At 44.6% G+C, this 288,358-nt stretch overlaps 1 protein-coding gene across 1 annotated transcript; it reads right to left on the bottom strand.

The window, feature by feature from the left end:
* Positions 1-46,774: 46,774 nt before the first annotated feature.
* On the bottom strand, positions 46,775-223,151 carry LOC147705960 (protein-glutamine gamma-glutamyltransferase E-like). Its single transcript, XM_086932424.1, has 13 exons — positions 223,016-223,151; positions 207,508-207,678; positions 206,626-206,868; positions 169,256-169,374; positions 165,031-165,159; positions 155,094-155,271; positions 151,474-151,609; positions 103,291-103,394; positions 102,913-103,155; positions 102,394-102,699; positions 53,015-53,172; positions 52,631-52,764; positions 46,775-47,171 (listed from the first exon to the last, which is right to left on the bottom strand). The coding sequence occupies exons 1-13, from the start codon at positions 223,020-223,022 to the stop codon at positions 47,021-47,023; spliced, it is 2,079 nt and encodes a 692-aa protein (XP_086788550.1). The 5' UTR covers positions 223,023-223,151; the 3' UTR covers positions 46,775-47,020.
* Between the last annotated feature and the right edge of the window lie 65,207 nt (positions 223,152-288,358).

Here is a 288,358-nt window from a genome sequence, read left to right as displayed (position 1 = left end):
AGGTTGTGTACCTTCATCTCCAGGTTCCCTGACAATGACTGTTCATCACCTGTTTCTTCCTAGTGTTTATACCCACCAGTCCCACATCATGTTTGGTGCATCTGTAACCTCCCAAAACATGCAAAAAGTGTTATGTTTTGTGTGCTGAACTATTTGGTTGGTTTTGTTTCTTAAAAATCAAGACTTGGATAATACAAAATGTAGTATGTATGTGGACTCGCAATTCTGAAATAAGCATTGGTCCTGTACTCTTGTCACTCATTTTCTCTAAAGAAAAGCTCTAGGTGAGTGTCTTCTAGCAATGTGAGACGTTCATTCCTTAAATAAGTTGTGTGGTAATCTTTGACAATATTCTTTTTCAATATAATTTTTGATGTATGGTGTCTATTCCAATATTTTTAAATGAGGCCTGAATAAAGTTGTGCATTGTGGTAGCATGATTCCTCTTAACATACATTGTATATAGCATTTAAAACCAGGGTTTAATTTGAGCTGGTGGTTTCCGGTGCTCGGCACTGGCACTTAATTGTCAGCACCAGCACTTGAAACTGTATTCCACAAGTTAGCACTGTCTGGCTAATTTAGAGATGACAACAACAACAGTTAATTATTTATTCAATATACATTAAATTAACTGCTATCCCCCCTTACCCTCCCACCAAGCCATTCTTATAACTTAGGGGGCCTGGAACATTCCAAATCGTCACACTTGTAGGGTTGTGGGGTGATGGTTAGTAAGTGTGTTGTCACTATCATTGGTAGCATGGCAGGGGCAATGTGTGGTGCAAGCTGAAGTGGCCCCCTGACGAGGGCCCTGGCACCAGGCGCGTAGCTAGGCACTCTGCCTGCCACCCGTGGCGGACCCTGCCTTTTGCCTCCACACGCCGCGTTGAAGAGCTGGGGGGGTGCTAGAGAATATTTTTGCCACTGCCCCCAAAACTCGCGCCGCCGGGTTACGCGTCTTTGTTCTTTCTCGCCTCGAGGAACAGGAAGCACAGCCAGGCTCCACTGACCAATGTTGTGATTGGTTGGCACACAGGCACCCCAGACCAATCGCAACACTACAATGCAGCATTGTGATTGTTTTTGAGCATCCTGGTTCGACACTCAAACAGGGAATGGGGGCCTGAGAATGTTCTCCATGCAGTCTGTAATGCAGCCTGCATGGAGCACAGGGAAAGAGTGCATGACTTGTGTGGGCGGCCCGAGAGTCATGACCAAACAGTCATTGTGCACTTAGGAGTGGACAGACCACTCCTCCCTTGCTCCAAGAGCAGAGCAACAACCTGCAAAGCAGCAGGAATCATCAAATGATAATAACTGAAAGTCTGTTTTTACCATGTTATGTTTCTACTTCTTGCACTGCTTGAAAGCAATGGGGCGATGCTCTGGAGGAGACGCCACTGCCACTATGTGCTCTAAGAAGTCACTGTGACTATGAGAAATATACACATCACGGGGCTGTGTGCTGATCACATGTGAACCTTACCTCACGCTAATGATAGGACGCAATTTGCAGCATCATTTGAACTGGTGTTTTTCGGTCTGTGAGATAGGGCGCCTGTGCATGCGTCTTTCTTTCTGTCTCTGTTCCACCATAGTGACAGTTTACATGTATTGAGAGCAACTAGAGATGATTTTCTTTTTTGTTTGTCTTACTAAAACTCTAACTGAAAGTTACTTTTCTGGCCCCCATTCCAAATGCTGCGCTACTAAGATAGGGCAATAGCAGGAGTTACCAGCTCCAATGGAAATACCCGGCCTGCTGTATCACTGTGGGCCCGGTGGGTCTCGTGCACATCCAGCTGCCGCTGTGTCCACTGGCGGACTCAGAGCGGAGGAGGTCCATGCAGTAAGTCGTGAGGGGGGTGACACCATGAGTTACCCGCACCAGGTGACACCAACCCTAGTGACGCCACTGACAGTTTGTCAACTACCTGACAAAGGTGAGCCTCATAAAAGGGTCTATTGCAGAGGTCTTAAAGCCTTTTTGCACTGAGCCCCCTTAAGAATGTTTAGAATTTTGGGTTCTTCTCCCAAACTTTATGACAAGGATTGGGGGAAGGGGAGGGGCATTGCTGATCACAGGGGTGTGGGTATTATGAGATTTCAGGGGGGCTTTTGTGTAGGTCATAATCAATTTCAATTTCCTCTTTATTCGATCATAATCATAAAAGACACATAAAAACAATACAATCTAATATAAAAGACATAAGATCACATACAAAAATATTTTTTTTTAAAACATATTTAAAATCCCAAAACTATTTAAAACAAGGTTGTATAAAAAAGAGAGTTCATAATCAAGCAATATTAGGGCAAAGTTACAGAGGGAATTAATATAGACGTAATTAGCTAAGTGTTTTTTATTTTTCGGAAGGAGGTCTCTGAAGCACCCACAAATAGGCAAAACAGGTTACGTGCTACCTCACAGGTTCTTTCTTCTAAGGACCAAAGTACAGCTCAAGAACTTAGCCATTGTAACAACTTTGACTTCAGTAGTTCCGGTTTTTAGAATGGGCAGAGCTATTTGGCAAGATTTTGGTACCAAGCACTCTACAAACCGGCTGGAGCCATTTCTATCGACGGCCCCTATGAGCAGGGCACACGAACAGGACATGCATTAAGGTCTCATCCTCTGTTAAACAAGTATCACTTTTTATATCCCGGTCTTTCCCCCACTTGTTAGTGAAGGATTTTATGGGGAGTGTTCCCACTCTAAATTGGTGGATAAGTTTTCTATCACCAGGGCATGTGATGATGGGCCATATGTATCAAGCACAAATGCGTTCTCAAACATCGAAATTCACAGAATTTCAGCGTTTGTGAACGCATTTTTGCTAAATTGTATGTATGTAGCAAATCTGCGTGCAAAATAAGGAATCGAAAAATTAGCGATTCCTTATTTTGCGATTGCATTTAAGGAATCGCAAATTTTGTGCTTCCTTAAATGCAATGTAAGAAGCACCAAAAAAGTGTAATTTAGCCTTAAGGAATCGCAAATTACCACCAACTTCAAGTTGATGGGAATTTGAGATTTCTTTGAAAAGTTCACTTTTTTGCATTTTTCAAAGTGCTATGTGAAGCACATACATGCCCTTAGGCATGTATGTGCGCCACATGTGCACCCATGCTTATTTCAGGGGTGCAACAGGGTGTCTTTTGGACACCCCTTCACCCTTGAAATTGCATTCTCAATTTGCGATTCCCAAATTGCAAATCGCAAATTGAGAATGTCTTCCCATTCATTCCTATGGGGCTCTAGGCCCATGGGAATGAATGGGGAGGTATTCCTTAATTGCGCATCGCAATTTGAGATTTGCAATTAAGGAATATGTAGGATTCGCAAAATTTATTGCAAATCCTACATATATAGCATTTTGCGATTCTCAAATAGCGATTCGCAAAAAATCACTATTTGAGAATCGCAAAATGACATTTTGATACATATGGCCCAATGTCCAAATAGGCCTCAAACTTGTACTCATATTTAAAATCTAAAAAGAGGGATGTTAGGGAACCACTAACAGCAGATGACAGGGACTTTACAAAAACCTTGTCCCTGTAAATGGCTTTCAGGTCTTTTTTCAACGGAAAAGAGTTTCCTTCCGGGTACTTCCACAGGTGAATAATTCCCAGATCTAATAGCAATGCCTTAATCTTTATTAACCAGGAGATTTTGTTTGACTTGTCAGCTTCTTTAATAGTCTTGACGGCTCTTGCATAGGGTGCAGGCTCCGGGGTAGTCCAAAGTCTTCGCCACTAGGCAAGTGGTCTGAAACCTGCGGCCTCTTCAAAGGGTGTACATCCTTTGTCTAGAAGTAGGGGCCTAAGAGGCGAAGATTGGGGAAGGCCGGTTAGTGCCCTCAGGAACTTATTCGGGCTAGGACCAAAGGAACTACATTTTCGAAGCCCCAGAGTTCCGCCCCATAAATTATTGAAGCTCTAACTTTCCCTTGGTAAGTAGATAGAGCCGGTCCTACTGGTTTTGTTTTGAGACAGCCGGAATTCTTTTAACCGCATCGCTGCTGCGGTGATTTTTGTGCTGTGCTGCATTTTTCTAATAACCGCGATACATGACGAGCTCAGCTCGTCATCAGCACACGCCACCCGTGGCTGATGACGAGCAGAGCTCGTCATCAGCATCGAAGGGGTTAAAAGGGCCCCTGCTAATTGATTATGCCTTAGGACTAATAGATCTAACTGTGGCTTCCAAATCAAATGTTTGCCCAAAGTAGCGTCCAAATAAGCAAAGGAGTCAGTTTGTTCCAGGGGCACATTATTCATTTCCACTCTAGCTTTAACAACTTTTTGTTTGTGCAAGACCATGACCTTCATCTTATCGACGTTAACTACTAATTCATGGTCATTGCAGAACAAAGTGAATCGATCGAGGGCACATTGCAGACCAGATTGAGTCTTGGACAAAATTAAAGTGTTGTCTGCAAACATTAATAGCAGAATCCTGGATCCAGCAAGAGTAGGTGCTTCCGTGGGATATTCAGTGTAATATGAGATAACATTGTTTATGAACAATGAGAAAAGGGTAGGGGCCAACACACACCCCTGCCTTACTCCCTTGCTCACAGGGAAGCGATCTGTTAGCTCACCTTGCTGACCCCAGCGTACTTGGGCATATGTTGATTCATGTAATTTTAAAATAAAAGATAACATCTCAGTAGGCATCCCTGCTTCCCTCAGGGTATCCCATATCTTAGGGCGGGGGACTAAATCAAAAGCAGATTTAAGATCTGCGAATGCTGCATAGAGTGTCCCCACGGCTAAGAGCACGGTGTTCCAGTAAATCATCATGAATCTAAAAACTTGATCGATAGTGCTAACATGGGAACAAAATCCTGCTTGAAAGGTGGATAGTATTTTCTTCTCATCTATCCACCTGTTTACCCTGCCTAGCACTAATCTCGCCACAATTTTCTGAAGAGTATCTATAAGGCTTATGGGCCTGTAGTTAGATGGACAGGCGCGATCCCCCTTTTTTATAGATGGGGATTATTTCCGCCCCACGCCAGGATTCTGGGATGGGGGCACCTTTAGCTAAACCATTTACAAGGATATGGATATATTTTAGCCAGTTCTCCCGATCTGATTTATATAAATCGGCCGGAATACAATCAGGTCCAGGTGCTCTGCCTGCAGCCACTCCATCAAGAGCTCTCTCAATTTCTCCTAACATAAAGGATAGGACTGAGTCCGACTCTACGCAGGGCTGATGGCCAGAACTTGTTTCGGGCAGTGAAAATTGGGCCTGATAGTGTGCGACCCACGCTTCTGGGGGAATGTTATTAGTAGGGGCCGGGCCAGCACTACCATTGCCCCTTTTTATTAAATGCCAGAACCAATACCAATTTTTCCCATTAGTTGCCTCAAGGAGATCCCTCCATCTATTTTCATCAAACGCCTTCTTTACCCTCAATTGAGTGGCCTGCCCTAAGTTCCCTTATCTCCATCATAGATCCAGCCCTTATTGCTTGTGACAATTGTCTAAAAGCGAGCCTACACTCCCCACCATACCATTTAGCGGCTTTATGGATAAGGGGCACAGTAGATCTTTTTATATTCTTAACAAAGTAGCTTGTCAGCTTAATTACCAGGGACTCATGTACTTCGGTAAGGGTTGTCAGACTAGGCTCACTGAAGTCAAGATGAGATAGGGCTACAAGTAACTCTTCAAGAGTAGACCTTATCTGTATCATAGTGCCCACATTCTCAGATAGCCGTGCCCATTTTAGTCTGCGGCTGTCAAAGGACATAACAGCTTCTGGCGTGACAAACTCTGTGTCACCCCTCCCCAGTGGGCGTCCCTTGATCTCTAGAGTCAGCGACAGTGGGTTATGATCACTCTCTGGTCTATTTACAACCTCCATATCATTTAGTCTAGACCACAGTTCTAGATTGATAAGAAAGTAGTCAATCCTGCTACTTCTTCTCCAGTAGTTGAAGGTAGGATTGCCTTTACCATCTGATTTTGTTCTCCCATTGGCAGCCCGGAGCCCACCCTCCATTGTCAAGCTTTTAAGTTGTAGTACTGCCTCGGTCCATTTATTGATTGGGGGGAGCGTTAAGGTAGGAACACCCCAGCTCGTATCCTCATCACTGGTAAGGCTAGTGTCTTCTAGACCCAGAGGATCAAACTTACAATTAAAATCCCCGGTGATAACCCAATTACTTGTCCCTTTCAATGACTTAATGAAGTAATCTAGGTTAGTGATGGTCACAGAGGCTTTCCCTCCTGCCATACCTCTAGCATAGACAGTGACAAGTATAAAACTAGGACTATATTCAAAACTTATTTTTAGGACCTCAATGTCTGCATTATCAATTCCAAGTTCTTCAACCAGGAGACCCACTTGCTCTCTTCCCCAAACCATCAGTCCTCCCGAAGTGCGCCCCTTAGGGTTTGCAATAGCGGGTTTTCCAATGGCCAAATAACCTGGTAGAAAAACAGTACTCAGGGACCAGGTCTCCTGAAAGGCGATAATATCATAGATCTCGATGAATTTAGGCCAATCAGAAGAAGTAGTCTTCGTCAGTAAACCAGCAGTATTCCATGATAGCAAACTAAGAGCACTCATAACATGACCTTCTCCCTGATCTGACAGTATCAGAGCCTCAGCATGCGTAGACCCCCCAGGTGTAACCTGCTGAGGGCTTAAGGCGGTCACAGGGGAGGGTACAGGTCGAATAATTTGAGCCTCTGTCACAGGTAAGACTACGGAAGACAGTCAATCGCACAGATCTAAGTCAGACAAAGAGAGCAAATCTGTTAGCAAGGTTGAGATCAAAGAGGCCACCTATAGGTCTTTGTGGTGCAAGTCTGCTAACGCCCCCTTGCGTAAAAGGGTGACTTGGTCTATAAAAAAAACAGATGCAATAAGGAAATTTTCCCAGGTGGACCCCATTGGTTCCTGCTCCCCAAATGACCCAGTAAAAATCTGACGACATGGGCGTTATTGAAATTGGCAACTACACAGTCACTCCTCCCAGTGGAGTGACCAACCCAAGATGCACGTCTAGCCATAATCATTTGGTTACAGATATTCCATCCCGGTGCCCCCTCAACCTTCAATTGAGCGCTAAGCCAGTGCATGATTTTAGACATTAACTGCTCCGTGGATTCCGTTTGCCCCTCTTGTAGCAGCAGTACATTCTTTAGGACTACCACCAGAGGAGCATCAGTTGGTGGGAGATGTAAAGTCATAGAGCCCTCATTGCCACCATAGAAGTATGTACTAGTGGGGGGTCTTGGTTAGAGTGCCCAAGGGCGGCGTTAGACTGGATTCCAGTTCCACAATTAGGATGATATTGATTGGGATTGTTTAAGAACTTCCCCCGAGAGCTACTACCCTCCCTCCTTGGAGTACTCGGAATAAGCTGAGTGAATTCACTTGACAAGTTCCCAATCTCTACTTCATGACCACACAGTGGAACAGAGTCAACCTCCAGGCCACTACCCTCCCCACTATGCCTACAAATAGGGGCAGGTGGAGGAGTAGATGGAGGAGGCAAGGCTGGGGGATATATGATTTACAGGGACACTCAAGGCATTAGTTACAATTTCAGGGGGCCAATAAGTTTCCCCCAATAAGTCCTCAATGATAGAGAAATTAGATGTGGCACACGTGTCAAAGATTGATAGTCATTCCTTATTCACAGTAAGTCTAGCAAGGATCGGGGATATTGATGATGATAAAAGTTCCCTGACTTTAAGCAGCATTGCCTTGTGGGCATCGGAAAGGGGGGCACTCAATGGATCAGCATTCGGGACAACAGAAGTAAAGGAGACAGACAGGGGGGCTGAGGGCGAGGGGGCAACTACCCCACCATTCCTATTAAGTTTTTGCATTTTGTGCTTTTTCTGTCTTTGAGGGCCCCCTCCCCTCTTCCTCTTTGTGGCCGACTCCGGAGTTGGGACCGTGGTATGTGATGATGGTTTGAGCACTGACCTAGTGGCAATGCGAGGAAGAGTACCGCAGGGCACAACCTCTTGTGCCACTTCCTCAGGTACAGGGCTGTTTGGATCCTCCAATTATGCTAATACTTCCTGAGTTTCCTGTAAGGACTGACTGATGCCTTTTAGAGGATCAGGGGAGGCAATCACTGTGGCCAGGGAGCGTTCTGGGGAGCGTGCGGATACTAAGCCACCCAGTGACGATCGTTTAGTTTGCAGGAGTTCTAGGGACAGACGACGCTCAGTCAGAGCAATCTCATGCGCGAAGACTGAGCAGGCTCTGATTAAAAATGTATCCAATGTCCCAGCGACACTTTCCCCAGTCACTGCCGCTCTGCTTTTGCCCTCACGAGTGGTTATTTTGGTGAAGTGTGGAAAATTGTGCAGTTCAAAGATCCTGCAAGGATAGTAGCTAAGTTGAAACAAATATAATTGTACAACAACTAACCTGAGCAGCCACAGAGGTTAGAGGGGGGGGCCCGGCCTTCTCCGGTCTCTAACAGGCTCAAACGGGCCCGCCCTTGGCCCGGGTGCGTCCCGCGGAGCGGGTGGATGTTAATTGATTAATTAGCTCTGGGCAAAGCAGGCTCAGGTGCGGGCAATAGTGCCCACACCGCCATGCGCTCCCCCCGCTTGTACAAATACACACTTACACTTCCCACACAAAGGAAACTCAGGAGACATATTTGTGGGAAAGAACTGCTGCAGGTTTATTTCATACAACACAGGTATGACGTTATGGTGGGTCATCTTACGGGCGATCAAAAGCAGGCAGCCCCTCGCTGTCCCGCATTCCTAAGGAGCCATCTTGCATGGCGAGTCGATGCTCTAACGGTGCAGCACATTACCATTTCATTAAACTCCCGCCCCCCCTGTCAGGGCGGAGCGGTGTGGCACACCCCCGGTCGGTTTAGGCCCCCCGACCGCCCGAAGGACTAACGGGGCGCCGTCGCGGTTTCCCAGAACCTCCTTCCCGCTTCCAGGTCCTTGGCTCAGGCACCCTTACTGTGCCAGGCAGAGGTACTCTTACTGTACCCTTCTGCCGCAGAGGTACCCTTACTGTCCGTCTGCTTCCAGATCGCCCTGTGACTCCGCCTGCAACACAAAACCAGACAATTACAACATTCAAAACTTCGCTCCGCCGCTCTAGCTGCTGGGTCAGGGATCAGGGTGGGACCAGCGCAGAGCCGCGGGAGAATCCGGAAGGAAGAGAGAGGCCGACCTATGGCGCTGCAGCGTTAAGTACCGAGGGGGGCGCCCCTCCTCCCCAGGTAAGCCCTCCCCTTTGGCTCGTGAGAGGGAGGTGGATGCAGGGAGGGGCGCTGATAGGATGCTCGCTAGCCGGGTGGGACTAAGGCGCTGCCCCGCCCATGCTCCCCTGCGGGTCCCGCGGTCAGCGGCATAGTGCCCACACCGCCATGCGCTCCCCCCGCTTGTACAAATACACACTTACACTTCCCACACAAAGGAAACTCAGGAGACATATTTGTGGGAAAGAACTGTTGCAGGTTTATTTCATACAACACAGGTATGACGTTATGGTGGGTCATCTTACGGGCGATCCAAAGCAGGCAGCCCCTCGCTGTCCCGCATGCCTAAGGAGCCATCTTGCACGCGAGTCGATGCTCTGACGGTGCAGCACATTACCATTTCGTTAAACTCCCGCCCCCCTGTCAGGGCTGAGCGGTGTGGCACACCCCCGGTCGGTTCTGGCCCCCCGACCGGCCAAAGGACTAACGGGGCGCCGTCGCGGTTTCCCGGAACCTCCTTCGGCTCCAGGTCTTAGGCTCAGGCACCCTTACTGTGCCAGGCAGAGGTACCCTTACTGTACCCTTCTGCCGCAGAGGTACCCTTACTGTCCGTCTGCTTCCAGATCGCCCTGTACTCCACCACAGCTCTGGAGGAGGCCCCTGTCGATGACGGAGCCCCCCCACCCATCATGCTACTTACAACCTGCCGCTGTCAGAGCCTCTTGTATGTCTAGGAGGAAAACATCCATACCCAACCCAGACAAGTGCACCCCGTCATTCTCGTAATACCCTTCGGTTCTCTCTTGTATGAGTGCATGCCTAAAGAACCCCAGGCCCCTCTTCTCCATGAACGTCTGCATGGACCTGTTGACCCTCCTGCGGGACTGCTCTATTGCAACCAGCGATCTTGCGCCCCTCCACAATTTGCGAGGGACAATTTCTGACCAAAATAGCTCGGTGGCTCCTAGCCTGTTGGTTACCGCTGCCACATCCTTCTGCATGGCCTGAATCAGGGCCCTCCTCCCCAACGTGACCAGATCATTCCCTCCCAAATGAATAATGAGGATATTGGGAGGACCGCCCCGTACCACCAGGCATTGTTCAAGCTTGTACTTCAGGTGACCCCATTTCATCCCAGGAACACCCAACCACAGAATTTGTGTCCTCGCAAAAGCCAAGTTCCATTTCTTGTATGTCGCCCATTGTTCCAGCCTGGGAACAGCCGGGTGGGACTAAGGCGCTGCCCCGCCCATGCTCCCCTGCGGGTCCCGCGGTCAGCGGCAAAGACACTGGCCCCCTGGCACTTTCAGTCCCTCGTAGCAAACGTCCTCCTCAGCAGAGCCCCAGCGTAGCGGCTCCCATACACGACGCACTTCAGGCTTCCCCGGCCACTTGCCCTTAAGCCTACCTTGCAGAGGTCCCTTGGTGCAATAAGTCCAAGTGTGCCTGTCCTCAGTCGTAAACTCTTGCCACCTGTCCCAGCTTCCCAGGGCCCAGGGATGTATGTGTAGGTGCAGAGATTCAGGCCGCCCACCTTGATCTAGACTTAGGCGCCCACAAGGTGAACGCTGCAACTACCAGGGCCTCTCTCAGCACCCAGCCCTGTTCAATGCAGCAGAACTGGGGTCACCTTTCGCAAGGTTCTAGTGGGGCTGCCCAGCCTCTACTCGCTACTGCAACAGTCCGAGCATCCTGACCGTCGCACCTCTGATGCTTAATATGCAGGGGTCCCCGGGCCATCACCATCTGCAAGCACACTAGTGTGCTCTCTCGTGCACTACCTCCTGGCCTTCAGTATTTCAAAAAGGAAGCATCCAGGTCCAGTCTCCAACTAGCACTCTGTCTTGTGCTTCTGGGTTCCGAGATATCCCCAGGCGCTGGTTCTATTCACACCACGGCCGCCGGCAGCGCCTCACCTTTTGTTTAGGGGCGCCTTTCCCCGGCATTGCGACTTAAGAAAGATGGGTTTGTTGTGCAATGGGCCTCTTCCGCTGCTCTGCCCCGCAGTCTCACCGCAAAGTATCACCAGCACCTCAGTGGCACCCCGCCGTGCCCGCCAACTGGGACCTGGCTCTGCAGACGGTCTCCGACCTGCCAACAGACCACACTCGTCCATGCGACCGGGAGCACCAACGCAGGTCCACATCTCCACAACGCCAGTCATGTTGCCCCCTTGCACTCCCCGCTGCTCTGGCACCCAGTAGCAGTGGCAACTCCTGCGGCACTCCTGGTCTCAACGGTCGTTCAGAAAGAATAGCCCACAGTTCTCGCAAATCTCTCCCTCTTAGGTCATAATCCACAATAAATATGAGAGAGGCCCTTGCTCATGATTTGATAGCCTTTCTCTGTCTCACTATTCTGATTTTGATTCGATGCCCTTCCTCCCAAATCTTCCATTTGTCCCACTCAGCAGCATGTTGGGCTCACCAGCATTTTGATTGGCTGATGTATCCTTCCACAGCTGACATCAAACCTTGCTGCTCTGTTATGCATGTAAGGAGTATTTCCTTTTCCGCTCTCGCCCTTTTTCCCTCTTCCTCATCTATCTCCCTTTCCTACCTCTCACCCAACTGCCTCTCTCCCCGGACCATTGTTTCTTTAGCTTTTTCCATTACTTTTTTAACTGTGTGCCTCATGGCGATCTTACATTTGTTTTTTGACGATTCCAAGTATGCTGCCCAAACTGCTTGCATACATCCACGAACACGGTGGCCATTTTCGAACGGGAGTCACATAAATCAAACAAGGTGCATTCAAAGATGCCCTCTGCAGAATTTTCCAACAGGAGTAATGAAGTGTGTTGAAATCCAAGATCTAACTTGTTTTTTGAAATGTCACTTACCTCTGAATTTTTGAAAAGTGATTGAATTTATCGTTGCGAAACTGTGATTAGCCTCTGTATATTCACCTGTAGTCTTTTAACAACAAGTCTTTGGGTAATCCTTATGCTATTAATGGTATAAAACCAGCTGATGGGAGTAACCTCTGTTATTATTCCTTCTTGACCTACATGTAAATGTGAGTTAATAGCAGGCGAATACAATTAGTGTAATGTATGATTACCTGCTATTAGTCATTGGGATGTTAATTTTTGATTTGTAGTCTCTGATTTCCAATTCAGATTAGATTCTATAAGTTTTGGTCTTTAAAACAGTTGGAGCCTGATTTACAAAAGGGCTCTGCAGTTGTGGTGGGACCTATGCAATGAGAAACTGCAAAGCAGAGGTCCTGCCACAAGTGAGCAACCCCCCCCCCCCTCCCACCCCATGCTGTGGGACCTCAGCCACGAGTGTGCAGTGCCTTTGTAATTGGTCCATGGGAATCAGTGCTTTAAATGGGAAAATATAAGTGCAGGTACTCATTAAATTGAGTTAGGGGTGTGGTTAGTGGGCGGAGTTAGAGGCGGAGCCAGACATGCTGATACAAAGACACTTCTATTGAGTATTCATTTTGCCCTTGAACTGCTCTTGATAGTAGTCTCAAATTTAGGATATGTGCAGATTCACAGCTACATATGCTAATAAAGGGTGGTGTCAAGACTTGTTTGGAACAAGCCCTAAATCATAATTGGAAGGAGCTTGTAAAGTATGAGAGCAGCCAAGCCATCTACAGTACTATTCACACTTTCAGGCTAATATTCAGTGCGTCCCAGAACCAACGAGATGCTGGCATAGCATAATTAATAATAAGTTCTACACCACTCAGACTCGCAACCCATATTGGGTTCAAAGGGCTACAGGCCCCACCACCCCCCTCCTCCCGCGTGTCAGCCCGGGCTGAGACAGCTACACACAGTTTTTGAGCTGTTGTAGGCTGGCTGGTCTGGCGTCCGTCTTATCGCAGCCACACCGAGTACTTCACAGGTCTTTAAAAGACCATTTACTTCCTAACGAGTCTTTGTTGTTTTTTCACCCCTTCTTAGAACCCCTGGATCTCTACTCTTCCTATTTCTGGAAAAAGACGCCCCCCCCCCCAAATTTTTTATCAACCCCCCCCCCCACATCCTCCCCCAAAAAAATGTGGCACTAGTTGCTACACCACTTGCAGGACATACCAAGACACGTGAGAAATGTATTATTGTAAACAAAACCTGTTAACTCATTACATGAAATGAAGGGTAAACACGAAATGTTAATGTTTTCTTGATGTTGTAATATTTGCAGCCTCCTAATGTCATACTCTTCCTACTTGCTTGACTTAAGTGAAGTCCTTGGATCTTGAAGAGTGCGCACACATACACACAGAAACAAGCATTCCACACATTTCTTTTTAAATACCCTTTAGATGTCCTCATTCTCTTCCTCTATGATTTAATTTATCTGACAAACATACACAATACCAGGCAAACACGAACACCTCAGCAGACAAATACACAAAAGGCTCCCTTCGGATTATTCCTTAGTTACTTCGCAGCGCCAGCCACGGTGCAAATGTGATTGCCAGAGCATGGCCTGGATGGGGACTCCTCTCAGACACAGCAGGATGGTGAAATCTCCAACACACGGACATCCCACATGCCGGGCATAATGCAAATGAGCCGCTGCTGAATGACTCCACTGTGGTTCAGCTAAGTCTAGAGCTCCTCTCTGACTGCCTCGAGCTCCGCAACACTAGCAGCAATGAGCGAACATTTCTTGCGTACCGGTACTCTCCTTGGCAGTGGAGAAGTGCCGGTACTCAGCTCGCTAAAAATGACAAGTGCCAGTACTCAGTACCGGTGAGTACCGGCCCATTTAAAGCACTGATGGGAATTTTGGATATAGAGAGCCAGATGTAGGAGCCCTCATACCGTTCGGAAACGGTCGATTTCGGCCGTTTCCAACCGGTATTAGGATTTTCAGATGTAGGGGGCCTACCGAATCGGTAATTTTACCGATTTGGTAATTTTACCGATTCGGTAAATATACCGATTTGGTAAATATGCCGATTCGGTATATTTACCGAATCGGTAAATCCATATGTAGCTGACACTCCTAAGAGTGCCACAGGCCCTTAAGAGTCAGTATTTTACCACACAATCCTATTGTATGGTAAAATACCGAATTCAGGTGTGTATGCACATCTGTGCATGCACACCTGTGCAATGTGACACACAGACATGCCCTTAGGGCATGTATGTGTGCCACATGTCACACAAGCCTGTACTTGGGGTGCTAGAGGGTGTCAAAGTGACACCCCCTGCACCCTTGCAGGATTCGGTATTTACCGATTCGGTAAATACCAAATCGGTATTTCCCATTGATTCCTATGGGCTTCAAGGCCCATAGGAATCAATGGGCAATACCGATTCGGTATTTACCGAATCGGTAAATACCGAATCTTACAGATTCGGTATTCCTAAATTCGGAATTACCTAAATCTGCCCCCTTCCCATTTACAGACTCTTAAATACCGATTCGGTAAAATTCGGTATTTAAGAGTCTGTAAATGGAAATTACCTACATCTAGCCCTGAGTGGCCTTAACAGTTCATTCACCCAGAGGTGTGGAGAAAACAGCAACTGCTGTTGTGAGTCCACCATCCCACCCCCCCCTGCCCCACTACCCGCAGGTGTACTGTTCCTAGCGCTGGGATACTCACGGGTGACTACGCGCTCTATAAAATGTATTAATAATAATAATAATAATAATAACCATCTTGCAAGCCTGTGAAGACAATGATAATTTTCTTTGTGCAGCTCTCCTGCTTCTTTTCTCACTACAGTGAGAAAATACAACACATATTAAACGTAAATCAAATTACAGAAATTAAAAACAAACAATGTATACATAAAGAATGAAGCTTGCCCTTTGAGTTATAATTTTGGTTTATGTTTACTGTTTTAATATCCTGGGGCCAATTTGAAAAGCATTTAGGTGTACAGGCAGTTCTATAACCGGAGATTTATTTTCTATTCTCTTACATGCCTTTGTGAATGGACCTTAAAAGGTCCAACTCTCTACTGGTAAAAATGAAAACATGACACGCTCTTTTTTCAATTTGTACTATGTACATATGAATATTCCAAATGATTCCTATGGTATTCCCATTTGAGATGTTTCGAAGCCAATTGACAAAGGCAACCAACAGTTTTCCCTTCTTTGCAGGGGCTGGCTCGGCCCTTGAAGGAGTGTGTTTGGACCGTCAAGGTAAGGAACATTTGGTGGCATTTTATTTTATTTTTTGCTGGAGTCGGGGGAAAATTTGGCATAATGTGCTTTTGCCATATTGAGGGTGTTGCAACTTGAAGTAATTTGTTTTGTTCTTTTTCTCTTTTAGCTTCAGATAAGTATTTTTTTCCTTTTCAGACTGTGATTACAAGTTACTATACTCCACAGCATTGCATTCCATTTGTTCAGTTCGTATTACACACAACATCCATTTCTACAACTATGCACCAGTGGCACAGCCTGCTAAGTGATATTTAGAAGAACAGGTAAAGTCACCCTGCGTGACTTAACCAGTGCTCGTAAATATCACCCCTGTTCACGCAACACTTTGCGTGTTAGGGGCGCAGCATGGGTGTTGCTGTGGGTTTTCCCAAGCAACACCCATGTTCACTGATGCATTTCCAGATTTCCGAGAAATCGTAAATCTGGAAATGCGTCAGAATGCTACGCCACCCTAGGCGTTGGGGAGCGAGGTGCAACAAGGAGAAATGTCTTAATTTCTCCTCTTTTGTTTCCTTTTTCAATGCGTGCTGCATTCTACAGCACATATTGGAAGAGGAATTCACTTCAATTGATTGTTTTTGTGCAGGAAGGTGCCCCTTCCTGCACAAAAACAATCTCCCCACGTCGCAGGCATCCTTGCACCATGGTGCAACGGTGCCTGCGCAGGCGCATGGCAGCAGTATGTGCGACATATTGCTGCAAATATGTTGCATCCCTGTGCTTCGAAACTAACATAGCGCGGCGTAGCAGAATGACTTGCGGCACCGCGCTGCGTTAGTTTTTATTGTTGTCAGGCCAGAAAGTTTTAGATTGAATACAGTGATGATGTTTCGTTCAATGATTGCTTCTTAGGTTTTAAATCAAATAATGGAGGACTGCTCTGAGGCATGATCGGATGCTGAGGCATCATCTGAGAGACAGGGTCAGGGAGCGAAATCTGGAAGTGATATCTCCATCATCAAAGTTCCTTCCGAAGATGACTCATTTTCCAGTGATTCTGAGGAACAAGCCGATGACAGCTGTGATGTCCCTTTGAAAGCACAATCTGTGCAGGGGAGAGCTGGTGACAGGGTAGACCACTTCAGAGTGCAGGCAGATACTGCACTGAGCACAATCATAGTTTTCACTTGGCAGTCTGCGAAATTCGTTGAGCCACAAATTGCCACACTCACTCACTGCAGATGCTGAATATAAGGTCAATACTGCAATGAGTATGTGTACAGCCTTAGGGAAGAACTTCACAACAAATCCTGCAGGTTATCGTTATAACCTTATGTAAATAACATCTATGTAGGAGTTTGACTGTTCAAGGAACTGTACAAAGTTGGCACTGTGATTTGTGGTATAATTCCATAGCACTGCAGCAGATTCCCTCAGGAACTGGTTGTTAAGAAGCTCCAAAAAGGCTGAGCAGTGCATTGTGTTGAAAAAAAACTGTTCGCCGTCAAATTCTCAGACAGGAGGGAAGTGTATGTGCTCACTATACTTCACAATTGGAGCACTTTTCGGCTAACGGTTTGGGATCTATTGTCAGAAGTCCTCAAGCCTACCTGTATTCTTGTTTGCAACAAGTACGTGGAAGGAGTGGATAAAAATTACCAGATTCCTCAATTAAATAATGGTATAAGAAGTTGGCTGCATATCTGATTCAGTTCGCAATATACAATACACACACCACCACAAGAAAAAAACTGATGTCCTTCCTTGACTTGCAGTCAGCTGTTATTAAAATCTAAAATATTGTATAAAGCAGAAACCTCCGCTTTGTCATGACCCTGACCGCCTTGTGTTCTCACTCCTCCTGTACCTCGTGTGTGTGGGGGGGGGGGGGCATGTAGGATGGAGCACAAGTCTCAAGCTTGCCTGGCTGTTAATGGGACTCATTGCCCTGTAGGCCTGACAATGTTCTTGGCATGGTAAGTATCCCTTGGGGCCCTAGGCCACCGAGCCATGTAACACCAAAGTACAAACAGTAACATCCCTCAAGGCCTCCAGGCTGATTCATCATGACTATGGTGATATTTGGGCTGACTCATAGACACGTGACTATGGGGATATTTGGGCTGACTCATAGGCATATGGCTATGGGGATATTTGGGCTGACTCATCAGGATTTGGGAACAGTGTTTACACCGCACTCAAACCACTATGAGGTACTTGGCTTACTCACTAGTTGAAGAGGACGGGTCCGCTTCAGTGATCCTGCTCACCTGAATGGTTCCATGACCCGACCAAGCTTTTGTAAATGTAAATTGATACTTGTATAGCGCACTACTCACCCGCAAGGGTCTCAAGGCGCTTGTACGAATACCGCTGTGGAACACATCCTGGCTTTCCCTGTGAGGCGTCCACTCCTGGGCACCCTCAAGGTAGAGGCCAGGGATCCTCAGCGTTGTGGGGGCCGTTGTGAAGATTAAGCAAGTTACTGCCCAGAGTTGCAGAGTGGGACTCCATGATTGGAATAGGCACCGAGGCGAGAATTATCAGGTCAGTGGAATTTTGAGCCCAAGACCCGCCGAGGCAGGAATTGAACTCTGGTCCCGGGCCAGACCTCTGCATCAGGGTCTGCCGCTCTAACCATTGAGCCACACTACTCTTTTGCATTGTGACTTTCCTGTGAATCTCTGACGCTGCAGCCATTTTCTCCCCTGCAATTCCAGCGATGCAGTGAACTTCATACCTGCAATGCTGCCCTACCCTCCTGTGAATCGCCGATGCTGCGGACATTTCCCCTGCAAATCAGTGACGCTGTGAATACCATCCCTGTAACGCTGCACCTAAAAGGAGAATACATGTTTAAGTACCATCCTTAAAGTTAGTGCACTAACGGAAAGTGTATCAACCAATGACTTGTGTTTATAATACTGAAAATCAGAAAACAGGACAACTCTTGAACACTTGGGCATTATTTAATGCTCATACCAAGGCCTTGGTATTAGTGCCCAGTGACAATATTATGTGACATCCTTTATTGTGCTGTGAACTGTGAATCCAAAAGCACCCTCTTACGCGCCTTGTGCCTAGTGTTGAACAAACAAGGTGTTCCTTAGTGTGTGATGTGAAAACATGATATAGCTTCTGCAGGAAATGCCGCAACTTCAAGGGTTACAGTTGATTTTTGGAAATCTATGCAGCAATAGATTAATTATTGTATAAGTGACTGTTAGTACACATGTCAAAGGCAGGAGGGAATATTTCATGACTACTCATTTGTTGAATAACCTCTCTACTTGTATTTGCAGTACAGCGCACAGTGCACTAAATTATGCACATATCACGACAATGCTCTCCTGGACTGAGAAGAGACGTACGTATGACTCCAAGAAGACAGTGAGTGAATTTGAAGGCACATATGTCTCCCTGTTATTTTTGTTCCACCCCCCTTCCATTCTGGAGTGGCAGTTGATTCACAATTACAATTCCCTGATCAGGCAACTCCATAGGAGAGATAGGAGGTCCAGCATCGTCTCTGCAGAAAAGAGCTAAGTGAGAGACATGACACACTTCATCTGTTACGGAGGACTCGACAAGACTGCTGATTTGGCACTTTGATGTTCCCATTCCTGCAACAGAGCAAAAAAGTCACCAATTTTCATGATGCAGAGCTTGTGCTCGGCACAGAAAGAAACATTAGAGTAGATATTACTATCCCCAGGACCCATCTCAGCCTTTCCCAACTTGCTTAATTTTGTACCACACAAAAGTGAAGTTCTGGGAAATTGACTGTAGCGAAGCACAACGATTGAGCTAGTATCTGTCTAATGGATACAAAGCTTCCATGGCACAATACTTCTTTAGCCTTTTAAATTCTTCCATTTCATTTGGAAAGACGTTCAGTACTGTAAGACGTTTTCTAACTAAAATAGATTTGAGCCAGTCTGGCTTTACTCAGTCCATTAAAGGTGAACACATTGGTCTTGATTTTGGCTACTTGCTGCCTTCATCTTATGTCAAAATGTGTTGGAAGTACTCTTTGCTATATTACAGGTGCATTGCAATCAATGCATTGCACATAACAGTGGACAGGGCCTGCAGCATGTTGTGAATAATTACCCAGTCTATCAAACTTTAAGGCCTTTAGTCTTTCTAGAAGTGCTCTTTACAAAACTCAGCCTGTGTGTCATGGGTGCCTGGCCGAGCAACAAAAGTGGGGGTACCGTATTCATGGGACAAGTGTGGGAACATTGGGTGACAAGAATGTTGGGGCTCACCATGGATTCCAGAAGCTTCTTTCACAGAAATGTGGGGGAAAAGAGATTATTTTAACAAAGTTTAACATTTGAAGGGCATTGTAATTAAGAAAATGGCATGGCGTCAACATAAGGCACACCACCCTGCCCTCCCATAGGTGTCTGGTTTTCAAAAATGTCTGAGTTTGGAAAGTTTCCCTTGGAGGTGGGCAAGCGCCGACCCAAGTATTGTAGCTGCATTTATCACTAAAATAGTTAACTGATTTGAAAGGATGTGCTTGTGTCTCCACTTTGCATTCTGGGACCTACTGTGTTGCAAGCGCTATGCCGAGCCACACAAGTGGGGTAGTGTTTTTATCAGAAGTGTGGAAACACAGAATAGTATACTATTTTTATAGTGAATTGAATATCATTGAAGAGAAGTGTGCAAGAAAGATCACATTTTGCCAATTTCTTTCTTTGAATCACATGATAGTATCAGTAATTCAAAGGTGTACAAATACCCACTATCCCTAAACTCCCTAAACTCAGTATCTTGTGAACATTTTAGAAATACATAGGTTTCCTTCATACCCATTGTGCTTTGATTACATTTTATCGTTTGATTTGATGCATGGTTGGAATACTTAAAAAAATCATTACAAGCTGCTTCCCCGTTATTGAATCTGGTTGTTTCATGTTTATTGAACAGCCGTCAAATGCTATACGTATCTGCAAGTGGAAGAGTCTGACAGACATAATAACATGGTACTTTTGTAGATCAGCCATTTGAGCCTGTGTTTTATATCAATGATTAGTTTATTTTGGAAAACCATGAGCACTCTACACTAATGACCATTTCCTGAATTCAGAGTTGTATCTACTTTTCAACAAAGTAATTCTTTCCGGGTTCGCCCACATGTCTCATACCTGTTTACACCGCAAGTAGATTGAAAATGAAATAAAATGAGAAAAATGGACTAGCAGTTACAAAAATGCAAAACCCAAGACAAATATGCTTTTACAGCTCTGCTTTTAATTTTCATTATCATTTTCCTGAAAGGTGGAAGATGGCGAACTTAGCACAGCAACATTGGTGCAAACATATCCTTTTATGTAAATGTTGCTATATGTTGGCTATTTTCTCGGTTCCCTTTAGGGTGTCCACAAACAGTGGGTGTTTAGAATCTCTAAGATGTGGGGAATAAAGGATGCAAAGATTGCCGGGATACTTTTTTGGAAAAAGGTTGACTGCTTTTTATTTCTTTTTGTTTTTCTATAAGGGTCTGGCAGCTTCAAAGTGCTACCTGGCAACTCACTTCCTTTTTTTGTGCACATTCAATCAATCAAGTAATATTTGAAGAGTGCGGCTAATCACCTAAGTGGACATCCAGGAGCTGAGCTGCAGGTATCAGTTGAAAAGCAAGCTCTTAAGTTCCTTCCTGGAGTGGATCAGCAGGGTGTGTTGCAGAGGTGCAGAGGGAGGGCATTCTAGGCTTTAGCGGCGAGATGGGAGAAGGAGCACCCTCCAGAGTGGCAGCGGTGGATGCCTGGTATCTGTGAGATGGTGAGGTGTGCAGAGCGGAGATTCCTGGGAGGTCGTAGAAATGCAGGCGGTGGTTTATGTAGGCAGGTCCTTGGTCGTGAAGGGTTTTGTAGGTGTGGGTCAGAAGCTTGCATTGACATCTCTTCTTGGACGGCGAGCAAGTGGAGGTCCTTCTGGTACAGGGTGATGTGGGTCCTCTTGGGCAGGTTGAGGATCAGTCTAGCGGCAGTGTTCTGGATCATCTGGAGTCTATGCATGAGTTCGGTTTCAATTCATGCATAGAGCGCATTGCTGTAGTCCAGTCGGCTGGTGAGGAGGGCATGCTTCACTGTTTTCCTGGTGTTGAAGGGAGCCACTTGAAAACTTTGCGGAGCGGGTGGATGCAGGCTGAGGAGATGGTGCTGACCTGATGTTTCATGGAGAATTCACTGTCCTGGATGATGCCAAGGTTGCGGTTGTAGTCTTTTAGTGTGGGGGTGGGTCCGAGCCCTGCTGCCCACCAGGAGTCATTCCAGAGGGCGGAGTGTCTGCCGAAGATAAGCACTTCAGTTTTGTCCGTGTTGAGCTTCAGGCAGTTGTCCTTTATCCAGGCTGAGATGTTCTTCATACAGTCGTGGAAAATGGTCTGCGTCGAGGGGGGTCTACTGAGAGCAAGAGGATGAGCTGGATATCATCAGCATAGGAGATTATGTTGATGCTGTGTGAAATGACGATGTCTGCGAGTGGTGTCATGCAGATATTGAAGGGGATTGGGCTGAGGAATGAGCCTTAGGGTAGGCCGCAGATGGTGTACTTGTGTTACGAGGTAGAGGGAGGGAGGCAGACTCTCTGGATGCTCCTGGTCAGAAAGGATGCCATCCATCTGAACGCACCATCTGCAGTTCTAATCTGATGTAGTCAATTGATGAATGTGTGGTGGGAGACAGCATTGAAGGCTGCAAAGAGGTCAAGCAGGATCAGGGTGGCGTATCTTCCTCTGTCGAGTAGGGTGAGGTTGTCATCTGTTGCAGCTATCAGGGCTGTCTCTGTGCTATGGTTGGCTCTGAAGTCTGATTGAGACAGGTCCAGTAGGTCGATTCTCCCCAGGTGTTCGGTGAGTTGGAGGTTTATGACCTTCTCCCGGACCTTGGTGGGGAACGGGAGCAGGGAGATGGGATGGTAGTTCTGGTGCTCGCTAGGGTCTGATGTGGTTTTCTTGAGGAGGGATCTCATCTGTGCGTGTTTCCAGGAGTTGGGAAAGGTGGCTGTGGTTATGAAGGGATTGAGGATGTGGTGAGCTGGTGGCTTAACTTGTCTCTAGCGAGGTTGAAAAGCCGGTGGGGGCATTGGTCGGTGGTTGCTACCAAGTGGATGGAGTTCATGAGAGTGGTTGTGCTTGGTGTGCTGACTTGTTGTCATGTGGGTGGTCGGTGGTGGTGGTGGATAGGATGCTGAGGAGGTAGGGGATCGAAGTTACAATAGATGGTTGCTATCTTGTTGTGGAAGTAGTTAGAGAGGGCATTGCAAAGTTCCTGTGAGGAGGGGATCAAATCTTTGGAGGCTGTCAGGTAGGTGAACTATGTGATGATGGTGAAGAGTTCCTTGGTTTGGTTGGTCTTGATTCGGTGGGTCATGCCTCCTTTTTTGCAGTTTTGAGCTTGAGGTGGTAATTGTTGAGGGCTGCTTTGAAGGTGGCTTGGTCGGTGTGGTTCCTGCTGGTGCACCATCTTCTTTCCAGTTGTTTGAACCTGCGCTTTGATGTGCTCTGTTCTGTAGTGTACCAGCTGGCTGTTTTGGTCGGTCTCTGAGTTTTGGCTGGTTTTTGGGAGCCTCTCAGTCAGTGGCGCTGGTGATACAGGTGTTGAAGTTCACTACTTCCTGGTCCGAGCTGCTGGTGATGTTGGGATGGGTGATGCTGAGGCTGTCGGCCCATTGTTGCTGAGTGACCTTGTGCCAGCTGTGGTACAGGGCACTGTGGTGGTTGGGGAGTGTGGGGGGAGGTCAAGTGAAGGTGAAGTGTTCGATGGAGTAGTCCAACCAGGTGAGTTCAGAGGAGGTGCTGTATCTGATTCCGTTCCTGGATGCGAAGATGGGGTCCAGCGTGTGCCCTGCTTTGTGCATGGGGTCAGTGACCAGCTGCTTGAGGCTGATATTGTCCAATATTTCAAGGAGGTTGGTTGAGTTGGTGTCAGTGGAGTCATCCAGTTGGAAGTTGAGGCCTCCCAGGAAGATGTAGTAATCAGATTCTATGGCAAGCGTGGTGATAAATTCAGTGATGGCGTTGCTGAGACCGGTTCATGGTCCTGGTGGTCTGCATGCAAGGCTCCTTTGATGGTGATTTTATTGTCGGTGCGGAGCTGACAGTTCATGTGTTCCATAATCGGCATGTCTTTGTCATCACTGATGGTGCAGGTGATCGATTCCTTGTGTACAATGGCGATGTCACCTCTGTCTCTGTTGGTGCATTTGCGGTGTTTCATTTTATAGCGATGGGCGTTGCCATGGCAATGTCTGGGTGGATGTGGGGCTGGGCGATGTCTCTGTCATGAAGGTTACATCAGGGGAAAGGGTGGAGATGGTGTCCTAGACTTCGGTGGCGTGTTTGCAGAGTGGTCTGGCATTGATCAGAAGGCTGAGGATAAGGATACAGTGTAGGGTTTTGTAGTGTTCAAGAAAAAGTGGCGCCTATTCTGGTAGCAGTGAGTATACAACAAAATACAATGTAAGAACGGTGCAACACGGTCAGAGGAGACCCAATGAACCTCTGTTGGGGCTGGCAAGGGCCCAAGCAATTAGATACAAACACGAGTCCTGTGCACACGTTATAAAGGGTAAATCATAAAGGTTTTCTTTAGATAAAGAATAAAAGGCATGAAACAGTGGTAATGAGACACGGTTGACACGTATATAATGTTTCTTTAGGGTGTATTAGACCTTCCTGTTCTGGAAGGTTAACATCAAGACAAAAACCAAACAACCAGCCAACACGTGTTTCGTTGAGCGAGCCATTAGCTCGTGACTCTTCAGTGCTGTGGGCGCTGTGATTGTAACAGTTTTTCTAGCCGGTGATAATTCCAACCCGGCATTTACGGGTTAAGTGTCCTTCAAGGTCGGTGAGGGTAGGATGAAATATAAATACAAACAAGGGGCGGGTGCATCCGTCGTGTAAAGTGGCAATCTGAGTAAGAGAGCCAAGTTCAGGGGCTTGGTGTCTCGCTTCACACTGAAGCGAGACACCACGCCCCGACACCGACCTTGAAGGACACTTAACCCGTAAATGCCAGGTTGGAATTATCACCGGCTAGAAAAACTGTTACAATCACACCGCCTACAGCCCTGAAGAGTCACAAGATAACGGGTCGATCGACGAAACACGTGTCGGCTGGTTGTTTGTTTTTTGTCTTGATGTCAACTTTCCAGAACAGGAAGGTCTAATACACCCTAAAGAAACATTATATACGTGTCAACCGTGTCTCATTAACACTGTTTCATGCCTTTTATTCTTTATCTAAAGAAAACCTTTATGATTAACCCTTTATAACGTGTGCACAGGACTCGTGTTTGTATCTAATTGATCAGAAGGCGGCTGACTTCTTCAGAGGAGGTCTCAGCAGCCGGGGCTGGCGTGGCGCTGGTTGCTTTGAGGGTAGTCGGTGCTGGGGTTGAGGTGAACCGGCAGTGGATGCAGTTGAATGGTCCTGCTGTGGAGTGAGGTGAAGCGAGGGAGTAGTTGTTGTTGCATCTGGGGTCCAGGGCACGGAGGTCTGCGGCGGAGTATCTGTGGGAGTGCAGAGTGCCAAGGTTTCTGGTGCTGGGCACTGTCCAGGCACAGAAAGTGCTGATGGGCTTGCCTTTGGTGCGCCGGGGGCATGGCCATGCAGTGGTCTCCATAAGTAGTCCTGGGAGGTGGGATTGGCTGGCAGACAGGCTGAAGGACGGCACGTGGGAAATCAGCGGGAGAGGGAAAAGTGGCGGGCAGCGGGCACAGTACACAGAGAGGGGCAGAAAATACAACGTGTAAAAAAATTATACTGAATTAAACAACAGGCTCACAAGGCTAAAAATGAAACAAAAGGGCTCACAAGGCTTGAAATGAAACAACAATGCTCACAAGATTAAATTAACTAAATTACACTAAATAGGGCTAACAGAAGTACAAAAAGGATTATCTACTCACTTAGTAGCCAGACTGCTGGACTGAACTGGGGCCTCAGGGCTGCGAGCAATGCAGCAGACTCAAGGAGCTGGGCAGCAGCAGCGGGGGTAGCAGCGCAGAGATCAGGAGTCAAAGGCAACTTTGTTTTTATTTATTTTTAATTTTAAATTAACATTCTAAAAAGGCCCGCTGCCAAAGACTAGCTGAGACGTGAGGCTCTAAATATGAACTGAGGACAAAACTGTTGATGATCTTCTTCTACTGGTTGGGTTGTCAATCAGAGACTGCAGCTGCAAGCAACCAGCTTCCTAAAAAGACAAGCCAAAACCTGCAGCACTCAAAGTTTGCAAAACGTCTATATCTGCTAAAATAGGTCAACAAACCAAACTTATATGGTTACAAGCAGCCATTGACTGTATTTGCCAGATGCCTGCGAGACAGCTCCACCAAATAGAGACCACAAGCAGTTGCAGTCTATATTTTTCATACCAGCTCACTTAACACATAGTCTTACAAACCGATCAAACACATTTAGACTCAATCTCAGGCAGACTTTATTAGTAGTGTGATCAATCAAATCAGACTCCAGCCACAATCGATAGATGATGTTTTATCAAAAAGGGACAGTTTAGACCAGTCCATGAAATGGAAGCAGTATCTGCAAGCCACTCTGCCCTCATATTCAAAAATGGTTATGTTAGAATTTCAGTATGAGCCCTGGTCAAGCAGCAACCACAATCCTAGTCAGGCTAAGAAGCAGGCAAACCCTAAATTAACCTGTGCTAACTCTCTGGTAGTTTGGCACAGAGCAGTCACGATAAACCTAGAGGCAATTTATAAAGTATTTGGGTAACACTTCAAACAGTGAAAACACCACAGAAAAAGATCCCACCCCAGGTTTAGAAAAATAGAGTGGACTTTAATAACTAAAACAAGACCAAAACGACAAAAATCTGATTAGTAAAACTGGAGATATTTATATTTATAGATTATAGTGAGAAATAGCCCCAAAAACACAAAGCGCTATTGAGGGTTATCTGGCCGAGCCGGACTAGGACAAAGTCCCAAGTTCGGGTGGACCGCGATGGAACATGGGCTGGCTGCAGAGATCCAGTTAGACCCTACCCCTCTAGGGATTCCTGGTTGGCTGAGGCATGCACCCAGGCCAGGCAGGAACCACCAATCTAGTCAGGGTAATCTAGATACACACTAAAAGATATCTTGTGCTCATCCACTTGTAGCTTGGCACAGAGCAGTTAGGCTTTTCTAAAGAGGCAATGTGCAAAGTATTTGTGCAACACACACACAGTAATACAATTAATACACCACACAGGTTTAGAGAAATAGATAATATTTATCTGAGCAAAATAAGGCTCAAATGACAAAACTCCAATCAGCAGAAGTCAAGATATGAATTTTTAAAGAGGAAATGAATAAACAGTGCTTAGGAGTCACTAGTGGTCAAAAGATTACTAGAGGTCACGAGCAACCAGTGTAAATCCAAAGTTTAGGCTAACTGCGATGGAGGGCAGGCCGGCTACAGGAACCAACCAGGGCCAGCTGCAAAGTACATTAGATGGAGCAAAGCTTTGATGCAGAGGGCATGATGCGTCGATCTGTTTCACGTAGTTCGGTTGCTGCATCGTGATTGAGCTTCACTGAGGTGAAGGCAATGCATCGTCGAGCTGCACAGAGCGTTGTTGAAGGAACCTGCAGGCTGTAGAACTGCTGGCGCCAAACAGCCTCTGCATCAAAGGGTGATGAGTTGGTTCACATCGGCACAAAGGTGATGATGCGTCGGTTTTGCAGCAAGACAGCTGTAGAATGCACTCCTGAGACACAGACCCCGGAGAGGGAACCTCAGTCAAAGGAAGTACTCACAGAAGGGAGAACCCAGCAGCACCAGCAGAATTGCAGGAAATCTTTTGTGTCCCTGAAACTTCAGAAAACAGGAGGCAAGCCAGCAAGCCCTTGGAGATCACTTGGAGGGAAGGCAGAGTCAAGCAAAGACAGGGAGCAGTAGGCAGCAGGGCAACAAGCAAGAATGCAGTCCTTCCAGAAAAGCTGTCCATTTGAGCCCTTTAAACAGCACAGCAGCCCTTCTGACACAGATTCAATTCATTATCACAAAGTGTCTGATTGTAGAGAATCAGAGACCCAGTACTTATACCCAGAATTGTTTTGATGAAGGGGGTGACTTCAAAGCAGCTCCCTGAAGTGCACAACAATCCCTTTCAACCCAGCCCTGTCTGCTAAGCTATCTGTGGGGGTTAAATCAGTGCTTTCTGTGTGGACAGGAAACTACCTATTGAAGTGTAAGTGTCATCCACTCCCATTCTTTGATGCCCTGGAAGACCCATCACAATGCAGATGAATGCAGAGGAGTGCTCGCGAATGCAGATAAGCCTCACCTTCCTGTGCTTTTTGTTGTCTAGAGAAAATTCACAAAGTGTAGCTGTCATCCACCCCAGACATGTATTGGAGACAGACTGTCAGGCACATAGAGCAGCAAGTGTAGCGAAATGTCCACTTTCTAAAAGTGCCATTTCTAAGGCAGCAATGTTAAATCCAACTTCACTCCTCTCTGTTCAGGATTTACAGCTTAAAAGTGTATTAATGAACTACCAATGCTGGCCTATGAGAGGGGTAGCCTCACAGTAGTGAAAAACTAAATAGGCTGTTTGTCACTACCCGGACATGCAAGTCATAAAAGTACACGTCATACCTCATATGGCACACTGTAATTAGAGTTACATAGGGCCTGCCTTAAGGGTGACTTCCGTATCATTCATATAATAAAAGGAGAGTTTAAGGCCTGCCAAATAGTTTTAAATGCCAAGTCAATGTGGCAGCAAACTGCACACACAGGCACTGCAGTTGCAGGCCTGTGACAGGTTTGAAAGGCTGCTTCTGTGGGAGGCACAATCAGGATCGCTCCCATAGGATAACATAGGAATTACCTTATTACATTTTTTAAGTATATTTTCCAACTGGGAAGAGATGAATCCTCCAAGTCTGGCATATATGAAATCACAATTGAAAGTCCAAACTCATGGTGTAGTAAAATTTCAAATTGCAATTCTGAAAATGACACTTTTAGAAAGTTGGTATTTTCTTGCTTTAGCAGTTTTGTGCATGTAGCCTGTCCTTGACCACAATGAGTGGGTGTAGTTGGCAGCTAGGCTTTATGTATTCTCCCTAGACAGCCACCCACAATGGGAACTTAGGTGTGACTCAATGGGCCATCTCTGGCAGGATGGGAGGGATGACCTGGGCACAGCTCACCTACACCTGCATAGGCAATGTCCTGTCCACACAAAGGGCTGCACATTCTCCTATAGTGAGTCTGGTGCCAGGGCAGGAAAGGATGACCTCTGTGCACTTCAAAGGTGTGTCTTTAAAGTCTACCCTACTTGAAAAGCACCACTGGGTGTAACTACTGGACCTTGGACACCACCAAGACAGCACACTTCTGGAGATGTGTATACTCTGTCAGGAAGAAGGACAGCTGTGCTGCCGAAAGACTTCCACTCTGCTGTACAGCTGCTCAGCTGGTTTCCTGCTTTGGTGTGTTGACCTGCTGGCCTACTACCCTCCTTCCTGGTTGCGAAGGACTGGACCTGCATCACTTTACCCCAGAGTGACTCCAAGGGCTATTTTCCTGATCTGAGACCTCAGGGACAGAGCTGCAAGGCTGCGATACAGAGGCTGTTGTTGTACTGCCATCAGCCCTGGCTCCAGACTAACTGCAGGGTATATGCAGCCCTTTGTGTGGGGACAGAACACAGCCTACTCAGGTGTAAGTGAGGATGGTCCCAGCTCCTACATCCCATCTTGTCAATGATAGCCCACTCAATCACACCTGAGCTCCTATTGTGTGTGGCTGCCTAGGAAGACCAGACAAAGACCAACTGCCAAATACATCCAGTCTTGTGTCCAGAGAAAGGTTGCAGGCACCAAATGGCTAAGGCAAGGAAATTCCAACTTTTTTCAAAGTGGCATATTTCAGAATTGTAATTCAAAATCCAACTTCACCATAAGTTCAGACGTTACATTTGGATTTCGGAGACACCAAACATGAACCAGTCTTATCCTCCCATTTGGAAAGTATACGGAAATAAGTTAATTCAAATGTTATTCTAAGGGAGACATAGGCCTTGCAGTAGTGAAAAGCATGTTTAAGAGTTTTCACTACCAGGACAAAGTACATGTCCATCTTTTTAAATGCACTGCACACTGCTCTTGAGGCTGTCTTCCCCCTACCTAAGGGGTGAAATAGATGTATTAAAAAGGAAGGTGCGGGCCTGACAAAGGGTTTCTCTTGCCAGGTCAACATGGCAGTTTAAACTGCACACACAGGCTCTGCAATGGCAGCCCTGTCACATGTTCAAAGGGCTATTTAATCAGTGGTGCAGGCCTCTGGTAGCATTTATTTGACAGGCTCTGGGCCCATATAGTGCACCTTACTAGGGACCTACAAGTAAATTACATATGCCAATTGGGTATGAGCCAATTTTACCATGTTTTAAGGAAAGAGCACAACCACTTTAGCACTGGTAGCAGTGGTAAAGCACCAAGCATTCTAAAGCCAGCATAAACAAATTCAGCTGAAAGGGGTGGAAGGAAGGCAAAAAGTTTATGGTTGACCCTGCAGAAAGGGCCATTTCCAAAGAAGCCTGATTTAGTTATTGACGGGTGTGATACTCCATCTCAAATGTGATGGATACTCCATCCACTATATCATAAGTAAATTAAATGCACTTGTAATATGGCCAACAGGATATCTGTCACTTTTATGATGGAGTATCTATCTGTCAATATCTATATCAGGCCCTTATTTTGCAGTTTTTGCTGGTCTTCGTTCAAAAAAATATACATTATGTGAAGTCTTTAAACTGTCTTTAAGACTGATCGGTTTTTATCCAAATTATTGGAAATTATACTGAAAATGAATTGCTCTTACTATTTGCTGAAAGTTCTCAACATCCCCGAGGAAGATCAGGCAAAATCGTCACACTATAAACTTACATAGATATACCATATTTCATGAGTGTCTCTTTAGAACCTAAGACCTTCTAGTCTTTAGGTATAAGATACTGTCTTAAATCCATATTTAAACCCATTCTTACTAAATGTTCTCCTGGGGGAGAACTTTCCAAGAACCTCTGTTAAAATTCAACCTTGCTTGTTCCTCTCACTTGCTGGGTGTAAGTTGAGGGAAAACAATATGGAACGCCAGTTCAGTATTTTTCAGGCACACCTGTTCAAAGCAACTTTGTTTGTCTCTCCATGGTAAAAATAAACATGACGTGCATATTGTCCCCTCCAGGAAAAAACCCTACCTCTTTCACTGACTGTAGAAGTAGTAGTATTGGTAGTAGCAGTAATAACAGTGGAAAAGGGTCAACTAGGAGTTTGTGAATGGCCACAAACTCAAATGTTTGCTTTCACACAGCTTCATTTCTAAACAAGCCTTGAACCGCCCCCACCCCTCATTTAAATAATTATGCTGCTGCAAGCAGAACACTGATGTACTAATGTGGATTAATATTAACCTGGGGTAACTGGATTCTCATCAACAAGGTCACCTTGTAAATTCCTTGCAGCCATAAAACCTGCCATTTGAGCTCAAACGCCTGATTTACGTGATTGCTCAAATACCTCTCTTACTTAATTTTCATATTTGTTTGCCTTTTCCATGTTTCCATTTCTTTACAATGGAATGATGGGAACTCCAAATAAACCACACTACTGTAAGATTTTTCTAATGTGCACTATCTCTTTCAACTCTCTAAACTCACCAAATTTAATAGCGGAGAGGTGTGGTGCAGCAGCCAGGGCACCTGACTTCAGAGCACAGGGTTCACGGTTTGATCTCCGGCGGCAGCTCAGCACCATATGACTCTGGGCAATAGCTTACTTAATTTCCATAAGGGTGAGAAGTTTGCCTTTTACAATTACGGATTTACATTTTTTTTCTTCATATTTAGTAGTCACCTTAAAGTCTCAGTCTCTGTCCCTCCTAATATCAGGTCAGCAAAAATGTAAATACTCTGAATGGGCTTAAATAACAGCAATCCCACAACCTTCACAGAGCTTCTAATCTCAACAAATGCCTAACATTCTGGATAGAATGACCCTTCATTCCTAGTACAGAACTAGGAACATAAACTATGGGACACCCTTGATTGTCTTACTCCTATTGACAACACAAAAATAAACAGGACAGTGTAATTTATCTGATGTACACAACAAATAAACTCCCACAGACTCAATGTGAGAAACATTGAGTGCACTTGGAGAAAACATTCCACTGTATCAAATCATGCTTCTCTCAGGCTGGAAACCTTCACAAAAAGATGCTCTATGGAGCCAAACACTCCCACCTTGCAAACATACTCACAAATGCCACAAACTATCTTAAAAAAACTTTTTACCATACTAAAACAAAAGTCTTCGACTCCTACCTGGGATACAGGTGGGTTCAAATTGACAAATGTGCTACTTTCATCCTAAACAAGATCTCCAATTCGAGGAAAGAAATTAGTGGCCTCATTTCTGCATTCCAGCCAATAAAAACATTCACTCCAAGAAAACTCAAATCCCCTTAGATCACTTTCAACGCTACTGTTTTGCAAATCTGAAAAAAGATCTCTGACTCCAGGCAATCACACTTTGTGGATGACCTCATACCTGCTCTCAAGCCTACAGAATTCAGAGATGCCATCTCACCAATATGGTTTAATTGAATAAATGCCTTCCTCCAGTAGGGTTCGGTACCTGACTCCCTTATAATAATGCAAAATGTAAGGCCTCTTCGAAGCAAGAAAGAAGCTGACCCCTGAGCACAGAATGCCTCAGACATAACCAGAAATATCTTTCAATCAAACTTGCTTGAACAATGTGTAGGCTCACTACTAACTGATTACAGTGACAAAAATAAACTTTTATCAACCTGCCAGTCAGGTTTTGGAGCAAGCAACATCATTGAAAGTAGTCTTCTCAAGATAATGGATGACTCCCTCCAACATTTTGATTAAGGGAAAAATTGTCTCCATATCCTACTAGACGTCTATTTGGCATTCAGTGCAAAAGACTACAACACCCGTTCTTTTAGTACACATGGGCATTGTTGGCACTGATTTGAGTAGATTGAAATCATATCTTTCAAATCAATTCCGGCAGATAAGAATAGGTAGCTCAACTACTACATCTGCATGATCCATGACAGAGGAGACATGGTACCCCTCATTTTCCTGGACCTCTCTGCAGCATTTGACACGTCTCACAGGTCATCTTCATCAGACACCTGCATGAGATTGGCATCTTAGGACTCCCTCTCCTTTGGATCTGCTCCTTCTTAATGGTTAGAACACAAGCTGTCAGCTTGGCACCCTACTACTCGGAACCCCGCAAACTCGTCTGCGGAGAGCCCCAAGATTAATTTCTCAGCTCCACCCTCTTATTGCATATGTGATCCCTTAGGTCAACGTCATCCATGCACACAACATTGACATTATCTCATACGCCTAAGAAACATAATTCATACTCTCCCTCGCAGACGAGAGCCAGAGCATGGCCTAAGTCGCTAACTGGATAAAAGCCAATGTCTCAAGTTCAACACTGAAAAGACATAAATAGTGATCTTCAGCAAATACACTGCACCATGGAACTCCAGATGGTGGTTGGCTGATCTTGGAGCCACACCCAGCACCCATGCTAGAAACCTCAGAATAATAACAGGAAGCAAACTGAACATGATTGCACAGGTCAACGCAGTCACTGCATCCTGCTTCCAGGCCCTGAAGATGCTGAGGAAGATGTTCAAATGGCTCCCAAGCAACAGTAGAAACAATGTCACATACCCCTTTATCACCAGAAAGTTGGACTATAGGAACACCCTCTTCACTGGGATCACCAAAAAACTCACTAGAAGACTACAATCCATCCAGAACTCAACATCCAGACTCATTCTCAACCTCCCACAAAGAATTCAAGTCAAGTCAAGTCAGTCAAGTCAATAAATTTATATAGCGCGCTACATACCCAGAGGGTCTCAAGGCGCTAGGAGACGGGTGGGGGATTATTTGTCAAATATCCACGTTATAAGTTGCTTTCTGAATGCTAGGTGGTTCTGAGTAAGGCGAAGGTGAGTGGGAAGTGAGTTCCAGGTTTTAGCCACCAGGTAGGAGAAGGATCTACCTCCCATGGTGGTTTTGTTGATGCGAGGTACATTGGCAAGGGCTTGGTTGGAGGATCGTAGCTGGCGGGGGGGAGTGTAGAAGGACAATCGTGTGTTGAGGCATTCGGGTCCGATTTCGTAGAGTGCTTTGTGTGCGTGGGTTAGGAGGCGGAAAGTAATCCTCTTGTTGATGGGGAGCCAGTGGAGGTTTTTCAGGTGACCAGAGATGTGTTCTTTACGCGGGATGTCTAATATGAGCCTGGCTGAAGCGTTCTGGATGCGTTGGAGTTTTTTCTGGAGTTTGGCGGTGGTACCGGCGTAGAGGGTGTTTCCGTAGTCCTGTCGGCTCGTGACCAGAGCGTGGGTGACTGTTTTTCTAGTTTCGGTGGGGATCCAGCGAAATGTTTTTTTGAGCATGCGAAGAATGTTGAAGCAAGATGAAAAAACGGCGTTGACTTGTCTGTTCATCGAGAGTGAGGAATCCAGGATGATGCCCAGGTTCCGTGCGTGGTCCGTCGGGATGGGTGCTTTTCCAAGGGCCTCTGGCCACCAAGAGTCATCCCAGGCGGAAGGGGAGGTGCCTAGGATGAGGACTTCTGTTTTGTCTGAGTTCAGTTTCAGACGGCTGTGCTTCATCCATTCGGCTACTTCTTTCATTCCTTCATGCAGGTTGGTTTTGGCAGTGTTAGGGTCTCTGGTGAGTGATAGGATCAGTTGAGTGTCGTCGGCGTAGGAGATGATGTTGAGGTTGTGTTGGCGTGCGATGACCGCGAGGGGGCTCATGTATATGTTGAAGAGGGTGGGGCTGAGTGAAGATCCTTGTTGTACGCCGCAGATGACTTCAGTAGCTTCTGACTTGAATGGTGGAAGGCGGACTCTCTGGGTTCTTCCGGTGAGGAACGAGGTGATCCATTCCAGTGCTTTTCCTTGGATTCCGACGTTTCTGAGGCGTTGTAAAAGGGTGCTATGACAGACCGTGTGGAAGGCTGCGGAGAGGTCGAGGAGGATGAGGGCGACTGTGTCTCCATTGTCCAGTAGAGTTCGAATGTCGTCTGTTGCTGCGATGAGGGCGGTTTCGGTGCTGTGCTTGGCTCAGAAGCCGGATTGTGAGGAGTCGAGGGATTTGTTGGTTTCGAGGAATGCGGCGAGCTGGTTGTTGACTGCTTTCTCGATGACTTTGGCCGGGAATGGAAGGAGTGAGATAGGGCGGTAGTTTTTGAGTTCGGTGGGGTCAGCTGTGGGTTTCTTCAGGAGGGCGCTGAGTTCGGCATGTTTCCAGCTTTCCGGGAAGGTTGCGGAGTTGAGGGAGCAGTTGATGAGGTCTCGGAGGTGCGGTGCTATAATGGAGTCTGCTTTGTTAAAGATGTGGTGAGGGCATGGGTCTGTGGGGGATCCTGAGTGGATAGAGTTCATCAGACGGATGGTGTCCTCAGTGGAGATTGGCTTCCAGTCATTGAGGATGTTCAGGGGAGGTGGGGGTCCTGCAGGGGGTTGGGTGGGTTGGTCTTTGGGTCGGTTGTCGAAGCTGTTGTGGATGTCTGCAATTTTGTTGTGGAAGAATGAGGCTAGGGAGTCGCAGAGGGCTTGAGAGGGGGTGATGTCGTTGGAGTTGGCTGAGGGGTTGGTAAATTCCTTGACGATGTTGAATAATTCCTTGCTGTTGTGGGCGTTGTTATCTTGTCGGTCCTTGAAAGCGGCTTTCTTGGCATTCCGGATTAGTTGGTGGTGTATGCGTGTGGCGTTTTTGAAGGCGTCCTTGGTGCTGGTGGTTGGATCTTTTTTCCAGGTCTTCTCAAGGGAGCGACAGAGTTTCTTGGATTTCTTAAGATCATCGTTGAACCAGGAGGCCTTCTTGCTGCCTAGTTTGATTTGTCGTTTTTTCAGTGGTGCTAGGATGTTGGCGCTGTTGGATAACCATTGGGTGAGGTTGGTGGCTGCTTGGTCTGGGTTAGAGGAGTGGGCTGGGGGGTTTTGAAGAAGCGATGAGGAGATCTGGTCGATGGTGATTTTGTTCCAGTTTCTTTGCAGAGTGGGTTGGGGGTGGTTGTTGGATGTGGGCTTGTTGTAGGTAAAGTGAACGCAGCTGTGGTCAGTCCAAAGGAGAGCTGTGGTGTGGCTGAAGGAGACATGTTTGCTGGAGGTGAAGATAGGGTCGAGTGTGTGACCTGCGATGTGGGTGGGGGTAGTGACAAGTTGTTTAAGTCCGAGGTTGGTGAGGTTGTCCACGAGGGTGGTGGTGTTGCTGTCGTTGTTCTTTTCAAGGTGAAAGTTGAGGTCTCCCAAAAGGATGTAATCTTCGGAGGGGAGCGCGTGTGGAGTGATGAAGTCCGTGATGTCTTCACTAAATTGTGCGCGGGGTCCTGGTGGCCTGTAAAGGAGGGTGCCTCTGAGTGTGGTCTTGGGGTCGGTGTGGATCTGGAAGTGAAGGTGTTCAGAGTTGGCGAGATTGACGTCTGAGCTGGTTGAGATGCGGATGGATTTCTTATGGACGATAGCGATGCCTCCTCCTGTGTGGCCGGTGCGGTCCTTGCGAATGATCTTGTAGCCTTCCGGGATGGCAATGGTCATGTCTGGGGCTGATTTGGCGTTCATCCATGTATCTGTTAGGAAGGCGACGTCCGGAGAGATGGCGTCTAGAAGATTCCAGAGGTCGATGGCGTGCCTGTGAACCGAGCGGGTGTTGAGCAGGATGCATTGTAGGTGGTTGGGGTCGGATATCTGTTGTGTGTTTGTAGATGAAGAGTTGTTCTTGGTGCAGTCGAACTTGCAGGAGTTGCAGGAAAAGGGTCCATGGGTGTGTCCAGGGGCGGCTTGGACGCAGTTGGGGGAACGGCCGGGGTTCAGGGCTAGGAGGGTGGTGGCATTGTAAGTAATGCGGGGGGGGGTGGACATTACGAGGACCAGGGGGTCTGGCGCTGGGCGCGGTCCAGGCGCGGATGGGCGTAGACGGGCTTACCTTTGGCGCACCTTCGTCGTGGCCGTAGCGCGTGGACGCTGCGCGTGGGCACATCTGTCATTTAAGCACCTTGAGGGGGGGGAGGGGCAGCAGGGAGGCGGGAGCGGTGCGAGGAGGAAGGGCTCAGGGAGACAACAACAAACAAGATGGAGGAGGTAAAAAGTCGAGTGAGGCTGGGGCACTGAAAAAGTTCACAAGCGCTTTTAAACAGGCAGCTTCAATGTTAATAGAAAGAGCGCAGCTCCGTTCCGTCGCGCTGATTATATGGCATAAACGATGCTATGCTGCTAAGTACCTGAAGCGCTGTAGACCTGACACCCTTGGTGTTAGACCTGACACCCTTGGTGTGGTTTGCCCCCATCTTTTTGCCTCTGCCTCCTGTATTTTTGATGCTGTGCTGGATTTCGTTTTTGCTGGTTTAGATGCTTTGGACACTCTGCCACTGCTGATCAGTGCCAGAGTGTAAGTGCTCCCTATGTAAATTGTCATATTGATTTGGTTACCTGATTGGCATATATGTATCACTATGAAGTCCCTAGTAAAGTGCACTGTGTGTGCCAGGGCTGTTGATGACAGATGCTACTAGTGGGCCTGCAGCGCTAATTTGGCCACCCACATAAGTAGCGCTAAAATGGTGTCTCAGGGCTGCCACCGCAGTGCCTGTGTGCAGTCAGTGGACTGCCATGTCCGCCTGGCCACTGTCCCCACTGGCTGGGCCTAACCCTTCCCTGTCTGTGCACATCAGTCAACCTTATGGAAGGCTCAAGGTACCCCCCTGGGCAGGGTGCAGTGTATGGATAAGGTAGAGCATGTACTAGTGCAGCAGCCATTTTGTATGCTCACTGCTGCAAGGTTATCTTGCTCCATAGACTAACATGGGGGAGGCTGGTCCCAATGGATATCAGCCTATCTTCTCATAGGAACAAAATGGGACATAAGTGATTGATATCCCTGAACTCAGAATTTAATAACACATCTTTTAGGAAAGGTTGTTTTTAAATTCTGTGTTTGAGAACAGTACTTTTAGAAAGTGGCTGTTCTCTTGTCTAACCTTTCTGTGTGCCTGGGCCTGCTTGTGGATTGACTGTCTGGTTTGAGGCTAACAGGGGCTGGGGAGCCCCCAGGAGGTTGTCTGAGTCAGCCCGTGGTTGAAAGGCTGCATCTGCTACCATGGAAGTGGGAGGAGATAGCACCTGGGAGTGAATAGGGCTGTGCCTGCCTGACCACAATGCTGGCTCCACCTCCCGCTGGGCGACTGTCACCTCTGCCCCTCACACTGAAAGAAAGAAGGAAGCTAGGAAGCCCAAGGGCTCCAGCAACACCCAGAACTGGTTTAGACCGGGCTCAGGGCCCACTTGCAAAAAGACCTCAAAGACTTTTAGGGGTATAAGAGAAGGACCCCTGACATCAGAAAATTAGATTCTACAATCAAGAGGAACCTCTGCTGGAAGAAGGACCGCTGGAGAACTGAACTGAAGGAAGATTGCCTTGCTGTGTGCTCTAAGGGCTGACCTGTTCTGCTGACCAACTGAAGCTGAGAAGAGGGACTTTGCTGTGTGCTGTGACCCTGCTTGCTTGAACTACAGAGACTTTGCTGTGTGCTGTGTCTCCTAACTCAATCTCCAAGGGCCTGAGTAGAGCTGGCCTCCTGTTCTGGAACCCAGGTTTAAAAGGTTCCTAAGCATTGCCAAACTGCTGAAGAGATCGTGTGGTGTTTTGCCCCAACGCGTGTTTCTGCTTGCTAGCCGTGGGAGAAGATCGTTGTGCTCATCGGCACATATTCAGGGGTGAGAGGAGGCCCGTGGTTCCTCCCTGCGTAGAGAATCACCCCCGTCAATCTGCCGGTCTGAAACGGTCCAGCCGCGACCTGTGGTGCTGAAAATCATCTGCCCGCAATTCACCGCCGGGGGCCTGAAAGTGACCAGGAGCTGTTTCCCCGTTCCGCAAAGCCGCGGAGAAAGAAACGAAGGGGCAGCAACTTGATTGGTCGATCAACGCCAGGAGCCGCGCTCTGATTGGCCTTTGCTGTAGGTCTGCCCCCGAGAGCCGCGCTCCGATTTGCTGTCTTGCCGCAGAAGCTGTGACGTCAGGAAGGGCCTGCCCCGGGAGCCGCACTGCTATTGGCTGACTCCCGGGTGAGTGCGGAGGCTCGCCGTGAAGGCGGCGACAGTATTGGTCCATGTCATCGGGACCTTTGGGGAAGCCGCCGAGAGCCGTGCTCCGATCACCGAAGCCGGGGAAGAGTGACCCGACCTCGCCGAGGGAGCAACGCGAGTGATTCCTGCCCCTGACCTGTTGTCCCCGCTCGGAGCGCAGAGCTAGCTCCCCGCCGCTCCCTGAAGTGCTGAGAGTGGGCGGAGAGCTGCCGGGACTGGCCGGGGCTTAGTGCGAGTCTGTTCCACTCGTCACGGGTGCCTGAGAGTCATCGGTGAGGCACGCTCGCATTGCTTGGGCTTAATAAGTTGAAAGGCTGGTTCTCGAACAAATCGCATGCTGGCATTTCTTGGGCTAATAATTTGAAGAGCTGATTCGAATATAGATCAGTAATATTAGTTTTAACATTGAATTGAAGAGACTTGAGACTATTTTACTACATAAGAACTTCCCAGTGCAACCATCAAGATTAAGTGCAACCGTTTACCAAAGAAGCAACCATTGTGTACTGTTGATTTTTACTGCTGAAACTAGATAAAGTTATATTTTTATATATATAATTATCTGTGTGGTCTCAGTTTGTGGTGGATTGGGGGTCATTGTTTGTGTTAAGTGCATTTATTATACACATTGCCTTGGGGATAAGCCTGTCTGCTCGAGCCAAGCTACCTAGAGGGTGAGCAGGAGTTATCTACTATGTGTATTCCTTCACCCTGACTAGAAGCAAGGGTCCCTACTTGGTCTAAGGTACTTACCTCTGCCAATTAGAGACCCCCAGTTCTAACACACCCCAGCTCAGGAAGCTCCAGTGGCTACTGATATTTGGACTTTGGTTTGCATAGATAATGTGCCTTGGCATTAGAAAATGTGTTTTAATTTAGCTATAGTCATAGAAAACATACAAAATAATGCTTCTTTAAATGTGAAGAATAGAACATTCCGCTTTTTTCCCCCTGGAGTTTTACGTAGCACAAACTTGACCCGAAGGTATCAGAGAGCTTTACATGAGCACCAGTTGCTTACAGACGAACACATTCACTTTTTGTTAGGCACCAGGAGATGAAGTGATCTGCCCAGAATCACAGGATGTTGAGCATCCCTGCTGAAATTCGAACCCCATTACTCAGTGTCGAGGTCAACTGCTCTAGCTGTAAGGCCACATCCTCTCATAAACCGTAGGAGAAGATGCTTTATTAAACTTGCAGAGCAAAATGTGCAGGTTAATAAAAGTAGTAGGCTCTCAATCTTAATGTGGATCTATAACTATGCCTAAAAAGATTTCTTTCAACATCTGTTTGATATTTAAATAGATCCCTTTTAGGAAATGTTTTGATTTTTGCCTTCTCAGGACACACCCCTGAAATCTGAAATTCACTTACTACCAGACTAAGGAAAGCTCAGTCCTTTTCTTAATTTACACAGGGTCTAATAACACTCCTGGTAGACTCTGTAAACTATACTGGCATACAACGTGTTCAGAGACTCCACCCACAGAACTCATTGAGATTAACTGACTTTCTACATAAACAAACCTTACACTTCAATTTGTCATATCCTCACACCCACCACAATAAGCTACTTCACCCATTTATTGCCATTTACAGCACACCTGATATTAACTTGTTTGCATATATGGTTTTGTCTACAATATGATCCAAATGTATTTGCTTTGCTCACACACTTTTACTGCATAATTGTATAACTTATATACTGTAACTCGCTTTGTCACCCTTAATTCATTTGAGACGTTCTATACAAAAAAAATACAAATAAATAATAAATATGCTCCATGGTATCTGAAACTCCCTTTCATCTGTCCCGTTGAGGGTCAAACTCCACTGGAAAAAAGGATCTAAGCAGGCCAAATCAGAAATGCTTAACCAGCTAGCAGGCATAGGTTTTGGGCAGTTTTGGTACCGTTAAGATGCTGGAAAAGTTCCTCCTGGTCTCTACCTCAGCTCCCATGTTTCCCAGAAAGACTTCTAAGGACAAAGCCACTCTTTAGCCAGGGCTCCCAGGGTGCCCTGTGTAGTCCATTTCCATTTGGGCTGCTGGTTATCCCACAGTAACCCTTCTTTAGCCTGTTGTGTTCCTGAGATAGTAAAGGTGGCCTGCCAACTGACACCTGAAAAGAAATTTCCGTCCCTGTGTTTAAGTGAAGAGCAGGTCATGTGTCAGGCTTTTTGATAGGCAGGTCGGGCAGAGTTAATTTTTTTCTGATGATTCTTCTAGTTTTTGAAGTGTTTTGCTGAGCTGGAGGATTTCTGCCATCAATATGCATTTCGTTAGTCAGTTACTGATGATATTCCCCAGTCCAATATCCGTAGAATTCCACCACTAGCCTCCCCACATTTGCTGTAATTCCTGTCTTGTTTACTGTTGTTTAAATGGCAGATGTTACCCCCTCCCCAGAGATCTCAGTCGCCTCCCACTTGCAGCCCTATGGAAATGAGGAGCCACCATCTCTTCCTAATGCTGCAACAGGTTGCTCTACCTGTTAGAAGCAGAGACGACTGCTGCCTATTCTGTCTATTCTGAAGTGGCACATTGGGAGGGAGTGGGCAAGCCAACACCGAGACTCATTTTTGTCTGTGAAAAAGGCTGCTTTATTGAAAACAGGTGCCCACAAAACTTCCAACATTAACCTAAAAAACTCTGCCCATCTGGCCAACTTTTTAACAACCCGTCACCCAGGAAAAAGCGGGAGCATAGACGGTGATGCCGCCTCCGTTTTTTTCTGCCCCCCCCCCCTGCCCTAAGCGGAATGTTCCCCTAACGATTCTGGACATTCAACATCCTAGCCAGCACTTCCCTAATCTCCAGCGGATACAAGTCCATACCCAAACGGGATAAATGGACTCCCTCGCCTCTGTAAAACTCAACCTTGTCAAACTTAATCTCTCTATGAGCACTCCTGGAAAAGCCCAACTCTCTGCAATAACATACCATCTCTGTATTCAGTTTTCTCCTGGCCCTGTCCTCGGGCCCAGGGTTGAGTGCACTTCTCCACACCCTACGCGGAATAAACTCAGTCCAAATGACAGATCACACGGACCACTGGAGCGTCAACAGGGCCATCTCCCGCTTCATGCTTCTCATAAGGACCAAACCCTTCTCCCTGACCATGCAATTTTCCCCCAGGTGAATCAACAAAATGTTGGGGCATCTACCAGCCACCAACATGCCATTAAAAGAACGCAAACGTTCTTTCCAAAGCATGTCCCCGCCCTTTCCACAAAACCTTGAATAAATCTTTATTAAAACCCTAATTTTCTCCGAAATATCTGGCCCGCGCCTGGACCTGGGCCCACTTCACGAATGAATGTCCCACTATCCATGTGTTTAAACAAAAAAATGGTTCTGTCGGGTAGAACAAGAATTGAATTGGGGAAGCTATTAATGCAATCAAAGAACAACAGACGGCTCTCTAACACACATAGAATTGCTTCTTCACACTTAATGAATAAGACATGGGATCAAAAGATTTTGTGCAATGTTACTCCTTTCAATGATATATACATTACATATGTAGACTGTCAAAACAAAAATAAAAAGCATCAATATAAAGTGTGAATGGGTGACATAAGTGCATGGTGCTTAAACGGTGAACATTATATACAGTGAAAGCAGTCCCATATATACAAGTTTTGGGGTAGGCCAGATATACAATCTAGTCCAGAGATTCCGGTCTTTACTAGTATGGAATACTTGTGGTACTGGACCTAGAAAAAGCGTTGACGTTTCGACCCTATGGTGCCCCAATGGGTGGTCATGATGGGTCTTCTTAAAGACAGGTGTGGTGGCGATATTGTAAAGACATTCCTGCGTGCAGGCTGGAGGTCTCAGCCTAGGGTAGATGGGCGCAATGACCAATCATCTATAAGCAAGATCAAGTTACGATCGTTTTCTGGGAGACGATGGTCAGATGTACCATCCATCAGCTGCGGTTAGTCAGAGGTCCAGTACCACCAGGATTCCATACTAGTAAAGACAGGAATCTCTGGTCTGAATTGTATATCTGGCCTACCCCAAAACTTGTATATATGGAACTACTTTCACTGTATATAATGTTCATCGTTTAAGTTTGGGCTATTCCCAATGCAGCCCAAACCTTTAGAAAAATGGCCGCTGTGACTTCCCCTCCCACTCCCAAACTGCCCGGGGGCCGACCTCACGGGGCTCGGCTGTCCCCCACAGCCCCCTTCCCACGTTGGCCTTGTCATTGTCTATCTTTCTGGCCTCTTACGACTGGAGAGCGTGGCACTAGTAGGATCAAACGAAAGGATGGACTCTGTTATTAAATGTTTTGGAGAAAGAAACCCACCAAATAGTTTGTGGGTAAACAATTGTTTGCAAGAAAGAACCTGGCCTTTTCCATCTCAAACATTCAAATAAGTTAAAAGCCCTTTTCTGAATTTTCCAACTTAATAAGACTCCCCTTTTTGGATCCGGTGTTGAAGTAGTTTGACAAAATGTATTTTGGTTTCATCATCTATTGTCTAATGTTAAGGATTGTTTGAATGTTTTATATTTTAATGCACAGGACCTCCTATAAAAATGCAGTATTTGTTTCCTTCCACTAGTTGGTAGCTTTGCCATGTGTCTGATATCCTAGCTAAATGTATGTTTTCTTCTTCCCTCTGTCTCATGTATTAACTCATGGCCCTATTGATCTTTGCTATTGCACTACTTATGCACCCACTCCCAGTTCATAGTCTACCCATACGTAACCTATCTATTTGATTTTGATAATGTTTGGCATTTGTGGTTTCTATACAATGAATTGCAATTTATTACTGTGCTGTTCATTGTTGTATTTTTATTTTCTATGGCACAATATTCTAGCTAGCCAAAACGTGTTAAATAAAAATTAAAAGGGCAAAGTGAATCCATGTGCTTGATATAAAGAAGCCCTACTTTCCCTGACTTCATCCACCTATTCATGAGTGTCTTCTGGGAAACAAAATATTATCCACTCAGCCAGTAGAGGAAGGACGGTTGTATAGCACTGCTATTTTCTAAAGACTTTCTTTATTTGAATGGCTTTACCAAATTTGTTTGCACCTTTGCTAATGATACCAGGTTTCCATATCCTAACCCAGTCACCAATTTTTAAAGAAGGATCTTCAGTACTCCGCCTTTTGTCAAACCACATTTGAGTTTTGTTTTGTTTGCTTTTAATCCTAAAAGCAGCATCTCTTGTACACTCACTGCTCAAATAATCTTTTTTACACTTTTCTCTGTACCACCAGGGACACATTTTAGAAGCTGGTTCCCTTCCCTTTAACAATTTGAAAGGGCTGACCTCAGTCGTAGTATAAGGAGTTTTGAAAGTTTCCTTGAGCATCACTGGAGCTCAAATTGTGCCATGTTTAAAATAAAGTCACTGTGGAGACATCCTTACGTTCCATTCGTTTGACTGTTTGCAGTCAATCATCACTCGGCTTCAAGATAAAATGTTATGAGATCAGCTATTATTTGTGGCGATTCCCCTTTCATACCAAATAGTAGAGCGCGCTGACATGAGTTGCAAAGTAGTGAAGTTTGGGCCTTTGCAACTCTGGTCTGCTTCTCAACCATGGAGAATAAATAATTGCCCCTATGTACAAGAGAAGATATACACCCTGTCACAATGGTATCTCAATGTTGCATTTGCCACCATCACCTGTGAGGTGCGGATAAATCACCTGAACAGAGTGGCGTAAGTGCACTGCCTATTTCTTATAATTCCTGGAATCAGTAGCCACAGAGAAAAGCATTCATGGTACCTTTGTCATGTCCATCAAGATCTCCTATGCTGTATCTCAAATATAACGATTCAGAAAAGGGGGTGGTGATGAACAGAGTGTCTGAATTAAGCAGACCACTCTTACCCAGTCCAAAGATCAGGGCTTGATCCATCACCGTTATTTATCTCACTGCACCATCCCAGCTCAGAACCTGGCTATATGCAAATCAGCCTGTCCCTGGCCCAGTGCATCATGGGAACAGGGCAGACTAAACTACCAAGCCAATTCTTCACCAGAAAGGAGACAAGCTACCGGGGACCGGTTTCTGGCATTTCAGCCGTCTTCGGCCCGGCTTGCTTGAATCCTGATGGTGCAGTGAGAAAGGGACTCATGTCTGAGTATACCCTGTCACACCTATAGTGGCCAAAAACGATTCAGAAAAGGGGGTGGTGATGAACAGAGTGTCTGAATTAAGCAGACCACTCTTACCCAGTCCAAAGATCAGGGCTTGATCCATCACCGTTATTTATCTCACTGCACCACCCCAGCTCAGAACCTGGCTATATGCAAATCAGCCTGTCCCTGGCCCAGTGCATCATGGGAACAGGGCAGACTAAACTACCAAGCCAATTCTTCACCAGAAAGGAGACAAGCTACCGGGGACCGGTTTCTGGCATTTCAGCCGTCTTCGGCCCGGCTTGCTTGAATCCTGATGGTGCAGTGAGAAAGGGACCTGTGAGGTGCGGATAAATCACCTGAACAGAGTGGCGTAAGTGCACTGCCTATTTCTTATAATTCCTGGAATCAGTAGCCACAGAGAAAAGCATTCATGGTACCTTTGTCATGTCCATCAAGATCTCCTATGCTGTATCTCAAATATAAGCCTTTGCCTAGGTCCTCTTTGTTGTTAAGTGACTCAACTTGTTTTTATCCTAAGTGGCTTTAAGATAGGCCTTCGCAAGCATATGGACAAAACTAATTCTGCAAAGAAAAAGCAATGCCCCAGAATACAGAATTTTCGTTCTCCTGAACCCTTGTTGGGAATATTCATGTTTCCGTTCATTGGCCTGGAACATTGAGAGGCTGGCAGTTCTGTGACACATGGGTCACCAGCTAGGGGTTTCTGAGAGCAGAGCCAGCTGAAGGTCCTTAATTGGAAACTCTGCAATTGCACCTCCTCAAAATAAGGTGCGACAACTATGAGTGTGGTAATTGCAGGACATACTCAATGACCCTCTTTATCGCCCAGCAGAGATATTATGACTTGTTCAGGTGACCATAACTGCCCTACCTTTCAGCTGGGCAATCTTAATGGGATCCCTTACACCAACAATGATGGTGAACGACCTCAAAGTGATCTTTGATTCTCATGAGTTTTTTGCATATGAAAGAAACAATTTACCAAAAACACTTTCCTATTTTATTGCTACTGTAAGTGTATTTCTCTTTTCTAATCAAAGCTCACAAGATCACCTTTTCCTAAATGTGTTAATATCCAAGAAGAACTTTGGAGAATCTCCCTGCTTCGGTCTCTTACAAAAGGGGGTGGTGATGGACGGAGCATCTGAACCAATCAAACACTCACAGCCAGTCAACAGATCTGGGTTTAATCCATCACCGTTCATTAGCCCACTCTGCCATCCCAGTTCAGACATGGTCATATGCAAATCAGTCTGACCCTGTGCCTCATGGGAACAGTCCTGCCCGAACTGCCAAGGAAGGCATGGCTTGGCAGTTCGGGCTGGACTGTTCACCACCCCCTTTTGTACTGCTTAGGTCTCTTGGCCTAGTGACACAGAAACGTTATAGGGCCAAAAAATATGTGTCTCGCACATTGTTTGGTCTAAAACACACCTTCCATATTCTCTCCTCTCCTGTAGGCCACACATTAATTTCCAGTAAAATCCTTGAGCCATTTTCGGGCATTTTGATGGTTACTGCCTTGCTGAGTATTAGAACAGTGCAGTATTTCAGACTTTCAATCAAAGCAAAAATCATGTTACTATTAGACATTTCAGTAAAACCGACATAATTCACATAACATGGATGTGGCAGCAACTTGACCACCTGAGTGCAACTTAAAGGTCACGCTGGGATCTCTACAACAATTGGACTCAATCACCAAATTTTGGAAACAATAGTCTTAATTTCCCAGGGACCAGTCATTCAAGGCCATAACTGTGCTTATGGATATGTTTTTGTGGCAGATTATGGATAAGCCTCTATGCACTAGTTTCTTGAAGTTAACAAAAATTGAGTGTAAGCTGAATTGATTTTCTTTCTCTGTTTTGATTTATGAAACATATCTCGAGGCAGCGGAAGTAAAACTAACCTGATTTAAAATGAAATGCCGTTTTGGCCTAGTGGAATCTGGTGAGGGTAAAAGAAATAGGTCAGAAGAGACACCCAGTGAAGTGAATTGAAAAGAGTACCAGGGGTGGGGAAGATGTTGGCAAAGAAAGATAACTGAGAATTATAGTAGTATGAAAGACACAAGGGATGCCAGATAGTGGAGGGAGAAAACAATTAGACGATTTACACATATGTTTTATTTTGAACCATCAAAACCTCCCAACAGTTGAGACACTGAACGCACATAAACAGTATAGCCCAAGAACACCAATGATTTATGATAGGACATTGAATGTAATGACTTGAGATGGACCTTAAACAAAAAAGCAGTGCTGGTCATGATAGTTACCGGATGACAATAAAGATTAAATATATAAATGGATAAAACAATGACATATTTTGATTTGGACCAGTGCTGGAATCTCATTAAGCCGCTTCAACCTCTATCCCCTGGAAGCCTTTAATAGTCGGAAATGTCTTTGATGTGAGGCTAACCAGCAGCTGCCTTGTGCCACTCCTAGAAGGGGTGATGCTGAACTGCATTTTGGAACTCTCTCTGGGATTCAGAGGTGGCAACCTAAACAAAAAAAACAAAAGTCTTTTTTGAAGCAGGTGGTAAGATTGATATTGCTTCACATTTATTAATGCAGAAAAGTCTTCATGAATTTGAGCCAAGGGAGATGCTTCGAATCAGACAAGAGAAAGCAAGAACTTAGTAAGAAAAAAGATCTAATCAAATTGGACTTCTATGTGATCACTAAGGTACTGCAATTTACAGGTATGGTTGAGTCATAATGAAATAAAATACACTCCATTCATTGCATAACATATACATATATGATGAATAATGAGCAGGGTTGCACGTCTGAGGAAACAGTGAAATAATCACCATAGCATGAACTACATATCCTGGCCCTGCCTGATATCCACAATAACCTTAACAATCGACAGGTTGGAATTTGCTGCTTTTTTCCCACTTGCATACTGTCCTATCCACTTAGTGGAAGCCTTCCCAGTATCTCACCATCTCAGAGGTGTTCAATTCAAACAAGTGAAACTCATTTTTCACTACATTTCATATAAATAAAAGGTGAATATCTATTTTTCTCTTGAAGATTTCCGGTATAAAGTTCAGCACAAGTTTAATTGAGCAGAAGTTGAAAGTTTTACAACATTTTTTTTAAATGATGCTCTTCACCCAGTTTTGTTAATGAAATAAAAATACTGTCTTTGTCTAGAACCCAGACTTCATGATTCTTCAAGATTTTTTTCAATAAAATTCTCTTCAATCTAATATTATATGCACACTCGAGCAGGAATACAAAATTGTTTAAAAATCATTTAATTGATTAATGTAATATAATATCCATTAATAAAGACAATTTGGATAAAAAAAACGGATATTCAATGTCTTTGGATGATCACAACTTTCTTTTGTCTTATATTATGATATTAGCAGCTGTATAGGTCAACACTCGGTTATTCTTACTTCCTAAGCATGGTTTGATGATAAAATGCTGTAGTTATCAAAATATCACTTATGGCAAAGTTTGTGGGACATGGATGAGATACACATGCATGATCACTAATTGAGAAGGGGTTTCAAGATTTGATGGTTTCATTTCAACCATCACAGGAAAAAAGAGCTGAATATTATCAGTGTTTGGGTAAGGGCTGGTATGTATTTAGCTTTATTTGTCTGTGTATGTGTGTTTGTGCATTCTCAGTTGCTTGCATGCCAGTGTCTTGCCAGACAGGATCTTTGATGCACCAGGATCAATAATCCGGACATATTGATCGCCTTCAAATGTGAAAATACTGGCATTCATAACCATTTCTGAATGCCATGGTTCAATTTTGTACTATGCCAGCAGCAGTCTATGGCCAGTGGTAGCAAAAATGACAAAGGCCCATCTCTTTACCAGAGGTACTACCCGGCTTTTCTCTTTCTCTTTCTTTTGCAATAATGGTTATTGGGCTTAGTGAGTTATGAATGCTATATGGAAAAATGTATGCTGCAATTAATGATGGACTTGTTTCAGCTTCATTGCTCTTCTTGTGGATTTTGTTGATGCAGAAGTTAAACAGATCTATTTTGATATTTTGATTTGTGTTTTATTTTTTGGGATTTTTAATTGGCACATCTTTTTCACTATTATTCTCAATGGTTGCATCAAAGCACAATTTAACCACAGTTCATCTTATAATGGTTCACATAATTGGTAAATAATGTACTGAAGAACTTAGCGTTGACACCTTGATTTATGTCTTCAGGACATCCTGATTCCTGTCCTGGGATGATTCTATTTGCAGACCTAAAGTATTCTGATTTGCCCACTGAAATAACTTACCTCAAAACTGTTTTGTAACAGCAAAACCCAGGACTTTTGCTACTGCAATCTACTTCAACCTCAATAATCCTTCGTCCTCTGTAACCAGGACTTCTCTCAGGACCACCTTTATCATCATGGTCAGTGAGACACCCTAAGTGCAGTGCGTATGGCCACAGATGGGTCCTGTAGCTTACTGCGCCCTGGGAATCAATCTGTGATCATTAATCAGGACCAACAAGGACAAAATCGCTCTGCTTGTGTTCACATTTTCAGAGGGATGAGGCCTAGGAGGACGTTTGGACTCTTTCTACTGCTGTAGGAATACTGCTAGTTAGCTCAGGGTTATTACCTGTCTGTGAAGCAATAGGGAGGTACAAATGCAACTGACCTGAATACAGCCCAGAATATTTACAAGTGTCTGAGATTAATTCAAGCAATTCACCCATGACCTTTTTGTCTCTCTCAGTGAGATGCAGTTGGACTGTTTTTATTGGAGCAGGAAGGTTGGCCCCTGGCTGCAATTGCAGAGTGAACAAAAAATGAAGGACTGGAATGAGACACAGAATAATTATCAGCGACTGAGATAAATTCAGCATTGGACCAGCAACTTTTTGTTTTTTAGCATTCGGATGCCCTAAGTAAGATGTGTAGAGCAATTAATGGGACCAATAAATCAGAACCAAAGCAGTCTTGGATTGCTTGTGTTTCCACGCAGAGGGAATTTTCTCTAGTAGTTTGAGCTGGAGTAGAACCAGTGTTGAATCGTACATAGTTGATCTATGCCTTAAGTGGCACGGTGAATATAAAAGATGAGAGACTGGAGTGTGGCCCAGAGCAATTACCAGCAGCTGAAAATAATTCAAGCATCCCACCCATCACCTTTTTGTTTTTATCAGTTGGCCTGTCAGTAACAATAGCAGCTGTTTAGGCTAATATGGTAAAGATAATATTGGGGACATTCCTTTATTCAGAGACTTTCAACAATTTCCTTATCGTTTTAGTGATTCAGAAGACATTCAATAGATGATGAATAAAATGCAGAGAGAGTCCTAAGTACTCAAAAGGGGCCTCGGACCTCCTAAAAAAGTGAATTTTTTTCAATATGATGGGCCGATACTTGACAAAGAGGAGATTAAATACTAAAACATGATCAGAAAGTGGTATATTTATTTATTTATAAAGCGCAACACTCATCCCAAGGAATATCAAGGCGCTAGTAGCAAACAGGGCTTGGCTGCTGATATGGGGAGACATGTAAATATTAGTTTGTAGGGAAGGCATGTAAATATTAGTTTTTAGGGAATAACTGAGTTTTTTGTTTTTTTCGGAACGCCAGGTAGCTAGGAGTGAGCCGTAGGTCCAGGGGAATCTCATTCCATTTCCTAGCTGCCAGATAAGAGAAAGAGCGCCCTCCAGTCCTCACCTTCTTGATGCACACTTTGTTCTGGCTAATGCTTGATGTAGTGACCGTAGGCTCCTTGTGGGGACATAAAACTCAATTTTCTCCTGGAGTATTTTAGGGCCGCTTATATACAGTGCTCTATGTGCATGACTGAGCAGTTTAAATACTGCTCTTTGACGCGTGGGTAACCAATGCAGCTTTTTCTTGCACATTGATGCAGAGCTTGATCTGTTTTTATTGCATACCAGTTTGGCTGCGGCATTTTGAAGCATTTGTAGCCGTGTGAAAAGGTTCTCGGTCATGCCCACGAATAAAGCGTTTCCGTAACCAAGCTGACTTATGAGCAGGGCTTGCGTGACTGTTCTTCTGCAGTCCAACAGAATCCAGGGGAAGAGTCTAGATAGTAGTTTCAGGGTCGCGAAATCCTTACCACAAAGGGCCCGCACATGGTCCTTCATGGATAGGGTATTATCAATAAGAATGCCTAGATTTCTTGCGCATTGCTTAGGGATAGGAGCAGCGCCGAGTGTTTGTGGCCACCATGTGGCGTCCCAAATTAGCTTGGCACCTCCAAAAAAGCAGGATTTCAGATTTCCCAGCGTTCAGTTTCAGACAATGCTCATGCGTCCACTGTGCCATCTCTGAAAGACAGTTATGACAGTATATTTGTTCAGAACATTAAAATCACAACACCCACACGTGCCTGAACGGATGTCGTAATAGGCCCCGCCAATCTATAACTTACAAAAATGTTCAACCCACATTCCAGCACTTTCAAAATGAGAGTATAAATAGTGTTGGAGTCCAAAAATGTCTCCTCTACAAGCATGGGTTTTTAGAGGTGTGCAAAATTCCTGCCATTTTTTTTACCCCCAACAACAGAATGACAAGTTCACAAGTTGCAGCTTTGGCCTTTGGCTGCGCCACGCTGCAGCACTTCCAAAGCACAGGGATGCGTCATATCTAGCAGGATAGAACGGATCCCTTTGCTCTTCCCTGAGCTGATGCAAAATTTGCGGTCATTCACTGACGTAGGCACCCTTGCACTATGGTGCATGGATGCCTGTGTCACATGGATGATTGTTTATGTGCAGGAAGATGTCCCTTCCTGCACATAAACAATCTAAAATTGGATTTTTCAACTCCTATGTGTGCTGCATTAGCACACATAGAACTTGCAAAATGTCATTTTTTTAAAGATCGTTTATGTGCAGGAAGGGCCATCTTTCTTCACAAATAAATGCACCAGAGGTGATTCCCTCATTCTATATGTGCCGCAGAATGCAGCACGTATAGAAAGAGGAAAAAAAAGAGGAGAAATTAAAACATTTCACCTAGTTGCGCCTCCGGCATTCAGACGCATTTTCACTTATACAATTTTTTGTAAATCTGGAAATGTGTCCGGTTCCATGGGTGTTGCAAGGGAACACCCACAGCAACACTCATGGAACCCCTCTTTCACTCAAAGTGCTGCATGTGAAGGGGTCGTATTTAGAAGGACAGGAAAAGTCACGGAGGTTGGCTTTTCCTGTCCATGTAAATATGGGGCAGCAAATTGAGCGGCTGGTGCCTCCCCGAAAGGGACGCACCGGCGGCGCAAGGGGCTTCTAAATAAGCCCTATATTGTTTTGTTCATTGCTGCTTTACAGTCCCATCATGGAACAGTCTCAGGAAAGGCACCCATCATCAGTTATTTCCTAAGATAACCAGCTAACCCTCATGATAGGAACCCTTCGCATCATTGACACTAAGACCTTGATTACGAGTTGCACGGTAATGGCAGGGTGATAACTCTGAATCCAGAATTTACCTTATGTGCAGTAACACTGCACTTGTGGTATGCAATTATGAGTTGGATCCCATGGAATGGGCAATTACTTTGTGGAACGAGTTTTAAATCCAAACAGAATTGCCAATTCCATGGAGATTAACACATACATCAACCACCTCTGTTAAGCAGATGGTGAATGTATACATGGATCTCTGAGTGGAGTCGGGATGGAAGGAGGGAATTGAAGTGGAAGAAACGGTCAGGTGGGGAGTTTGGAATGTTGCACCCTGCCAAAAACAAAAATTGAGGCAGCTGCAGCCAAAACCTCGTGCAATTTTATTGCACTAAATTAAAATTGGGGTTGGTGTTTCAACACCCAGGAAAGTGTGGTGTGGGCACATATCGTCGAGTGGAATTGCAGAGGGAGGATAATTTTGCTTCCTATGACTCCAAATCAGAAACCAAATATGTATACAGCATTACCACTCTACTGTTTGGCTGTACCAAAGAAAAGTTACAATTTCACTCACCGTTTTCGCAACTGTCCTTCAATCAGTCCACTACCTTCTGCCACAAGCGCGCAGCCTATCCCATCTTCTGACAGGGGGTTGGTATATGCAACTTCTACTGTTACTGGCTGGTTCATAACAGCATTTCCCAGGAACTACAAAAATAACAGAAATAGACATGGCTGTACTTTTCAAAGAGGAAAAAAAAATACTGATGAGGGTACAGGCTGATCTGATGGTATCCCAGGAAGGTATCCTTCACATATGGCAGTCATTCATATGATATGGTTTGAGAAAATTAAGTGAAGGACGTTTGAAGAAAGTAAGAGATGCTACAATACTACAGCAAAATTTACAATATCCCATTTTTTTGCTTTCTTGTTTTAGTAGGGCTTATGTAGGTACCTGAATAATAAGAGGTGGATTCTCCAGGGATATGTCTCTGCGCACCAGCAATTTCCGTCCACTCTCCACTTCAAACAGAGCTGCTACTTCAATCAGGTTGTCGCTGCTTAAAGATTTGACGTACTCAGAGTATGGTATTTCAAATGGAATCTTCATCTCTGCAAAAAAACATAACAACATCAACCCATCACCAGTGATGAGCAGAGAGCAGTCTGAGGGATAGTTTATCCTATCCTCAGCCAGTCACTCAATCCATCATGTTTGTGTATTTGAAGACTACCTAAATTCTTTATAAATTATAAAAACAAAAATATATATCGAGATCATCAAAAAGTTAAATTAATATTTTTCCTGAAGAAAGAATATAAGACACAATACTGTGTCGATTTAGTACATCCTTCTCCCCTGATTCATCCTAAGTACGCCAACCAGAAGCTGCCTGCAAGTTTTCAAGACTTCCTATGATCATATAAAAAGAACGAAGGCCTAACATCACCAGTTGGGCTATATGGAGGGGGTGAAATGACTCTCCCTCATTGATGCACACTAAGGGGCCGATTAGGATGGCGGACGGACTTGCGTCCGTCCGCCACCCCTGAGTAGGAGGGACCGTCCGCATGGGCAGCGGCGGTCCCTCCATGGCAATTAGGATGTGACCGCCACCCTGGCGGTCACATCCTGTATGTTTTACATTGCGGCTGGTGCTGCTTGAAACAGCACCCGCCGCAATGTAAAAAATGAAAGCAGTGCATTTGCATGCACAAAGCGGCAGGCACCGCACGGTGCCTGCCGCTTCGTGCACGCAAAGGCAGGGGGGTACTATAGGTAACCCCCATGTGCACCCCCCACGCAACCTTCACCCAGGGGGCCCGCAACGGGCCCCCAAAGTGAATGTCCGTATGCTTTTCCATGGCGGAAAAGCCGCCGCGGAAAAGCATTACTTTCCCTACATCCTAATATGGCTGGCGGTGTCTAATAGACACCGCCAGCCATGTTAGTGCTTTTCCGCCGTGGTCGCCTTCCGACCGCGGTGGAAAAGCGGAGGACAGATTGTGAGACCCACCAGCCATCCTAATTTGGCGGTGGGTCTTTCAAGCCTCCTCGGCGGATTTCCCGCATCCTCCGGGCCGGTGGTGGCTTCCGCCGGCCCGGAGTATGCGGGAAATCCGCCATCATAATGACCCCCTGAATGTGTAACAGCACGTGTAAATCTAATATAGATTGACACAAGTTAAGCATGAATCTAATATTAATATTCCTGTGGCTCAATTACACAAGGTTAACTTAGGCAGTGTTATCGGCTCCACAGTGGACCATGGAAAGAGGCTCCCTTGGATATTGTGGGACCTTTTACTGGAAAAAGTAAACTTTCCTTACATAACTGTTGTGTCAGACTTATTATCTGGCTGGACTGAAATTAAGTGTGCTGCTGAAATTCCAACTAGGAGTGTAATTAAATTATTAGAAGAAGTATTGTTAGAGAGGTTTTATTGATTCCATGCTCACTGACAACAGAGTACAGACTTGCTCTACACAAATGTGCACGTATCTAAAGGCCAGATGTACGACAATTTGCTTTTGCGACTCACAAATTGTGAAAAAATGCGAGTCGAAATTTGCGAGTTGCAGAAGCAAATGCTCAACAGTGTCTGGGACACTGTTAGCGATTCCCAATGGGGTCGCAAAATGAAAGGCTCATGAATATTAATGAGCCACCGCAATTTGCGACCCCATTGGAAATGACTGTCCCTCCCAGGGATTGTGGCCTGCTGGGCTCAGCAGACCTCAAAGGCTGGGACTGCTTTTAAATAAAGCAGTTGTTTTTAAAAAGCATCCCGTTTTCCTTAAAGAAAAATGGGATGCATTTACAAAAAGAAAAATGAAACATTTCGTTAATTTTTTTAAGGGCAGGTAGTGGTCCCTGGGACCACTGCCTACCCCTAAAAATATATTTTCCCCAGCATTCACAAACGGTAAGGGATGAGCCGCTATTAGGAAGGGGGGCCCTTGGAATGCCACTTCCTAATAGCGAGCCGCAAATTCTTTTAGCGAGTCGCAAAAAAATTGTGACTTGCTAAATAGGGTTTGTACATGGCCCTATTGTATTTTGCATGCGCAAACGGGTTGCAAACCCATTTGCACATGCAAAATAGGGTCGTACATCTGGCCCCAAGTGAAAAAAGGATTGTACTCTGTGTGTGTACGTGTCTAAAAATATTAGTCAGAATAGAGAGATGAAATTAACGAACATTTGATTGCTTACTGTCTCACACAACATCAAGTTACAGAAAATCCTCGACCTGAACTGTTTAGGGATAGAAAACCTAATTCACAACTTTTTCCCGGTTAGACGAAGTGGCAGAAAGTATGGCTAAACATAGATTTTCTGGATACCTGGAGACTCAGAGAACTGAAGGTACAAAAGAAAGTGAAGGAATGGTATGATTTCATAAAAGTGGTTCTGCCAAACTGTTTTCGTCAAACCAATGTTGATGAATCGTTTTTATAAAGAATGGGTCTTACCAGGTTGAAGAAACCAACCTGGAGAAATCCTTTCTGAACAAATCATCCTTTCTTAATGGAAGGTGGTGGGGGGGGGGGTTACGTCATTTAACCCCACATCCCTTTCTTGTTTATCTCTTCATCTAATCACATCAATGTTAGAGTCAATGTGCATAGAGGTGACTAAACATAATTCATTGTTCACAGACAAGTTAACTATAAGCTTATAGATTTTATGTAGAAAAAAGTATTATAATATACTATGAATATGATGTTTATTCAGATAATTGGAAACGTTTTTTTCCTTTTGTTTTCTGGTTTCAAACGAAGTAACCAATAATTGGCACCTAAAGAAGGGCTAAGCAACCTGAAACGCATTGAAGCAGGGTAGAGGATAAAAAGGACAGTTCAAACAAATATGTGATCAAGATAAAACGTTAATTATATGATTTCAATTTAAAGAAAACAACATAGACTGATTGTTGAAAATGTATAACAAGACAACAAAACCAGCTTAAAACAGACAAAGGTACTGGATGGACAAAGGTACTCAATGGTGCTGATTGAGTATAGGGCCGGACTGGGAACCACAACCGGCTCTGGCAAAGTGCTCGGCTGCCCCCCCCCCCCACTCGGAGAGGGGGTGGGTTGGAGGTGCCACTGAGCTCTTTGCCGGGGCCGGTTTTCGGCCGATTTTGTTACAGGGCCGATTTTGCAGCTATGGTGCAAAAACGGCCCCCAGGTGCCCAAAATTAGCCCCCACCCGTGCGCGGCACTGGGGGATTGCCCGGTGCCCGCTATGGCCAGTCCGGCCCTGATTGAGTAGTACAATCAGAAAGAGATACAAAGCGAAATATGGGGGTGCATGATTTCTGTCTATAGAAGTCCAAAGGGCAGAGGGGCACACCCTCACTTGCACATGGTTTGGAATAGATCTTTTGATTCAAACTGAATACCATGCCCAAAAACATTTGGAAGGGTGCCTTCTATGGGTTCAAACATTAGAAAAACATACCCTCTTCTGCAGGACTTCCCCACAATGTATATCCATGACAAAAATCCATTTCTTAACCATTGGAAAGAAAGAAAAACAAGCATTTACCGTGCAATACGTCTCGTATTTGCGAGAGTTTAAGCTATTGGCTTTGTAAATGACAATGCCTTTTATTGGTCTGTTTTGCTGATTAACACATATATAAAAGGCATTGTCATTTACAATGCCAATAGCTCAAACTCTTGTAAATGTGAGACCTATTCTAAGAAGCGGCCGTCTTTGTCCCGGCTGCTCAGAAAGTGAAAGCACGCATGGAGCGACGAATGTTGCAGTAAAGCATGTCGTGCCTGCGGTAGTAGAAACTCGTTAAAGAAAATAGTGCATACAGACTAAAAAAAGAAGTATCAACCAAAGTAAAAGGGCCAGTCCTCATGGGAGGTTACAAATGAAGACAAGGCAGTACTAAGGAAGGACTAATAAGCCTAATAACGTATCAGAAGCCAGCAATTATGAAGGACAGTGACACAAGCCAATGATAAATATGGGCGGAGAGTAAGAGGGGCTTCTATTCCATAACCCAATACAGGAAGCTGCAGAGCAGCGCATGCGCTGCCCAGACTCGACCTAAAAATGAGTTCAGCAGCAGATGGCAACAACCTTGGGTGACCCTACAGAAATGGCAAATTTCCAACAGAAAGCATTGAAAAGATGGGCTTTTCATTGACTAATTGACTGTTAAATTACCTGATGGCCTTTTCTTCTTGTTTATTCCCTTTAAGATTTCTGCTGTGCTTAATTTTTGCTGGTGGTATAGGCTGTGAGCGCCAGCACTTATTTTTGGAGACTGGATCGTATTCTTCAGCATCTGATTTTGAGGAAGATTGAGAGAAAGGCAGAACAGATGGAAAGGAGGGGGAAGAGAAAGAAAGGAAATACGTAACTAAAGAGGAAAGCGTGGATGATAAATAATCTGCATCAGAGAGACAAAAAGACAGTAAGTGTAGGGTGGTAAAAGAAATAAGCATGAAGTGGAAACAAGACAAGGAGGCCGTGGTACAGCGGCTGCCGGCTCAGGTAAGCATGGTGTGGCGAGGCAGGGCGTGGCAGGGGGGGGGGGGGAGCCGACAGACAATGGAATAGGCATTAATTATTTATTTAATTATACCTATTCTGTCGTCTGTCGACTTACCCACGCCCCACCCCACTGTGTTTACCTCTGCTGGGCGCAGCTGCCATAGTATTCAGCACAGACAATTGGTCAAAAAGTTTGCTTTGCAGAAACTGCAGTGGGTCTATGTCTGCTGCAAACTGCAAGAAACACATGATATAGAGAAACACGAACTGAGGCAACACATACATGTACTGGGAGTGTGTGAAGGAGAGCGTTAAAACACAAGGGAGTTCAGATAGAACAAAACTGGCAGTACAAGAAAAGTGATGGAAGAACAAATGTGTTGGACTATGGAAAGGATGATGGACTGAGACTTGTAGGGAGCGTGTGAAGCAAGAGATTGAAGAAAAGGAACAATGGAAAATGAAAGAGGGAGCGAAGCACAGAGGCTGAGGCCAGGGATAATTCAGTAGTACAGGAATTTGATATATATGGTGCCAAAGGCACATAAAAGGAGGATAAGATCAAGTCAGAGAGCCAGCTACCATGGGAGAGAGTAATGGAAATAAAAGAATGAGACTGAAAGAGCAGAAGAAACTGTGAGTAATGGAAATAAAAGAATTCAACAATGAGACTGTGAAAGCATAAGAGGCTGTGAGTAACGGAAATGGAAGAATTAAATTGAACAGAGCATAAGAGACTCAGAGTAATGGAAATGGAACATTGTACCGAACTGGGCACAAGAGACTGAGAGTAATGGAAATATAAGAACGAGATTGGAAAGGGAATATATAATATAACGAAGAGATGAAGGGAGCATGCAGGTTAGACAATGAGGCTCAAGGACAGTTATTGCTAGAGAGAAAAATACTCAAAAAGAGAGGCTGGAGTTGGGAATGAAAAGTGCAAAAACAAACGCGGGCATTGGACATTGAGGTGAAAATAAAAATTGAAATGCCCAAAACAAAAAGAGTGAAAGGGGATACCCGAACCGAAAGTAATAGGGTAGAGAATGAATGGAATATAGGTCTGCCGGGAACGTGAAAGATGTCGAGAAAGATGGAAAATGTCGAGTGAGAGGAGGAACATGTGGCAAGAGGAAAGGAAGGCAGGTAGCAAACGAGGCCAACACCTTAATGTGATGCATCAGAAGCAATGCCATTTATGCAAATTATAATCTAAAATCAAGAGATCTACTACTGCTGCGTATTGGATACTCTTATTTAAGGCATGCTAACATATAATAAAAAAGCATTTGCAATGCAATAGGTCATGCATTCACGTAAGTTTGAGCTATTGGCATTGTAAATGACAATGCCTTTTATTTATGTTTTGGGTTTAAAAAAATAAATAAACGGCATTGCCATTTGCAATACTAATAGCTTTAACTCTTGCAAATGCAAGACCTATTGCATTGCAATAAAGGGCCTTCTCGACCGCTTGTTAGATTATAAATATCAGAGGAAGAGACCGGCCTACGACATCTTCAAAGTAGTGATAAATAGTGCAGTGAAGATGTGTAAGTGTTGTAAATTACACAGACACAAAGTGTGAAGTGAGAGTTACATATAATCCCAGTTATAAACACTAAAAAGGCGCTCCAACACGTTTCGCTCGATGATTACACTATCGCCGCTCAAGAGGGAGAGCGGGATGGGGGCTATATCCTGCCCTCTTCATGATTTGAGTGTGAAATGTGGCATTGCGTAATGTGATTGCTAAATTTGGTCTAATAAAAAGTACCCCAGCTATAGTAGGGCCATGGCTTCACCTCCTGGTTCAGGGTTGGCTGTGCTTTAGAGAAGAAATGGAGGGAGGGAGAGATGATCTCGGCAGCAACTCCGGCCACATACATTGCCCCTGCTATTACTATTGAGCGAGAGGCGCTGAGGTGGTGGTATTGGTATTGGTGGTGGTGGTATTGGTGGTGGTGGTATTGGTATTGGTGGTATTGATGGTGGTGGTAATAGTTGTGTTGGTATTAGTGGTGGTGGTCGCATTGGTGGTATTGGTGGTGGTGGTAGTATTGGTGGTGGTGGTATTGGTGGCAGTATTAGTATTGGTGGTGGTATTACTAGTATTGCTGGTGGTGGTATTGGTGGTATTGATGGTGGTGGTGGCATTGGTGGTATTGGTGGTGGCGGTGGTGGTGGTATTGATGCTGGTGGTACTGGTATTAGTGGTGGTATTGGTGGTGGTGGTACCGGTTTTGATGATGGTGGTATTGCTGGTGGCGGTATTGGTGGTATTGGTGGTTGTGGTGGCATTGGTGGTGGTGGTGGTATTGGTGGGGGCGGTATTGATGGTGGTGATATTGGTGGTGGTGGTGGTATTGGTATTAGTGGTGGTATTGGTGGTACTGGTATTGGTGGTGGTATTGGTGGTTGTATTTGTGCTGGGGTATTGGTGGTAGTATCAGTGGTGGTGGTATTGGTGGTGGTGGTATTGGTGGTCTTGTGGGTAGTAGTATTGGTTTAGGGTGTGGTATTGGTATTGGTGGTGTTATTTGTAGTGGTGGTATTGGTGGTGGTAGTGGTGGTGGTATTGATGGCGGTGGTGATATTGATGGTGGTGGTATTGGTAGTGTTGTGGGTGTTGGTGGTGATGGTATTGGTGGTATTGGTGGTGGTGGTTGTATTAGTGGGGGTGGTGGTATTGGTGGTGGTATTAATATTGGCAGTGGTATTGGAGGTGGTGGTGGTGGTATTGGATTTGTGGTGGTGGTATTAGTGGTGGTATCAGTGGAGGCGGTATTGGTGGTGTTGGTATTGTTGGTGCTATTGGTAGTGGTGGTATTGGTGGTGTTGGTATTGGTGGTGCTGGAGGTGGTGGTATTGATGGTGGTGGTGGCATTGGTCCTGTATTGGTGGTGGTGGTATTGGTGGCAGTGGTATTGGGGTTTGTGGTATTGGTAGTGGTGGTGGTATTGCTGCTCGTGGTATTGGTGGTGGTATTTGTGGTGGTGGTCTTGGTATTGGTGGTGGTGGTATTGATGGTTGTGGTATTGGTATTGGCAGTGGTGTTGGTGGTGGTGGTATTGGATCGGTGGTGGTATTGTTGGTGGTATTGGTAGTAGTGGTATTGGTGGTGGTAGTATTGGTGTGGTGGTACTGGTGGTGGTATTGGTGGTGGTGGTATTAGTGGTGGTATTGATGGTATTGGTGGTGGTGTTGGTGGTATTGGTGGTGGTGGAGGTGGTGGTATTGATGGTGGTGGTGGCATTGATGGTGGTGGTGGTAGTATTGGTGGTGGTATTGGTGGTTGTGGTATTGGTAGTGATATTGTTACTGGTGGTGGTGATATACGTGGTGGTAGTCTTGGTATTGGTGGTGGTATTGGTAATGTCGATGGTATTGGTGGTGGTGGTATTGTATTGGTGGTGGTAGTATTGGTGGTGGTGGTATTGGTGGTGGTATTAGTGGTGGTGGTATTGGTTGTGTTGGTATTGGTTGTGGTATTGGTAGTGGTGGTATTGGGGGTGGTAGTATAGGTGGTGGTGGTACTGGTAGTGATGGTATTGTGGTGGTGGTGGTATTGGTGGTGGTGATGGTATTGGTGATGGTAGTGGTGGTGGTGGTGCTGGCATTGGTGTTGGTATTAGTGGTGGTGATATTGGTTGGTTGTGGCATTGGTGGTGTTGGTATTGGTTGTGGTATTGGTAGTGGTGGTATTGGTGAAGTATTCGTAGTGTTTGTTGTGGTGGTGATGGTATTGGTGGTGTTGGTGGTATTGGTGGTGGTGGTATTGGTGGTGGTATTGATGGTATTGGTGGTGTTCGTGGTATTGGTAGGGGTGGAGGTGGTGGTATTGATGGTGGTGGTGGCATTGATGGTGTTGGTGTTGGTGGTGGTGTTATTGGTGGTTGTATTATTGGTAGTGGCATTGTTGCTGGTAGTGGTGATATTGGTGGTGGTGGTCCTGGTATTGGTGGTGGTGGTATTGATGGTGGTGGTATTGGTGGTATTGGTTGTGGTGGTGGTATTGGATTGGTGGTGGTAGTATTGGTGATGATAGTATTGATGGCGGTGGTGATATTGATGGTGGTATTGGTTGTGTTGGTCTTGGTGGTTGTATTGGTAGTGGTGGTATTGGTGGTGGTAGTATTGGTGGTGGTGGTGATATTGTGGTGGTGGTTGAGGTGGTGGTATTGATGGTGGCGGCGATGGTATTGATGGTGGTGTTGTTATTGGTGATGGTGGTGGTATTGGTGGTGGTATTATTGGTGGTATTGGTGGTGGTATTGGTGATGGTATTGGTGGTGGTGGAATTGGTGGTAGTGGTATTGATGGTACCAGTGGTATTGGTTGCGGGGGTGGTATTGGTGGTGGTGGTATTGGTGGTGGTGGTATTGATGGTAGTGGTTTTGGTGGTGGTATTGGCGGTGGTGGTATTAGTGGTGGTGTGGTATTGGTGGTGGTATTGGTGGTGTGGTATTGGTGGTGGTATTGGTATTGGGGGTGGTATTGGTAGTGGTGGTGGTATTGATGGTGGTATTGGTGGTGGTGGTATTGGTGGTGGTGGTATTGGTGGTAGTAGTATTGGTGGTGGCAGTGGTATTGGTTGTGGTGTGGTATTGGTGGAATTGGTGGTGGTGGTATTGGTGTTGGTGGTATTGGTAGTGGTAGTGGTATTGGTGGTGATATTGTTGGTGGTGGTGGTATCGGCAGTGGTGGTGGTATTGGTGATGGCATTGGCAGTGGTTGTGGTATTGGTGGTGGTGTGGTGGTTAATAAATCAGCCTTTTGAAAACAACTTGTCAGGTGACTTTAAACAGATGTGCTGTTGTCAGCTTCAGCCCATTAGCATAGGATTCACATGACTTAATTTGCTAATCATTTCTAAATCCATTTACTTGGGGGGTTGAAACAGACACGTGATAATGCCGGGTTTAAGTGATTGAAAGCAGCCACCTGTGTTAATGGGACGGCCGTGCTGCTTAAAAAAACACAAGCGGTTTCGGCTGAAGCAGCATATGTCCAGCCTGTAATAAGAGAAACTCAATAAAGTAATTAGTCCTCACAGATTAATTAACAGTTCCTGTGTAACAACGGAAGTAAAAGGGCCAGTCGCCATGGGAGAGTACAAATGAAGACAAGGCAGTACTGAGGAGGGACTAACAAGCCTATTAACGAATAACACAAGCCAAGGAAAAATATGGGAGGAGCGGCTTCTCTCCCATGCTCTACCACAGCAGTCTCGCAGAGAAAGGAGGACATGCGCACTGCCGGCAGGCTCGACCTAAAAACATAACTACGCTGCTCAAAAAATGGTCAGAATATTTGTCGAAAAAGGCAGTTTGAGGTGCCCTGCTAGTCTTGAAACCTTTTTTGCATGTAACCTTTGAAGCTCTAAAGCAAGTCTGACCAGAGCATTAGCCCTAAACAAGTAATTATTGTGTCAAGTGTGACTCCTCTAATCAGTCTTTACTACTCACAAGTAGCACTTTGCATTCTGGGACTTGTAGTTTCACTTTTAATACAATAAAAGGGCCTAGAGGTTTTGGCATTAAAAGTATTGTTTGCTAAAAAAAAGCCAGGGTTGGGTTGAGATGAAACTTGTGACACTGGGCCACTAAGCAGCTATGTTTATAAGGCTCAGACACCTCAGGTTTGTCCATGTCAGAACAAGATCAAACCCACTTAATTGGATAAGCATTTTGTTTTATGGCGTGGACAAGTTATTATGCTGAGCGGGTTCAGCGTCCCAACAAGGCAAGTAAGGCAGTAACCTCAGGGAGTCATCTAGTGGTAGCACTGAATGATTGCATAAGCACTCGTTTGGGGAGCGCTCCGACAGGCAAATTTTATTTCGCCCTGGAGGTCTGAAAATTGTTGCAACTTCGCCACGCTATTGGTTCTATAAAGCTATACAAAAGTCTATAGCAAAGTCATCTCAGTAATTAGATTTTAGGTGCTGATGGAACTGGCAGAATGAGGTTTTGATATTTTTAGGCACGTAATTTCAAATACTTTCGCAGAGAGAAAACAAAGAACCTTGGACAAAGGCGGCCACTGTGCAACCTTTATTGAGGTGAAGAGGTGGCTGAAGGCCATCCGTGAACACACTGCAAGAGCTAATTGGGGGATGGGCAGTAGTGTTTGGGAGAAGAAAAAGGGCCAACTGGGGCCGCCAAACCACGTCAGATCGACTATAGAGTGTCAATCCACGGAGAGGCGTGTCACATTTGAAGCCAGGACTTGCCCCGTTGCAGTGAAGCACTAAACAATTTCCCATTGTCAGGCAAAGCAAAGCTTGTTTGAATGATCTCTCGTCCATGCTAAATTTGGCGTGCCCCCCCCAATAGATGGCCTCGGTACAGCAGTTTTTAATTTAACAGAGGCAAATAAACGCAATCAAGTTAAACACTGTAGGGTACCCCTGGGGCCAAGATAGTTTCATTTTTAGCATGGCCCTGGTACATTTTCCAAACATTATCTTACTATCCTTTTCTCTTTACTTCACTACACAGGCAAACAGTTGCATGCATTGGGCGCCACTTCACCCTCTCATAGGAAACAAGGCTATTGCTGTGCTTGTTTAATATTACTTTAAACTGCATGTTAGTTCTTTCACGATGACGTGGCCTTCAGTGTTTTTTAACTGCAGAGGCTTCCTAGAAAGTGTTGTCACCGCAGATAAGAGGAATATTTAAGTTTTCTGTCAGAAATGCATCTTTTTTCCTGTAGAACTATATCGATTGCAAGCTTTTCAGAAAAGCAAGCAACGTGTAGCAAGATGTATTGAACAATTTTGCAGTGGTTACGCAGACCTTGACGCACAGTGGCGCAGCATTATAGTTGTTGGGCCCGGTGAGTTTTTATTTTTTTTACTTCTTTTCCATATTATTAAGAATACGAAGGGAGGAGTAGTGGCCCAGCGGTCAACGCTGTCGACTTGGGAACCAGGATCGATTCCCGACCCCCCAACATCCTGCGATCCTGGGCAAATCCCCCAAAGTCCCAGTGTCACACAAACAAGGAGAGAGGCAATGTAGATGATCTCGTGAACGAGGCAGGGGTTTAGGCCTGCTTGGTGGGAGAGGACGGAGAAACAGACATGAGGGCAATAGAGCGAGATTAAGCAGTGACGGGCTGGGTGGGGAATTGAGATAATACCGGGTACAGGATTATAGTAAAAGCAGGCGTCCGTGTTACAGTGTAACGGGTGCCCATGCTAAGGAGAAAGCAAACACCCATGTTGGTAATTTAAAAACACATAAGATAAGATAAGATAAAGCGGGCTGTGCTGCTTAAAAAAACACAAGCGGTTCCAGCTGAAGCAGCGCATGTCCTGTATGCAGTAAGAGAAATTCAATAATGAAAATAGTGCTTACAAACAAAATCACAGGTACCGTGTAATAATCAAAGTAAAAGGGCCACTCGCCATAGGAGGCTAAAAATGAAGACAAGGCGGTACTAAGGAGGGACTTACAAGCCTATTTACGAATCAGAATCCAGCATTTACGAAGGACAATGACACAAGTCAATGAAAAATATGGGCGGAGAGTGGGAGGGGCTTCATGTACATACTTCAATAGAGCATGCCTCGTAGAGCAGCGCATGCGCACTGCCTCTAGGCTCGGCCTAAAAATGGAGTGGACTGAACAACGTCTATGTTACAACCGATTTTTTGTTCCAAACAAAGAATGATTTTGTAGCTCAATTGCGGTTATGTTAAAAGATTTCTCAAATTGCTGGTGGAAAATCATCAGATATGTTTTCATGGCTTTGTTCTTACAGACCCCTGCACATGCCTGCAGTGCAAAATGAAATTAGCAACAGTATAGTAATAGTAACAGTACGCTGCTCGGTCTTTTGATTCAATTTAATGCTTTTCTTCTAAGCGGTTATTCTTAGCCTTAGCCAACATGTGTTTCGTTGTGAGTCTCAGGATAGCATACCGCAACTTCTTCAGGGCTAAGAAACATACAAATGTACACTTAGGCTACAGTAGGTATGACACAATTACATTTGTTGACAATATCCCACTGTTATTACTAAATGGAATGAATTTCATTTTACGCTGCAGCCGACTACAGGGGACTGTTGTGTTTATCTGTTTGGTTGCATTTACCTGATTGCTGCTGGGGGCTCTGCTGTTTACTCCAGTTCCGGCCACACTGCCCCGAGTTTACCGCCACTCTCGCCACGTGGGGACTACAATTCCCTGTGTGCCTGGGGACCGCGCACACTGAGGACATCACTGCAGGCACCCGGAGGCGCTTAAAACAACGCTGCACCTCCCGCGACGCGGGACACTAATCCAGTTTGGTTGCATTTACCTGATTGCTGCTAGGGGCTCTGCGGCTTTGCTCCGGTTCCGGCCAGACTGCCCTGAGTTTGCCGCCACTCTCGCCGCGTGGGGACTACATTTCCCTGTGTGCTTGGGGACCGCGCACACTGAGGACGTCACTGCAGGCGCCCGGAGGCGCTTAAAACAACGCTGGGCTCCCGCGACGTGGGACGCGCGCGGTCGAAGCCCGGGCCAAGGGCGCGCCCTTCGAAGCCCGGAGGAGGCTGGGCTGGGCCATCCCCCCTTTATCGTCAAATTGGTACTTTCTCATTACTGGTCAGCGACGCTTATCTGCTGCATTCCTTTGTCCTACTTTTACTCTGGGCAATTGGGGTTGTTCAAATAGTGAATATGAGCAAGTCTAACTGAATGCCAGCTAGCTTAGAGGTCACTAGAAACTTTCTCGAATACACAAGAAGGGATTAGTTTCTGACAACCATATACCAAGACAACTTTGTTCCCCAAGAATAAGAAATATAGAATCAGAGTCGCGGAAACAATAGGTGGCTATTTCACTCAGTCAATCGTGCATGCTTCGTTTCACCAGGGTTTTTGCAGAGAAATAGAGAGACGGGCGTTTTCAATAAAAGAGGTTATTTATTGAGCAGTCTTCTTTCTCATGCAAGATAAGTGAATTGCTACAATTGTAATACTTGCTATGAGGTAAAGTGCGTACAGTAGAATGAGTATTATGAAATAATACTGTAAAAGCATGATATGGTTTCTAAGCCATAAGATACATAAAATAGATAAAATACATACAATGATAAATAATGACTAAAAGTACTCAACTGGTGCATCTAAAATACGCCTACCCCGGTGTACCTAACCTAAGTCTGTTACAAGGGAAGAAGTAAGTGAGCTATAGCTTGAGTTAAATAGTTTCTGCCAAAAATCTATCCAAGAATTCTCCAAGGGTCCAATCAGCTCCGTCCCTTGGTTATAGAATGAAGGAGGTCTTGCTTGTATCTCTCTCTCTGGGCTCGATCTCCCAGTAACCCGCAAGGGTAGCAGGGAAACACTGGAGCTGGATTTCTCGGCAGGAGAAAAGACAGCATCTCTCTCAGTGCGTCAGCTGGAGGGTCGGCTTCCTTCGGCACTCGCTTACAGCAGGGCGTCGGGCAAGTAGTTAGTCGATCTGCTCCAAACCATCGTGTTTTTGCTAGGGCAGATGTGGGTATATTTATACCTGGAAGGTGCCGAGTTTGACGTAAGGGTAGACATAATAACGCCACTAAGAACTCAAAGTTCTTTACACGCTCCAGGAGTTCTGGGACAAATCAATACTGAAGCAGGGGGAATACCCGTACTGCTGAAGGGTGGTTGTCTTCAAGAACTATTTGTACTCTAGGAGCTTAGTGGAAGTAGCCATGCCGCATTTGGACTGCATTGGCTGTGTCTAAATATGGTTATGATTCTTATGCCTATATAGGGATATGATAAGTTATATCTATATAAGGGCATGAATTGTGAAAATTACACTAGAGCCCTAGATACGTTCACAACAACCACTCCACATAGGATGTCCATCTTTACTAAATACTAAGCAGTTATAACATTCCTAAGCATGTGTTTACAATCCCACCCCAAAAATACAAAGAATACATTTGAAATGGTTTGTACACGAAAAATGAGTATTTTTACTTTACGTTTTCTAAGCAGTGGTATCATTCAAACAATGCATATAGTTTTACATTTGAAATGCTGACTGAAGGATTCACTAAATTACATTTATGAAATGGCTCTTAATACAGAAGAGAAGGTCGAGACCAATTCATCACAGATTTATATGAGACTGTACATGTGCTAGAGGCTAAGTTTAAATATTGTCTCTAGGTTCCTAAAATAGAAATCTTGTTCTCTAAGAATAGTTCTACATTACGCAGATTACTCTGTGCCAAAAAAGGTAAATATTTTGGTAATGAGGAAAATAATTTGGTTGTAGTAAAAAATAATTCAAAATTTTAGAAGTTCTGTTTATCAAAACTGAAGGCCAAAATAAAAGTTCAGGGAACGCTGTGTTTTTGCGTTTCAAGAGTTATTCTCGTTGTTAGGAGAAAACATTAACTTAGATAGGCTGGCAAAGAATTTGTCTACCAGAGTAGGTGAAAGTTGGGCCATTTCCGAAAGAGTGGAAATAGTGCATATGTGAGATGCATTACCGTCAGCGTTATCTGGATCAGCAATGTTCACATAAAGTTGTAACTGTGTGCCGCTTTCATCTCGTACCTCACCGCCACCTAGTCGTAATGGTGAGGTCTCAACGAATGCCATCATCAGAATTGGTAGCCGCTGGGGACAACACTTTGCATGAGCCGTTACCGAACCAAGCAAAGTATCGACATCCATAGGTACTGCTGATGGAAGTGAGAGACAGATGTCTAACACGCATTCTTCTCCGCAGAGCAGGCATCGTAGAACAGGAACAGACCAATCTTGACATATTGCTCTGAATGATAGAAACCATGTGGTATTCAGATCTCTTAGACGAGCCAAGCTGAGGACCTGTGTTATCCTATTTCGGTACCGCAGGGCCTGGATCGCTTGTTCCATGGTAACCTGGGTATCGCTGGTGACTGGACTTGCCATATCGGAGAAGAAGGAACAAAAATAGAATTCTTGCTACGAGTCCCAAAATGAGAGGCAGGCCGCCGAACACAGAGTGCAAGAAAATCGGGAAAATGCTCAGGACTGCTTCAAAGGGTGCTAACAGTCCCGAAAAAAAGTGTCTTAAATACATGTGCAATGCCACTGGTATCTGACATGTTTAAAATTTGACCTAACATTTCTACGAAATGTACGGGGCAGTTTGTTGATAATAATGTATGTATCTCTGCTGAGGTCCTTGCAACTTGCAGATCATACGTTTCTCTAGACGAGGCCAAAGACACAGTTTTTTGTAAAAGAATGGCTTTCATTCTGCTTAATGTATCAATTCGAATAGAAGATATATTTAATGAAGGCCAAATCGTTGCCTCCTTGTCTGGCTTGCTGTTTAGATACAATACTTGCACACAACAAGTGACCCTGGATGTAACACTGACGAGATAGGCCGTCCCTGGCAACATGCCATAACAGCTGTGGTCACTTAATATAACGTAGCTGCCGTTGGAAAGCTGCCTGAAAACAGGTTCTATTTGTGTGGCTGGGGTGCCATGCAAGTGGCAAGAAAGGTCATTATATGAACCCTCACAGGCTCCATGTAAATTCATTTCTTGACACAGAAGTGTACCACTTAGTGATTTTTCACAATTTTTCCCACTAAGAAATACTTCTTTGTTACACCCACTCCAACATCTATGTGTGTAAGGTAAATTCCAGGTCGACCTAATGTATCCTTTACCCAACCTTTCATACAGGCCCGCTGGTATATGCTGTAGGCAGTATTGAAACTGGAATGTCGTTATTGGTATTGCTATGGTACCATGTATTATCCATTTAATGACAGGTTTCTCGGAAACCGTTAATGGTAATCTTTCTAGTTTTTCAATGCTCAGCACTGTATAGTCTGCCTAGAAAATAATGATGTTGTGTTGATTAGACGCCAAGGCACGTAGCCTGAATGCAGATTTTGTAATGTCCAGCCTAATTGTACAATAGAACATAATTGGGACTGGCCATGTTGTAACATTAGCATATCCTGTTCTATTATATCAATAGCAGATGATACAATGCTGTCCAAAGAATAAATTCTGGAGGACAGAGCCGTTAACCCATTGTCCACTACAGACAGTGTTTTTTCCAAATGAATACGATCAATTTCTCGTATTTTGTCAGCAGTTTCAATTTCCGTTATTTTCCAAGCTTCGTTGTAAGCAGCATATATACCAGCGTATATGAAACGTTTTTGACGCTGTTTGCGATGTCCCAATAAGAAATCTCGCAAGTCAGTACCTTCTTTAAGTAAGGTCAAGTGTTTCTTAATTTCAGGTAGTGTGGACTTCTGTAGCCATTCGAGGCATAGTTTTCCTACACTGTATGTTGTTTTTATCCCTGGATGTTGTCTCTGTGAATATCTTGGGTCTGGCCTGTTCTGTTTGAACCCCTGTGTTTTGTCTAGGAATCTATCTTGACAGTTATTAGTGTCTGTGGGCCAGATCATCCATTTTTTCCAATCAGGATTAGTTCTGTTTTAGTATAAAATAGGGGACACGTCTAACCCCTCATCTGTAGTGCTATTTCTATCAGGCTTAGGCTTTGGTATAGACGGGTTGTTTAAATCTTTTATCTTGGCTAGGCCAAGACAGGTTGTTTGTTGAATGGTGTCATTCAGGAACATTATTTGTTCTGGGATCATGCAGGCTCTGAATAATGATTCTAATCCTCCCTGTACTTGCCAATCTTTTGAACCCCAGATTGTTTTTGTTTCAATGTTATCTTTCCAGAATTCAAAACCAAATGTAGACAATTATTCATAACATTTTGCGGAATAAATCAGTTTTGTATTGGTCAACATATTTTTCATTCTTGTCTTATTCACATTTTTGAAATAAAACGTTTCTGGATCTGTGATATTAAACCCTGAGAAGTATGAAAATTTCTCATAAAATGTTTTCGAGCTGCCTTTTGGCGGCATTGGACAATGTTCCCATTGATTATAAGTAAAAACATTTCTAGATTTTGCAGATTTATGCAAATAGTGGTGCCCAAAATGATTAAAGCAATACATTTCTTCATAATCAGATGAACCTTCTAAATAATCATGATTTGTAAATTTTGCTGACATTTCTAAATCAGACATCATATTATTAATAGTCTCAAAGTCCCAATCATCAGAGAAAGTGCTCGGTGAGACAAAGTCACTTAAAGAAACCTTGAACTGGTGTGGATATTTCAAGAGTTCAACCGGGCAATAGATGTCGTAATCAGTAGCATCCCATGCTACACCACCAGGTATAGGAATGGCTGTGATGTTTACAGATGACAGGTCTCTTTTTTCAACATGTGATGACGTGTGAGGTTTTAGGACCAAGTTGATGTTCTGACATGCTGTGTCCATTGTACTATATTTTCCATCAATCATTCTTCCCAAGCTTAAAACCAAAATGAGCCAGAGCAGGAGGAAAAGTACACCTAACATAATCCACAATTCAATCCATGGTGAAATCAGATATGTTTCTCCAAGTTGATGAAAGAGTTCTGTAATTTTTTCTTCGAATGTTTTGTTTGCTGGCTTTTCTTCATGTTCACTGGGATGTTCAGAAAAGTCATCAAAATTGATGAAATAGCCAGAGGCAGTTCTGTCAATTGTTTGAATTGCATCAGGATTGGTATTAATCTTTGTAGTAGCTTCTTCCTTTGTCATATTAGTATAGTCTGAGGCTACATCATCGTGGATAGGTGTTTCTTGATGAACTGTTGCAATTTGGGTTTCAAGAGGCACAAGTTCCATGGCTTTGTTGCATAGTCCTTTTTTATTTACTGTAGGTTTTCAAATGTGATTAGTCTTTCAGTTTGAACCTCTTGAATTGTAGCAAGGTTTGGTCTTCTGCTACATCTTGGGAGCCCACTGGGCCTACTACTTATTATTGGCCACATGGTTGTGGTTTTACCAGGTCGATTGATACAACTCTGTTCTCCTTTTTACCAGCAAGGGGCGGTAGTACTGCTGATCTTGTTCCGCTGATTGCTAAGACAAGTACTGCTTTTCTGTAAGAAGGCCCAAATTAGTTCTTCACCGCGATCTGGACAGGTGGTTTCTCTTCAGTGGTCGTTGGCTTTTTCTTTGTGTTACTTAGACTTCTTCTTGTTTCTTTTAAGTCCTGTAAAACAGCCAAACGATCTTTGATATCAAAGGTTTTTTGTTTCACCACTGAAGTGTGACTATTGACGTCTTCGATTATCATTCTAGTACCAAACAAAAGTTCATACGGAGTGATTCCACCTAGAGAATTTCTTGGCAAATTATAAAGACTATGTTGGACATTTATTAGATGTTTGACCCGCCCATCACCCGAACCTAATACCCTCGCTGTTATAGATTGCTTTATGTCACGTTTTTTTCTTTCCACTACCGCATTACCCTCAGGATGGAAGGGACTAGAGTACCGCAATGCAACGCCCAAGCTGGCCATGGCCTCCTTGTAAGCTCGAGGGCTAAACGCAGGACCCTGGTCAGAATGTAGCATGCCGATTGCATATGTGCCGATGAAGACTCGCAAATCTTTTATAACAGTTCTGGTGTCAGCCGAACGCTGGGGCCACATTCAAATGAATCTTGTCTTAGTAGTTGTGGGGCCGCATTCGTTCGTAGGGACGCCTGCGTGTAGACAGTCTAATGCTATCTAACAGAGGTGTCTGGGCTGGACTGACTGTGCTATTGTCGGTTACCTGGTCCTGTTCATAGCTGCGATCTCTGTTGCAGTTTTTGCAATCAATTGCAAAGCTATAGGTTTGAACGCTCATTCCCGGCCACTGTACTTCAATTGTAATTCTATTAGAGAAGATAAAATCCCTTGGAGCCTCAGTTTTTTCTCCCATGTGTGCTTCTTGAACCAAGTAAGCCCTCCGTTTCCTGTTTGGAATTACTCTGTCCTCCACTCCAGGGATTTGAGCAAAAGGAACAGAGTTTGCATCAATTATGTATGTATTTCCGAGTGGATAGTTTATAGGTAACGCCGCATAATTGCCTTCCATTGAGGCTTTTACTGCTAGAAGCGTTTCACCGTCTATTCTTTTTTTAGAACACTTAATTGTAGCTACAGAAGCCGTGTGGGCAGCTGCCTTTTTGGCTTTATCAGCCAATGAATTCCCTGCAACGTGAATGCCATCACGTTGATGACTCAATGTATGTATCACATGAGTCTTTTGTAGTTCTTTCTGTAAAAGAACTACTTGTTCCCAAAGCATTTTATGCTTGATTGTGCCACCTTTCGCATCTTTGAAACCGTTGTGAACCCAGTTCTGCAAGTATTCATTGTAAGACTGGACGCAGTAATATGAATTGCACACTATTAGTGTGGGGAATTCGCGATCTGTATTCTCAAGCTCCATCTTGAAAGCCTGTAGTTCAGCTCGCTGAGCTGTACAGATTCTGAGTGATTGAGTTTCAGTGACCATAGGTCTGAATTTACCCATGCGCCATCAACCTTTAACAATCACACATGCCGCATTGTATACTTGGTTTTCCACAATCCAATGTTGCGCAGATCCGTCTGTGTAAATTACAGACGTACTGTTCAAGAGGTAGAATTTCGGTCGGCAGAGGAAATTCGTGTTCATATTCTAGATATTCTAGTTTTTTCATATTGAGATCAAAAGCGTGTTCAACGTCTGTTGCAGCAAGAGAATTAACCCATTGTATCCATCTTGGATGTAAAGCTTTAGCATTTGGAATGCTCGCTCTTGTTACTGCCTTCAGGGCAGGTACAGGTGTAACGACCGATATGCGTTTTCCCTGTGCTAGGGCTCTTTCTTTTGCTATAGCAGTTTGAACCACTGTCAGAATTTTCTCAGTTGAAGTGAATTTTATTTCTGCTTGTGTGTACAAGTGTGATTTGTAAGCTATTGGTACTGTTTCACCTTCGTTATAGGTCAGGTACGTGAATCCACATCTTCCTGGGATGACTCGGATTACAAGGTTGCGTACGTTTACATGTGTTTGTAGCTTTGTTTTTGCTAACATGTCTGTTTGTACTGAACGTAAAATTTCTGTGTGTGTTTGAGTCCAATTAGTTGATTTGAAATCAGGTTTTATTAATTCGTAGAGAGGTTTAACCCTCTCTGCGTAATTCAGAACGTAAGTTCTTCCAAAATTCAGGAAACCTAGAATTGATTGTAAGTAAGTAGGTATAGGGGTATATGTTTTGGGGTACTAAGGTATATGTTTTGGGATGTTTGGGTATTTTAAGGGTTAAGATATAGCTTTGGGTTATGGGGTACAGGGGTAGTTTTAGGGTTTAGGGATAGGTATGGGTTTTGGGGTACAGGGGTATTTTTAGGGTTCAGGGCTAGGTTTGGGGTTTGGGGTAAAGGGGTATTTTTAGGGTTCAGGGGTAGGTTTTTTGTTTTGGGGTACAGGGGTATTTTAAGGGTTCAGGGCCGGGCTTTGGTTTTGGGGTACAGGGGTATTTTTAGGGTTTAGGGCTAGGTTTGGGTTTTGGGGTACATGGGTATTTTAGGGTTCAGGGGTAGGTTTGGGTTTTGGGGTACAGGGTTATTTTTAGGGTTCAGGGCTAGGTTTGGGTTTTGGGGTACAGGGGTATTTTTAGGGTTCAGGGGTAGGTTTGGGGTTTGGGGTACAGGTATATTTATAGGGTTAGTGTTTAAGGGTGTTTGGGTATTTTAAGGAGTAAGGGTGGGTTATGATTATGGGGTGCAGGGGTATTTAAAGAGAGCAGGGTGGGATTAGCACACGATATGAGATATGGCATGAAGAGCGGATCGTACCACACGCCACCAGCATTTGTCACGCCCCCAGCACACGCCAACAGCATAAAGCAGACACGCCCACAAGGGACTACTTTGTTGGCATGGTTCTTTTACCTTTTAAATGTATATGGTGGGCGTCTGCATAGCCTATGTCCTTCTGCTGCAACTGCCCTTTCCTTTTTTTTTGTTTTATAATTTTTTATTGAGCATATTCAAAATATACATAATTGATCATATGTTACAGTAGAGATGTTATAAAACAGAGAGAAAATTTTCATAATATAAGAACGCATGTAGGTTGAAGATAAAAAATTAAATACAAATGCTAGTACAAATTCCAATTTAGGATGTGGCAAATATGATGATAACTGAAAAGAAAATAGCTACAAAAAGAACAAAATATATAGTATAAACTCATTTTTCAATTCACAATTCTATATAATAGTGACATCTATTTCAAGCTAGTCTAAATAATTTTTTTTTAGACTCAGACCCTTTGTTGTTCATACCAATTAGCCACTGAGGACCAGACCAGTTCCCCATTAGCTCTAGATTTTTTCCCTCTAGTTTTATATTTAGCTATTTCTTGTTTATATGTTGCTAAAAGTCTATTGATCCATCCCTGAAATGTGGGAGCCTCAGTATCCTTCCAGCGGGCTGCTAAAATGATTCTGTATATGGCGGTACATATGTAGGTTGTGTAGATTTCTGAGTTACTAAGTTCTAGGGAGCTATCAAAACCTAATAAGAACAATGTTAATGAGGTTTGGATCTCGTGGCCAAAGATCTCGGTCCAATATTTGACTATACTTTCCTTTAGTTGTTTCAATTTGGGGCAGTCGTAAAACATGTGTATTAAGTTTGCGGGGCCAAGTGCACATCTGGGGCATTTATCATGGCTAATCTTACCCCATGAGAATAGTTTGAAAGGTGTGTAGTATAAATTACAGACCGTTTTATAGATTTGGGCTTTTAAATTACTTGCTAGTATAACTTTAGAAGAGAGTTGTAACACCATGTCTATGTCAACATTAGAATTGTTTAATTTATTAGCCCAGCTATTTTCTAGTTTTTCTAGATCATCCGGGTGGTTGTTTAAGAGGATCCCATAGATATCGCTTATTCTGACAGATAATTTTTGCATCAAATCTAGGAGTGGTATCGACTGTAGCTCTATATTTGTAATGTATTGTCTTAGTGTTGTGGAGATTTGGATACATTTTAGGTAATCTGCGGGATGGATCTGGTATTTGAGACGTAACTCATCGAAGGTTGTTCTACCATCTGGATTTAGGAAATCGCCAATAGTAATGATACCTAAGTTTTCCCATCGTTTAGTAATGTTGTCATTAAGGTATTGGGGGATTATCGAACTGTGCCATAGGGGTGTGTATTTTGTGTATTTGGGAATTAATAGTATTTTAGTGATACTAGTCCAGATTTTAAAAGCATCTATAACTATTTTAAATTTAATCTTTTTATAGTATGAGGGCTCAATTTGTCTTAACAATAGTCCTCTAGCTGTACTTCCTAATGTCAGTTCGTAGATAGAAGGGATACTGTGTAGGGATCTATTTTGATCTGGACCTTTGGGTGCGATTAAAAAAGACATTTGTTGTAAAATAGCAGCCCACATATAATAGGTTAGATTTGGCACTGCTAGTCCACCTCGAGCTGTCGGTAGTGCTAGCTTGGATATGGCTCTTCTTGTCTTCCCATAACTCCAGATAAACGATGTTATTGCTTGGTCTATCTTCTTCATATAAGCATTGTTAATTAAAATAGGAATTGCTCGAAATAGGTAGAGTCGTTTTGGAAATATTGTCATTTTTACGTAATTGCTTCTGCCGATTATGGATTGATGGAGGTTATTGACTCTGAGTAGATCCCTTTTTATTTTTGTAATTAAGGGGTCATAGTTTAGCATGATAATATCGTTAGTATTAGGCGAAATGTTTACTCCTAAGTATTTCGCGTTTTCCACTCTATATTGACTTGTATATGATGTGTTATCGGTGCATACTACCATCGTTTTATCTTGATTTATTGACTAGCCTGAATAACGACCAAATATTTTAGTGATTACTTCTATTTCATCTAAGGCCTCAGTAGGATTAGTTGTTAAAATTGCTACGTCATCGGCGTAGGCAAGGATTTTAGTATTGTATATGCCGGTTTTTATTGGTATTATCGCTGGTGATGTTAATATTTGATGATTAAGGGGTTAATATATAATGCAAATAAAAGGGGTGAGCACGGACACCCTTGTCGCGTGCCTCTCTGAATGTTTATACTTTCGGATTCGCTACCACCTGTCAAGATTTTGGCTTTTGGGTCTACACATAGGGCTTTTACTGATTTTATGAACCCCAGGCCGATATTATTAAGGGCTAGTATCTCCCAAAGACACTGCCAGGAGACCCGGTCAAAAGCCTTTTCAGCATCTAATAAAATCAAAGACATTTGACCTTTCTCTATTTTCATTATATCAAAGAGCGTTATTACTCGGCGTATATGGTTAGTGGTGCTTTTGCCTGGTATAAACCCGTGTTGCCAGGGAGACACTAGTTGTTCTATGTACTTGCCAAGACGGTTAGCAAAAATGTTTGCATAGGTTTTAGAGTCTGAATTAATCAGCAAAATCGGCCTGTATGATGTTGTTAATTCAGGGGGTTTGTCCTGTTTCTTAAAAACAGCTATATTTGTTTGTTTCCATGACTCTGGAGGTTTTCCATGCCATTGGATACCTAAGAATAGATCATGAAGAAATGGAGTTATTATTTTACCTAGTATTTTATATAGGTCTAGTGGTATCCTGTCGGGTCCTGCTGCTTTCCCTGCGGCTAATTCAGCTATTGCCAGCTCAACCTCTGTTCTAGTAATTTCTTTCTCCAGTTCTTTCCTTGTATCATCGTCAATAGTTTGTAGCATGTTAGTCTCGCTAAGCCAGCTAATTAAGAACTCTTTAGTTTCATCAGCCGTTTGTTCATCTTCGTTCTGATATAGTTTTTGGTAATATTCCTTAAAACAGTTAGCAATTTCTTCCTGGGTGGTATATTTGTATCCGCCATAGTCAATACTTTGTATAGTGTTATAAGATTGAGTCTGTCGTGTTTTTAAGGCAAGATGTCTCCCAACGTTTTCCCCTATCTCGTATGACTTGTTTCGGTAAGCTTGAAGAGTTTCGGCGGCTTTAACAGTTAATTCATTATTTAACTCTGCCTTAAGTACTAGGATCTTTTTTAGGGTGTCCTCAGCCTGTTCACCATGATGTATTTGGTTGGCATGTTTGTATTCTAGATGTATTAATCTGTTTATCAGTTGATTATGAATTTTCATTCGTTCTTTTTTACGGGTAGAGACAAATGCAGCAGTTTCCCCCCTTAACGCAGCCTTAAAACTGTCCCATACGTTGAAACGTGATGCACTATATTGATTTACATCAAAAAATTATTTGGTCCATTGGGCTATGTGTGTTATATATTCCTGACTGACTAATAGTTTCCTGTCGAATGTCCATTGTGTGTGGACCCGATTGTACCCAGGTACTTCCAGTGTAACATGTACAGAATTGTGGTCGGAAATTGTCTTCGGGTCTTTGAAGATCAGGGTATTCAGAGCGATATCTGGAGTTGCAAAGATGTAATCTATGCGAACATATTTCCTATATGGATAGGAAAAATAAGTATATCCTGGATCTTTACTATTTTTTTTCAGCCATATATCTTGAAGAATATGGGTCTGGATTAGATTTAGTACAGCTCTGAACACTCTGGGCTTCCGACCAGAATAAGTATATTGGTTCTGGAGGGACTGGGTTTGATTGAATGTTAGATTAAAATCGCCACAGAGAATCAGAGTACTTGGCCATGATACTAATTCCGATTCCAGATCAATATATAGTGCGGGGTCATCAAGATTAGGGCCATAAATGGAGCAAATTGTAATACCCAGATCTAATTGAGCTATGGCCCATCTTCCATGGTCATCAGCTTTTTTACGTACCGGACTACCTAATCTTGTTCTTGCTAAAATTGTAACTCCCCTAATTCTCGTGGTTTGAGTTGTTGTGATTATTATGTGATAACCTGGTATTTTTAAATGGTTAATCTCTCCTATTGGGATATGGGTTTCTTGTATACAAATATCCCAAGAACTGTGAGCTATTAGTTGACAAAATTGGGCCCTCTTTACTCTGTCATTTAGACCTGCCACATTCCAACATCCTATATTCAACCTACCCATTTGATTGTACTAGTTTTGGAGCAGTATTCATCAATCAGCGTTCCTTCAGTAGTATCAAGTTTGCTCATTTTACATTTCTTTCCTCCCCCCCCCCCTTCACCAAGTGCACCCAGTGCACCCTGGTTCCCGCCCCGCCCTCCTCTCTCCACCCCCCCTCCCTTTGACCACCCAAAAAGGCATTGAGACTCCATCAGAGTCTGTAGTGATGGATTAGCATGTTCCAATCAGGACTAGTGAAGCATGCATTCTTAAGTGTATAAAACTAGGAATTACCAGAGAAAAGGAGAAGATTGTGATATAAATTGCAGTAGTAAAGATAAAGAGTAGAGAAAAGTATAGAAAAGTAGAGAAATCAATAATTGAGGATTGCGGATCAAATCTATTTTCAAATAAACCAGTTTGTGTTCGTAATTTTTGGGTTGCAGGAAAAAACCAGTAGCCTAAGTCTACATCAAGTCTGCGTCAAAACCTCTCCCCATCTTGTTCTCATATGTTTTCATATGTTCTTTCATAGGCTCTCTAAGTATTCCTTAGCTTTGACCTCGGATGTGAAAAATTTGGTTTGACCCATGTATATTACTTTTAGCTTTGCTGGATTGTTCAGGTATACTACTGCTTTCTTCTCTTGAAATGGTTTGATGAGTTGTCTAAGTCGCCACCTCCTTTCAACAGTCCAGTGACAAAAGTCAGGGCGTACAAAATATGATATTGAATCCTTGTTGCGATGTTTATCTGGAGTGACCTTTTCCGCAATGGCTTGTCGAAGCAAGAAGTTTCCGAAGTACACTAAGATTGCGCGTGGGTATTTACCTGTGGGTGCCGTAGGTTTTAAGGATAATGGAACCCGATGGGCTCTCTGCACCTCGTATCCCCAGTCCCAGGTGCTAAGTTCAGGAAGGGTATCACGAAATAATTGTATTATAAAGGTGCGGCAATCCTCGCCCTCCATTTTTTCCGGAATTCCAGCACTCGTAGATTGTTTCTGCGAAGTCTATTTTCGTAGTCTTCAAGCTTCCATCTGATATCCTGAACCTGTGCTTCGGTGGTTTCGATTCGTTCGTTTGTAGCTGCGGCTTCTGTTTCATTAACCACAATGCGATCCTCTATGTCGTTTAATCTCTCTGTAAAAGCACCCATGGTTTTAGAGAGTTTACGAACCACTCCTTGAACCTTTTGTAACCCTGCTCGGGCTTTGCGACTATCTTTTGAAGTTTCCTCTCGATGCGATGCTATAGCGTGCAAGACTGTCTCCATTACTTGTGTTAGAGTGGTTCCAGATGCCTCGGGAGGTTCTTTATTTAGATTTTGATCTGAAGGTGGTATCTGAGGTCTTAGATCAGGAGTATGACTCTGATTCAGTGCCAAGACTGTTGGAGTATAGTCCCATGATAATTCATTGGCACCGTGATGTCCAGCTTTTTTCTTTTTTAATACAGTTCTCTTTTTTTCACGTTGTTCTTTTGGAGGATTGGTTTCAGATTCTGAACTTAAATTGGAGTCTGAGTCGTTCTCCAGATCTTCTGCATCATCTAGTTCGTCAGTATCACCAGACCAGCTAATATCCTCAGAAAAAGAGTAGAAATCGGTTATGTCTTTGTCGGTCTCAAACACCTCAAGAGCATCAATAGGGTGTTCATCTATTGCAGAGCTAAACTGTGGTATTTCTGTATCAGGTTTTGATATTTCTAAGGCCTCTGCAATCTCTGTCTCCTTCCCCTTCTCTGGCGCTTTGTTGGCCTCACCTTGTGGGACATGATTTAAGCCTGTGTGTGAGTCTGTTTGTATACCGGTTAATAAGCTCTCAGGTGAGGAACCTACTAGCGTCTCCGTGGCACTTTGTGGGTTTGCAGTAGAGCTCTGGTTAGCGTTCTTATTGCCAGTACTGCTTTCAGGCAATGTAGTGGAAAAGATTGTGACCTCATGTTGATCAACATTCTTGGTAACAGGTTCATTGGTTTCATTGATATTGTTAATATTGTTAAATCTCTCCTCTTGACTTACTAGGCAGTTTTTATTCACCACCTCTTCCTTAGAGTTATCAGTGCCCCCCTGATTAATTATATCAGGTCTGGGGAGTGCAGAACCAGAAGGGATAATTTGGCTTACCTGCCCGGCAGTAGGAACAGATCTTTCAGGTGTGCTACCGGTCTCAATCACAGTCTCTTGTCTTTGCTCCTGCTGCATCACTGGTGCTTTCTGAGCCCCCGTCTGTCCAGTTGTACCATTGTCTCCCACCATTGGTGGCGCCGTGGGCCCCGTCTGCTCCGTTATTCTCGTTGCAGCAGTGTTACTCCTTTTATCTCCCGTCATTACTGACATCGCGCCCCCCTCCGTGGGGGCAGCTGAATGCTGCTTTTCAGTGTTCTGCTGTGTCTCTTTCGCCACCAGTCTCTGGTTAGCAGCGCGAAACATTGTTACCACTGTTGTAACATTTGATGGTGCATTTTTGGCAGATTGGGAAGCTAGTGGTGTTTTACTGGCGGTGACCCCCCTCCGGGCTGGCGTTTTCTCCACCGTTTTCTCCGCCGTTTTGTCCGCCGCCGATAATGTGGTCTCTGTAGGTATTTCTTGTGCTTCCCCACGTGTAGCACCACGCTGCCTACTCGTCTCCTGGTCTCGCAGCACCTGGCGTGCAGCCCTTGTCTTAGCTGCCGCTGAGGCTACCGCCGCAGCGTTTTTCGGGGCCATTGGTGGTAGCGAGTTCCGCACACTGCCACAGGCTGCTGGTCTCTTGGGATCCATATCAATCACGGAGTTTACGATTTCCGCGGAGTTCGTGAAACAAAGCCACCATAAGGAGCGCAGCTCGCTCACAGATCGGTGATTGCCGATCAGCAGACGGAGAATAGCAAACCCGATTGCTGAAGCGAGAAGCAAAAGCGGCGTCCTTGTTGGAGGCAGGTCCTCGGCAGGTACAAACTTTAGGTCACAGGGCTGCATTAGTCGCATCTCGGTGTATCTCTAGACATTAGTAGCTTTGTCTGAGTATTTTAGCTCATTTTTCATTTTTCATTTCATTCCGAGCAGTGGTCTCTGGTTTAATCTCGGCATGCTCCGCTGTCCCGATCAGAGCTGCTACCGGCGTCTAACCTGACGCCGCCATCTTGCGCAACTGCCCTTTCCAACGCTGTATTAGGTGTTTTGATTGGTGCTGTGGTTCCTGAGATTACCCGCCTCAAAGGTTTAGGCTCTCTCTTTATTATATTAGTATGGATATGGATGTGCTGGGTACCCATGATACTATATACTTGGGACCTTTTTTGGGAGAGAGCACAGGCACTGAGGTCTGGGCAGCAGATTCATAACCATCAGCACAAAGTGACGGCGAGATGTGACCATACAGAAAAAGGGCACTTTTCTACACAAACATTATTTAAATGCTCATACCCGAACCTGGAGGTCAGTAATTTTTCAATAGTTTATGTCCACTATTTCTGTCCTAAGCCATTGATATATGTATGGATCGGAATCCCTATTTGGAAGGTATGCCTATAACATGCCCCTTCCAAATTGCGATTCCTTATCCATTTCTAAACCCATTTTATTTTTAGTTTGGCAACGGGATCACCAAGAATTACAAAGAATAAATTAACTTATGTATCTAATAACAGCTTAGTGGAAATGCTAAAAGAAATTGAGTAACTCTGTATGGTTTACCCAAAAATACTAATTTCAGGACAGACAGCAGTACTACAATATCCAAATTCACAGATTCATAAACATTTACCCAAGACATCATGCTTTTCGATTGTCAGTTTTATAATTACTAACAGCAGGCATACTATCCTATAAGGGGAATTAGATGAAATCACAAAATATTATATCATATCCTCCATCTCTACATGTTCCCATACTCTCCTAAATCTATTGAAGGCGTTAAGTGCATTTTTTGATTTTTTGAAAATAATATACCTCTAGAACTTCCTGGACCCAAGAAACATCATGTAAAGTAGTCTAGTCTATTAATTGGCTACTTGTGTTCTGGGATACACACCTCACTAATAAATCCCATCATAATGGAAATGTGTCAAACTTAAAAACATTTTGTACATCAGTAGTTATCTGAGTTAGCACCTCCTCCCGAAATACACTGGGCATGTTGCAAATGTGTAGTCTGTCTGCCTTCTCATACTGGCACCTGGTACAAGTGGACAATTTAAAAAAATACCACTTTTGCGTGTGTAAAGTAAATTTCAACTACGTTCCAGTAATCTTGCAATCAGTATTTGGCTATTGCAGTGGTTTTATTACAAAGGTGTATAGATTGTGCAATCTGGATTTAGGGGATTATTGGTTGCTAACTAATGTGACCGGTTCTTTGCGATACAGCGATCATTATTTTTCCCTTCCAGAAATCTTTCATAATAAACAGCTATTCCTAATGAATCTTGTTCAAGAAGTGCACTATATGGTTTAGGAAAACGATCTATCTGAGGAGCTTGCTCTAAATCCCATAAAAGTGATCTCAAATCTGGTGGCGTTAAAAAAGTTATTTCGAAGTAGTTTTGAACTCTACCTGGATATTCTGAAAGGATGTAAGAATATCCATATTGAATAGTTGATATACGAAGTGTAAATTGGCCTAAGCTTAGTTTTTAGGAAGATCTATGGGCCAGATTCACAGAATGAACTTAAGACTCAATCCTAAACTTACTACTATTTTGGTATTCACAGAATGCACTTACTACTTTTGGCATTCACAAAATGAACTTACTACTTTTGGTATTCACAGAAGTTAGGATTTTGTCTTAAGTTTGTCTTAAGTCAAACTTAAGACAGACTTAGGGCAGACTTAAGGCAAACTTAAGACAGGCTTAAGACCGACTTAAGACAGACTTTAGACAACATTCTAACTTAAGTCTGTCTTATGTCTGTCTTAAGTCTGTCTTAAGTTTGTCTTAAGTTTGTCTTAAGACAAACTTAAGACAACATCCTAACTTCTGTGAATACCAAAAGTAGTAAGTTCATTCTGTGAATACCAAAAGTAGTAAGTGCATTCTGTGAATACCAAAATAGTAGTAAGTTTAGGATTGAGTCTAAAGTTCATTCTGTGAATCGGGCCCCATATGCCTATCTAAAGCCCAGCATGAATATATAAACAAATTGACCTGAAACATATGAAACATTCGTACACCCATGTTTTGGTTGGTATTTATGATCAGAAAAGCTGCAAAGTGGAAGAGTAATAGATATGAAGGGTGGACCAATATTACCTACAAAAATAATAAAGCATTTTGCAGAAGGCAGTCCAGTAACTCAAATACAAATTCAGTATAGCCCACCCCCCTTTGCATAGGGCTGTTGTAAAAATCACATTGCCCTAGATGAATTTCTATGGGCATGGATGAAAGAAGATATTAGTTTATCTAACCTTTTAAAAGGGGGTAGCGAAGGATTTATTGGTAAAGATCTTAAAAATAAAAAAATAGCATTACTTGGGGAGTATTAAGTTTTTGATATTTGTATACCCTAATACTGTGATGGTGAGACTTTCCCATTTATTCATTATGGGGAAGGTTATAATTCACATCATAAAGTCCCATGCATGTATTCGTGAGCCTCACCCCTAAAGATCTCATACTTGAGTGAAGATGGAGGGGAGTTCAGAGAACCCATGCAAATGCATTCTGTTTTGTTGACATTAAGCTTATAGCTTGAAAGGCTACCAAATTCCGTTGTTATCTCCTGCACCACAAAAATGTTCTTAAAAGACTCCATGTAACCAGTAGTACATTGCCAGCATAGGCCATTAATTTTTGTGTTCAAAATATTTTATTGAAATTTTATATCAGCAAATACATACTAAACAACAAGCAAGATGTAATCACTTGACCAGCCAGTGTAACAAGTTCAACACCTAAATTATAATTTATCATTCACAAAAGAGGGTCCATTTACACGGCAAATAGAAGGCATGAGAGAGGACATCAATGGCATGTGTCAGATATGATTGAAAGCTTTTCCAAATTAAACCTCTTAACTGATATTGTGACAAGAGGTTGAGCTCTTTAATTACTTTAACAATCAGTGCCTAGATTTCCACATGTTGCATGAACCCTATACCAGAAACACCATACCACCCTGACAAACACCTGTTTGGCATCTAAACCTATAAGAGTTAATCGTTGTGCAGAGGATTTTTTCTACTCAATGAGTATCGGCGCTTTTTGGGGGGACTCACTAATATGGCAAAAATAATTGGTTTTAATGCTTGAATTAATCTGCCCACTAGTAATTACTCTGAGTGCCTTCCATTCCTAAATTTATTTAGCTCTTCTCTGCCTTTACAGACAGGGTACAACCAAAGCTAAGTCATCCTTAGCTCTGCCTTAATAGACAGAGCCCCACCCATTTTATCTAGGCAAGCTGCATTATATTAAGGATGCCTTACCATTTCAAGATATTTTAGGATAGCTACAAAGGGCACTTGCCTAGAACTACAGGGTGGATTGATCCTTTTGAGGTGGGGTCAAGTCCATTTTGTATACAGCTAGTTCAGTTAGCTTGATAGTGAGCAAACAATGATGGACTGAAATTCAGCTCAGCATAGAAACCAATAGCTGAGATCAATCACAGTACCCAATTCATCACTTTCTTTTCTTGTCAGGGATGCTATCCTACATGGGATAAGTATACCAAGACATGGGTATCATGGGTATCAAAGGTCACTAGGCCATAAAATGCAAGCCGTATGTCACTAATGAGGCCCACCAAGGTAGAAACACATCAGGGCTTGATGTTACATGTAGAAGTAAAATAATATAATCAAAAATGCCCACATTTATAGGTCTGAAAGAGGTTTAGGATTGTTAAATGATTTCTTAAAAGTATTAGCATTAAGGTTCATGTTTTCTGTAGCATAAGGGTGCAAGTTATACTTATGGTTCATGGCGAGTGAGAAGGGTGAAGGATTGGTTTATAGTAATGTATGCTAGTGTGGTAAGTGGTGCAGTTGACTATTGAAGGTTAGGATTATTTTGCTTTCGAATTAGGCTACATTGATGTATTAGGTAAGTGATGAGATTAATTGGCAAGTACAATTACTGCATTACATTTTGAACATTGCATTTCTCTTCTTTGCATTCACCATTTTTTTCTCTCTCTTCGAATATTAAACTTTAAACTTATATTCCTCACTTGCTTGTGATTCTGTACAGAAGGGACATAGCTTATCTATTTGGCCAGTCTTGGGACATGGCTAAGACTTATTAGCATATGGTTATGGATAAAAAAATTATGGACTGTGAGGCGGCCCAAGTAATTACCAGTGGCTGAAATTAATTCAAGCATCCCACCCATCACATTTTAGTTTATTCAGATTGATCCCAAAGTTGCAACATGCATGGCCAGACGTGTTTCTCGTGCCCACTGTGCCAATGGAATCAACCTTTTTTGGACTGACTAGCCCTAATCAAGGTGAAACAGTTCTTAGGTTGCTTCTATTTTGGTTCTGAAAACCCAGCCAGGCAATTTGGTCTAGACTGTTCCTATTGAGGCAGGATCAAGGCTAATGTGAGTATAGGTGGGGTTAATGTGAGTTGGCATGTTGGGCAAAAAAACTGTGGACTTGGATGGGAACCCGAGTAATTGCCAGTGGCTGAGATTAATTCAAGCATCTGACCCCCCATTCTTATTGTTTTTAAAAGCTGTAGCAATCATCCACTATTTTTGTTTAATACAAAAGAGTCAGTGTACATCAGAAAGTGTGTTGTAATTCTTTATGAAATCTAACACTATAGTATGTGACATATATTACATAGTGGCAGTAGTCACTCTGTAGTTATGGTCACCAGAGATAGGGATTGTTTAGATTTTTATCCCTTAATAACTGCACTTGTTTGACGAAAGTCTGTGAAACTTTGCAGGACTTGTGCACCCATTTCATTGTGGGGAGACTGAAAGGATTGCAGCGTTTGGTCATGGAAGTACAAAGAAAAGGGGGGGGGGGGAAACAGGCTTGATTTCCAGTGCATTTTACATAAAATTCTATATTTTGCTATTTTGCATAGCGCAAAAACGGCCAATCGTGTTTTGATGAGATTTGGCAGCATTAGACATTAGGGTATGCAGAAGATTATTTTGGGTACTGCAGGTAAGTAAAATAAGTTTTTTAAAATTATGAGGTTTTTGAATGTAGTAATATCTGTTCCCATGGTGTTTTCATAAAATGTTGCTGAAGTACTATGGATTATAGCGATGACAAGTCATTTAGTGATTGGGTAATGACTACCATTACAAAAGTTAAAGGGAGCCATGTTCAATTCAATTCAAATGATCTTTATTCGGAATTTTGATACATCCATAAAAGTACATACAGAATGAAACACATTAAAAACACATAAAAACCTATGTAACAGTTAAAAACAAAATTTCCAATTGGGTTTAGAGCAGCATAAATATCGTAAAGTGCATAATACATGTGTGGAATAACATTGGTCCATTAGTATAATTTTTACCATGAATTTCAATTTATCTACTCCTAAAATAATCATACAGATCCAAACACACATATAGTTGTTTCTTTGTGCAAATTGTATTAGAATGGTAAAGTGCAGTGTGCGTTCACCTGAAAATAATCATACAGATCCAAAATACGCAAATAAATGTTTCCTAATGCAAATTGTATCAAAGTGATAAAGTGCAATGTGCGTTCAAGTACAATACCATTATCCATTATGCTTGTTCCATACTTGCCCTTGATCTTACACAGACTTTTATAAAACAGCTTACAGTGTAGATGATCTCGTCTGTTGACAACATTTGTAGGAACCTCAATGCCAGATTAAAATCCCTTAAGTTGTGTTTGCGGAGAATCGGCATTAAATAATGACGAGTATGTAATTTGTAATGGCCACAGAAAAAGAAATAATGCAGCAGACTTTGTTTCCCACCTACGGAGCAGGGACAATCCTGCTCTTCTAAGCTTTTGTTATAGCCAAGGGGGAAGCTTAGCAAGTTGACAATGCTTCCGTCCCGGAACCTAAACAAAAGGCTCCAGTTCCATCTTCCTTTTGGGGTTGTCAAATATCTGCAAGGCCTGTTTAAGTTGTCATTGCCTGATTCTGTAAGTGGCAAATATTTAATAACAACGGGTTTTACAAATTCGGATCTCATTCGTTCCTCCTTGTATAAATCAGATAATGCCCGTTTTACACTGTTCTTGTGAGTGGGGACAATGGTATTAGGGGAACTGAACAAGGAGCCATGTTCCACACTCAACAGGCTATTCTTAACAGCATTTAACCATGGTATATGGTGGGATCTTTCGTATAATAAACAATCAGATATTATGCTGCGTGTTAAGGATGCTGCTGGGTTTGACCATATTTTTATCCAAAAAAGCGCGGGCCTTGATCTGATAAAATCAACAGTATATGGCAACCTCAGTTCGCTATGACAGATAAATGTGGGAGCACAGGGAACTCCCCCCAGCACCTTTCTACAGAATCTATTTTCTTCCGATTGGAGAGACGTGATATTGCAGTATCCCCACACTTCTGCTCCATATGTCCCAGTAGGGTGACATTGGGTACGATAGATATTGAGCAGGGGGGTAATAACGTCGGCCAATTTGGGTTGTCGGAGGGATAAAATTGAATTTATTGATTTGCCAATTTTATTCCTCGCATAGGCAGCGGGTGGCTGCCATGAGCCTGTGTTAGAAAATAGTAGCCCTAAATAAGGGAAAGTGCTAGTGCATTTTAATATATTGTCACCTGACTTAATTGAAGTAATATTATATTTTTTAGGTCCACAATTCATGATAAAAGATTTTTTAAAATTGGTATTTAGGCCCAGATCGGACATAAAATCAACAAACCCAGTAATTAAAGTGGGTAAAGCATTCGGGGTGCGCCCCATTAATACTGCGTCGTCCGCCTACAGTAGGGTAGTAATGGGGGAACCGTTTATAATTGGTACATCCTTAGTAGTCTTGCTCAAGGTGCTGCTCAACCCATTGGTATACAGAATAAAAAGCAGTGGGGCGAGTACGCAGCCCTGTCTGACTCCTCTGCTAATTAAAATATCATCAGATAATTCGCCATCATTATTAATACGTACTCTCGCCTTTAAATCTCTATGTAAATACGAAAGAAAATATACCAGTGATTCATCCAAACCATAATCAAGCAAAAGTGACCACAACCTAGAACGATTAACAAAATCAAAAGCGGAACTCAAATCCATGAAACCTAAATAAAGCGGGGACTTTTTGACAATTGTATATTTGGCCATGATCAAATTCAAATTAAGACATTGTTCAACAGTGCCCACATGGCTTCTAAATCCCAATTGACTGTAGTGTAAAACATTATTATCCTCAGCCCAATTCCTTATCCTTTTAAAAATTACTCTTCCAAGGACCTTTAGTGTATTATAGATCAGTGAGATCGGGCGGTAACAGGCAGGGTCCGCCCTGTCACCTTTTTTAAAAATCGGTACGATGACACTGTTCGACCAAGATTCAGGGATGGAGCTGTCAGTCAAGTTATTAAATAGGTTACATAATAAAGGGGCCCAGAAATTGATTTTGGATTTAATCTGATCAATAGAAAGGCCATCCGGGCCGGGAGCTTTATTACTAGCGCTCTCGAATATTGCATCCTCGACCTCAGGTAATAAAAAGTTCAGTCGTTCAGCAGTACTAGATAGGGAGACAATATCTAGAGAAGTGGCTGATATAGCATAGATTTTAGAAAAATGCTCTGCCCACACCTTGCCAGTTATGTTACAATTGATTGGTTGGATGTTGGAGCCAAAAGATCTGAGGGACTTGACTTCTCTCCAGAAACCTGTCGTGTCTTTTAATGAGGCAGTACGTGTGAGAGTTTCCCAGTGATTAATCACTAGGGCCTCAGATCTAGTGCGTAGCACGGATTTGTATTTTGATCTTAATTCTCTCACAAGTTGGGCGTCCCTAGGATTAGTTTTTAAGGTATGCAGAAGATTATTTTGGGTACTGCAGGTAAGTAAAATAAGTTTTTTAAAATTATGAGGTTTTTGAATGTAGTGATATCTGTTCCCATGGTGTTTTCATAAAATTTTGCTGAAGTACTATGGATTATAGCGATGACAAGTCATTTAGTGATTGGGTAATGACTACCATTACAAAAGTTAAAGGGAGCCATGTTGTTTTTAGGTCGAATTTGCTTATGTTGTGCTTTACACCTTCCGATATAGGTAAGTATTAGGTTTGGTATTTTTCCCATGCCTATTATCAGCAATTACGCCCAAGTGAGATGGTGGACACATGGGGAAAAAACAGCTCGGATACCGGTGAAGAGGGGAGTCCGCCAGGGATGTGTGCTAGCTCCCGCCCTATTCTCCCTGTATGTGAATGGGGTGGTTGAGTATATACAGCAGATTCCATCTGACCCACCTTCCCTGGCGGGCGAGAAAATACCAACACTCCTCTTCACCGATGATACCATCCTCATCTCAAAAACCCTGAATGGCCTGCAGACCCTTTTGGACAGTTTTCAGCGGTTTTGCATTACTAGAGGGTTATCCATTGACATCCAGAAGTCGAAGTTTCTAACTCTTAATCCATCTAGAACCTTTAGGAACCCTCCATTGCTTAATTCTGTCCAATTAGAAAGGGTCACCACCTTCGATTACCTGGGTTAAGATAGTTATTTGAGATTTTGTAACTCCTGTTGAACTGTACTGAATGTGTAGCTGTTTATGATGCATCGAATGATAGAGTATGAGCTTAGAAGGCTTTCTTTTCAAGTCTTTTCTTTTTTGCTTTTTATGCATGACATGGGTTCCTAAGTTTGGGGCAAAGCACTGTGACAACTTGATACCTAATGGTCCACCAACAGTTATTAAGTTTTGCCAATACATGGCTTGATTGCATTGTCCACTTAAGAGGTCTGTGACTCGAATATGGGAGTTGTATTTGATTGTTTTTTAAATTCTTTTGAATTAACTTTATTGACAATTTAACCCATTAACATGTGGACCCTTGCCGATCCACGGCTAGATCTTTGACATTACCTGTTGATGTTGACCATTCTGATGATATTTCTCAGGTGCATAGATGTATAATACAACTCGCACATCAGAAACCCCACGGTCTCCATGTTCATGCCTAGCTTGTATTGTAACATTGACTAAGTTAAAATGGCCGCCATTATCGTGAATGTGTTGGTGAGTTGACCCGTCGTCGCTGTTGCTTGCTCAGTGACGCGGGAACATTTAAAATGGTGTCTGACTAACAGCCGATGTAACACTAACGAAGGAGCAATCCGAAACGCGTCTGTTTCTCATACCTTTGCTGAAATAAATCATTTTCGATGTATGCTTCCTGAGGGCCCGTATTTCTGTTCGTAATTGACGGAATTGGTAGCGTGAATTTATTCGCGGTAGGCCCCGCCGCGTTTGGGCACCCGCCCGCGAGTGCAGAGTGAAGGTGCAGTTTGGAGCGTTGATATATATATATACATCTATATATCTCATTAGAGCAGCTGAAATTGTGGGTGTGTTATTTTAATTGATCTGGGTAGGAGTTCCGCCATGGCACGCTTCTTCCAGGAACCTTTGAAAAAGAAATATTTGAAATGCGTCTGGCGAATGAAAGGCCTCCTCAATCTACTGGCTGAAAGAACTACTCCATACCCTTTCAATAAAGGCTAGTAACCTATTGCTGCTTGTATCGAGTGCTTCCTTAAGAGCTACCTGTGTTTGTCATTGAAGAGCAGCTGCTCGGCCGCGGGATGCACCACCCCTGAGCCACTGGGGGGCTGCAGTTAGAAGATGCGGAGAGGCAGCCTGTGGGATTTAGGACTGGCTCGTCTGGCTGGGGCTCACAAAGGGCTTCAGTTTGGCAGTAAATATGTGCAATTAATTACGGAGATTACAGGAACTCACAACCCCAGAATGCAACACAGTCTCATTAGAGCAGCTGAAATTGTGGGTGTGTTATTTTAATTAATCTGGGAAGGAGTCCGCCACAGCACGCACCTTCCAGGAACCTCTGAAAAATAAATTTTCTAAACGCGTCAGGCGAATGAAAGGCTGCCTCAATCTACTGGCTAGACGAACTACTCTATACCCTTTCAATAAAGGCTGGTAACCTTTTGCTGCTTGCCTCGAGTGCTTCCTAAAGAGATTCCTGTGTTTGACGTTGAGTGGCGGCTGCTTGGCCGTAGGATGTATGACCCCCAAACCACTGGAGGGCTGCGGGGAGAAGATATACTTACCCTGATCTGGAGAGGCAGCATGTGGGTTTTAGGGCTAGCTCGTCAGGGTAGAACTCATTGAGGGCTTCATCTTGGCAGTAAATAAGTGCAACTAATTATGGAGATTACAGGAATTTACAACCCCAGAATGCAACAGAGTCTCATTAGAGCAGCTGAAATTGTGGGCCTGTGTTTTTAATTAATCTGGGGAGGATTTCCGCCTTCCAGGAACCTTTAAAAAAGAAATGTTGTAAACGCGTCAGTCGAATGAAAGGCTGCCTCAATCTACTAACTGAAAGAACTACTCCATACCCTTTCAATAAAGGCTGGTAACCCTTTTCTGCTTGTCTTGAGTGCTTCCTAAAGAGATTCCTGTGTTTGTCATTAAAGAGCTGCTGCTCGGCAGCGGGAGGCACCACCCCTGAACCACGAGGGAGCCGCGGGGAGAAGATATACTTACCCAGATACGGAGAGGCAGCATGTGGAATTTAGGTCTAGCTCGTCCGGCTGGGGATCACTAAGGGCTTCATCTTGGCAGTAAATAATTGCAACTAATTACGAAGATTACAGGAACTCACAACCCCAGAATGCAACACAGTCTCATTAGAACAGCTGAAATTGTGGGTGTGTTATTTTAATTAATCTGGGGAGGCGTTCCGCCACAGCACGCACCTTCCAGGAACCTTTAAAAAAGAAATTTTTGAAACTCGTCAAAGGAATGAAAGGCTGCCTCAAACTACTGGTTGAACAAACTACTCCATACCCTTTCAAAAAAGGCTGGTAACCGTTTGCTGCTTGTCTCGAGTTCTTCCTAAAGAGCTACCTGTGTTTGAGATATATATATATATAGATATATATATATATATATATACACACATAAATATATCAAAGCTCCAGATTCTAAAAGAAGAAACGCCGCACTAACTGCACCCGTCCACAAGAGTGCGAGGATTGCCCTTTTGGTGGACTTTGAGCGTGATTTATACAGGCAATGGCACCGCCCTTCAGGAATCTGCACCTCGCCGCCGAAAAATTCCACAGTAATACATACTGTTGGGGATAAGGCCAGTTGATCGACTCCAGTGTCGAGCGCAATATGGGTCCTGGGGTTGGACGAAGGACCCCTTGAGGATATGAAATCTGTGGCACCTTGGTGATACGACTGTCGGTGATTGAAGAGGACAGGGATCATCCACAACATGTAAGATCTGAGCAGGTGGTGGAAATACCTATGTGGAGGACATTAGATCATAACGCAATTGAGCCAGGATGGTAGGAGGGGCTCTGTGAAATATCCACAATTTGCTTCACTGAACTCGGAATCCCAGAATGCAACATTGGGATTTCCGTAGGAATTGTAAGTCCTCTTTCGTTGCCAAATTGCCATGTCCAATCAGAATGAACTTACCTGTTTAAACATCAGCATGTTCAGTAAATGACAAGCTGATGAAGGCAGCACGGCGAAAACGCGTTCTTTGTCAATAAAATCATCTCTGATGGGGCCCTGAGTGCAGCGTTTCTTCTCTTAGAAACTGGAGCTTTGATATTGAGTGCGGACCACCGCCGCACTAACTGCACCCGTCCACAAGAGTGCGAGGATTGCCCTTTTGGTGGACTTTGAGCGTGATTTATACAGGCAATGGCACTGCCCTTCAGGAATCTGCGCCTCGCCGCCGACAAAGTCGACAGTAATACATACTGTTGGGTATAAGGCCAGTTGACCGACTCCAACATCGAGTGCAGTATAGGTCCTCGGGTTGGACAAAGGACCCCTTGAGGAGATAAAATCTGTGGCACCTTGGTGATATGACTGTTGGTGATTGAAGAGGACAGGGATCATCCACAACATGAGCTAACAGCAGAGTACAAAGTTCCCCAGGGGGCGTTTAACAGTGTGGAGCAAAGGGTTGGTATTATGAATACCGTGGTTGTGAAGGAAGGGTTCCCTAGTCGGAACTTAGAGAGCCTCACACACCCAAAGTAATAAGCGTGGAACACACCCTTACTAAAGGGTGTCCGGTGTCATCATCGGCTCACTGCCCCTCGTCAGACCGGCGCTGCAATGTCCGACGGAGTCCCCAAAGGTACTCTTTTGACGGGGTTCTTTTAGTTCCTTGCCGAAGGTGGATGTGGGTGAGGATGAAAGAGGTGTAGTCAGTGCAGTGGTGAGTGAAAGCGATAAAAAAGGTAATCAGTCCACTTGCAACTTTAATAACGTGGCTGATTCCTTAGTTAAAAGGGGTGGGAGGGGAGTTTAGAGACCGTAAAGGTGTACAGAACAATAACTCTACCCCCTAGTGTGGTCAACATGTTTCTCGCCGGAAGGCGATTCGTCAGGACCAAAAGAATTAAAGTACTACACAAAAAAGTGGCCTCAATGCTAAATCTATATAAAGAAAGCACATACAACCTCGCTGGGTCGGAGGACAAGAGGGCCAAGGGGTCCTGCTCTATTTAGGCGACCCTAAGGGGATTAAGACTAGGCCCCGCAGCATGCTCCCGTGAGGCCAGCGTAATCAGGTTTGGATACACCTTGGCGTGGACACTGGGACGGCGGAACACCTACCCTTCACGCTCACGGCACCTGGTCAGGGTGTAAGATCTGAGCAGGTGGTGGAAATACCTATGTGGAGGACATTAGATCATAACGCAATTGAGACAAGGATGGTAGGAGGGGCTCTGTGAAATATCCACCATTTGCTTCACTGAACTCGGAATCCCAGAATGCAACATTGGGATTTCCGTAGGAATTGTAAGTCCTCTTTCGTTGCCGAATTGCCATGTACAATCAGAATGAACTTACCTGTTTAAACATCAGCAGGACAGAATGTGCAGTAAATGACAAGCTGATGAAGGCAGCACGCCGAAAACGCGTTCCTTGTCAATAAAATCATCCCTGATGGGGCCCTGAGTGCAGCGTTTCCTCTTTTAGAAACTGGAGCTTTGATATTGAGTGCGGAAGACCGCTGCACTAACTGCACCCGTCCACAAGAGTGGGAGTATTGCCCTTTTGGTGGACTTTGAGCATGATTTATACAGGCAATGGCACCGCCCTTCAGGAATCTGCACTTCGCCTCCGAAAAATTCCACAGTAATACATACTGTTGGGGATAAGGCGAGTTGATCGACTCCAGTGTCGAGTGCAGTATGGGTCCTGGGGTTGGACGAAGGACCCCTTGAGGAGATGAAATCTGTGGCACCTTGGAGATATGACTGTCGGTGATTGAAGAGGACAGGGATCATCCACAACATGTAAGATCTGAGCAGGTGGTGAAAATACCTATGGGGAGGACATTAGATCATAACGCAATTGAGACAAGGATGGTAGGAGGGGCTCTGTGAAATATCCACCATTTGCTTCACTGAACTCGGAATCCCAGAATGCAACATTGGGATTTCCGTAGGAATTGTAAGTCCTCTTTCGTTGCCGAATTGCCATGTCCAATCAGAATGAACTTACCTGTTTAAATGTCAGCATGTGCAGTAAATGACAAGCTGATGAAGGCAGCACGCCGAAAACGCGTTCCTTGTCAATAAAATCATCTCTGATAGGGCCCTGAGTGTAGCATTTCTTCTTTTAGAAACTGGAGCTTTGATATTGAGTTCGGACCACCGCTGCACTAACTGCACCTGTCCACAAGAGGGCGAGGATTACCTTTTTGGTGGACTTTGAGTGTGATATATATATATATATATATATATATATATATATATATATATATATCACACTCACACATATATATATATATATATATATATATATATATATATATATATATATACTTCCAACTTGTTGCCAGCAACCATCGGCAGGCAAACAGGTAAACGGACTGCAGATATATACCCACGCCAGACTTTTTCTTGTTTCACAAAGGTTTTATTTCATTTTCGTGGTGGTGGTGGTGCTAGTCATCAGACGCGTTTCGGACTGGCGTCCTTGCTCACTGATGGGAGGGATTTGGAGAAACCATGTTTTTAAAGGGAACGACAACATTACAATTTCGCACCTTTCCAGCAAGTAATGGGAATAGACAGAGGACTATGAGACTCACGTCTCTTACATTCTGTGTTTGTATAGTCGCCATATTGCTCTGACAAAGGACGGTCGTAATGTTAATCGTTTAAACATTTCACATTATACCACAATTATCACTTGATGTATTTAAACCATATTCAATCATTGATTGTATATTTGTTATATACACGAGCTGTGTGTGATCAAAATCATATAGCGGAATGATCATAAATATGTCATTGTGAATTTGCTTAAGAGTGCTCAAATATAACTGTACAAATACATGATTATTTATATGCACATTATTTAAGTAGAATACAATGAGCTATACGATATACAATAGGGGAATATGTCAAATTGCCATTTAAACTGTACAAATACATTTATCCCCAAGGTTTCCACTAAAATTCCTTGTGACTGTACCTGCGGGTACGGGTGAGTGGAAAGTTCAACAAAACGGGTTGTACATGTGGTATAGAGAAAAAATGTGTTTCCTCGTTATTATGGAATCAGATTTCTATATATGTATAACCCGTGTGTGGTTTCTGTGGGAACTTTACGATCATGATTCCAACAAGCATAGATTTCATGATTACTTGTAATTCTAACCCCTTTAAGTGAGATATTCCCCAATAGTGTGTGAAGGCTAAAAAAGGACTCCTCACATAAAAAATCATGAGAGCCTTGAACAATTGTGCTGCTATGTGACTTAGTGTGATTCAATGTAATATGTTATATCACAGACCAAAGAAGAATCTGTGTGTACTTAAGTCTGTTCTTAATTAAATATCCTTTACTTAAGTTGCCCTTATTGTGTTCATTTTTAGATTGTATTTACGTACTTAAGACATAGATAATGCAGTGTTGATAATGGTAGAAACGGAATACGCGTTGTGAATCAAGGACGATACCCTACCTATTTTATTACTGATTGTAAGCTTGCCTCCCTCATATGTTATATCTCTTATATCCTATAATTGCTACACAGTTTATTGTGAAAGTTGTTATTACAATAGAAAACAATTTATTCATAAGAAATTCCGCAAGTCCTCCCCAGTATTGAGTCCCCCAGGATGTTTGCTGTTAAGCAAAATTATATATTTAGACTCTAGCTGTCTAAGGCGCTTTTCGTTGTCACCTCCCTTTTTGTTAGGCACAATGGCATCGATTACAAAGTACTTAAGGTGGTTAAGGTTCTGATTGTGTACTTGTTGAAAATGCCGTGCCACCGGATACGTAGGGTCAGCATTTACTATGGCCCTCAGATTTTGGAGTATGCGGAGATATACTGCCGACTTTGTACTACCAACATAGATCAAATCACAGCTACATTTGAGCACATATACTGCTAGCTCCGTGCGGCATGTGTAGTGGGCTTTAAGCACTATTGGTTTGGTGTCAAATGGTGTGGGACAAGTTCTAGTGTTTATGCCGAACTTGCACGCTCGACAGCTAATACAACGGTAAAACCCCATACGGGGGGATAACCAATTATCAGCTGGTGTCTCAGGGTTGTTGCTGACTAGTTCGTTACGCATCGCATAAGCTCGTCTAAAGGTTATAGTGGGGGTGCGTGGCATAATATTTTTGAGGACATTGTCGGTGAGGATGATAGGCCATTCACGTTTAATCAGTTGGGATATTTGTCGTGCTTGGCGACTGTATCCCATTATTAAACGTATGGTATTTGGTTCTTCTGCCTCTTTTGGGGGAATTATAATCTTAGGTCTGTGAGGGTCAAGGAATGCTTGGCGATCTATGCGATTAGCTTTCGCCATACTGTTTTCCAGTTTCTTGATATCATAGCCCCTTGCTAATAATCTGTTTTTACATTTTTCTTGATGTTTATCCCTCATGGCTATAGTACTGCAAGACCTATGAATTCTTAAAAATTCCCCATATGGGATGGCTGTTATCGTGTGTTTGGGATGGAAGCTGTGGGCGTGAAGGATGGTATTGCCAGAGGTTATTTTTCTATACAATGCAGTTTTAATCACATTATCCTCTATTTTAACTTTAACATCCAAAAATGTAGCCTCTTCGGTGTTTATCGCAGCTGTAAATTTGAGATTCAGTTGGCTAACATTTATATCTTTAGTGAATTGCTCAGCTTCCTGTTTGGTGCCATTCCATATCATAAAGACATTGTCTATATATCTCCAATATTTGATCACATTGTTGTTCCACCATGAGGTATGTGTGGTTTTGAGGACATGTTCCTCCCACCACCCCACGTGGAGCCCCCCGTAGGTGGGGGAAAAACATGCCCCCATTGCCACCACTCTGAGTTGTCTGTACACTTCGTTATTAAACATGAAGATGTTATTGTGGAGGCAAATATCAATCATGGTTATGAGCATTTTGTTATGCTGATGCATCTCAATAGGTCGTTGATCTAGAAAGTGCTTGACTGCTCTCATGCCATCCACATGGTCAATGCTGGTGTATAGGTTGGCTATTTCCATGGTGATAAGGAGATATGATTCAGACCATGTAGTTTGATTGAGGTTATAGAGGAACTCTGTAGTGTCCTTGATATAAGCCGGCAATTTTGCCACGAAGTCTTGCAGAAAAAAGTCAATGTATTTTGATGTATTTTCGAATGCACTATTGATAGCCGATACAATTGGTCTGCCTGGTATATATATATATATGCAGAAACAGCAGTCTTTCACAACGTAGAGATAGGAAAGACCACGCAAGTACCAACGTATTTTCAGCAAGATTTATTTCAAAGAGAGTTTACCAAATCTGACGCGTTTCGGGCGTCCGCCCTTGCTCACAGATCGTCAGGCAAATGACAAAACACCCTTTATATATGATTCAGTGCACGATTTTTTTCAGTTTCAAATTACATTTTTTTCACTTTTACGACACCATGTGATGAAATATAAAAAGGAAAGACACACTACACATTGCTGTCATATACAGTCTGTTTTCCAAACAACCAATAGTGTTCAAAAATCTAAAGGTAAGTATAGATGTAAATATCATCTTTTGATGTTGTAAATGAGTCTGATTGATTTATAAACCAATGTCAACGGAATATAAATTATTTGTAAAGTGCTGTGATGTGCAAGTTGGAGTATGTAGTTATACAGGCATGAATGCTCAAACCAAATAAACTGCTGTCAATCCAAGAAGAAATGTAAACAACAATCACTTTGTGCATGAAGGTGCAAAATATATATATATATATATATATATATATATATATCTCCAACCCACAGTTCAATCCGCGAACTGTTCCGCAAATAAGGACACTCCAGACAGATTTATCGGTCTCTGCGCTTAGTTTATTTTTAGCGCGTACACTTCAGTCAACAAACAAACGCGTTTCGGCGTTGCCGCCTTCGTCAGTGACGAAGGCGGCAACGCCGAAACGCGTTTGTTTGTTCTGGCTGGAGTGTAGTGTCCTTGTCCTTGTTCTGGCTGGAGTGTCCTTATTTGCGGAACAGTTCGCGGATTGAACTGTGGGTTGGAGAGATGTTACGCACTCCACCGTGCGTTAAGGAGGCACCCGGGGTAAAGCGGAGCGGCAGAAGGTGGATGTGAGTTGTGTATATATATATATATATATATATATATATATATATATATATATATATATATATGTATATATATATATTCTCTGAATAATCCTGAGGTTAATATAACATTATAACATAATAGTTAAGTGAAAAGTTCAGCAACAACGTATCATTTTAATCTCTAGAAGCCACAGCAATTCACCAGTTATAGTGACTGTTGTCTAAAGTTACTATAGCTCGTGCCCTAAGTTAATTATAACCCACGCCCTTGTCATATATTGCTAATTACCCCTCATATTACAACACTCATGACTTCTTCTATAACATAATTAATAATATCACTGGAACATGTGCAATCAAATTATTGATGAGAAAACTGTGCATGGCGGGGCGAGAGTTATAGTTACCTTAGGGCACAAGTTATAGTTAGCTGAGATAACTGTAATTGGTGAATGTTAGTGTTTTTGTACTGAGAAAACTCCATTTTATAACCGACACATTCACCTAACTATAACGTCACTTTAACCTTTGTTTTGTTCTGTGTAAATATTTAATTGAGAATTTATTAGGCAGAAACCCCAGAAAGAAAATAGTACACGATTTAGATCTTGGGTCATGAAGTTCCAGAGGGGACAACTCAGACGTTTTTAACCTCTGGTACAAGTGAACCATATATTTTCACCTACAGGCAGGTTAACCAATATACAACTCATAAAACTCTATCTAACTTGTCTTTTTAATAAAACTGAGCTTCTCCAAGTTTCACAAAAGTAAAATTGAAATATAATTGTTTATTTTTGAAGCAATGATCAAGGTCGTTTTCCAAATATTTGCTGTTACAGATTTTCGGCACAGTTATTCCCCAGACCTCCAGAGAAGTACAAAAAAGAGTACTTCTGATACACATCGCTTAACATTTAATTCAATAAAATATTTTTAAGCATGCTATCGGTCCTTAGATACATTATAAAAAGAGCATACAACCTAAGGGACAGCACCGTAACTCATGAAGGTGGAGCCCAGTTCCATCTCAAAATCTCCAACTGGAGAAGCTTATCTTGCCCAGAAGAAGGCTTTTAAATGTTGGAACCCTATCCTGTCCACTACAGTGTTAGTGGCTTACTGTTGGTCTTCAATATCATATAAGGCAAAGGCTGCAAGTTTAGAAACGTAGAGTGAGCAGTCTTTCTTGTCTAAAACTTTGAAAAATGTAAGTAAACCCAGTTGTATGAAGCATGTGTTCACTGACTGCAATTTTGTTTTAATTCACTGTAAGTAATTAGAAGCTATAACACTTCGCTATCTAATGTAAAAGCTCAGCATTGATGTTGTAAAATTTGTCATCTACCTGATGATGGCTAATCTAAAAAAAATGGTTATCTCATTCCACGTATACAAACAGTGGGTATGGCAACTAGGTATATAGAGGGCTAGCAGGATCATAATAACATGTAGAGAACATTTGCATAGATAGTATTAATTGTAAATGATCACTGGAATGATTTGGCTTTATATTCAATGAATAATACAAAATCGCCACATTCTAACTAAGATGCAGTAGAGAATTGTATTATTTAAAGAATCCTGAGCATATTATTCCATATAAAGCTGTCTTTTGGGACGTATTCCCAGCGCACATTTACTAGAGTCACATTTATCCCTATATGCCACGCAAGCAATGAAGCACCTTACTAGTTTCTCCACTTATTAGTTAGGTACACCAAGGCCCCATGCTGCATCTAAATCAGAGTGATCAATATGTGTGTACAATGCATGTCGGCATTGTAACCACCCAGCAAGATATAAACAGAAATAGGATAATCAGATGTTAAGACTTGCAATTCCTTCCTCAAAGATAAGATTTGAAGTTGTAAAGAGCTTTAGAAAAATACACAATCAATATCAGTAATTCATGAGACACATTATTGGTTGCAATATAAGGCACGTACACCACAAGTACATATTTTACAAGTTGAAACTATTTTGTAGACAGACCAATCAGGAGTAGCCCTTATTAAAATAGCACAATATAAAATCAAGATCCCCTTTAGCATATATGTCAGAGCAAATATAACCCATCAGGCATAATGTGGAGTAACACTGAACTGGTACCATACACAGACAAAACATTACAGTGTTTGTTCAAGATATAAAACAGAGGTCCATAAAAATACTGGGGTATGGAACCTAATGCCGTTTAACTACACAAGTGGTTCACAAAGACACACATGATAAAACCTCTGAAATGCTGTATCCATACATATTATATCCTATCTAGTTTATGTAGGTTGCATCAGTCAGAGAAATTAGACCATTGTGTTGAATCACTGTCACATCAGAATACAAATGCTCAAGAGAGTGCATCAGAAAAGGGCAACACCCAAAACCTGATTACAAAACCACCATCACCCTATGATGAATAAACAAATGCACCACAGTGGGGTCATCATGATGGCTGCACAACATTCATAATCCTAATATGGATATAAAAATCACATCTAACATGCCATACTGGAGCTATCGAACAATTTACCATTTTCTAAACAGCATAGTCCAGTGGTCCTGCATTTGAGAGTTGAGAAAGAGTATGTTCTGAAATGGCAAAGAACATAATTTCAAAAAGCAAAGGGACATGTGGAACAGAGCTTGGCAAGCACACCCTTGAAAATCATCTATAATACATGATGATTGTGAGCCAGTTTGACAGATATTGCAGCAAAGATGAGACAGCATGTATTCAGCAGGAGTGAGGATAATGCCACGACTTCTAAGGACAGATTATCAATGATGAGAAGATGATTACCAGCAACTTTGGGCTACAATGAGGATCAGAGGAGATTTAACTAAATCAATTCTATTGATGACTATTCACAACAGAGCTTTCAAACGAGAAATGGATTTGTCAGAGGATTTTTGCCCAAAAGCAAAGGGGCAAATGCTCACAATTTTAACTCTCTGAACAAAACAAGATTTTGTAGCAACCAGTGTACTGCATCAATTTACTATATTTGTTACATTTGCCCTTTGTTGTGACTCAAAAAAATAAAGATAATTGACAACAAAAACTTTGAATGCACTCATTTACTAGTCCGTGCTTAAACATGTAAATAGTAAATAAGAAGTGATTTACAGTTACCTTCTTCAGGGTCAAGAGTGAGAGAAGCTGAGGCTTTCAAGATCATGTCTTTGGGTTTCCTGTTATGTAGGATTGAAGAAGAGCTGAGGTTCACTTGAACTGTGCACTCAAAGGTTGTCAGGTTTTTAATAATCAGCATGAGATGAATATCCTGACCAACCACAGGAGACTTTACCAGCATAAACTTGCCAGAGATTCTCGGAGCCTCCTCTAAATCTGCTCCATTTCTGTTCTCTCCATCTGTTGGTGTGTTTTTAAATGCTAATTCTCTGGCCTTTTTAAACACCTCTCGTTCTTGATGTGAGCCTGGGCAAAAAGCATATCATTATTACTCTCTAATTTTTATATGAGCCATAAACCACAAAAAAACACTACTATATATTAATTTAGTCAACATTTCAATACAAAAAACAGAAAAGCGAGTTCTCACTTATTAAACATTCAGTCAACATTTGGCTTCCTTTTATTGATTTGAACAAACATGATTGGAAAACATGAGCTTCATGAGGGTTTCCATACCTTCAGGATACTTGTAGTTTTGTGTGATGTCCACACAGCTGTTATTGCCTACAGCCTTGGTGCTAATACTTTGGCCAATCATCTTGATATCAGTATGCACCTCCTCTGTCACGTCATCATCATAGCAGATATAAGTTAATACATCAGCATTAACCTCTGAAAACACGAAGAGTCCATCATAGGTCAATCCAACTTCTCCTTCTCTCACTGCGTTGACAGAAGCCGGACCACAACAATACACCCCTATACAACAAAGAGAATGACATTAGAAATCATGTCTCTATACCATTTTAGCATTTTATTTGCAGCAGAAAAAAGGGTTTGATTATCACTGTGCTCTCTTTTTTTGTGTTACCTTTGTTCTGTTCCTACCATTACCTTCACTCCGTTCCTGGGCTGTACCATCCAGAACCTGCCACCCATTGTAAAATGGTCCCAAATCTTTTCTTGTGAACCAAGCTTCATTCCAGACATGATATGTCCTGCAGTGGAAATTGACTGGATTAATCTTCATCATATTCTGTTCTATATAAGGGTTGTATAGTGTTGAATATGATTAGTATTCACATATGATTCTCTGTAGCCTGGTATGCTGGTTCCATGAAGAAGGGGGATATTATATCATATAAACAGTTTCCTGGAGGTTAAAAAAAGGCTACCTGGTCAAAAGCAATAAAGCATGGGTTGCCTTCATAGGAACTGGGAAGAGATCATAATGCAGGCCATTGGTACTTACAAATTGTGTTATAGTGTGTAGGAAGAGACTATCAATCAATTGTAATGGTTTGGGAATGTTGACAGTGAAACACTTTAGTAAATAAACAACATGTTTCTTTTCTTTAATTCTTCACTTATACATTTATCCTAATAACTTCATATAGCAAGCAAACATGTCACAATATGGCCATCAAAGAGTACATTGTTACAAATAGGATTTAGCCTGTTAAATACAGTAGGACGAGGTAAACAAACGAGTCAGAATATCATAAGAAAGCCATCAGGGAGTCGACTTATGGCCTGGCCAGTTTGGAGGATGTAGTACAGTCTGTCAGGGTGGTGTAGAGCATTATGTCTGCCATCCTGATGGACTCCCATCCACCAAAATTGGGGATCAGCGCTGGCTCAGCGGTGATCTCTGTACCTTGATACGAACGGTCATCATGACTATTTCTGTCAAGGTACAAAACTTTTGGTGGTGACCATCATTGGTTTTGATGGCCAGTCACTAAATTTTACCAAACATTTTGTTTTTCAACCACAAACTTCCTAATGGCGCCTCCCCCTAGAAGATCTTTCTCGGGTTTTTGGGTTCAATATTTGTTTTTTTCCACCCCTCACCACCAGACAGAAAAAAATACATAGGATGGTAGGTTTAATGCCCTTTCTTGGACCACCCCTACTTTATAATGCCTTTGGAGGAAGCTTTGCTTCAGCAGAGCCAATGTGGGATTCGTTGATTAAAAGCTGGAGGTCTTCATTACCCTAAATAGGGAGAGAAACAGCTGCTAGATTGGTGGGCAGGGTACTCTGTCACTCTGTGATGGAATACCATCCCCCCCAAATTCTAAATCTACCCCTACTTACTAAGTATAGGCTATTAGTCTATATTTCATGGGGCCAGTGGACCATTTGTCCATCATCATCTTATTTCTTTCATTTTACAGTTTGTATGAGAGAAGGTGCACATCCTAGGTAACATCTATTCCAGTGTAGCTTTTGCTGACACATATTAAATCACAAAAATAATGTTAAGGCAACATAAAAAAATGAAAAAAGTCTATCATGAAGGTGCATTTAATGGAATTTCAGGTTGAGGACCTTCTCTGGTGAAATCACAGATTATGTCACAGATGATAGTTTTAATAAGTGCAGTGTTCATGTTTGAAATGCTCTCAATGAAAACTGAGTTTCACAGAGCACTATGGGCCAGACTTACTAACTTTAGGAACACCGATTTCCTAGTTGTGATTCTCTCCGAATCACAATTAGGAAACCGGTACTCCGAATATATGAAACTCTTTTGAGTTTCATTAGTGATAACTAGTGTGTCCCAAATAGACCTCGCTCATGCATATTAATGAGGTGGGTTGAAATTTGAGACCCATTAGGAATTGCAGCCATCACAGGGATGGTGGCCTGCTGAGGTCAGCAGACCACCATGTCTGTGATTGCTTTTTAATGAAGAAATCTATTTTTGTTTTTAAATGCACCTCGTTTTCCTTCAAGGAAAACAGTGTGTGTTTAAATAGAAAAAATGAAACTTTGCAGTTTAATTGTTTAAGAGCTGGCAGTGGTCCCTGGGACCACTGCCCGCTCTTAAATATATTTGTTTTCCATTCTCAAAGGGGAAAGCCCCCCCCCTTTGTATTTGCAAATGGGTTACCGCCTCCTTCAAGGAGTTAGTCAAATAGAAATGTTTTGCCACTGTAATTGGGTCGCAAAATATTCATACATCCCATTCAGCTTTTGTGTTTGAAAGAAAAGACCTAAACATGCCCTTTCCAAATACCGAATTGCAAACACAAATTGTGATTCAAGTACGTTACCGAAATGCAATTTGTGTTTTGTACATATGTAAAAGCATTTTTGCAGGCAGAAACGGTCCAATCAGCCTTTTCTGACCTAAAAAATGCTTTGTACATGTGGCCCAATGAGTGCTTATGAGCGGGGGTACATATATCCTTAAGCTCCCAACACGCCAACATTTCTCTTCGATGAATGATATACCATGACCACGTATCCTAGATTTTTCAGCCTCTCAGGCAATTCCTTTCGGCTATTTGTAACTACTATGGTTTCCGGCTATTGCAGTTTCCCTGGAATTACATCTCATTGACGCAGGCTGGCTCAGGAATACTAATTAAGGCTGTATCTGCAGATCCGTTTGTCTATAACATGCAACCAACCTTTACCTATGCAGGTCATTTCCATCATTCCCAGGGAATTGACCGTGATTTCTGCCATTTTCTAAATAACAGTGCTTGTTGATACCTGTGCTCAGAAAAATTGATTCACGGTCCTGAGATGACTCATTTATTTAGATAGGGTGGACAGCCATAGGCCATTGGTAAAATACCAGCAAGAGTACTATATATTTCTATGAACTTTGCCAATTATAAGTGCTGTTCCACTGAATTATATACAGTCTTTATGCTGTTTTCTTCTTAATTTTATCCGATCACTGTTTTGGTTCACAATTTTTCCCTATTAGCACTATGGGGGTCATTAGGATCGCGGACGGACTTGAGTCCGTCCGCGACCCCAGAGCATGAGGGAACGTCCGCATGGGCTGCGGCGTTCCCTCTGTGCAGATTAGGATGTGACCGCCAGGGTGGCGGTCACATCCTCTATTTTTAACATTGCTGCGGGTGGAGCTTCAAGCTGCACCCGCAGCAATGTTAAAAATGCATGCACAGCATTTGCGTGCACAAAGCGGCAGGCACCGCGCGGTGCCTGCTGCATTGTGCACGCAAATGCAGGGGGGTACCATAGGTACCCCCCATGTGCACCCCCCACCCCCCACTACACCTAGGGGGCCCGCAATGGGCCCCTGCAGTGCAGTTACACATGCTTTTCCACGGCGGAAAAGCCGCCGCGGAAAAGCATGTTTCCATGCACATCCTAATCTGGCTGAAGGTGTCTAAGAGACACCTTCACCATTTTAGTGCTTTTCCGCCGCGGTTGTAAGCCAGCCGCGGCGGAAAAGCTGCGGACCTAAACCATGACCCACCAGCCATCCTAATGTGGCGGTGGGTCCTGGTGGGTCCGCAGAGGATTTTCCGCATCCTCCGGGCCGGCGGTGGCTTCCGCCGGCCCGGAGGATGCGGAAAATCCTCCATCCTAATGACCCTATGTGTCCACTTTACACACTAAGCACAATATTCTACCATTCATTTTGATGTTATAGCAGGCTAAATACTTCTATATAATGGTCTTTTTTATATATACTTGGTCATGCCTTTAACATCTTTTGGAATTTTATCATTACAGTAAACTTTTTCTTAAATGTGTCAATAGACCACATGGGCAGTTCAACAAAAAGAAATTAATTGTATTGGACAAAGATTCAAGAGAGAGTGCTCCCGTACTGACATGGCTTTCTATGCTGCCTATACACGCACAGACGCTGTCAAAGCAGGCTCAGGCTAAGAGGGTCAGGAGGAAATGCTAAATATATTATATCTGGGATGAGTTTAAAGTTAGAGTGTCCTACAAGTGACGTCCTTTGTGTGGCAGAAGGTATTAATGTAATGGGTACTGATGAAACACAACAGACAGTGAGTCAGCATTTTGGAGTCAACTGATGCAAAAGTTAAAGACAGACAAAAAGATGAAAGAAATACAGTAACGAAAACAAAACAAACACACACGCAAAATATCATTACAACATAAGTACTATTAGAACATAACAATAACCAAAAATTTAAAGGCCCTCATTACGATGGCATCGGATAGGAGTCCGACCGCTACCCTGACGGGATCCTAGAACCTGTCGGAGGCGGCGGTCTTCCAGCTACAGAAGATGGTCCAACTACAGGTATCATAACCAAGCAGTCGGACCGAAGGACTGTCAGTTGATTGGACTGCCGCGGACAGGCTATCGGTGGTGGTCTGACGCGCATCAAATGAGGCCCAAAATATTGAAGAAAAAAATATCCATAGAATTCATTAAAAAAAAAAAAATGTAGTAAGCACTACATTAAAATATATAAATGTTTATACATGAAATACACTTATATATATATATATTCAATGAAAAAACCATAGGTTATAGACCATATATAGTTAGGGATTTGCATTTACAAAACCTTATTTTACTCGCATAAAACCATTGAAATTCCATATATAGTTAGTTGCGCTAACTATATATCGCGCACCCGCAATCCACTGCTGATGATGTCACATATTACATCATTCATGACATGGTCAGTGACATCACTGATGACATCACTGATGACATCTCAAATGACATCACTGATGACATCATCCAGTGACTGTATGTTTCTGTAAAGTGTAAATATGTCTTACATATTGAAGAATGAGTGGATGTATAAGTGTTTGGATGAAGGATTTAGTAGGTGCATGACTGACTGTATGAGTGAGTGATTAAATATGTCTCACTGAGTGCATGGGTTAGTGACTAAACTGTCTTAATTTGTGCATTATTATGTCTGTTGTTCTGTAAACTGCTGCATGTGTTGATAAGTAGCTATATGAGTAACTATATGGGTTATTGATTGGTAGCCCAGGTAATTGTATGGGAGACTGAGTGTGTGTGTGGGTGGCTGGGAGGTGTATGACTCTGTGCATAGATGTGTGAGCAGTTGATTCACTAGATGTATGGTTTCAAAAGTGCATGTGGAAACAGCTGTATGGGCGGTTGACTGTGTGCATGAGTGTATTGGTGAGTGAATGGATATCTCAGTGCTACATGTGAAAGTAAGTACATATGTAAAACACAGTGCATGTGAGAGTTGACATATATAAATAACTGTGCATAAGAGCCAGTGAATGTGTGAGTGGCTGTATGGATCATTGTGAACTTCAATCAAGGATTTTATAAAAGAGTAAATATGTGTTAGTATTTGTTTGAATAAGTAAGATGTGTATAACTGTATAGTTGAGGAAATGGAGGTGTGATTGATTCTTTGCTTGACTGACTAGGTGTGTGAGTAACTCCATGGATGAGTGACAGTCTGTGAGTGTCTGTTTACACTGAGTGCACCTAAAGTTATATTAGAGTCTGAAGAGGTTCATCGTATTATCACATGAATGATGTCATCAGTGATGCCATTTGAGTTGTCAACAGTGATGTCATTTGAGATGTCATCAGTGATGTCATCAGTGATGTCACTGACCATGTCATGAATGATGTAATATGTGACATCATCAGCAGTGGATTGCGGGTGCGCGATATATAGTTAGCGCAACTAACTATATATGGAATTTCAATGGTTTTATGCGAGTAAAATAAGGTTTTGTAAATGCAAATCCCTAACTATATATGGTCTATAACCTATGGTTTTTTCATTGAATTTCAATGGTTTTTTAAATGCAAATTTCTAACTATATATGGTCTATAACCTATGGTTTTTTCTGTGAATTTCATTGGTTTTTTAAAAGCTAACATCTGTAGCTGTAAAATGTATTCTTCTTTAAATCCCAAAATATATTTAGATGTTTATTGATAATTTTTTAAAAAATTTTTTTTTTCTTCGCTTCTAGTTCGCGAACCGGGAAGCTTTCCGTTAGCTCATCTTGATGCCGCGATCTAGTCCGCGAACCGGTCAACGTTACGTTAGCGGAACTGTGACGCGTCGCGGAAGCGCGACGTATCACGTTATCGCGTAATGCGTCTAATGACGCGCCGCGTTAGCGCTCCCGGAAGTGCTCGGGACCGCTAACCAGAAGCGATCTGGGACGCGGCGCACGCCGCGTAACGTAAGCGGAACAGGTCATGTGACTTGTTTATCAAACTTTTCATTGGTTCATTTCACTTTTGGTTTCCAAATGATGTATGACTAGGTCATGTGACCTAAAAATAACACTTTTCATTGGTTCAGAACTTTTGCTTTCCCCAAATCATGTGAACCCCTCCTTATTTCCTCACTCTGACTTTCATCTTGGTGAGAGAAAGACCATTTAGCGAGAATTGAACAATGGCTTCTGTACTTGCTGCAGCTGGTGGAACCCCACCACCACCTCCACCTCCTCATAAGAAGAGAGGACCACCTACTCAATTTATCCCTAACAGAGAGGAGGAAGAGGAGGAAGAAGAAGAAGAGGACAGAGAGGAACAACAATTTGTCGAAGAGTTGCCCCGGGTTTCAAAGCGAAAAACAAGCTTCATCTGGCAGTTTTTCTCCATCCCTCCTGGATCACAGAAGGTGAATGCTAAATATGCCACCTGCCTCATCTGTGATTACAGATTGTCGAGAGGCACAGATAAGAAATACAGTATGGGCAACTATACGATGCACCGACACATGAGCAGGTGGCATCCCTTAAACTACAGCCGGGCTGAGTTAAGGGATCTTCAAGACAATCCCACGACAACTCCTGTGGCCAGATCGACCTCCACAATGTCATTGACGGGAAGAGAGGCACAAGAAACTGTGCCAAACATTCAACCCAACTTCCAGCATATGAAGTTAAGTTGTATATACTGTGGTGCTATGCTGTCATATGGCAACATGAGCGTCATCCTGATGAACATGGCGTACGAAAATCATAAATGCCCTAATGCACCCAAGAAGTAATTTTTTTTTTTGCTCCAGTTGAGCCGTTTTCAATGCCTGTTTTTTGTTGTCTCCCCTCCATAAAAAACACAAAAAAAACATAAAACAGTTCTAAAAATACAAAAAAATCAAAAAATGTTCAAAAAAAATAAATAAATAAATAAAACAACAAAAACAAAAAAAAACAGTTCTTTTCAGAACTACCTCCCCTTTCAATCAAAATTGCTAGAATGTTTATCACTCTGGCAAGCTCTATTTCTTTTGGTTCGCTTCAAGTTCGCTGACCGGTTCGCGAACTTTAAGCGAACTAAAAAAATATTTTTTTAAAAAAAAGAAGAGTTAGTATAAGGGAAGTAAACAGAGAATAATGTAAAAAGAAAGACAGCTATAGAGAGTAAATGAGAGATACTGTCAATGACATCATCAGCAGTGCATTGCGGGTAAAAAGAGTAGAAAACATTTACCTTATAATTCTTGTTACCTTTTTTTAAATATTTTTTCATACTTTCAATCTGTAAAAAAAAGAACAAACATTTCAAAAAATATTAAAACATGTATTTAAAAATTAGAAAAGACAAGGGAAAAGGTTCAAAAACAAACAGTTTTTCAACAACTTTGACATTTACAGAAGTCTCTGCTTCTCTACGTCCCCTACACAATCCTAAAGATATATATTCTAAAGAAACTGTATCTTGATGTTGATGAACTGAGGCCTATTTTGGAACATGATGTTTTTCTTGCACTGCTAATGTCTCACAATAGTGATGCAATAGCAGCGCAAAAAAGATGTAAAGCCATCATAAAATTGTGTCTAACATTGTAAATGCTTGATTTAGGATGCAAATAAGATGTGTGCTTTCAAGAGCTTTCTTTGAGGTGAGGCCTCTTTTCTTTTTTTAAAAAAAACACTACCCAGAAGTACAGCACTGAAAGCATTAAAATTGATATTTACAGAACTCAGCTTACCCATATGTACCTCACATTTCTAAATGTATATCATAAGGACAAAAAGCATAACATTAATTATACATGTTAAATGGTTTCTTTTTGCTGTTCTCAGAATGTATCAAATTTCACTTAAATCAGTGACTTGAAGGTATTCATCATGTAACAGCGGGGAAAAAAAACACAATCAAAATGACTGTGTTTAAAAAACCCATACAACCTTCGAAATCTGATTTCAAAACTCCTTAAAATTAACTTACTTTCAATAACGTCGAACGATCTCCTATGAACAGCATCCACTCTGTTGTGCTACAAATATTTTCAGCCCGCCACTTTCTGAAAGAAAACCTCCATCGATACGTAAAATATGTTACATAGAAAAAAAGACTTCTCTCATTATATCACATGTTTCCACTAGGCCAAATCATGTTGCCGCGATTCGCAAGTCTTGTTATTCTTCCAATCAAATCCCGACATTTTCTATTTTCGCAACTTTCAAAAATAAAATATTTGAGATTATTTTCACAATCCTGGACTACTAATAACTTACTCTTCTTTGTCACTCATGTTCTCCTTTTCCTATGACACTGATACTGCTTACTATGAAGCAGACTTACTTGCAGCAAGTTTATATAGTTGGATTTTTAATCTAGACAGCATTGCAGACTTATATTCCCTCTACTTAAAATTTTGGTTTTAAAAACACCAGGTAAGAATTTTTAAGGTCAAACGGCAATTTTTTTTTGAACGTTACAACGGAATCATTACAGAATGACCAGCCGTTTCCAGACTTTAAGTAAGCTGTATAATGTCCTGATGTTGTTGATGGACCATCGTGATAGATAATTGCTACAGTAACAAAAGTCCTCCCTGATATTGACAGCTGAGAAGCCACAAATTTTTTTATTAAAGTTGACAATTTTGATCCATCAGGCCTACAACGTTGGATCATTAAAATGACATACTGGCCATATCTACGTATAAATAATGTTGACATCATATCACATTTACATTGGCTACACTCCATGTTGTGATCTGCTGCATTTACTAGCTTATTAAAGGAGACTGATTTACTGTCTGGCAAAGTTAAATATATAAATCTTTCTGAGTCTACACTAGTAGTACTTGATAGCCTACAATTCTCGCAGTCATGCTGCCATTGATAAGAAAGCCCAAACAGGTGATCTACATCTACACCCTCAACTTCCAATATATCAAGCATATACATTAAAAACTCCTGACAATCTTGCTGATTATTTTCAGAGAAGTCTGTTTGACCTGAACATTCATCTAACAGATAACGAACTTCAGACACACTTTCTACTTTTGTTCGATCAGTGCTACATTTCTCGAAAACAGAATTCAACAAACAGCATAAAATTTGTTCAGAATTCAACAGAATCTGTTCTTTTAAACTCTCTAGTGAAAAGAGAACATTAACCACTACATTTGCATAGCAGTTGACACCAGAACTGTTTTCAAATTGAAAACCGACAACATCTTCAACAGAATCCACTTTCTTTCTGCTAACAATTTTCGGTTCATTGACTTTTAGTCTTTTTGCAACAACCTCCCTACTATTACTGCTATTTCTACGTTTGCGGCCTACCACACGTTTCTCAAACAAAGGATATTGAGGCAAATGTGGCGCATACTCTCTTCTTAACCTATTGTATTCCTTAACACAATCTAGATCCGCACAAATGTTTGTGACATCACAGTCAATCAAGTACAATCCCGATAAAGTTCTAACTCGTGACAATGCCACATATGCCATACCCTCCTTGAACACAGAACTGCCAATATTCACCAATGCACAGTCTACACTTAAACCTTGCGATTTATGGATTGTCACCGCATATGCCAAGCAAACAGGAAACTGTTTACGGCGAACATATAAATCTTTAACAAGCAAAAACCTAGCAGAACAACGACCAATTTGCTGTACTTCCTCAATGCCATCAAATTTAATTCTTAAAAATTCTATTCCATCTCTATTTCTGTATTTCTCAAAATCAACAACATTACCCATTGATCCATTCACCAGACCTCTTTCTACATGTAAATTCCTTCTCAAAATAATTCGGCAATTTAAACACACATTCAAAGTCTTTTCAAAACCCGCTGTTTTAGATATAGTCTTCTCTAATGAATCCAATTTTGATTTCAAATTGTCTGACAAAATAATTGTTGATCCCATATGCTCTAATTTGTCGATAGCTTCAAGTTTCACAATCTCTTGCTTTTCTAAATTCAACATTTTGTTGTTGAAGATGGCACATTCTGCAAGAGTTGGCATGAGACATATCCCGGATTTCTTCTCAGTAATTTTCTGAAAAATATTCTCAGGCACAATCTCTTGTTTGGGATATAAATTTGACAGTAATCGTGCATTTAAAGCTTCTTTCCCATGCTCGGTCACTTTTCCAATTCTAATATCTTGTAGAATATTCTTGTAATCTTCATCCTTTGCCTGACGCATATTTTGATGCAGTTCTGCATAATTGAAGTTTAACCATATATTGACGTTGCCAATGCTCCCTAGGCACTTCCTGGTATCTTCATGCGTGAGTATTTTGAACACAGGTTGACCTTTTACTGGTGTCAGCTGCAGAAGATCTCCGAAAACAATGATGTGTTTCCCACCAAATAACACATCATATTCAGTTTTAAGTACTTCTTGCATTCTCAAATGCACAAAGGCAAGCATGACATTGGAAACCATGCTTACTTCGTCAATGATAAGTAGTTTCATTTTCCTCAAGACTCTTGAAACTTCACAGCAAGCATCTCCAGATAACTTGTTGTATTGTAATTTGTTGTCATGCTCCACCGGCAGCATCAGTAGACGATGCAAAGTAATACCTTTAATGTTATGTGCTGCCAGTCCAGTAGGAGCGGTGACAACACAAGACAGCAATGACTCAGTCCTTTCCTTCAAATAACAAGAGATTGCTTTAATGAGGAAACTTTTTCCAGTTCCCGCTTCTCCACTCACGTACAGTCGGACAGGCTTCAACGACGTACATGAGCACTCTTTCTTCTCATGACTTAATCCGTGCTCAATTTCCGTGGTAACTTCATCATATATTTTCCTCTGCTCAACGTTGAGTTGTTTTTCCAAGTCTTCTAAGTTAACTGAATCCTCCTGAGCATGTGCCATGGCTCTTTCCACTTCATTCATAGCAGTGGCAGCTTCATTTTCGATAATAGGTCCTCCAAGTGGATCTTGACTCAATGAAACAGAACTCTGACTGTCCTGAGAACTGTCTCTGGCAATCTCGGCTGCAATCGTTGCTTCCTGCTCAATTTCCAAAGTTAGCATTTCTTGATATTTAGAAAAAGCAGGACATTCTATGGACTCCTTGGCTGCATTGAAAGAGTCTTCGTAACAGAGGAAATCTCCAAGCAGTTCCTCTTCTGCACGCCAAGGCTTGAAAAGTTGCAAAAGTGCTAAATAAAAAAACTCCTTTTTTTCTGGAGATTCACCACTCAATTTTCGATGGTTTACTAATTGGCATTTTCTTTGCTTGACCAGGCATCCCTCATTTCCAATTACAGCATACACTCCTTTCTCAATATCTTCTTTGATGTTCCTCTTGAATATATAATTTTGGAGAACCTCATATAGACAAACATTCTCAAGGTGACTGCTTCGATTTGGATAATATGTATCCAACATGTTGGTCTTCAAAATGTCGGTACTGTTTGGTTCCTTTTCTGCCAAATACTCAATTTCCCGGACAGGTTTTAGAACTCGATTTCGCGTTGCAGCAAGACCAAGACTCGCCCAAACGAGACTCCTGGATTTGGCATAGAGACTTGCTGAAGACAACCGGTCAGAACATTCGTAAGCTCCGATTTCTCGATGCAACAACATCTTCAGACTGAAACTGTACAACTTCTTGCTGAGGCTCTTTTCATGAGAAATGTCCTCCCACATATCCTTCAGTTCGGTCTTTTCTTTTTTGGTGATGTAAGATGTCACATACCGAGCCACAGCCATACAGTTGTCAGCCACAAACTGTATATCCATGTTAGCATTCCACATGGACAAAATCACTGGGTTGTAGTCATTGATGTACTTGGACTCTTCGTTCCTTTTCAAATTGTATGTATTCTTGGGTGATTTCCTCGTCACATTATGTCGCAGCGAAGACATCAAACTGTTCACTCTTCCTTTAGAAATCACCGGTCGTGGAAAGTTGAAACGACATTTGGTGTAGAACTTGTCCTTGTTTCTGAATTTACGACGACAGTACTTTCCACAACGATGGCTTTGGAAACGTAGAACTTGTTCTCTTAGACTTTTCTTCTCCGTTGCGTTTGGAACAGCACACGTAGAATACTGTTCGATGAAATTCATCACTAAGTCATCCGGATCTGTTCCAAATTTAGGTGCATCCTTGATCCACAACAACATATGTATATGAGGGGCACCTCTTGCTTGGTACTCCTTTCTCCAGAAGAAATCCAACACCTCTCCAAGAGGTGGATTCTTTTTATTTGTGATGAAAGACATCATAGCTTCAAATCTATGATTGAAGTACCTGCATACATTCACTGGATCCAAAGAACACAGTTCTCCAGGTGTCTTGAATTCAATGTTTTCAATATTTCCATTTGCCTCTCGTAGAAATTCAAGTAAGTCTTCCCAGCCATACTCGGCACAGCTCAGAGTGAGGAACCATGTTGGAGTTCCTAAGTTCCTCAGCATACATTTTAAATCACCATGACGACGGTACCAGTACTCATTAGTACCACGCTGACACGCCATGAGATTAATTAAGTGAGAATCCAAAATACTGTCTTGGACATTGACTTTATGCATAAAGTCACTTGCCGAGATGTTTCGCATCTGTATACCACTTTTTAAGATGTGGTTCACTGCATATGAAAGTCCAGACAGATCGCTTTCAAACAGGAGATGAAACAAATAGGGAATGCATTGCCGAAACCTAGGATCTGCTGCATACAATCGTAAAGTCCGGTATTCAGACGCAGGAATTTGATGAGGTCGCTCATCATATCTTCCTCCTTGACCTGTGGGAAATAGCTGTGGGAAACACCGAGCTTCCAAACTTTCCTCCCAAACACTAATGGGACTCCCTTTGGCTTGTTTCATTTGAAACAACTCAATAGCATTCCCCATGACTTCCTTGGAATGCAAAGGATGAACACTATAATGTTCATATATTTCTTCACTTTTAGAGGCCTCTACTTTCTCAATTTGGCCAGCACACAAATCGCTATCCTCTTCATCACTTACTTCCTCTTCTGCAACATAAACATTCTTATAGTACTTATTATTTTTCTTCAAATACACTGTTGCCTTTTTGACTTTCCTAACATCCACTAAATCTTGCCATATTTTCTTATTCTTTGTCGGAACCCCATTAACCAAGATAACCAGAGGTTCCTCTTCCACTTTTTCTATTCCAATTGTGTTAATGTTTTTCTTCAAATCTAGAGGCAAATAAACAACTCTTCCCTTTAATCCTCTCTGTAAATCTGCTGGAGGCAACTTCCCTGTCTTTGGCTCCATTCTTACAATAGCCTGAAAGGGATGGATACTTTGAATCAAAATAGATTCATAAGTATTTAAATCCTTCAATTCAGAAGGAATCTCAACCAATTCCAGATTATTATGAACTGCCCTAGCAGGCATCTGGTTTTGGTTTAATTTATTACAACAATAAGTACACACACGTTGATCCGATCCCAAATCAAAATAATTTTCTACCATCAAGTATGTGGCAAAATCCTTCCATTCACTATTATTTTCCCTTCCACTTTTTGCATATAAATCCACTACCTTAGTCTGATTCTTATAATAAGTGCGTCGACAACATACACAAGTGAAATTAGGCCTCTCACTTGATTTCATCTGAAACGTGGCAATTTCCTTCTGAAAATTATCTGTACTGGAAACCTGTACATTATCTTCCACATTACCCTCTACTTCAGGGTCAATTTGAACATTCTCATCTTTACTACCAAAGTAACAAAACTCAATTTCTTCACAAATATTCTTCACATCTATTTCAGAACCATGCAAAAGAGCAGCACATAATTGTTTAAGCATAATTGCTGGACTCTTAGCATAATACAACATTCTCACTAATTTTCTCACTTTATTATGATGCACTGCTAGCATCCTGAAATGATGAAAAACACTCTGGCATACTCTCCTGGAAAGACAAGCCAGTGAATGACCACGCAAACCTGTCATTTCTCTCACTCTGCAAGGATCTAAATCTTGCAACAACTTCATTTTCTGCTTCAAACTTTTCTTATTAAATGTCCGTATAAAATCACAAAGCAAATTGATGGAAACCTGTCGCACACTGCAAATAGAACTACACTTCCAAATGTACACAGGACCCTTAGGACGTCTTCCTAAAACCTCATCACTTAGCGCCTCTTCTGTCTCTGTTGTCACAAGTTGTTCTTTTTCAACTGGACAACCATCCTTCACTTCATAAGCTCGACCACTGATGTCAACTGCATGCACCAAATCATTATCCTGAAAATAAGTCTCCTCATTAAAAAATGCCTCAGAACTTGAACTATGCATCCATTCTCCGGAAAAAACTTCACAAAAGTTAGTACGATTTACTACTCTCTTCCATCTACTTTTTGTTTTGAAATCAGAAATTACCTTGCTTAGTTTCCTAATTCTATTGATTACCAAAATAAACAACTTTCGCTTAATTTCAAAAGCATGATCAATAATTTTCTCTACATTTTTCTTCTTCTTATAAAATGCCGCTTTCTGATGGCCTTTCTTTTTAATACTTTTCAATAAATTAACTAATATCCTATTACGGAACATTCGATTTCGAATGTCCCTAAACTGTTGTTTCCTTCTACTATCATGCACAGAGTTATCTCTTCCTCTACCAGTAACATTTGTGATGGGTCTCTCCTTTCCATTTAAATTGCTTTTCTTTTTGTGGACTGAAACATTTTTTTGAGCAAAACTTTTTTTACTACAAATATTTCTTAAGAATGATTTCGTGCTCTTACCCGGACCTTTCTTGGTGTTTTGACAAGTATTTGGGGAAGAGGACTGCTGCAATAAAACATCATCCTGCTGTCTTTGACGTTTTCTACCCTTTCGTATTCGACTTTTGGAAGGCATTTTCCAAACTATGAAAGAATCTGCAGTTGAATCTGTGGAAAAATATAATATAAAATGTTATTAACCACTATTACCAAACAGTAAATAAATAACAGTCATCAAAAACTTAATGCCGTACTAATTATTTAACATAGCAAATGTTTTCCACCAGCACTGCATCACAAAAATGACACTCAATGGTACAAAAAAGGCATACAACACTCATAAATCACTCCCTAATATTTTAAATCATTAATTCAGGATGACGATAAGATGTAGCCTATCTAAAGATTTGTTTAGGCCCTGATCTTTAGACTGGGGTAAATGTGTGTCATTGATCCACATTCAGTCCATCACCTGTTTTGTTTATTTGAGGTGAGGCCAACACATGGTTGCAGATAAGATTTTCACTGAAAAATATCAAAATAAAAAAACATGTGAAGGCCTACCAATGAAGTAAATCATTAAATGAAAACCAATACATTTCTGGAAATATGCACTACTAGTGCTTCATAAGATGTTTTGGGTCATATTTATAAGGCATTTGAGTATCTAGTATGCTATTTTACGTTCTTCCTGGTGCAAATTTATTGTAAATATGCTCCAACCTGCGGTTGGCAAATTTAGATTTTGATTATGGGAGTTAGATAGGCATGTTACTAATTTCCCAAAAATGGTGTATAACCCCAAACAACCTTTGAAGCAAATGCTCTTAGCCATGTTATCCACCTCCCATTGCATAACATGGCTAAGAAGTGCTTGCAAATGTGAAAAAAAAACGGCCGCAATGCATGAATATCGCAGAAAAGTCAGCGATATTCATGCAATTTCCAGCACATGCTCTTAGCCATGTTATCCACTTCCTATTAAATAACATGGCTAAGAACTGCTCAGGGCCCCATGAGGAACGCTTTCCATTTAAAAAGGGAAAAATAACATCAAAGACACTAAAATGCCTTCTAAATATGACCCCAAACAACCTAAGAAGCTCTAACAGTACATATCCTGAAATGTAATTGATTTCAAAATTCGTTTTTAAACACAGCATATAAATCAATTGTATACCTGCATTCATGGAGAAATGACTAAAAATGTCCTTGAGACACATGAAAGTGTTTTCTGGAATGCCCTAGCACCATTTTTGGGACACTATTAACATGGCTACGTAACTCCCATAATCAAAATCTAAATTTGCCAAGCGCAAGTGGGAGCGTATTTACAAGACACTTGCCCCAAGAGGAACACTTTCCATTTAAAAAGGGAAAAATAACATCGCAGAAAAGTCAGCAATATTCATGCACTTTCCAGCAAATGCTCTTAGCCATGTTATCCACTTCCTATTAAATAACATGGCTAAGAACTGCTCAGGGCCCCATGAGGAACGCTTTCCATTTAAAAAGGGAAAAATAACATCAAAGACACTAAAATGCCTTCTAAATATGACCCCAAACAACCTATGAAGCTCTAACAGAACATATCCTGAAATGTAATTGATTTCAAAATTCGTTTTTAAACACAGCATATAAATCAATTGTATACCTGCATTCATGAAGAAATGACTAAAAATGTCCTTGAGACACATGAAAGTGTTTTCTGCAATTCACTAGCACCATTTTTGGGACACTATTAACATGGCTAGGTAACTCCCATAATCAAAATCTAAATTTGCCAAGCACAAGTGGGAGCGTATTTACAAGACACTTGCCCCATGAGGAACACTTTACATTTTAAAAGGAAAACAAAACATCTTAGACACTCAAATACCTTATAAATATGGCTCAAAACAACCTATGAAGCTCTAGCAGTACATATCCAGAAATGAAATTGATTTCTTAAATCGTTTTTAAAAGCAACATCTCTGTTTCAGCTTACATAACAGACCATAAAATGGGCTCCATGTACCACAATAACTTGTGTTACTGCATGCCAGAATGTTACACCAAATATGCAATTACAATTTCTCTATGAAACTAATTCTATTAGTATATCACTAGAGACAAAACCACATTTTAAAAACACAGCTTTCTTCATCATTTTCTCCTTAAATCATACTATTCTCTATCTAAATTAAATAAATCTTTTCTCACCTTAGCAAATATTTTTTGAGTTTTGAAAACAGTCTGAGAAATACACCAAATTGTCTTCAGCAGAAGAAAAAGGATGCACTCCAAAGGCTGCAGCTATTGAAAGCACAGAAATACAGATATTCTTTTCACATATCTCTCATATTAGCCAATCATACCTCTTCCCTCACTTTTTTCAAATCAAAACCCTTCCCCCCTCTGCCCTCTCTGCCTTGTTTCCCTAGCAACCACCTCCTGGAAGACCTCTCATGTTTGCAAATTCACACAACAATGTTTCAATTGAACTCTGAACTCTCAGTGCACCTGCGTATCCAGTGCAATCTTTCATTAAATGTTTCTTCCTTGACCATTCAAATTATATCTTTCAAAGAACACATCCATGCACCCTAACTTTCTGTTTTCAGAAATGGAAATGCACCAATCACTGCTAATGAATCATTAGCATTGTAAATCCACAGTTTTTTTTCTTTAGAAACTCCTACTGTTTCAACTGCCCTTTCATTACCACACTTCATCTGACTGCAGAACAACCTTCACCCACCATGTTTAACGTCTGGATTGTTGGACATAGTTACATCCACTGGGCTCAAAGGTATGCTGAGAGCAGAAATTTACCTAACCTCAATTTACAAGATGTGGAAATTAAGTGGTTGGGCCAAAGAGGATTAAAATGTCACCAATTGATACCATTGGTGAAAACCTTTATGCATTTGCCAAAACCTGACCTGTTAATAGTGCACTGTGGAGGTAATGATTTGGGCACTTTGACAGGGGTAGGTCTGGAAATGCTTTTAAAGGACACCTTTGAGCAATTAATGGCACTTTTTCCTCAAACTGCCTTGGTATATTCCAATATATGCCAAAGACAGAAATGGAGGTGGTCCAACCAATTTTGTCCACAAATTGAGAAAGCGAGGAAGCATGTAAACAAATCTGTTTCAGCTTGCATGAGAGACCATGGAATGGGCTCTCTGTACAACAATAACTTGCGTTACTACATGCAAGATATCTACAGAGGAGATGGAGTTCACTTCTCAGATGAGGGCAACAGAATTTTCATTCTGAATTTAAGACTGTGCATTGGTACCTACTTATAAGTACCTAAATGTACCATAAACCCAAAAGCTCTTCTCAGAGCTACCCTACATCTGATCACTCACAATTATTATTTTCCTCTAACTTTTTTCACTAATTTTCCACAAAATTCGCTCCCCGGAGCGCTACCCGGTTCGCTAACCGAAAACTAACCTCGCGGAATTTTTTTTAAAAAAGTTTTTTTTTCCGCACATATAAGCCTCCTCAGCCACGCTCAGAAAACCTAGGGGGTCAAGATAAGTCTACCATGACCCCTTCTACCCATTCTAAACATTATTTGCCCTCCATCTTGTATCTTAATGCGACCGAAACACAAAATGGTGGACTCCCGTGACGCTTAAGGTTCGCTAACCAAGCCGCTTTCCGGGAAGCGGTCCTAAAAAAAGGTGGGAAAGTAATTTACAGAAAAACGACTAGAGACACTCTCACCAAATATAGATTAGCTCATACTACATAAAAATCCCTTTCATTTTCACAAATTTGATTGAAATTTCATTTAGCCATTTAGCCTGTAGACCTCTCTAAGTACCGTGAGGTAAATTACTTCACAAAACACATCTGAAGTGTTGGAATTGACAATCAATGAAAATGTTACTTTCATTTTCTACTTTTGTTACCTGACATTTGATTGGTTATATACCTGAATATATATAAAGGAAGAGAAGGAAACACAGCCATTTTGACTGCTACTTCGTGAAGTGCACAACAAAAAATCAACTGATAACTTCAACTTATATTTAAAAGGTAAGATATTATTTATAAAACTTAAGTATGTTCTGTACTGAAACCTAATTAGAAAAACATTTTCTGAGAATTATATTCTATCACTCTGTAATACTTATAGAAAAAAATAGACTACTCTGTTTTAGTTATGGCAGAGCCATTCCAAGAATTTACAAGACCATAGTCTAAAAAGGAACGTGCGCAAAGCCCCCTCCAATTTACATAAGTGGCATCTTGCAAGGAGACCATTCACAAGCACTGAGGGGGCCCCATTGTCCAGCATTTTGACGCCCCCACAGTTTTAACTTTAAATCCACACACATATCTCACACCTTCATAGGTGTGAGAATTGATTGTGGTCTAAAAGTTAAAACTGTGGGGGCGCAAAAATGCTGGACAATGGGCCCCCTCAATGCCTGTGAATGGTCTCCTTGCAATTGAGGGAGCGTCTCCTTCTCCCTCCCCTATACTTCCTGACACCATCCATGGGAGGCCCAAGGAGAGGGCCCCCTGCAATAGACCTTAATTACAGGCAACACCTTTCTTTGTGAAAAAAACACTATATAAATAACCAAACTGCCAATCTGTACTGAAACCCAACAATGCCCTTTCTGTACTGATATATTTTTTAAAAATTCATTTTTCAGAATTGAAAATGGAAGAACAACAAAACAACATGAAAACTGAAACAGAAGAAAAAATTGAGACACAAGATGACATGGATTTCTACGACGACACAATAAATAATGAACTTGTCCAATGCATAGATGCAGTAGATTTTCTACTAAAAAATGAAGAAAAAAATGATCACGATTTTTTAGATGTTCTTTTAAATTTTGAAAAACAAAATGAAAAATAAATTTTAATTTCTTAATTCAAAAATTGTTTCACACATTATTTATTTTTATATGTTTATTGAATGTTAAAAGTTTAATGAATTATGACACACAATCAAAATAAAAAATAAAAATTTAAAATAAAGAAAACAAAAAAAAAACAACAAAAACAACAAATAATTAACATACAGTACTAGCAAAGTCTATCATTCTTTTATCCTTATAGTACGCTGCCCAGAACGCTTTCCGGTTCGCGAACTTGGCGCTTACCACGCAAAAAAAAAAAAAATTTTTTTTGACCCTCCTGGGCCCTTTTAAAACCTCCACATAAAACCTAGGGGGTCAACGAGGATCTACTATGCCCCCTTATGGTAATTTCCCCCTTTGTTTTGGCCTCCTCTTGTCTCTCGATCCTACCGACAGACAAGATGGCGGCCGCTCCGGACTGTTTAGAATGTTGACAGACACCGGAGGGCCAATCAGCTTCTCATCGCAAAGTTCCGTTACGCGAAAGGTTCGCTAACCGGATAGCTGCCCGGAGCGCTGTTACAGATATATATCTTGATTTAAACGTTAATTTCTCAAAATCCACTGAAGCACATATATTGAGACCTAGCAAAGGCACATCGGGCTAACAGTCCCTACAATTTTGCCAAGTTTCGTGGAAATCCATTCAGCCGTTCGGGCTAAAAGTGAGTCCAACCGCCCTATGGAAAAATGAATGGGAAAAACGTGTTTTGGGACCCCCCTTTTTTCTCGGCCCCCCCTTGAAGAACCCCCCCCAAATTTTCAGGGGCTGCTCAGAAACAAAATGTGCCATTTTCCTGAAAATTTCAGCCAATTCCGTCCACAAACGCCAAAGTTATTAGACATAGAATTTTCAAAAGTCCCATAGGAAAAAAATCCTAACTATATATACCTACTGGCGACCGCCAGTAGGTAATATATGTATATATATATATATATATGTATATATATATATATATATATATATATATATATATATATATATATATTACCTACTGGCGGTCACCAGTAGGTATATATAGTTAGGATTTTTTCTCTATGGGATTTTTGAAAATTCTATGTCTAATAACTTTGGCGTTTGTGGACGGAATTGGCTGAAATTTTCAGGAAAATGGAACATTTTGTTTCTGAGCAGCCCCTGACAATTTGGGGGGTTTCATCAAGGGGGGGCCGAGAAAAAAGGGGGGTTCCAAAACGCGTTTTTCCCATGTTAATTTCCATAGGGCGGTTGGCCTCACTTTTAGCTCGAACGGCTGAATGGATTTGCACGAAACTTGGCAAAATTGTAGGGACTGTTAGCCCGATGTGCCTTTGCTAGGTCTCAATATATGTGCTCCAGTGGATTTTGAGTAATTTAGGTTCAAAAAAAGATATATATCTGGGCGGAGCCTAACCACACATCTGATCTGATTGGCTGTCAGCACTTCATCCAAGAAGTGTTGGCAGCCATCTTGGGACCAATATACATGATAGCACCTCATTAAAAAGCATTGTAGTTAATAGAGGGTTTTAGGACTTTAGTTACATTATAAATCATTTGTTGATGGTACCATACTCGTTTTAGGAATTGTGGTGGGTTCTAAGGTGATTTTACCATGTGAAAAAACCTTCTGCTGTGATATCATGAATATTGTTTGAAAGAAAACTAATATCTCATGATTTTCCCACAGTGGTTTGGAAGGGGATCTATAAGCTAAACTGAAAGCATATTTTCTGTAAATTCACATTATCTTTCTCAGTCATGTGAAAATGAAGTCTGACATTCTCAGTAAAACATGTACATCCAACAAGGACAGAGACTGTCAGTTGATTCCTTTGTGTTCTACTGCAGCCTCCTAGAGTGTTCTAAAGAACAACTAGAGCGCTAACAGTCCTACTTATTACAAAGGTATGGCACACCTGAAGCCATCTTGATTGGAATAAAGTGGTAACTCTTAAAACATTTAATTTAAAAAGAAACAACATGAGGGGGTATATTTTGCCATAGAAAGTATGATTAGTGCTGCAGAATGAAAAATTAGGGCACATTTTGAGTGACTTCTCAAATCCTTTTCTATTTCATTAAAACATTCTGACATGCAGTCTCCCAAAATGGCCACCAGAGACAAAAGAGCCCAAATGTAGCCCAAATATCACCCAGATGTAGCCCAAGTATAGCCCAATGACAGAATGTCCCAGAGTGTTCTAAAGAACAACTAGAGCGCTAACAGTCCTACTTATTACAAAGGTATGGCACACCTGAAGCCATCTTGATTGGAATAAAGTGGTAACTCTTAAAACATTTAATTTAAAAAGAAACAACACGAGGGGGTATATTTTGCCATAGAAAGTATGATTAGTGATGCAGAATGAAAAATTAGGGCACATTTTGAGTGACTTGTCAAATCCTTTTCTATTTCATTAAAACATTCTGACATGCAGTCTCCCAAAATGGCCACCAGAGACAAAAGAGCCCAAATGTAGCCCAAATATCACCCAGATGTAGCCCAAGTATAGCCCAATGACAGAATGTCCCAGAGTGTTCTAAAGAACAACTAGAGCGCTAACAGTCCTACTTATTACAAAGGTATAGCACACCTGGAGCCATCGTGATGGGAATAAAGTGGTAACTCTTAAAACATTTATTTAAAAAGGAACAAACTGAGGGGGTATATTATGCAATAGAAGGTATTATTAGTGCTGCAGAAAGAAAAATTAGGGCACATTTTGACTGACTTTTCAAATCCTCTTCTATTTCATTAAAAAATTCTGACATGCAGTCTCCCAAAATGGCCACCAGAGACAAAAGAGCCCAAATGTAGCCCAAATATCACCCAGATGTAGCCCAAGTATAGCCCAATGACAGAATGTCCCAGAGTGTTCTAAAGAACAACTAGAGCGCTAACAGTCCTACTTATTACAAAGGTATGGCACACCTGAAGCCATCTTGATTGGAATAAAGTGGTAACTCTTAAAACATTTAATTTAAAAAGGAACAAAATGAGGGGGTATATTTTGCCATATGAATTATGATTAGTGCTGCAGAAAGAAAAATTAGGGCACATTTTGAGTGACTTCTCAAACCCTCTTCAATTTCATTAAAAAATTCTGACATACAGTCTCCCAAGATGGCCACCAGAGACAAAAGAGCCTAAATGTAGCCCAAATATCACCCAGATGTACCCCAAGTATAGCCCAATGACAGAATGTCCCAGAGTGTTCTAAAGAACAACTAGAGCGCTAACAGTCTTACTTATGACAAAAGTATGGCACACCAGAAGCCATCTTGATTGGAATGAAGTGGTAAGTCTGAAAACACTCAATTTAAAAAGGAACAACATGAGGGGGTTAATTTTGCCATAGAAAGTATGATTAGTGCTTCAGAAAGAAAAATTAGGGATCATTTTGAGTGACTTCTCAAATCCTCTTCTATTTCATTAAAAAAATTCTGACATGCAGACTGAAACATGCACTTTGAATACCAGCAGCAGACGTCCCTGGTGAGCAGTAGCTTTACTACAGTGATCTAATGTGCAACTAGAGTGCTGATATTCAGAATGTATGGCAAATGTGTGACACATCTGAATGCCTTCTTGATGGAACCAAAGTAAACAAGCATTGAAAATGCAATAGATCTCTCCCTCGTTTAAGTTAAAGCCATTCTGTTTGTAATGAGGTGGCTTTTTAGCTTTGCTTTTATTAGTGTTTTTTCAACTTTCATGTAAATAACATGCATCTGTATGCATATAAGTATATGTATGCATGCATTTATGTTTGTATTTATATAGATATACAGATGATATATGTTTATATATGTATGTATATATATATATTCACTGAAAAAACCATAGGCTATAGACCATATATAGTTAGGAATTAGCATTTACAAAACCTTGAAAATTCACTGAAAAAACCATAGGTTATAGACCATATATAGTTAGGAATTTGAGATGTCATCAGTGATGTCATCAGTGATGTCACTGACCATGTCATGAATGATGTAATATGTGACATCATCAGCAGTGGATTGCGGGTGCGCGATATATAGTTAGTGCAACTAACTATATATGGAATTTCAATGGTTTTGTGTGAGTAAAATAAGGTTTTGTAAATGCGAATTCCTAACTATATATGGTCTATAACCTATGGTTTTTTCAGTGAATATATATATATATACCCACTGAGTTGTTATAGTTAGTCTGCATTTCCATTGAAAAAGCATTTTTTGTTTTCCTAATAACTTTTGTTCCAATTGACAATTCTTCACAAAGCAAACATTTTGCTGAAATAAATTCCCATCCATTCCTGCTGCTTCATGGAAAGTTTCAGGGTAGATCCATCAAGCAAGGGCTTGCAAAAAAGGGGGGTACCAAAGCGCTATTTCCCTATTAAGTTTTCCATAGGAAAATTGAACAGTGATACTGCAAGAACCGCAGAACAGATTTACCCCAAATTTGGCAGAAAGCTAGTTCTTGTTCCATAAGCATGATTTGTTTGATTTGGTATAAACCTGTTGAGTAGTTGTCGAGCAGTTAATGCTCAAAAACTTTGTATATTTGATGCCACAGAGAACCCATGCGGTCGACAGATCTCAAGCTGAGATCTGTTTGGCTACCACCACATCAACACTTCAGACTAAGTGCCATGCCCTAAAAAGTAATGTAAAAAAGACAAAAGGGGGCATGGTAGGGATACCCTAACTCTCTAGGCCTGGCTGGGAAAGCCTGAGGGACCACATTTGGGGCCAAACATATTTTCTTTTTTTTTAAATTGTTGCTGAAAATTTGTGGAAAATCTCCAAACCCATGGCAACACTAACAAAAAAACACAAACAAAATACCCTTGTGGGTGGTGGAAAACCTAATTTTGCATAATGGGACAAGTGGACCCCCTCCTACAATTTCTGGGAGGCCCCAGGGACACTTTCCCCTGGGTGTCAGCAATATAAAGGCGAAGTGGGCATATGCCCCCCTCCTCAAAACTCCACAGTCCCAGGGACCCCTTCCACCAGTGTTTTCGTCAATATAAAGGGGAAGGGGCCTTGTGGACCGCTCCCGACCCTCCATGGGCCCCAGGGACCCCATCCCCTGGAGCTCACATCATAAAAAAAGAGGAGGGGGAACGCTGCCCCACTCCCAAGCCTCAATAGGCCCCAGGTGCCTCATCCCCAGGGTCGAACATAATGAAAAAGGAAGGAAGCTCCAGTCCCCCCTTCCAAGCCTTAAAAGGCCCCAGAGACCCCATCCTCTGGGTCTGGGTCAATTACTATGTCACGAGAAGCCCACCTACAGATACAGAAATTTCCATACCAACAGAGGTGCGGGCAGGGAAACGTGTCTGCTTCCACCTGGGGGATGCATTTTTAAAGCTCCTGCAAAGTGTGAGCAGACATGCCTTTCATGACCGGAAGATGGCAATCAGGAAAGGGATGTCTTCACTCTCTCGGCGGAAACTTTAATAATTCTCCTGCCAAATGGGAGCTGACTGTTTGTTTCCCTCCCGCACTCTTTCCCGGCAGAAGCACAGACAATCAGCTGCTCTCGTCGGACAGGTACAATGCCAGCTCCTAAGCATGCGAGGAGCCAGTTGGTGTCATTTGGCCCTTGAACTCCCCTGCGTTTCACAAAGTATTATTTTGTGGGTACCCCAGGTGGTCAACGGGGCGTCTACCTGGAAGGTCCAATGGCCTCAGGAATAGGGTAGTCAGGCCTATTAAGACATGGGGAAGGGTGCTGCATGCACCCCTCCCCTTAAAATTAGGTGCAGCCCCTGGAAATGGGGTCCCTGGGCCTATTAATATACATGCTTTGGCTCAGCGAGATGGCATCACCTCAAGAACTATTGGTTTGGGAGGGGGTCCATGGCTCCCATCTTTTAACAACAAGGGGCCCCAGCACCCCATTCCTGAGGCCAAAACATAGTTTTTAAGGGGAAGGGTGAGCGTCCACCCCTCCCCGAGCCTTAGTCCGTACCAGGGACCCGTTCTCCTGGGGTAGCACTTAACTTTAAGGGGAGGGGGATGTGCGACCCCATCCACGGGACATATAGACCTACTGTGTGGGTGCCCTGGTGCTTACCAAGTGCGTCCACCAAAAAATACTTTGGAGGACAAAGGGCCCCGGCAGCCCCAGCTGGCTCCTGCATGCTGCAGAAGCCGAGATTGCTTCCTCTCGTTGGGAGCAGCTGTTTGTGCTTTCTGCCACCGGGCGGGACAATGTGCGTTTCTCTGCTCATAGAAGTGGGGGCAGGGAACAATATTCTTCTCCCATCTGGAGGGGCCCGAGAAAAAAGGGGGTGCTCCAAAACTAATTTTCCCCATGCTATTTCTCATAGGAAAACTGAACAGCGATACTGCAAAAATGGTTGAACGGAATTACACCAAATTTGTCAGAAAGCTGGATCTTGGTCCAGAAAGCATGCTGTTTGTGATTTGATGTAAATCAGTTCAGTAGTTTTCGAGAAATTAAGGTAAAAAATGAATGTATATATTATGCTGCAGATGATCCGCGGGGGCAACAGATCTAGAGATTAGATCTGATTGGCTGCCACCAGATAAACAAAGATGTGATGGCAGACATTTTAGGACTCAAAGATTTGGAGTCTGGTTTTTATGTTGGTGGTAGGCATATTTTATCACATCGCTGACAGAGTATGCTTGTTGTTAACATAATGTCTGCAAACTGAATTCAAAGCAGGTTGACCATATTGTTGCCATGGTGAAGACTACTCCGTCTCCACCGTGGCCAAACTCTGACAACAACCTGATGGAATAAGGGCTGCCAGAGAATTGTCTATATTTCACCTGCCTAATTTGGATGTGTGGACATGCTTCAATTTTTTTACTGCCTGTCACCATCAGGTAAACATGGTAGTAAGTGGCATTAAAATACAAAAATTGCCTCCCTCGCCATTGTAGCGTCCTGCAAGCCTAGGCACTCACCAATAGTACGCCATACACAGAGAGTCATTTTACACATCTTTATTCCACTCCGTGTAAGTAGGAACTCAACATTCCACGCTTTCCTTCAACTCACCCCTCCTACACTTACGTCACAGGTTTATGGTATACAGTGGGAACCAAAAGAGTTCCAGCGTTCTTTTATTACAAGACACTACATTTTCAGCTTTGTTAAATAAAAAGTCACAACTTTCAAAAATAGATAAAGAAATACACAAAGAAATATACTAATAAATACATGAATAAATACACAGGTACACAAGCAATTACAATTCTTTAACTAAGGGTCGTGGCGCTTGAATCACCCGTCCTGATCGGGTCACTGGAAACCGAAAGCTGGCAGTTGAAGTGTCAGTGATATGCACAGGTGAGATGGAATTATTAGCAAATACAGTGTCATCAACATTCTGTCAAGACCCACTCTCTACATTGACATCGATGTTTGGCGAGTGAGGGCCACAGGTAAAAAATTAGAGGAATCCCTTGCAAAAGATTAAACCTCAAAAAGAGCATCAGATTTCTTTCTTCTGTATTGTCTAACCAGCACTCGCTCTCCTCTTGTAAAAGTGTTGTCCTTTGCATGATGTCGGTCAGGATATATTTTCATCTTCTGCTTGCGACCTAAGTCTGTAGTGTGAATGTCATCTTCATGAAAGTAGCAGGGCTTTCCCTTGTTGTTGAATGAGGGGTCGAACGGTAAGCTCGGAGAGTAGTGTTTAAAATACGCTCTGAGTTCTAGCTTCTCTAATGCACCACATTGAACAGCTTTCTTTAAAGTACTCATAAACCGTTCTACCAGGCTATTGGCCTGGGGCCAAAGAGGAGGGCTTTTATATTGAGGTAATTTAGAAAGTCTTCGGGGCATATTACCAACAACTAGCGATAATTTTTGTCTCTAACTTGTTTAGAGACAAAAATTATCGCCGCACATCGGCGATTTTTATCGCAGATAAACCTTGCTATTAACAAGGTTTATCGCAAAAGCAAGCCGGGCCGAAGAGGCTGAAATGCCAGAAACCGGTCCCCGGTAGCTTGTTTCCTTCCCAGTGTAAGAATTGGCTTTTGTAGTTTGGTTTGCCCTGTTCCCATCATGACTGGGACAGGAACAGACTAATTTGCATACAGCCAGGTTCTGAAACTGGGATGGTGCAGTGAGCTAAAAAACGGTGTTGGATCTAGCCCTGATCTCTTGACTGGGTGAGAGTATTCTGTTTAATTCAGAGACTCTGTCCCTCACCACCCCTTGTTGTAAATATTTTTGTCCACCCTAAGCGTGGAAGGGTATACTCAGATGTGAGTCCCTTGCTCATTGCACCATCAGGATTCAAGCAAGCCGGGCCGAAGAGGCTGAAATGCCAGAAACCGGTCCCCGGTAGCTTGTTTCCTTCCCAGTGTAAGAATTGGCTTTTGTAGTTTGGTTTGCCCTGTTCCCATCATGCACTGGGACAGGAACAGACTAATTTGCATACAGCCAGGTTCTGAAACTGGGATGGTGCAGTGAGCTAAAAAACGGTGTTGGATCTAGCCCTGATCTCTTGACTGGGTGAGAGTATTCTGTTTAATTCAGAGACTCTGTCCCTCACCACCCCTTGTTGTAAATATTTTTGTCCACCCTAAGCGTGGAAGGGTATACTCAGATGTGAGTCCCTTGCTCATTGCACCATCAGGATTCAAGCAAGCCGGGCCGAAGAGGCTGAAATGCCAGAAACCGGTCCCCGGTAGCTTGTTTCCTTCCCAGTGTAAGAATTGGCTTTTGTAGTTTGGTTTGCCCTGTTCCCATCATGCACTGGGACAGGAACAGACTAATTTGCATACAGCCAGGTTCTGAAACTGGGATGGTGCAGTGAGCTAAAAAACGGTGTTGGATCTAGCCCTGATCTCTTGACTGGGTGAGAGTATTCTGTTTAATTCAGAGACTCTGTCCCTCATCACCCCTTGTTGTAAATATCTTCATGAAAGTAGCAGGGCTTTCCCTTGTTGTTGAATGAGGGGTCGAACGGTAAGCTCGGAGAGTAGTGTTTAAAATACGCTCTGAGTTCTAGCTTCTCTAATGCACCACATTGAACAGCTTTCTTTAAAGTACTCATAAACCGTTCTACCAGGCTATTGGCCTGGGGCCAAAGAGGAGGGCTTTTATATTGAGGTAATTTAGAAAGTCTTCGGGGCATATTACCAACAACTAGCGATAATTTTTGTCTCTAACTTGTTTAGAGACAAAAATTATCGCCGCACATCGGCGATTTTTATCGCAGATAAACCTTGCTATTAACAAGGTTTATCGCAAATGCGATAAAAAACGGCCGAAATGCATGAATATCGCTGAAAAGTCAGCGATATTCATGCATTATCGAGCAAATGCTCTTAGCCATGTTATCCACCTCCCATTGGATAACATGGCTAAGAACTGCTCAGGGCAGGTGTTAGCTTTTGGAGATATTCCCTCTTAGCGCGAATATCTCCAAAAGTTGGTAATAGGAGATAGCGATGTTAGCGACTGTTTTCAGTCTCTAACATCTTGGCACACCCACTTTGCATCTCATTAGTGATAAATATCACTGACATGCAAAGTGGGGCCCAAGATGGTCGCTATCTCCTACTAGCTGTCGCTAACTGGTGTTAGCGACAGCTTGGTAATAGGGAGATAATTTTATCTCCGCTTTCTTGGCTTTTAAAGCCAAAAAAGCGGAGATAAACCCCCTTGATAATATGCCCCTTCAATCTCTCTGCTATTGAAAGGTGGGGCATGGTCAGACATTCATACTGCAGATACACCCCATGTCGCAAAGATACCATCTAGTTTTGAATGACCTTTTCAGTGTAGTGGATGGAGGACTTCCACCAATTGAAAATCGGAGTATCATCAACAATGATTAGAGGATGATGTCCATTCTCAAGAGGACCAAAGAAGTTAATAGCAATTCTCTCCAAAGCATGATGTGACAAGTCTGACATGTTCAAGGGGTGCTGAATGACTTGAGATGAAAGACAAGTGCATACATGAAAAGTCTTTAATACTTTTCCGACCCTTTTGTCAAGAGCTGGAAAACAGGCACGGTCATGGAGAACTCTCATGGTGGCAAATATTCATTGATGTCCCTCATGGGCGAAATCTATTCCAGGGATAACAATTTGTGTAACTCGCAGACTGAGGACTTCTTGGGTCACTGAAAGTTCATGTTTTACATTTCTGAACTTCAAATACTGATTGGTGTATGGTATGGAGAGCTGGTTCCATGACTGTTAACAATGTCTTTTAATATTAACATGTCACTATCTTGGCTCGTGGCAGTGACAATTTGTTCTGAAGGCATGGCAGCTGCTGTGCTAGATTGCACAATAAAATTAATGCATGCCTCCACAGTCTTAGATGGGGTACCAGGGCATTGTAATGGCACTCTCGAAAAGCATCCAGACAGATTCTGATCTTCCCCTGGAGGATAAATAATTGTATAGTTATATTCCTGTAATCTCAAGCCCTAATGTTCACTTTGAGGAGGCATTTTGGCTTTTGGATTGCCAATTATCCTCTACAGTGCTTGATGATCAATCTTTATAGTAAAAGGCTTTCCATACAAGAAAACATGGAAGTGTTCACTAGTCCAAACCACTGCCAAACTTTCTTTCTCAGGTTGCAAGTAAGCATGTTCTATTTGTGACAGGCTCTTACTGGCGTATGACACAATATGTCTATGGCATTTGGCTTTCTGCTGTGTTGTGCAAAGATTCCTGACAGGGCTAGCATCAACTTCAACCTCGGTATGTTGTTTTAATTCACAGTAGGCCATTTCAGTGGCACTATCAATGGCTGTCTTAATCTTGATGTGTTGGTAGCTCTTTTCACACTCTTGTGACCAATAAAAAGATTAATTATTTTTCGTCATTTCTCTGTCCATAGCAAAGTCTTGTATATATCCCGAACAGTAACTGGCAAGTCCAAGAAAGGATCGTAACATAGAAAGGTCTTGTGGGGGATTTGCAGTAGACAATTCATGCAATTTTGCTTGATCAGGTTTCATATCTTATCAGAAAAGACATGGCCAAGGAATTTCAAGCTTTTCTTGATTAATTCTCATTTGTCGGCATTCAGAGTTAAGCCTGCATTGGTCAACAACTGGAATACTTGCACGAGTTCTTTGTCATGTTTTTTCTGTGTGGTTCCGAAAACTAATATGTCGTCATTATAGCTAAATGCAGTTACTACAGGCTCTAAGATAAGTTGAACAATACCTTGGAAAGGTTCTGCAGCAGATGATACACCAAAACTCAATAGCTTATAGCGAAATAGACGAATATGCGTACAAAAGGATGTAATGTACCTGTTTTTTTCGCCAAGCTCCAATTGGGGATATCCTTTGAGTTGAGTTGAGAGAAGAACTTTACACCACCCGGTTGAATTATCATATCAGCAATACGCTGAGCGGGATGTCTCTCTCTCTCAATGGGCTTGTTGACCTGACGCATGTCAACGCATATGCGTACAGCTCCTTTATTGTCTCTTATGAGCACTACTACAATGAGAGAAACCCATGGCGTCGGACCAGTGGAACATTCAACGATGGCATGTTTAAGTTCCTTTTCAACAGTGTCTTGCAAGGGAAACACAATTTGTCTTTATCTTTGAGCAACAGGATGAACATTCTCATTTATGGGTAACTTTACTTTAATCTCTTTGAGTTTTCCTAGCCCATGAATCAATGAAGGAAACTGACTTACAATTTCATGATGAACATTCAGATTGTAGCTCAATAATGTCAGTCCCATATCAGCTGCAGTATTAAAAATCAACAAACAGGCAATTGAAGCTGTTCCTTCAAGCACATGAATAGGTGCTTGTACCACATTTTTCTTGTATTTCATTGTGGCTACAAAGGATCCTTGACTCTTCAAGGGATTCGAAGCAGCTCATGTGTATACTTTGTTTTTTTTACTTAATAAGTTGTGGTAACGGAGACAGTTCTTGATCCTGAAGCATATTTGTCGACGCACCACTATCAATTATGAATGATATCAAACACCCATTTATTTTGAGAGTGATATTCGGACAATGTTTAGTTTAGAATGTGTTTAGTACTTCTCTATGCCAATTTTTCTTCACTTTGATTTTTTTCTGACATTGAAACAGTTCCACATGTGCATGCCTTTCTGAGGTAAACATCAATGTCGTACACTTATCATTGTATCTTTCACTGGAAACTGGGACTGAGGAACTCTTTGCCGATGATTTCGATGATGGTAGATGTTTGGTGTTGATTTGCCTCAGTTGATGTGACTCCAAATCATGCATCGTACACGCTCGGTCGGAATACGGCTCCATATCGCAGTACAATTTGGCTGCGAACGAGTCATACGGGCAGGTTCAAGTCCTGGAAACAATTCGGCCGGCGCGTACGCGATCTTCGCATAGTACTTGGTTTTTCGGACCTGTGTACCATTCAGTCATAAACAAGGACTACAAATCAGATCTGGGAAAGCCAAATCCGATTTGGAGGCCTTCCGAACGACATCGGAATCGGGCCCTTAGTAGATACTTGATGAATGGAACATGGCTTATTATAGAAGTTTACTTTGGAATCTATTGGATATCATCACTATTCTCGTATCATTTCTGGTTGCAGCGTTTGTGCTTGGGGCGCAAAACCACCACTCACCCCCTATTTTTCCAATAAGAGAATTGGATCACGCTTCAATGGTATTATTCATGAGACATAAAGTGGTGAATAATGTAAAATCTACAGAGGCGTTTAAGAAAAAAATACTAGTTTCGAGGGGGTACATCAGTGTCATAACATAGGCCCCGCAGGCCCTGCGGTGTGGGGGGGGGGTGAGTTCCAAGGGCCCCACACAGCACAGTACCCGTGCCTGAGAGCTACTGGTTGAGTCGAGGGTGGCCCCCCTCAAGTTTCTTTACACCACTTGGGGTACATATAGCATCTAGCATGAGTAGTAAAGCAGTTAGGGGGGTTTATAATGTCAGGAGAGCACCAAATCAGTGAGCTTCGTATTGGATACCTCAAAGACAATTTTTAATGAAGCCACAATATCAGATGTTGCCAAAAATGCTGTGCTGTAACTCTACAAAATGTGAATTAGCAAAATTGGCTCTAGCAAGCAGACATTGTCCATTTGGTAGGGGCATGCTACTATTACATTGCATGTTGCAGATAAGGCTATTGTGGAATGAGTCGTTCAGGGCAAATTTCTAGAAGTCCAAAATCTTAGTCGTGAAATGCTACTTTAGGCATTTACTTCAAAACTGGCCTTCAATGACTAAATATAACCCCCACAACCACTGCTCATGCTTTAAATAATACATGTTCAAAGTAGCAGATTATGTTATACAGAAAGGATCATGCCCGCCCCTTCAGGACATCTATTAGCCCCTTTTACGTCTTCCCTGATGGGCTTCCCACAGCCTCTTATTTGTCGGATCCATTGGATGCTCTTGTTAATTAGAGAGGCCCCATCTTCTTGTGTTGAGTTAGATGAAAGTTTAGGGACACCTATTAAATACCTTTCCCTTGTTAGGAGTCCTAATGACACTTTGTGTGGAGTAAGGTGGTTTTACGACAGAAATAGGGAGAGTCCTGGGTGGTAGTGCAATGTCAAAACTAGGACGATGTTGTATGCCAGCTCCCTTATTTACAGGCCTACTCGCATGAGTGGGTATCAAGGGGCCGTTTTTGTTGCATAGTGCCAAGTGGTGTGAACCACCCCCACCCTCTTTACCATGTCTAATATCCCCCTCTGATGTCCCCTCCAGAGTCACACCTATCTGACCCGAACAGTTCCCTACCCCTGGAACCCATACAGTGCTGGCAGTGGGGATGCTCATTTGTCATATGTTGAATCTCACAGACTGCCATGGACAAGGAGTCAGAAAGACTGTTAACAAGAGCTTTAGGAGCTTAGACTTCCTGGACCAAATTTTGGGGATCTGGAACTTAGGGGACTTATTGGGGAGTTCTTCAACAGGTAGGTCGTCAGTCAGAAAGTTAATGTACTTATCTCTATTTGTGTGCGAAGTAGGCCTGAAGGTGAGGGGGTTTGTACCCTGACATTGCTCGAGGCTCTCAGTAAGCATGATACAGTTTCATGTTAGGGTTTGATTCCCTCTCAAGAGGAATATGGCACTCTTCAGAGATTCCAGTTAAGTTAATAGTTACCAAGGGGTGGTTCTGATTAGGTGAGTTCAGACATGTTTTCCAGCAACATTGAGCTCTTGATGTAGGAATGCGTTCATATCATGGAGAGTTGAGATACTATTTGATCGTCCAATTATGGAATGTGCCGACCTGGTAATGAGGATATTCTTCTCAACCTTCCTTGTGCTGTTAGTTCTCTCCTTATATATATTCTAAGTCTATTATTTTTGCATCACTCATAGAAAAAGGAAAATGCCTTTAAGGACTATTTTTCTGCAAGAAGGTGTTCCTTCCTGCACAAGAATAATCCTGCTCATAACACAGTCTCCCTTGTAGTATGGTGCAAGGGTGCCTGCATTGATGCTAGGTAGCACACAGCGCACCAGCAGGAGGAGGCAGCAGAAATATGCCATATCTTAGTAAATACGGCACATTTCTGATGTCGCCCTTTCATGTAATGCAGCACAGCAAGTTGCCTTGCTGCAGTGCATTGCTTGAAATTTTAGTAAATCTGCCCCATGATTTTAGTATCTGGTGCAAGGGATCTGGGCATTTTTCTGAATATGATGTGGTTACTCAGCTGGTCTTTTGTCTGCCTGTGCACTTTCACACAAGGGGCAAGTAAGAAACTTTGCTAATAGTTACTGCAACATCAGGGCGTATCACCAATCCAATATCATTATCGATGATGTTTTTAGGTGAAGTACAAACAATGTACATGGATAGTTTTAAGGGAAGGGAAAACGTCACTGTTCTATGTACCACATGTCTGTGTGAATGGGGTTTTATTATTATATGCTTAGATACTGGCAAAAAATGAGATATGTGATGGGAAGAGTATGTGTTCAGAGGAAGGCTGGAACTTGTTTAGTTCAATTAATGAGTTTATTGTCTTGGGAGGTGCTTAGGCTTTGCTGGGAGTGTTAGCTCTACCTGGGTTTGTTAATGTATTTTGAGATAACATGATTTTTGCACGCTCTACAGAGTTAGAAAAGGAGGAATTTTATATAAGGTATTTTAGACTGAAAGGCCTTAGGGTAGCTCTCCACCAACTTTGTGCCTGCCTCCCTCAATTTTTCTGACGTTGTTTTTGCTTGCTTTAGGACTTTCTGTACTTTTGTTTAAGCCTTGTCCTATTTTTTTTGCTGAACATGTAACCTATTACTGAACATGTAACCTATTTTGTTTCCAATCTTTAAAAAAAATGGACTCTGTACACTTTACCACTGCTAGCAAGTGCTAATGTGCGTGTGCTCTTTCCCCTAAACAGGGTGATATTGGTTCATCCCCAACTGGCATATTTAATTTACTTATAAGTCCCTAGTAAAATGCACTACTTGTCCCCAAGGTCTGTAAATTAAATGGTACTAGGCGGCCTGCAGCACTGATTGTGATACCCACATAAATAGCCTCTTAACCATGTCTTAAGCCTACCACTGCAGAGCCCGTGTGTGCAGTTCAACACTGCCATGTTGACCTGCTAAATAAACCTTCTTGCCAGGCCTAAACCTTCCTTTTTTATACATATGTGAAGCCTAAGGTATGCCCTGTATAACCCACAGGGCAGGGTGATGCTTATTTTTTATGAAACAGGACATGCACTTTTAAACTTTACATGTCTTGGTAGTGAAAAACTCCCAATTTCTTTTTTCACTACTACAAGGCTTATCTTTGCCGTAGGATAGCATTGTGATTACCTTATTACATCTTTTAAGTTGGATTTTAAATTCCACTTTAGCAAATGCCACTTTTAGAAAGTTGGTATTTACTTAATTTACAAAAAGAACAATTTATGGACAGAATGCAGAACAATGTCAAACATTCACCCCAGTACAGAGATTTGGGCCAAAATCCCTCCTTTTTTTAGCTCACAATGCCATTCCAGTTTGGACCCAGCCATATGCAAATCAGTCTAGAACTTGCACCCAATGGGAACAGTTCAGCCCGAACAGCCAGGCCTTGAGATTACTGTCCGGATTCCGACTGGTAGACTGGCCCTCCGAGCCCGTCAGAAGCCTGCTGGAATGACCGGCCAGTTTACTTTCCAACTGCCTGTATCTTAATTTGGCGGTCGGAAAGTAAACCGAGGAGATCATTATGATGCTGCTCGGAAGGCTCCAACCATCGGTCAGAGCCTTCCGAGCTGCATCGTAATTGGCCCCTAGTCTCTTTTTTGGAAGTCAAAAATCTCTAGTGGGACGAAGCAGGAAGCTGTAGCTGAAGACAGTTCCAGGGGCTTGGATACCCCTTTGGCAAAGGACCGGTGAACAGTATTTGCAGCTGTAGAGAAGAATATAGTAGAAGAAGGTGTGAAGTCAATGTGACTGGCAAAGCACCTCAGGCAGATAGACAAATTGGCAGGTCCTGGTTGCTTCTTGGTTCTCAATGCAATTTTTAGCCACGAATTTTCCAAGTCCCCAGTTTTAGATTTTGCCCATTTGGGCACCTTTAGCACCACAAGCAATGGCCCAGACTGGTGGGACAGCACTTGGACATTCAGGACACACTCAGGCCGGGTCCAGGTGAGGGTTTAAGATGGTGGGAGCCTTTTGTGTCCCTGTAGATCTGAAAAAGAGGCCAGCAAACTAGCTTTGGAGTCACTGTGGTAGTCCTGGGTTCAGGTGAAGATGCAGGGCTCAACAGTAGGGATGACCTCTGAGGATCCAGGTAGAAAATCAGTCTTTACAGGTTTAGCAAAGCAGTCTTTCAGAGTACACAGCAGGTTACAGCTTTGAGAGTTCTTCCACAGGCCCAGGAGTGAACTGAAGAGTGGGTCTGAGGTTCATAATTTCATACCCAATGAAGCATTTTGAAGGTTTCTTTCAAGTGCACAGAATCTCCCGACCCCCCTGCCCTGGCTCCAAGCTGGCTGCAGTGACAAGGTTCACGTGATAAGTGCTTTGTGTGAAGACAGAGCACAGTCTATTCAGTTGCAAGTGGGGCTGTCCTCAGTTCCCCCACACTGCCAGCATATGGCCCATTCAGGCACACATAATCCCTCTATTGTGTGACTGTCTGGGAGGAATTCACAGAGTCTGTCAGTTACAGCCAGTCACGTGACCCAAGAGAGGGTGCAGGCACAAAAGGGCTATGGGCAGGAAAATGTTTAGTTTCTAAAGTGGCATTTTAAAAATTGTAATGAATAATCTGACTTTACCGTTCAGGAGGATAATTAATTACAATTTCATAGATGCCAAACATGAACTGAATGCCTGGTGCCAATAAAAAGCTAGCACCTATTAAATGTAATAAGGCACCCAATGTTATCCTATTGGACAGGTTGGCCTCACAGTAGTGAAAAAAGAATGCATGGATTTGTCGCTACCAGGACATGTACAACTTTAAAGTACATGTTCACTCTTCAATTTCAATGCACCCTGCCCAATGGAATACTTAGGGCATCCTTAGTGGTGGAATATATGCAGTAAAAGGGGAGTTTAATGCTTGGCACAGGGGGAGTTTAATGCTTGGCCAAGTCGAACTGGCAGTTTAAAAGTTTATTCGGGCTGCAAAGGTAGTCCTAGGACATGTTTTAAAGTGTAACTTATGTGGGTGGCATAATAAGTGCTGCAGGCCCTCTAGTAGCATTTAATTTACAGGCCCTGGGTATATGGTATAAAACTGTACAAGACACTTATAAGTAAATTAAATATGCCAATCAGGAGTAAGCCAGTCACAATGTTATGGGGAGTGCACTGGTAAAGTGCTTAGAGTCCTAAGGCCAATAAAAACTAATTTTAGAACCACAGGACCACCCTAATGCTGACAGATCTAACACGGCCTCTTTCAGCCTCTCTCCCTCAAGTCTTACAATAGCTTCAGGGAGGGTTTTCCTTAGGACTTAGTCATTCGATGCTGAACACTCAATAGGCGGTAATAAGGACCTTGAGGGCTCCTTAGGCAAATTTGGTGGACTCCCAGGTCCTAATATAGAAGTTATTTTCAAGGTTTTCAAATATCTACCCCACAGTATCTTGGGTCTTTCTGGGCTGAGATCTTCCTCTGGTTTACACGCTTTGGGACACTCGCCCTTTGAGCCTATACATTCAATTATTGTCAAGACTCTGAAATTGAAAGTGTTCTTGCAAGTAGCCATTACTTGAGCCAGGAGGTTGTGTGAACTGTGTGCTTTGTCATGTAAAGCCCCATTCTTTAGGGTCCTTGAGGGAAGGATTGTGTTAAGACCAGACCTGGGGTATATTCCTAAAGGGAAATATTTCTTCTATACCCAACAATAGACCATTTTGCCAGTTTTATTTACAAACCCAAAGTCTTCTGAATGGATCATTATTCACTTTTTAAATACACAGAGGGCAGTCCTGGTGTACCTTTTAAGGGTGAAGTACTTTAGGCATGCCACTTCCAAAGGGTCATAAACCATCCACCCAGACTCTCAGCAGAGGTCTTTGAATTCCTATGCACACTAGCCTTATGGAGTTCCTTCAACTCTAGGTGTACAGGGCAGGTCCACTGGAGGTATGTCTGCTTCCCTATCTCAGTGTAAGGGAGCTTCCTTGCCTGAGATTTGTAGAGGGTGGCCACATGTGCAGTTCCGTACACATTTATTAAACACGATAGGGTCACGCATGGTTCGACAATGGAGGAGGTTTTTGGTGCTAACGTTCTGTCTGCTGTGAAGTAGCACTAGTATGAAGTATTACAACAAATCTCTTTTTTGCTACATGCAATTCTGCACAGTTGTCCTGGCTTTTTTTTTAGCTTGGGTACACCCCAACTATCAAATGGATCTAACTGAGAGAGATTAAGTGTGATACATCGATTACTTAGCAGTAATTGCATTACTCCGAGTACATGTCATGCTCAAATTTATTACTCCCTCCCTCCCTCCCACTCAGTGAAACCAGGTTAACAGTATGCAAATGGGCTTGGCGACAAAACAGCAAGTGAGGAGGGTGAAGGGTCTTTTGAAGATTTTGGGAGGAGTGTCACATAGGTTTTAACAATGTAAGGGATCTAAGCGAGAGATGGACTCAGAATAACAGCTAATCACCACCCTCACCCAGAACCCACCCACCGACCCCACCAACCCAGACGCCGCAGCCCGCAACCTCAGACAGTGGATTGATGACTGCGCCAACACCTTGCCCCGCTCAAGAAACCCTCAAACAGCCAGACCAGCAAGAGAGCCACCTGGTTCACCGACGAGCTCCAGACCTACAAAAGCGCATGCCGGAAACTGGAGAAGATATGGCTCCACGAACGCACACCGGACAACCACGCAGCCCACAAGGACCCCACCTGCAGACATCACCACCTCATCAGACTAGCCAAGAGATCCTCCTTCAAAGACCGATCGGATAACAACGCACACAACAGCAAAAAGCTCTTCAGCATCGTTAAGGAACTCTCCAACCCCAGCATCAACAACATCCCGCCCTCACAAGACCTAAGCGACTCACTAGCCATCTTCTTCCACCGCAAGATTGCCGACATCCACAACAGCTTCAACACCACGACCGCCCCAACTACGCCAGACCCCACCCCCCCTGTGAACACCACCAGCATCAACCGCCTGACCTCCTGGGCAACGTCAACGATGACAAGGCACGCAATGTCATGAACTCCATCCACTCAGGATCTCCGTCAGACCCGTGCCCACACCACGTACTCAACAAAGCAGACGCAGCCATCACACCCCAACTACGGAAGGTCATCAACATTTCATTCAAAACAGCGACATTCCCGGAAAGCTGGAAGCATGCCGAAATCAACGCCCTCCTCAAGAAGCCCAAAGCGGACCCAAAGGACCTCAAGAACTTCAGGCTCATCTCCCTGCTCCCGTTCCCGGCAAAGGTCATCTAGAAAATCGTCAACCTGCAATTGACCCGCCACCTGGAAAACAGCAACATCTTGGACCCATCCCAGTCCAGATTCAGACATAACCACAGCACCGAGATGGCCCTCATCACCGCCACAGACGAAATCAGGCGGCAACTAGACAACGGCAAAACATCAGCCCTCATCCTCCTGGACCTGTCAGCCGCCTTCGACATGGTCTGCCATCACATCCTAAAGACAAGCCTCCTAGAAGCCGGGATTAAAGAGAAGGCCCTTGACTGGACCACGTCCTTCCTCTCTAGCAGAACCCAGAGCGTCCGCCTCCCACCCTACCGATCCGAAGCCACCGACATCATTTGCGTCGTCCCTCAGGCCCATCCTCAGCCTGATGCTGTTCAACGTCTACATGGCCCCCCTCGCACAAGTGGCCCACCATAACAACCTCAACATCATCTCCTACGCCGACGACACCCAGCTCATCCTCTCCCTCACCAGAGACCCACACACAGCCAAAACCAACCTCCATGAGGGAATGACAGCCGTCGCTGACTGGATGAGGAGCAGCGGTCTGTAGCTGAACTCGGACAAGACGGAGGCCTCATCCTCAGACCCACCCCCTCAGCCTGGGACGACTCCTGGTGGCCGACCACACTGGGAACACCACCAAAACCCACTGACCATGCACGCAACCTAGGATTCATCCTCGACTCCTCCCTCTCCATGTCTAAACAGGTCAACGCCGTCTCCCCCTCCTGCTACAACACCCTCTGCATGCTCAGCAGGATCTACAAGTGGATCCCGACCGAAACAAGAAGAACGATGACACAGGCCCTCGCGGGCAGCAGACTGGACTACGGCAACGCACTCTACGCAGGAATTCCAGCCAAACACCTAGGACGACTACAACGGATCCAAAACGCCTCCGCCCGACTGATCATCAACGTCCCCCGCCGCAGCCACATCACCCCCCAACTGAGAAACCTTCACTGGCTCCCTGTCGACAAGAGGATTACCTTCAAGCTCCTCACTCATGCACAGAAAGCACTCCACAACGCCGGACCAGCCTACCTGAACAGCAGACTCAGCTTCCACACCCCCACCCGCAAGCTCTGCTCCGCCAGCCTCGCCCTCACAACCGTACCCCTTATCCAACGAATGACCTCCGGCGGCAGATCCTTCTCCTACCTCGCCGCCAAGACCTGGAACACCCTCCCTACCCACATACGGCAGACCCAAGACCTACTCGCCTTCAGAATATTCCTCAAGACCTGGCTCTTCGAACAGTAGCAGCACCCCCCCTCCCCTCAGCGCCTTGAGAACCTCACAGGTAAGTAGCGCGCTTTACAAGTTCTCTTATTGATTGAATAATACAATTACCGATAAGTAATCAATACAGTACTGTCAGTAGGACAGGACTGAATTGTGGGAAGCCTCCTCCAAGCATTGAATCTATATTGCCTATAGGCATCATGCACTTAGTTATTACTCATTTGTGCCATGTGTCAACACTCTAAGGCAATTTTTCATTTTTACGTTATCCTAGAGAAATTGGAAAACTACTGTTTACAAAACCATGGCCTGCACCATCTGTGAGCACCCTAGAGCAAACATCTGTTCTCCACTTGCAGTGGCATTACTGGATATTATACGGGATGGTGAGGGCTAGGGCTGCACATAGCTGTTGTTCTTCTTGACCTTATTCTTGAATATGGTCTGAAATCTGTAGTTGCAGGTTTTATGCCATTTACAGATGCAGACCTCTGACTATTTCAAATTCACAAAACCTTTCCAGATTTCCGCTGAAACCCAGCTTTCCTGGTATAATCCTGAAAAGATTTTTTTTAATGCTTTGATTCCAAGTGAAAATATATACACATGCTCATTAGTTCATATGAATACACACATACCAAGTTATCTTTTTTTTTTATACTGGACAAATATTTTTCCCTGATGGGAACCACCATTCCTTACTCTCCCGTCACGCTCTTCTTGAGTACTGCTAGGAAGGAAGTACCAATGTACCCTTCTAATTATGCATAGCACATTTACATAACAGACGTACATGTAAAATAACAAAACATAATGTAGCATTTGAATGCTGTGTTAAGAGTGGTCCTCAAAGTTTAATAGAAACAGAAGAAAAACTCTGCAGTCCAAGTATAATCCTTCATGATTTGCCCATAGCATTTAGCTGTGATATATGTGATATTAGGCACACCTACAATGACAGCCAGCACTGTTAGCTAAGGCTGGTTAATGCAAAAACATTATAAACTGAGATATAACCCTTACGGATGATCACCATACAAAGGAGGATTAGCTCTGCTTTTGTTGCATGAATTTGTCGTTTTTAGGGGAATGAGCCAGAAACCTGTGTGAGATTTGTCAAGCGAAGCTGCTTCATGAAGAATGACGAGCCAAAGCCTGAACTATAAATTATTTCCACCATGACAGCCAGATCTGCTGTTGAGGTTTGAGCATCCAAATTCTATGTTGCCTGGTCAATGGTTAGAAAGTCGAAAATTTGACCCATGCAAACTTCTGTCAGCAAATAAACCAGTGCTTTATTTGTAAAACAATAAGTACAGGACCCAGATTTTTCTCAGAAGCCCTCTGGCACGGCTGCCAAATCTCAGATTTACCAAATACCATGGAATGCTGTCTTTATTTCATCTCAAGCCTCTTCGTCCACCCACATACTCTCCCTGTCCCGTTAGCGCATCCTTGAAGGTTCTTCTTCATCCTTGTTTTCTCCCTTTGTCACTATTTTAATGTAGTTCAATTCCTCCTCCTCTCACTTGTTCCATGTCAAAATTTGATGGTTAAATATAAGTCCCGGATCGTTAAAAAAGGCCCTACCTTCAACCAGCAATTCAAATAAAGCAATGCCAGTTCCTATACCAACAGCCTACCCTGATACCGGTATACAGTCAAAATATTGAGTCAAAAATATAGAATTGCAGTGATATCGAATTAAAAATATAGAATGGACAAAATATCGAATGGACAGAATATAGTCAACAAAAATATTGAATAGAATTGCAGTAATATCAAATTCAAAATATAGAACAGCCAAAATATCGAATGGACAGAATATAGTCAACAAAAATATTGAATTTGAGGTAAGTAAGTTAATATCGATTTTTCAACGATATCGAATTTTTTAAAGTGTTTTTTATGTTAGTATATGTGTGAAAATTGTATATTTATTTTTTAATTTATTTGAAGTAATTAATTTTATGGTATTTCATTTTTGCGTAATATAATTCTGTAGCGGGTGGGAAGTAATTTAATTATAATTAATTAAACATTTGAATTTATTTATTGGTATTTATTTTGAATTAATCCTTAATTAATTTTTAATTGGTAATTAATTTAAATATAATTGGTAATTAATTTTTATTAATTGATTAGTTGATAATTATGTTAATTTTATTATTTATTTTCTGTAGCGGGTTGTGGGTTTATAGGGGTATAGGGTGGGAAGTAATTTAATTCTAATTAATTAAATGTTTTAATTTATTTATTGGTATTTATCTTGAATTAATTGATAATTAATTTTTAATTGGTAAGTCAATATTTATAATTGGTAATTAATTTTTATTAATTGATTAATTGATAATTATGTTAATTGTATTAATTAATTTTCTGTTGCGGGTCGTGGGTTTATAGGGGAATAGGGTGGGAAGTAATTTAATTGTAATTAATTACATTTTTTAATTTATTTATTGGTATTTATTTTGAATTAATTTTGAATTATTTTTGAATTGTTAATTAATTCATTGGTAATTGGTAAATAATTTGTGTTAATAGGTAATTATTTTTACTAATACATTTTTATTTGTATTTTTAATTGATTAATTATTATATTATAATAAATTAGTAATTACTTTTAATTAATTTGTAATTGGTATTAATATTTAATTTATTTGTATTCATATATGAAGTATTTACTTTCCCTACTGTTGCACTCACTGGAGTGGGAATAGTAATTTTTACTCCTACGCTATCCAACGCTTTCCCTACTGTTGCACTCTCTGGAGTGGGAATAGTAATTTTTACTCCTACGTAGGTGTGAGCGCAAAATCCGTTCCGCTCGCGGATTTCGCGGATTTTCGGTAAATCCGCGATCCGCGAACTCCCGCGAATTTACTGAAAATCCACGAGATCCGCGAGCGGCGGATTTCGGGGGCAAAAGTTCAACTGTGTTGAACTTTTAACTATTTTAGGATGGCGCCGGCAAGCTGCCAGCGCCATCCTAAAATAGTTACAAAGTTAGCTTCAGCAGGCACTAATAGATAAAATAAAGCAGGTGCTCGAGCACCTGCTTTATTTTATCTATTATGAAGCTTATTTAGTAACTATTTTAGGATGGCGCTGGCAGCTTGCCGGCGCCATCCTAAAATAGTTAGTTAGGATGATGTGTGACTGTGTTTTGTCGAGGCTGGGTAGGAGTGGGTTCTCATATATGTAAAAAGGAAGGGGTATCCCCGACTAGAGTTCCTAATTCGGGATGGGTACAATATTTGAAAGAAAAAGTAATTAGGAACTGGTTTTAAATAAAGGGCAGAACCAGACAAGTGACAGCAAAAACTATAGGAAAACAAAGTGCATGGTACAAAATTATAGACTTTATTTTATTAGATTATGGTTATGATAAAAAACATCGTTACTTTATTACAACTTTTTATCGTGTGCGTGCCTCCACTATACATATGATAATTGATCTACATATATATAAAAATTATTATATCCTTGGTGCAGTTCAGTACATTTCAAAAAATGATTTTGACTTGAGAACTGTATGGAAGCTTGTTTTAACACACTGTACATAAAAACATGGCTAAGTATGACATCTACGCGCGTTTCGGCTGAGGGCCTTCATCAGGAAGCCATGTGAGTGTCCAAGTGAACCTATGCACATAAAGAAATATAAACAATAACAACGCTTGTCAGTGTCTGTGTAATGCCCTAAATATTTACATATTAAAAACCATAATCTATAATTTTGTACCATGCACTTTGTTTTCCTATAGTTTTTGCTGTCACTTGTCTGGTTCTGCCCTTTATTTAAAGCCAGTTCCTAATTACTTTTTCTTTCAAATATAGGAGTGGGTTCTCCCCATATCTATCGTCGAAAATTAGCTATGATGCTTGATGGAGGCCTTTGCATAATTGACTTTCACTAGCTTAATCCCTGTGCAGTGCCTGTGACCACGAGCTTCTCTGATCTGTGCCTGTCCTTTTACACACACAAGAGGCATGTGAATTCGCATATAAGCCCCGCCCTTTTGGCCCCTCCCACACACTAGTCTTCGCGCCCTTTACCCACTTGATGGACAGGTCACTCGAGGGACCCCGGCGCTCTTTGGTGTGATTGCAAAGTTAATCAGCCCCCCAAAAATGTGTGTTTTGTCGAGGCTGGGTAGGTGTGTGCTCTCCCCATATCTATGATGCATGATGGAGGCCTTTGCATAATTGACTTTCACGAGCTCAATCCCTGTGCAGTTCCTGTGACCACGAGCTTCTCTGATCCATGCCTGTCCTTTTAAACACACAAGAGGCATGTGAACTCGCATATAAGCCCCGTCCCTTTGGCCCCTCCCCACACACTAGTCTTCGCGCCCTTTACCCACTTGATGGATAGGTCACTCGAGGGACCCCGGCGCTCTTTGGTGTGATTGCAAAGTTAATCAGCCCCCCCAAAAATGTATGTTTTGTCGAGGCTGGGTAGGTGTGCGCTCTCCCCATATCTATGATGCATGATGGAGGCCTTTGCATAATTGACTTTTACGAGCTCAATCCCTGTGCAGTTCCTGTGACCACGAGCTTCTCTGCTCCGTGCCTGTCCTTTTATACACAGTCACACACAAGAGGCATGTGAACTCGCATATAAGCCCCGTCCCTTTGGCCCCTCCCCACACACTAGTCTTCGCGCCCTTTACCCACTTGATGGACAGGTCACTCGAGGGACCCCGGCGCTCTTTGGTATGATTGCAAAGTTAATCAGCCCCCCCAAAAATGTATGTTTTGTCGAGGCTGGGTAGGTGTGCGCTCTCCCCATATCTATGATGCATGATGGAGGCCTTTGCATAATTGACTTTCACGAGCTCAATCCCTGTGCAGTTCCTGTGACCACGAGCTTCTCTGATCCGTGCCTGTCCTTTTACACACACAAGAGGCATGTGAACTCGCATATAAGCCCCGTCCCTTTGGCCCCTCCCCACACACTAGTGGTGTGTGCACCGTTTTCCCGCCTGACCATTAGCCACTAAATCCGCAAAATCAGCGAATTCGCAAATTCGTGGATTTTGCGGATCGCAAATTCGCAAAATTCGCGAATTGCGAATTTGCAAAATTCGCCCATGCCTACTCCTACGCTATCCAATGCTTTCCCTACTGTTGCACTCACTGGAGTGGGAATAGTAATTTTTACCCCTACGCTATCCAACGCTTTCCCTACTGTTGCACTCTCTGGAGTGGGAATAGTAAGTTTTTACCCCTACGCTATCCAATGCTTTCCCTACTGTTGCACTCACTGGAGTGGGAATAGTAATTTCTACTCCTCTGCTATCCAACGCTTTCCCTACTGTTGCACTTACTGGAGTGGGAATAGTAATTTTTACCCCTATGCTATCAAACGCTTTCCCTACTGTTGCACTCACTGGAGTGGAAATAGTAATTTTTACCCCTACGCTATCCAATGCTTTCCCTACTGTTGCACTCACTGGAGTGGAAATAGTAATGTTTACCCCTACGCTATCCAACGCTTTCCCTACTGTTGCACTCTCAGGAGTGGGAATAGTAATTGTTACCCTCCCGCTAAAACAACGCTTTCCCTACTGTTGCACTCACTGGAGTGGGAATAGTAATTTTTACCCCTATGCTATCCAAAGCTTTCCCTACTGTTGCACTCTCAGGAGTGGGAATAGTAATTTTTACTCCTACGCTATCCAACGCTTTCCCTACTGTTGCACTCTCTGGAGTGGGAATAGTAATTTTTACCCTCCCGCTATAAACCGCTTTCCCTACTGTTGCACTCACTGGAGTGGGAATAGTAATTTTTACCCCTACGCTAACCAACGCTTTCCCTACTGTTGCGCTCACTGGAGTGGGAATAGTAATTTTTATGCCTACGCTATCCAACGCTTTCCCTACTGTTGCACTCTCTGGAGTGGGAATCGTAATTTTTACCCTCCTGCTATCCAACGCTTTCCCTACTGTTGCACTCACTGGAGTGGGAATAGTCATTTTTACCCTCCCGCTATCCAACGCTTTCCCTACTGTTGCACTCTCTGGAGTGGGAATAGTAATTTTTACCCCAACGCTATCCAACGGTAAAAATATTGTATATTTTTTATTAATATTATGTTTATATATATGTGTATAAAAAAATGAAATAGAATTTTTTTGTTTTTTTATACATTAATTATTTATTAATTTTAAGGGTATTCAAGTATTTTAAGTATGTTTAAGTTAATTATATTTATTATTTCATTAATTTTCAATTACTTTTAAGACATAGAAAAAATACGATATTTTGATTAACTATATTTTTTACAATGATATTTATGATTCGATATTTTTGTACTTACCTGTTTGGAGATAGGGATTCAATATTTTTGCATTCTATATTTTTTCCTCGATATTTTGGTAAGTCTATATTTGTGTCATCGATATTATTTCAGTGATCCCCTAATACCGAGGAAGCAAGAAGAAACGTTGCAGACAGTCGTTTGCAAAATATTGAATGACAAAGGTCAGCTAAGAGCTGTCACTGTTTCTTCCTGATGGACTGAAACATTTCATGGAATGAATATTAACAGAATGCTAATGGTCATCAGTTCATCAAAATTCCAAGTGCAGTGAAATCAACACCAATCACCAATGATGTATTAGCGTTGGCCTTATGTCACACCTTTAGCCTCTCAGAATCTTCCTGTTCTCTTACAGAACGTTAAAACAATATATAACCCCCAGACCCTTCTTTAACCCCTTCGAGGCTGATGACGAGCTGGGCTCGTCATGGTGTAGCCTTCTCAAACACTGATGACGAGCCCAGCTCGTCATGAACAATGGGTTTTTTAAAAAGTCAGCATAGAAGGAGAATCAACGCAGCGCGCATGTGGTTAAATTCTATTCCTCCACCTGCCATTGTTACAGCTGACTTCAGGGGCAGCAAAGGCAGCACCAAAGGAAGTTGCAGCTGCACCTGTTTGTCCCTGAGGCACCTAGAAACCCTGATAAATCTGAACAAGTTAACATGTTTGAGGTACTAAAGTTCATCTGTCTGGGGTAGGTACAAGCTAATAAGATGCAATTCTTTTTTTTTAATTATTATTTTTATATACTGTATACAATCATCAATACTGTTGCAGGGTGCACCACAACTGGCATAAATCGTTAGTACAATGCTATATATATAATTACATTATTGCTGGTTAGATTTTGATAGAGAAAAAGATGTAAGGAGGAAAGGACAGCAAAGTTAGAAATGAAAGAGAGAAGGGGATAGGATAGGCAATTAGAGAGGTATACATTCTTGGCTTAACATTAGGGTCCGATATATCAACTGCAATTCTTAATAGTTGTAGTAAAGTTTATTAGCTTACCACACGCTGTCTCCGCTTTTCTTCAGAACTGTTCCTGAAATGTCGTAATATTCTTGAATGCGCAGATTTCCTTCGGCATCATGGGCGGATACAAAGTTTGTCACTGGACGGTTTGGAATCCCTAAGCAGCGCAGAACTAAAAAAAGAAAAACAGTTACTTTAGTAATTTTATACATTGTTAATCAAAAACTGTAAAGCCAGATATGTGTATGAGTATATAGAGAAAAAGCAGTGCTTAATTTGTAAAAAATAAAAATGAAGTGCTAGGGCCCTCATCAGGAGACCACTGCAGCCTACATAACCCATTGTCCCTGCCAGCTCTGCCAATGAGAGTACCAAACCAGCTACTACCCATCACACTCCTGCAAGTGTGACATTTCAGACTATTCCAGGTCCAGCTCTAAGACTATCAAGGGCAGCAGGTATTAGTCATTTTTAACGTATATTGAATTAGTAAACAACTGTTGTTGTGCACACTCAAAATCAGACAGACAGAGGGTCATAAGGGCCGGTGCTGCCAATTAAGTGCCAGTGCTGAGCACCGGAAAACACTGGCTCAAATTAAGCACTGAAAAAGGCTACCATAAAGCTGGGTTCACTTTACCCATAATAATATTGCATCTGCTAAATTGCCTACAACTACATCACAAGGTGCCATTTTTCATTTCAGGTCTTCTTAACTAGACTTATCTTTCAGCTTAGTGGTTAGGACAATGTAGTGGATGCAATATTTTGTCATGCAAATTTAATAAATGCCATATATTGGGGGTATAGCTCCCTGATATTTCCCATTTGTCAGGATTTCATTTTTGCAGGAGATGTAACTCAAGATGGAACCACATAAACAGGAAATATGGTGAAGGTCATTCTTCACCAGGAGCACTGTGTGTGCTCTTGTGCAAGCCTCAGTATTGATGGAAGAAGCAACACGACATTGTTCATTGGCTAGGAAAGTCCTACAGCCTTAACTAAAAACTAATCAGTTATTTTGCACTCATACAGGTTTCCTTAAAGACTGTCTTGAAAGATTCATGTGACTTAAGCCCGTCATTGGATAGCATTATAATAACAACTATTTTTTTAAGGATATCAAAATTACTGTAGTAAGGCTTGTGAATGTTGTGTGTTGATACACATTGTATTTGATATTCAAATGAACAGTTGTGCTTTCAACACCATAAACGTCAGGAGAAAGGACTTTTTTTTCCTTTGGGGGCTGTATATCTCACAATATTTTTTTCGTGAATGTCCTACAATAAGGTACGAACTCTACACTGAAGCCAAACCCATTTTTTGGTCTACTTGTCAGATTTGCTTTTTTAAAGCAATTCTTTATTAAATATTTAATGATACAAGTAAGGATCCAGCATAGAAGATGATACAGAAAACAAATATCTCCCAAACATGTTTTAACCAGATGTCAATTCCTAACTATCAATAACAAATAAATCACAAGCATGATAAATATGGGGGAGGAGAGGAAGGTGACCAAAGAGAGGGAAGGGTCCGGGGTAAGTAGTGGATAAGTGGTATGACAGTAAAAGTTGGGAGAAGTGAAAAGAGAATTGCCTCATCTGCTAACACCAGGAAATTAAAAGAACATGGTTACGCTGGGTATATTCAAAACCATAAGCCTTAAGCATACAGGGTGTTTAGGCACTGGATAAGCACCACCCATTGGTATGTCCCCCAGTCATTGGGGAGGTTTCGACCAAGACAGGTTCGACATTATTCGGAGAAGAAACCCCAAATGCATTAGAAAAGTGACCATGGTTCTGCATTCTGAAAATCAGATTCACAATTTGCCATGAGCATCATTTCTGGCATCCAGGTCAAATGGCTCGGAGGATCAGTTGGGTTCTTTCATCTGAGGTGCCCCCGTTGGCCACTATCAAGGACATGGCCTTCCATCTGCTGCAGTAGTTTGTTAGGTTATTGATACAGAGCAAGGGAACGAGATGGGGAGGGGAGTCAGGGTCACTGCTTTCTAACATTTTGTACAAGCACATGAGTTAACATCTCCAGCAGAACAAGTAGTAGATGAGTCCCTTCGGCAGAAGGCTTGATATTGTCCAGCCCCAGTTGTGTAAGAGAAGCATGCTAACCTGTTTACATTGTATTCCAAACCTTTTGAAATCAGGGCCTGTCAGTTTTTATTCAGTTGCTTAACCCCAAGATAAATAAAAACTGTATATTCCAGTGTTTACAAAACATGTTTGTTTGCAGTGATTGTTATAAAGCTGATATTATTTTTTTAATGGAAAGTAATGAAGAGTTTGCAATGTCTTTCCATTGGCAGAGTGGTCAATAGACTTATGGTGGACTGTTTTAAGCATAGAAAGTCTGTGTATTGCACTCTGACTCACACTTAATTACCCTCTCTCACATCTCATTCACTATGACATGTTGGTCAGATTTGTTTTGTCTGGTACCACAATCTGTAAAGATGGACTTTTTTTCACTGTGCAGAGAAATGATTTACAAATCAGTTTTGTATCCCCCTAAACATTTCTACAATCCGAAGCAGTCTTTGATCCTAAAAGACTATACATTGTTCAATTTGTGCGCTGTATGGTTAGAATCATAGATATAATCTTGAAGATGAACATATTTTCATGTCATACATAGTTTCTACCTTAGTCACATCCCAGTTGCTGTGAAAGGGGACTCCTACATTTAGGCCATCCAAGCTCTGTCATTAGTGCAATGAATAAATGAAACACAGATGAATTTTGGAACTCATATAGCACAACCTTTAATCGCCAATGGCAATATAATGAAAAAATAAAGTAAAGAAATTAAATACATTTTTCCATATATCATACAATAACTGAAGAGCTGTTAAATATGTTTGAAAAGGTGGAAGGAAACATCGTTTGAATACATATTGATTTGGTACAAGTCAAAATAACTGTTTACTAAAACTATGGAAGGATAAGGAAAACGTATGGGCATATTCACAAGCCCCCTCTACCACAGGAGAGTCACCTTTTAGAAGCTCCGGTGGCGCAGCGCCGTTTTCCATATTTACAAGGTGGTGTTAAGCCGCTTTGTGTAGCTTAACTCCACCTTGTAAATATGCCCCTTTCCACTGCAGTCCTCTGCAGCAAAGGGGCGGGCAGTGGGTGTTCCTGTGGGCGTTCCCTCACAACATCCATTGCTTGTTGACGCTGCCCCAGATTTACAACTAACCAGGTGTTAGAATAGTGACACAAGAGGAAATCATTCTGCAGCACATATAGAAGGTGCACATCGCCATTATTGATTGTTTATGTGCAGGAAAGTGTTCCTTCCTGCACATAATCAATCGTCCCTGCAGCGCATGCATCCTTGCAACATGGCCGCAGGCTGTCTGCACTGGCACTAGGCAGCTTTTTTTGTGCCAGCGGAAACACAGGAGTGTGCAGTATTATTGTGAATCCAGGACATCCCTGCATTTTTAAAATATAGGCGTGATGCCCTGCCAAATTTGGTTCAGCTCTGAGATCTGACATTTTATTATAAATATGCCCCTTACTGTTCAAAAGTTCTATTATGAGCCTGACTAAATCACAAAGGCTTCAACAGAAACTGCAAATACTGGCAACACACAATTGAGCATAGGCAATGCACACTCGCACCTGTGCACATGACTCCTGCAAAGACCCAGCATTGGCCATATCTGACAGGCTCATATCCTCCTTGGTGCCATTTCTTCAGGATGTCAACACTTCCACTCCATGTGATAGGATCAACTCCATCGGAGTAGTCACCGCTCCACGTCCCCATCAACACTCCTTGGTCATCATTGCAGTTCACCTGAAAAGGAAAAAATAAGACCGGTGACAGATTTCTGTAGGTAAAGGGTCGTAAAGATGGCTCCACCTGTACAGTTAAACTCATTGGCCAACATCTTGGCATTGCACAACTGTCATCTTTGCCAGCTTGATCAAATATGCATCCTAGGGTTGGGTTAATCATAACAGCTTTCAGTACAGCACCAGGAGAGAGTGTATGCTATGCATATACAGGGTCATTGTTAGTATAACTCAAAATTATAAATGCAAGCGATTGATGAGTTCTCATGAAAGGTGAATGGTGTATTATGTATTGCTGAGTGAGTTAGAATCACTATGGCTTTTTGTGGGTTAGCGTGGAAGTTTTTTTTTTTTAGCATTCAGCATTTGTCTGCCGACCAGCTAGTTAGGAGTGTGTTTGAGCCAAGAACTGGCAATGTGGGACAATGGTATATCTATTGACACTAAAAGGCTTGTACGCTCATTACATTTAACAATAAAGCACTTGGAGGGAAAGCTATGCCAGAAAAGTAGACCCTGTTGTAGGCAGTTTGTTTTCCCCTACTGGAATCACAATTGTGAAGTTATAAAAAGGAAGCTCTTAAGATGCTTTATATTCTGACTTAGATTAGCAACTGCTCAAAGGATGAAAGTCCTATATAGAATGAATGTGAACTATAGGCGTTCCGTCTGTGATTAGTTCCTTCATTTATTTGCTAATGGAATGTCAGATCTTGATTGAATGTGCTGTGTGTATTGTCACTTGACTGGTCACTCTTCTAGTAATGTAAGACAGTGATTCTCAAGAGTTTTCTAGGACATTTATAAGTGTAGGGGTTGTATTTGTGAGTTGAAATGGACAGAGCAAAAATGAGACTGAGAGATGTTGCTAAGGATAGGACTGACTTCATGTGACAGCGGAATCTTGTGGAAAAACAAAAATTGATCACATCCAGAAAATCAGGCTGGCTGCGTCAAGTGGAACAGCTAACATGATCTAGATGAAAAGAAGGTGCTGCTTTATGTAACCTAATGGGATGTTGGGACCTTGCTGTGAGAAAGTGGTTTGTTAGTTGAGGGGGGGTGTGGGCCCTTCTCAAGCAAGAGCCACAATTCTTATAGAGTGAATCACAAAAAGTCGCTAAATTAACCTGTGCTTAACCCTCTGGTAACTTGGTACAAAAGCAGTCAGGCTCAACTTAGAGCCAATGTGTAAAGTACTTATGCAGCATTCAAACAGCAGTATAGTGAAAACACAAGAAACAAAAGAAAAATTCCACATTAATTTAGAAAAATAGAGGAAAATGTAATCAATTATTTGACACCAAAATGACAAAAATCCAGTCAGTAGAACCAGAGATATGCAATTTTTAAAATCCCAAGTAAGGATAGCGCCTAAAAGGACAAAGTGACACTCACAGTCATGTGGTCGTGAAAGACCATGTGAAAGTCACAAGTTCAGGATGAGCACCATTGAGCGTGGATCAGATTGGTTCCACTGAAATAGTTGCTTTCTAAGTCTAGAAAGCAGGGTTCCGTTTGCAATGGAGAAGGCTGTGATGTTCAAGGAGAGTGTAGAATTAAAGAACAGGCCCTTGTCATAGACAGGTGTCATTATAGCACTAATATCCTGTTAGGCGTCATGGACAGTCGTTGCTGGAGATTCATGTTGGCGTTCACTGAGAGCTGTTAATTCTGTACCTTGAAATAGCGACCTCGCGTTGTCGAAGTCGCTGGTGGTCACTTGTAGCCTGAAGAGTTGGATTCCTCAAGCTTCGTGTTGGCGGTTGGTATGAGCAGCAAGATCTTGTAACAAACCAGCCTGTTCACAGTTGCTAAGGGCATAGAACCTCAGGATTTCTTCTTTTGTTTAAGGAGTAGCTCAATTGATGCCAAACCTAGGGCCCAGGACCTAGGAGGCACCTCTTGGGGATCAGGAATTCACTCCAGCAGAGGCCAGCAGGACTCAGACAGGTCTAGCTTAAGGTCCTGGCCCATCTTGCCAACAACATCCAGCCCTTTATTCAGATACTGTCTGGTATGAATACAGAAATGCCAATTGGTAACTGCACCTAGTCATGTGACAGCGGAAACAGGCTGCAGGCACCAAACAGGACAAGAGAAAAACAACTCTATAAAAGTGGCGTTTTCAGAATTGTGACTTAAAATCTGACTTAACCATTCAATCAATCAATGGATTTATTAAGCACAGTTAATAACTTGGACGGGGTATCCAGGTGCGGGGGGCTCGATCTGCCAGGTTTTTTATTCCCTATGGAATTCTCGAAGAGAGGATGAGGTCCGCACCTGCAGGGGAAGAATGTTCCATGTCTTGGCCATAAGGTAAAAGAAGGAGCATCCTCCACTTCTGCTGCGGTGGATGTGGGGGTTGTGGGCGAGGGAGAGGGACATGGAGCGTAGCTGTCCGAAAGGAATATGGAAGATGAGGTGTTGGTTGATGTAAGCAGATCCTTGGGTGTATAGAACCTTGTATGTGCGTATCAACAGTTTGAATTGGCATCTTTTCTGTATGGGAAGCCAGTGGAGTTTTCTGAGGTGGGGGTGATAGGGGTTCGCTGAGGAACATCGAGGATGAGTCTGACTGTGGCATTCTGTAAGGTCTGACATCTCTGTAGGAGGTAGGTAGCGATCTCTGAGAAGAGATCGTTGCCATAGTCCAGTTGGCCAGGGATACGGGACTGTGTAACGGTACGTCTTGTGTCCTCTAGGAGCAGCTTGAAAATTCTTTGCAGCATGTGCAGAGTGAAGAAGCAGGCGAATGAGACAGCTTTAATCTGGGATTTCATGGTCAATTTGCTGTCCAGGATGATGCTACGGTTTCTGTCATGTTCGGTAGGTGTGGGGGATGTTCCTACATCAGGGGGGGGGGCACCAGGAGTCATTCATTCATTCATAAAGTCTTTATTCGATATACATATCATAAAAGACAAACATATTAAAAAAAGACGTGAACATTCCATATTCCATTACAATAAAAATGTAGTTCATGAGGAGATTTGGTCGTTAAGTTAGTCCATCCATTACAGAATAATAAAAGCATAAAATAGAGAATCCAGGATCAAAATACATTTTGCTTCACAGAATAGATTATTAGCTACAATACGTATATGTAAATACTCTATTAAAAAACAAGATCTTAGTTTAGGCTTAATTTGCGCACACGGATTACCCACACCAGTGTAAAAATTTGGCGACAGCAATAGCTACAGGTTCTGAGCAATTAGTTTTTAAGATCCTTAGTGCCTCAGAACCTGTGGTAATGACCATCTGCAAACAAATAGGCTTCAACCACGTATGCCTGGGGTACATGTACTCTGGGCAAATAAACAAAATATGAGCTATACTTTCCGGCTGAGATGGACAGAACGGACAACTTGGATTACTATTAGCATGCCATTTGGCAATAAAGGAATTTACAGGGAGCGTTCCCACCGTAATTGGTGGTACAGTTTTCCTGTCTCCGGGAAGCGTGATAAAATCACAGTATCCCTCGTAGGCAGCTTCGTGTTTAAGCTCCAAGAAGTCTCTTGAGAGCGAAGAGCTGGTGCAGTTCCTAAACCTTCTCAAAGAGACCATTGTCCAATATAACTCTCTAAAAACCTTTCTAGTCGGAAATGAATTAGCAGTAGGATTTTCACACAAATAACTCAAGCCCATGGCAGTGTACACTGTCCTTGACTCACTCATCCACAGGATTGTGCGGGCGCTACCAGCATCTCTAACTTCGAGGAAAGCCCGAGCATACTGGTAGAACTCTGGAGTTACCCACAGTCTCCTCCAGTATGCCACTTGTCTATAGCGAGCTATATCCTCTAGTCGTTGGCAACCCAGATCATAAAGGAGTGGCAATAATGGGGTTGATGATGGAAGGCCAGTTATACCCCTCAAAAACTTATTTTGGGCACTCGTTAGTGATGCTAAATTGCTAAACCCCCACAGCTCTGCCCCATATAGAACTGACACGCTGATTTTGGTACCATAGATTTTCAGCGCTTGGGCAATAGGTTGTGTGGGTGAGAAGTGAAGCTCCTTAATTAGGGCACCTGCTAGTTGTGCGTGTTTGGTAACCAGCTGGTTAGTGTGGGGTTTCCAATCAAGTTTCGGGCTCAGGGTTATACCAAGGTAAGAAAAGACTTGGGTCTGCTCTAACAAAGCACCATTTATGACCACCATCCCTCTTACAAGCGTGTACTTGTGAAGCACCATAAACTTGGTCTTACTCACATTAATGGTAAGACCATAATCCTTGCCGAATACCTCGAAACACACTATGACCTTCTGAAGGCCTTGCTGGGTTTTAGAAATTAACAAGGTGTCATCTGCAAACATTAGCAGAGGGATCAGTTTGCCATCCAACTTGGGGGCATCAGTAGGATGATTCACAAAATACTGGATCAACCTGTTAATGTACAACAAGAAGACTGTTGGTTCTAGTACACACCCTTGGTGTACCACCCTGGAAATGGGAAACCTGTCTGTTACTTTTCCTTGCTGACCCCAACGAACTTGGGCAAAATTAGCATCGTGAAATTTAATTAAAAAAGCCATTGCATCAAGTGGCATACTCTGACCAGCAAAGACACTCCACATTTTGGAACGCGGCACTAAAGCAATCGCCGACTTAAGGTCAACAAATGCCGCAAAAAGAGTGCCTCCACTGAGTATTACCACCAGGAGTCATTCCAGGGTATGGTGTTGTTGCCGAAGATGAGTACTTCCATTCTGTCAGAGTTCAGGTTCAGGCAATTGTCCTTCACCCAGGTTGCAACACTCAGCTGTTTGGGAGCCCAACAGTAATGGAGAGAGTTGGGCCTGGGGACCATTAAAGAGGGTTTTACAATACAATTCTTCAGACACCAAACATGAGATCCCTACCTGCTCCCAAGAAAAAGTTATCCCTTATTAAATGAAATATGGCAACCCAATATATTTCTATGGGACAGGTAGGCCTCACAGTAGTTTTTCACTACCAGGACATGCTAAACATAAAAGTACAGGCAGTGGCAACTGGTAACATTTAAAAGTGGTGGGTGTAAAAGTTGGGTATGACTAAGTAGCTAGAGAAGCGTGCAAAGCTTAATGGATAAACGTGGTGTCCATGTTGGGTCCTCCTCCTGGGTAAACATTGAAAAAAGATTGACAAATGGTGCATTTGAAAGCAAATTAATGTAGTAACAAAGCAAGGGATATAAAGCAGTGGGAACATATAGTCTTGAAACATTAGGCACATTAAATATTATATATTTATCAGGAGGAGCACGGGGAACAGGACTCGTTACCATGTTGTGACTCTGATTTCCTGCTATTCCGTACACTGGACGTGGATGGCCCCTTTAATTTTCCTTGGACAAAGCGGAAGGATGAGTCCAGTGGCGTAACATCGGCCCCTGCCTTCCTATCAAAGGAGGACGCCAGTGAGGGAGGGTATGTGCACTGAGGAGAAACACCCGGAGAAGCAGAGAGAGGAAGACCAGTGTCGCAGAAGCTGTGGAGAGTCCCGTGCAGCGAGGAAGAGTCCAGAGCCCCGCAAAAGGACCCAGAAGAGAAGACAATGCCAAGAGGCCAACGACACCACACGTCGCACCGCCACTCTCCAGGAGGAGCATGGTTGGAGCAGGTATATCATCGACTACAGGGGTTCACTAGTGCACTGGGAGGGTGGACACCGCTTTCCATTCTGGGCTTCGGTTTTCAAGTGGTGGCGGTTTTCCGGTGGTCTCTCGCACTTCCGTCCCCAGAGCCTGAGATCCAGGAGTACGTTCCATTGACCAGTGGTTCCTTTTTTCCGTTGTTTTATTTTGTTTTCTTGGCCTCCATAACCCCAAGACTGGCTGGAGGACGGTGGAGATCCCTGCATACATACCTGGCGTGGCCCTAACTGGCGAAGAACAGAAACTGTATATGCACTTATCAATAGAGGACTAGCTTCGTTGCGTTTATGGGAAGACTCAGTATGTATGATGGCAAACCATTTGGTTTGGTTGTTAAGCCCTCACCCACCAACCTAGTTGGTGGCATGCTTCATCATCGGGCCCACCACAGTGACACCGAATGTGTCCCGGGTGTGCTTCGACTCCAGATTACTGAGGAGCTGGTATACTTCTCTGAGTGTGCTGTGAGGGGGTGTGTAAGAAAGTGATTTAAAAGCTATGCGGTAGGTCCCAGTTCCCGAGGGTATATAGAAAACTTTAATATCTGGGCCCACGCTAGCGAATAAAAAGGCAGACGGACGCAGTGGAGCGAATTATGAACTCCCACGTCCTATGTGGTCGACATGTTTCAGCCAGGCCTTTTATATTTACAACTGGCTTTCCTCAGGACCAATGAGAGTGTGGGTGAAAAAACTATTAATTATATTAAGTGATACGTGTTTAAAAAGTGTCGCACACGCTAAGGTGCTATACGTGTGTATAGCGTCTGCCTTTTTATTCGCTAGCGTGGGCCCAGATATTAAAGCCAAGGAAGGTGAAGAGCCACAACTCCTAGTTCCTGTGGGATTTAGGGACCAGATCCTTTTTTTTGCACATTCTCACCTACTGGCAGGACATTGTGGGGTAGAAAAAACACAACACAGTCCATATTACAAAACTTCTTTTGGCCCGGAGTCCACGCCCAGATAAAAAAATATTGCCAAGAATGCACAATATGTCAGAAGAGGAACCCGTATACCCCGCCAAAAGTCCCATTAAATCCCTCCCTATTATTGGCAAGCCTTTTGACCGCATAGGCATGGACTTTATAGATCCCCTTCCTAAGTCCTGTCGATGTTTTCTCTATGTTCTTGTAATAGTCGATTACTCCACTAAATATCCCGAAGCCCTTCCCTTGTGGTCTGCAACAACCACCACAATAGCACAGAGACTTATAGAAGTCTTCTCACGAATGGGGTTTCCCCTTGAAATAATCACAGACCAAGGAACCTCCTTTGTCTCTCGATTGATGAAGCAGGTTTGCAGAAAGCTGAGCATAAAACACATAAAAGCATCTGTGTATCATCCCCAGACTGACGGACTTGTAGAGCGCTACAACCGTAATCTTAAACTCACTCTGAAAAAGTTGTTAACTGGGGATGGTAAGAACTGGGACCAGCCCCTCCCTTTGGCTCTATTCATGCTTAGAAGCCAAGGACAGAACAGCCTTGGGGCTTAACCCTTTGAGCTTCTCTTCGGTCGGAAACCCTGCACGCTGCTTGAGATCACCAAGGAGAGCTGGGAAAAGGGCAGCGTTAAGGAAGCCCAGTCCTTATTAGACTATGCTAACCAAGTGAAAAGTCACCTACATAAACTAAGAACGTTGGCCCATCAAGTCATTGGAGTGCAAGCAGGAAGATAGGGAGTGCAGTTACACTTGCGAGAAGACAGACAGGAGATAAAGTCACAACGAGGTGAAATCAGACAGGAAATTGAGTTAGAATTCGATGTAATTAAGGAGGGCCTGATAGGAGGGGGTGTCACAGATGTGTGTCATCAGGAAAAGATTGCAGGTGGGTGTAAAAAGGCAGTTGAAGCAGACTGGGAGGCATCTCTGAGGGGGTGCAGCCAGATGCTGCAGACAACCCTGAAGGGTAGACAAGCAGAAGGTGAAATTACCAATCTGCTAGGAAATGGGTGTGGTTTCAGAGCAACTGCAGCTGTACTTGACGAGACAGGGAGCAAGCAGTCATGGATGCCTGCATGGAAGGTCAGTGTCACTCAGTGTGAGTTGTTCTGGGTGAACAGGTTGGACACGTTGCTCTAACTCTGGATTGGGGGTCAAAAGAAACTACCACTGAGAGTTATGCCATCTGACAAGAACAAATCTCTCTACTCTGCCATTCCTCCTTACCTGCACAGGTCATCCTGTTTGTACACATCTACCACCTAAAACAACCCGCCCACTGCCTGTGGAGTGGTCAAATCAGCAATTTGATTGGTTGAGTATATGTACTCTTGACTCCAGGCTGGGTTAAGAAGTGAGCCGTGATGTGTCAGTTCGAGGCTTCCAACGCAGCGTGCATCAGTAAATTGGTTAAGTAATTCAAAATAAAAGGCAGACAAATAAATCTTTGGACGCCTTGTAATATTTTAATTATTCAGGCTAAAACCACTGCAAGGTTGAAATATGAAGCAGGCACACTATTGCCTTCTAATATGGTAAGTAAACAAACAGCACAATGTCGGGTAGGTGGGGGGGAAAAAAGCAAAGTGCTGTGTTGAACATAAAGGTTTGAGTCCTGGCGTGGGCTCAACACCCTGTGGATCTGGGCAAATGACTTAGGAAACATGATGCCTTTAATGGAAGTGACCCCCGCTGCATGGCAAAACCAACTGCTGCTCTTGGCGACGGACATGAAGTTGTGAGTCCCAGCGTGGGCTCAACATCTTGTGGATCTGGGCAAATCACTCGGGCCGCATGGTGACTTTACAGAAGGAGGCCACACCTGCACGGTGAAACCACCTGCAGCTGTGACTGCTAGCATATGTGAATGTACATTTTAGAACAAGCCTGAAATAAGTAAAAGTCAATCCGCCATCTGTCTGGTTCATAATAATTAAAATAGTTCTCCCAAAGCAACTGTAAAGGAATGCAAGCATAAGGAAACTGTACTTGGCCGGTGGTCCTTGGCCAAAAACGGAAGTGACATATCGCTGTATGAAGCAGTTAGGAAGCAGCAAAGAAGAGTGACACTGTGACTCAGGCCAATCGTAAGCTGCAGAAGGAGCAAAGTCATTTATGGAATACAAAAGGTCTTGCAGACAGTGCATTCACGCTGCTATGCTCGACCTAATTAGACACAACTAACTTTGACTGTAAAACCCATTTCATCTCCTTACACTTGTGTCCTTTTATGCCCCTACCTGCCACTAATCTGTGCCACTTATTCAAACTACCCACTGTAGACACCTCACATTAGACCACAATATCCCACTCTTTATTTGACTGTGTAATACCACAATCCCAATGTTACAAATCAGCCTTTCTTTGCTCTTTTGCCCGCATTCTACCCATAGATTATATAGCTACTAAATCTCTTGCCTTGACACTTACGCATATACCTAAGGACAGTACCATTTGTGAATATTTATTAATGTGGATGTCGCTCTATGGTAGTGTGGAATTAAGGACATAGGCAGTAACCGGTATATAATTAGTGGCATCCATTTGTAATACTTAAGAATCAGTTAAATCAATGGTTCTGGTTCCAATGTATTGATTTTGACATATTTAACTGTGCTCTGATGCAAAGAATTTAAAAAGCAATTGTTTACAAACTGATTCATTGTTGTCTAGGTTTTCAAAGTGCATCAAAGGTAAGTATGTTGAATCCTGTATGAAAAAACATGAATGTGAATGTGTAAAAGTTCTATATGATGGTGTGTTTGCATGCATGCGTCTATATTTGTGTGTGTATGTCTATGTGTAATGTATGCATGTGTTTCTGTGTTTGTATGTGTAAAAGTGTGTGCATATGTTTTTATATGCCTCTGTCTGTATATGTATGTTTTTATGCATCTGTGTGTGTATGTGCGTATCTATCTGACTGTGAGCTTGTGTGTGTGTAAAGGTGTGTTTGAGTGTGTGATCAAGAGTGTAACATACTGTTCTCTATGAATTACCAGAAGTTTGATGAAAGCTTGTCTGAAATTAAATGTAGAATTGTGCAATTCCCCTACTATTCAAGAATTGATGAAATGGGTGAGCCAAGAATAAATAAACGTTGGAACACTTCTGAGGATGTGTATGTTTGCTTTTTTAGAGAGATAATTATACAATCACTTACCATGGTGCTGACCACTCTACCGATGTAGATAGGGTCACCTCTGTGGGAACAGTCCTTAGCTGGGTCTTTGTAGTAGTTGAGATTATGGTCCAAAATGTCAAGACAGATATCCAAAATGTTTTCTTCAAACTGAAAGCAAATTAAATGCTTTGAAAAACATATCAAGCATTACAATGCCCTTTCCTTCCGCTCTATGCAGAGGATACATCATTATGTATTTAATAGCTAGGCACACATGGAATGGGCACAGTCTCCCACATCTTACATACAGATTCCTGCCGCTAAAACAGCGATAATTTTAACGAGGTTCTTGTTAATATGCCCCTGGGGGTCCTGCAAACCCTCGCCATATGCAGGAAGAAATAGCAATATATATGATACATCTAACAGTAAATTGAGATAACAGTATATAAAAAGAGAAGGTAGAACATAAAAAAATAGAAAGGAATAGATGTACAGTACGGGAGGACAGAGTTTGTATTAACTTGGGGTATGATGTGTGTTGTCAGGTAAAGTATATTTGGTAATTGAGAAGTGTTGGTGGCACTCGTGTCCGAAGAGTTAGTCAAAGGCCTATAAGGATAGTTATAGTATTAGGGAGGCATGATTTTTTGCCTGCAGAGATTGTGGGGGAATATTTACAAGAAAATGGTATGGCGCTGCAAGCAATTCAGCCGCACCGCACCATTAAAAAAACACTGGGATGGGCCATATTTACAAGAATACGGCACACCCCTGTGTTTTCCCCTGCGCTGGCATTAAAAATAGTCCAAGGGTGCCTACTTTGCAAGGATGATTCCCTGCAACGTAGGCACCCTTGCACCATGCATTGCAGGGAATGATTGCTATGTGCAGGAAGGGACTCCTTCCTGCACTCAAACAATCTTTAGCCCCTTCCATGTGTCAGGCACAGGGGTGCCATCTGACGCAACAGTGCTAGTGTGCATCAGACAGCTCCAGTGAGTCCCCACACACAGCACTGGAAAACCCTCTGGTGAGGGCACAAGAGGGATTTCCTTTCTTCCAAAACAGCCTAGGGAGCTGTGGAACAGCTTCCCCAGCTCCTGCGGCTGTTCTGCATTTTTAGTTAAATGACAATCATCACCCACAGCACGCTGACATATTTTCACTGAAAACGAAAGTGAAATGAGCCCATCAGCTCCTTTCACTATCACTGCCTATGTGCTTGTGGGGCTATCTCAGCCCCAGGAGCACACAGGCAGTCGGGGAGAGGTATTATTGGAAAGGACAGAATCTCTTCTTTCCAATGGTACCCCTCCCTAGTGGCTCCCCTCTTGGGGATCTACCCACTTGACACCAGGGAGGCTGGAGTGGCCCCTTGGGTAAGGGCTTCTGCCCCACCCCCCAGTGTTTGGGAAGAAGCCTGTCTTTTTGCCCCGTGGCTGGCAGACGGGAGTAACAGACTCTGATCTGCTCCACCCTCCCCGGGACCAGAAATCCCACTACGAAGCCAGGGACTATTTGTTTTGTAGCTGTGGGGTGAGGGCTGCTCAGCATGGGCATGCTAATGCCCGCACCTCCCCCAAGAAATTGACACAGTCTTTATGTACCCCCTGAGAGGCAGATGGGGCAAAAGCCTCTGATCTACCCCCGATGGGGCAGAAAGCTCACCAGGCACCAGGGAGTATGGAATGTTCATACGTAGGGGTGGGGGCTGCCCAAAATGGGCATGCCAGTCCCCCATCCCACTAACACAAATTGGGCAGTCTTTGAAAGCCAGGGACCATTTTTTTTGTAGGTATGGGGTGGGGGCTGCCCAGAATGGGCATGCCAATGCCCCCACCCTCCCAAAAATTAGCTACAGTTTTTCTGCCCCCTCCCAGGGGGCCAATGGGGATAATAGACCCTGATCTGCCGCGCCCCCCCCACCCCCCCCCAAAGGAGGCAGAAAACCCACTAGTCACCAGGGATTATGTTTTTTTATACATAGGGTGGGGCTGTCCAAAATGGGCATGTCAGTGCCACCACCAAATACAAATTGAATAGTCTTTTTCCCCCTTGGGGGCTAGATGGGAGTTATTTCCCCCGATCGGCCTCAAAAAGGCGGCAGAAAGCCCACTAGACATCAGTGTTTTTTAATTATAAAAGAGAAGTGGGGCTGCCCACAATGGACCAAGCCCCCACTCAAATGAAATTGTATAGACAATATCTCTGTCCCCCCCCCCCCCCCCGGTGATGGCAGAAACCCCACTAGGCACTAGGGATTATGGATTAGCAGTGTGCACAGACTGTCGCTTGGCTGGCAGTGAGGCTTGCATGGATCTCCCAACGTACTATTACTCAATTTCCCTAACCCCTTACTAAGGGCTGTATTAGGGAAAGTGCCCTGGGGACACAACAGGCATGTGAATTCAATTTGTTTGCACCCGGGCAACTTTGGTATTACAGAAAGGGCCACAGATGCTTGTGCAGCCCTTTCTGTAAAACACGTAGCGCCGGCGTACATATAGTGCCAGAGCTATCACCAGAGGCTGTTCCCTCATTTGCATGGGGGCGTGCTCCTGCCTGCAAGAGGATCTCTAATCCCCCCTTACAAAAGCAGGAGGGTTGCCACCTGGACAGTGAATCTTGGAGCTGCTCCGTATTTCAGTTGAATGTCCTGCCCCCAGAGCAGCATGAGTTTGCGGCTGCCCTAGGAGCAGCGCATTGCATGTAATACGTCACACTCTCCTTGTTAGCACCTAGCGCACCTTTTGAAAGATGCGCTCGGCGCTAACAGGGAAAATGTGCTGCATTGCATAATACGGACCCTGGCGACAGAGAGTGATAGCAGAGAGATGTGGATCCAATTAATGACAAGGCTTGGATAGAGGCAAGGATGTCCCCTTCTACCATAATCATCTCCTCACAATTAAGACTCATTCAGTTCAAATACTTGCACACAGTATACTATCATCCCAGCAGATTGTGGCATATTTGTAGGGCTACCTCCCTTAGTTGTCCATGCTGTGCTAAGGAAAGATGCACCTTTTACAAATATTATGAGGTTGTCCAATAATCACAGACTATTGCAAGGGAATCCACAGAGAGATAATGACTGTGTTTAGCCACAAGTGGCGCTAGATCCAAAAATTGTAATCCTAGCGGTGATGACACAACTAGTTTCAAGATCTTGGAGGGTACTGGTTTTCTGTTGCTATGCTTGATGCAACTAGATACTGGGGAAGAGCAAAGTGAGTGGCAAAAATGAAGATTATGCTTTAAGAGAGAAAGTAGTGAGGTAGAAGTGTAATGTTACATTTAAGAGAAGAGGTCTGAATACACTAGACTACACAGCACTCGAGAGCTGTGGGAGTACAGAGACAATTGTGATTGAGAATTTTAAACACAAAAGGCTAGTGATAGTTGTAGTTGCAAATAGACACTGGAGAGGGCGAGATACCTTCTGACTCTAAGGATGTTGAGATCCTGCTCTGACCAATGGGATTGTTCAATCTTTAGTACTTCTGTATGTTCTGCCAGCTATTTTCAAAATAAGTTCAGTACAGCCTATATTTTAGTCTATGGAGACGCACAAAGATTTTTGGCAGTGGTGCATGTGTTGTAGAATAAAGGAGTGCCAAATTGTGGTCCTTTATAAAAGGCATCCATGCAATGAAATAGTACTCGCTCACTGAGTAAATCATCCACTCTTAGCACTACCAAATCCACGTGGCCTAGCACATCTCAGTGTAAAAAACAAACCTCTAAGTAAACAGACATATCACCCTATGTGCTTCGGATTTGCATATCAGTATTCTTCAACTGCATCAAATTGTAGTGGGTGATAGAGGTCACATTTGAAAATAATGCATGTAAGAGTTTGACCATGAATGGTGCCCATCTTTTACAGTGAAGCACCCCTTTGGGTCTTCAAAGCACCCGGGTGAACCCACCGCAAAGTCATTTCATGCAAATAAATCACATATTGAGACCAATCTCATTTCAGAGTGTCCACTGCACCAATCCTAATGCTCTTGCTTGCCTAGGTAGCATAACCAAGGTACAGAGATCATTCTCTTGCAAACAGAATGTCACCACCATTGCGCTCTGTTGAGGTAGCAGCAGCCACCACATATTTAACATTCCAGCACTCAGCAACAACTTCCACATGTTCATCGTGTGTTAAGACATCCTTTTCTCTTCAGGGCCCCGGGGAACCATGGGAGCACTCTACAAAACACCTGAATAAATACATTGTTGAATTAGTAAATACATTCATTACCTGACCATAATTCCATCCTTGCTGGTCAATGTACTTAATGTTCCCCAAATACAGGATTCCATGGTCGTTGAGTACATATTCATTCCGCTCATACTCATTAGGCATGTAGACCTCATCATCTGAAATCAAATGGCACAGAGGTGGTTACACCAGCTTCTCAAATAAATGGGGACAGAGCAAATAACCCCACTCCCTTGGTGGAGAGGCCACCCCCTAATTTATAAATGACTGCCAAGCAGGCGGCGGTGAGCAACAGTAAAAAACGACTACATGTCCGTCCATCTAAATTAGGCGGCGGACATGTAGCCATTTTTCCGATGGCCTTTATTCCCCCTGGCTGTAGACGAAGTTTATCCACGGCAAAGACAGGGTAGTCTCTGCAGTCGTCAAACCGAAGGTCCACTTGTATTCAAATTGGGTGGGCGGGCCTTCATTTTGGTGGTATATATACTGCATCACCATTGCGATGGAGTATACATACCGCCAATATACAAATCGGGCCCTATGTGTCTCCTTACTCCTAATCACATCTGTGTTCTCTTTCTAGTATCTCTCTCACTCCTATTACTGGTTCTCATTCATCTGTTTGTATCGTATGCTGGGATAACCTTTTTTTCACACCTGTATTTTACTTTCTCAATTTGGTTTCTAACTTCCTTGTTTTTGCTTTGCTTAATCTTGTGAATTTTATTGTATTGCTTATAGACAGCTTTGGCTGTCTGCTGAATCCCATGTAATTAAGGAAAAACATAAAACACAATAAACATAGAGAGTGACGTTGTGCTAAACCCAGTCAGCCAATTCTGACTGTAAGTGTAATTTACATCTTGGATCAAACAGCAGAAAAGTGATTGAGTATTTGAAGTGTCACTTATAATGATTGATGGCATTTGCCTGTTTACCTGTCTAACTCTGAATAGGGAGTGGAGACCCTCTAGAGGAAAAGGAGAATAAGGCCTCCTCATAATTGCCTGAAGCCCTAACAGATTAAAAAACGACAATGATATACAGCAGCTGGCTGCTCCTTACAGCTACTGAAGTGGCCACCCTGTCTCATTCATCTTGATATTATAATGTAAACATCTAAACATACCAACTGTTGATACTCAAGTTGCTCCATGCAGTTGACTGCAGGCAGGTCTGGTTGCCATCTGTGCAGTACCTACCCCCACCCCAGTACACCTGGAGTTCAGTTGAGTCTCAGGTAAGCCATTGAGTGGCATGTCCTTCCACAGGAGGTGGTGCACAGTGCTGCTGCCTTCTCTCTAGCAGCACACCTTGGGCTGTAAGGATAAAATGACGCTGACCGGCTCCTGGCGCTCCCAAAGGAACAGTGACTGTATCTTCAGGCCAGAAGGCAGTCCAGGAAGGAGGATATCCAAGGACCAGGTTACCCACTGCCACAGATGCCGGGTAAATTTAGCATTTGCCTTGCAGCACTATCATCTGCCACTGTTCTTGTGGGACTTCACCAGCTATGGGGTTCTTTCCGAGTTTGACCTGGAAGGTGCAGTGCATTAACAAAGTCTGAAGCCCCCCACAATATTTGGTGGGGGCTGCCTATACCCTCATGCTGACACTGGTTCTGCACAAGTGTCTACCTTTTTTCTTCCTGCCACACATCACATAGCTTCAACAGGAAGTTTATGATACAACTGCCTAAAAGAGTATACTAATAAACCTATGTGATCCACATGCACTGTAGTCAGAATGATAGGTGAGCACATCAAAAACCTGTTTCATTATCCTTAATTCACAAAATGGGACTTGATGTGTTGACAATTGTTTGTTCCCATTATCACAGAAATGCACATTAGCAGAGTTCTTATGAAAAGGGTATTTAGCAGGATAATGTGTAAGGCATGTGCAGTAGGAACTTACATTCATTTGCTCAGAAGTGAAATGGTTATCACCTCCATCTGCACCCCACGATTACAAATTGTATTTCCCCCTTCCCAATATGCCGTTCTCCCAACATATGATGTGCTTTTTATAAAATACATGGGGTGAAGTGTGATTCATGCACAACTACTAAACAAACACTGTCAGTTTTGGACAAGATATGGCCTAGTAGCTACACAGTGCTGGATAGCTGGGTTCACCTCCAGCTGCACCTTCAACAAACTATGTAAACTTGGCAACATTGTTTTTTGTTGGCATTAGGACTCTGTGACCTTAACCGCTGCTAGCCAGTGCTAATGAGCTTGTGTTTACTCCCTAAAAAAATGATAACATTGGCCTACACCTGATTAACATATTTAATTTACCTATGAGTCCCTAGTAAAGTTATATACCATATACCCATGGCCTGTAAATTAAATGCTACTCGTAGGCCTGCAGCACTTATTGTGCCACCCACTTATGTAGCCCTGTGAAACATGTCTTGGCCTGCCATTGCAGCCTGCAACAGGTTATTACTGCCAATCCAACTTGGCAAAATAGCCTGTTTGTCAAGCCTAAAACTCTTTTTAATACATACAAGGCATCCCTAAGGTAGTCCCTAAACAGCCCCTAGGGAAGTGTGCAGTGCAAATAAAAAGTTGGACATATACTTTTAAGTTTTACATGTCCTGCTGGGAGGAAACTCCTAATGTTGTTTTTTCACTCCTGTGAGTCCTACCTTTCCCATAGGATAATATTGGGTTACCTTATTACATTTAGCAAGTGCTAACGCTTAATAAGGAACAGGTAGGAAAGTCAAGTCAAAGAAACTTTAATCGGCTAACTTAGCCCATGAAAGCAGATAAAACACACAGTACCAAAAATGATCAATACAATATATTAAAAAGGACAAAATGATAATTTATATAACTGTTTCAGACAGATGGAAGGTATATGGCTTGGAAGACGCTGAGACTCAAGATTTAAACAGCCCTGTAAAGTGCAAAATAGTGCAGTACATATATGTAAAAACCACTGGTAAAATATAATAAAACTACTAAAACCACTCAGTGTTAAAAAACAAATAGATGATTTGGGGGAACAGATCTAAAACCTAACCTACTTAAGCTGTGAGCAGTTGTTTCCTTTGTCTGAATGCACCTGATAAGAAACTGGAAAATCCATAGCAAATCAGAGGGACAGGTAGCATTTCCAAATATATCAGAGCTGACTTCCCTTGTGCAAAGTTACATCGCTTTAACAATGGAATCAAATATTTTTTCTGTAAGTTAAGCTAAAAATCACAGAAAAAAATAAAGTCTAAAAGGTCTTGATTTGAAAAAGGATCACAAGGAAAGGGCATTAAGGGGCCAATCTTGGAAAAGCCCCTAGGAACAGATGGACCCCAGTGAATAAGATTAAACCTAAACCTGGTTAAAAGAGAGAGATGATATTGGCTCTTAATATATGTCCAGTAAGGATGCCCTAGAGTTCCTGGGCTCACTATTACATATTGCCTTACTTTGGGTTGGTGAGTTCACTGCTTTTTCTTTCTACCATCCTTCTTTCTAAAAACAGTGATTTTATGTCTCTCAACTCACTGGGGCGCATTGGCCTATGATTCGTGAACAACTCTGGGTGGGCTAGGATCTTCAACTGCTGTAGGACATAACCAAGCCATGTAATATCAAGGACCTGATCAAGTTTTATACAGTCCTCTAGAATAAGATGGTTCAGCGTAAGAGTAGGGTTAGACTATATTGTCAACCAACGTATTACTGGGGCCATAGCAATAGTATCAGTAATATAACCCTGCCCAAGTTGCTCATGTACCATAAAGGGTGGGATACAAGGGGGTACTGCTAGGAGTCTGCAAAGATGTTTATTCTCAATAAACTGCAATTCACTAATGTCTTTGTAGCCCCAAGCATCATTACCCTATATGGTCATGGGTATAAATTTCAATAGAGCTGGTAGTGATTAGGCCCCCAATCTCCTGGCAAAGTCCAAGGTGGCTACAGCTGCTCTGGCGAGTGTGTTTTTTAGTGCCCTCAGAGTCACCCAAGACCCCCTTTCATCAAACAAGAAGCCTAAGCATGGGATTGTAGAAACTTCAGTCAGTTCACCTCCCCTACACAGAAGCCTACTTTTGGAAAACTTTGCTCTTCCAGTCGTCATTAAATGTGACGTAGAAAAATTAATTGAAAGGTGTGTATGTGTGTATGTGTCTTGTAAAACGCACTGCTGCCCTGAGGCGTCGTGGCTCTGCAGACCGCTGGGGAACCCGTCGTGGCTATCCCTGTGAAATGGTCCCTACTGGGTATCTCCAAGGTGAAACCAGGCATCCCTGGCGAATGTGGGGGGCCGTTGTAGAGATGAGGCAAGCTAATGCCCAGAGTTGCCGAGTGTGATCCCTGGTTAGAGAAGGCACCTAGGCGAGAATTATCGAGTCCGCTGACCCTGGTCCACGACCCTGCCGCGTCGGGAATTGAACCCTGGTCCCGGGCCGTTCTCTGCTTCCAGGTCTGCCGCCTCTAACCAGTGAGCCACACCACTCCACCAAGAGAAACCATAAAATCTATAAAAGTGTTAACAAGACTTTGCAACCCCACAGTCGATCTGGCAAGTAACATTGTGCATCATCTGCATACAGCAGAGCTGGGTCAAGTTTGGAGACTTCTTTGGGGATGTCTTTACATGCAGCTGACAAAACTTCCCCAGGTTTATTAATGTATAGGGTAAACAAAACAAGGGCTAAAATGCATCCCTGTCTTACCACCCGCTTGACAACCCAGGAAGCTGAAAGAGAGCCATTTTCATTAATCTAACGGAGGCTTCCAGATTTGAGTTTGACCAATGCAAAAAAGCCACCAAATCGACATCCATGCTCATCTCTAGAAGCAATGGCCATAACATGGTAAAGTCAGATTTTAAGTCACAATTTTTTAAAATACAATTTTTAGAAAGTTGGCATTTTCCTGCCCTATTTGGTGCCTGAAGCCTGTTCCTCTGTCACATGACTAGGTGTGAGTGGCAGTTGGCCTTTGCACATTCCTCCCACATAGCCACACAAGAGAGGGATTAGGTGTGCCTGGATGTGCCATCTCATGCAAGATGGGAGTGCTCAGCTGCCCCCCCCACTTGCAAGTCAATAGGTGGTGCCCTGCTCACTTACACAAGATTTCACACTAGTCTATTGCGCCTGTAGCCAGGCTGGAGCCAGGGTGAGGAGACAGGAAATTCCAATGCACTTCTGAAAGGGGGACTTCTAGAACCTTCTACTTCAAAGAAGGCATCAGGTATAAAAAAGGGGACCCTCTGGCCAACTATTAATATCACTTCTGTATCTCTGGAAGTTTCGGAAGAAGGTCTTCTCTACTGTTCTGCTGCCTGTGTTAGAAGGGCTGGACCTGCAACTTGAATCCAGAACCACTAGAGTGCCTCCAAGGGCTAGTTGTCTGGCCTCCTAATCAGAGCCTCAGGTGCAGTAACGGCTACAACCATCTTGAACCCTGCACTTGGACTTTGTCTATTGCACGCCAACACAACCTCAACATCATCTCCTACGCAGACGACACCCAGCTGATCCTCTCCCTCACCAAAGACCCAAACACCGCCAAAACCAACTTACACGAAGGAATGAAAGAAGTAGCCGAGTGGTTGAAGAACAGCCGTTTAAAACTAAACTCGGACAAAACAGAGGTCCTCATCCTAGGGCCATCCTCCTCTGCCTGGGACGACTCATAGTGGCCTCCGGCCCTCGGAACCACACCCATACCTACGGACCATGCACGTAACCTGGGCTTCATCCTGGACTCCTCCCTCTCGATGACCAGACAAGTCAACGCCGTCGCATCTTCTTGCTTCAACATCCTACGAATGCTCAAAAAAACCTTCAGTTGGATCCCCACCGAAACAAGAAAGACGGTCACCCACGCACTGGTCACAAGCCAACTGGATTACAGAAACACCCTCTACGCCGGAACCACAGCCAAACTACAGAAAAAACTCAAACGCATCCAAAATGCCTCAGCCAGACTCATTTTGGACATCCCTCGGCAAGCCCACATCTCCGGTCACCTGAAAGAACTCCATTGGCTCCCTATCAACAAGAGAATAACGTTCCGTCTCCTCACCCACGCACACAAAGCCCTCTACGACCTAGGACCCGAATGCCTCAACACGCGTCTTTGCTTCTACACCCCCTCTCGACTACTACGATCGTCCAATCAAGCCCTCGCCGCAGTTCAGCGCATCCACAGATCCACCATGGGAGGAAGATCCTTCTCCTACTTAGCGGCCAAAACCTGGAATTCTCTCCCCACCCACCTCCGCCTTACACAAAACCACCTCTCCTTCAGAAAGCAACTACAAACTTGGATATTCGATAAATAAATACTCCTCCCTCCCTCAAGCGCCTTGAGACCCTCTGGGTGAGTAGTGCGTTATACAAATTTTGGAACTTGAACTTGAACTTGCATGACGCAATGTCCAGCATCATGGACATAAGGTACAATTCTCAGCGGGCCTAGCCTGGGCCCTGTATCCAGCCCGTGCACTGAACTTGTGACTTTATCCCAGTCAGGCACATCCAGATAACCTCAGTGGGTGCTTTGTGTTTTCAAACACTATTTTACCGAAATCTTTACAATTGCAACGTTTGTGGAGTTTTTCTTGTGTTGCGTTTTTCACTTCATTGTTTATGTGCTGCATAAATACTTTACACAATGCCTCTAAGTTAAGTCTGACTGTTTTTGTGCCAACCTACCACAGGGTTGAGCGCAGGTTAATTTAGTTACTTCTGATTAGGGTTTCTCTCCCCTCAACCAACAACCCAATTTCTCACAATATGCTAATGCTTGGAGTGATCCAATGTGATTTTGAATCAATTGGGACATAAATGCATCCTCTATTGCAATGGGTGAACAATCTAGACTCCTGATAGGTGGCTGGTGTGGTTCCCCCTCTATCAAGTGGGGAGAGAAATGAGAGCAAATGTTGTATTTTACAAATAAACTAATAATTCCTAGATTTTACAGATGAGGCTGAAGGAAACTCATAGTAGTCAATGGACTTTCAAAGTGTTTAGACACAATATTTTTCACATCAGCAAATCCTGAATTAGCTCATTTTCTTTTTCTTCCCCCTCCTTTCTTTGCTCTATTTCTGCCCCATGTTGTTCCCTCTCCACTTGTTCTGTCGCCTTTCCTGTATTACCCTTCACATCTCTTCTTGGTCCTCATTTTGCTGTTATTGACTATGCCATCTCATTTTTGGTTCCTGTTACCACTTTGTTTCAATTTCTTTCCCCTAGTAGTTCTCTTCTATTAGTTTCCTTGTCATGTTTGACCCTTCTTTATTTTCACCCTTTCTTTCTCCTTTCTCCTTTCTCTTTGATCTTTCACTTTATTTTAATTCTCCTTATTTTGCTCTCACATTCAGTCTTTGCCTCCTCTCTGTTGTTCCTCACTCTGTTTCCCTTACTGTCCTTTATCGTTCCTTTGCTTCACCATTGCGGAAGCATTTTGAGTCACTTAATCTTCAGATTATGAATCTCTGTCTGAGTGCTTCGATCAGAGTTGTGTGTGGGCATAGAAATACTTCAGCCCTGGCAACGGGGTGCTATAGCAAAGGCGACACCAGAGCAAGTTTAGCTCTCAGAGACTATGGAAAGTGGCAGCAGTGCAAGTTTAACTCACACATAAAACAACTGAGGGGCATATTATCAAGAACTGAGTTAAGATTATCGCCGCTTTAGCGGCAGGAAACTGCCGCTAAAGCGGCAATAATGGGCTTGATAATATGCCGTAGAGTATTCCAATAGAAGCCCATGTTTACACCAGAACATGGGCTTTGGTGGGAATTCACAAGGGCATATTATCAAGACCATTATCGCCGCTTTTCTATTTAACAACTGTGTAAAGTGTATCTGGCAGACATTCTTAAAGGTATTAATGAAAGAGTGACAGCAGGCACATATGCTTTCCAAGTGGTAACAAATGTTGTGCAGTTTCACTGAAATCTTGAAAATGCATGCAAAGTCTACATCTTAAAACTTTGAGCCGTTTAACCTTAGAGATGTTCTAAGATGTGCATGATTCAATAGCTGTACGTTAAAGTATGTTTACATTTTATTTTAGTATACTTTGAAATATACATCATTATAGGAGATGGTATGATAAACCTGATTTGCAGGTCATTTAATTGAAGTAAAACAAGTTAGAAATTTAGATAGATGTAAACCAGTCACCTTCGAGACACTAAGGGCCACATTAGGATGTCGGGCAGACCACCACCAACAGGGCGTCGGTGGCGATCTGCCCGACATCAGAGAAAATGCCCAACCGATGGATTAAGATACCAGTGGTTCCAGCGCAGCGGGCAGGGGGAAAGTCCACCACTTCCGACAGGCTCAAGGTGCCCGTCGAGCAGCAGTCGGACAGTAACCCCTACAATGACGGCGGTGCCTACCCAGTCACAACCATAGGGATTACGATGTCCATTTCCCACAGCCTTTTCATGGTAGTCCAACAGCCATGGAAAGGCTGTCGGAAAGGGAATTTGGTGGCCCCGTAGCAGGGCCCTCGTCCCCCTTGGGCCAATGCGATGTGGCCTGGGGGGCACATGTGGTGTCCCCCAAACATACATGCACTGTGTTCCAGGTACCACATGGTGCCTGGCACACGGTGCATTGTTGTTTTAAAACATGCTTTTTACTACTGCAGCTTATGCTGTGGCCCTTTTCTGGGATGCAGAACAAGCCACAATAGTAAAAGGCATGAGTCTGATCACCAACACAGCAGTCACATCATAATATAGCGAGTGGAGCCGCTGACTACTTGTCGGACGGCCTCCATCCCACTACGATGTCCGACCACCATCGTACGAGGCCCTTTGTTGCAAGACCTATGAACATGGATACCGCCAGTGCCACCCCTTGAGCCCAGGGGTAAGGCAGGTAGCGCACGAAAGCATACACACAGACTGTCTACTGGCCTCAGTCCCTGCTCCTGTTCACGTTCCAGAGATCCTTCGGGGTACAAGAAAATGACAGCTGCATAGAGAAAAAAAAACTGACTCCTCTTGTTATATGTTGCACAGCTCTGAACACTTCAACTGACCAGCGAGTTTTGCTTCACATTAAAGCAGATTTTGCTCAGTCCTTAAATGGACCCAAGTGAACAGTGGACCGAGTAATTTTAGAAACTGGATTAATGGGGTAAAAAAAGGGGGGGGGGGAGAGGAATGAAGCCATACTGCCTAGGTCTAGGAATAGGATGGTACCACCCTTCCCTATCCTGTGACGCTATTCGGCACATCTTAATGTTGGGCTGATCCAACTGCCTAATTAGCAAGAAGTAAATGAAAAACAAATCTGATTTTTTTTAAGTGAAAAAGCAAGCTGGGAGGCTTTCTTGTACGAACCTATCCCGCCCTGTGTCTTCTGCCTGGGAAAATGGGACCTGTCCTGCGAAGGGGTTCTCTGCTCTCCATGAACCCCCTGGCTGGAACTGATACAGCCTTCTGGGGGCTGACTGCACGATGAACATTGCAGATTATCAGTCTAGTTCACCGCACAGTTAAGTGCTTCACAAGCCACTGAGGGACCTCACCCACCATGTAAAGCCTGGAAATACAGACGTTTGCAGTGTATCCACAACAATCGAACCAGCTCCCCCCCCCCCCAAAGGGCTGTGGGTCTCACAAATGGAGGGGCTGCGCGTCCTTTCTTATGCCCCTGTCCAGGATGTATGCACCTGTCCACTTAGCCTCTCTGCACATCCCTCTGTTAGCTCCCAGTCCTCTACTCTCTCTTAGAACAGATCCTAAGATGCACCACAGACTTCCACGCCAAGAGGAGATAAGCTGCAGCATCCCTCCTAACAGAATAAACATTGAGAATTATAAAGTACAATTTGAAGTTGCCAAGATGAGTCCCACACCACTGTTCAGTACATAGCACTGGATGTGTTGGTCAGTAACCAAACAAGTAAAAAATATTCTGTTGGGGTGATGCTGCTGCAACCGCTTACAGTGTGACACACTATATGTAGCCAAGTCGAAGAAAGAGAGTTGAAGCCGATATACTAATTGATCAAATGACAATTCTGATTGATCATTGTAGGAGCAAATGGAGTCGATATTGGCAAGCAAACAGCAAACATTTATCCAATAATATCCAGTGGTTCATAATTCTTGCATTTGCTTCCCACACGAAGATACAACAGGGGGTGGTGATGGACGGAGCATCTGAACCAATCAAACACTCACACCCAGTCAACAGATCTGGGTTTAATCCATCACCGTTCTTTAGCCCACTTTGCCACCCCAGTTCAGACATGGCCAAATGCAAATCAGTCTCGCCCTGTGCCTCTTGGGAACAGTCCGTCCCGAACTGCCAAGCCATGCCTTCCCTGGACGGGAAACAAGCTTCGTAGGGCCGGTTTCTGGCATTCCAGCCAGCTTCAGCCAGGCTTGCTTGAATCCAGTGGCAAAGTGAGCAAGAGACTCATGTCTGAGCATACCCTGACAACTTATGGCGAACAAAGCGGTACAAAAGGGGGTGTGATGGACGGAGCATCTGAACCAATCAACCACTCACACCCAGTCAACAGATCTAGGTTTAATCCATCACTGTTCTTTAGCCAACTTTGCACCCCAGTTCAGAGATGGCCATATGCAAATCAGTCTGACCCTGTGCCTCATGTGAACAGTCCAGCCCGAACTGCCAAGCCATGCCTTCCCTGGACCGGAAACAAGATTCCTAGGACCGGTTTCTGGCATTCCAGCCGTCTTCAGCCAGGCTTACTTGAATCCAGTGGCAAAGTGAGCAAGGGACTCACGTCTGAGCATACCCTGCCAACTTATGGTGAACAAAGCGGTAAAAAAGGGGGTGGTGATGGACGGAGCATCTGAACCAATCAAACACTCACACCCAGTCGACAGATCTGGGTTTAATCCATCACCGTTCCCATCCTTTTTTTTGCAAATGCTCCGTCCCGCCTCAGTCTGCGTGCCCCATGATCTGCAGACAGGTCTTCTCCTCTTCTCATGTTTTCCTTTGTACTGTAGATGTGGACCACCCGGTAGGAGACGTTTGTTCTGCTGGAATCTCCTTGAAGCTCGAAATTTGCAGATACTCCCCGCTCAGAGCTGATGAAAGTGTGTGGGTTCTAGTGAAGACTGGGGGGGGCGCTTGTCGCTACTTTATGTATCTGGGTAACCTGTGGGGCTGTCAAGAGGTTTAGGAAGTCCTCTGGGAGCGAATCAGTGAGTGAAGAAGCCAGCTACTGACTGTGAGAGCCAACAAGCAACTAGCGGAGGAGCCTGCAATTGACCAGAGCTGCCCAGACTGACTTGAGGGTTATCTGAGGATAACTCTACTTGGTGTAGTGGGGGTCAAGAGTGCATGGGAGTGAAGCCCACACCTGATTTGAATGTTTAAGGCATGGCAGGATTAGTGAAAACTTTGCTGGGGACAGGGGCGCAAAGGTGAGATCCACGTGTGATCTGCTACTGCAGGTGACTGGGGATTTAGCGTGTGACAAGGGGAGCTTGCGGGAGGCTTAAGGAACTCTCAGATGACCAACGGAGCTTGCAGGTGAATGAGATAACATGAAGGCAACTGACGGAGCTCGTATGTGACATAAGGCGCTCGCATGTGACGTCAGGAGCTAGCAGGTGACTGGGGAAGCTCAGTGGTGACTGTGGAGCATGCAGGTGCCCGACAGTGCTCAGACATTATCGATGCGTTTGTAGGAGAGTGAGGGGATCACTCCGAGCAGATTAGGAGGTTTCAGTGGAGTGGGGAGGATCTCGGGACAGGTGTTCATGAGTGACTGTAGACAATCACCTGGTGACACTGAGCAATGGCCTGCTCTGCCCTGAGGATGCTCTGCGGTGATCGGAGAAGTTGGAGTCACATTTGGATCCGTTCCTTTCACTGTAGCAGGTAAAGGGGAGAATGAGTCGGAGATTCTTGGATATGCGGGCTTGGAGGTGTGACAGGGTGAAAGTTGTACACCAGAGGCGGGGGCACGGAGGCACGGTGGCACGGGAGGGCAGGCATTGTGCTTCTATACCTGGAAATAGTCCACTTGCCAAACTCACAAAAATGCACAGCGATATCAATCTATCTTAAGTGCATCAACACTTTGACAGGGACAGTAAGCGCTAAATAAATGCAAACAAAATATGTGCATTTAAGTGGCTTTTAACCGCTACGATACATGACACCCATCTGGGTTACTTATGTCAACAAGCATTTGCAATGCAATAGGTCTCGCAATTAGCAAGTTTGAGCTATTGGCATTCTAAACGACAATGCCTTTTTTGTGTTGTTTGCTTTTTAAAACATAACTAAAAGGCATTGTCATTTACAATGCCAATAGCTTAAACTTGCATAAATGCGAGACCTATTGCATTGCAAATGCTTGTTGAGCATATAATCAATAATACAGATGATTTTAGCTCTGACTAAAGACAGCTTGATCTTTTAGGAGACTAGATGTCATCAATTTTCAAAATAGTACTACATACATTGATAAAAACTGCCGAAAGAGAGTGAGCTTCGGGACACTGAGGGCCTCCCTGTTTAGCCTTTGGCTTTTAACCCCTCCGCTGCGCTGAACGGTCCGCGCTGGTGAGCACCGTTCTATTGCGCGGGCGGGGCCGCGACGTTCAGTGGTCGTGCGCAGCACTACCAAGGTAGTGCACGCAACGTCCGCTGAACGTGCACATCACTTAACGGGTTAAATGTGTTTCATTGTTTGTTATTGCTTGGATGGGTTGTATGTCAACCGCATTGCCATATTGCTATATTGTACCATGTGTGTTCCCATTCTATTTTGGTGATGTGGCATTAAGTAGTCCTTTGGATATATTTAAGAAGCACCATGAATTGCAGCTTCTAATTGAAAGCCACTGTTTGTTTCTTCATGTATTTACTTTGCTGAACCTGGAAGCAGAGGTCAGCCTGGGACCAGGGTTCAATTCCCGGCTTGGCGGGGTCTTGAGTCCTAAAATGTCCATGGACTCGACAATTCTCGCTCCGGTGCCTACTCGATTCACTGGTTCACACTCTGCGACTCTGGGCAATAGCTTGTTTAATCTCCACAACGGCCCCTCGTGGCGGGATGCCTGGCTTTCACCTTGCGGATACCCTGCCAGGGTATCTCACAGGGGAATACCAGGACGGGTTCCCTAAGCAAGCGCCTTGATGCCTTCGGGTGATACGTGCGCTATATAAATCGCAATACATACATACATACATTTATGTGTCTGATTTTAGCATTTTTGTTTAAGAGGCGGTCCGTTTCTTACTCAAAGACTCAAGGGAACAACCTAGGCTTCTGCTTCTTCTCCTTCCACCTGATGTCACCACGGCAGCAGGTAAGTCCATAAAGAATACTGAATGAATGTGTGTGTGAATGAATGTATCTGTATGTGCATGTGTGCTGTAAATAGGTGCGCGCATGTTTATGAATAGTGGGTGTATGAGTGCACACTTGTGAATGAGTGAATGAGTGTGCATAAGTATGGGTGTGAGTATATGGGTGTATGCATGTCGAAGAGAGAATGCGTGAGTGCCCACCCCACCACTCCTGCACATTACAGACTGCCAGTGGAAGGGAGAATGCCTTGCCAACTCTTAAGGTGGCTCAGCAGAATCTTTTTGGAAACCTTTATTGTGCACAAACAGCAGACAAATACGGGCCTACAACCACCCGGCCGGCCACAAAACTGTGAGCACTTTTGCAAGCAATACGGTACATCGGCAGCGAGGCAACATTAATAAACAAACACATAGTGTTACACTGGACCATGCTATACCACCGATATACAGGAGGAGTGAGGTTAATTTTAAAGTTTATAAAATCACATATACAGGAATTAAGTCCAGGAGAGCCATAGTCCAGTCCATCACATTACAGAAGTATTAGGCAACGTTCAACATGCGAGGTTCTGGAAGCGTAGAAAGTCGCAATCAAAATGGCGGCATCGCAGAGGTAACTAACAGGAGAGGTAAGCAAACACTACGCCGAGATCAAACACGAACCCACCCAGATTTAAGCCAAACTATAGCCCCAAGGACAAAAAGGACAAGAAAGATAAAAGAAGAAAGAAACAAGGCCCATAGAAACGAAGAAAAATTACACATATATAACCCCCCACCCTACATGCATGCAGAGGCTACGGCCTAACCCCCCCCTTGCAGGGTGTCTGTCGCCCATTAGAGTGCCCGAAATATAGAGACAAGAGACAAGGAAGAAGAAGAAGGGAAAAAGAGAAACAAAGAGAAAAGGAGAAACAAGAGGAGAAAAATAAGGCCCATAGAAACAAAAAGTGAACAAATGAGGACCCCCCACCCTACACGCATGCAGAGGCTATGGCCTACCCCCCCCCAGCAGTGTGTCTGTCGCCCCAGAAAGACCCGAAATATAGAAGTAAGTAAAAAGGGAGAAGAGAAGATCACCATAAAGGAGAAGAAGAAAAAGAAATGCCAATCACATAAGACCGGGGGAGGGCCATAAGAACATATCGAAAGCAATTGCACAGATTATTCCGGCCGCCCTTACCCCAGCCCCACTGCCAATACAGTTCAAATTTGCAAAGTCCCCGGCAAAGTCCCCGGCAGTCCATCAGCACCCCAGCCACACGAGGGAGAGTTCCAAGTTGAAAGAGGGTACCCGCATCCCTGCCCCTCACGGTAAAACGCAACAGCTGAGCCCAACTGGATAAGCAAAATCAGCACAGTGATACCCAAAAGCCCCGGACATGTATTACTCAGGCCATCCGTACCCCGTCCCCACAACCAATACTATACCAACGTGACACAGTCCCGGCAGTCCATCAGCATCCCAGCAGTACAGTTAGAACAGTCCTGACTAGGTAAGGGGCTATCTCAACCCTGACCCCGTCGACACGGAGTAGCGACACAGTCCAACTGCGCAACAAGCGGCCCGGAGACAGTGAGGGAGCAGAGGGACCACATCAGGACGAAGAGGCGGTCAGTAGAATACATCCAGCGCATATGCAGGTGGTCCGCAGTGTTAGGGGGAACAACCATTTGCAGCCAAGGCACCGCAGGGCCCAGTACACAAGCGAGTAGCAGCCGGTTTCGGAGAAGGGGACGGGTCACGGCAATGGTCCACACAGAAGCCCCGGGGTATATTTCGCAGTGATGGTCCTCCGGGCATAACGTGGATCCAGAAGCGGTGGACTTCCGTGAAAGCGTTACCGCCGGCACCGCAGCCATATGGGGGTCCGACAACCCCAGGGCACCGATAGCCATCAGGGCGGAGGCACCACAAAGGCCAGAGACAGAATATGGCGCAGCATCCGGCTTCAGATGGCATCCTTGGTAGGGCAACGAAGGTACCGTCAGCACCGCGTCCAACCGAGCCCCCAAGTCACAGGCTACCTCAGATATGGCAGCTTTCAAGGTGTGTAGGGCTCCCAAAACATCACTGAGCTGTAATGGCCTCGCAGGGAGAGAGGACGCACCTGGATCCTGTACCCAGGGCAACTCGATGTGGAGCTGCCCCGGCAATCTGACTCCGTTACTCCCTGCAGGCGACTGGGCGTCCCGCCAACGTTCAGACTGGCAGAGCGAGTCCAGGGAGAGTAGGGCAGCCCCATCCATTCTTCCCAGTGTCGAGGCGGCGTGGGCAAAGGGTGGCGTCCGCTATTGCAGTCCAGGATCAACGAACGCGGAAGACGAAGAGCAATCGGGAAGATGGCGCCCGCCTCCACTCTCGGGGACACAATGTAGCTGTAGAGCCGCTCCCGAGCCCGAGAGGTACAATGTTGCGCCTCCCTGCTAGAATGTCCACAGCCCAGGGAGCAGGCGAGGCGGGAGGCGGAGGGTGTGGGACAGCTGCTCCTCCGTGTAGTCGACCCCGTAGTGCTGGCAATGGCCGCCGTCGTCGCACGGGGGGTCGGACGCCAACACAGGACAAAGACCCGGGCACCTCCGGGATGCAGGAGAGGAGGGTGAGGGCGTTTCGGCGCTCCGCCTGCCGGGATCAACCCGAGGAACACACCGGCGTGATCAGCGCCACCTCCCGATTCCGCTGCAAGCAAGCAGTACAAGAGACAGGAGCAGGGTGAGGCGGAAATCGGGAGAGTGGCGAGATGGTCAGCGGAGCTGAGGAGTCAGGCGGCCATCTTGCTCGCGAGCCAGGCTCCTCCCCCCTGGATTCCTTTTTAATTCAATGTCTACTCACCAGTAAGCTAGAATACAGAAATAATCTTTACATGAGAATCTCTGCTCTAGTCACCAAGAGACTCCAGGCAATAGAAAATGCTGTGGCCAGACTCACCTTCACTCTTCCACCTCGCACCCACCAATCCACTTAAGCAAAGACCTCTATTGGCTTCCCATCCACAAACCTGGCCTCTTCAACCTACTCATGCACACATAAAAAGCTCTGCAATATTTAGGAACTGCATTCCTGAACAGTCACATCAGCTTTAATACCCCCAATTTGCTCTGCCAGCCTTCTGCTCGCCTCTGTCCCTCACATCCAGAGACCCACAGCCGGCAGCCTTGCCTTTTTGTACATGACTCCTAAAGCCTGGAACAATCTACCCCACGACGACTCCACCAACACCCTCGCTCCGCTCAAGAAACCCTCCAACCACCACGCCAGCAAGAGAGCCACCTGGTTCACCGACGAGCTTCGGTCCTCCAAACGCACATGCTGGAAACTGGAGAAGATATGGCTCCACGAATGCACACCGGACAACCACACAGCCCACAAGGACGCCACCCGCAGACCTCACCACCTCATCAGATTAGCCAAGAGATCCTCCTTCAAAGACCGCCTGGATAACAACGCACACAACAGCAAAGAGCTCTTCAGCATCGTAAAGGAACTCTCCAACCCCAGCGCCAACGCCAAGGACATACCGCCCTCACAAGAACTGTGCGACTCACTAGCCATCTTCTTCCACCGCAAGATTGCTGACATCCATGAAAGCTTCAACACCACGATCGCGCCGACTACGCTAGACCCCACCTCCCCTGTGAACACCACCAGCGCCAACCGCCTGACCTCCTGGTCCAACGTCAACGACGACGAGACACGCAAGGTCATGAACTCCATCCACTCAGGAACTCTGTCAGACCCGTGCCCACACCACGTATTCAACAAAGCAGACACAGCCATCGCATCCCAACTACGGAAGGTCATCAACATCTCCTTCGAAACACCGAAACCAACGCCCTCCTCAAGAAGCCGAAGGTGGACCCCAAGGACCTCAAGAACTTCCGGCCCATCTCCCTGCTCCCTTTCCCGGCGAAGTTCATCAAGAAAATCGTCAACATGCAACTGGCCAGCCACCTGGAAGACAACAACATCTTGGACCGTCTCAGTCCGGGTTCAGATGAAACCTCAGCACCGAGACAGCCCTGATCGCCGCCACAGACTACATCAGGCGCCAACTAGACAACGGCGAAACATCAGCCCTCATCCTCCTGGACCTGTCAGCCGCCTTCGACAAGGTCTGCCATCGCACTCTAAAGACATGCCTCCTAGAAGCCGGAATCCAAGAGAAGGCCCTTGACTGGACCACGTCCTTCCTCTCCGGCAGAACCCAGAGCGTCTACCTCCCGCCCTTCGGATCCGAAGCCACCAACATCATCTGCGGCGTCCCCCAGGGCTCATCCCTCAGCCTGACGCTGTTCAACGTCTACATGGCCCCTTCTCACAAGTGGCCCGCCAACATGACCTCAACATCATCTCTTACGCCGACGACACCCAGCTCATCCTCTCCCTCACCAAGGACCCGCACACCGCCAAAACCAGGGAATGAAGGCAGTCGCCGACTGGGTGAGGAACAGCCGCCTGAAGCTAAACTCGGACAAGACATAGGTACTTATCCTCCGACCCACCCCCTCAGCCTGGGACGACTCCTGGTGGCCGACCACACTGGAAACAGCACCAGCACCCACCGACCATGCACACAACCTAGGATTCATCCTCAACTCCTCACTCTCCATGTCTAAACAGGTCAACGCCGTCTCCTTCTCCTGCTACAACACCCTCCACATGCTCCGCAGGATCTACAAGTGGATCCCGACCGAAACAAGCATAACGGTGACACAGGCCCTCGTCAGCAGCAGACTGGACTACGGCAACGTACTCTAAGCAGGAATCCCAGCCAAACACCTGCAACGACTACAACGCATCCAAAACGCCTCCGCCCGACTGATCATCAACGTCCCCCACCGCAGCCACATCACCCCCCACCCGGGAGTCCTACTCTGGCTCCCCGTCGACAAGAGGATCCCCTTCGAACTCCTCACCCACGCACACAAAGCACTCCACAACGCCGGACCAGCCTACCTGAACAGCAGACTCAGCTTCTTCACCCCACCCGCCAGCTCCGCTCCGCCAGCCTCGCCCTCGCCGCTGTCCCCTGCATCCAATGAACAACCTCCGGCGGCAGATCCTTCTCCTACCTCGCTGCCAAGACCTGGAACGCCCTCCCTACCCACCTACGACAGACCCAAGCCCTACTTGCCTTCAGAAGACTCCTCAATACCTGGCTCTTCGAGCAGTAGCGGCACCCCCTGCCCTCAGCGCCTTGGGACCCTCACGGGTAAGTAGCACGCTTTACAAGTACTCTGATTGATTGATTGATTGACCCCCCTCATATTAAAGCTGCCAGTACTGTCCTAAAATTCTGAAAGAAACTGTAAACCTGTTAGATAACATAACATAAGATAACATCACATTTGATAAACGCAAGACCTGGCATCCTAGGTGGGGATTTCCTCCAAACTGTTTGCCTTCTGACCTCCTGTTTTTGCTGGCTTGTACCCCAATTGGCAAATGTAACTTACTTGTGAGTCCCTAGTAAAGTGGCACCAACTGTGCCTAGGGTCTGTAAATTAAAATCTACAAGTGAGCCTGCTGCACTGATTGTGCCACCCTCTTAAGTAGCACTTGAAACATGTGCCAGGCCTGCCAAAGCAGCATGTGTGTGTGTGCAGTTTTAAACTGCCGTTTCGACCGGGCAAAGTAAACATTTTGCCAGCCCCAACCCTTTCATTCTTTAATACATATAAGACACCCCTAGTGTAGGCCCTGGAAAGCACAGTGGGCAGGGTGCAATGTATTTACAAAGTTTTACTTGTCCTGGTAGTGGAAAACTCTAAATTTCGTTTCTCACTACTGCAAGGCTTACCAAGCCAATAGGATAACATTGGAGATAATTTATTACATTTCTATAAGTGTAATTTTCAAATGGGACAATAGGAACCAGTTCATGTTTGGTATCTCTGGAATTGTCATTTTAAACTCCAGTTTATGTTGAAGTTGGATTTTAAAATACAATTTTGAAATTGCCACTTTCAGAAAGTTGGTTTTTCGTGCCTTAGCCATGTGGCAGCCTGTCTTTGGTCACATGACTTGGTGTAGTTTAAAGGTTTGCTTTCTGTATTTCTCCTAGACAGCCACACACAATGGGGGGCCTAGGCGTGACTGGATAGGCCATCAGTGGCAGGATAAGTGGGAGGAGCTGGACCCAGCCCCACTTACACTTGAATAAGCCACACAAAGGGCTGCATAACCACTGTAGGTAGTGTTCGGCCAGGAAGGCAGGGCACCTGCACACTTCAAAGGCATGCCTACAGAAGCTTCTCCTCACTTCATAGGCACATCTAGATATAAATATTGAACCTTAGACGCCACTTCCTAAGTGCACTTCTGGACCTGTTGACACTCTGCTAGGAAGAAGGACTGCTGTGCTGCTGAAAGGACTGCCACTCTGCAGGACTGCTGCTCTGAAGGAACTGCTGCCCTGTGTCCCTGCTGTGCTCTTGCCTAGATGAGAAGTACATGACCTACAGAAATAGAACCCAGAACACACAGTGACTCAAATGGATAGATTGCTGGCCTCCTGATCTGAAGCCTCAAGGACACAACAGACGTCCAACCACCTTGCAGCTGCCCCTGCACTCTACCATCTGGGAGTCTACCCTACCAAGTAGTGCCACCCCAGTCCTGGACCCTTATAAGTAGGCTTCAGGTGCTCTAACTGCCTCTGTGGATCCAGCAGAACTGACACATCTCTGATGCGTGGGTTGGACCTGTCGCAAAGACCTGCATCTCCTCCCCAGTCCTCAGAACTGATGCATCGCCCTGAAGGTGCGAGGCATCCATGACACAGGCACTAGCATCCCTCGTTGATGGTAGCCTCAACGACACTGCTAGACACAACATCATGTACAGTGTCACAATGATAACCCTTTATTCCCACGTGGACCAGGGTCAAGATACGTTATATGAACAGAATACACTGTGTGACTCTTTGTAACAAAATGGAATCCTCTTAGTATAAAGCAGGGGAAACCCACACTGAATGCATTATTTCAGCAGCCTAATGGAATGTTCTCATTTGGGTTTCATAAAATAGACACTGAGACTGGAAAGGTTTCTGTTGCTGTTGTGTAATCTTCTACAATACAAATGCGAATAATAGTATGACTCATACAAAGTGCAAACGATGCAGTGCCTAAATGTGTGTATCAATATAAAAATATATGCAAAAGACATAATAAAGTGTCCTTCCTTCCTATGTCAAGTTGTACAAACAAGCATGTGCATACAGTATAGCACAATGTGCATCACAAATAATCACAGCACCCATGGAGATGTATGTCCCTTTATGAGCGGGAGGGTCTATTCAAGACACCTGGCTTGTTATCTGCATCTTTTGAGAGACATAAACCAAACCAACCATCAATCTGTCTCGCAAATCAGTATTGCTTGTGTGTAGTATATTTCATGCGCTGCTCAATAACTCACCAAAATACACAAGAAGCGTACGTGTGAAAAAACTATAACACTTGTATATCCGCTGCAAGATCTATCTTAAAATGACCATGTGTTTGATGGAGAATCTGTCTCCCAAGTATGATGCACTATCTCTAAGTGCCCCGTTAATCCATGAAAACAATCTGGACTACCGATATCTTAAACAATATATATCAATGTCAGCCAATTGATAGATGACCAAATGAATCACAACTACCCCCACAAATCGCATGGTCTAATGACAATGCAAAGTGAAATTTGCAATGATTTATATTGTGATTGGGGAACAGCTCCTCGGAAACGACACATCGCCACGACTGCGCAGTGCATCCTTAAAGCCGGACTTCACTTCATGAGCTTTGACAATGGGATCCTCGCCAATGATGCAGGACCTCGCATCACAAGCTCGACACACACTGACAAATTGCTGCAAATGCACAATGCATCTTTGACGTGGATACTTGCAACACTCCACAACCAGGATTTGAGGTACTTTGTTCGAAGGGCCTAACTGGGTCCCTGTATCCATGCCAAGCCAAGCCTGCCATCCATTACAGTCTTGTGACGTTGTCCCAGTCTGGCACAACCAGATAAATACATTTGGATGTGTTGTGCTCTCTGGCACTATTTCCACTAAAATCTTTAAAATTGAAAATCTCTGGTTCTACTTTTGTTTTTTTCTGTTTCAATCTTATTTTATTTCTGACAGAAAGTTCTATTTTTGTAACCTAGTGTGGGAACCATTTCGTGTGGTGTTTTCACTTTATTACTGATTGGAGTGTTGCACAAATACTTTACACATTGCCTCTAAGTTATGCTTGAATACACTGTGCCAAGCTAGAGGGCTGAGCACAGTTTAATTTAAGGGTGGCTTGTCCCTCACCCTGAAGGGGATTGTGGTTGCTGCTTAACCACGGCTCACACCCCAGTCCACCACAAGCCAATTTCTCACAACAACATTCCATAACATAACTTTAACCTCATCAGAGCTTCGAACGTTCAGCGCCCAGTGCTGAACGTTCGAAGAACGAATGCTGGCTCGACGGCCAACGGTCGTGCGCAGCACTGGGGAGGTAGTGCTCGTGACGACCGTTGGCCGTCGGCAGCAGTTAAGGGGTTAATCACAAAAATATAGAAAGCGCCTTATTGTGTTATCTAACACATTCCTGGTCTGTTTTAAATGGGCTGCAACTCCCCACTCCCAAATTAAATGCTGATTTCTTAAGGGACATACAGCCTGATTCATCAAGCCGAAATCAGCTCGCAAAGGGCCAGATTCTGAGAATCCTTTGCGAGCGCTATTTTTGCATTTGGGATTCATCATCCCAAATGCAAAAATCGGTAATAGCGATTTCGTTATTTTGCGATGAATTACATTTAAGGAATCTCTATTTGAGATTCCTTAAATGCAATTCATCATCCATTTAAAATCTGCGAATTCGCAATTCCGGCCCGCTAGTTACCGCGAGGTCAAACCTCGTGGTAAATAGCGAAAACTCAGAAAAATGCTTTTAAAAGCATTTTTCTGAGTTGCATGTTGCACACACAGGACATGTGTGTGCGCAACACCTGTTTAAATTAGCATTTAAGGGGTGCTACAGGGTGTCCTCTGGACACCCCTGGCACCCTTTAAATCGCTATCTTATTTGCGATTAACAAATTGCTAATCGCAAATAAGGAATACTCCCCATTCATTCCTATGGGCCTTTTGGCCCATAGGAATGAATGGGGAGTTATTCCTTATTTGCGATTAGCAATTTGCTAATCGCAAATAAGGAATCAGTAGGAATCGCAAAAATTTTTGCTATTCCTACATGAATCCCGTTTTGCGAGTCTGGAATAGCGATTGCTTATGATTCGCTATTTCAGACTCGCAAAACCTCCCAATGAGGAATGAGGCTGTTGGTGACTTTTAATAAATGCTCAGACACCTTGTTTAGGGTACTAGAGCAGTGTGTGGGGTACTTTCTATTTCCAAACATGTTGCCAAAGAATCAGTTCCGGACTGGCTGTACCCCGGTACTCCCTGGGTATTTCCCTGGGGTACTGAAGGGTTGGGCCAGTTTTGCAGTGATGAGGGCTGGTTTTGTTACTCGGGCCAGCCCCCAGAGACCACGCACTGGTTCACCAGGGGCTGGTCCGAGAAAACTGCAAGGGCTGCTTTTGTGTTCCCAGTGCGGCCCTGCAATGCAATCAAGTGCTTTCACAAGTTCTCCTAAACGTGGCGTAATGCTTATTATTTATTATTCAAACAATTTATTGGGAGGTGTTGACAACAGACACACTTTAATAAATGCACGTTTTCTGTGTCACCGTGTTGTGAGTCCAGGTCCACCCAGACATTTAAATTCTAATATAATCTATGACACAATCCGTATAATACGCTCCAGGCATGGCACTACACCTATCACCTTTCAAAAGCTGTCACCGATGTCTATTCCAAGGGCGCCTCGTCGTGTCTTTCCTGCACACTTTAATTCCACGACATATTTACGTTAGGTGTAAAGTTTCTGATGATAAACCGCTTCATATTCCGTCTCTCCTGGAAGTGATGTTGGGTTAATAACTCGACAAACCATAAATAAGATGGCTCAAGGGAATGAGCAAGTGAAGAGAATTCTCCTGAATATTCGAGGCGGGTCTATAATTTATCAAACACATTTTCTTGCTTTACTGCGACACCTAGTGGTCGTTAAGGTTACATGCTTTGTGAAGAATATATCCAAACGCAGTTTAAGTAAATCTATGTCTATGCTATAGGAACACGTGGCAGCAGTAAGAGTCCTCAACAAGCATTTACAATGCAATGGTTTCGCCTTTGGAAAAGTTAGAGTTATTGGCATTGCTCATGACATTTCTTTTTTTTTTACTTATAAATAAATGGCATTGTTATTTACATTGCCAACAGCTCTCACAGCCCACACAGCTCTCTCAGCCCACACAACTCTCAGCCCAACACAGCCCACACAGCTCTCAGCCCAACACAGCCCACACAGCTCTCAGCCCAACACAGCTCTCAGCTCTCTCAGCCCACACAGCTCTCAGCTCTCTCAGCCCACACAGCCCACACAGCCCTCACAGCCCACACAGCTCTCAGCCCAACACAGCTCTCAGCTCTCTCAGCCCACACAGCTCTCAGCTCTCTCAGCCCACACAGCTCTCAGCTCTCTCAGCCCACACAGCCCTCACAGCTCTCACAGCCCTCACCACACAGCCCTCACCACACAGCCCACACAGCCCACACAGCTCTCACAGCCCACACAGCTCTCACAGCCCACACAGCTCTCACAGCCCACACAGCTCTCACAGCCCACACAGCTCTCACAGCCCACACAGCTCTCACAGCCCACACAGCTCTCACAGCCATCCGCCCACACAGCTGTCACAGCATAGCAGTTGCTCTCAGTGCAAGTGTGCACTGAAGCAGGTACTGTAGTAGAATTGGCCTATACCATGTACTGCACTGTGACATTTACACAGCACTTCATCCCCGGGCTGTGGAGCGCTCTGGTTTGCACGGAGATCCTAGGTGCAAAGGTTTAAGATGGCGTGGGTTCGAGCGTGACCAGTGCCTGTGATGCTGGGTGACGCGTGTGAGGTCTGGAGATGGGGACTCTGCGCAAGCGCAGATCGGCCCTCTTACGTGGCTGGTTATAATATACTACTTTGCACAAGCGCAGACATGCCCTGCCTCTTACATGGCTGCGCAGCCAAGTTTTAATGTGCTCCATTTTTTTTTGCTGTTTGCAAAGTCCTCTTATTCCTGCTGGCACAGAGTGGTGCATTCCTTGACAGTGGTTGCTCACTTTTTTTTGCTGCAGACAGACGGACCCCGGACACTGCAGACACACAGACAGGCTGACATTGCACGCACACAGACAGACGGACACTGCAGGCACACACACAGATAGACGGACCACGGACACTGCAGGCAGGCAGGCAGCCGATCACCGCAGGCACACAGATAGACGGACATTGCAATCAGACAGATGGACACTGCAGGCGCACAGACAGCGGGACACTACAGGCACACAGACAGATGGACACTACAGGCACACAGACAGACGGACACTACAGGCACACAGACAGACGGACACTACAGGCACACAGACAGATGGACACTACAGGCACACAGACAGACGGACACTACAGGCACACAGACAGATGGACACTACAGGCACACAGACAGGCACCGTATCCTGGCCGGTTGACATTGTAAACCTAGACACAAGGGTTGTTTCTTATTCCTGCTGGCACGGAGTGGCGCATCTTCGGCGTTTCACCCGGTGCGAGATTTGTTGAAGGAAGGAACAGATAGGAGAGGGGCTGCTCCATGACACTGTAGTTGCCTTGACAGTAGGTGCTCACTTTTTTTTGCTGGGGGAACGAACAGACAGGCTGACATTGCAGCACACACACAGAAAGACGGACGTTAGACACTGCAGGCACACAGACAGACGGACCTCGGACACTGCACGCACACAGACAGACGGACACTGCAGGCACACACACAGACAGACAGACGGACCACAGACACTGCAGGCAGGCAGACAGCCGATCACCGCAGGCACACAGACAGACGGACATTGCAATCTCACGATATGATTTGCATTGAATGCCCTTAGAAATCCAAGTTACTCTATACTGCTAATGCGCACCTGCAAAGCATTTCTATTCCAAATGACAAGGCTGCCAAAAATAGTAGATATAAAAAAAGCTAACTAAGAGTTTGCGCCCAATATTGCATAAAAAGGCAAGGCTAATCTACTTTAACCTGACATAATCGACGTGATGATGACTTTTACCAGTAATACTGAAGTAACACTCAATGAAATGAATGAAGTTACAACAACTCACTATGGAAATAGGCGAGTTTAAAAAAAAAAAAAAAAAGTAGATGCATGCCTCATGAGCTGCACTCGTCGACGAAAAAAATTGTTAAAGTGGAGGCAGGCAGAGCACTGTCTTTGTCACAATTTCCCTTATGGCATGATTCGAAGCTAAGCAGGCCACACCCTCACCATGGGACCTGCCTGTGGAGCTGGAGGTATGTCTTTGACAAGAGACATTAAGTCGATGGAAGGAGGGGTTGCTCGGACACTGCACGCACACAGACAGACGGACACTGCAGGCACACACACAGACAGACAGACGGACCACAGACACTGCAGGCAGGCAGACAGCCGATCACCGCAGGCACACAGACAGACGGACATTGCAATCTCACGATATGATTTGCATTGAATGCCCTTAGAAATCCAAGTTACTCTATACTGCTAATGCGCACCTGCAAAGCATTTCTATTCCAAAATGTGCCCCCAACATTGGAGTGGTAGCGCCACGCAGCCATGTCCCCCTGCCCAGCCATCACTCACCGGGCGTCTCTCGGGGGACTCCAGCACTCTACCGCTCGGCTTCTCTGGTCATCTCTGCTCCCCTCGCAGCCCTGGGCCCTCTCTTCACTACGGGAGCCCTGGAAGAGGCCAGGAACAGTGCTGCGTCCGCCGGTCACCACAATGCAGCCGGCAGCTCTCCTCTCAGCGCGGGGCTCCCCTTCTCGCACCCTCGCAGCCCTGGGCCCTCTCTTCACTACGGGAGCCCCGGAAGAGGCCAGGAACAGTGCTGCGTCCGCCGGTCACCACAATGCAGCCGGCAGCTCTCCTCTCAGCGCGGGGCTCCCCTTCTCGCACTGGGAGCCCCTCAGGACAATGGCCACCCTTCTTCTCGCATCCGCGGCGGCTTCCCCAGCAGTTCCGGTCTCCCTCTCCACACGGGAGACCGGCAACGAACCACCAGCAGGCTTCCCCCGGGCAGGGGGAAGCGGAAATGGCCGCCTCGAGGCCCCGCCCACGTCGCACCACTGCGTGCCTGGCTTCCTGCGCTGAGGGCCGCCAATGGCAGCGCGGCCCTTGGCAGGGAGGCGGGCGCAGCTCCTCTTGCTCGATCTCCGGGCCAGCGGCGGTGAAATTAACACGGAGCAATGCCGGGTGGGCACCGGCCTCCAATAATTAAATAAAAACGGGGTGGCACCCGTAAATAAAAATATAACAAGCGGGAGGGGGCGGGAAAGGAGAGGAGAGACGCTGACGACGGAAGGCGGGTGCCGGCAATGCCGGACCAGACACAGGGGCGTTCCCGGCGTCGCGTGACGTCGGCAAAAGCCAAAGAATGTCGGGAACGCCCCCGTGTCTGGTCCGGCATTGACGGACAGGCCCCTCGTCCAATGGCAAGGCTCCGTTTACGGAGCCAGCCAATCAACGACGAGGGCCGAACCAAAGCACCCTACGGTTCTCAACAGGATTTCGCCTGCGCGGAAAAGCTGCGCAGAGCGCAGCTTCCGCTAGGCGAAACCTAAAAATGCGGAGCATGGGCATGCAGCCCAAAAGTGGGGCGCCTTTGACAAGGAGCCAATGCTGTGCCATATGTGATATTTGTGTACATCGAAAGGGACATATGTTATCTATTGTTCACCTGTCAAAGGAGTATGCACTAGGTAGATTCATGAAAGAAAAAATCGGCTCGCAAAGGGCCAGATTCTGCGAATCTGGCCCTTTGCGAGCGCAATTTTTGCATTTGGGATTCATCATCCCAAATGCAAAAATCGGTAATTGCGAAATCGCATATTTGCGAGAAATTGCATTTAAGGAATCTCTATTTGAGCTTCCTTAAATGCAATTCATTAACCATTTTTCATTGGCGAATCCGCTATTTCTGGCCGCTATTTACCGCGAGGTCAAACCTCGTGGTAAATAGCGAAAAGTTAGAAAAATGCATTTAAATGCATTTTTCTAAGTTGCATGTTACACACAGACATGTCCTTTGGACATGTGTGTGCGCAACACCAATGTAGATTACATTTCAGGGGTGCTACAGGGTGTCCTTTGGACACCCCTGGCACCCTTGAAATCGCATCCTTATTTGCGATTAGCAATTTGCTAATCGCAAATAAGGAATGTGTAGGAATCACAATTTATTTAGCGATTCCTACATGAATCTCGTTTTGCAAGTCCTTAATAGCGATTCCTTAATAATCGCTATTAAGAACTCGCAAGACGGCACTATGATGAATCTAGCTGTTTATGCTTGGAATAGGTATTACTTACTCTAACACCTTCAGAAACAAATGGTGCTTCAGTCATCAAATATAGACTGTTATTATGAGTTCAGTTTATCAAAAAAATTATAAAGCATAGAATACAAAAAGAAGTGTGAAAACGTTCGTGTTTTTTAAGAAGATACAACGTCTTGTAGTTGGTGTTTCTAATTCTTCAAAATTCACTCACCAAAAAGTCGCTATTGTTGTCGCCACTCCATATGTACCCCAGTACAGTAGGCGGTGTTGGTTATAGAAGCACTTTAGCCTAGATTTACAAATGCTTTATATCAAGTTTGTGTTACTTTTTTAACACAAACTTGACACAAAGTTTTCAGGGGAAATTTATTATCCAACGCAAATCGGATTGTAACCCAAAGTAACAAAAAGTTGTGCAATGTGTTTCCTTGCATTACTTTGATTCAAAGGGGCATTCCATGGTGATGGCATTGGCTTTCCTGTGCAACCACCCATGGGGTTTTGACGCAAATCCCAGTCTACAAAATCCAGAGGCTCCACGAGGCAGGCGCAACAAGGAGGTTTTCACTTTTCCTCGTTGTTTTTGCTTTGCATGTGCTCTGCATTGTATAACACACATACAAAGTGGGAACAGACTTAAAGCCTAGGTTTTGTACTGGAAGGGACCCTTTCCAGTACAAAACCCTTGTTTCAGACAATGCAGACTCCCTTGCACCATGGCGCAAAGGTAAAAGCAAGAAACGTTCAATTCTGGCACAACTACGGCTACACTATAATATCATAAAATTGAATTCTCAATGTACAGTGCTCAAGAAGGAAAGGTGGCAACCATCTCAGCCTTTAAGAAACAAGAATTTTCTTTTTGAATGCTGAAATTAAAGGATACAAGATTTGATTATATACTTTGTTGTTGATTAATTTTAATGGACTGTGGGCATATTATCAAGGGGGTTTATCTCTGCTTTTTTGGCTTTAAAAGCCAAGAAAGCGGAGATAAAATGATCTCCCTATTACCTAGCTGTCGCTAACACCAGTTAGCGACAGCTAGTAGGAGATAGCGACCATCTAGGGGCCCGCTTTGCATGTCACTGATATTTATCACTAATTACATGCAAAGTGGGCGTGCCAAGATGTTAGCGACTGGAAACAGTCGCTAACATCGCTATCTCCTATTACCAACTTTTGGAGATATTCGCGCTAAGCGCGATTATCTCCAAAAGCTAACACCTGCCCCTGAGCAGTTATTAGCCATGTTATCCAATGGTAGGTGGATAACATGGCTAAGAGCATTAGCTCGGTAATGCATGAATATCGCTGACTTTTCAGCGATAATCATGCATTTCGGCCGATAAAAATCGCCGCAGCTCGGCGATAAAAATATCGCCGCTAAACCAACATAGCGATAATTATCGCTAGTTGTTGGTAATATGCCCCTGTGTGCTTGAGGAGATATCCATGGTGTAAAGGTGTCTGCATTGGCGTATGGCTGGCTAAAGTGTACCAGGGAAAGAGCAGAACAGCTCTATATCTTAGTAGGGATGGTGCTATTTCACCCTTCCACACAATGCAGTGCAGCACAGCAACTTGACTTGCTGTGCAGCATTCACTGACTTCTTCATTAATCTGTGCTTTTTTCATGTACATTCACGGTGCTGCAGTTCTCTCATGTCACCTCATTACAAGCTTAAACTCACAGTAGAAGCCATGATACCTATCCAATTACTTGGGACAATGTAAGAACTTGCCCATCACATACTACCATTCTACATCTGTCATAAGACACTCTGGGCTGGATTTACTGAGATTTGATGCAACACAGAACAGTTGCTGTTCTCCGCTGTGTTGTGTGAAAGGGAGAGAGTAAAACTGCACAATATTTACAAAGATATGAAGCAATTCAGCTCTCTCCTTACTCTGGTGCCCTTTGGGCTTCCTAGAACAAATACAGGCTCACTTGTACAGTGGCAGTAAGGTGTTTGCATTAAGTTCAGGATAGTTTTTGTGCAGAAAGGTACAAAACTGAGGGTTTTAGTTTTTTACATAGTTCATAAACCAAGTGTTCCAATCTACAGCAACCATTATCTGGTAATGCCACTGATGCACAATGTGTGTGTGTGTATCTTGTAAAGCGCACTGCTACCCGGAGGCGTCCTGGCGCTATAGACGGCTGGGGAACCCGTCCTGGCTTTCCCTGTGAGATGTTCCCTCCTGGGTATCTCCAAGGTGAAACCAGGCATCCCCGGCGTTTGTGGGGGGCAGTTGTGGAGATGAGGCAAGCTAATGCCCAGAGTTGCAGAGTGTGATCCCTGGTTAGAGTAGGCAACGAGGCGAGAATTATCGAGCCCGCTGACCTTGGTTCACAACCCTGCCGCGTAGGGGATTGAACTCTGGTCCCGGGCCGTTCTCTGCTTCCGGGTCTGCCGCCTCTAACCAGTGAGCCACACCACACCAATGCTATCATATCATCCGCCGAACAGCATAATAATTCAGGCAAGTGTGACAGCACAGATGACAATCCAAGTACTGTTCACTTTAATCCAAAAATATAGCAATAAGGGGAAATCACTAACTTCAATTGTGCACAACTGGGTCTTTCCATGAAAGGCTTATTTCGCTCAATGTTTTATTTGTTTACCAATGTAAAGTGTAAAATAACACCTGGTTGTAAACTGCTCCCTAGCAAGCAGGAACATAGCGGGTGGATTCTTTAAGGTGCAGTATAGGTAATTAAACTGTGGTTACAAGGCACTCTGTTTTACACTGAGTTATTTTCTTACCTCAAAATTTCAAACACATTATTTGGGACAAATAATAATGGATGGGACACTAATAGAACTCTCCAGAGCTTTCAGTTGTGCATATACTTCTGGGCAACACTGCTTTCAGTCCTCTACTAAGTATATCACCCATTACTCTCAGATTATTTATTTGCTGTATTTATAAAGAGCAACACTTATACCCTTGAGGGTGTCACGGTACAGAAAACTACCTATCCTATCCATGAAGAGACTCATTTTGCGAGCCAAAGTCAGAGAAGAAGAAGAAGAAGAAGAAGAAGAAAAAAATAAAGCTAGTAGTCCGAAAAAAGCCATGTTTTTAGCTTCTTCCTAAATAGATGGTAATTATCAGTGAGACTGATGTCCAGGGGTAAAGAGTTCCACTGGACTGCTGCCCGATAGGAAAACAATTGGCCACCTGACCGAATTTTCTGTACTCGCTTTGTTCTGGCAAAGATTACATTCCTGGATCTTATGTCACGGATGGCTTTGTAAAACTCCATCCTCCTCTGCTGAATCTCTAGTCCATCTTGTACTGTAAGGACATGTCGTACGAGATTGAAGCTTGCTCTTTTTGCTCTTTTTCGCATGGGAAGACAATGGAGCAATCAAGCACGTGGATGCTGAGTAAAATCCTTCCATATTACAGATTAACCTAGCTTTGGAATTTTGGGTTACTTGAATTCTCGAAAACAGATATACGGCCATGCCCAAAAATTGGGCATTTTCAATTCTGCTAGTCACCAGGGCATGGACAATGGTCTCTCACCAGGCAATAGAAATCCATTAAAACTGTTTTCTTAAAAGCTACAGAATGCAAAAAGCATTTGCTGAAATTGCCCCTAACGTGATCTTGCATGAAAAGACAATAGTCTATAATGATTCATAGATTTTTAACTGATTTCTTGAGGGCAAGAAAGCAAAAGACACACAATTGATGGACGGAATGCAGAACAAATAAAAACATTCACCTCCAGTCAAGAGATCTGGGTTAAATCCATAATTCTTTTGCTCACCATGGCACTCCAGTTTAGATCTGGCCATGTGCAAATCAGTCTTGACCCTGTGCCTCATGGGAACAGTCCTGTTCGAACTGCCAAGCAGGCATTTCGCCCAGCATATCTGGCCACCATGATACATCCCAAATCGGGTAGCTCCCACCAAATAGCAGGATTACACTATAAAACTACACAATCAGATTCACTGATTTCATACTCACTGCATCACACTCACCAACTAATTCTTACGCCTCACGTAAATAACCACACTCATATGACACCTCTACATTGACTGCAACTGCATTAGCCCATAGTCCTCATCACATCACATTTGCCACATTTACACTATTACATACACATCATCGCACTGACATCATCACATTGACTGCTATTGCCTTTGCAATTGACACATTACCTTTCTTGCATCTCACTGCATTAAATTCACCACATCACACTTGCATTTACATGACCATTGGCACACACCATCATAGACTTCTGTTGCACTATCTGCATCACCTTCACCACACTTGCACTATCACACTTGCACTATCACACTGACATAATGAAGCTGACAGCAATCACACTTACTGCAACGGTCACTTACATTTTCTTCCATCCACCACAGAACGTAGCCTAGGCCAATGAGCCAGTCCACGTCAGCCATTGGCTCTCTTTTCTCTCAGCGACAGCATTTTGCACAAAAACAATCCTCAGAATCATATTTCTCTTTCTATGTGTGCTTCAGAATGCATGGAAAAATAAAATCACAAGGGAAAATTAGGCTATTCCTCCTCGATACAGCTCCTTTGGGTAGGTGCAGTCTTTTGGTGTAAACCCAGCTTTACAAGTGTTTGTAAATCTTCGTTTGTGTCAAAATACATGGGTGAATGCATGGGAACAGCCATGCTACACCCATGTAATGCCTAAACGATGCAAACTAATGCAAGACAGTGCTATGCGCTGTGTTGCATTACTTTCTAATTGCTATACTACACAAATCGAATTTGCGTAGCTCAGTAAATTATAAAGTGATGCAAACCTGATGCGAAATCTTAGAAAAGTCATAGTTCACGCTGCATTTGTACATCTCATTACAAAGCATCTATCTTGGCCTTCTAAGTGATCTGCCTTTCGCCGTTAATGGCAGTCAAAACCACTGACTGAACAATGTTCACCATGTATGCACTATCAGTTTTACTATATCCTTTTTTCTTTCTCTTCCCCTACATGCCTCACTGCTCTTCACTCCATTTTACACTTAAGAGCATCCAGAAGATTGGCCCAACAGCTTAAAGGAGCCCTCTGTTCATCACAAAAATCAATAAAACATTTTCAGCAAACGACATACTATAAACCCAGACTCACCCACACAAACATAATGCTGCTTTGTAAAAGCACAGTAGACTCTGTTTCTCGATCATCTTTGCTCCCCTTTACTCCTAAGCAGTTACATGTAAATCACACACTATAAAGTCAATCAATCAATCAATCATCGTATTTATATAGCGCACTACTTATCCAGATGGTCTCAAGGCGCTGGGGGAGGGGGATCTGCTACTGCTCGAACATCCAGGTCTTGAGTTGCTTCCTGAAGGCGAGGTGGTCCTGGGTCAGGCGGAGGTGGGTGGGGAGGGAGTTCCATGTCTTGGCGGCGAGGTAGGAGAAGGACCGTCCCCCTGTGGTGGCTCTTCGGATGCGGGGGACGGCGGCGAGGGCGTGGCTGGTCGATCGAAGCTGGCGTTTGGGAGCGTAGAAGTTGAGGCGGCTGTTGAGGTATCCTGGGCCTTGGCTGTGTAGGGCTTTGTGTGCGTGGGTGAGGAGACGGAAGGTGATTCTCTTGTTGACCGAGAGCCAGTGCAGGTCTCTCAGGTGTCCGGAGATGTGGCTGCGATGGGGGATGTCCAGGATGAGTCGTGCTGAGAAGTTCTGGATCCGCTGGAGTCTCTTCTGGAGTTTGGCGGTGGTTCCGGTGTAGAGGGTGTTGCCATAGTCCAGACGGCTGGTGACGAGGGCCTGGGTGACCGTCTTCCTGGTCTCGGTGGGGATCCACCGGAAGATCTTACGTAGCATGCGTAGGATGTTGAAGCACGACGAGGAGACGGCGTTGACTTGTCTGGTCATGGAGAGGGAGGAGTCCAGGATGAAGCCCAGGTTGCGTGCGTGGTCTGTTGGTTTGGGTGCGCTGCCTAGGGCGGGGGGCCACCAGGAGTCGTCCCAAGCGGCGGGTGAGGATCCCAGGATGAGGACTTCCATCTTATCTGAGTTCAGTTTCAGGCGGCTGTTCTTCATCCATTCGGCTACCTCTTTCATCCCTTCGTGAAGGTTGGCTCTGGCGGTGGCGGGGTCGTTGGTAAGGGAGAGGATCAGCTGGGTGTCGTCGGCGTAGGAGATGATGTTGAGGTTGTGCTGGCGTGCGATGTCTGCGAGGGGGCTCATGTAGATGTTGAAGAGGGTTGGACTGAGCGAGGAGCCTTGAGGGACGCCACAGATGACTTCGGTGGCTTCAGATCTGAACGGAGGGAGGCGGACTCTCTGTGTCCTTCGGGCGAGGAAGGAGATGACCCACGCCAGTGCCTTCTCCTGGACTCCGACGTTGCTGAGGCGTTGTACTAGGGTACGGTGGCAGACAGTGTCGAAGGCCGCGGAGAGGTCGAGGAGGATGAGGGCCACTGTTTCTCCGTTGTCGAGCAGCGCTCGGATGTCATCGGTGACTGCGATCAGGGCGGTCTCGGTGCTGTGGTTGGCCCGGAAGCCAGACTGCGAGGGGTCAAGGGATCCGTTCGTCTCGAGGAAGGCGGCCAGCTGCTTGTTGACGGTCTTCTCAATGACTTTTGCAGGAAACGGGAGCAGCGAGATGGGGCGGTGGTTTTTGAGGTCGGTGGGGTCAGCCGATGGCTTCTTGAGTAGAGCGCTGAGTTCGGCGTGCTTCCAGCTCTCCGGGAAGGTAGCGGTGTCGAAGGAGGTGTTGATGATGTCCCGCAGGTGGGGTGCGATGACAGCGTCGGCCTTGTTGAAGACGTGGTGAGGGCAGGGTTCGGTCGGAGATCCGGAGTGGATGGAGTTCATCGTGCGGACGGTGTCTTCGGTGCTGATCGGAGTCCAGGCGCGGAGGGTGGTGGTGGGGGGCGGTGGTTCGGTCGTGGTGTTCGTCGGTTGAGTGCTGAAGCTGTTGTGTATGTCCGCGATCTTGTTGTGGAAGTAGGAGGCGAGGGAGTTGCAGAGGTCTTGCGAAGGGGTGATGTCGTTGTTTCCGGCGTTGGGGTTGGAGAGCTCTTTGACGATGTTGAAGAGTTCCTTGCTGTTGTGTGCGTTGTTGTCCAGTCGTTCCTTGAATGCAGTTTTCTTGGTGGCGTGGATGAGTTGGTGGTGTTTTCGGGTGGCGAGCTTGAGGGCAGTCATGTTGTCCGGTGTTGGGTCTCTGCGCCAGGTTCTCTCGAGGGCTCGGCAGTTCTTCTTGGAGCTCTTGAGTTCGTCGGTGAACCATGGGGCTTTCTTGCTACCGGGTCTGCTGGGCGGGGTCCTCAGGGGGGCGAGCTCGTCTGCGCAGTCGCTGATCCACTTCGTGAGGTTGGTGGCCGCCTGGCTAGGGTTCGTTGTGCTGGCGGGAGGGTTCATGCTCAGGGAGGTCGCGAGCTGGTCGGCTGTGATCTTGTTCCAGCTCCTGCGTGCAGCCTGTTGCTGGTGGTGGTGGATTGTGGTCCTTGCGAAGCTGAAGTGGACGCAGCTGTGGTCCGTCCAGTGGAGTCCGGTGGCGTGGCTGAAGGCGATGTCCTTGCTGGATGAGAAGACGGGGTCGAGTGTGTGTCCGGCGTAGTGGGTGGGGGTGGTCACCAGCTGCTTGAGTCCCAGGTTGGCGAGGTTGTCCAGCAGGGTGGTGGTGTTGCGGTCGTTGTTGTTCTCCACGTGGAAGTTGAGGTCCCCGAGGAGGATGTAGTCAGTGGAGCAGAGGGCGTGCGGGCTGATGAAGTCGGCGATGTCTTCGCTGAATTGTGTGCGTTGTCCTGGGGGTCTGTAGATGAGGGTGCCTCTGAGGGTGGTCTTGGGGTTGATGTGGACCTGAAAGTGCAGGTGCTCGGCGGATGCGAGGGTGTCGTCGGTGTTGGTCGTGATGCGGATGGTGTTCCTGTGGACGATGGCGATGCCTCCTCCGGTGTGGTTGATGCGGTCCCTTCGGATGATCTTGTAGCCGTCTGGGATGGCGATGGCTATGTCGGGCGCTGAAGAGGCGTTCATCCAGGTTTCTGTGAGGAAGGCGACGTCTGGTGACGTTGTGTCGAGCAGGTTCCAGAGCTCGACGGCGTGTCTGTGGACGGAGGGGGTGTTGAGCAGGATGTACTTCAGGTGGTTGCTGCTGTTGCTCGTCGAGGTCTTGAGCACTGCTGGAGTGGTGCAGGTCCGGATGCAGGTGAACTTGCAGGCGTTGCAGCAGAAGGGTCCGTGGGTGCGTCTCGGGTTGGCTCGGTAGCAGCCCGGGAGTCGGCCGGCGTTGAGGGCATTGAGTTCGGTGGTGTCGTAGGTCCGGCGGGTGGGCTGGTGACGGCGGGGGCCAGGGGTCCTGGCACTGGGCGCGGTCCAGGCGCGGACGGGCGCAGACGGGCTTACCTTTGGCGCACCTTCGGCGCTCAGTCGGTGCTCCCGCTGCGCGGTCTCTCCGGGGGTGTCATAAGAAGGGAGCCGGGAGGGAGGGTCCGCTGGGAGGCGGGGAGCGCGTGGGCCAATCGGCAGGCGGGGGGCGGGGCCGCGGCAAGAACCGGCGCGAAAACCTATGCGGGCGGCCCTGCGGCGGCTGGGGCGCCGGGGATCCGAGGACGAGCGGCCCTGCGGTGGCTGGGGCTCCGGATCGGCGTCAGCAGACAGGCAGCAGGTAGGAGGCAGGCAGAGCAGGCGGGGAGCGTGGGGGCAACCAGGCCGAGTCAAATTCTTCCAACAGACACAACCGAATAGTGGGCAACCCATCAACCAAAACCATTACAATGCAATGCAAAATGCATAAAAGTGGAGGTGTGCTGTCCAAGGACTGGAATTTACACAGATGCTGGTATATGTCTAAGTCAATAACCAGTATAGGGCCAACAAGAACTCTATGATTTGGCTCTTGCATAGCATTTGTGAATAGATTCTGCAGACTGCTTTTGGTTAAAAGTAATAAACGAGGGACTTATTTATAGGCGAGTGGTAACAGGAAACCCGCCAATGATTGGTGAGTGTCTCATCCACTTACCTCTTGCATCCTATTTCTCATTTAGGAAGAAGGGGTTGGTGATTTACTCGATGGCTATGACAAATACCTTTATGTTATAGGGAAGATTATGTTCACCGTTATGCTGCTGGTGGTAGTGGCATCAGAGACAATGCCCATTTTCTTAACTGGGTCAACCATGTACCGCGTGGTTGTACCAGACAGACAAATGCACCAATATTTCACACGTACTGAGACATACAAATCACACCACCAAGCTAGACCCATGCTGAGAGGCCACTCTTCTGATCAGCAGGCACTCGTGAAAGTCTGTGGAGATGGCGGAAAACTTTAAATTTGGTCGATCTTGTGATACCTGACTTACTAAATTTTAATGACCAGCAGAGTCCTTGGTGACAGTATAGAATGGATACAATTTGTAGAAGCCACTTGCTGTCAGGTGACCACTGAAGCATTGGCATCTTTAATAAAGACTGGGATTGTGTTTATATCAATGCAGTGAATTGTAAATGATTTGAGGCACCCCAAGTCTGTGTTGAGGAAAGCTACAAATAATCGGCATCTCATTTAGTACTTTACTGGATACACTCACATTTTGGATCTACAGACACTTACCTGAACACCAAGGATTGAAGAGCAGAGTAAATTTTTCAATTGGGTGGTCGACGGATCCTCGATCAGAAGAGATCAGCACACTCAGTCCATAGTGACCAATCACCGCGTTGGCAGGGCTACTGATTGCAACATCCAAAGAGTTTGAGTTACCCGCCTGTAGAACAGCATTCCAAGCATTGTTACTTTTAGAGCTGGATAGAGTGAAACTGTGGTTTGAATCCTCAGTCTTTGCAGACGCGGGTCCTTTGAAAGAGCAAAAAACATTTTTTACTAACAAAATGTGTATCATCACACACAGAAAATGACAAAGGGGAAGTGATCTTGCTTGTACGATTTCTTCTACGGTGTCTTGCTGTGGGTGGTGCATTTTTGTGGTGAAGATAACCTGTACTTTGGAAGAGTGTCTTGTGCACAGTGTCTCTGCTGGAGAAAACGCAGGGTCAATGTTCATGCTTGTGAAATGAGTGTAAATTGGTCGAATTGAGTAGGTGTGTGATGGGGACTGCTTTTCTGTTAAGAGAATGCACTTTAGGTGGCAGTTCTCCATAAAGTGTGATGCATATCATATGGCCATGTCTGATGGAAAAGTTATATGTGTGTAATATGTTTGATGGATATTATCTGAGCAGTGAGTGAGTGGGTGTTTGAGAGTCCCTCCATAAGAAGTAATGGGAGGGTGGATGCTACCTTAGATAGTTGGCCACAGGCTGCAAATGAATGACCAATGAGGTGAGTGTGTGATGGAAGTCTTTGTGTGACAAATGAGTGTCTGACTGATTCTGCAGGACTGTGGTGCACAACTGGAATGAACAGTAGCTGTTTGTGAACCGAATATGGTATAGAGATCACTGATCTATGAAATTTTGCTTCAGTTTTGATTACCTGTAGATGCTGTAAATATGATGATCTCATTGGGCTGCAGGTCACCATCAAAGGGCAAAGTGATCTTGAAGGTCTGTCCTCTCCTCACTATCAGTCCAGGACTGTGGTAATGATCTGTGTGATGCTCTGCCCTATTTGTCGTAAGGTGCAGTTCGCATGCTTTCAGCTGAACTGTGAACAAAGAAAGACACACAGAGTGCCAAATGATTATGTTGAACATTTAAGAGTTAATACCCAAGTGGGTTAGTGGGTTTCCCTTGTGAACGGAAAATTTAAATATTCAGACAAGGAAGGATTGATTTGGAAATCAACGGGATTCGCTTTCCCTTATTTGGTACACATTTATAAAGTTCTGTATCGCAAACCTAGTCATCTATAGAATTAGGCAACATTTTGTTCACACTGGGGTGATCTGAGGCAATTTCTGCCATGTCAAGTCACGCTTATTACGCAAAATGCCTGAGATTATACCATTACGCAATGTTGGCTAATTCAGATTTGGTTTTCGTAAAAATCCTATTGCAGGCACACAGGATTAACGTTAATGACCAGAAAATGAGCAACTATTGTTCGCTTCAATTGCAATTTTGCACTATTTTTTTGTAATGCATTCTCACATCGAAAATAGACAAGGGGCCACACTTACCACTAAATATTAACACAAAATGCCAAACATTCGGTTTGTATAGTTTTATATAACTTGTCGACCATTTTGCGTAATTTCTGAAAAGGAAATTAAGTGAATTTTGCCCACGACTAGATTCATTTATTTGTGTGGAATTACCTTAATTGGCATCAGATTAATTACATAATGTCTCCAAGAACACGATGCACCAAAAACCAACCCTGAGAGTCCAGTCCGAAATTCTCACTGCCCCAGAACCAAGCAGCAGTCAATTGACATCGACAACCCATTCCATGAGTGGCCGAGCTGCTTTGATTTTTCCACTGCCAGTGGCTTGTCCCTGAATGCAAGGTGCATCTTTGCGCACCCATCACTGCCTGGCAAGATATGTAGCATCCCGCTTGCGAATCCCTGCAGTCCTCAGCCCTCTCTCGACATTCGCCAGATGAACTGGCTATGCCCCCCTGCTCAAATACCGCATGTGAATTGATCTCCTATTTGGGAGCCTTTTGACCTGTCCGCAAGTCCCCTTTTGCAGCCACTTTTCAGGTGCCCCCCTTCTCTGTAGCACACCAGCTATAAGCCTCATCAGCACCCTGCTCACAGTGGAACACCTTCAATTCCTGACAAACTGCTGGTAGTAGTTTGAACCTTGGCCCACTACTATTCTCATCCCAGAAGGTGAACCCATAAACCGACTGCACCTACTTTTAAGCATCTTTGACTTTTCCTCCCATAGGATTGCAGTGTGCGAAAAAGCACACGTTTAAACATTTTGCTTACCTCTGAACGTTTCTTTTGAAAACTGTACTTACCTTTGAATGAAGTTCTTGAGTTTGAAATATATACAAAAAGAAGTGTTAATTTTCTAAATTGGCCTTGGATTTATTCCTTGAGTGTGTGTCTCATTTATTTCCCCTGTGAGTACAACACATGCTTAGCACTATCCTCTGATAACCAACCATAACTGCACGTCCACACTACCACAAAACAGAGCATTAGTATTAACTACTTTAGCTTTTGTAAACCAATTGGGGACCCACTTGACCCTCTGCACAGTGCACTTGTTTTTAGTGCAGTGTATAGAGAGACAGATTCATACATAAAGGAATTGATGAAAGAGCACCACCAGGAGTGGAGCCTGAGGCTTAATTTGACTCAACACGGAAAACCTGACCCGGCCCAGACACAGAAAGAATTGACAGATTGATAGCTCGTTCTTGATTCTGTGGGTAGTGGTGCATGGCCGTTCTTTGTGGGTGGACCACTTTTTGTGGTTAATTCCAATAACTAATGAGACTCCTCCATGCTAACTAGTTTTACAACCACCAATGGTCGGAGTCCAACTTCATAAAGGGACAAGTAGCATTCAGTCACATGAGATCGAGCAATAACAGGTCTGTGATGCCTTTAGATTTCCGGGGCTGCACACCTACTACACAGAATGGAACAGGGTGTCTACCCTTTGCCGACAGGTGTGAGTAACCCGCAGAACACCGTTTGTGATAGGGCTTGGGGATTGCAATTGTTTCCCATGAACAAGGAATTCCCAGTAAGTGCAGGTCATAAGCTCATGTTGATTAAATCCCTGTCCTTTGCACATAGCGCCAATTGTTACTTCTGATTGGATGGTTCATGAGGTCGGCAACAGCCCTGGTGATTCACCGAGAAGATGATCAAACCTGACTATCTATAGGAAGTAAACATCATAATAATGTTTCTGTAGTTGAACCTGCAGAAGGATCATTAAGCGTGGAGCGACCCGGGCGACTGACGGCACCAGCCCAAAACCTTTGGCTGCCTCCCAGATGGAAAACACACCGTAGATACAGCACCTGGCCAGATGAGCTGTCTGCCACCTCTGGGGCAAGGAACTAGCATGGGGCGGGCTCCTCGACCCCAAAAGGCAAGACTGATGTACGCGCGAGGGATGGGGGCAGCCCCGGCCCCTTCAGGAGCGGCAAAATGGAAAGCCCTCCCGAGACCGAACCCATACTCACCCAGCATTACCCCACGAGGGAACCAAATGGCAGTGCCTCCCGGGATTGGGACCACCCCTGAAGGCCAAGCTGCCCCAGACTTTCCTGTGCCCGATCCCAGCTTGACTGGGTTTCCGGCAACCGAGGAGTGGCCCTTCTTGTGCGGCAGGACAGCATGGATGAGAAGGAGTCTAGGCTGCCAGAGGACCCCTTGTTCCTCTTGGTGGGGGCATCTGAGATGGGTAGGAACCACCTGTCTCTTCCCTTAAGTCGCCTCACAGAAGGCCATGGAGTAGGCTACCCCCCAGCCCCCAGCATGGCTTGGCCATCCAAGCCAGGGGCTCTCAATGCTGCAGAGATCAAGCCCGGTGGCGGACTTGGTGGATGTGCTTGGCTGAGGTGCCAATGGAGCAAAGCTGCCATCTATCGAAGGGACAATCATTTGTACCTACGACTTTTACTAACACTTTGGAACTTGAAATTAGCTTTTTCAAATGTATGAGGAACTTAAGATTGAGGAATTACTTTGAAAATGTGGTAACCATCACACAGCCGGATGAAGACACCTTACAAAAAGGATTAAGACCAAAGAGTACATTCTTACCTCCTGTAAGTCACAAAAGCTTAGATCTTTTTGAAACTTGGTGAAACAAGACTTATCCACCTTGAAGTTTCAACATAAATCCAAACACTGTAACATGTCTGTTAAAGAGAAGGCCATCTTACGCAATTTGGCTAACAATCCAAAAATCGTCTGTCAAAATGCAGACAAGGGTGGAGCCCTTGTGATAATGGAAAGTCATTTCTACAAAGAACAAGTTGACAAACATGTGAGTGATACTAACACTTCCATGGTATTAGAATATAATCCTACAAACCAATTTGAAGCAGAACCCAACAAAATCATTGTAAGAGTAGTAGAAAATGGAGTCTTCACGAAAAGAGTAAAAACATTTTTGATTCAAACAAACCCTAGATCACCGACATTGTACATGTTACCCAAAGTACATAAGAATTTGCATCAACCACCTTTCAGACCCATAGTTTCTACCCGTAGAAGCAAACACGAGCCGATTGGCATATTTTTGGATAGACACCTGCAACCTTTCGTGATGAACATCAACACCTATATACGAGACACCACAGATTTCATTGATAAAATTAGTCACTTGAAATTTACTCCAGAGGAGGAAATATGGTTGTGCACGGCAGACGTAAAGTCGCTTTATACATTGATACCCCATGATTTGGGCATTGAAGCCATTGAATATGTGTTACTAAGATCACATATAGACAACGAATTACAAGTTTTCATTATAGAACTACTACAGTTCACACTGTAGAAAAGTTATTTTAAATGGGACAACAAATGGTTCCTACAACTCTCCGGTACATCAATAGGAAATTGTGCTGCCCCAGTATATGTCAATATCTTTATGCACCATTTTGAAGAGAGTCACATACTGAATAAAGAACCATGGAACACACACAAGAGAATTTTTCTAAGGTACATTTACGATTTATTCATTATATGGCCTGGAGCCAGAGATGTTTTGCTATCATATTTAGAACAACTCAATAATATTGATGAACGTATCCAGTTTACCTTTGAAATGCAACAAAAAGTCATTTAATTTTTGGACGTACAGATACAACGTGAGGGGGACCACCTTCAGACCACCATTTACCGCAAGGATACAGACAGAAACAGCATCTTACATTTCAACAGCTTTCATAGACCTAACCTCAAATGTAATTTACCATACTCACAATTGTTACGGTCAAGAGAATTGTTTCAGATCCCACAGAAAGCACCATACAATCACAAGTTATGTTAGAAAGATTAAAAAAACGTGGGTACCCCACTCAAATACTACAACGAGCTTTGGAAAGAAGTGATAGTAAAAATCATGAAGACCTTTTGAAAACTCAAACCAAACAACCACAAAATCGTACAGTAATCATTTCAAAATATTCCACCATGAGCCAACAATACAAGAAGATCATATTGAAACATTGGTTGATACTGACAGCTGAACCGGATTTCAATGGTATTTATCTACAACCACCGATATTGGCATACACCAGAGACCCAAATCTAAAAGAACTACTAACAAAACCAGACATGGAACAGAAGGGTATCACTTTTAAAGGCTTGCAACCATGTCAGAACTGCAGTAATTGCACCAATGTGATTCGTGAATCAAATATGAATCATCCCATGAAAGGTACCACAATCAAACTTCGAGTCAATGCCACTTGTAACACAATGAACGTCATATACATGATTAAGTGCCCATGTGGCCTATGTTGTTTTGGGAAAACTACCAGAAAAATCAGAAACCGAATATTAGAGCACAAGAGTAATATTCGAATGAGAAATTCAAAATCAGCCCTAGCAACTCACTTTGTGGACAAAGGACATAACATTGCACAACTTAAATTCTCAGTGCTGGAAACTGTGGAAATAAAAGAAGGAGTTGATAATAACAACAGACTCTTACAGAGGGAGAACTTTTGGATCCGTTTTCTGAACACAATGCATCCTAATGGACTGAAAGATAGGATGGAATTTTTATGTTACCTATAACTTTCATACAGTAAATGAGCTATGTTTTGTCGCATATGATGATGAGTTGAATCTGTTACAAATGATTATGACATAATGAGATCTTGACCATTGAGATATGTTTACTGATATTCTTAATATGTTTTTTATCTGGCAGGAAGAAAGATGAGTGGTATAGTAAAATATGCATTATTATGGTTGTGTCGTGTAGGACACCCTATCTATACTCCTGTATTTACATTAGGTGTCTTTGATCTTTGTGACCTTTTTCTACCATATTTGTTTACACTTTGGTTTGTTGTCTCTAACACCTGCTTGCACCGGTTCCGGTATTCAGCTGTTTCCGGTATTTATACTCCTACATTGTTGGTTTGTACGTAGTTTATAACTTTATTGCACCCATTCATGACACTCCGCTCTTTTACCATTATAAGATGGCCACCACTGCATACGCGGTCATGTGACCTTATGACAACATCCTCTTTTGCTGGCTTTAAGCTTTCCCTGTGAACTCTGTACGCGAGAGACCTAAACGGACGTGTATTTCGAAGGTCTAGTAGTTAATGGCTCACATATATGCATGTTCTAACTGCAGCATTTGTAAAGGGGAATTTGGGAATATTGGGGATGGGTGAATAATTACTATATGCGAAGCGTTTTCGCATGGTAAAATGATAGGCATGTATCAATACATTTACGAAATGGAGCTAGGCAGTACGGCTGAATGATGCCTACATTCTATACTGTAATACTGCTCAACTTAAAGAAGTGTATATACAATTCAATGTTTTTATAACATATACTATATTGAGCAAACTGTGTAGAAGGTTTTCTTGCCCTCTGACATTACCAGGTCCTTTCTATTTTTATTGTGATTGTGCATAATTATTGCTTAAGTCATTTTCTATTATCCACAGGCAGGAGGGTTTTGGTGGGGTTTGCAGGCCCGTGGGAGGTCGCCTTCACCACGTGCCACTTGGTATGGGGGCCTACCCCTCCCATCCTGCACCACCGGGTGCTGGGTCGGGGCACCATTCCTGGCAGGTCATCAGGCCAACCAGATGGCCGTAGCCCGCCTCAGAGCGCACACTCACTCTTGTCATCGGTGGGCACCCATGTGTCTGGGGCCTGGCCATCTGGTCACCGGGCCATCCTAGGCCATCTGGTCGCTGGGTCATCCCAGGCCATCTGGTCGCTGGGCTGGCTGACAAGATGACCAGTGAGACAGCCTGCACAGCTAACTCTGACTTCTGTCTCCCCCAATGTCCCGGGCTGGGCTCTTCCGCCCAGAGCTCCGTCCCCTGGTCTGCTGCACCGCCAAAGGCCCGGGATGGGGGTCCATCAGACCCAGAAAGGCTTCCCCTGCATGGCCAGGTTCAGAAGTTCTGACCGGGCCCACATAGGCCCTGGGGTGGTGTCGCCCTGTCCGGGGCTCTCCCTCAGACAAGCCACATGGATGTGGTGCCACAGGCCTGGGGAGGACTTGCCCTGCGCATCCGGGTCAAAGAGCTGTCCAGGGCAGGCCCTTCTGGCCTGGGCTCCATCCTCCGGTATGCCACACCACCAAGGGCCCGGCACAGGGGTCCCTCATGCCCTCGGAGGCCTCCCCAGCTTTGTCTGTGTATAAAGGGGCCTGCGGGCCAAAGGTTGGAGCTCTGTCAGGGGCACTCTCATAGCTTTGTGCCTGAGGCCCAGCTGGGGATCTGAGCACCTGGGTCACAAAGTCTCTGTCGCCTTTAGAGGACAAGTGGAAGCCGTTTCGTAAAAAGCACAGCACGACCAGATGCCGTCCTCCGTGCCCGGCCATCTGGTCGCATGCCATGCTTTCTAATGGGGGACCAGATGGCCAGGCTGCTCTGGAAGTCCTGATGAGGGCTCATTTGCTTCCTCGAGCCCAGGCAGGTCCCCAGGAGGTCATGTGGGTTTGCGCAAGCAGTCCCCTCTGTCACTCGGTGCGCACTGATTACAAGAAAGTGGGTCTTCTTCAGGACCTGTTACTTCAAGGATTTGTAATGGGTTGGGTGTCAGTGACCACAAGAATCTACGCAGGACATGCTGCCCGAACAGAGATGCAAGCCGTTCTGAGCATAGAGGTACTAACAGATGACCGTCTTGGCAGTCTTTGCATAAAAGTTGAAGAAAAACAAAATTAAGAGAGAAAAAGAATATATCCATCGGAGCTGTTGGAGACCCAACAGACGCTTCTAACAGCTACAACTTATTATCGGACCGATTGCTCGATTACAGCTGAACAATATTAATCTATTGCTATGAAATGTAGAGTGCCTACACCCAGAGCGCACGAGCAGTGAAATTGAGAATCTACAGGGTTGACATATTTACATGTACCTGTAGACGTGTCATCAGACAGTACAAGCATCTTTGCTTTCCCCCTCCATCCAACCTGTTACAAATCCTTGAAGTAACAGGTACTGAAAATGGTATGAAAAGTAAAACAGGCCATCGAAACGCGCGTTGACCAGTTTGTATGGAACACCCCAGCTCACAACACAGCATTAGAGGGTGAAGCTGTTCACCCCTAGGGAGTCATCTGTGTATGTAGTTTGGAGTTGGGGGGTGCAGTGTGAATGTATGGAGTGTAAGATATGCGGATGTATAGTTGTAGTAATTCAATCCAAACGCAGGTTCTGAGTTACAGCTTTTAATGTAGAAATGACAACTTGACATCCACAAGAATGAACAGGCAGTTAACACAGGAGCAGCTCACAGCAGAATGAGCTCAAGCCACAGTAGCATTCTAAGTGACATCAAAGATTCTAGAAATGACATCAAATAGGAATACTACACACCTCCCCCCGAAAAATAAAAAAAAAAACAATAAACCCAGAAACAAAAAGAGAATAAAAAAAAAAGAAAAAAAAAAAACAAAACATAAAAAGCAGAAATTTAGGAGCAAACGTAGTCCTTGAGCTTAACAGGAACATGCTTTACACGGGAACTACAACGTAGATTAACAGGTTGAGCAGAGCATGCCTGAGAACTAGGATTCGGAGAGGCAACATTAGAGGTATTCAGAGAAATAGTATCATGAGTATTTTGGGAGACATCAACATGGGTGTCGGACGAAGCAGTCTGAAAAGGAACATTGTTAGGACAAATTAGGGGAACTTGGGAAAAATGCAGATTGTCAAAAGCTTCATGGGAACCCTGAAAACCAGATCCAGACGAATAGGAGTCAGATCCAGATGGATTGGGGTCAGACTGGACAAACTTCGCATTAAAATTATTCGACTTGCAAACTGAGACACGCCTAAAATTCCAAATCTTACCGCCGTCAACCCTGACGGCTTTGCTGAAAACTTCCGTAACCTTGACAGGGGAAGACCACCTGGAGACGCCTTTGGGGATGATACCACCAAACTTTACTCTGACTAAATCGCCAACAGAGATTTTGGGCGAGACAAATTTGGGGGAAAAGTTCCTAACCATTTTTTCTTGGTATTTACCAACGCGGTCTCTAATTCTAGTCATGTCCAATTCTAAATATCCAGAATCCTTAGACTTCAACCACCAAGGGAAAATTTTGGTACCGGGTTTCCTGCAACGCAACATTTCAAAAGGTGACAAACCAGTGACAGAGTTGGGGGACATGCGATAGGTAAACAGAGTAGCTTGTAGAGCTTTCTTCCACTTTAAACCACTCCGTAGAGCCAACTGGCAAGACTCCTTAATAACTCTGTTAAAGCGTTCTACCTGGCCATTAGATTGGGGAGAATAATTGGAAACTCTCTTGTGGAGGATACCACAAGTTTCAAGAAAAGCAGAGAAAACTTCACTGACAAACTGCGGTCCATTGTCAGAGATAATCTCTTCGGGTAGACCTTCTCTACTGAAAACCTCGTTCAGAAATTCAACAACAACTTCGGAATTAACTTTATCAACAATTTTGAGTTCGGGCCACTTGGAGAAGTAATCCACAAGTACTACAGCGAACATGTCCTTACCCGACTGGTAATTAAAAGGGCCGATGATATCAATACCTAACTTCCTCCAAGGCCCGGAAACGAATTCAATGGGGGAAAGCCCAGAGGAAATGGGTTTTACAGACTTGTCGCTTAAAGAACATGGAGAACAATTCCTTACCCACCTATCGACCATAGCGTCTAAACTGGGCCACCAATAGTACTCTCGGATTCTTCTTTTAGTGGTGGACATGCCCATGTGACCTTCATGGGCCAACCTACAAATGGATTCACGGACGTCAAAAGGCGGGACAATTTTGTCATCTCTGTACACCATGTCATTGATTACTGACAATTCGTCTTTTACTTTGAAGAAGGAAGCTAAATCTCCACACAACTTCCGCTCTTCAGGCCAACCAGCACACAAAAAGGACTTAACTTTGGTGAGAACCTCATCGTTACGCATGGCATCTGACCAAACACTTTCGGTGATGAGATTATCTGAACCTTTACCACAAATTAGGTTAACATCAGAAAGGGAAAAAGCAACATCGCATTCGTCAGAAGTAACCGTATTGGAAATCTCATTGACAGGAAGACGTGACATGCAGTCTGCGTGTACATTAAGTCGTCCTGGAACATAGACAACTTCACACTGGTACTCCTGCAGTTTAGCAGCAAGACGGGCCAAACGTGCGGTGAGAGTCCTGCCACCCCCAGCCGACAACATATTAACAAGGGGTTTGTGGTCAGTCCTCAACGTGAATTTAGTACCCCAAATAAATTGTCGAAAATGCTGAGTAGCCCAAGTGCAAGCAAGGAGTTCCTTTTCTATTGTAGAGTAATTAAACTCGGCATCTCTCAGGGTCCTAGAAGCATAGGAAACAACATATTCACCAAAACGATCTCTTTGCATCAAAACAGCACCAAGTCCAACATTGCTGGCATCTACGCATACAATGCAATCTTTCTGAACAGAGAAGGGTTTGAGGAAAGGGGCATTAACAATTTTGCTTTTCAACAAATCAAAGGAGGTTTGCTGTTCTGTACCCCAAACAAACTTGGCTTGTTTCTTTAACAAAGAGCGTAATGGATGTACAATGGTAGAATAGTCTTTCACAAATTTTCCATAGAATTCGGTAAGGCCTAAGAAGGATAATAGTTGTTCCTTCGAAAGGGGGGTAGGAGCATCAGTGATACTTTTAACATGATTTAGTTTGGGTTTTATGCCATCACAGGAGATCTCATGCCCTAGATATTCAACTTTAGATTGTCGGAATTTGCATTTGTTGAACTTTAGAGTGAGACCTTTCTTCTGCACATTGGATAATACACAATGCAAATTATGATCATGTTCCTCGACATCAACACCAAAGATTAAAATATCGTCTTGGAACGCAATAGCCCCTTTACAATTAAGAAGAACCTCTTTCATCAGGCGTTGGAACACAGAAGCAGCACTTGCGAGACCGAAAGGCATGCGTAAATACTGGAACATGCCTTCCGGAGTGACAAAGGCTGTGAGTTTCTTCGAATCTTGGTGTAACTCCACCTGATGATAGGCGCTAGCTAAATCGATGGTTGAGAAGACCGTAGCACCAGTGAGAGAGGAAATTAACTCGTGAATATTGGGAAGGGGATGCTTGTCTACCCAGATCTCCTTATTCAGGCTGCGGAGATCCACACATAGACGAAGCTCGCCAGAACTTTTGAGTGATAAAACAATGGGGGAAACCCAAGGGGAGGATTCTATGGGTTCAATAATTTGTTTGGATACAAGATCACTCAAAATGTCTTTTAACTTCTCCCGATAGGCCAGTGGAACATTCCTGACCCTGTGTCTAACAGGCATGGCATTGTCATTAAGCATAATTTTATGCTGAAAACCAACAAACTTACCTAAAGTGTCTTTAAAAACATCAGGAAAACATTTTTTTGTATTCTCTACAAACAAAGAATTATCTTCAGCATCGCAGATACTTAAAACATAGGGTTCTCCCAAGTAGACTGGAGGATTTGCATTGGGATCAAGTTTAATGCCGAGAAGGCGTTGATGTGGCCAACTAAAAATTGCAACACCCTTGGTGGCGACATAAACTTTCCCTTTAGCAAAGCGATCAGCAACTTGAAAATCAGCCCAGAAGAAACCTTCAATATTTATTCTCTTACCAGTATAACCCCCAGGAGATATGTCTGAGGTTAATAATTTCCTATCCCCCCAGAGACTTTTAAATAGATTCAAACCAATGATGGAATACCATGAACAAGAGTCCATCATTAAAAGGATAGGCTGGTTATCAACTAGAATAGTGAAAGAAGGAAATTCTTTTTCTTCTGAGTCATCAACAGATAGAATGCAGTTAAAGCTTTGTAAGACTTCTTCTTCTTCTTGGGAGATGTAATTGACTCTTTGGGAAGAACGACAGACGTTAGAAAAATGTCCTTTTCTTTTACATTTTACACATACTCTATCCCAAGCTGGACATCCTCTATAATTTCCAACATGGTTAGAGCTACCGCACCTGTAACAGTAAACATTTTTCCTGTAGGAGAATTTATTTTCAGCAATAGTTTTATTCTCAACTACTTTCTTCTCATTGTCTTTTTTGGGAAATGACCTGTTGGAACTGGATGAAGGATTGTGATTTCTTACTAAAGAGACTTCAGTTTCAGTGATTTGAGGCTTAGGTGGTTGACCTCTGATTTCTGAAACAAATAATTCGGATTGTTCAATACCTTTGGCAATATTGATGACAGAGCTTAAAGAGGATTCTGTGCCTAACCAGAGTCTTTCTTGGATTTTCTTACTCTTGGTGCGCATCATAATTTGATCTCTGAGCACTTGTTCGTAAGAAATGGTTTCAAAGGCACAAGAACAAGCTAGAGATCTTAAAGCCGAAACATAATCCTCAATGGATTCATCCTGTTTTTGAATTCGGGAATAAAATTTAAAACGTTCCATAACTGTATTAATCTTTCTTCCAAAACGAATTTTCATTTGTGCACATGCTTTTTCAAAAACATCTAAGTCTCCAGCATCATCAAGTGATGGGAGATTGTCAAATTCTTTGATGCCAGCTCCACCAAGACAGTGTCTGAGAAGAGCTAATTTGCGTTTAGCGGAACACCCATCTTTCTCCAACACCTCAACATAGGCTAAAAACATTGGATGCCATAGGTCCCATTCAATATTAGGATCACCAGCAGTTTGTAAAAAATGAGGTGGCGCAGCGATGTTAGACATGTTCAAATAGTTTTTTATAACAGTCTTGAGAAACGATGGCAAAATAAATGCAAGAAGAGAAAAAAACAAAAAAAATGAAGTAAGGTTATATTTCAGTACCTTAGTGTTAATGAACTGCAGGGAACTGAATCCGCTTGAAAAACGAGGCAAAACAAAGAAGATATGAGGAAAAGAAGATCGTCTTCGTGTGTACAGCTTTCCGATGTAGAAAGTAAACAAACAAAATGGCGGCCGGCACGTCGTGACGTCAGACGTCAAGGTTGAAGGTGATACCCACAGTGCAGCGCGTTACCCACAATGCAGCGCGTTCCGGGGGATCGGAGAACGAAGATGGAAGCTTAGGATGTTGCTAGGCGCTTCTGAGCTGCCTAGATGCTGCGGGTGCATGCCGGGCGGGTGCAGAGATTCCACGCAATTTAAAAGATGCGTGTAACGGAATCCAATACCCGGTAAGAGCAAAAAGCGCTAACATGAAGAAATAATCGTAAAACTCACGAGTCGCTTCCTTGCATCGGGAACAGGCACTGTTAAAACGCAAATCCAGCGGTGTAGAACTGTAGGCAGGGAGCAAATTTCCATAGAAGAGAGTGAACGTTGTCATAAAAAGAAGTCTTTTGTTGAAAATTGTAGCTGTAGTTACCCAGTCGTCGCCAGAAATTATGTAGTAATTCAATCCAAACGCAGGTTCTGAGTTACAGCTTTTAATGTAGAAATGACAACTTGACATCCACAAGAATGAACAGGCAGTTAACACAGGAGCAGCTCACAGCAGAATGAGCTCAAGCCACAGTAGCATTCTAAGTGACATCAAAGATTCTAGAAATGACATCAAATAGGAATACTACAATAGTGTGAAGAGGTATGAATGAGTATGGGGGACCGTGAACGTGGACTTTCTAATTAGTTTTGAATTGTAAAGATAGTCAATAGTGTATTTGTATAGACTGTGTTTTTGGAAATGAATTATTTGTGCTGTTTGTAATAATTGTTCAATGTCTATATACTTTTCCCAGTCTTGTACATGATGTAATTATAGATGGATGTACAAATGATAAAATGAAATATATTATGTAAAAAAGAAATATAAAAAGTTGTAAGACGAAACAGAATGAAAAAAAGAAAAAGTGAAATAAAATTTGAAAAATATAAACAATAATCTTTTTGTGTAGCAGAGCAGTTTTTTTTAGCCCTAAGTATTAGCTTATTATAAGCTGTGTGTAAAGAAATATAGGTCTAGAGGGATAATATTACATAATTTTAGTACTTCCAAGAAAGACAAGCATTGGAAATGCCAATCGGTCAGGCTCATGAATGCACTGTCAAGCCAGATCTTAAAATACATGTACGTTCATGGCTGACTCTTCCTATCTGTGCTGCTGCCAGAGAAAAACAGCATACGTTATCTAGTTTTCTAAGACATTTTTATAGAATTACTGTGGCATTTGTGTGTCTCCTAAAGTTCAAGCTCTGACTGCTGGATCAATAAAAGCAGCAGGGCACAGGTCAGGGGTCCATGCGGGTGGACCGTATCCCCCCACTTCTTTCACAGGGTGGATGCTGTCCACCCTGCCAAGAAGTTGGGCCCCACTAAAAAATATGCTGAATTCGTCCAGGTGTAATTTCCAAACACCAGGACACATTCAGCAGCGCCTGCACATTGTCTGCTTTCGATCACAACAACTTGCAGGTGGGGATGGGGTTCTCTTATTTCTGACAGTTGCTGGGATACTCTGCCATAACAAAGGCCGAGTCTCAGGGGTCATCAAGCCTCCTTTTGTTGGGGTTTCCTGGCTGGCAGCAGTCAGGAGCCTCACACCTGATGCAAATGCAGCAAAGGGGAAACAAAGGCTCGCACCTTGTTAGCACTTCACACATACTTAGGAGAGACAGCTTTTCACTTTGTTCAGGCACTGTTTAGGAGATTTGCATGCACTGTTAGAAAGTCAGATGTGTTGATCTTTCCCAGTATTTGCACAAAATAAATTGCATTTATATACGCTTATTACCCTTGAGGAGGCGTTGTAATAATTTAAATATCACTATTTCTTTTAAAGCACTATGGCTATAGAAAGCTTAACGCTGGCAAAAGGTAACATCGTTTTATATGTAGCATACAAAAGTGTGAATCTTCTGCCTAAATCAGAAGGGTTTGCAAGTACAGTCGAAATGTGCTCAAACGTACTCATGATACACCTGCTAAACATATATGTGAGGGCTTAACTTAAGATGTCATATTACTTCTTGTGATGCCAGTTCCTGTGATGTCACGCGCTGTGATGTCACACGCTGCAATGCCACGCGCTACAATGCCATTTGCATACTGATTAACTAGGTTAGTCCCCCACTTCTTTTTTTTAGGACTTGTGCCCTGAAACTAAGTGATAACAGCTGTGCGACAGGCAAGCAATTTTTGTGGAAGAACACAACTTCTGCCCAAATCAAAGCATTTACTCCTGGTTCCTAACATGTGAGCCGAGCCAAAGCCCCCGTCCTGCTTATTCTCACAAAATTGTCTGGCGAGCCAGGCAATAAAAAAAGGAAATTTAAAATTATCCTTACAGGAGTAAAGAGGTTGTGTAACATTTTAAAGGGTCCGTATGTGACTCACCCGCCCCTCACTATTCCTTTAAATGACCGTGATTTCAGACACAACAAAATGTACACTTCAGTCAGGATGGCCTATTTTGGGGTGCATTCGTTGAAAAAAGTGAATACATACGTAGAGTGTATCAGTACTGACAGATGCTATCAGTTGCTATCATTAGTGCGTCGGGTGCAGTGGCACCGGAGCCCATCACTAGGAGGCACTGGCTGAACTCTAGTTAAGGCTGCCTCTTACTGCCCAACCATGGGCAGGGGACCACTTTCCTTGATTACATTAGGGATCATGGTACTTACTGTACTGGTGGAGATTTACTACAAATTGCACGATGCAGCGCTACGAAGCCTGGTAGTACAGCAGCAGAGAGGTCGTGGTAAAGTCTTCTCTCACCCGCTCACTGCCTCTCAAGACCAGTTTTACAGTTTACCCTTCAGCCTTTTAAATTTGCAAATTAATTCCATAAACACCATTAGAAAACATACGGCACCGGTCACGTGTCTTATCCTCGGCGCTTTCCGGCTTTTACTAAACGAGTTATGGAAAGGATTGCAAACGCGTTTACTTACAAGACATCTTCTGTCACTCGCCTCTTTCCGCATTCAGCCTTCGTTTGTGTTCCTCAGATAAGGAACTCGAGGTTTACGCTTCTCAGCAGCCTTGTGACACCGCCCAGAAACGTGTTCAGTACAACCTGATAAAAAAAAAAAAGCAGAAATGCAGGCAAGGCAGTCCAGCGGTGAGCGCCTGCGGCTTAAAGAGCTGGTGTCTGTCAACAACCCCTCTGCTCACTTCCTGCTCGGAGAAGTGGGCGGCAACCCCGGTGTATGCAGGGGCAATAGGGTGACCAACTGGCATGGGTGCAAATTCAGGACGGTGAGTGTAAAAATTCAGGACAAAGGGTCAAAATTCAGGACAGAAATTCAGGACAATATGACACAAATTTGGGACAAAAGATACGTTTTACAGACATATCAGAGCAGAGGAGGTCAGGCAATAGCATATAAGTTAGTAAATAGACAAAGAACATAAGTAGAAGTCAAAATAAGTTTATGCTAGGTTGAAACACTCTTGTACTTCATACGGGTTTCCAGTATGGGCACATTTTTGAGCAACTGTGCAAGTATTTTTGTGGAATTTCATATACTCATAATTTATTTATATGGTTACTGAACTGGGTTGTCCAGTCTGATGTTTTGTCTACAGTTCATGGTCCTGGTTCATGCATTGGGTAATATACTTGGGAGAGTCTGGGGTGAGAGCCAGCCTTTGAACCACGTGTGGCCCCAGAATGTGGGTCTGTGTGGACTAATCTTGCTTTGCTTAGGGGTTTCCTTCCAAAATTCCACTGGAGTAGGTAGGATATGCTGCTTTTTGAGTGCTTCTCTTGCGATGCTTTGTACTTTTCGCCATCTCCAGTAAATTTGTTTTCTTATGTGGCCAGCACAGGTAACGAATGAGTAGATGAAAATATTTGTGCGTTTTGGATGTTTGCTTGCATTGACCTGTTTTACAGCCCGATGTGCTGCAACTCAAGGCCCGAATATTCTGGCCACAATAGCACAGTGCTGTCAACTGCTCTGAAATCTTGGTCCAGCGATCTGTCATTGCTCAGGCTGATCCCACCCGACTATGAAGTATCACACAAAAGGCAGAAATCATTAAACGATCCTCATTTGTTGCAGGCTGGTGCGGAATCAAAAGCAATACCCCGTGGTTGTGTTTTGCAGCTTTATTATTGTGGTCGTCAGGTTCCACTGGTTCATTTGTTCATTTTTGTCTCCAGTGTGTGTTAGGGCTTCAGCTCAAGTATTCATGTCCCTCTCAGAACTCAAGCAACAAACATGAATAGTTTGCAGGGCAGACTGGGGAACCTGAAATCAGCTTTGAGGGTGTCCACAAACATCCTCTGCAATCTCAATGATTTCTCTGACTTTGATTAGCTTAAAAGAGGTGTATCTCTCCTCCTCAAACTATGACGAGGATTGCAGTGCCATAGTACCCCGTCACTTCTCCTGCCCGGTCACTTCTCCCACTCGTCACTGACCTGCCCGATGACTGCTCCTGTCCTGTCACTGTTCCTGCCTAGTCACTGCTCCTGCCTGGTCACTGACCCTGCCTGGTCACTGCTCCTGCCCGGTCACTGATCTGCCCAGTCACTTCTTCTGCCCGTTCACTGCTCCTGCTGGTTACTGCTCCTGACCGGTCACTGACCTGCCTGTCGACTGCTCCTGTCCCATCACTTCTCCTGCCCAGGCACTTGTCCTGCCCGTTCACTGCTCCTACCCAGTCACTGCTTCTATCCGTTCACTGCTCCTGCCAGTCCATTGCTCCTGTCCATTCACTGCTCTAGTACCTTCACTGCTTCTGCCCATTCACTACTCATGCCCGGTCACCGCTCCAACTCATGCCCGGTCACTGCTCCTGCCATATCACTTCTCCCACCCCGTCACTGCTCCTATCACGTCACTGCTCTTGTCCCGTCACAGCTTCTCTCCCATCACTGCTCCTGTCCTATCACTGCTCCTGCCCTTTCACTGCTCCTGCTCATGCCCAGTGACCACTCCTGCCGGTCATTGCTCCTTCCCGGTAACTACTGTCCGGTCATTTATTTTTATTTTTTTATTTTATTTATAAAGTTTTATGTAGCGCTGGCTAGACCCAGAGGTATCAGAGCGCTTTACATGATCAAGATAGTATAAGGCAAACATGGTATCAAAGCATAAAAACAGAGAATGCAGTGTGAAATATCAAAGTAAACAACAACATATTTACAAATCAAGAAGGAATAAAACAGGAGCTGGAGCAATACATTAACAAGTAATTTAGGTAAAGAGGAGTACCGGAAGAGGGACAAATATTACTGAAACAAATATGGTAAGGTGAAAAGAGATCAGGAGTCAGGCACATGTTAGGATCTCGAATAGTAGTTAAGGAGGTGGGTTTTGAGGTCTTTTTTGAAGCTGGCGTAGGAGGGGTTATAGCTCAGGTTTTTTGGGAGGATATTCCAGATAGTAGGGGCATTGCCAGAGAAGGAACGGGATTGTGTGGTTTTCTTTTAATGCAGAGGTGGGATTCGGAGGAGGGCGTTTGTGCTTCTCAGAGGACGTGTGGTACCAGCTATGAGGAGTTTCTTGGAGAGGTACTGCGGAGTGTTTTGGTGGAGGGCTTTATGAATAATGCAGGCAGTTTTGTAAGCTGATCTCCCTTCAATAGGGAGCCAATTAGGAGATTTGAGAGCTGGGGAGATATGATCGAAGCGTTTGCAGTCGGTGATGAGCCTGGCTGCAAGGTTGAGCACAGATTTAATTGGAGTATGGTGGACCTTGGGGATTCCGTTGAGGATGGCGTTGCCATAGTCAATACGTGAAAGAACAAGTGATTGAACTGCAAGTTTAAAATCATCGGTGGGTATGAATGGTTTGATTTTCTTGAGGTGACGGAGAGTGAAGAGGGTTAATTTTTGCAGAGTTTTTGATGTGGACATTAAGGGTGAGGGTGTTGTCAATAGTAATGCCAAGATATTTGCAGAGTTTGACAGTGTGAGTGAGCAGTTGAGTGCTTTAAGGTCTGAAATCCATGATTAAACAGGGTGAGGGTTTTTTTAAGGGAGAAAATAATTATTTCAGTTTTATTAGGGTTTAGTTTGAGATGATTTGAATGGAACCATGATTGGATCTTGTAAAGGGAGTTGTTCAGGTGTCAGATGTCTGCATGAGTTTTAATCTTGTTTGAGATTTGAGTGTCATCGGCGTATAGGTGGTAGTTGATACCTGCTTGTTTAAGAATGAGAGTGAGGGGTTCCATAAAGAGGTTAAAGAGGGAAGGGGAGAGAATAGATCCTTGGGGGACTCCAAGGGAGACTGGAGTGGGCTTGGAGTGACAATTTTGAATTTTGATTTGCTGAGTTTGGTGTTGAAGGTAGGAGGTGAACCATTTGAAGGTGGTGCCATTAAGGCCTAAACGGGACCTAAGAACATTAAGTAGGGCTAAATGATTGACTGTATTGAACGGTGCGGAGAGATCAAGGAGGATAAGAAGGCAGGTCTCGCCATTATCAAGTGATTGATGGATGTCATCTATGACATTGAGCATTGCGGTTTCGGTGCTGCAGCCTTCCTGAAGCCAGACTGAAGGGGGTCAAGTAGGTTAAAGTTTTCAATGTGTTGGTCAAGTTGTAGTAGGACACATTTGTGAAAGGACCTTTGAGAGAAGGGGGAGGTTGGTGATAGGGCAGAGATTGTTTAGGTATTTTGGGTCAGAATTAGGATTTTTAATTATGGGCTTGATTTGTCCAAGTTGAAGGGAGGTGGGTAAACAGCCTGTGGAGAGAGAGTTGTTGATGATTTTGGTCCTGAATGGGGCGATGCTGTGCTTAAGTGTAGGGACAAGGTTGTAGGGTACAGGGTCTTTTGTGTGGGCGTACGGTTTAAGATTGCCAATTATTGTGAGGACTTCTAGCTCAGTGACAGGGTGGAAACTGAGCAAGGATGCATTGTTTTTTAGGTCGAGGACTGTGTTGCACTGCGTAGCAGTGTGGGCAGAGCTCCGAGATTTAATGTGATAAGTTGTGACTGCCTATCCATTCAACTCTCATCTGAGTCCAACGGTCCCGAGTTTGTAGATTTCCCACTTCTTGAACTTATAACAACAGCAAGGTTGCCCATAGTACTAGTGCCTTCTTTTTTAAACGATGCCTCTTTTCTCAACATACGTTTGGAGTCAGATTATATATAAATATATTTCTCATAGACCCATATTTTCAATAGAGTTCCCTTCATGCATTTTAAGTGCGGTTGCTAAAAATGCACTGCACCGTTTTAGCTTGCCTCTATCTGTCGCTCTTCCAGCTGTTCACTTTGCCCCGCGCAGTTGTTGCCAGTGTGCACTTTAGAAATTATAATGTTTGTCAGGAATGCCTTTGAAATGCAGCCGCCCCTGCGCTGTGTTTGGGGCTCTCCACGGTGCTGCAGATTAGAGTGGACGTGCTAATCAATGGCCCGTTTGAGGGGACGTCCGTGCCTTTGTGGCTTTGCCTAATCCATTTACCTCTCCCCGGGAGGTGACAGATGCCTGGATTGTGTGCTTCCTGTTGTTCTGCTCTGCGGGGCCCCGGGCCCCTCTTTCTGCAATTTGTTCCCCTTCAAGTAGGATAAAATAGTCTGGGAAAGCTAGGAGCTCTTCTGGTTTGTGAACCCACACTGCTCCGTGCTGGTTCTCCTGGCGTCTTTTATGTCTTCTCTCTCAAGCATGCCACGGTGAGGACCAGACTTCTGCCTCTGCAGCTTGTGGTGCCTTGTTTTGTGTGGGTGGGGGGAGGGTTGACCTCACTACGGTGTTTACCACGGTTAATGAAGATCAGATAGGAGTACACACAGAGCCGATCTCATGGCCCAATCTGAGCACAAGCACTAACCAATGCAAACAATGTGTCTGAGACGTCCGCCTTAAAGCAGGCTATACCCGCCTTTTCTTGACTTCCTATTTTCCTAAACCCTTATTTTGCTTCTTAAATGTGTAACATTTTGAAATAAAGAAACGTTTGCAACTTTTTTGCATGTAAGGGTCCCATAGTTATTACACTCTGTTTCTCTCTCTCAGCCTTCTTTGCACTCACGTTTGAGAATGGCTCTGCCAAGAACCCTAAGCTCATACATAGATCTATAAAATGAGCATGTAACTCCAGGTGGTGCAGTGAAATGTTTCAACAACTCCACGGGGAAGAACACGTTGCATTCTTGGCTTAATGTCAGGAATGGCTGAAGGTGTCACGCTTGGCACAGGGTCACTGGGAGTCTGCATAGAAGATACAGCAGTGATGTTACCACGTTCTTCCAATGCATTCAGCGGAAACCACTTCAAATTGAGCTCTGCAAATTTAACAGCCAACTGGGCACGTCACTAGAAACACCCGCAAAAGTACCGCTTCTTTAAATAAACAAAAATGCACGATGGCCTGCATTTGGAAATGTTAAGCTACGTTTAGCTGTTGCGTAACAAAACCAGGACTGATGGGCACACCTGATGTCATAGGCCCTTTTGGGGACCCTGCAGTTTAAACATTCAACTGAATATCTCCCATCAGTTACTTGCTGAGGATTTAGTGTTCATAAAAGATGCAGGATGTCGAACAATAGAGAGTAAAGTCTTCCATGACAGTGCAAGCCTCCTCACACTGCCCACCGGCGCATATCACCCCTTTTTCAGTCTGATATGAATGCGCTCATTCAGTTCGTGGCCTCTCTCGCAAGTGTCAGTTTCGTGTCTCTTGTGAGAGTGAGTCTGGCAGGGAGAGGTAGTCCCAACAATAACTTGGGTCTGTAGATTAGTAGATTCACAAGTTGTAGTAACCACACAGCCCTTGAGTGCCATTTTCTTCCAGCTGGGGTTGAGGGAGGGAGTAGAAGTAGCTGCAGGCGGTCAGTATGGATATGCCTTTCCAAACTGTGGGTCAGTCTGAGGTCACGGAGAGAGGACAGCAAGCAAGGGCCTGATGCATAATAGAAACATGGGTCTGAACTCTGGTGAGACAGGAACAGACACTACTGCCAATGACTGCTCTCTCTGCCATTTGGACAGTATGACAAAGAGGGGGCTGTTGTGCCCAACCGGTTACCCTGAGCACGCTATCAGGTAGCCAGCCTTCCACTCATATTGTAATGAATCAATTTCTGCAGACTGTGAACGCTTCAGGGCTCAGTTCAGTTAATGTGATGCCCTTGTAGTGGAATGTGTGTGGCTCTGTCTGTGTGTGTGTGGCTCTGTCTGTGTGTGTGTGGCTCTGTGCGTGGCTCTGTGTGTGTGTGTGTGGCTCTGTGTGTGTGTGTGGCTCTGTGTGTGTGTGGCTCTGTGTGTGTATGTGGCTGTGTGTGTGTGTGAGTGGCTGTGTGTGTGTGGCTCTGTGTGTGTGTGGCTGTGTGTGTGTGGCTCTGTGTGGATAGCTTTTTTTGTAGGTGGCTCTATGTGTGGGTGGCTCTGTGTGTGTGAGGGTGGCTCTGTGTAGGTGGCTCTGTGTGTGTGGGTGGCTCTATGGGAATGACTCTGTGTGGGTGGCTCTGTATGTGTGTGTGGCTCTGTGTGGGTGTAAATGCAATAGGGCATGCATATGCGAGCGATTAAGCTATTGGCATTGTACATTACAATGCCATTTATTTAACGATTAAGCTATTGGCAATTTAAATGACAATGCTATTTATTTATGATTTTAAAAAAAATGTCATGATCAATGCCAATAGCTCTACCTTTAATAATGCAGAGACCATTGCATTGTAAATGCTTGTTAGTTGTGAGTTAGGGAAGTTGGTAGCCGGTGAAGTGGTAGCATTGGAGTGGTTGGGGGGTAGAGAAGTGGGTAGGTGAGAAGGGTCGATAGGGAGCGGGTTGGAGGGTGGTTGTGTGGGAAGGAAGGATTGATCAATTTTGGCAATTTTTGTCAGAGAAGAAATGGGCAATTTCGTCGCATCTGGCTGAGGAGGCAGTCATCTTAGGAGGTGCTGGGGGAGTTTGGTTACAAATGATATTTAAGAGTTCCCTGGGTCTGTTTTTGGCACGATCAAGTTGAGTACGGAAGAAGGATGCCTTTTGCTTGAGGATGTGTTTTTGTACGAGGATCTAGCACGTCTGAGACGTGCAAGATGGGAGGGTGAGTGCTGGTGTCTCCAGGTTCTTTCTGCTAGTCTGAGTGCCCGTCTTTCATTATTAATCTTGGTATTAAACCAAGAGTTTGAGGGGGTCTTTCTTTGGTTTTTGAGTTTAGGCGGGACCGTTCGTCAAGAATACCAGTGACCGTATTATTGAAGAGTTCAGTGAGCTCATTTGCATTTTGTGAGTGAGGAATGAGAAGGACTTGAGCTTGGAGTTTAGATTGTAGAGCGTCAGGGGGGATACATTTTAGGTTCTTTGTCAATTCCTTAGGCCTGTTAACTTTAGAGGCAGGGAGGCTTGCTGAGGTATCGATGGTGAACAGTATAAGGTGATGGTCAGACCAGTCAATGGGGATGATATTGGTCACAGTGGTCAGATTTTCGTTAGACAGAATGACGTCAAGTATGGAACCTTTGGCGTGTGTTGGAGATAAGCAGAGTTGTTTGAGTTCACTGATCTCAAGGAGAGTGGAGAGGAGGGAGATAGTGGGGTCATTGGTATCGTTCCAGTGGAGGTTAAGATCCCCAAGAAAGAGATTTATTGAGTTGGATAATGCAGATTTCGTCAGGAGCTCAGATAAGTCCTCAATGAAAGGCTGTGGTGGTCCCGGGGGCGATAGATGTGGAGAAGTGTGGCTCAGGGGTTAGAGGCGGCAGACCTGGAAGCTGAGATCGGTCCTGGACCAGGGTTCAATTCCCCGCCTCGGCGGGTCTTGGGCTCAAAAATTCCACGGACTCGATAATTCTCGCTCCGGTGCCTACTCGACTCACGGGTTCACACTCTGTGACTCTGGGCAATAGCTTCCTTAATCTCCACTACGGCCCCTCGCGGCGGGATGCCTGGCTTTCACCTTGTGGATACCCTGCTGGGGTTATCTCACAGGGGAATACCAGGACGGATTCCCAAGGCAAGCGCCTTGATGCCTTCGGGTGATACATGCGCTATATAAATTGCAATACATTTACATTTACATTTACAGATGTTGTGTAGGCAGATTGGGATGGAATTTCGAGTTGACAGTTCAGCTTCCAGGTATTCGCAGGAGGAGTAGCCGGGATTAGTGACAAGGGATAATTGAAAATCCTTTTTAAAGATAATGGCAAGACTACCCCCCACTCTGTCTGGTCTCTCTTTTCTAAGAATAGAGTATCCAGGAGGGGAGAGTAGGTCAATTATGCTCGTTGAGTGATCATTTAGCCAGGTTTCTGTGAGGATTGCGATATCAATGGATTCACTCAGGATTGTTTCCGAAATGTCTGTGGCGTGTAAAACAGCGGATCGGCAGTTGACGAGCATGCACTTCAGTGATGTGGCGTTGTATACTGAGGGTGGGCATGAGGGGATCGACGTGAGTTGGGGCAGTGGTCTAGGGTAATCTGGGGAGGAAGGGGCCCTATTTGTACCTATAATAACAGGGATGTGGGCGTAGGGGAGTGGAGGGTTTGTGAGTTGGGGAGTGGTCTGGGGGAGGCAGGGGAGGAAGGGGTTCTATTAGTACCTATGATAACAGGGAAGGGGCGTGGGGGAGTGGAGGGTTCGTGGTTGGTATATTAGGAAGGTAGTAGTTGCATAGGTCGGCAAGGTCAGACGGAGAGAGATGGTTAGAGGTGCGGTGAGGTCTGTGCGTACCACAGAGGAGAGGGAGCGATCTCTACCTGTTGTGTGTGGTGTGGGGGATTTTAGAGAGAGGGTGGGAGGGGTTTTTATGGCTGGGGAGGGTTTTGGCGCTGAGGAGGACAAAATCTTTCCTGAGTCGGGCCAGTGCCGTAGTTAAGTTAGAAAGGTCATGTTCAATGTTTTGTAGGCTCTGGGCAATTAAGGTGAGGTGAGGGGTCGAGAGGGAGCGATCTGTGTTATTTGCGGAGGGTGGACTGGTGTGTGAGGGGGAGATGGGGAAGGAGATGTGTGGTGGAGGGCGATGGGGCTGGGAGTTGTGAGGGGTTCGATAGTCAAATTAGAACGGTCAAGTTTGGTGTTGTGTAGGTTCGGAGCCATCTGGATACGGGGAGGGATAGAAGGGGCATATGAGAAAAGAGGAATATGGCCCCACTTCACGTGCCCGGTCACTGCTCCTGCCCTATCCCTGCTCCTGCTCAGTCACTGCTCATGCTCAGTCACTGCTCCTGCTATACTTACTACTGTAGAAAAAAATAAATACGGACTGAAAAAGGGATGTGATCCAATAGTAACATGCAGAAGTATTTTGTCAGCACTGGGGCAAACAAGATTTCCTTTGCTCTGCTGTGTGTGGTGTAGTGATATTTAGGATACTGTGAATTTTTTATGTTGGGCTATTAATGAACAACATGGGCAAACTGCACATGGCTGCAAGTTCCCCACTGTATGCTGAATGGGGAAAGGTTCTCTGTAATAAGTAATTGCAATCTATCAGCTCCAAGTGAGTCACTTGTCTCCAAGGCACTCACTTGCCACATGTTATGTTAAAGACATACGGCCCATTGTCATTTTAAAGGTGATAATCAGCCTCAATCAGAATGACAATGGGCCTGTCCACAGCCTGTGTGAGGTCGGGGAGGGGCTGCTGCATCCTTAGGAGTTCAGAAGAGAAGGCTGGCCCCAAGAACTTTTAAATTCTTGGGGATTCTCGCAGGGGAACAGCACAGTTTGCTGTAATTACTCCCCTAAATTATGGACAAAAGGCATCCGTAAAAGGAATAATGATAGTCAAAGGATAGGACACCAAAATTACAGACGGTCCATGAAATTTACTGCCGGTTGGTCACCCTAAGAGGCAACTACGTAGGCTGCAGAGCAGGGGGCCACCTAATTCTTTCACCCCCACTCTCCTCCCTCCTCTCACACACACATACAGCCCACAGCCAATAGGCATCTGTGAAAAATGGTAGATATTAAGGCCTCTCTTCACAAGAGGGGAAATAAGTTTGTGTAACGACAAAAGGGTGGGTTGAGGTTTATACTGGTGACTCTGTCATTTTGTGATGGAATTTCCAATATTTCTAATGAATGATCAAAATGACAACTAAAAATGAGACTCTGCAACAATTGGTGAGTGAAGGTTCTGGTGCAATATTGACTGGTCACCTGTAGAGTGCCACCAGGACTCTACAATACTTTGTTGCTCAGTGAACGTCCCGAGGACTGGGCGCGGCCCGAGGGCATAGATAGACCAAGGAGCGATTGATCGTGGTCACTCCTTGGAACTAGATATCAGGAGTGGGTGTCCCGTTATGGCAGAGGGGGGGTCCGTGTGAGGCCTATGACTACTTCTTCCCCCTACCTCCCACCCCCCAGCTTACTATCAGTACTGCAAATGTGCTCCTGTGCAGAGCAGTGCATGAAATCTGACCACTCAGCCTTTGATTTGTATAACACTTAACCAACTTTTTCTTAAATCTAAAATCTTTAAACATATTTAAAAATATACTGTAGTAGCACTCCAGGTTTCCGCACTGCCTTGTATAGAGTCAACCATATGGCCTAATGTTTCAAAGGGTTTTACATTGCCATGCCTGATGCTCACCTTTGTGAGTCTTTGGAGTCTGTTGGATTTTTCATCAGCATTTGTCACAGTCAGCTATGGTATCTTAGTAGACCTTGTCGGGATGCAGGCTCCAGGGTTCGGCTCTCAGCTGGATTATGCCGTTCCTGGAAGACCGCTCCCAGTCTGTTTGCTTATCCCATTTTATTGCACCTAATATGAAAACTAAATGTGGAGTCGCTCAGGGATCCTCATTATCCCTGCACTTGTTCAACTTGTACTTACTCCCACTGATCCAGTCTTTGAACGAAAGGAAGGTGTGCACATTTAAGTATGAAGGCGACCTGGCAATTAATGTTCTCCATTGATAACACACCTGACTCTGTGTCCGAATTCCAAGCCACTATGCTGCACACCCGTAATTGGATGAACAGCAACCACTTAAAATTAAACCTGGACAAGACAGAACTAATCCTGACAGGGAGCATTCGGAATCCGAGGAGTTCACACTTCTGGCTAGCTGAGTTGGGTTATCCCCCTTCTCCATCCCCCTCAGCTAAGAGTCTTGGGACACAATTAAGTGTGACCTAACTATGAAATCTCAGATCGGATAGTTAATCTCTACCTGCTTCTTTCAGCTAAGGAAGATAAGAAAAATCAGCAGACTCCTCACTAGGGAAGCGCTGGTGCAGGTTGTTCTAGCCATGGTCATGTCGCACATAGACAATGCCAACTCTGTATACTTTGGCCTACCATTATATCTAATCAAAAGACTGCTACTTGTGCTGAATCAGGCTGCTAGGCTGATCTTCCAGCAGCCCAGATGGCAACATGTTTCCCCTCTTATGAGGAAGTTGCATTGGCTTCCCATACCACAATGCTGTGCCTTCAAAGTGGGTTGCCTTATTTTTAAATCCTTGCACGGTACCAGTCCAAAATTTGTCTCTAGCCTTACTCAAAGGCATATACCCAACCGTAATCTCTGTTCAGCCCACATGAACCTTTTGGTAACACCCTTCTACAAACTAAAGTGACTAGGCGGATGCAAGTTTGCAGTGCTGGTGCCTAGATTCTGGAACACCCTTTCACTTGACATTAGATCTTGCACTAACCTCTTGAGATTTAGGAGGTTTCTCAAGACATGGCTGTTCTCTCAGGAATACGAATACATCACCAGGACTCAGGCGACTACTAGAAACAGCTCCAAGAAATCAATCAGTGTACGTGCACTCAATACATGATTTTAACACAACATAACAGTCTTTAGAGATCCCTCTGTCTCTAAAACACACATCAATCTGGCTATAGGTGCCACAAGCATCCCACAGGCATGAACTTATCCAGACCCAGTGGTGGTGTACCCTAGATATATCTAATATATATGTGGAGTACATATACAACCATCCCTCCATGATGTGCGAGTCTGCATGTCTATGTTTGACACATAACAAAGACCGTAATGGCATGACGTCACAGTTGGAACAAAGCTGCAGTTTATGGGATCTATCAGGTAATCTACACAAGATTTATCAGTCTTAATTTCCACCATCAGAGAAGATAACATTAATCTTGCATCAGCCACCTCAGTCTGTTCACTCTAACTGCATGGTGGGTCCCACTGCGAACCGAAGCACAGTTATGTGCTTGACTGCAGTTGAATGCATACGAGTCACAAAGACTTCCACAAACTCAAATCCAGCACAGGCATTCACCAGCTGATACCCTGCACACCCACCCAGTCGGTCTTTATATATACTGGGCAATAACCTCAGTGTCTCTGGAGTCTGGCTCTCACTACTTATGGGTGGGAGAGAAGAACAGAGCTTCCTATTCTCTAAGGAATAAGAACAATGGGCTAGTGAATGGCACATTTGACATTTTAAGTAATTATGGTGCACCTGAGACACATACTCAACAGAAATTTCATGTTACATTAACTGGGCAGAAGAGCCCACTTTTAAAATAGAGATGGTGAAATGAAAATTGCGGAGAGCACAGGGAGTCCAGTGTCATTGGATCGGGATGTCTACAGCTAACACAACATCCATGTTGTGGTCCCAAATACCTATTCAGTTAATGGTTGAGGACATATCACTTATCTGGTAACAGGGCTACATCCTATACTTCTTGCACACTCCATGGTGGCTTTCTTGATATACATTGTCTTCATAGGTTGTTCCTGTTTGCATCCTTTCACAACACATGGCAGTGTTTCGACAAAGCAACTCTACAATCCACCTAAAGTTGTTTTCAATGCAAATGTGCACCCTAGTGCCTAGACATTTCATAAAATTGTGGGAGTTCCTCAAAGGGGGGCCACGGCACCCAGTATTCTGAAGTGTCAGTCAGAATTATTCAACATTCTTTCTGTACTTAGCGTAGAGGTTCAAACACCTTTCTTGTGGTTTCCAGACTATGTTGCAGGATTTCACAACAGTGATGTTAATTACCTGATAACACTCTTCGCAAGCAAGTCAATCTTGTCCTAGCAAACACAGAGCAAATAGTTATTCACAAGGCACACTCATATGTCAGAAACTCTTTTCCTGAGTCTGGTGGGGCAGATTCAATTCTTGGTACTTGTTTTTATCTGTTTGTCACGCAGCCCTGTATGGATTGTACTTATGGGCAGGGTGCCTGTGTTTCTTAGCCACCATTGAGGAAATCTTCCCTGGCAGGACCCCCACTCCGCGCGGCCCTCCAGCTGTAGGCGATTCTGTGCCCCAGCACCTCAGGTCCACCCTTGACCTCGGTGCCCTCGTTCTGCTGCTCGTTCCCCCTTCCTTCCTTCCGCTTTGCCCCCTGTGACTCTGTTGTAATTTCATATTGTTTTGGTATTTAACTGTGTTTTACCCTTATTTGTCTGTAGGATTTCACTGTATTTCCCCTTATTTGTCTGTAAGATTGCGTTTTTGCCGCTGGCTCCCCTGGTGTGACCCCCCCTCCGCTCCCCGCTTCCCGCTACTGCTAGATCGCGGCCCCGCCCCATTTTTTTCCTGTGTCCCCACTGGCCGCTCCGCTCCCGCCTCCCAGCTGATCCTCCCTTCCACTTCGCCTTAAATGGAGACCACACGGACGCGCAGCGGGTGCGCCGATTCTGCGCCGAAGGCGCGCCAAAGGCAAGCCTGTCTGCGCCCGTCCGCGCAGACAGGCTTGCCCTTGTCTTGCCCCTGGATCTCATCAACACCGGCCGAACCCCCGCCTGCTACCGAGCCACTTCGAAACGCACCACCGGACCCTTCACCTGCAAAGCCTGCAAGTTCACCTGCCTCCGGACCTGCACTGCACCCGCCAAGCCAAGCACCAGTAGCGACCACCTCAAGTGCATCCTGCTCAACACCCGCTCCGTCCACAGACACGCCGTCAAACTTTGGAACCTGCTCGACACATCACCAGACGTCGTCTTCCTCACGGAAACCTGGATGAACGCCTCCTCAGTGCCCGACATCGCCATCGCCATCGCCATCCCGAACGGATACAAGATCACCCGGAGGGACCGCATCAACCAGACTGGAGGAGGCATCGCCATCGTACACAAGAACACCATCCGCATCACGACCAGAGCCGACGACACCTTCACCCCCGCCAAACACCTCCACTTCCAGATACACACCGACCCCAAGACCACCCTCAGAGGCACTCTCATCTACAGACCCCCGGCACCACGCACACAATTCAGCGAAGACATCACAGACTTCATCAGCCCGCACGCCCTCCCCTCCGCTGACTACATCCTCCTAGGGGACCTCAACTTCCACCTGGAGAACAACAAGGACAGCAACATCACCAGCCTGCTGGAAAACCTCGCCAACCTCGGACTCAAGCAACTGGTGAACACCCCCACCCACTACGCCGGCCACACGCTTGACCCAGTCTTCTCCTCCAACAAGTACATCGCCTTCAGCCACTCCACCGGACTTCATTGGACGGATCACAGCTGCGTCCACTTCAGCTTCAGAAAAACCACGACCCACCACCACCCGCAACAGGCTCCTCGCAGGAGCTGGAACAAGATCACCGCCGATCAGCTCACCACCTTCCTCAGCCAGAACTCTCCCGCCAGCACAACGGACCCCAACAAAGCAGCCAGCAACCTCACACAGTGGATCACCAACTGCGCAGACCACCTCGCACCACTGAAGGCCCCTCCCAGCAGACACGGCAGCAAGAAAGCCTCTTGGTTAACCGACAAACTTAAGAACTCCAAGAGGAACTGCCGCACTCTCGAGAAAACCTGGCGCAACGACCAGACCACAGACAGCATGACAGCCCTCAAGCACGCCACCCACAAACACCACCAGCTGATCCACACCACCAAGAGGAAAGCATTCAAAGAACGACTGGACAACAACGCCCACAACAGCAAGGAACTCTTCAGCATCGTCAAAGAGCTCTCCAACCCCAGCGCCGGAAACAACGACATCACTCCCTCGCAAGATCTCTGCGACTCACTCGCCTCGTTCTTCCACTGCAAGATCGCCGAAATACACAACAGCTTCGGCGCACCAACCACGCACCCAACCACCGAACTAACGCCCCCCACCACCACCCTCTGCACCTGGACCCCGGTCAGCACCGAAGACACCACCCGCACGATGAACACCATCCACTCCGGATCCCCAACCGACCCCTGCCCCCACCACGTCTTCAACAAAGCCGACTCCATCATCGCACCCCAACTCCGGGACATCATCAACGCCTCCTCCAACACCACCACCTTCCCGGAAAGCTGGAAGCACGCCAAGCTCAGCGCCCTCCTGAAGAAACCAACAGCAGACCCCACCGACCTCAAGAACGTCCGCCCTATCTTGCTCCTCCCTTTTCCTGCCAAAGTCATTGAGAAGACCGTCAACAGACAGCTTGCCGCCTTCCTCGAGACGAATGGATCCCTCGACCACTCACAGTCCGGTTTCCGAGCCAACCACAGCACCGAGACAGCCCTCATTGCAGCCACTGACGACATCAGATTCCTGCTCGACAACGGGGAGACAGCGGCCCTCATCCTCCTGGACCTCGCCGGAAGAACACAGAGAGTCCGCCTCCCCCCGTTCAGATCCGAGGCCACCAAAGTCATCTGCGGCGTACCACAGGGATCATCGCTCAGCCCAACCCTCTTCAACGTCTACATGAGCCCCCTCGCAGCCATCGCACGCCAACACAACCTCAACATCATCTCCTACGCCGACGACACCCAGCGGATCCTCTCCCTTACCAACGACCCCGCCGCCGCCAGAACAAGCCTACTCGAAGGGATGAAAGACGTCGCCGAGTAGATGAAACACAGCCGCCTGAAACTGAACTCAGACAAGATGGAAGTCCTCATCCTGGGGTCATCGCCCTCCGCCTGGGATGACTCCTGGTGGCCCCCTGCCCTGGGCACCACTCCCAAGCCAACGGACCATGCACGCAACCTGTGCTTCATCCTGGACTCCTCCCTCTTGATGACCAGACATGTCAACGCCGTCTCATCATCTTGCTTCAACACCCTGCGCATGCTCCGAAAGATCTTCCGATGGATCCCCACCGAAACCAGGAAGATGATCACCCAGGCACTTGTCACCAGCCGACTGGACTACGGAAACACCCTCTACGCCGGAACCACAGCCAAACTTCAGAAAATACTCCAATGCATCCAGAACGCCTCCTCACGACTTGTCCTGGACATCCCCCGACACAGCCACATATCCGGCCACCTGAGAGACCTGCACTGGCTTCCCGTCAGCAAGAGGATCACGTTTAGGCTCCTCACCCACGCACAGAAGGCCCTCCACGACCTGGGCCCCAAGTACCTCAACAACCGCCTGACCTTCTACACGCCCACCCGCCAGCTACGATCGACCAGCCTCGCCCTCGCCACCGTCCCACGCATCCGCAGAGCCACCGCCGTAGGAAGATACTTCTCCTACCTGGCAGCCAAGACATGGAACTCCCTCCCCATCCACCTTCGACTAACCCAGGACCATCTCTCCTTCAGGAAGCAACTCAAGGCCTGGCTCTTCGAGCAGTAACGGACCCCTCTCCTCCAGCGCCTTGAGACCCTTCCGGGTGAGTAGCGCGCTATACAAGTGTCATGATTGATTGATTGATTGATAGTGACAGCATGAAGCACAATGCCATTTCTCTCACTAAGGAAATCCACATCCCTGAGTCAGTATCCTTGCCCTACAAATTTTTGGCTGTATTTCGAAGTCTAATTCTCTAAGCCATATTTATTCCCCCACGCTCTAAGGGTCTTGAGAAAGAACCCGTCATTTAGTGTTCGCCATGAAATTTGACCAAAACAAAGGATGCTCTACAAAAAAGCAGTTGGGGCCAAACAAAAACTGAGCTTGAACAGTACTGGAGCAAAATCCTCTATGTTTCTAAATGCAAAAATGCTAGAGAATTTTGGAAATTAGTAAACCAATCCACCAGTAGGAAATTTGAACAATTAACGTCAAATATATCTGAAGAAACATGTGTAAAGCACCTGTGCACCATGTTCTGGGATACAGATATGGCAACTGGTTCATTAGAAAAAACCATCCGAAAAACCTCTAAGGAAAATCTTCCTATCGTGATCCATTCTAAAACAGTTGAGACAATTATCAGCAATAGCCATCGGGATGGCGCCCTGGGGCCGAACAGCCTCCCTCAAGCACTTTAGAAGTAGAACCCTCAACACTGGGCAAAGAAACCGACAATTTTCTTTAACTAAATCCTGGAGAGGCAAGAACTACCGGATAATAGAAGGGGTCCAATCCTGGCCCTGACTTAAAAAGCCGGTCAAACCACGGACCCCGGCAATTGTCTATCAGCTGATAGCCCTAATGGACTGTGAGGCCAAGTTTTTTGCCAAATGTTTGCTGGCAGACGTAACGTGGGTGAACTCTAAAAACCTGTTGCTGAGAAATCAGACTGGGTTTATTAAAGGCATGGGTACAATTATCATCAACATCCAAATGCTAGCACTAATAATGGAACTTGCCAGGCTTCGATCTCTGAATCTTAATATCTGTTTTATTGATTTTCAATATGCCTTTGATGCGGTGCAGAGAAATATTCTCTGGGACAAGCTTTCAAAATTGAGAATTTAACCTATGAGTGATTCAATTATTGTATATAAATACTTGGACAAGAGTTAGGTTTGGGCCACGGCACAAAGATACCAGTAATTAATGGCCTCAAACAAGGTTGTGTGTTGGCCCCTATCTTGTTCAATTTGTATCTTGTTGAAAGTTCTTCTGGTTGAATAACATTAATTCGCACTTCCCAACAGTGGTCGGTTTTAAGGTCTCCCATCTTTTGTATACTGACAATATTGTCCTGCTCAGCTACAGAAAGGTGGGGCTGAAGCGGATAATCAGTGAAACTGCTGTGTAAACCTCGTCCCACGGATTAAAGGTCAATTTAAGTAATACAAAAACCATGTTGGTGGCAAAGGGCATAGCAGATTGTCCACAATTCAGCATAGCTGGGACCAGGCTGGAGTCAGCTCTGGAGTACAAATATTTGGGGGTAATATTAGATGCAAGGGGCTCATTTAAGAACTAGTGTGCTGCATTAAAAAGAAGGAATAACTTTTTAATTGTAGCATTTGCTTCCCTCTGGAATAGCTTGAAAGGTCTGTCCCTCAACCCATTACTACAGGTTATGTCAACCAAACATGTTCCATTTCTGCCTTATGGTGCAGAGATTTTAAGAGGGAAGGCTGATAACATCATATATATGTTTGTAACAGGAACTTATCATTGCCTGTTCAATCTCCCTCAGCAGGCATCTCCAGCACAAATCCCATTAGAATTTGGGCTGAGAAGACAGTACTTTAATAGTTTGGGGGCATATTTGAAATCTGTCATAAACTTAGAAACAACAAGAACCACTCTTATGTCAGTTGCTTGGGAGGCAATAAGTGATCGTAAACATACGAAGGCTCATGAATATTTTAATGTAGCTATATCCACGTGTAGGGCAGAACAACTATGGGCCTTACCTCGCTCAGTCTGCATTTAATAGAGTTATTAACAAGAGTAGTAAAAAAATGCCATCACTATTGAATATCGAGACATTGGCAAAAAGATCTCATGTGCGGATGGTAATTGCATCATATGGCCAGCTAAAACCCAAGAATCATCGGGTGAGGTGTTAACGATCTAAATGCAAAGCTGAAACTTGAGACTTTGGCTTGGCGATTTTCAATTTTTCAGTGACACACCAGCTTGGAAAAAAACGTAGTAGTGTGATGTCATGTTGTCTCTGCAACTACAAGAGAGAAGACATTTACCATATAGTCTGCAGTTGCCCAGTTTTAACAGCCACACGCAGAAGTCTGTGAAGACAGGATTTTAAATAATCAAGCTATATGTTCATCATTCCCGGATAGACTCCGAGGGCAGATATGTAGCTGTGCAGGGTAAGCTAGATGGCCAGCTGATTGTACTAGCCTCATTGTACGCTCCCAACACGGACCAGGCGACTTTTTTTGCAAAGCTGTCTACCGTTCTGGCGCCATGGCATGGTGTCCCTTTGGTCCTGGGGGGGCGATTATAATTGCGTTCTGGATGTTGCCCTGGATCGCTCCTTTTCGCCCCTCTCTGGCGCACCCGTGCACAGCGCTATGAAAGCTCTAACGACCTGGGCCTCACAGTGGAACTTACACGATGTTTGGCGGTGCCGCAACCCACAAACAAAGATATACTCTTATTACTCAGGCGCACACACATTACATGTGAGGCTGGATAGGTACTTGTTATTGGGCGAGCTTCTCCCCCATGTCACTGACACTTACTATATGGGTCGCACCCACTCTGACCATAAGCCTCATGTCTTAGAACTGGCATGGGAACGCCCTCACCCGCCGATACCCACCTGGAGGCTCCAACCAGACTTGCTGCTTGATGCACCCTTTCATAACTCCATGTCTACACATCTTACACAATATTTTGAGGACAATAACCACACTGCATCCACCCCCCAAATTGAGTGGGATGCGTTTAAGGTTGTAACCAGAGGCCACTGCCTAGGCACAAAAGCAGGCATGCAGAAACAATTAGACAAGGAGCTGTTGCGCATTGAAACTGATTTACTCCGGAGGGAGCAGGAAGCTGTGGAAGGGGACGATAGGTCATTGTTGGAGTCTAAAGAGGAAAATACACAGCTACTTGACCGATTGCGCAATTTAAACTATACAGCCCGTTCGGCACGCACCCACCATCTTGGTGACAAACCAGGCAAGTTACTGACCTGGTTAATTAAACAAGATACAGTGACGGCGCCGGTGACCGCAATATGCACCACCCGGGGCGCCATGGTATATACACAAAGTGACATACATGCAGCCATTGTGGACCACTACGTGGAATTATACCGCTCTCGATTGCAGGTCTTTGCCGCCAGCATAGCTGAATACTTCTCCGACATAACACTACCCCACTTAGAGGATATGCAGCGTGATGAGTTGGAGGCCCCATTCATGCCTGATGAACTACGTACTGTAATTTTTTTCCCTCTCCAATGGCAAATCCCCAGGCCCGGATGGGCTGCCAGCCAAATTTTATAAAGCATACTCTGATTTTTTGATTACAGAACTTTTAAAGGTGTATGCGGCGGCCTTCTCTGACTCGTCCCTCCCTCCCACGCAAAATGACGCCATCCTAATTTCCCTCCCGAAGCCTGGCAGAGACTGTGCGATCTTGGGTTCTTATCGCCCACTAGCCCTCCTACACACCGACTACAAAATCCTAGCTTCCGCGCTGGCTCAACGTCTGGCCCCCTTAGTGCCCACCCTTGTGCACAGCGACCAAAACAGTTTTCTGCCAACCCGCAGCACTTCACTTAATATCCGGCGCTTGTTCAGAGTGCAAAGATTTGCCGCGAAGCGATGGCCCCGATCGGGGTGTCTGGTGCTTGACCTCGAAAAAGCATTCGATTCCGTGGAGTGGCCCTACCTTGTAGCAGTGTTGCGGAAATATGAACTTGGAGACGACTACATCCACATGGTGGGCCTATTTCACCAGAAACCCACGGTAAGAGTTTGCACTGGTAAGCTGTTGTCAGATACCATTTCTGTCAAAAGGGGCACCAGACAGGGGTGTCCCCTATCTCCACTGCTCTTTTCATTGAATTGGAGCCCCTGGCGGAGCAGCTACGAGCGCATGGTAATGACTGGGGTATCCCCCTGGCAGATGGCCTCCATACGGTATCTTTATATGCCGATGACCTGCTTTTGTACATTAGAGATCTGACCCGTATGCCGCAGGCCCTATTCGATATATTTCATGCTTTTGAAGTAATGTCGGGGCTTAAAGTTAATTGGGCCGAGTCTGGCGTATATTCCTTTAGCGCAGACATACAGGAGTGTGAGATCACTATAAATGGAGGACGCCTCGCCTGGTACCCTAATGTGTTCCGCTATCTCAGAATATATATTTATAGAACCCCAGCAGATGTGTTGGAAGGTGATCTGATACGTGCTATATCCTCCCTGCAAGCGCAAATGAACTTCTGGAAGACCCTCCCTCTTAACGTGCCAAGCAGAGTCACACTGACAAAAATGATAGTCTTGCCCAGGTTATTGTACTACTATGCCAACCTCCCGGTATATGTCCCAACACTCATATTTCGCAAACTAGAAACCTCAGTCAGAAATCTCATATGGAACACAGACCAACCCCGCGCAGCGTTAAGGAAACTCTATGCACCCCCAGAAGCTGGAGGCCTGGCGGTCCCTAACCACAAACTCTATTACCTAGCGGCACAGCTGCAATGGGTGGCTGGCTGAGCGGGAAGAACTTGGGGGACACTGCAACGGACTCCACGATTTGGACGCGGACGCAAGTCCACGCACTGTTTCACCCTTTAGCCAGGGCTCCTTGCCCATCGCAGATAAACTTGGCAGTTGCACGCAAATGCTACACGAGGAGTCTGAAACTCACAAGCGCCGTGATTCCATATGCCCCGATTCTTCCATTATTTGGAACACCCAGGGGCAGGGAGGTCATCACGGAGGCGGCGCTGGAACACTGGGTGCGGGTCGAGGTAGACACAGTGGGAGACCTATTTGCAGAAGGTATTTTACTTCCTTTTGAAACTGGTTGCAGACACGGGCCTCCCGGCGGGACAGTTCCTCCTCCATGCAACAATTACACGCACGCTAGCACGAGCTTGGGGCGACCTCTCCAGCGAGCCACCAACACACTTATTGGTGCAATACTTACACGTTATGGGGAATGGCTCACATGTTGTCCATTGGCTTGCACTGGCACTCCTTACCCATGCACAGCGACCACTCCAGACTCTTAAAGACAAATGGGCGGCGGACAGGGGGCGGGCATGGACGGATAAAGAATGGCCGGCCGTGTGTAACTCTCGCTTCAAACTTATACAGCTTTACATTATACATCGTGCATATCTATCGCCTGATAAAATTAACCGATACTTCCACATCGCTGCATCCACATGCTCGAGATGTAAACTTACAGATGCAGATCTCTTACATATGCTGTGGTCATGCCCTGCGTTACAGTTATATTGGCGCACCGTGACTGCTACCCTTACGGAAGGCGTTGGAAGGGAAACACAACACACATGGGAAACATGCAACTTGGGACTGTATAAAAGGACGAAGCAAACCAAGGTCCCCTCCAGATTCTGTGACCTTGGGCTTATTACAGCGAAGAGGTTATTCACTAAGCGCTGGAAATGCAGCGAACCTCCACAAGCGATGCATTGGCGCAGCTCCTTTGATAACTGGGCGAGAGCGAAAAGCATAACTCTTCACAGAGAAGAAACGGCGGGACTAAGGAAATACCCGATAGCACAGTCCTGGGATGACGCTCTGAAGACTTTTCATCAAGCATGCCTCCGAAGAGGAGTAAACTAGACATGCCTTACCTGGCCCTGTTTGGGGAGGGGGGGGGGGTAGCACTGGGGACCACATGCTTGTGCGGTTTGTTTGTGCCTCGCCCATACATACAGACCTCTTTGATACACTGCATTGCCACTTAACTGGTCCGGACATTGGCAACCTAGCTCCCACCCTACCGTGTGTCTGACGCTGATACTATACACGACCCTGGGACTCAATCAATCAATCAAGGAATTTGTATAGCGCGCTACTCACCCGTTAGGGTCTCAAGGCGCTGAGGGGGGGTGCTACTGCTCGAACAGCCAGGTCTTGAGTTGCTTCCTGAAGGTGAGATGGTCCTGTGTTAGCCGGAGGTGGGTGGGGAGGGAGTTCCATGTCTTGGCTGCCTGGTAGGAGAAGGATCTTCTTCCGGCGTTGGCTCTGCGAATACGCGGGACGGTGGCAAGGGCGAGGCTGGCGGAGCGGAGCTGGCGTGTGGGTGTTTAGAATGCGATGCGGTTGTTGAGGTACATGGGGCCCACGTCGTGGAGAGCCTTGTGTGCATGGGTGAGGAGTCGGAATGTGATTCTCTTGCTGACTGGGAGCCAGTGTAGATTCTTCAGATGGGCAGAGATGTGGCTGTGGCGAGGATGTCCAAGATGAGTCTTGCCGAGGCGTTCTGAATGCGCTGTAGTCTTTTCTGGAGCTTGGCTGTGGTCCCGGCGTAGAGGGTGTTTCCATAGTCCAGCCGGCTGGTGACGAGGGCTTGGGTGACCGTCTTCCTGGTTGCGGTGGGGATCCATCGGAAGATGTTTTGGAGCATGCATAGGGTGTTGAAACAAGATGAAGAGACAGCGTTGACTTGCTTGGTCATCGTGAGGGAGGAGTCTAGGATGAAGCCCAGGTTGCGTGCGTGGTCTGTGGGTTTGGGGGCGGTGCCCAGGGCAGGAGGCCACCAGGAGTCATCCCAGGCGGAGGGCAATAGTCCAAGGATGAGGACTTCCGTCTTGTCTGAGTTCAGTTTCAGACGGCTGAGCTTCATCCATTCCGCAACATCCTTCATTCCCTCCTGGGCAGTCCCTGAACGCAGTGGCAACACGCTCCCTTGCTCTTGTTTATGGCACACTCTACAACTATTGTCTCTCACTTGCAGTTGCACTCCAATCTATTTACTTATGTTTTTTTTTTTTCTTCTTGCTTTTCCTATTTTGTGTCTCATCATTGTTTTAGTTTTAACTGTTGTTATAATGCTATGAATATTGGATCGTTCACACATTACCCTGTTCTCACCTACATCTGTCATTAACAATATGCCGGATGATCCATCCTGTGACTGTTAAACAATACTTGCTAGTGGAGGCACATAGATAGGACTATACCCCTTGTGTTGCGTCAATGGCAATTATAGCGATTAGTTATTATGATCATGATGCTATATACTCTCTGAAGTTTATTTTGACTTATGAGCCTTTTGTTACCACCTATCTTAGGGCTTTGATGTGGATTGTTGTTTCTCCTTCTATCCTCCTTTTCTATATTGATCTGACAATCATTAGGTATACAATTCCTAAATCTAAATGCCCTCGTATGTATATTCGTTTTGTGCAATATGGAAAGTGTGAAACCTACTGTGGCAAACTGTTGTATGAAAGTATACCCATGTACAGCTACAGGATGTTACGTTGATTTTTCATCAACTTATATGTTATGCACAGTAAACAAAGAACGAAATGCAATAAAAGATATTCAAACAATCAAGCTATATGTTCATGCCATCAAGCAGTAAAAGTCAACTTGCAGGGAGAAATTTCACAATTTACAGGAAGATTCTTAAAGTTTGCAGACATTGCAGAGGGGAAACTGGCTAATTGTGCTTAGTAAAGGGCTTTCACTGTTATTATCCTATTAATATAGGAACAAATCACCTAGAAAGGTAGACAGACATTGTACAAGTGTAGCCGCGTCCTTATTACATGAGCATCTAGAACAAAATGAAATAATTAGGGCTTAGCACTGTCAAGCTTTGAGAGGATTATAACAAAAGGCACATTGCACTTTAAAGCTTTACACCACAAAGCTTGTTCTGTATCGTTCGGTGCCAAAAATAAGCCGGCTAAGACCCCCTGTAGGCCATACCGTGGGAATGATTGGGTTTACTCATAGGGTGTAGCACGTTAGTAACTAACAGAGAAAACAGGGCACTTTAGGCAAAGAGGAAATAGGAGGTGGACCGCGACTCTTGCAAACACACGGTATGTAGGTTTTTGGGTGTTTTTTTAAGAAGACGAATTGAGTGTTTCTTATTGTGAGATTAACCCTTATTTTAACTGTGTTTTTTAAAATTGTTTAATAATGATAATACATTTTGGAGGCCCTTAGGAAGCCTATTGGGGTTGCCTTCTTAGACGCCGAGAAGGCTTTCGATAGGGTGTCATGGAGCTATTTGTGGAGGTGTTTGAAAGCTAACAGCTTAGTAGATGGGTTTATTAGAGCTATACCTGTTTTGTATACTAAACCTCTAGCCCGTTTGCAAATTATGAGAGAAGAGTCTGTGGCATTCTCAATAGGTAGGGGAATAAGGCAGGGATGCCCTTCCTCTCCCCTGTTGTTTGCGTTATATATAGACCCTTTTCTTAGATGTTTGGAGGCCTCCCCGTACATTCCACCAGTAAGACTACAGGGGTGGGACACAAAGTTATTGGCTTATGTAGATGACATTGCGATCGTTATCCCTGGTCTTTACCGAGCGATGACCGCAGTAGAAGCTGTTGCGAAAAAAACTTTGGTAACCAATCAGGCTTTTCACTAAATAGAGCAAAACTCAGATTGTAATAAATAGATACACCATTGCTTCTGATAGCAGGATTGTGGTGAAAGCCCCATATTTAGGTATACTTATTAGCGCATAGCTGGAATATATTGTTGATATAAATCTTACTCCTATAATGGGTAAAATTAAGAATGATATGCGGCAATGGGACAATCTAAAATTGTCAATAATTGGTAGATGTACTTTATTAAAATGACGATTCTGCCCAAACTACTATATATATTCCAAATGATCCCCCTCAAAATACATGATTGGTTTAGGCAAATTGAGAGGGAGGTTGCTAGGTTCATCTGGTCTTATAGGCGGACTCGAAGATCTAATGCATTTTTATCTCTTCCAAGGGACAGGGGTGGTCTTGGGTTACCTAACTTTAAATTACACTATTTAGCAGCAGCTCTACAATATTATTGGCCTCTTTTTGGTATTAGGACAAAGAAAGTAAGCGATCCTAGTTTTGTCCCATCAGTTTTTGAGAAACTGATCGGCTCACGGGTCAATGGGTGCCTGTTAAAAATCTATTAACCAAATTACTTAAAACAAACTCGGTTCAAGACTTTAATAGCGGTATTCCGTATTTGGGTGGGGATTCGGAGAAAACTAGGGCTTGGCATGTTTAGCAGATATACTCCTCTGATTGGTAATGTTCAGCTTCCTAAGATTTTGCAAGATGAGTGCCTGGCAAGATGGGAGAAAGGTGGTTTGTGCAGGATAGGGGATCATATTGCGTCTTATGAGGTAGTTAGGGCTGGGTTTACCGTAGGTCATCGGGATTATTTAAAATTATTACAAATTAGGGACTTCCTTCTTAGAAAAACTGGGGGTGCGAAGGGCTTTGCTCTTGTGCCTCTGATTGAGGTATTAATTAGGGTATCAGGCTCTTCAATTTCACAATTGTACAGTTATTTGTTGGAAGGTGTGACTGACGATCTAGAAAAGCATGGGCTGAAATGGCAGGACAGGCTAGGTATCTCTGACTTGAACTTTGTGAAATCAACGGAAATGGGTACTTCTGTATTATGCTCTGCCAATCTGTGGGCACAACATTCCAAAACTCTGTATGATTTGTATATTACGCGTGCTGAAACTGTTAAGTGGGGAGTAATAGAAGGGACTCTGTGTTTTAGGTATAAGACATATGGGGCAGATTTGGTTCATATCTTTATCTGGGGTCGAGAAATATCTGGCTTTCTCTGGCATGCATTGAAGGAAGATGGCTTGCTAACACTTCAGCTGATGCTATTAGGGGTAACCGAACAAGATGGGTGACCTGGTAAAGAGTTTATAATTATAGCGATGTCAGTTTTAAGATTATGCGTTGCCTCAGCCCGGTTAGATCCCTCTCCCCCGACTTCTCAGCAGTGGAAAGGCCGCTTACTACACATATTCAATTTGGAAAAAGTACTCTATGACGGAGAGGTAAAAAATGGAGAATTACAGGAAAGAATATTTGGGCTCCCTTAACTGCTTGGGATAATGTGCTTGCCCAGGATGACTAATCTGTATACTGTGATTAATAATGTTACTGGCTGCTGCACTATAGGATGTACTAGGTGCTCGGCCTGCTAATCATTTTTTTCTAATCATTTTTTTATTGGTGTTGTATCTCAATTGATATTGCTCTCTATTTTTGCTTTGGCTCACACCATATGGCGTTTTGAGATTGTGGCCGCAAACTGTTTTTGTTGTATGAATTTCATCAGTTATAAGTTTGGAAATAATGGCACCACAAAATGTATTAATGTATATACAGATTTACGCTGCTTTTGCATGTTTCATTTTCTGTCTATGAAGTATACAAAATAAAAATATTAATTAAAAAAATTGTAATACGTATGAAATGTGTATAAATGCGCCATATTGTAAGTTTTTATTAACTGAACAATAAAAATTTAATTTTTTCATTAATTCTTTCCCCACATGGAAAAATGGGTACACTCTTTTCTATGGTGATGAACTTGGTGACAAATCCAAACTGTGGTTTATATGTTTGTAATCTACCAACTGTGCACCTCGTGGGTGGAACCTGCCCAATTGGCTTTTCTGCACTCCTCTCTAGTTTATTTACTTCTGCTTCCTCTTTTTGTTACCTGTCTATAATAGGTTGTCAGCATCCTCCTACTTTTATAGGCAATGACTGTCTTTAGTCCCACTTGTTGTCTCTTCTTTTGTTGTGACAGTGGCCGGTTTGGCAAGTTTGGTTGTCCAGCGCTATGGCAATGCAAAGGTGACAGTTGACCCTATGACATCAGTTCTTCCCTAATAGGAGTGGTAGGCTGAGGGAGCTGGCTCTTCTTCTTTTCTAATTCCATCATTTTAGCTTCTCTTTGGCCAGAAGAGGGCTTTTTTCCAGGTGCTCCATGGTTTGCCAGTGTGAAGCTGAGTTCAGCTGGCAAACCGGGATGGGTGAGTGAGACCAATCTTGTGCGAGTGAGACCACGCAACGAAAATACCTCTTGGAGCATGGCAAAATGTTGAGGTTTTTTGGTTTCCACATTTGCTCTGATTCCAATGTATTCATTTGCTCCTCTGCATTCTACTACAAATGGGTACTAGATGTTCTTCCATGTCTCACTGATGACACTACTGATCTGCTGGCCCTGTTGGCTAGTGTGCGGCTGCATATGGAAATACTGGCTGACCCCATTCACATGCCTCCCTAGAGTCAGAAAATAGCATCCCAATAGCAAATGATTAGCTATCCTCTTGTAAATGGTACTTCATTTATGTATTTATGTATATGCAGTTTTATATGGTGTGACCTAGACCACTTGGGAGCTCAAATGTTAAAGGTTGATGTAACAAAGGAGGTGTATGAAAACAATGTATACATCCCCGCTAACGGGCAACTGTTTCAAGCTAACTATTTTAAGAGGTCAGGATGGTTCTCTGGAAGTGAGGTCTATGAAGTATGTTTGGCAGTATTTAAACTTGGCTGTGGTCAGGATCCTAGACTTAATCAGTGAACAAGGCAAGTGTTAACCTTTAATTCCATCAAGACTTTATGCTGGTGGTTGAGCTGACTTATCATGAATTGTCTTTGGAAGAGCAGTACTTTGAGTTCTTTCTTGATGTTGACTATTAGGAGTTAGTTTTTTGGGAGGTTGGGTGTGGTTCCAAACTTTGGTGGTATTACAAGAGAACAAATTGATTAAGGGTGCTCACTTTTTTGAATGAGGGAGTTTTGAGGCGAAAAAAGCCAGTGCTTTGGAGCAATCTGGATCTACAGGAGATGAGAAGTTTCAATAAAGCATATTTAGCTGACCTTTCAAGAAATGCCCTGAGCACAATGCAGGCTAGCTTGAGAAAGCATACAGCTTTAGTGAGAAGTCACTTAAGAGTGATCTGAATGAGAGTGATGTGATCTGTTTTTCTTGCACATGTTACTAACCTTTCTGCAACATTAAAGGCTATCTTTCGACGGTACATAAAGATTTTGAAATGCGAGCCAGTGTGGTCTTTCCATAGTCTAGTTTTGGGAGGACCAGCGCTTACGTTATTCTTTTAATATCCTCATTTGGAATTAGGGACTTTATTTAACCAAGTATGTTTTGGGGCACTCTTTGCTAAGGCATCGATATGTGCATGCAGGTTCAGGTTCTTAACCAGAAGGAAGCCTTGCGATCTCGAAAAAGGTTGATTTGCATATGAATATTTTTTTTTGCTGTCAGCCAGGTTTGCACAGTTGTGCTTTATTGTTGAGAGGAAGTTACTAGTAATTCAGCTTTTTGATGGCTTTATCTGAGGTGGAGAAGAGACATCCATGACTGAAGCTTTCTTAGAGTGAGGGTGAGAGCTGTTATATTTTCCCGGATACTACTTTGTCGTATAGCTAGTTGACTAGCTCCAAAGGTTTAGTTCATGGTGTACAAAAAAATATTCATGGCTCAGATCTCACAGCCAATTTTTTTTACTGTTGCAAGACAAGGCAGCAAATCTGAAAACATGTGAACTCTGCAGCTAGCTTATTCCCCCTCAGTATGCAACCCCCTGGTCGTACTCTGGACACTGACCATTCTTCATTGTCTCTTGATTTTTTTTTTGAGAGAGAACTCTGTTTATTTAGTCCATAGCCTTTAAACTCAAAAGATCTCATAAATACATAAAATCATTCACACAAATAATCTCATAAACAGATAAAACCACAAAATTTCTAAATCCCAGCGTAGCTTAGTACATATGTAATGCGTCAGTAAACAGCTTCTCCCCTAGACGCCGTTACATTTTCAATTTATAAACAATAAAAAAAATTAAAATGCCATAAAAAGCAGATTATACAGTAATATCATTGAACCTTGATTAAAAAGAGTACTTTATCCCAATTATTCTTCAATAGCAGCAGTAGTTTAAAACCATTGAATCTAAAACTATTTTTTGGTTTTAAGTGATTATGTGCACGGAGCAGGGAGATTTTGAGGATGAGTACAGGTGCTTCCCTTGCTTAACTTTTCCCTTACAAAACAGTTTATACCTTTCATGTAGTTTCCTAGTGCAATAGCGATGTCATGGCTTGCCATTTCTGTCAGTAACGCAATAGCTTGGTCTGGTGACCCTATTCCGTATTTTAAGAATAGTGGGCGTAAAAACAATTTTCTCTATTCTAAAACCACAAGACAATCTAACAATATGTGCAGTGAATCAGACTAAAGGCCATATGAATCAACATCCTGATTTGCGATTCTCAAATAGCAATTTTTTAGAAATCGCTATTTGAGAATTGCAAATAGGGATTATGTAAAAGATCGAATTTTTTTAGCGGTTTCTTAATATTCCTTAGTTGCGATTCGCAAATTGCGAATCGCAATTAAGGAATACTTTCCCATTCATTTCCATGGGCCAGGAGGCCCATAGGCCCATAGGAATGAATGGGAAGTTATTCTCAATTTGCGATTCGCAATTTGAGAATCGCAAATTGAGAATAAATTCAAGGGTGCAGGGGTGTCAAAAAGACACCCTGTTGCACTCCTGAAATAAGCATGGGTGCACATGTAGCGCACATACATACCCTAAGGGCATGTATGTGCTTCACATTGCACTTTTGAAAAATGCAAAAAAGTGCATTTTTCAAAGAAATCGCAAATTACCACCAACTTGAAGTTGGTGGTAATTTGCGATTCCTTAAGGCCAAATTGCACTTTTTGGTTCTTCTTACATTGCATTTAAGGAATCGCAAAATTTATAAATGCGAATTTCGGCGTTTGAGAATGCAATGATACATATGGCCTTAGTCCCAAGCCCACATTTGCATGTTTCATCTGGATATAACATTTCAGCTTTTATTTTCCCCTCCATTAGCCTTGGGTTAGTGCCAATTCGTATCTTTAAGATTTCATATCTAAGCCAATAGTTTGTCAGCCTTTCTAGATATGGATACCATGCTGCATTTTCCCATGATTTTATCATGGATTGGACAGGCATTTTCTTTCTCAGGTATTCTAGGTCTTGGTTCCTTGACTGCTCCATGCCTTGGTAACTGAGCGAGCTCTTGGTAAAATCTGCCTCCAGGGTGTACTTTTTGTGCTCACATTTAAGCTCCCTGTTATAGCTTGAATTTTCCTTCTCCCATTTTAGGTTACTGTGCCGGATTTCCTCACTACACCACTGCAAGACTTTCTGCGCACTCCCTGGGTTTTGACGTTTCCAAAATCTTACCAGGGACATTTGGACCTGGCAACTTCATGCTATTGTTCCTAACTCCATTCTAATTGCCTGTATCATTGCGGAGCATGGTAGGCACAATAGCTTTTTTAGGACCTTGCCTTCCTCCCGATCCCACTCTCTTTTACCACTTAAATGGAGCACTTCAGCTCCATACAATACTTGGGGTGGGATCATAGCTTCGTAGGCTTTTATCATTGGTTTATGCAACATGTCTACATAATCCTTATTAATTTTTTTTAGCCCACAGACAGAAGAAAAAGCATTTGCTTTTTGGGCTTCTAGATGAGTACACCATTTTAAGGAGCTATCAAACCATGGGCCCAGGTATTTATATTATATTTTATCTCTCTTGCCAAAACGTAAAATCTTCATTTTGTCCATATTTAAAACTAACAGTTTTGCCTCGCAGTAATCTCTAAAAGCATTTAATTTTCTTTGGAGCCCAAGTTCTGTTTGATCAATTATCACTAGGTCATCAGCATATAAGAGACTTGCTACTTTCCTACAGCTCATTCTTGTGCTCGCGCTTCTTTCAACTACCAGAGCTGCTGATAGGTCAGCTAGGAAAATTGAAAAAAGGAGGGGGGCCAGGGCGCAGCCCTGTTTTAGCCCATTTCCTATCGCTATTTTCTTTGTCAATGTCCCTTGTGTGTCCCTAATTACTTGGGCCCAATTCCCTCTATGTAGTTCCTTTAAAATAGCCAGTAGGCCTTCCGGTATATCATACTTTGCCAAGCATTCCCATAAGCTCTTCCGGTCCACTAAATCAAAGGAAGCCCGAATATCAACGAAGCAACAATACATTTTCCCCCCTTGCTCCATCGATTTCCGGGCTAGTGCCCTTAGGGCAAGACAGTGGTCTAAGGTGGAATGACCTTCTTTAAATCCCCTTGTTCAACCAGTACAACTGAGTTCTGGTCTGCCCAATTCTTTAGTTTACCTAGAACTATTTTTGCAAAGGTATTCTCCCCAATATCTATCAAATTAATTAACTTGTAGTTTTTTGGGGTTTGCATATCGCCTTTCTTATGTATGGGCCTTATTATTGACCCCTTCCAGTTGCTAGGGACCCTCCCAGTATCTAAGATAGCTCGGAACATTTTAGCATAGACTTCTGTCCACCTGTCCTTCTGGGCTTTGATTATCAGTGCAGGGAGGTTGTCTGGGCCTGCTGCTTTTGTTAAGTTCAGACATTTTTTTTTTTTAAAACATGTTTTTATTGTCGCGAAGATATAAAGAAATGCACAAAACTTATAGTCAGCGACGCTGCTGACATATAACTGATAAGAACAAGCTGTCGTAGGATCAATACACAGCCATATAAGGCCCACATCCCGGAGGCTGGGCGGCGTGAGAGTAAAGCATATATAGTAAACGGGAGAATTGCATTTGTGCTGTAAGGATGCATAAGTTATCAGTGTCTTCGTCAGTTTTCTCATTTCGCGCTATTATATTACGTAACAGGTTAACCAAAACTAATTACCCCATGAATGGCATCTCTAGTACAGATCCGAGAAAATTAGGACAGGTGTGTGTGAGGGCCAGCTAAGGCACAGTTATTATAACGTAGTATGGACCTATGGGAATCACAGCAAGATATAGACATACAAATGAAGGAATATTGGCGTGGCTATGAGGGGTCTCTACACCCTATCCGGACACCCCACACCATTCCCCTCCCCATCACAGTCCGCCTCCGAGGCAGCCGAAGAGAACAACTCAGCGCTGGTGGCATCCGGGTCATCATTCTCCTCCGCCAGCCCCTCCATGTACAATGTCCTCCAGGCAAGCAAATCATCCTGAAGCTTTCCATCCTTGCGAGTGCGTTGCATATGTGTCTCCTCAGCTAAGGCCCATTCCCTTGCATCCCTCAACCAATAGGAAATTTCAGGCGCCCTTTGACCCATCCAAGTGATAGCCACTCGCCTCCTCGCTAGAACTAGTAGGAGTTGCAGGAACTTATAAGTCAGCGACTTTTTCTTGGGCTTGGGCACCAGTGCCAGCAGACAGGGAAGTGGGTCTAAGGGAAGCCTAAGCTGTGTGGCACGAGCAATATACACCACCACCTTCCGCCAAAAGTCCTGGACAAGGGGGCATTCCCACACCAAGTGCAGGAAACCCGCCTTCCGCACCCCACACCTAGGGCAGTTGTGACGTCTATCTGCCGATATGCGATGGAGGGAGACAGGTGTCATATAAGTGCGATGGACAAAGTTGAAGTGTATGAGTTTAAAACGTGCATTGCAGGAGACCTTATGTGTCAATAGTCCGATCCGCTTCCGCTGGGCAGGAGCCAGTTCCACCCCTAGATCCGCTTCCCAAGCCACCCAGGCCGGCGCTATCGGGGGGGTCGAGTCTCGGCGCATGGCTGAGTAGAGAAGGGCGATTAAGCGTCTACCCCTGCCACAGGATATAATGGTGTCAAGAGTGTTGGTGAGTGGAGGCGCATCCGGGAATTGGGGCCACGTTGTCCTGGCCACATCCTGAAGACTTCCGTAATGGAGGCATTGCCCCTCGCCCAACTCAAAAGACTCCATGGCACATTCGAACGACACGAAGGAGTCGTTTGGGTAGAGGTCTTCAAGAGTCTCGCAACCGCCAGAGCGCCACTCCCGGAAGGACATATTTTCCTATAGCCGGAGTATCGGGGCCAAGATCCAAATCGGGAGCTCCCTATGAAACGGTGCGCGCCGTAGCACTTTCTCGACAAACCGCTGCCAGATGCCGGCTGTGTGTCGCACCACGTATGGTAAAGCGCTGTCGGCTCCGCGACCCTGCATCAAGGCTTCCTGTAGGGTCTTATCATTTGCCGTTCCCGCCAGTAGTGCCAGTTCCCAATTCTCATCTTCGGCGAACCACCTGGCGGCCAGGAGAAGCTGTGCCGCATAGTAATACAGGTCAAACCTCGGGGCCGCGAGGCCGCCTTCATCCCAGCATCTCGCGACTGTGCGTAAAGCGACTCTGCTGTGCCCACCCGCCCAAAGTAGGGAGGTGAGAAGCAAATTCAGCGTGCGGAACACTCGGGGAGGCAACGGACATAGGGTGTTCTGCAAGACATATAGCACCCTAGGGAGCATCACCATTTTGGCAATCGCCAACCGCCCCATGAGAGAGAGAGGAAGTGTGTTCCAAAAAGTGACAGATTTGCGGAGGGCTGTGAGTATTCTGTCGACATTGTGAGCCAGCAGAACCTCTTCAGACGTGGCCACTTGAATGCCCAGATACCGGAACGCCACTCGCTCGCACCGGAGGCCTAAATGTTGGAGATCCGTGTCCGGGACGATGGTCGTCAGTGGGAAGATCAGAGATTTGTGAAGATTGATACGCAACCCGGAGGCTGCACCAAACCTGTCCAGGAGCCGCAACAAGGCGGGGAGGGCCTCAGCGGGGGAGGTCAGGAGGAAAAGTGCATCATCTGCATAGAGGGAGACCACATTGGTAGTGTCACCCACCACTATTCCCCATGGCTGTAGTTCAATGCGGGCGGAAACGGCAAGGGGCTCAATTGCAAGGGCAAAGAGGAGAGGGGATAGAGGGCAACCCTGCCGGGTGCCCCTCTCCAAGAACCACTCGTCCGAGCGGGAGGATCCCAGGCACACCCTGGCGCGGGGCGCCCCGTAGAGCACCTGGATCCAAGCTCGAAATCCAGGCCCGAAACCCATTTTCTGAAGCACCTGCAGTAGATATCCCCAGTGCACTGTATCAAAGGCTTTGGCCAAATCAACTGAGACCAATATGTGAGGCCCCTCCCATCCCCGCACCTCATGCAGCACGTGATTCAGGCGGCGCAAATTCATCGCCGTGTTGCGACCCGGGATAAAGCCGCACTGGTCGGGGTGGACCAGTCGAGTCATGAGTGGGGCAAGGCGAGTGGCCAATAATTTGGTAAGGATTTTTACATCCGTATTAAGCAATGTGATGGGACGATAAGCCGCGGGATCAGTACTATCGCCGCCCGGTTTCAATATCATGCATACCTCGCCCTGGTTCATGGTGGGTGGGAGGGTGCCAGTATTCAAAGCCTCATTGTAGACTTGCAAGAGGAGGGGGGCCAAGACATGTCCAAAGGAATAATAGAACTCCGCCGGATATCCATCCCCACCAGGGGTCTTAGCACGAGGGAGGGCAGCTATCGCCGCGTTAATCTCACCCAGTGTCAGCTTCATATCAAGTTCCTTTACCGCAGCCTCCGGCAGAGTTTGGAGGTGTAGGCCCTCAAGGTACGAGCAATAGCTATCCTCCGAGATCAACGGGTCAGCCTCGTACACAGTCTGCAGACGGCCCCGAAGAACCTCGAGGACATCCGACTCAGAGTGGACCATAGTTCCACTAGGGTCTCGCAGCGCCACTATTCTCGCAGGCGCGAACTCACGTCGAAGTATCCAGGCCAATAAGCGGCCAGATTTATCCCCTTCGTGATGGAGTCGTTGTCTGTACTGGCCCAGCGTGAACTTTCCAGCCGGGTGAGTATGTCATGTATCGAGACCAAGGCATCCTTCTCTACCTGTTGTGCTAAAGCGGCTGGATCCGATCGAGATTGGGCGCTCTGAAGCGCAACTTCTGCATCCCGCAATTCAGACAATATTTGTTTCCTGACCCCGTATGTGAGGCCCATACACGCTCCACGCACCACTGCCTTTAACGCTTCCCACTTAGTGGAGTAGGGCAGTTCTTCTCCCTCCCAGTTGTGTTCTACATAGTCCGACAGTGACGCTGCCACATGGTCCCTGGCCACCTGATCCTGAAGCAGGTCAGTAGGCAGTCTCCACATGAGCGGACGTGCAGCGCGATCAGGCCACTGCGCCACACATGTCACTGGGGCATGGTCAGACAGGTATCGGGCCTGATGGGTAACTGTCAAGGTAAGAGAGGAAGTGAGGTTAGCCGCGAGAACTCGGTCCAGTCTACTATGTGTACCGTGTGTTGGAGTGTAGCATGTGTAGATCTTCTGATCGGGGTGGCAAGCACGCCACACGTCTATCGCCCCAAGATTGTGCATCACTTCCCGCAAACGCGCCGTCATACGGGGCTTAGTGCCCGATCTGGGTGGATGACGGTCCAACTCATGTTGCAATATGCAGTTGAAATCCCCAAACCAGAGGAGGGGTGCGTCCAGATTCGGGGCCACCAGATCCTGGATCTGAGAGAAGAAGGCCGGGTCATCAGTGTTCGGGCATAAGTGTTAAGGAGCATGAGTTCCCTGTCGTCCAACCTAATCCTCACTAATAGGTACCTGCCTCCCACATCCGCCTCAACATATTGAACCGCACAAGGAATCCCTGGGGCCACCCAAATGGGGACCCCTCTAGCGTATGTGGAAAAGGACGAATGAAAAATCTGGCCCCTCCATTTCCTGGAGAGCCGCTGCGCGCCATCATCATCTAAGTGGGTCTCCTGTAGACAAGCAATCGAGATCCCATGACGTTTAAGGAAGGTGAGGACTCTGTGTCTCTTGGTGCAAGTACCCAAGCCACGCACATTCCACATTAAAAATTTGAAACCCATGGCCAATGAGTACGCCTATCCGGGCCATAGTGGACCTGCAACCTGAACCGTGCCCGCTTGCCCCCCACAATATGCAAATCCAAAGGTGGAGCCCTAGCAGGGAGCCACCCACAAGTCGGAATCAACATGTACCTGATGCCAATACAACTGTTTTCATGAACCCCGCCCCACCCCCCAAAAACCCCAAACCACAAAACTTGTGCAAGAACACTCTCCCCACCCCCACCCACGAGCAATAGGATAGCAACAACCAAACACGCCACCCCGCCCTTCCCCCGCCAATGCCAGGACGTGCACAGCCACCCCATACCACACTCTCAACACACACTCCCACACAACAGTCCAACCCCACCCCCCCTCCCTCCCAGCTCCCCAAAAGACCTAACGAACATAAGACAATACCCGGGCATGTCTCCCATCTCTGTCAACAGTGCGGACATGGTATTGCTCAAAACAATAGCCGGCCCCACCCCCTCTCCCCGCCGCCCCAAGCCATAGAGGCACCAGCCCTCCGGCATGGTCCATTATCCATTAAGCCCCAGCGATAAGTCTACCAAATCGTCAGTGTATGGACACTCAATCGGGGGACATCCCTAGAGAAAGGCACCTTCAAGTCAATCAAAAAGTCATTCCAACCTGGAATCAGGGAGGGCCGTCTTCGGGACCACTGGTGCTGCAGGGTCAGTGTCCAGCGGCGTTCCCTGCAAAGTGTCCGGTACCAATATCTCACCAGGAGCAGGATCCCCGGCTGGACACAAACTCGCCTCCAACGATGAGGTTTCCATACGAATAGCGCCGTCTGCCCCCACCGTAGGTCGAGTCTCAGGAGATCCACGGGATCCAGAACAACGTCTCCTTCTACCGCGGCGCCTCTTCTGTGGTCTGGTCCCCCAAGTGTCGCGTGAGCCACCTCGCTCACCCGGGGGCAGATCGTCTCCCCTGATCTCAAGCCACTCCCATACCTCTGCTGGCGTCTCAAAGAAGTGTGCACGGCCCTGGGAAAGTACCTTGAGCTTGGCAGGATATAAAAGCATATACTGGAGCTTCATTTCTCTGAGTTTTTGCTTAACCCCCAAGTAGGATTTTCTTTGTTCCTGCACCAGTTGGGTATAGTCAGGGTAGATGGACACCCGACTATTCTCAATCATGAGGGATTACGTCTCTCTTGCAGCTCTAAGAATACAGTCCCGGTCTTTATAGTTCAGGATCTTGGCGATGAGGGCTCTAGGAGCCTCACCCGGGCGCGGAGGGGGCACGAGGGCTCTATGCGCCCGTTCCACTATGAAGACACTGGACAAACCGGTCGGGCACAGATGTGTGCGGATCCAAGTCTCTAGGAAGCGCTCAGGGTTCCCCGCCTCCAGAGGTTCCGGCACTCCCAGGACCCTTATGTTGCTCCGACGTGCCCTCCCTTCTGCGTCTTTGGCACGTCTCTCCAATGCGCGGGTAGTAGAGGTGAGTTGGGCGAGTGATTTCTGCAAAGATGCAACCTCTCCCTGCAGTTGAGTGATATTGCCCTCTGCGTCCGAAACCTTATCTGCCACTTTGCGGAGGTCCGTCCGTAAAAGGTTAACATCCACAGAAACCGTCTCTATCTGTCGCTCCAGGGCAGAGTGAGATCCCTGGATAGCCTTGAGGATTTCGGCTCTAGACGGCTCCGCAGGGCTTTCGCTTCTGTCGTCAGGCCCTGTTTGTCGTGTGATCCTCTGCGGTTGTAGGCGTGGGGTAGTATATTGCACGATAGAGTTAGGTTGGGAGGCCTTCGCAGATCCACCCTTCCGAGTCGCCATATCTACTGGCGTGGCGTCAATCCAGCGCGTTCCAAAGTGTTCACCTACGGACCCCCCGGTCAGGGAGAGACTCCTCGGCCAGGCCTGGACTAGTGACAGTAGGCACAATGCGGTCACCTCCAGGGACACGGGCAACCCACCTCAGGCAGTGTCCGAATCAGGCTAGTCGATCGGGCAATCAGGTCAGACTGGAGGCAGCGTGCACTCGCCTTCCCAGTGCTGGGAGCTCAGTGGGTGCCAACGTCCGGCCCGTCTACGATCACCCCCTTACCCCATGCCTCCCTCCTCCTCCAGCCAGGAGCAGGGCAGTGTTCCGGCCCCGAAGATTGCCCCCCCCCGAGGGGCAAACAGTCGCCGCTCCAGTGGTGCCAAAGGTGCGCTCCGCCACACGCCTGCACAGCCCCACTGTGGAGCCGCTCCAGCAAAGCAGTAAAATGGCGGGCGAATGGGGGGAGGGGCGCAGCTACAACAGTATCTCCAGGGGTGCTGCTCCCCGCGACCCCCCCGAGGGTAACTAGGCAAAGAACTGTATAAATTTACTGTAGTCTGCAGTTCAGGGTGGGGGAGGGAAGCAAGTGCGCAGCTCCTGCGAGCACAGCAAAGGGACCAGAGCAGGCCGAGCGCCCGGGACCTCGGGAACCTCGCACCAACTGTGTGCCACGAGCAGGGGTCAGGCCATCAGTACTCACGCCGGCCGCCGGTGCTCGCAGAGTCCTGGAAGACCATCCGGTCGATCCCCGGCAGCAGCCGCGCCACGGTCAGATCTCCGTCGCAGGAGAGCAGCACAATATGGACGGCGCCTCCGCCCCTTCGCCACTATCACTCCCTATCCCCAGGGTCTCCAGATCTCCGCTTCTCGCCTCTTCAGTCCGTCCCCGGCTGGCGCGGGGAGAGAGCCGGGGTTCACCAAGGGCCCGCTCCGCCAGCAGATCGCCTCACGGCAGCCCCAGGCAGCTTATCCGCAGCTCGGCCACACAGCACCCAGACCACGGGGTCGCGTGATTCAGCGCAGCGCCGCCACCTCCGGCAATGTTTCCACCTCTGTCCACGGAGGGATTCAGGACCGCACCCGTGGCTCGGGGGTCCCAATCGGGTCAGGGAAAGTTCTGCCACGCTTTGCAGACAGCGGGGCAGCCCGGGCAGGAGTCAACTACAGGATTTGGTAGGTCTTCGGGACGGAGCTGGTGGAGCTCACGTCCTGTCGGCCATGCTGCTTGGCCACGCCCCCAGTTCAGACATTTTATCGTATTTCTCACTCCTGAGACAGAGAAGTCATGTTTTAAATCTGCAACCAGACTGCTCCAATCCGGTTGTGAACCCTCTTCTGAATCTCTCCCTGGGCTATATAAGTCCCGCAAATACTTCTCCCAAGCTACTTCTTCTACCACACAGTTTATTTTTGCCACCGGATGGTCCGCAGCCAAATGAACTAGTTTCCAGAAGTGGCATACGTTCTTTATTTCTATTGCCTCAAGCAATTTTGACCAACAGTCTTTTTTATACTCTCTTTTTGCCCTCCTGATTAGCCTAGTATATTCTCTTTTTAATTTTGTAAGCACCTCGCCACTGCCCTGATCGTGTTTTATGCTTAGACTACGTGCATTCTCCTCAATACTCTCTTCTTGTCCAGGCATTCTTTTGTAAACCACCTTCTTTGTCTCTCTGTCTTTCTTTGGTTCATTTTATTATTTATTTTATCCTTTCTCAGTCCATCACTGAGGGTTTGGACAACTTCTTCAATTTTGCACACATACCAATCTAGGCACTGATCACTTACTGTGCCCAGATCTTGATTCTGTTGCAATTTTACTAGCCGGGCAATATATTCTTCCGTTAACCTAGTTGTGGTTCGCCTGGGGTATCCCGCCTGTTGTTCAATACCTTTGGTACGGAGCTTCAAATGTACCTCTAAAAGTTCCAATTTTAAAAGGTTATGATCACTCCCTTCTCTATTCAAAATCCTAAAATCTTTCATATATTGGAAACTCCATGGTGTCGTAAAAACATAATCAATTGGACAATTTTGTGAGCCCAATTTAAACGTTTTCTTTGCTGGGCAGTCTAGGGTTGATCTTCCGTTTGCAAAATAGGCTTTTAGACCCCAAGTAGTTTCCCATCTGGATAACTTTGGAAGTGGCTACACAATCAGGGAAAGTTGCTTGTGTTATATCATAGGCCTCCAGCAATTCTTGGAACCAACAATCAACTTTCTTAGGGTGTAATTTATGATTGAAATCGCCCATTAACATAAACAGATCCAAACCATACTTTTCACAAATGATGTCCATATCGTCTTTAAAATGCCCCATTTCGGCGGCGTATTTCTCTGTAGTACCCCATTGCATATACACATTTAAAAGCATTATCATATTCTTTTTATCAATGGCAGATAGAGTTACCAAAGTCAAGGGATCACTGCTCCATCCGCATGTGTGCTGTAATTTACATGCTCACATCAGATAAAGAAAGAAGGAGATATTGGAAGTCCTGGTGAAATTGAGTTTCAAGAGCTATCACCCAAAAGTGCTAATAAAGAATTTACCCTATGGCCAATTCCTCAGGATTAGGCGCAACTGTAGTAAGCATGAGCGAATTTTGCGGATCTCGCGTTCGCGAATTTTGCGGATTTGCGGATTCGCAATCCGCAAAATCCGCGAATTCCCGCGAATTTGCAGATTTTTTTTTTTTGTGTTCGCCCGTGTTTCTGCCAGTTCGCGAGGGTTTTTACAATTTCGCAATTTGCGAACTTACCTGTCGGGTCGCAAGTTTTGCGAACTTGTTGTTTCTACGTGTCCAGCCTGTTTGGGACACTCTTCTTCATCACTGCCACTCTCTGTCACCACTGCCACTCTCTGACTACTCATGCCACCCTCTGGCCCACCCATGCCACCCTCTGTTTCATCACCACACCCTCTGGTTGTCCAGTGTACATTATTTTCGGCAAAGCAAAGCACACCTTCCCTGCCTCAAGTGACCTGAATTAACTTGGGGCTGATTAATGTGTCACAGAATATTTTTTTAGCTGGCACCTGCTTCCTTAGTGCGCCCTGATTAGTGATCTTTTGCACTTGCTAAGTGCTTTCATTGTTGCAAAATTAGTTACAACACCTGCCCTGCCCCAACTGACAATAATGAATTAGGGGCTGATTAATGGATTTTAACTTCCAGCCTGGCTCCTGCTTGTCTCCCTTAGCTGTAATTCAGGACCTTTGTGGCATATGTGTAACTATTCTGAGGTTCAGAGCAGGGTCACATAATAGTTTCAACTGGCAACTGAACTCTGGAGGGGCCCCTCAGGAAGCACTACAGGAAATGGCTACTAATGATGTGCCTGAACTTTTGAACCTGGTAAGTAGTTACTTTCAGTTTTGCTAAGATCGTATTTCTGCAATTTTGCACTTATTCGCGGGGCGCGAACTCACGCGAACAGTGCGAGCAGTGCGAGCAAAATCCGCTGCTCGCGGATTTGCGGATTTTGCGGGAAATTCGCAAATCTCGCGGATTGCGGATTTCCCGAAAATCCGCAAAATCCGCGAGCGGAACGGATTTTCCGCCCATGCCTAAACTGTAGTGAGATAAGGGACTACGATGAACAAGCGGAATGCCTCAGCAAAAACCTACACGAAAGAGCACACCCTGCAGAAGTCATTCGTAAGGCAAGGAAGCATGCCAGAAAGAACAACCACCGTCAAGGCCTTCTGGAGACCAAGTCCCAACAGACCAATGAAGCCATTGCCTGTATCACCACTTTTATGCCACAATTCAACCAGATCAAAGGGATCATCAAACGCGATTGGAAGAACCTGAACAGAGGAACCCTAGACATCCAACAACGACGTTTCGCATTTAAGCGCACTAGCAATCTACGAGATCAGCTGGTTCACACTCGCCCCCAGCCGAAAAGGAAACCCAAAGATAATACTCTCTGGAACCTTGCCCCGGTATGTGGCCACTATCCATGTGGGTCATGCACTGCCTGTCTAACGACCAAACACACCAAAACCATCCAAGTTGGAAATTTCTCTTGGACACAATGTACCCACACAAATTGCAATACTAAGAACTGCGTCTACCTCATCACCTGCCCCTGCCAGATGAGATATGTAGGTATGACTACCAGACCTGTAAAGACCAGAATGAGTGAACACAGGAGCACTATACGCAGAGGACGCACATCCAAAAAAATGACCAACCACTATATTGCTTTCTGCTTAATTCAGAGACTCTGTCCCTCACCACCCCTTGTTGTAAATATAACCACTATATTGAGCCAGGACACTCCTGTGAGGAAATGGAATGGACCATTCTAGAGGCCAACCCCTCATGGGTTAACACCACACTCCTGAGCCGTGAACAACGCTGGGTACACTGGCTTGGCACACATATCCATGACCTCAATGATAATATACCCTGGGCGGAGCTGTAAAACTCGCTCGTTGAAGTTTAGTATGAGGCTCTTGGGGACAGCTTTCACTTAGGAGAAACCTGTGCACATCAATCAGCCCTCTTAGACACACATAACGATTATCAATATAAACCTTTCTGATAATCTCTAATACCAACAACATACCATCTAAGAACAACCCTGTGAGGAAAATGGTCTAGACCTACACCACTAGTAGCAGTCATTACCCCTCTGGGCCCCACAAACTCTCAACAACACATCATTATAAGACTTTGTTGGGAGGTACTGTACATAATATTCTATTGTATCTAAATCTTTGGAGGTCCCACTGTCTACTAACAGACATGTCAATGCACTGGCACGTTTCTGTTAACACACACGCCCGAATTGGTGCCCCGAGACCCCATCGTTTCTGATGCTGCTTGTTCAACATTAACATACCAGAACTTGTAGCACTAAGCAAATACACGTATTTCCCAGTAGTGTTTTGCCTATATTCAGTGAATTTAGAGGACCGATGCGCACATGGGAGAATGCACTTGTGCCAGAGGGAGACACTCGCTCCTGGTGCATGTACGGTACTACTAGCAATGACTCAGCCTTTCCAGCAATAGCCGCCGCCACGGCAGAGTATATCTGGTGGCAACACCGGACCAGGCACTCAAGATCCGGCCGGCATATGGTGGGTAGGTGCAGAACTGTGCCTCTGTATCAACAGAACCGTGAGTAAACCGAGATGAGGGTGCTGTGTGATGTGTGATTTTAACGCATGACTATGGGCATGATTAGATTTAATGAAGGTCCTAGGGCAACATGTTGTGTGATAAGGGACTCTTAAATTTCGCAAAGGATAGCTCATACAGCTTTTTTTCTAAAGGGCATGATTAAAGTCAATGTATGTTCTATGAGATAATGTTGTGCCACAAGGGACTTTTTAAAATTTCGCAATGGGTAGCACACACTGCTTTTACTAAAGGGCATGCTGAGAGTAAATTTACGCTCTGTGGGATAATGTTGTGGCACAAGGGATTCTTTAACCCTTGCTGTGATGGCACACACAGCCTTACTAAAGATCGACACCCTCACTTTTTTAGACCGTGATCTGACGGTGATACCAACGCCGCCGCTCATGGAGTAATACTCCATTACTAATTAGGTGAGGTTCACCACATCAGGAGTTACAAATGATATGAGGGTAGCAGCTTGCTAAGGTAACAGCAGGAGTGACTTGTGTGTTCTGCACTATCTCTACTTCTCGTGGGGACGGAGGCAACACCATACACTTCATGTTAAGCTACCAAGGCGTTCTTGGCCCCGATATGTTATGTTGGGGTGACAGGAGTAATACTGGCACATCATATAGGAAACAACGCCAGATTCACTGTACCAGACTTTCATGGGGACGGCATATGCTGCCCCCGGGGCCACTTGTACAGCGTGTTCTGGCCCAAAGAGGGACGATTGCCAGTCCACCACCCTATTACATAATGACAAAACCATAGGACTGTAGTCAACCCTCACCAGTGACTCAGGTTATGGTTTTTCTTTCAAAAATACCCTATGCTGACTGCTTCCTGCATTCCTTTTCTGTGTACTAGGTTCAACTGGAAATAAGACAAACTGTCTGGGCTCTGCGGTGCTCTAATAGGGGCTTAGTACCGCGTACACCTCTAGTAACACACAGGGGGTAGTAACCCCCTTCACTCACTTTTTTAGTTTACACGATTTGCACTTGTCCTGATGAAGCACACTGAATCTTGTTGACCACGATAGCGCGAAGCATGTCGACCTGAGCACACCTTATGTTACCCAGGTTACATTAATACCCACTTTGTAACACACAACCTTCGGGTTTTTTAATATGACAGGGGAGCCTATTTGTCATCAATAAAGTTATTGCCCTTTGGTATCCCCTAGCCATTTTTACTCACTCCCCTTCCTACATGACCACTCCACAGTAGAACCCTCCCCACATACCTCATCATACGGCTGTTCTCTTAAAAGATCTCCGAAAAATGGACCCTTCGGGGGACCCGTAGGGCATTGCAGCGCCGGCCCGACGAGGCGCACCGCCCGATGATGAAGCATGACATCCTTCGGGGTGTTTGAGGGCAACAAGAGACACAGGATGTCTCCACCCGTCTCTCCTTGCTTCACTCAAAAAGATACCTAGTTCTCTTTTCTTGGCCCTTCCCCAGGACTTCCAATCTCTCCTTCTTTCTTTATCTGATGTGAGCGTGTAAATTACAGCACACATGCGGATGGAACAGTGATCCCTTTACTTGGTTTTGATACTAGAATCCGGAGCACGGGCACTGGACCTCAACTAGCTCCTGGTCCCTCCCTCTCTTTGCTTGACTTAGATAGAGTTACCCTACATGCAAGCAACTATTTACAGTTTACAGGTATTTCCGTCAACCTTTTCACTATTTTAATTGACAGCCATGTCATTATTCCCCCCACTGGGCGGCCAAATCTTTGCTTCTTTGCTAAGCGGTTGAACTGACAGAAACTGTTGAATGTCGGCGTCTTGCCACATAGCCAAGTTTCCTGGATACAAATGATCTCGGTATTGTTTCCCAGATCCCTTATATTTTCTTGTTTAGATTCATCTCCGAGGTCATTTATATTTCAGGAAGCTATTCTTATGCCATGCGGCGTACCCTTTACCTATTCCACGTCATCTAACAAGCCTTCCTCCCCATGCCCCTCAATGTATCAGTTTGAGGGACTTACGTGGCTTGTATCCTTACTCCAGTTTCCCCACCAATTTCCCACATCTGAGTTGTTTGCTACTATTTTGAAATTTTCCAAGAGAGCTACTTCCTCTTGATCTTCTTCCGGGTCAGTTATCTTTACCTGCCTCTTACTTAAACCTGTATGACACCTTAAAAAGTGTGTTCGTTGCCGCTCTATCCCTTCTACTTCTTAATGTATTTCCTCTTTAGATGTTATCCGTATCCCCTCTTTCTGTGTCTCACTTGCTGCTTTCTCAATCATAGTCTTCACCAGGTCCGAGTACATCAATACTCTCGTCACCTCCTTTCCTTCGTTATTTTGCCTAAATCCCACTTGTCTTAGGTCGTTTGATCCTATACCTTTCAAATTTGGGCACTTGGCAAATACTTGCAGGAGCTGTGACCTATTTAGCGGCAACCTCTTCCTTAACTTCTTACCCTCTTTACCTAATGAGATTGGTTCAAATTATAGCCACTTATTCTCTTTACCCTCCTTCCATTCCCCATTTAATGCCAAATGTCTAATGGGGCCCTTATTTTTCTGATTGATTGGCCTACTGGTTCCTACCTCCTGGGTAACCCTGGGTTGTAGTCTGTCTCCATAACCGAGACCTATCTGACTACCGGGCTCTTTAGAGAGTATTGAAGTTTTGTCTTTAACTAGTTTCTTCTGCGTGCCTAAACTTCACTCTAAATGCGTGCTTATGTCTTGCCTCTTGGGGGTTTTCTTCCTTGTTATTCACCTAGTGGGGTTGAGTGCATTTGATTTTTGTACCCTTTCCTCACCGCTCACTTTTGCCACCTTTGGTCTTTTTGCTATCTTAACGCTCCCCTTTTTTGGCGGGTTCCTTGTTACTTGCCTTGCTCTATTTATTTGCCCGAAGCGGAACGCCTTTCCTCTCTTTATTACTCGCGTTGGCCATTTTGAAATATATATCTCATGCATTTCCTTTGGTAGGACAGCTATTTAGGCGTCTTCCTCTACCAGCCCTGAACCCGTGCCCGAATCACGAAGTACAGCAATTTGAGCTGCCAAGCCGAAACGGAGTTCTGTAGCCATTGCCGGCCGACCGGCTCTGCACGTTGTTCTTCCTTGGCTCCTTCTCCTCGTCGGTGTTGGCGTCAGCGTGAAAATTCGCTGGTGCTGGCGCTTGCACTGCCACTGCCACTGACTTATGGCGTATGGTGTTGGTGCAGGCATAGGGCTGGGCTGGTCTACGGGAAGCGGCGGACGGAGTTTCGCACAGTAGAGCGGAATCTAACGAAGAACATTCAATGGGCTTTGCTCCGGACTGTCGGGCTGTCAGGGATAGCAGTATCAGGGTAGTTGCTGTTTCAGGGGGATTGGTACAGCCCCCCCTCACCTTAAACACACTGCTCCTCAGTCCTTCTGCTCCTCCTCCTCCTCAGCTCAGCTCCTTACTCAGCTCCTTGCTCTTGACTCCTGGCTCTTTCCCGTTCACCGTCTCCCTGCACTGTGCACCTGCTCGACCTGTCCATGTACCAGCTACCAGTTTGCTCCAGGTTTTGCCGGCAGACCCGGGGCCTAAGAGCCGTATGCCAGAGCAGTGTCCAACCAGCAGACTGCGAGGGTCAGTGAGGTCACGGGAGCCGCTGGGCCGTGGGGGCCAGTGGAGTTGTGGAGCAGTGGAGCAGTGGAGCAGCTCCCCGAGGGGTTCACCAGGCCTAGGAAGGTAAAGCGGTGGGCACAATGAGCGCTATGATGAGGCGACAGAGCAGCAACGAAGCGGCAAGGAGTGACTTTGTAATTGCGGCAATGTTTCCTTTCGGGCCCACTCACCAAAAGGGGCTCTACAACCAGGTACTCACGGTACATTCAGTGGCCCGACCCCACAAGACAAGACATTATTGCCAAACCCAGTGCCACTCCAGCCCCTCCAACTTCGCTGCCACAAAATATCACTTGTAGCCAATGGGGAGGCTTGCACATGATGGGCGCTGTTCACGGGATCCCAGGGAGATCTTCTCTTGTGGATGGGCATTTCTTCTGAGAAGATCTAATTTTAGTGACCATGATGACTACTTTAGGTGTTGCCCTATATAAATACCATGGACCTCATTGATTAGTAATTGGTGTACGGCAGGAATGAACCATATTCATGAAATATGGTGCATGCCTTTATTTTCCTCAAGCTCTGGCACACAATTTGCTGTCTAGCGCCAACGCAGGCAACCTTGCACCATGGTGCAAGGGTGCCTCCTTTGCAGACAGGATTGTTTTTGTGCAGGAAGAGTCATCTTCCTGCACAAACAAAAACAATCCTAAGAGTTGTTTTCCTCTTCCATGTGTACTGCAGAACGCAAGAAGAATAAACAAGGAGAAACAAAAATATTTCTCCCCATTACACCTGCTCTGTGGAGGCGTAAGGCTTAGGCGCTGACCCAGGTTTACGTGATAGAGCAGTCCTGCCACGTCCTCAATGATCACACCGAAAAACACCATGACCAATTTTAAACCCCTCACCACCGACCAAATTAAGGGTATAGTAAAATCGATCAAAGCTGGGTCAGCTCTGGATCCCTGCCCAACCTCGGTAATTGCAACCGTACCAGACACAGTCATTCCCATTATCACACATGTCTGTAATACTATACTGACATCTGGAATCTATCCTGCTTCATTAAAAAACACACTGATAAAACCACTGCTAAAAAAGCCTGGTCTAGATAAAGGTGAATTAAAAAACTATCGCCCTATCGCAAGCCTCCCTTTTCTAGCAAAAGTCACCGAAAAGGCCATGAACCAGCAACTCTCGGAATTCATTGAGAGTCACAATCTGCTGGATGATACACAGTTCGGTTTCCGCAAACACCACGGAACGGAAACCGCTCTCATCAAGGCAGCTGACGACATAAGAACCATCCGTGATCAGGGAGGTACAGCATTGCTTGTCCTTCTGGATCTTTCAGCTGCCTTCGACACGGTCGACCATAAGATCTTGGTCGACCGTGTCGAAAGGATGGGTATTCAGCTAACTGCCAAGGATCTTCTTGCCTCTTTTCTGGCCAACAGAACCCAGGCAGTCACCATGGGCCTTTTCCAATCAGCGGAACTGTCGTTGCCGTGTGGGGTCCCTCAAGGCTCATCCCTCAGTCCGACACTATTTAATATCTATGTGTCGGACCTTGCTAGTGTCATCAAAGCACACGGGATGAGCCTCACCTCATACGCTGACGACACCCAGCTGGTCTTGGCCATAAAGGGCGATGGACAGGAGGTAGCAGAAAGATTCCAAAGGGGGATGATTGCTATCGGTGAGTGGATGGCAAGAAATTGCCTGAAGCTCAATTCCGATAAAACGGAAGTGGTCATCTTTGGTAACCTTCAGCCAGCCTGGTCGGCAGCTTGGTGGCCATCGGTTCTTGGTGTCCCTCCTACCCCCACCGCTAAGGTTAGAAACCTAGGAGTGACATTTGATGACAAGCTATGTTTCATGGCCCATGCAAACAAGGTGGCAGCTAACGCCCATTTTAAGCTCAAAGTAATAAAAAAGATCATTCCTTACTTACCAGATTCAGCAGCCAAGACGTTAGTCACCTCCTTGGTCCTGACATCGTTGGACTACTGCAACGGTCTTCTGCTTAATGCACAAAGCAGAGTCACGAAAAAGCTTCAGACTGTGCAGAACGCAGCGGCACGCGTGCTATCCAAAAAACCCAAGTTTACTCCCATCTCGGACACCCTGAAAGATTACCACTGGCTAACCATTCAAAATAGGGCTAAATTCAAAGCATTATGCATAGTTTATAAGACCCTGCAAGATCAAGGACCGCGCTTCCTCAAAAAACTACTAATTCCTTATAACCCGTCTAGAACACTTCGGTCCTCCTCACTGAACCAACTTGTGGTTCAACGAAGTAGAACAGTCTCATGGGGTGATCGCCGCTTTTCTATCGCAGCCCCTAAAATCTGGAACTCCTTACCGAACCACATTAAAATAAGTTCCACGCTCCTCCAGTTCAGAAAGAAACTGAAGACGTGGTTATTCAACCAGTAAACCCAGATACCAATCTGCTGATCAGGGATACACAGCATTGCATACCAGCGCCGAGACGCCTACGGGTATTTGCACGCGCTCTATAAATATCATTAAATAAATTAAATAAATAAATCTGGGGTAGCGTCAAAATCCATGGGAGCTGCATGGGAAAACCCACCACAACACCCATGGAATGCCTCCTTGAAGCAGAGTAAGGTAAGGCAATGACTTGCACTGCTTTTTCTTACTCCATATCTATGAGGCCGTGCAAAGCCATGCAGGGTGGCTTTGCTTAGGATCCCCAAAATTGAAAATGACAATGTTGATACAGAAAAGCTTCTTGAATGTGTGGCACGTCTCCTCGAAACTGTTGGCGCAAAGAATGCGGACCTAGAACGAGATCCCGCAGAAATAACATTCGTATGGCTGGCTTACGGATTTCAGCAACACAAAGTGGATAGAAAGCTTTGTGGAACGATTACTGGTGGAACTTTTTGATAGAAAGTACATCTCAGATGCCATTATAATTGAGAGAGCACACCGGACACTTGAACCTTAGCCTGCTTCGGGGGCACCTCCCCAGCAGTTTATTGCCAGGCTGTTGAACTTCAGAGACTGTGATACTACCTTGCGTATGGCCCGCAACAGGGATCCCTACAATATCAAGGGTCTGCAATTGCACTATACACTGACTATACTCCGGTAGTGCAGGAGCCCTGCAGTAAACTTACTATGTTAAACACTCTCTTCAAAAGCTGGCCCTAAAAACTGGGATGCTTTATCGTGCATGGCAGTATAGAATAATGGGGTAACCCAGTTTATGTGCAGAACCTGGGGATTAACCCCTTCACTGCTGGCCCGTTTCCGCCCCTGTGCTGTAAACAAATGAACAGGGGCGGGCCATGACGAACCCCAGCCGTCATCAGCACACGAGCACCGTAGTGCATGACGGCTGGGGTTCGTCATCAGCATGCAAGTGGTTAATGTTTTAAGGGAACAGTGGTTCTTCCGGTAATTTGCTTAAATAAAGCATAGGTGGAGAAGTGTGGCTCACTGGTTAGAGCGGCAGACTCTAAAGCAGAGATCAGGCCCGGGACCAGGGTTCAAGTCCCGACGCGGCATGGTCTTGGGCTCAATGTCCGTGGTATTGATAATTCTCGCCTCAGCGCCTACTCTAATCATGGGTCCCACGCTGCAACTCTGGGCAATAGCTTGCTTAATCTCTACAACGGCCCCTACAACACTGGGATGCCTGGCTTCACCTTGGGTTGCCCAGAGGGGCATCTCACAGGGAGAGCCAGGAAGGGTTCCACAGGGTTATACAGCGCCGGGTAGCCCCGTTGGGGCAGCTGTGTGCTTTACAAAATACACTACATTTACATTTACATCATTCAATCAATGTTATCTCTCTTTTGTAGATGAGACCACCAATTAATGATAATGAATTATTACTGATGTCCAAACCAAAAAAGAAAAGAAAGAACTTGGGAAAAAACTCATGTGTTCTATTATCACACTATGATTTTATAGAAAATTATTATAAGTTTGTGTAAACAATTTAGACACATATATGTACACACACAGATAAATTATATATAATCATCACAATTGAGTTGGTGACGTGAAGTGAACACAACAAATGACATATAGATTTACATAACACAACACATTATATACAAGACACATTAACATATTTTCCAAAAACAAAAAACACAGTGTACAGTTTTTGAGGGCAAGTATCAACCCAGTAATTAGTTACTCCAGTTACTGTTAAATAAATCTGGGTGATCAAAAACACTAGTCATTAGAGCATTGACGTTTCGACCCCTGGGCTTAATTGTGATATTGACTCGTCAGTGTGGGGTCTTCTTCAGAACTAGGTATAAAATCTGTGTGTGGCCTTAAAATAGGTTCCACCTTGATATATATTTAGCACAGCAACTTGTACTCATGTGAGGATGGATGACCTGATCCTGACGTATACCTTCAGGTCACTTGATAGGAATAAATCTGTGGTAAAGCTATCCTGCTAGCACACGAGGTTCCATGGATGCCACTCCTTATACTTCAAGAGATTGCTTGTAGGGGCCAACCCCCTCCAAATACAAACTTTAGGGTGGTAACCAAGGCTGATAATTTGCCTTTGGATACTTCTTTGGCTTTATGCGCTCCAGATTGAGAAACGGGGAAGCTTCCTGGTTTCTCAGTCTGGAGCGCATCCATGGAACCTCGTGTGCTAGACGCAATATTAATGTGTCTTGAAAGGCACGGGGAGTTCCGGCTTTCTCTCTTGTTGGAATACGCTTTCAGCTAGACATCTGGGGCTAGATGTAGGTAAAATAGATTTACCGATTTATAAATACAGAATTTTACCGATTCAGTATTTATGAATCGCTAAATCTAATGTAGGTAATTATTCGGTAAAAAATACTGAATCGGTAGGATTCGGTATTTACCGATTCGGTATTTGCCATGGATTCCTATGGGCCTTGAAGCCCATAGGAATCAATGGCAAATACCGATTCGGTAATTACGGAATCAGTAAAATTACCGAATTGCCAAGGGGGACAAGGTGTCATTTTGACACCCTGGTGCACCCCTGTTTCTGGCTTAGGGCATGTATGTGTGCCACATGGCACAGGTGTACATGCACATATGTGCATGTACACAGGAATTCGTTATTTACCACCCAATAGTATTAGGTGGTAAATAACGAAGTCTAAAGGGCCTGTGGCACTGTTTTAAGTGCCACCTACATCTGGATTTACAGAATCGGTAAATTTACCGATTTGGGGCCCGATGTAGGTGGCCGTTTCAGGCCATTTACCGACCGGTAACAGCCGATTTCGGCCGTTACCGACCAGTAAATGGCCAATCGGTATGTAGGGGCCTAAATCCAAGGCCACAAGTAGGTAAATCTACATTTACAGAATCGGTAAAATGACCAATTCGGTAAAATACCGAATCGGTAATTTTACCGATTCTGTAAATTCCATATGTAGGTGGGACTCTTCTGAGTCCCAAAGGCCTAAACGAATCGGTATTTTACCATGAAATCCAACTTCATGGTAAAATACCGATTCCGGTGTGCATGCACATGTGTGCATGCACACCTATGCCATGTGGCAGGCAGACCTGCCCCTAGGGCTTGTATGCCTGCCACATGGCACCCAATCCTGTTTAGGGGGTGCCAGGGGGTGTCAAGGTGACACCCCCTGCACCCTTGTGAAATTCGGTATTTACCGATTCGGTAATTACCGAATCAGTGAAGCCCATAGGAATCAATAGGCTTTACCGATTCGGTATATACTGAATCTGTAAATACCGACTTTTACCGATTCGGTAAAAGGGAACACCTGGGTTCCCTACATACCCACCCCTCACATTTACCGATTCTTAATTACCGAATCGGTAAAATTCGGTAATTTTCGGTAATTAAGAATCGGTAAATGTTACTTACCTACATCTAGCCCGTAGTATTTTACCGATTCGGTAAATTTAAGGCCCCCTACATGTCAAAACCCAAATACCGGTCCCTAACGGCCGAAATCGGCCGTTACCGACCGGTATTTGGTCTCCTACATCTGGTGTGCCTGATAGATAAAATGATAGCAAAATGACTCTCTGCACCGTGCTGCGTTACTTTGTAGTAAATCTGCCCCTAAGTGTGCCTGATAGAGTACATATCAAAATGAAAGAGTTCCGCTATGTGATATGAAACCAGCGCTTGAAAGAAATTTACAAATGAAAGCACTCACTAAGCCAGGTGCCAAGCACAAAGTTAAATATATTGAAGTTGTGGTTAAGGAGGTCGTTGTTTGTGTTAGTCGCGGTTCAGGTAAAGTAGTGGTTAATGTTGTTGTTCATGGAAAGGTAGTTGTTCCGGATTCGTTGTTTAGTACACTCGCTGTTATGGATTTGTTATCTAGGTCGTTTCTCGTCCATTTGGCCCCATACCTTATGCGGCAGCTCCTGGGGGCTCGGCGCCCGCTTTGCCTGAGACACACACATAGTAATTTTTCCCCTGTGTTTTGGTGGTGGCTGATTGCTATTACCTTTTCATTTCAGACCATTAAGTCAACCCCCCATTGACTCATATTGTTGGACTATGCATTATATAGTCCTGTGCTATGCTAACTATTGTATATTGCTCATTTGTTCACTAATTGTTACTAATATGCAGTTATTGTTTCCTTCGAGCTTTGCTATTAACGGCGGAGTCATCCCCCTATGGTGTACACCACTGTGTTTGGAGATGTAGTTCCTTTTTTGGTTAGTTGGGTTCTCCAGCGTATATTTCGGCTGGAGTGGGTGGGGAAGTTCTTCTTTGCCTTTTTGAATTATTTTGTGTTGAAGCCTTTCCACTATTGTGGTACACACTAAGTTTGCCCTTACATGCTCTCTTTTTATATAATATTAGCTTTCAGTGCCATGCCAAGATTTCACACTCTCCTGCATGCCATGGAATATTAGAAGTTTGAATAAATGCCCGTAAAGGGAAGCAAGTCCTCACTTACCTGCGTCGCTATAGGATCCAGGGGGCTTTTCATCAGGAAACACATCTGGGTCAGACTTTAGTTACGCAGCTACATGGGGTGCGCGTTAATGTTTTTCTCATTATAGCTCCCATGGGTGTGAGGTGTGCATCCTGTTACACAGCAGTGTCTCCTTCCGTCTGATGCGGACTGCCAGGGACCCTACCAGTTGATACCTGTTGGTGATGGGCGAGTTGGCAAGCCGTACAGTCTTGCTCATCAATGTTTAGCACCAAACGCCGACCCTCCCGATTTCTTCGCTGGTTTACGTCACAGATCAGCCAATACCAGCCTGATTATATTTTAATAGGCTGTGACCTGAATCTCACTGGACAGCCGGAGCTTCATTCCACTAGCTCTGTTGCTATTTCCAAACCTCATTCTTTACAGACCCTCGCAGACCTCCTTAACACATCCCACCTGTCGGATGCATGGTGCATACAATTCCGAAGCAGATTGGAATATACATTTTCATAGGGGTCTGAGATTTTCCCGATCGAACACTATTGGCTTCCCTTTATGCAGACGACATACTTTTGTTTGTTCGTGACCCCGTGGCCAATTTACCTCCTCTAGTGCGCGAGGTGCAGTGGTTCGGTTTATTCTTTCAGATTGGGCATTTAACTGGAGTAAGTCCGAGTTATTCCCACTCATGGACGCCACAGTGCTGTGTGATCTTGACTTATCCCTGCAATAGTGCACAGACTCTGTCAAATATCTGGGCATTCTTATTCACAGGGACCTCTCGAAGTAATCCACTTCAACTACGAACTTGCTGCTTTGGTGAAATTCGAGACATAGGTGGAAAAAGTAGATTAGGTTTCTGCTGGGCATGCTTGGGAGTGTAGCAGTTATTAAAATGATGATGCTACCCCGCTTCCTTTATCTTTTTTTAAACATACCTATTGCCCTCACGAGTAGTTTTTTTGCCTCTCTATATGGGCTGCTCATTCGAATACCACTTGCTGGTTGTCTGCCTCGTATTTGCTGGGAGGTCCTCACACTCCCCTATGAGCGAGGCGCTTTGGAGTCCCCGACCTCCAGCTCTATTTTTATGTGGCCCAAGTGCATTATGCTTACTACTGGTATCATCCAGATGCCCGTTTGCCATGTCGCAAACCTTAGAGTGCGTACCTACCACATTTTCCCCTTAACACCATACTACCCAAAGAACTACCATGATACCAATACAATTCAAACCCCAACCACTACTAGTTGGGCATGATTTAAACGTTTGCGGTATCTCAGTGGGGAATCTCTTTGTTCTCCTTATATCCCACTCAAAAGCAATCCTTGACTCCCGCTGACTCTTGGGCATAAAGTGCAGCTTACGATTGACATGCATGAGCGGCGGGTCGCCGGTGACCTTTTCCTGGAAGGTGTGGTCAAGCCCAGATCCACGATGACCAAAACAGATCAATTTTTGATCATGGGACACATTTACATTCCATCATTTATACAGTACATTACAGACAGTGCTTCCTACCTACCCGTCTGAGCCCAAAGATGTTACACTGCTTACATCACTGATTGCCTCACCAGATAATAGACATATGGTTTCAGAACTATATCATACTTCCATTCAATTAAAGCCTACCAGGCTGGATAGAGCCCTGGCAGCATGGGAACATGACCCGCACCCCCTCCCCTACTCCCCTACGATAATAGCTTGGCTGAAAGACTTATCTTACTGTGACACTATTCCGAATGATACGCTTCACTCCAGCCAATTGCAAGAAGGACTAAAGAAATTTGGAAACCATTGTGGAGTTATTTATTGTGCATGGTTGACTCTGCAGATGATGTATCAACTGATTAATCCTCTGCCATCTATTGTATTTGGAATCCCCCTACATCATTGTATGAATGCTATTATGTTTGTATTCTTCCCTATTATATGATATGCTCTGTTATTTTATGTATCTCCCTCAGCCTGCGTCTCTTTACTTCGGATGTTTTATTTTTCTCCTTCCTTGGGTAACTGTGAGAAGTTGGCCTGATATATGATGCTCACTAGTTCTAGTGATCACCTTGTATCAGTCCAAACAACCCTTATGGTGATTGGTTGTAAGTCAACCTTATAGACCAGCTATCCTAGCAGCGTGGACAAAAGCAGTCTTTAGGCTAAACTCTTTATGGCATGTGAAGCCAGCTGTTTTACCACATATAACCTTTGAATACCAAATGACAAGGACGCCACACAGGTTGTTAGGAAAATAAACAGTTATTTATTAACTAACATACACCTCTGAACTCTTTATGAGGTCAGAGGGCTAAGCACATGAAAAACTCTTAGGAAAAATACGTTTAAGTTGCACGATTTACAATGGTGCCCTAGGGGCACGACAAACCATATACTAAATAAATGGAATGTGAAAGTCACTTAAAGGAATGGGGCTGTCCAGAGGTTGTAGGATCGCTGGGACCACGCTATACTAACTTGAGGTAAGTAATAGGAGGCCCATGGAGCGCGTGTGCAGAGTGTGAACTCACACGCGAGATGCGTACAAACGTCTATGGACAGTACAGTTTAAAGAAAAGGTGAGTACGGACGTTCCTGACTAGATAGGACTGAAACGACAATGGAACTGGACACTAGGAGAGTCAAGCTACCCTTGAGCACCAAAATGCTCGTGTTACCTCACCCACAGGCTGCGGGTGCATAAGTGCGAAGTTGTGTCAGGTTTCCGCGTCGAAGTCTATGGAGCCTTGAAGAAAGATGCTGCAGGCGACCAGGAGGAAGATGTCCGGTGCAATCCAAGAGTGGATTGGTGAAGGCAAGAATCTGAAAGCAGAGGGGACAATGTTCAAAGTCACTAGCCAGTGACTGGAGTGGAACCAGGAGTGGAACCAGATGTCGTCGTCGCGATCAGGTGAAGGTGGACACTTGTCTCTGCAGCCACGTGGACCAGGTGGTGTCTTCGACGACCAGGATGGAGGCACGAGCTGTCCCACGCTGGCTCTCGCTGTCGGCGGTGTTGTCTCCGGATTCGGGTTCAACAGGCCTTGGCAAAGGCAACCCATGTGGTGAGTGGAAACGGCGTCTGGAGTGGACCAGGAGGGTCCGGGGTGCTCCTCTTTTGGAAGGGAGCAAGGCCCAGTCTGGAGCAACCAGACCAGCAGCAAAGTTGTCGGTGTTCGTCGTCTAGGAGGTCACTAGCCAGCCGACAAGTGACCAGACAACGCATCGAGCAGCAAACAGGCAGAGGGGCCCCACGCAGATCTCGTGGATGCTGGAGGGCTGATCTTCGATGCAGGAGCTGCTCGGGGTCGGGGCACTTGGATGAGGATACCTCAGGAGTCGTGCTGGAGCGAAGTGCTGCTTCTTTCAAGATGGCCGGTCCCACGTGTCTCGTCGCACCCATGGGTCTCAGCTCGGCTGCAGATGTGGGTTGAGGTCGGAGAGGTCTGGGAATACGGTTCTCGTCGGGCTCTGAATTCTAGATCCTTTGCAGGAAGACGACAAAGGGAAGTCGCAGTACACTGATGGTGCCTGCAGATGCAGGGTGGACACCCCTTGCCCACAAGGGAGATTTCCTTCTGTGTTCTGTGGAGCAGAACGTCGAGGTCCAGAGTTTCTTCTTGTGAAGTTGATCAGGATAATCTAATCTGGAATGGGACCAGCTCCTACCTTTATTCAGCTAAAGGAGGCTGCACTACGACTAGGTCCCTCCTCTGGGTGGGACCAGGAAGGGGGTGGTTACACCCCCTTTCCTTTGTCCGGTCTTGCACCAGCTCTGGAGTGCCCCAGGAACTGGTTCTGACTGGTGTATGCAGAGGACACCTTGTGTGCCCCAGGCATGTCTCATTCCTTTCAGCCCTGTCCTACATAATACACAAAATCCTGTCTAGGGTGGTGCTAGCACCTCCCAAGGCAGGAAACCCTTTGTCCAAGCCTCCCTCGCTGGACGGACTCCCAGCAGCAGGAGGTCAGACTTGTATCTGTGGTGGCAGCATCCATTTTGTGATGCTGAGGCTCGAGTTAACTTTAACCGGGGTTCACGGTTACATACATGTCATGTCCCTCTAGAAGGGTGGAATGCTACCCCCGTCACCAGAATTGGCGAGGGGATAGTATTCCAATTCGTATGACACCTTACTCAACATGTTTTGATAATGCTATACCAAAGTTAGCATTTGACCGCGAGGTTCATAATGCACTTAAGAGTATATGGTATAGCGTTATCATGGAACAGCTATTAGGACTTGGTTCTGCAATCTGCAAACGGGCTCAGCTCATGCCAGAGCACCATCTCACATAATTCCAAGCACTCTGCCTTCATGATTGATAAGGCCTGCCATAGGAGTGACTGATAGGAATATATGTGTCCATTTTAGGGTTAGATATAGGGATACTATATCTAAAGCAAAGGGTGATTACACCACCTTGCCCCAGCTGATTGATCAGCCAGTTGTGTCAGATTTGGATGGCCAGCCAGGGGTGGCATAATACATGCTGCAGCCCGTGGTAGGCCCTGGGTGCACCTATGCCCTGGGTACCTAAGGTACACCGTACAGGGACTGATAAGGTGACTCAGTATCCAATTAGATATGTATCTAGAGTACATGGAATCCATTTTACAGAGAGAGCAGTGGGCCTGGGGTCCTGAATAGCAGGGCCCCAGGTCAACTAAGTCGAAAAACCAGCAAAACACCAGGCAAAAAGTTGGGGGCAACCATAGTCAGATATCCACCTTCCTACATAACCCCCCCAAACGAAAGGAGATAAGGCTATCCTTGACCAGGTAAGCCTATATTGCCTTAGTGGCCATATGAGGTGGTATATGCACTGGCATGGTTACCCCCTATCTCATGGTCCACTAAGCAATCCCTCGCCCTAAGGGTGTCTGAGGGTCTCCACCATAGGGAATCTCTACCTGTGGTGTGTTTTGGCAAAGTAAAAGGCTGGTGCTGGGATGGAGTACTGAAGTGAGACTCCACTAATGTTGGGCTCATCTTCCTCCAATCACTATCCACCATATGTGCCTTTCTTTCCAGGACTGAGTTGCCGTGAGCTCTCAGGGTCAACCTCTGGCTACTTAAAGCTGGAGGCTGAGTTCCTCTGTTTGGCTTACTGGAGGGACAGGTCAGGTTTGGGGTTTTTAGGCCCCAGGTTTGGCTGTGCCCAACAGTGTCCATCTGTGGGAGGTCCCTAACTAAGTTTAAGGGGGATCCCTCAGGAGTTTGTTTTATTGTCACTTGGCTAGGACTACTAGCTTCAGTGCCCTTAATCTGCTGATTGGGAGTTCTTTTGGACAGGGGGCCATTTGGGGTCCACCACTGGCCTCCCTGACCTCTACAGCACTGGGCTGACTGAGGCAGGGTAGAGAGGGGCAGGTTACCTGCTCCAGACTGGGTCCCACCTTGGAAGGGTCCACTGACATCAGGGGTTCTGCCAGGCTAGGCCTGACTACCTCTGGGGCAGTTTCTTCACAAGGGGTCAGATCAGTTCCCTGAGGAGCCTGATCCTTTCCTAAAGTCTGGTGGGAGGGAGATTTCTCTTCCTCCTCAATGCTCTCTGTCTGAGTGGAGTGATCCATAGTTTCAGGCTTCACAACACTATTATCTGTCTGAGTTTGAGCTGTGGCCATCACAACTCCACCAACCTTTTCAGGAAGGGACTCAGTTTGGGTATGGGCTGTGACCATCACAGCCTTGCCAACCTGTTTAGGGAAGGAATCTGTCTGAGATTGGGCTGTGACTGGCACAGCACCTCCTGACCTGTTCAGGGAGGACATCTTGGACTGGGGCTGTGGCTATCACTGCCCCACTAACCTTACCATGGAGGTTTACCATTTTAAAATGGGTTTCCTGCTCTACCTCAGCCCAGGCTGAGATCTCTAAATCATTCCCCAGTAGGCAATCTACAGGCAAGTTTGATGACACTGCCACTCTCTTGGGGCCAGTGACACCTTCCCAGCTGAGATTGACCACTGCTATGGGATGATCTCTCTGCACTCCATCAATGTTGGTCACCTGGTATGTGGCTCCAGGTAAAAGTTGCCTTGAGGGGACTAGGCTCTAAGTCACCATGGTGATGCTAGCCCCTGTGTCTCTGTAGGCCTCAACATTTGAACCATTGATGAGGGGCTCCTGTCTGTACTTGTCCAAAGTGTTGGGACACGCTGTGAAGTTGGCAAACCCCATGCCAGTCTCACAGACAAGAGTATCTAAGTCAGGGGACCTGGTTAGGCCAGAGTCCCCTGGAACTCCCAAAGTAAATGCACCCAAATTCTTGGGGGCACTCCCACCACCTGGGGGATTACTACTAGTAGTAACAGGAGGCTGGGAAGTGCTACTTGGGGGTATGTTCTCCTTATTGTTGTTGGCCCTTGGGCAACTCGTATCAGTTTTCCAATGGCCTACCTGTTTGCAGGTATGGCAATAAGGTTTCTTTTGGGTATTGGAAGGATTCTGGGACCTACCCTTTTCAGAGGATTTTTGGGGCCCTGATGTGGTTTGATCAGAAGATTTATTCCCACCCTTCTCTTGAGGCTTGGTTGATTCTTTCTTTTGGTCACCACTAAGCATGGGCGAATTTTGCGAATCTGGCGTTCGCGAATTTGCGTATTTGCGAACTCGCAATCCGCAAAATCTGCGAATTCTCGCGAATTTGCGATTTTTTTGTTTTTATAGTGTTCGCAAGGGTTTCTGCCAGTTCGCGAGGATTTTGCACCAGTTCGCAATTGTGAACTTACTTGTCGGCACGCAACGGTCGCGACTATGTTGTTTCTACATATGGTTCATCATCACAGGTTCACAGCACCCTCTGTTTCAACACTGCCACCCTCTGTTTCACCCATGCCACGCTCTGGTACATCAATGCCACCCTCTGGTTCATCATCATCACTGTAGATTATGGGGGGAAAAAGCAAGCACACCTGCCCTGCTTCAACTGACATGAATTAATTTGGGGTTGATTTAATAATGTGTCACTGTTTTAAAATTCCAGTCTGGCACCTGCTTCCTTATCTGTAATTTGCTTTCTGTTGCAGTGCAATTTTTTTTCTCCAGGACCTTTGTGGCCTACTTGTAGCTATTCTATGATCCGGCTGTGAGGGTCAGAGCAGGGTCATACAATTGTTGCAACTAGCAACTGAACTCTGGAGGGGCCCTAGTCAGGAAGCACTACAGGGAATGGTTACTAATGATGAATTTGAACTTTTGCACCTGCTGAGTGCTTTCAGTTTAGCAAAACTCGTTTTTCTGCAGAACAGCAAATGTAATGCCCCAAACAAACTTACTTGTGAAAGGTGATTATTACATCCAAAAGTGATCCAAAGAAAGTCAAAAGGCCTCAAATCCATAAAAGGGCAGGCAAATGTCAAACTGAGGAGTTATTCTGATAAAAATCATCATTTTCAGAAGGTCTATGCTGCTTGCTAGTGGATTTCTTGTGCAGAATTGCAAATTTTGTAATTTCGCGAGTGCGAGATTGTTGCTGCCCGCTGCACCTACATGTTCGCAATTGCGAACTTACGCCGCACGCCGCAAAATTGTATCACCAAGAAAAAAAAAATCCGCTGCGTGCGAATTTGCGGATTTTCAGTAAATTCGCGAGTGTTCGCGGATCGCAAATTTACCGAAAATCCGCAAAATCCGCGAGCAGAACGGATTTTCCGCCCATGCTTAGTCACCACCCTGGTTCTTAGGCCTAATCCTGGTTCTGACCCCTTTGTCTGCCCTCTTACCCAATTCTTGTGGAGAGGTCAGATCAGAGTCTACCAGGTGCTGGTGTAATAACTGGTTCTGACAATTATTTAAGACTTGCTCTCTCATAATTAGATTATACAATCCTGTGTAATCAGTAACCTTACTTCCCAGTAGCCAGCCTTCTAGAACCTTAGTGGCACAATCAACAAAGTCAGTCCAATCCTGAGACTGAGTTTTCTGGGTGTCTCTGAACATCAACCTGTACTGTTCGGTTGTTAAGCCAAACCCATCAACCAGTGTATTCTTCAGGACTTGGTAATTGTTAGCATCCTCAGCTCTAGTAGTGAGGAGCTTATCTCTACCTTTTCCTTCAAAGGAGAGCCACAGTATAGCTGCCCACTGACTCTGGGGGATTCACTGGACAGTGCAGGCCCTCTCCAGAGCAGTCATCCATTTGTGGATGTCATCCCCTTGTTTAAAGGGGGGCACTATTTTACTCAGGTGTCTAGTATCAAAACTCCTGTCTTTATCTCTAATGATAATGCTGCCACCAGTGGGGTCTGCCCCACTCAATTTGTGCTCTCTGGCAAAGGCAAGTCTTTCTTTGGCAAGGGCAAGTTCTTCCCTCTCAATCCTCAGATTGACTTCCCTCATCTTAGCTTCATGCTCTCTTCTCTGAGGGGATGTCATCCCTCTCTGAGAAGATGCCTGAGAGACATGGCTATGAACAGATCTGTTAGAGCCTCTGGAGTGAGACCTAACTCATCTATTCCCAAGGTTAAGCCTGCCTGAGGATAGGCCTGGGGGTCCCCCAGTTCCATTCTCATGTATGCTTAAGTTGGTCCTGGTGAGCCTACTGACTACTACTGGACCTTTGTCTGCCTCATCCCCAGATAATTCCTCTTCCTCTTCCTCCTCTTCACTTTCTGCTCCATGGAGGTTAAGGTCAGGATCACCCAGGGTTTCCTCTAAGGGGGGCATGCTCCCATCTGAATTAGAGGGGCCTGTGTTAGAAGCCCTTCTGGCATCATATGTCTCTAAGAGACCTATCAGAAAAGGAGTGGTAGGGATAGAACCCTGTTTTAGTTTCCTGGAGGTACACAATTGTCTCATCTCCTGGAAGCTAAGGTCTGCATATCTGGAAGTGACCTGTGGAGGGTCATCAACCACGAGGGGAGCCTCTGTGTTCCCTCCTGTGGTAGACCTGCTTTTCTAGTGAGGTGTAAGTGGTGCACTTACCTACACTATAGGTTTACCTACTGATCCCTTGCTAAGAGTTGTAGTCAGTTGTTCAGTAGAACTCAGAGTATTTCTAAGCTTGTTATATGTACCTATGGTACCTTATGTGATTTTTCAAATGATATCTCAGATTATATTTGGTAAAAACAACAGCAAGCTCAAATCCCAACCGCTGCACACCAATGTGAGAAGTTGGCCTGATATATGATGCTCACTAGTTCTAGTGATCACCTTGTATCAGTCCAAACAACCCTTATGGTGATTGGTTGTAAGTCAACCTTATAGACCAGCTATCCTAGTAGCATGGACAAATGCAGTCTTTAGGCTAAACTCTTTATGGCATGTAAAGCCAGCTGTTTTACCACATATAACCTTTGAATACCAAATGACAAGGACACCACACATGTTGTTATGAAAATAAACAGTTATTTATTAACTAACATACACCTCTGAACTCTTTATGAGGTCAGAGGGCTAAGCACATGACAAATTCTTAGGAAAAATACGTTTAAGTTGCACGATTTACAATGGTGCCCTAGGGGTACGACAAACCAATACTAAATAAATGGAATGTGAAAGTCACTTAAAGGAATGGAGCTGTCCAGAGGTTGTAGGATCGCTGGGACCACACTATACTAACTTGAGGTAAGTAATAGGAGGCCCACGGAGCGCGTGTGCAGAGTGTGAACTCACACGCGAGATGCGTACAAACGTCTATGGACAGTACAGTTTAAAGAAAAGGTGAGTACGGACGTTCCTGACTAGATAGGACTGAAACGACAATGGAACTGGACACTAGGAGAGTCAAGCTACCCTTGAGCACCGAAATGCTCGTGTTACAGCACCCACAGGCTGCGGGTGCATAGGTGCGAAGTCGTGTCGGGTTTCCGCGTTGAAGTCTATGGAGCCTTGAAGAAAGATGCTGCAGGCGACCAGGAGGAAGATGTCCGGTGCAATCCAAGGGTGGATTGGTGAAGGGAAGAACCTGAAAGCAGAGGGGACAATGTTCAAAGTCAGTAGCCAGTGACTGGAGTGGAACCAGGAGTGGAACCAGATGTCGTCTTCGCGATCAGGTGAAGGTGGACGCTTGTCTCTGCAGCCACGTGGACCAGGTGGTGTCTTCGACGACCAGGATGGAGGCACGAGCTGTCCCACGCAGGCTCTCGCTGTCGGCGGTGTCGTCTCCGGATTCGGGTTCAACAGGCCTTGGCAAAGGCAACCCACGCGGTGAGTGGAAACGGCGTCTGGAGTGGACCAGGAGGGTCTGGGGTGCTCTTCTTTTGGACGGGAGCAAGGGCCAGTCTGGAGCAACCAGACCAGCAGCAACATTTTTTGTGTTCGTCGTCTAGGTGGTCACTAGCCAGCCGGCAAGTGACCAGACAACGCGTCGAGCAGCAAACAGGCAGAAGGGCCACACGCAGATCTCGTGGATGCTGGAGGGTTGATTTTCGATGCAGGAGCTGCTCGGGGTTGGGGCTTCTCAGTCCCCAGAGCTCTTGGATGAGGATACATCAGGAGTCGTGCTGGAGCGAAGTGCTGCTTCTTTCAAGATGGCCGGTCCCACGTGTCTCGTCGCACCCAAGGGTCTCAGCTCGGCTGCAGATGTGGGTTGAGGTCGGAGAGGTCTGGGAATCCGGGTCTCGTCGGGCTCTGAAGTCTGGTCCTTTGCAGGAAGACGACAAAGGGAAGTCGCGGTACGTTGATGGTGCCTGCAGATGCAGGGTGGACACTCCTTGCCCACAAGGGAGATTCCTTCTGTCTTCCCTGGAGCAGGACATCGAGGCCCTGAGTTTCTTCTTGTGAAGTTGATCAGGATAATCTAATCTGGAATGGGACCAGCTCCTACCTTTATTCAGCTAAAGGGGACTGCACTACGACTAGGTCCCTCCTCTGGGTGGGACCAGGAAGGGGGGTGGTTACACCCCCTTTCCTTTGTCTGGTCTTGCGCCAGCTCTGGGGCTGGAGTGTCCCAGGAACTGGTTCTGACCGGTGTATGCACAGGACACCTTGTGTGCCCCAGGCATGTCTCATTCCTTTCATCCCTGTCCTACCTAATACACAAAATCCTGTCTGGGATGGTGCTAGCACCTCCCAAGGCAGGAAACCCTTTGACCAAGCCTCCCTCGCTGGAAGGACTCCCAGCAGCAGGAGGTCAGACTTGTGTCTGTGGTGGCAGCATCCATTTTGTGATGCTGAGGCTCGAGTTAACTTTAACCGGGGTTCACAGTTACATACATGTCGTGTCCCTCTACAAGGGTGGAATGCTACCCTCGTTGCCAGAATTGGCGAGGGGTTAGTATTCCAGTTTGTATGACACCTTACTCGACATGTTTTGATAATGCTATACCAAAGTTAGCATTTGACCGCGAGGTTCATAATGCACTTAAGAGTATATGGTATAGCGTTATCATGGAACAGCTATTAGGACTTGGTTCCGCAAGCTGCAAACGGACTCAGCTCATGCCAGATCACCATCTCACATAATTCCAAGCACTCTGCCTTCAGGATTGATAAGGCCTGCCATAGGAGTGACTGATAGGAATATATGTGTCCATTTTATTGTTAGATATAGGGATACTATATCTAAAGCAAAGGGTGATTACACCACCTTGCCCCAGATGATTGAGCAG

The sequence above is a fragment of the Lissotriton vulgaris genome, chromosome 7 (genome assembly GCF_964263255.1).
Source record: "Lissotriton vulgaris chromosome 7, aLisVul1.2, whole genome shotgun sequence".
In the NCBI taxonomy this organism is placed as follows: Eukaryota; Metazoa; Chordata; class Amphibia; order Caudata; family Salamandridae; genus Lissotriton; species Lissotriton vulgaris.
Note: the sequence above shows the minus strand (reverse complement) of the source record. Positions and strands in the feature narration are given on the sequence as shown.

Coding starts and splice junctions, on each gene's coding strand:
- LOC147705960 (XM_086932424.1), bottom strand. Junction 151,610..155,093: donor TGCAGGAGTCATGTGCACAG/GTGCGAGTGTGC, acceptor TTCTTTTTTTAG/TTCTGCGCTGCTTAGGGATT. Junction 52,765..53,014: donor ATCCACCTCTTATTATTCAG/GTACCTACATAA, acceptor TTATTTTTGTAG/TTCCTGGGAAATGCTGTTAT.